This window comes from Lygodium microphyllum, chromosome 7, assembly GCF_053477565.2.
Source record: "Lygodium microphyllum isolate KBCC chromosome 7, Lygodium_microphyllum_v1.1.10, whole genome shotgun sequence".
In the NCBI taxonomy this organism is placed as follows: Eukaryota; Viridiplantae; Streptophyta; class Polypodiopsida; order Schizaeales; family Lygodiaceae; genus Lygodium; species Lygodium microphyllum.
Genome location: NC_141141.1, coordinates 6926065 through 7170000, shown reverse-complemented (window position 1 = coordinate 7170000; position 243936 = coordinate 6926065). Strand labels below are relative to the sequence as shown.

General features: G+C 42.0%; 1 protein-coding gene across 8 annotated transcripts; it reads left to right on the top strand.

The window, feature by feature from the left end:
* The first annotated feature begins 355 nt into the window (after positions 1-355).
* LOC148033149 (RNA pseudouridine synthase 7-like) lies at positions 356-141784 on the top strand. 8 transcript variants are annotated; one of them, XM_087680986.1, is made up of 14 exons: positions 368-503; positions 23884-23956; positions 68324-68367; positions 90606-90683; positions 91487-91587; positions 92562-92649; positions 102569-102691; positions 102832-102914; positions 105178-105244; positions 121785-121850; positions 122199-122255; positions 139954-140112; positions 140236-140636; positions 140738-141782. In XM_087680986.1, the coding sequence occupies exons 4-14, from the start codon at positions 90624-90626 to the stop codon at positions 140871-140873; spliced, it is 1341 nt and encodes a 446-aa protein (XP_087537112.1). In that variant the 5' UTR covers positions 368-503; positions 23884-23956; positions 68324-68367; positions 90606-90623; the 3' UTR covers positions 140874-141782. The 8 variants fall into 8 exon arrangements, with proteins under 8 accessions (XP_087537108.1, XP_087537111.1, XP_087537115.1 ...); XM_087680983.1 differs by lacking the exon at positions 23884-23956 and adding an exon at positions 67554-68038 and having other exon boundaries at positions 381-503; positions 140738-141783; XM_087680982.1 differs by lacking the exon at positions 23884-23956 and having other exon boundaries at positions 356-503; positions 140738-141784.
* Positions 141785-243936: the final 102152 nt, after the last annotated feature.

The following is a 243936-nucleotide window of genomic DNA, read 5'->3' as shown; positions in this document are numbered from 1 at the left end:
GAAGTCCACAAAGCAGCAGTATACCCACCTCCCGTGTGCCCTGCCCTCCTCTATAATGGCTGTAAGTGTGAAGAGAGAGAGAGAGAGGCGATGTTATCTTATGGGATAGCATAGTAACTTCACTTCCTTGACATTCACTTCGCGGTAGCATAATAGTATTCCTAAATCCACTAATTTGATATATTGAGGCTTTCTTTTTGACTTTTTCAGCTCAAAAAAGTATTCATAATACCCAAAATAAGCTCTTAAAAATAACATTTGGGCCAAAATTTACATCTAATTTTCAGACATAAGATTGCACATTGTTATGAAATATGATTATAATTCAATACGTGCGTTTGTACAAAAGAAAAATGTTAAGGCCTCGGCCAAATACATCGGTGAGAAAGGACCCTACAGGAGGAAGGCTATGGCTGTTGTCAACGAGGAGCTACCAGAGAGGAACATTGTCTGGGAAAATCCGGACACTCCTATCGCTTCGGACGACTTCATCTTCCACAACGGTATTCTCTGAGAGAGAGAGAGAGAGAGAGAGCGCTAAATTGTTCATACTCACTGGCTCAATAAGTATAGAGCATTAGACACTTAGTTTTTGGTTGTAGCATGGTGGTTAGGAGGACCTGGGTTCAGAAACCATAAAGCATGGATTCAGAGTTCCACTGCACATTAAGAGGGACACCCAGGGTCCTACGGTGTCGCTGGTAGCTGTATTTCGAGCAGGATTCCATCGTCTCAGCTAGGTTGCATTTGCATGGGCCATCCTATATTTCGAGAAGGGTTCTGTCGACTCACTCCATTTTTTGGCTAGGTTACATTTGGTTGGGCCATCCTATAAGTTGTAGAAAGAGAAAAAATCGCATCCTGAACTATCTAAGTAGCTTTGGTTGACTAGAAGGGTCGTGTTGATGCCATGCATAGCATATGTTGTTATCACCTCTCCCTTTTTTTTTTGAGAAAAAAAAAAGATATTAATAACACCCGAGGAACTCTATAGAGACACTGATCGGTGAACTATAATGCCAAACCATTTGAGGGGTAGTATGGAAAAAGGTCAACGAGTCCTAGGTCCATAGAAAGGCCTCTCTTCCTCCTCCTCATCCTCTCAAAGTTTCCTTTTTATCCTCCCCGTCCCTGCGGAGAGTATGGATGATCTCTATCCAAATCCTCGATAAAGTCTTTGCTGTGGGTGCATCCTGAAGGCCTATAGCATGACTACTTCCCATAGTCATGACTACATCTCATAGTCAAGATGTGCCAAGCTATAATACTAGCAAACAACTAGCATATGTGATAGTGTCCCTAGGTCCATTGTGCTGCAAGTGATTCGGAGTGGGGATCGTGTCCAAATACTATCCTCATCGCCACATGTTGGGCCTTTGTCTATGACCCAAGCTATAGCCCCTTAGGTTATGACCATAGTTTTTGTTGTGCCATGGAATGTTATTCTTGGGGGTCTCATCCATACCTTGTAAGCTTTGGGATAGTCCCATAAGTAATGCATCTTTGTCTCCTCTTGCTTAGCATATCTTACGCATATCATTGGGTCCCTCCCATATCTAGGACAACTATCAAATTCTAAGCTCTTATGACCTAATAACCATAGGAAGAGGGATATCTTCCTAAACATAAGACTGCCATCTAGTCATCTCCAAAAATTTGATAAGAAATAGTCTAGGATGCCCCTGTGTGTGCCAATGGAAGGTGGCTGCTGGCTGTGCACCAATCCTGCTCAATTGAATTCTCCTCTCTAGCCTAGTAGTGTAACATCATTGTTAATGTCGAAGTTGTTGTTAAGGTTGAAATTGTCTAGGGTTACATGTTTTATAGTGCCAAATTAACATAGTACCTCTCTCCCCCCTTGCCCCTCTACCATATCCATTGAGTAAAAAAAACATAGATAATTGCTGTAGTTTGCTTGATTGTAGATGTCTCAACAAGCTCAAAGATGAGTAAGGACTCATTTTCTATCAATACTATTAGTGCTTCAAGGAGGGGCAGAGCATCAAGATTCCAATGATGATGAGAACAAGTATAGTGGATAATGTTAGTTGGTGACTAGTTTGGAGCATAAAACATAGCATATGCTGCATAAATGAGACTAGTAGGTTGGTGATTGCTTCAAGATGATGGTGATATATTGGGTGGTTGTAGAAAGATATCTTGCAACTAATGGCGATAGGTTGGGCAGTTGGGTGATAATAGCTTTGGTTGGGGTATAGGCAGTAGTGTGAGAAGAGGTAACTACACGTTGAAGGTAATTATGAGTGGTCAAGACATGATAAAAGAATGCCCACAATTAACTCTTTTGATAGAGATTTTGAAGCATTGTTCCTAAAGTCAAATAAGAAAAAGTATTTATTTTTGGTAATCAATACTAGTTGCTTGGGTTTGTTTTCATAGGGATTAATGCATTATAATTTGTGATAAGTGCTAACTCTAATTTTAAAGTGTAACACCCCTTGGCAAGCCCAAAAAGATCTCAAGATGGGGAGCAAGTCATTTTTCCGCCCTCTTGTTTACTTGAAAGGTCTGTTAGCAGAGTACATCAGCTTATGTGTGAGTCTAAGCATGTATTGTGGGCTAGGCACATTATATAGATGTTTTAGGCATTTTTATAGTGCAACATTTTATACTTTATGGCATTTATTGCTGATGACTGACCATCATTAAATGCTGGCTGACCTGACATATTTTATGGCATTATTCATGCCTATATATTTTGGGCTTCTCCTCCTTAGTTAGGTAATTCACCACCTAGAGGTCTTGTGGGGAGAGGAGCTAGTGCCAGTGCCCACGCAGCCAGTGACTCACTGTTGTATGCAACAATCTCGTGTCTAATATATGGATTCCATTTCCGAAGCATACATATGAGTTCTCATCTATATTGTGCTCTCTCTTTCTTTTCTTTTCTCTTTTGTCTTGTGTTCAACGGTTTATTTAAGCACATGTTTATGCTTCCATTGCTGCACCACTTCTGACACGGTGTCAGATTTCAGGATCGGTGCTCCCGTTGTGTTTTCTTGCTGATTTCCGGACTGTTTTCACCCTTATTGATCAGGTGACTGCTGCTCCAAACAGGCAACCTGTTTTACATGTGTTTTTTTGTTGACGTTAGCATCTGTACAGCTTGCGTGTCCGTTTCAGCCTGCGCTTTGGTGTCTTTGCATCTCCTCTTGGCTGGGCACTTGCATTATCAGGCCGTTTTTATTGTTTTTGGTAGTTTTTGATTGAGTTTTTGACTTTTTGCAGTAGCCTTTGTATTCTTTTGGTTATATTTTGGGTTATACTGTATGTGAACTCTTGTTTTTTGTAGTCTGTGCTTGTGTTTTGGGTGTGTTCCCTCTCCCAATACCTTCTTTTCTCTACTTCTCTTCTAAATCCTCTACAAATGGCGGCTCCATGCACATCCACTGATGACAAGCTCCATGGACTTGATTATCACACGTGGAGTGCGGTGATGAAGGCCTGGTTCATCCAGAAGCAGTTAATCCAGAAGCAGTTATGGTATGTGGTTTGTGGAGCTATTGCACGTCCTCAATAACCTTCTCTTGTTCTAGTTGATTTTGATGAATACAACCATGAGGAAATAGCGCTTACATGGGATTCGGATGATGCCCGTGCTTACTCGGCCTTCCTTCGGTGTATTTCCAAAGAAGTTCTATCGAGGGTCACCTCTTGCAGGGCTGCTTTAGACGTATGGTAAAAGTTGCAGCTAATGTACGAGGCTCCTTCCACCATGAGGGCCGTTACTCTCTATGGCCAACTCCAGCAGTTGAAGTTTGAAACCCAAGATACGATTCAATCATTCCTACTTCGAGTTACCCAGATCTAGGACGAGCTTCAATCTATGCAGTCTGCCCTATTAGAGGCACATCTTGTTGGTATAGTACTCTACAAGCTTCTCAAGAGTTTGATGGAGTGACAAATGCTTTATGGGCGCAGACATCTAAGACTCATGTTAGTTTTTTTCATATGTCCTCAATGTTGCTTGAGCATGAGGCGACTTTGCGACTACAGGGGCGATTTCTGTCACATTATGGAGGTTCAAGTGAGGCTCTTGCAGCTTCAGAGAGGGGTTTGAAGTGGAAGAAGTTGAAGGCTCAGTGTTACCATTGTTGCAAGAAGGGCCATTTGCGTAAGGATTGCAAAGAGTTAGCGGCTTCCAGGAAGAAAAAGAAGTAGAAGACGAAGTGGGATGCGAACTCCTCTGACAAGTCATCGTTTGCCTCAGATTTTGACTTAGATCCTCTTGCCACGGTGAAGTCCAAGGAGTGAAAGGGATCCTCTTCTTCGGATCGTGGGAAGGGCTTGGTGGCCCCTTTCTCAGCTGCTTTCTAGTGCTGGTGATGAGGGCATTCCTCACGACTCTCCAGTGCCAGAGAGGGAGTGTGAGAGGGTGGTGAGGTGGGGCAGCCACACCTCATCTGTATTATAATACAGATGCACAGGATCTAGAGAGGGACATCCCTGACTCATCAACCAAAGTTTGGCAGGTTCAAATCTTGGAGCTGGGATTGACATCCAGGTTCATGATGGGTTGGTTATTTGATAGAGAGTGGGTGGCTTTCATCTGGAGCTCACATGAGGGGACACTTTGGCAGTCTGGCCAAAGAAGGGGTATCCATGTTAATTTATGCGTTGTGGCATTGGTGATAGGATAGTCATGCATGCTACATCAGAGGCATTGTTGATAGACATTGAGAGCTACTATGATCTTCTCCATCTTTAGGAGTTGGTACGATTGACATCGACATTAGGTTCTCTCCGAGGGGGCACCTTGGTGGTGGCTTGATCACCCACTGCCTAGGTATCCATGGTTCCACTTGGTGGTTCTCTGTTGTATGGACTATGATGAGTCATTTATCATTGTATCATTGTATTGTATTAAATCACCCATGATCTAAGAGAGGGTGTTAGTAGAGTATGTTAGATCATGTGTGAGTCTGAGCATGTATTGTGGGCCAGGCACATTATGTAGATATTTTAGGCATTTTTATTGTGTAGCATTTTATGCTTTATGGCATTTATTACTGGCTGATCTGACATATTTTATGGCATTATTCATATCTATATATTCTGGGCTCCTCCTCCTTAGTCAGGTAGTTCACCACTTGGAGGTCCCATGGAGAGAGGAGCCGGAGCCAGTGCCCACGCAGCTAGTGACTCACTGTTGTATGCAACAATCTTGTGTCTGATATATGGATTCCGTTTCTGGAGTATACATATGAGTTCTCATTTGTATTGTGTTCTCTCTTTATTTTCTTTTCTCCTTTGTCTTGTGTTCTTAACAGTTTATTTCAGCACATTTTTATGCTTCCATTGCTGCACCACTTTTGACAAGGTCCCACCCCAAAGAACTAGGGCATTGAACCTAGGGTGCCTTGATAGGCTAGCCAAGGGCCTAATGAGAGTATACAAGTAAAGTGAACACAAAGTGAATAGAAAAGGAGGCAAAAGAAACATAGTAGAATGAAGGAACAAAACTGACCGAGTGATACAAGGCTGCAACAGTTAGCCCCAATATGTAGCTTGGAGTGTTAGTGTAGCCACCGGACGAAGATAGAAGGATGAGGCAAAAAGATGAGGAGGATTGACTAAATGATGTGAGAGATTTGATAAAATGAGGGGGCATGCAATTTCTAGCCAATAAATGTCAAAATCGACCGACTTGCATTAATACAAATTGGACCAATAAAATGGTGCCGAGGCCAAAATGTGGCCACTCATGTCAATCCACCTACACTTTGTGTGTCCATCTTGTCATGTGGCAAAGTGTGCTTGCCCATGACAAGATAAACAGATCTCTAGAGGTGAAATGCAGGTGTGGATTGTCAAAAGATGACATACCAGCGAGACAGTAGGGTTGGCGGGGAGGAACATGGAGTGAACTCGGCAAACATGGAGAAGAGAAGAGAAGAGAAGAGAGAAGAAACTCAGATGAATGGAATGATGAAGTTCCGAATCATGGAGTGAATGTGATACAAGGGACCAAGGGTGCCATAGCACAAGGAAGATGATAAAGACAGCCACGAACCAATGTCCTCTTGAAGGGGTGTGAGGGTAGTGGAGAGGGTGGAGAGGAGGTGACGGAGTGAATGAATCAGCCGTAAGGAATGAATGAGAGAGTGGTCTATAAATAGGCACAATCAGTCTAGGATGGTGCCCCTTTTTGGGGCTGCAAACCCTAAACGCAAAACGCAGAAACGCAAAAACGCAAACTGCGGGTGAAGGGTTTCTCAACACCCCCTCTCAAGCCCAAAAAGGGGAACAAGAGAAGAGTGAGGTGGAGATGTAATGCTACATGCTGAAGAATGCTCATGCTGCAGGCGCCACTTGGACAGTGTCCCTCGTGGGGAAATTGTTCACTTGTCCAAGTGCTCGAGTATAAAGATGATGAAAACATGCAATGCATAGGAGGAATGTCAAACTTTGTGTAGTGCTGAGAACCATAAGGATATTCCCGTACTCGATCTCGGGAGATGGCTCCATGTTGACAAGGTGACCAAGGTAAGAAGAGAAGAGGAGGAAGAAGATGTAGAGGATCCCTAAGATCCAAGATTTCCACCGGAAAGGGAACTTGCAGTAAATAACAGTAGACAGAGTGAACTGGAGAAACTGAAACTCAATCTCGCGAGAGAAGCCACTAGCTCCGTGTATCCATATTGGAAGGAATACGAAGGTCTCATTACCAAGTCGCGGCTGAACCTCCGAGGTCCCAATCTAGGTGGTACCTAAAGATCTTGGGTCACAGTAGAAGAGATGACTGGTCGAAGATAGCCACCCCAAGAAAGTAGAGGATGGGTGAAAAACTTCATGTGGAGTAGGTTCCCCCTCTGAGGTGGGAGGTGGAGGGGCCCCCGTTGAAGTCGAAGGAGTAGATGCCCCCTCTGAGGGCAAAGAAATAACATCCCCCTCTGAATCCCGTTCTGAAGTAGATAGGGAATCAAAAAACTCATGGATCACGGACTCTGAAATGTTTGATGACGAAGAAAGTACCGCCGGTTGTGCCGAAGAAGGTATCTGGGGTGTCAAAGAGCTCCCAGAGGTAGCCTCTCGAACTTGAGTAGTTGAGGGTGGGGAAGGGTGGGGCTCAGAATGAGCAAGAGGTGGGCAACAATCACTGTCTCTTAGTGGAGCAGACTGGGTAGCCGAAGAAGAGGAAGGAGTCGAGCAACCACTCTCTCGAAGGAGCGGGCTGACGAGGAGATGGTACCAAACAATCATTGTCTCTCGGTGGAGCGGACAGTGGACTGCAGAGCTGTAGGTCGTGGAAGTCACTGTACCTGAAAATAGCCAATGCAGAACGATCTCTGTGGCCTAGAAAGGAGAGGTGGCACAAGGAGTGCCTGGTGGAAGACACATATACAGGGTGGGGAGCAAAGGTCGAAGTTGGCAAGCATCGGTGGTGTGTCTAGTGATGCCGCAGTAGGAGCACCCAGTAGTTTGGACATCTGTTGGTAAAGAAGCCATGGATACCGGTGTGCCTTGCTGAAGAAGGAAGAGGTCAGCCACCATGAACCACGAACCGCAATGTCCGCCTCAAGGGGTGTGAGGGTAGTGTGAAGCACGAACCGCAATGTCCGCCTCAAGGGGTGGGAGGGCAGTGGAAGGGTTGGAAGTGAGCTGCGAGTGGGAGGAGGATGCGACCAGCAGTAAGAGGTTGCAACCAGTAGAAAAATGCAGGTAAGGAGAGAGAAAGACTAAAAATGCAGGCAACAAAGCCTGTAGGAGAGAGAAAGACTAAAAATGTAGGTAGCAGGTGAGAGAAAGATTAAAAACGCAGGAAAAAATAGCAGTAGTAGTCAATATGCTGAAATCAGCTCTGGACAGTGCGTGATAGGCTGGAAATAGGTGCCAGACTGCTGTAGACAGCAATGGCCAGCTTGGACCGCGATGTCCTCTGTGTTTGGGGTGTGGGCAGCAAGCTGAAATACCTGAAATCTGCAAAAACGAGATTGTTTTCTGAATGGAGAGTGATCAACAACAGTCACTTTGCTGTAAACAATTGCAAACTGCGGGTGGAAGGCTGGAAACAGGTGCTAGACTATAGATGACAACAAGGGATAGCTAAGACTGCGATGTCCTCTGCGAAAGGGATGTGGGCAGCAAGTTGAAAACACCTGAAATCTGCAAAAACGAGATTTTGATGCAGCTGAAAAAGAAGAGAAGTGGAAGCCGAACCCGCCACAGGTCTGCCTTCATTGGAGTGGAGGATCTTTGCCGCTGTTTGAGTAGATCCAGCTCTGATACCATGTCAAAAGATGATGTACCAACGAGACAGTAGGGTTGGCGGGAAGGAACATGGAGTGAACTCGGCAAACATGGAGAAGAGAAGAGAAGAGAGAAGAAACTCAGATGAATGGAATGATGAAGTTCCGAATCATGGAGTGAATGTGATACAAGGGATCAAGGGTGCCATATGTTAGAAATGCGGGATCTAGAGCATGGCATAACCGGAAGCTATGGAGGATGGAAAGAGAAGTGTAGACTCATGATGGAATGGACACTGTTTGTTACACAAGTGAATTAGGTTCCAAGATTGAGACTTGGACTCATAAACACAATCTTGTGTATGTGGACAATGACATTGACACTTTACTGAAATGAAAAGAGTACTATCATTGCATTAAGAAAGGAAGCAAGTACAATGCTTTATAGGAAAGTAGGAAACTGCAGTAGGCACCATTGTGCATATGGGATAAGTTACCCTGCATATCCTTGACCCTGAGATTCCATACAAAGAGGCTGTTTGAGTGTGATTGCTGATTCTCAACACCCCTCCTCAATCACAACTAGAAAAAGCACAAAGTGTGTAGAGGCTGTAATGAGAACCACCTGCAAAGTGTGGGCATACCACAGACATGGCAAAACACCAGAGGCTGTTGCAGAAAAAGCTAAGTGTGGGTACCATAAACATGGTGGACATCCAGAGGCTGTAACAGGGGCCTCACAAAGTGTACAGGGACTATAATGCCAAGTTACATAAGGAGTTTACAAAGCTTATGGCAGGAAACATTAGGGCAAGGAAAATACAAGGCTATTAAAACAGTCTATCAGAATTATGAGAGTACAAGGACTGATGAGTCTTGTCCTTCCGATCCTGGTGGTCTTCATCTTCTTCTTCCTTTGCTTCATTTTCTTCTTCTTCTTTGACTGCGACTAGATAGGCCTTTTGGGGATCTCTTTCTTGCGTGGCAGAACTTCTCGGTGTGTCTGGTCCTTTTGCAGAAGTCACAAAAGAGCTGATCTTTCTTGCCTTTGTACCTGTTGCCAACATATAATGCATGCTCATCTCTAGAGGTACTTGGTTCTTCTTTAGTTTTTAGCTTCTTTTCTTCTTCTAACAGTGATGCCTGGATATCAACAAGTTCAGGATTTGGCATATTGATTAAAGTTGTTGATACATTATTATATTCAGGAGGCAAGCTCTTAAGTAGAACACCGATGCAAACATCTTCATCCATTTTAATGTTTATTCCTGCAAGTTGGGTTAGGAGTCCTTCCATGTAGTTAAGATGTGTGGCAAGTGATGTGCTTGACTTCATTTCAAGCCTGAAGAACTCAATCAGGAGACCATACTTTGATGATTTAGATTGTGCACCGAACAGGGTGTCAAGTCTTTTCCATGTATCCTGTGAGGTCTCACAGTTATCCACATGATGGATATAACTGTCGTCTAGCTCCAGTTTGATAATGGCCTGAGCTCTGTCATCATTCTTTTGCCAAGTAGTTGCAAGGTCCGCGTCCCAAGGTTTCTTCTCTTTGCCATTTGTGATGGCCCAGAGACCCTTCTTCATCAGAATGAGCTTGATGCGGGTTTGCCAAGTGTGGAACCCGACTCCTTTGAATCGAGCATTTGGAGAGTCTTTTCCCATGTTAGATTTACGGGAACAGTAGCAAATCAACTTCAGACTTATTGGATTTGAGCAACAGAAGAATTGATTGAGAGACACAAGTGTTAAAAAAACACTAACTGAGTGTCAATTAATACCAAATCTGCAAAAGTCTTTTACTCTTTTAAAATCCAAGTGATCTTCCCCTTCTTGATTTGATGCTGATGCCTTCAGATCTGAGTGACAGTACTTTAACGAACTTCAGAGAGTATTGCTCAGTGATTAAAATCACTGTTGATAACTTCAGTGAGAGAAACAGTGAAAAATGTCAAGATTTTGAAGCTTTTGGCTATGGTGGAATTAGGGTTTCTGAGACAGGGGCCTGGTTTTTTTGCTGATTGCAGGAGCTACAGTGGATCATTTTCAAAACTTTTTATATGCCTAGGAAGCTGATTTCATGGGCTACAAAAGCCCTATCATAATCGTCAAAATCGTGGACAATATGCAGCACGCAGGAGCCGCGAACAGAATCGGCGCAGTCTGGGGCAGCGAGGTCGAATTTGTGCAATGCCAGAGCTATAGCTTGCCGATGTGGTTGTTTGTTGTGCCAGGATGAAGCGCCTTGAGCAGAGGAACAACTCTCCAGAAGAAATCGTGGGCTGAAATGGCCTGGTTGAAGAGTTATGGAAGCTCCAAGCAAGGTAGGTCCTGTCTGGCTATGGCAGACACAGAGCAGAGATTGGGGATTTTCACAATGCTGAGCTCCAGATGGTCCAATATCCTGGATTGATGTGATACAGGGAAGCTTTATGAGTTGGGGAATACTTTTCCAGAAGGAAGCTCCAAGAGATTTGACCTGTGGAGTGAGATATAAGCAGTTCAATCTGACAGGGTGCTGCTGGCTATGGCTGCCATGGAAGCTTCAGTGAGAGTAGAGTTGGGAGATGAAGTCATGAGCTGACATTGAGCTAGACTGAGGTTGAAAGGAATCAAGAGAGGCTAGACAAGCAATGCCATGCCCAACTGGGCTCTGATACCATGTTAGAAATGCGGGATCTAGAGCATGGCATAACCGGAAGCTATGGAGGATGGAAAGAGAAGTGTAGACTCATGATGGAATGGACACTGTTTGTTACACAAGTGAATTAGGTTCCAAGATTGAGACTTGGACTCATAAACACAATCTTGTGTATGTGGACAATGACATTGACACTTTACTGAAATGAAAAGAGTACTATCATTGCATTAAGAAAGGAAGCAAGTACAATGCTTTATAGGAAAGTAGGAAACTGCAGTAGGCACCATTGTGCATATGGGATAAGTTACCTTGCATATCCTTGACCCTGAGATTCCATACAAAGAGGCTATTTGAGTGTGATTGCTGATTCTCAACACCATAGCACAAGGAAGATGATGAAGACAACCACGAACCACAAACCGCAATGTCCCCCTAAAGGGGTATGAGGGTAGTGGAGAGGCTGGAGAGAAGAGGTGACGGAATGAATGAATCAGCCGTAAGGAATGAATGAGAGAGTGGCCTATAAATAGGCACAATCAAGGGTTTCTCAACATGGATCGCCACCTAAAATATTTGGGATAAAAGTAAGGAGGGACAAATATTTTGCGAGAGCTCCAAATGTTGTCATCTAACTTAGTCTTAGGCTCACATGTAGAAGATGATCATACATGACACATGATTACTAAGAACCCCTCTTAGATCCTAGATGTGGCAGGTGTTAAGAGCTGGACATTCCTTGGACAGGTAGGATCAGTAGCAACAAGAGGCTTTTAGCATTGAATCCGATCTCTCTGTCTTGATTCTTGTTATTGACGAGATATTTGGTTTTGGTTGGGTGGAATGGCATATTGTTTATGCATTTAAGTGGAACAAGCAGAAAAGCGTTTTAGCCTTTTGAACCAAAGCCAATAGTAGTTAAGCAATTTTTTTTTTTTTTGGGGTTCCTTCTGGAAACTCGCCAAGCAAATAAGTGAACAGATGAATCGGCACGTTCTTTGAATTTATTAGCCAAAAGACGAAACAATAGCTTGTATCATGGTGCAAGCCAGATCTTTTTGTACTTCTTCACCTAATTGCTTTTACTTGTTTCGACTAGAAAGTTTATTTTGGCAAATTGACTTAGGGCTTTCCTCCCGGCAAGGCATGTTTGTTAAATTTAGCTTGGAAAGATGGACAAAGTCTGGAAAACAATACCATAGATAATATATTTATTGAAACCAGAACCCATGCGTGGGCATTGAGAAGAAACAATGCTTTCAGCAGGTACAATAGGCGATAGGTATAGCAGGCAGGTGACACGTGGTAGAACTGATGTGGTAGGCGACACGTGGCAAACATGGCAGATTAGATAGCTGGTCGGCCAATTTTGCTGACTAGTCGGTTGCATTTAATGCAATCAACTTGTTATTTTTACTATTTTTTGGGCCTATTTATTGGCCTCATTTTTGGCGGACTCGGTCAGTTGTGCTCCCAATTTTCAGACTGCAAACCGTGGAGATTGCCCTTGGGGTTCACGGAGATTGAGATCTTCGAGGTGGAGATATACGCAAACATTCTCTCTACACGTTGTATATTTATGCATCCTTATACAATATTCTCCTCTGCAGATTTTTTGCGTTTCATTGTCTCTTTCTCTCTCTCTCTCTCTTTGCTCTCTTTGTTCACTCTTTGTCTTGGTCATTCGCTTCTGCAGTGCTTCACTCTGACATGGTTTCAGAGCATTGAAGGACTGACCTACGTGAAGAGGAGATTTCAGCGTGACACAAGGCTGCGTTTTCAGCATTCAAGGGCAAACAGGAGGGTTGCACATTAGAACAAGGCTGAGGCGAGCATGGACATGCGAGAAAGGAGAAGATTTGCAGAAGCTGCTGATGGTTTTTGCTATTAGAGAAGGAAGAAGGCTGCGTTTTGGACCTTCAAGTGCAGATTTTACCTTTTCATCGCCTTTGGCAGCTGAAGGAGTGGGACAAGCGGTAAAGATCCCTAGTAGGTTGCATTCTCATAGTCAAAGGGGGACTGGTTTCTGTGTTTTGTGCCAACAAGTCATCTTCTATGCAGGAGCATATTAACAAGTTGCAGCAGCTTCAGATGCAGGTAGAAAATGCAGGGAAGGTGATCACTTTTGAAGACATGGCGATAACTCTTCTTTCACAGTTACCACCCCGTTTCAGAGGTTTTTATTTGGGTTGATTGCTTTAGGGCGGTCTAAGACTCTTCGGTGGGAAGAGTTGGTCCCTACAGTTTTGGACCAAGAGGAGCAATTGAAAGGGACCAATGCTTCTAAATACGAGGCTTTGATTGGTCAGGCCTGTCACAAGAAGGGGAAGGATCAAAAGAAGAAGGACAAATCCAAGGACAAAGAAAATGAGGCTACTTGCCATATCTGTGGCAAGATAGGTCATTGGAAGAAGGATTGCCCTGACAAGGAGAAAAAGGACAAAGAGAAGAAGGAGAAATCTTCAAAGGATTTCGGAGCAGTGCTTGCTCCCTCATTAGTTTCTTTTCTCCACTTGGAGGTGGTTGAGGATTCAACCCTGATGGATTCTGATGCTGCGTTGACAGCCCCATACACTCGGGATTGGATTGTTGTCAAGGGTGCCTCACGACACATGACTCCTTTAGCAGGTGTTGCTCATTTGCGGCCTTCGCATGGTCAGATTCTCATTGGTGATAGTTGGTCTTCCTATACAGGGACGGGGAGACATGCATCTTATTCCAAATGGGCGAGGTGGTGCCCATATTGTGAGAGTGCGCAACGGAAGAAGAAAACACGAACACAGAGGAGAGACAGAGAGAAAGCAGAGAATGAAGGAAGAAGATCTGCACTGACTGAAATGGATGCTGAATACTCTGAAATGGACTGATTTGCACGCAGCCCGAAGCGTCAGTGAGGGCACCAGATCAGGCTGGAAACAAGGGCAGAACCGATGCCGGAGTGGGAGAGGAGAGAGACTGCACTGATCCTGAAAAACAATGTGTATGGCTGATGAGGGGGGGACTGCTATATATAGCCCCCCAGCCATAAATTTGGCCGACTGGGCCAGAAAACTGGCTGACTTGGCCAAACTGGCCGACTGCACCAACAAGCAGCCTCTAAAGGCTGACTGCCACAAAAAACAGCTATACCTAATCTGACAGAGCTCCTCTGTCTCCTGCCAGACTCTGACAGGAGCTCACAACCAAGAGATGACAGACTGACACTGAACTAGAGCAGGCTAACACCCCCTCTCAGATCCTGGGAGGGTCTGAAGACCTAACAACCGCATGTGATGAAGCAAAGAAGCCTGAGGTAAAGGCTTAATGAAGAGATCAGCCGCATTGTCCGCGGTGGAACAATAGGCCACCGCCAGCTTCGAATCCACGATCCGCTCTCGAACATAGTGGTACTGAACCTCAATGTGCTTCGTGCGAGCATGAAACACCGGGTTCTTCGCCAGAGCAAGGGCACTCTGGTTGTCCACGCGCAGCTCCGTAGGACCTGTCGGCGAAAAGCCAATCTCTGCCATCAAGCGACGGAGCCAAACGGCCTCCATAGCGGTCGAACATAAGGCCCGATACTCGGCCTCTGTAGAAGAAAGTGCAACAGTAGGTTGCTTCTTGCTGCTCCAAGAGATAGCACCAGAGCCAAGGGTGAAAGCATAACCTGTAGTGGATCGTCGCGAATCCACATCACCTGCCTAGTCAGAATCACTCCATCCAGAAAGAGTGATCCCATCTCCATACATTATCCCGTAGGATCGAGTCCCCTGTAAATACCGAAGAACACGCAAGGCAGCCCTCCAGTGGTCCTGAGTAGGAGTCTTCATAAAAGAAGACAACAAAGCCACCACAAAAGAGATATCGGGCCGAGTGTGAAAAAGCCATATAAGTGAACCAACAAGGCACCCGTAATGGGTGGCATCAGAAAAGGGAACTCCATCTGCCAAAAGTTTGGACTCAAGGTCCATGGGGCATGAAATAGGCCGACTCTCGGCCATACCAAACTCCGAAAGAAGCTCCGAGATGCAATGGTGCTGCGAGATAAAGATGCCCTGTGCCATCTGATAGATCTCCAGGCCTAGAAAGAAGTGAAGGATCCCTAGATCCGTCATGTCAAACTTTTGTCGCAAAATAGACCGAGTATGCTCCACCGCCGGAGTGTCGCTCCTTGTAATAATAAGATCATCGACATACAAGATAAGCAAAACACAAAGAGAACCCGCAACCGTAAAGTAAAGGTTGGGGTCATGATCGGAGCGCTGAAAACCACTCTGAAGAAAGAAGCGGTCAATCCGTTGGTACCAAGCACGAGGAGCCTGCTTTAGGCCATAAAGGGCCTTCCGCAGCCTGTAGACATGATCCTCCTTCCCCTGCATAAGAAAACTGGGAGGCTGTGAAACATAGATCTCCTCTTCAAGGACGCCATTCAGAAAGGCTGACTTGACATCCATCTGATAAACAGGCCAACGGTGGTGAGCGGCTAGAGCCAAAATAACTCGAATGGTAGACATCCGAGCGGTAGGAGCAAAAGACTCAAAGTAATCCAAACCTGCTCGCTGTGCAAAACCCTTGGCAACAAGCCTAGCTTTATGCTTGTCCAAGGAGCCATCTGCAAGATACTTGGTCTTAAAGACCCATTTCACACCTATCACCTTCGGTTTCTTGGGACGAGGAACAAGCTCCCAAGTATGGTTCCGCTCGATGGAATCAAGCTTTGCCTACATAGCCTGCCGCCAAATATCCTGTGCAAGAGCCTCCTCCACTATGGAAGGCTCAAAATCTTGAAGAATCTGTGACATAAGAGCATAGTTCACACAAAGTGAACTATCCTGCTGGGCCTGTAAGCGGGCTGATCTGCGTGGACCTGTAGAAGAAGCAGGAAAGTGAGTAACACTTGAATCCTGTATAAGCGGGCGATACCACAAAGGTATCCGAAGAGACTCCGCCTGCTGCGAGGGAGACCGAGTAGCCTCCGGAACCTGTAAAGCACCTGTCTCAGAAAGGGACTCCCCCATACCAGGGTAAGGTAGATCCTCCTCATCTGAAGAAGGCTCCCCATCGGATGGCTGTGGATCCCTAGAAGACTCCGAAAGGGAGGCTGAAGGGGTGGAAGTACTCGAAGAAGAAGGAGTCACTTCCGCCAAAGGGGGAGGAGAAGCCGAAGTAGAAGGAGGAATTGGGGGGGGGGGGGAGGAGCTGAAGGAGGGGTGCAAAGAGGTATCCTGGAAGGGAGAGAAGGGGGGAGAGGGTCTATCGATGTCGAAGAAGCACTTGGAAGAGATCCATCAATCGGATCCTCGGAGGTCGAAGCCTCATCGAAGATCACATCCCTGCTCACCTCAATCTTCCGTGTAGTCGGGTCGTAGAGCCGATATCCCTTCGTGGTCATGCTATAGCCCACGAAGATAAGCTGTTGCGACTGAGAGGCGAGCTTCGACTTCCTCTTCTTCTTGTCCATATGGACAAAAGCAGCACAGCCAAAGATGCGAAAGTGGGACACGGAAGGCTTCCTCCCAAAGAAAGCCTCATAGGGAGTCATGTCCTGCAATGTTGAAGTCGGAGAGCGGTTGCGAATATGCACCGCGGTAGCCACCGCCTCACCCCAAAGGAAATGAGGAAGACTTCGATGCTCCAGCATGGATCGGGCCATCTCCACCATAGTCCGATTCGCACGTTCGACAACACCATTCTCTGATGGTGTATTCGGATGGGAATACTACGGGAGTACGCCTCACTCTTGTACTCCAAAAAATAAGGCCACACATAACAACTGAAATCATCCACAATCAGCATCAAATACTTGGCCTTCCCAAGGGAGGCCGTGCCCATAGGTCCACAAAGGTTAGTGTGAACCAACTCAAGCGGAGAAGAAGCCCTCCTGGAAGCAACCTGTGGGTGAGGTTGCCGATGTTGCTTGCCCCTCAAGCAGCTGGGGCATAAGGTGTGGAGAGGAGGGAAATCAGGAAGTCCCTCCACCATCTTCCTCTATGAAGCCCGTCGAATAGAATCAAGATTCAGATGCCCATAACGAGCATGCCAAAGCAGCCCAAGCTCGTGGGAGGCCCTCGCAGCCAAGGCTGTGAGCTGGTAGAGCCCACCCTTCTGTGTACCTGTCCAAAGAGCATCATCTGTAGAAGCATCCTCCACTGTGATTGCATCCTGCGTAAAAATGACTCGGGTACCTAGCTGAGTAAGACCATGCACAGACAATAGGTTAAAACCCAAATCAGGTACATAAAGAACTTTGACGGAAGAAGACCGCCTGTCAGAAAACATAGGTAAAGTCCCCACGCCGCGAACAGGAACTGTAGAGTTGTCACCAATGGTGACACTGCCCCCTCTCGAACGAAGATCCTGAAGCCAATCTTGTTTGAAGGTCATATGAGAAGATGCTCCGCTGTCCACGAGCCAAGGCTTCTCCTGAGTGGTAGAAGCTAGGGCTGTGTCCTTCTCAACAAAGACATGCACAAAAGCAGACTCTGTCGTGGCTGGGGCCGCCTTGGAGTCCTTCTCCTTGGGCTTCAGATGGGGGTACTTTTGCCAACACTTCTCCTCGGGATGAGTGCCCTTCCCACAGTGTGGGCACTTGGGCTTCTTCTCCTTCGCATCCTTCTTGTCCTCCTCCTTCTTGTCCTTTGCCTTCTTGTCCTTGGCCTTCGCCTTTTGTTGCTTCTTCTTCTTGCTGCCACTGGTACCGGCAGTAAAAGCCTTGGTGGAGCCACTGGCACCCACCTCTCTGAGACGCTCGTCATGCTCCAAGACAAGCGGGGAAAGTTCCTCCCATAGAAGTTTCTCGCGGGTCCTCGAGGTGATGAGGCTGGTGTAGAAAACATCATATCGGGGAGACGACAGTTGAGTCAAGAGAATCATTGCCATATTCTCTGATGAAATCACCCGACCACGAGAGGCTAGCTCGCCTCGCATGTCCTCCATCTTTGTGATGTGCTCCTTCATGGAAGAAGAATCATCAAGACTGAGCATCCGCAACTTCTTCTCCAAAGAAATCTTGTGGGCGAACGTCTTATGCTGGTACAAAGACGCAAGCTTCTTCCACACTGCCGCCGCCGTCTGTAACCTGTGAACATGAACAAGAACCGAGTCGTAAAGACTCATAAAGAGAAAGGAATGGGCTCTAGAGTTGAGCCGATCCCACAAGGCTACACGGTCCATAGAACTTCCATCGGACGAATCCACGGGGGGCCAGTCGATGGGTGAAGAAACAAGCTCCCATAGGTCGAATGTATCGAGGATGCACTCCACCTTGCACGACCAGAGAGAATAGTTGGAACCGCCCAACTTGTCTTCCTTCGGAAAGGAAGGAAGTATGGGCACTTGTATTGAGGGAATCAAGGAAGGCATCCGGACATCTGAAGAAGTCTTCACCGATGGAACCTTTTGAGATGCATGGACTGAAGAAGGACGGGTGCGAGGAGACTCCTCCCGTCGTCGATCACGAAACTCCTGATAATCCTGTCTCCACTCAGAGGAATGATGTGAAAGAAGTTCATCCTCGGAGTCGTCAAAGCCTGAAAACTGATGAGACATCTTCCAAATCTGCAAACACCAAATACACCACAGAAATCTTTGCCGATGCCGAAGGATGACCAGTAGAAGGGTCACCAACCACCAAAACGCAAACTGTGGAGGCCGACAAACACCTGGAGCTGCAAAACGCAATGATGTCTGATGAAGATCACCTAGACAGAAACCGCCAAACACAAGTCGAAGATTGGGAGATTTCCGCCAGCAAGAAAAGGGCCCACAAAAGGTGGAACAGCCTCCAGAACAGCAAAACGCAGCCTGGAGTAGTGTTGCCTAGCTGTAGAGATGGCCACCGGGCAGAAAACGCACCCAGGAGAGGAGTGTTGATGATGTGGCAGCCTCAGAAACAGCCGCCTGCAGCAAACGCAAGAGTTGGAGCCGCTAGTAGGAGCTGCCTTGGCTGTGGGGAAGGAATTGACAGCAGCAGAAGAAGGGGATGGTGTCTCTCTGTCGGGGAAGATCCTCCATGCTGATACCATGTGGGAGTGCGCAACGGAAGAAGAAAACACGAACACAGAGGAGAGACAGAGAGAAAGCAGAGAATGAAGGAAGAAGATCTGCACTGACTGAAATGGATGCTGAATACTCTGAAATGGACTGATCAGTCCTTGCACGCAGCCCGAAGCGTCAGTGAGGGCACTAGATCAGGCTGGAAACAAGGGCAGAACCGATGCTGGAGTGGGAGAGGAGAGAGACTGTGCTGATCCTGGAAAACAATGTGTATGGCTGATGAGGGGGGGCTGCTATATATAGCCCCCCAGCCATAAATCTGGCCGATTGGCCAAAAAACTGGCCGACTTGGCCAGAAAACTGGCCGACTTGGCCAAACTGGCCGACTGCACCAACAAGCAGCCTCTAAAGGCTGACTGCCACAAAAAACAGCTATACCTAATCTGACAGAGCTCCTCTGTCTCCTGCCAGACTCTGACAGGAGCTCACAACCAAGAGATGACAGACTGACACTAAACTAGAGCAGGCTAACACATACATTTGAGGTGCTTTATGTGCCGGCCTTGGGCTACCATCTACTTTCGGTGCACAAGATTTCTGCCCTCGGCCTCTTGGTCGAATTTGATGTGGATTCTTTTCGAGTTCTTGATCATGGATCGAGACATGTCCTTTCTTCAAGTTATGAGGAGAATGGAGTCTATGAGTTGCGGTCTTCTTCTGCCTTGACTCCTCTTCTTCTTATCTCATAAACTTAGTTTGAGCTTTGATATGCTTGGTTTGGCCACCTCAACTATGATTACCTTCAGAAGGCGTCCAAGGGACAGCTTGTTCGAGGTTTGCCAGATATTGTGGTGAGCTAGTAGCCTTGTGTATCCTACATTCGTGGGAAGTAGACTCGTGATGATGTTCCTAGCAAGGCTTCAAGGAGGTCTTTAGCACCCTTGGAGCTTGTTTCTACCGATCTTTGTGGACTGATGAGGATGGAGTCCCTTAGAGGGAGCTTGTATTTCATGCTCATTGTGGATGATTACAACAGGATGACATGGGCTTATTTCTTGAAGATGAAGTCGGAGGCTTTCTCCAACTTTAAGGATTGGTTGCTGTTTGAGGAGAACCAATCGGGCCGGAAACTGAAGACCTTACAATTGGATAAGGGCGGAGAATTTGTTTCTAATGAGCTTGCTCATTTTTGTAGAAATCATGGTATTCACTAGGAGTTTGCCAATACAAACACTTCTTAGGAGAATGGCATATTGGAGTGGAAGAATCGCAGTGTGATTGAGATGGCTTGTATCTTAATGGAGCATTGCCAAACACCTTAGTGTCTACGGGCTGAGACTGTGGCTATTGCAATTCACATTCTTAATCGATTCCCTACTTCTGCTGTTGTTGGTATGACCCTTTTGAGGCATAATTTGGGTTTGAGCCAGATGTTTCTTATTTCAAGGTTTTTGGGTGTGATGCCTATGTTCACATCTCGAAGATACAACGTGACAAATTTGAAGTGGCTTCCAAAAGATAGGTATTTGTGGGCTATAGCTCACAGTCTCAAGGCTATTGATTATATGATCCCATTAAGCGAGATGTCTACACGAGCAGTGATGTTCGGTTCGTGGAAGTTCCAGCCTCAAAGGGGGGTAAGGAACACCCTATTCTTGGAGATCTTGGTGATAGTTGGGCACCAACGACTATTTCTTTGGAGCATGTGCCTCTTGAGGACTCTTCCGCTGAGGAGCTTAGTTATTAGCCATCAGATTCATTGATTGCTCCCTCGCCGTCGGTGGACCTTTCAGAAGCTTTAGTAGATGGAGAGTGACGAGGCAAGATCCGGCCTCCTCCTCGTTGGGCTTGTGACACTCTTCATGATGCAGGGATTGAGAGGGTCCTTGATGAGTGGTAGTGGCAGGATGGCTCGTGGTGTTCTCGGAGGAGCCAAGTGCACCACACCGAGTTTGTTTACACTAATTCTTGTTTGATGACTCGTGTCATGTAGGATTGGGAGCCTAACTACATGAAGGAGGCTTTACATCATGATCGTTCACGAAAAGTGATGGAGTAGGAGCTGGTGTTAATTGAGAGGAATGTCACTTGTATCTTGTGCCGAAGCCTCCCCATCAGAAGATCATTGGAGTCAAATGGGTCGTCAAGATCAAGTATCAGAGTCATTGCATGTTGGACAAACACAAGGCTCGCCTTGTTGCTAAAGGTTTTGCATAGAGCCAGGCATTGATTTTCATGATACTTTTGCCCCTATAGCTTGGATGGCTATTATTCACGCCATTCTTGCCTTGCTAGCCACAGGAGATGGTCGGTCTATCAGTTGGATTTGAAGTTTGGCTTCTTAAATGGGGAGTTGAAGGAGGAGATTTATGTTGATCAGTCTCGAGGCTTCGATTCTTCTGATGGTAAGGTGTATAGGTTGAGGAAGGCCCTTGATGGCCTTAAGCAGGCTCCCCGTGCTTGGAATGAGAAGATTGACTTGTTCCTCTAGGAGAACTTGGGGTATCAGCATTTTAAAGCCGACCCCTAGCTTTATGTTCACACCTTAGGTGGAGGTCGTGTGTTGTTTGTCCTTTATGTGGATGACTTGATTGTGATAGGTGACCATACTCAGATGGTTGAGTAGATGAAGGCAGCACTTCATGAGAAGTTTGAGATGATGGATACGAGACTTCTTCACTTCTTTCTAGGTCATGAGATCTATCAGACTTTGAGGGGGATCTTTATTTCCTAGTAGCGGTATGTGCAGGAGCTCTTGACTATGTGTGAGATCGAGGGATGCAAGTCTCTTACGACTTCTATGGACCCAAATCGGAAGGCTACCCCTCATGCCGACTCTCCTTTGGCAGATGCTACCCGTTATAGGTAGTTGGTTGGCTCCTTGATCTGGCTTCTTAATACTCGTATTTGACTTATGTTATGCTATAGGTGTGCTGGCCAGGTTCATGAGTGAATCCAAGATGGTGCATTGGTAGGTTGCTCAGAGGATTTTGCGATTCCTATAGAGGACTCCTGATCTTGGGATCTATTATCCAGCAGGTTCCGGTGCTATAGCCTTGGTCCTTACAGGATGGAGTGATTCAGATTGGGCTAGTGATGTGGATCATTAGAGGTCCATGATAGGCTATTGCTTTACCTTGGGTGCTGGTGTTGTTTCATGGAGCAGCAAGAAGCGACCCATGGTTGCCCTATCTTCGATTGAGATGGAGTATCGGCTAGCGTCTTTTACTACATGTGAGACTGTGGCTTCGCAGGCTCTTGGAGGAGCTTGGTTTCCCGTAGAGAGGTCTTATTGTTCTATAGTGCGACAATGAGACTTGCATTGCCTTGGCCAGGAACCTTGTGTTTCATGCTTGGATGAAGCATATTGAGATCCAATACCATTTCATTCGGGAGAAGATTTTGGATGAGACTGTTTCCCTAGTCTCTTGCAAGACAGAGGACAATCTTGCAGACTTGTTTACCAAGGTGCTTCCTTAGGCTTTACTTTGATAGCACTCTAGATTCCTTAGCCTTTTGCCTTGTCCAGGATCTGAGAAGGGATATTAAAGCTGGACATTCCTTGGACAGGCAGGAGCATCATGAGCAGCAGGTACAGCAGGCGACATGTACATCAGGCAGGTGATATGTGGCAGCTGATGTGGCAGGCGACACGTGGGAGCTGATGTGGCAGGTCAGACAGCTGGTCGGCCAGTTTTGCTGACCAGTCGGCTGCATTTAATGCAGCAGACTTGTTATTTTTGCTTTTTGCTGGCCTATTTATTAGCCTCGTTTTTCACAGTCTTGGCTAGTTGTGCTCCCAATTTTCAGGCTGCAGACCATGGAGGCTGCCCTTGTTGTTCATGAAGATTGAGATCTTCGAGGTGGAGATATACGCAGATATTGCATCCTTATACAACATTCTTCATTGCAGATTTTCTGCGTTTCACTGTCTCTTTCTCTCTCTCTCTCCTCTCTTTGTTCACTCTTTGTCTTGCTGCTTCTGCACTGCTTCACTTCGACAGCGGGAAGCCAAGGAAGATGGAATCCATCCGAGTTTGGTAGGAAGAGTGCAATTGCTGATGAAGCCTATTGATAATAAATGCCAGCCAAGGACTAACACTCTCTTGAGATGAAAGCCTTGTCCAATGGGAGGCTACCATAGGCCAATGGAGTAGAGAGGCCTTGAATAGATCACCCAAATGAAATCATGGGGAGCTATTGAAAACGTTGAAACCTATCAGTAAAGAGCAACATGGACTAGGGGCCAAGGGATCAACATGCAAGTTTTAGGGGATGGTGGCTCGATGACGAAGGAAAGAGGCTGTCACATGAAAGAAAGGCTGGTCGACTTGTATTTATTAGACCCATTATTGCTTGCTGACCTGATTGTATTTTTGGCTTATTTATGAGCCAGACGCTCCCTCCTCTTGTCAAAAGTGGACGGAGTGATGGAAGCGTGGAAAATTGTTATAATAGATTGCTGAACACGAGAGGCAAAGGAAAGAGAAAGAGAAACACTACAAAAGAAAAGAACATTGCATAAGGAACTCAGAATTAAAGAGATACTCGGGAAATGGAATTCATATACCAAGATATGAGATAATACAGAACCAATGTGAGTCATTGGTTGTGAAGGCACTGACAATTACTTCTCTTTCTCCACTAGAATCTGTCAGATGATGAATGACAAATGATGCATGATAATGACTATGCAAGAGGAGCTTGAATAAATCAGCAAAAATAATGCCATAAATGATGTCAGGTCGGCCAACAATAAATACCATCAAAATGAAAAATAAAAATGGTCTAAAAGTAGTGGCCACTTCTCTAGATTCCATTGTCCATCTGTACAAGGATACCTCGGGTCAATCTTTTGATGCTCACACCTATTATTCTCTTGTAGGGAAATTACTTTGGTTGATTCATACTAGGTGAGATGTTGCATTCTCAGTTAGTTTGCTTAGTCTGTATTTTAATGCATCTAGAATGTCTCATTAGATTGCTTGTCTTTGTGTATTAAGATATTTAAGGTATATCTATAATTATAGACTAACTTATGGTCATGATTTATGCTTGCAGGGGTACTAGAATTCTGACTCAGTAGGAGATCTTGACACTCGGTGTTCCCATGGAGGTTGCCTCTACACCTTGGGTACGACACTCATCTCTTGGGCTAGTTGTAAGCAGGAGACGGTTGTGGCTTCCATGGCTGAGGTAGAGTATCATGCTCTCTTTGATGGTACTACAGAGGCCATCTATTTGAGGAATTTGTTGGCCGCACTACAATTCTCTTGCGAGTCGCCTACAGTTGTCTACTGCGACAATTGGAGTGCCATTGCCCTTGCGGAAAATCCTATCATCACCCCTCAGACACGTCACATGGCGGTTTATTACCACTTCACTAGAGAGTAGGTTGAGCTAGATACCATATGCCTAGAGTTTGTGCCATCTAGTGACAATTTTGTAGATATTTTGACCAAGGCAATCAATAGGCCGGTTCTACAATATCTTCTACTGCGGATTGGCTTGGACATACATACCTTTTACTTCTTCCGATTGACGGAAAGAGGATACTTCTCTCTTGCTTCTTTTAGTTTGAGAGGGGGTGGTTTTCTCTTCTTGATAGTGACAGTGATGATGTTTATAATTTTTCACTTTGAGACATTTATTTATTATGTATATAATACTATGGTCATTTGTAAGTTTATTTGCATTGTTAGGATGACATGATTGTAAAAGAGCACTTGAGCAAGTGAATAATTCCCTTGCGAAGATACTATCCAAGTGGCATTGTTGCATCGCATTCTGCATGAGTATAAAAATTTACATCTTCCTTTGCATCTCCCGATGCATCAACATTTTGTTCATGTAAACGTGCATCTGTGCGCATTTATCCCTTTTTGGTCACCCTTGCAGTGGTCGACTCCGAATCCATCATATCGTGGCATTGCACATGGTAGTCTTCGAAGGCAAATTTTTTTTTCTGCTTGCATGCTAGCTTTGTTGGTCTTGCTTGTTTTCTCATCTTGCCTTTCTCTCCACACATTCTCCATATGATTGGCACAGATACACGCACATACCACACATACATACAAACATAGATATCCCTAGGTACTTATCCTAGTAGTATGTGAGATTATTTTGCTTATTTTATGAAGATAGTGGGACTATCCATCCTTATTTTTTTGTACTTCGGGGCATAGTGACTCAATGGAATGAAAACTGATTTGAAGCCATCACTTAATGCTAAATCTTTTGAACTAATTACACCAAAAGTCATTCAAAAAAAATACAAGAGAAAAATATAAAGTCCACTGTTGATTCCATCTGCCTTTGCAGGACTTGGTAGGCCCTTGGGCAGCTGATATGTATCCTTGGTTTGATGCCTTGGTCTCTCTAGGGTGATTACTTAGGCTTTCTTGGTAAGATAACCATCCTCTGTAGTCTTGGTAGGTCATTGGGCAGTTGACATGTGCCCTTTGCCCGATGCCTTGGTTGCTTTGGGGTAGGATGCCTTTAAGTAAAAGAAACATCCATATCAAGGTCTTATTTCTCTTGGCTCAGTTTTGAACCTAAAAGAGAGTGTCCAGCTAAAAATACATTAGCCTGACTTAAATATGCATAAAAGATGCTTAATTAATCAAGAAACCATCTTATTTTAAAAAGAAATGCAATCCTAGAGAGTTACTATGTCCCATATGTAAAACTCTTATTTAGGTGCCCTAAACTTTCTATAAATAGGTAAGTAGCCTACCACTCTTTCTCAATCTCGTTTTTGCATGTTTCAAGAGTCATATCTCTGTTGCCTAGACCTCATTCGCGGAGGACATCGTGGTTAGAGCTTCCCCCAGCTATTTGCTACTATTTGATACTTGATTCGAGTCTTTGCCATGTGTTTGCAGCTGACTCCTGGTACCCTGGAGCTATTGCCTACTGCTTGGGTGTTGCGTTTGATGCTAATGTTAGCATTTGGTGTTGTCGCTAGCAGTCCGGAGCTGTCACCTTAATATTCTCTCTCCTCCACAGGATTTGCTTACAGTTTTTTGTTGCCATCATGATTTTCTCTCTCCACAGGCTGCGTTTGCATCTAATATAGTCGCCCAGTTTTTCTCTCTCCTTAAGTACCTGCATTTTTAGTTTTTTTCTCTTCTGCAATGTTGTCTGTATTAGATCCAGTCTTCTTTGGTTGCGTTTGCTAGCGTTCGACACTGAAAGGTTGCCTTTGCTGTGATTTGGGATCCGTTTGGAGTACGATATACTCTACAACTCATAACCTTTGTCTTGATCCCAAAGATAACGAGAGTTCAAGGTTCAGAATTCACTACATAGTGTGTTTACTGCATGAGCACTGTATGTTCATGCACTGTATATTCATTATTCATTGTGTTCATTGTCTTTGAGTTACCCTAACCCTAACCCTAACTCTAACTGAGTTCTGTGTTTATTAATCTGTGCTTTGTCGTACAATTGGTTTTATGCTTTTTGCATTTAGAGCATTTCTTCATAGGTTTAAGTGGTTGGGTGATTCCTGTTGACTCCTTGAGTCCTTTAAAGGAAGAGGGAACTCAATAGTATAAGAACGGGGTTCATGTGTTTGAGCAACCGGGGAGGATAGTATAGTTTGTAGGAAGGGGATGTCCCACATAGTAGGACTAGAGAAAATAGAGTGACAGCCTTTCGGATGTAGGGGAAGGTGCATAGTGCACAAGTGGCATTCCTGACAAAAAAGCACTAGGATGCAAAGTGGTACACCTTTGAGTGTCTAGTAATGGACTGAAACCAAAATGTACATTAAAGACGTGAGCTAAGATAGAATAACCTATTGTAGGCCTAAGGTAAGGGTCTAGATTAAATGTAGATGATTCTAAATGTAGAGTGAAAGTGGTAGTGGGAGGAAAGAATAGAAAATATGAAGGTGAATATGAAGCACCAAACTCAAATTCAAATGAATAGAAGATAAACGATTACCTTGTGAAACATCTTTGATCCTAGAACTTTCTTCTAATCCATACTGATATCGAATTGGGTCTCCTAGGTGACTCATAGTGAGTCTCTATATAGCTAAAGGAGCAATGTAGATGTGATTAGACTACACATAAAGAGGGATTGTACTAACTTGCGACTGGGCTTGATTGTGAATAATTTAAACTTTTGGATGTTTCTCGAGTGGATAGTCTTTCTTCAACTGAGAGAGAATCAATCTCATCAACGGAGTACTCCAATTGAGATGTACCTTGTGAAGGAATATGACACGAAGAAAAGGGGCTTTTGTGAATGATCCCTAGAAGAAAGGTTGGTAGGTGGAGCATTGTCCTCCAAATCAAGACCATAATCCCTCAATAGAGCCTTCATTGAAGGAATAGTCTAAGAAAACATTAGGTGATCTAAAGATGGAGTGGTCTGAGCCATCATGAATTAGCATTTAATATATTGTGTAATCAAGAACAAACCAAGCAAGCCATGATAGCCTTAGTTAACTCTTTAAAAGAGCACCCGCTTTGATACTATGTGGAGATATGCTAGGGTTTGCAAAAGAAAACACTAAGTATACGATCATGACCGAAACACAGAGAACTCAAACACAAACACAAAAACACAAGACTCAAAACATAAAATGCAAAAACATAAACAGAGAAGAAAGAGAATTCTAAAGTGAATGAATGAATGCTAGAAATGAAGAAAAGAGTGTACAAGATGCATAAAGGCAGAGCTGTCCAACAACTTGCGGCCCTCGTGGAAGCGAGTTGAGGGAGTAGTTGGAGTGTGAGATGTGAAGAAATGCTCTAAATGCAGAAAACACAAAACCAATCGTACGATAAAACACAGATTGATAAACACAGAACAATGTTAGGGCTAGGGTAACTCAAAGACATTGAACACAATGAATAACGAAGTGAATAACTACTCAATATACAATGCTCATGCAACAAACACACTGTGCAATGAATATTGAACCTCGAACTCTTGTATCTTTGGAATCAAGGTAGAAGTTATGAGCTAGAGAGTGTGTTGTACTTTGAAACGGATCCCGAAATGTAGCAAGGCAGCCAGAATGTGGATTTAATGCAGACTTGCAGTGAGAAGAGAGAAATATTAAAAACACAGGTGCTTGGGGAGAGAAAAATTGGGCGACAGCTTGAAGTATTAGACGATTGTGCAAGAAGTGAAGGCGACAGTTGGAGGAGAGAGGAACTCAGCAAATGCAGATTGTGGATGATGGCGACAATGTCTAACTAATGGCGACAGGTCCAACTGATGATGTCAACATAGCAAACGCAAGCATCAGATAGTAGGCAACAACTCTAGGGTACTAGGTGACAATGTTGGACTCTTGGTGACATCTCTGGGGGGGTTGCAAGTGATAGCTTTGGGCTGCAAGCGACAGCTCATAGGTGGGATGGAAGACTAGAATCAAACACCAAATAGTAGCCGATAGCAATGAGAAGCTCTGATTGCGTTGTCCTCTGCAAACGGGGTGTGGATACGACTCTTGAAATCCACAAAAATGAGATTGAGGGAGAGTGGTGGGCTGCATGTCTATTTATAAAAAGTTTGGGGCACCAAAATTAGGGCTTTGCATGTGAGACACACTCTAGGATCACGTTTCTTTTTAAAATAAGAATGTTTCTTTATTAATTAAGCATGTTTTGGGGCTATTTAAGTCAGTCTAATGCATTTTAGCTCAACACCCCCTCTTAGGCACAAAACAAAGCCATGAGAATTAAGTCCTTGTATTAATTTTTCTTTTTTCTTTTTCCTTTTACCGCAAAGCATCCCACCCCAAAAAGCAGCTAGGGCATCGGGGAAAGAGTGTATACTGGTTACCTACTAGTGATCTATCAAGACTACAGAGGTGATTGCTATCTTACCAAGGGAGCCTAAGTGATCACCCTAGAGAGGCTAGGGTATCGGACCAAGGGTGCTTGTTGGATGCCCAGGGGCCTACAAAGTCCTGCAAAGGCGATGGAATCAACAATGGATTATTATTATTATTATTATTATTATTATTTGGGTTGGTTTTTAAGGACTTTGGTTTAGTTTATCACAAGATTTAACATTAAGTGAGGGTTTGAAATTAGTGTTGGTCCCATTGAGTCACCGTGCCCTAAAGTACGGGGAAATAAGAATAGATAGTTTTACTACATTCATAAAATAAGCAAAACAATCCCATACACTACTAGGATAAGTGCTTAGGGATTCCTAAGAAGGTGTGTGTGTGTGTGTGCGAATCATATTGAGAATGTGTGGAGAGATAAGCATGATGACGTGGAAGCAAGCAAGACTAGTATGTAAGCATGGGAAAAAACTGCGGTTAGGAGACTGCCATGTGCAATGCCACAAGTATAGTGGGTCTGGAGCCAACCACTCCAAGGGTGACTGAAAAGAGAGAAATATGTACAAATGTATATTTACATGAATAGAATGCCAATGTATGGGGTAATGCAAAGAGAGATGTAAGTTTTCATGCTCATGCAAAATGTGATGCAATGGTGCTACCTAGACAGTGCCCTTGTAGGAGAATTGTTCACTTGTCTAAGTGCCCTTTAACAATTATGCCATCTTAACAGTGTAGATGAACTTACAGATGTCCATAATGTACAACACAAAATAAATAAATGTTTGAGAGTGAAAAACTGTAAGTATCATCACTGTCACTATCAAAAGAAGAAAATTTCCCCCTCTCAAACTAAAACGAGAAGTAAGAGGGAAGCACCCTCTCCCCATCAATTTGAAGAAGTGGAGGAGGGTGTATCCAAGATAATTCGTGGTAGAAGATATTGTAGAACCAACTTGTTGACTGCCTTGGTTAAAATATTTGTAAGATTGTTACTGAATGGCACAAACTCTAGGTGAATGGTGCCTAGCTCAATCTGCTCTCTAGTGAAATAGAAATGAACCGCCATGTGCTATATCCGAGAGGTGATAATAGGATTTCTTGCTAGGGCAATGAGGGTTGTCGCAGTAGACAACTATAGATGACTTGCAAGGAAATTGACGTGTGGCCAGCAAGTTCCTCAAATAGATGGCCTTTGTAGTACCATCGAAGAGAGCCCAATACTCTATCATAGCTGTGGAAGCCATTACCATCTCCTACTTATGGCTAGCTTGGGAGATGGGTGCCGTACCCAAGGTGTGGAGGTAGGCGCCATGGGGCATTGGGTATTAGGATCTCCTGCTCAGTCAGAATCAGTGTAGCCTTATAAGCATAAACCATGACCATAAGTTTGTCCATAATGATAGGTATACTGTAAATATCTTAACACACGAAGACAAGTAACCCAATGAGACATTCTAGGTGAATTAAAATATTGACTAAGCAAACTGAGTATGCAAGATCTGGCTTAGTATGAATCAACCAAAGTAATTTTTGTATAACAGAACGATAGATATGAGCATCAAAAGGTTGACCCAAGGCATCCTTATACAAATGGATAGTGGGATCAAGAGGCGTGGCCATTGGCCGTGTTTGATCAATGCAATACTGTTCCATCAGTTGCTGTAGGGCGTACTTTTGTTGTGCAGAAAGGCACTCCTCTCAAATCTAACAATTTCCATCCCCGAGAAATAACACAGTAGACCTAAGTACGTCATGTTGAATGTAGAGCAAAATTTTGCTTTGATATCTGCTATAGCTATAGAATTTGAGTGAGTGAGTAACATATCATCAACATACAACAAGATATTGTTGATCCTGTGCTGGTGGTGCACACATATAAATTTGGATCATAGGGGATAGAATGGTATCCATGAGTCCGTAAGAACTCATCCATCTTGTGGTACCAAGACCTCGGCACTTACTTCAGCCTATAAAGAGCTTTCCATAAGAGAAATGCCTTGTCATTTTGGTAAGCAGAAGAAAAGCTGGGAGGTTGCTTCACAAAGACTTCCTCCTCTAAATAACCGATCAGAAAGGCACATTTGATGCCATTTGATAGATCAACCAACCATGGTGAGTGGCGAGCGCAACCAACAAGTGAAATGATGCAGCGGTAGGTGCGAAGGTTTTTTATAGTCAATGTCGTGCTTTTGTTTGAAACCTTGCACTGCAAGGCGAGCCTTGTATTTATCTGAAGTACCATTAGCCTTTAGCTTGGTCCTAAAAATCCACTTCGTCCCGATGACTAGCTTGTGACAAGGAGGATCCACCAAGGTTCAAGTCCCATTTCGGTCGATACTATCCAGTTTCTTCTCTTGTTGCCAACAACTGTCTGGCTCAGAATATGCAATGTAAAGTGTTGTAAATAGTGATGCATATGGAGTTTAAGGGGTGAGCTGGGTAGACCTTCTAGGGCCCTCTGGAGTGGAATCCGGTGGAAGGATTCTTGAATCGTGCATGGTTTGCTGATACCAACAGTAACGGGTCTCGCAGAGATTTGGGAGTAGAAGTATTTGTAGGAAGGTTAAGAGCGGACAATAGAATTGGCTCAATAGGCACAATCTTAAATGATGTGAATGGAGGGGAGGACGAAGAGTCCAGCGTTGAAGATTGCACGATATCCCTCTTATCAAAGACGACATCTCTCCTAACAATCACCTTGTTCGTTCGAGGATCGAACAAACAGTAGGCTTTCGCTTCGGAATAGTAGCGTGAGGGGTGAGCTTTCCTATCTTGTTGTCAGGAGTGTGCATATAAGCATGAGTACTGAAAACTCTGAAGTGAAAAACAACAGGCCGAGAGCCAAAAAATGCCTCGTACGAAGTCTTTTTAGGTACTGCCGTAGTCAGACATCAACTCAGGATGTACATTGAAGTGTTAGCAGCCTCAACCCAAAGGCACTCAGGGAGCTTTGCTGCAAACAGCATAGAGCGTCCCATATTCATGATTGTCAGGTTTCTACGCTCTAGGATTTGATTTGGTGTAGGAAATTTGGTAGTTGGTGCGCAATACCTTGCTCTCGTTAAAACTCAGAAAACTCTTGGGAGGTAAACTCACCACCAAAATCACTTCTCATAGTACCCACATGATGACCAGTCTGGAAATAAACCAACATTACCCAAGCACTAAAATAAGTGAAGGCATTTGACTTGTGCTTTAGAAAGTACACCCACATGTATCTAGAGAAATCATCCATGATAAAAAAGAAATACAATGCACCATTTAAGGCGGCAGTGATATGGGACCACAAATATCTATATGAATGAGTCTAAGGGGTTTCTCAGCACGGGTGGTAGATTGTTTAGGGAAGGGTGTATGATGCTACTTACCTAGTTGATAGACTTTACAAAACTCTCGAGAAAGTTTTAGGCGTGGGAAACCCTCAACCATCCCTTGGCAAAGAGTCGTAGCCAAGATGTCCTAAGCGAAAATACCAAAGACGCTCAAAGTCCATGGGCCCCCGTGTGGTGGCTAAGGCCTGGAACCAATGGAATTCGGAATCATTGGCAGTCGGCTCAGGAAGAAAATGGGTCATGTAGTAAAGGCCATTAGGCTGTGCTTTGTCTCCAACAATCACTAAACTAGTTAGAGAGTTTAAGACCTTGATTGTGGTTGTGGTGAAGAAAACTGCTTGCTCCAACTAGCAAAGCTGCTGAACGGGGAGATGATAGACATCATCTAGAGAAGCTAAATCCGGACCCTAGTCAATGGGAAAACTGACATGACCATGGGAGTGAGTCTTGACAGAGGAGTTGTTTCCTATGCGGACACTCCTAGTTGCAAGGGCTCAAGAAATAAAAATGTCCCCTATAGAAGTTATGTGATGGGTAGCTCCACTGTCCACAAGCCAAATAGATGCGCCTTTGCAGGCACCTCATTAGGAGGCAACTCGCAGATGTGAATGAGACTTGCATCCGATGTCTCTAAGGAGACAATGTGGGCCTTTGCAGACCAGTCAGATAAACCCTTTGGAGTTGAGTTGTTCGCTGACTGTGATGGCTGACCGGTGGCAATGTGGTTTGGCCTCGCCATTGCCCCTGTTGGGGATTGCTACCACCCTACTTTTCTTGTTGGGGGCTACCCGATTGGGATGCGGGGGTCTGATTCTTAGATTTTGGCCATGTGCCTAGTGCCTTAGATCGGCACTCCTCATCATAATGGCCAACCTTTTGACAATGTTGATGATACCTATTTTTCTTATGTACATTTTGCTATGCAGGTTTTAAGAGGCCATTGAGTGGTTCCTTGGGATTCACTAGCTTGGGTTTGATTTTGATTTTGATGCGAGTTTTGTTTACCCTTGCACGGTTGCCTCTTGCGAGAAGATGCAACCAGAGCCTCCTTCATCAAGGATGTGTTATGAAATTAATTGAACAATTGTGCGTAATGCAACAACTAATACTCATACTCATAAAATGTGGGCATCTGAGACTATGAAATCACCTACTGCACAAAATGGAAATATTTTCTTGGTGGCTTGTTAAGGAAAAGGATAACCTAGTTGTAAGAGGACTTGCCCGGTTGTTGAGAACTCAGTAAGAAGATGCTGATACTTAGCCAATGTGACTTTAAGTCATCCTTGTCAGTGATTGTAAAATTTTGGAGCTCATGATCCAAATTGATATGACAGGTCCTATCTTGAGCCTCATAGCGGCCAGTCAAGTGTGCCCAACGCTCGGATGTTAAGTTGAAATGCTGAAGCTAATAGTGAAACTCAGGCAATAAGCCTTGCATAAGCTCAACAATAGTGGAGGCGTTACGAGCCTTCCATGGGCAAACGACCTTGTATGGAACCAGTGTGGGATCAGGTTGGGGTTCCAATGCCTGCACTAAATCCCATAGGTTCTGAGAGTCTAAAACATGCCTCATAAAAATTTGACCAAGTGATATAGTTGGACGTGTCATAAGAGTATGCTTGGCGAATGAGGAGCTAGAACCATGAGGTGTTTGGGAAGATGGATAGGTGGGATAGTGTGGGGGATAAGATGGTGGTGGTAGATAAGGAAGAGGGGGTGACAGATGACTCTGAAGAAGACCATAAAGCCAGAGGAAAAAACAGTCCAGGATGAATGAGCATGAGTGATTCCTTTCACCTCCCAGCCTTGCCTAGTATATTGCTGGCCAGACCATCGTGATCTGATTGCCAGCCGTCAAACCTTGGTGAGTCCTACTATTCTTGGACTCTCTTTGGCTCTAGGCTCCCCTAAACCCCGTTCGGGCGCCCAAGAGCCCGGACGGTCATCCTCGTGCATGTTCCCCTTGATTTACCTTAATGTCACATTAAATGTCACTTTAATGTCACATTCAATGTTTGTGACCTTAATGTCACATTTTTAAAGTGACATTTAATGTGACATTAAGGTCACAAACATTGAATGTGACATTAAAGTGACATTCAATGTTTGTGACCTTAATGTCACATTAAATGTCACTTTAATGTCACATTAATGTCACAGGGGGTAATGGTGGATAGGTAGAAATAGGCTATTGATGTCCAATGAGTGCCGATTGCTGCGGAGATATTGAAATGGACATAGGCCCATATGATAGTGTAGGTGTAGGTGGAGGCACTAGGACACAATAGCCTTGTTCAGATGTCGGCTAGGGCACAACATAATGACCGGATGGTCCACCAGGTAATGCTACATAGGCAAATTGTGGTACCAAATGATCCACACTCGAGTATATTTGGGATGCACTCCCAGAGGGATAACTCGAAAGTGTGTGTGTGTGGGAGATCGAGTCTCCATCATAGACACACTGCTCGGAAACGGGTATGTAGAGGTCCTAAAGGCTGTGCCTAAATGTGCAGAACCCCGCAGTGTGGCGTGTGGTGATACATGTGGTACACTTAATGGAAGTGAAAAGGAAGATGCATTGGAAGATGAGGGAGGGATGGATGGGAGCCCAAATGGATTAGGAATTGATGTTGTTGCAAGAAACATGATTGGTTCCTTTTGTCCATTAAGTGCATCTGATGAAGATATACCTACTCCAAATCAACTATGAGAAATAAAATCATTGGAAGAAAAAAGAAGGGAAGGAATACTTACAAGGTCTTTTAGCTTCTTACTTAGTTTCGAGTTCATAAAGAAATACTTGTCTTCCTCATTACTCAAAAATCAAAGGTTGTTTTGAAGAGTCCCTTCTTGACGAGCATCCCTTGATCCAATAGAAAATACAAGATTAGTTGGCATAGAATCTGACCTAATAGGATTCATATCTGGAATTGGAGAAAAGATGTACTATGGAAGTGATGTGTAATCTAAGCTAGGGTCCACTTGTAGATGGCCAGTCCGTAGTGGAGATTCCGAAGGACTTGCAAGATCGTTAGTTCTGTGCATTGAATCTAAAGGAGAATACTGAGGCTTACCTTCAATCTCCTATTGAGGCCTATGTATAAGGAGTGGCAAAAATATGATATGGTTTGTGGACTCCATGGTAGTCCAATGGTTCTCTTCCCATGTCGGATCGGTAGGCAGTAGCAAGGTGGGAGGTCCACTCCTGATTGTTTCTGTCCATGTTTGGCTATGGAGATTGGAGCAATGGTTTGAATTTGTTCGAAGTCATGTGACGCTTCTATTGTTTATGCTTTCGTGGATAAGCTTTCCGATCAAAGGCCAAGGTTTCTCAGAGAGTACCTAGCTCTGATACCATGTGAAGAAATGCTCTAAATGTAGAAAATACAAAACCAATCGCATGATAAAACATAGATTGATAAACACAGAACACTGTTAGGATTAGGATAACTTAGAGATAGTGAACACAATGAATAATGAAGTGAATGACTATTGAATACACAATGCTCATGCAGCAAACACACTATGTAGTGAATACTGAATCTAGAACTCTCATATCTCTAGGATCAAGGTAGAGGTTTTAAGCTGGAGAGTGTGTTGTACTCTGAAATGGATCCCAAAACGTAGCAAGGTAGCCTCCATGTGGAGAACAATAGCAAACGTAGCTAGAGAGGCTGGATCTGATGCATATGGGCATTGAGGAGAGAGAAAGAAAAAAAACGTAGGTACTTGAGGAGAGAAAAATTGGGTGACAGCTAGAAGTAATAGATGACTACGCAAGAAGTGAAAGCGATAGCTAGAGGAGAGAAAAACTCAGCAAACGCAGACTATGGATGATGCCAACAGTGTCTAACTAATGCAGACAAGTCCAGTTGATGATGTCAGCAATAAACACAAGCATTAGATAGTAGGCGATAGCTCTAAGGTACTAAGCGATAGTGTTGGAGTGTAGGCGACAGCTCACAGGTGGGGTTGGAGACTGGAATAAGGTGCTAGATAGTAGCAGACAATAGTGGGAAGCTCTGACCGTGATGTCCTTGATGAACAAGGTGTGGGTAGTAGAGATATGGCTCTTGAAACCTACAAAAATGAGATTGAGGGAGAGTGGTGGGCTGAAACACAATAGTCTTTAGGGATGGAACTAGTAAACACAACAAGTTGACTGCTTGATGATGATGATAGTTGATCATTGGAGGCTATATGAAGTTGGGCGACAACAGAGGAAGGTGAGGATGATATTGATTGGGCCTGCATTGCAGTAAATGCAAGTTGCAACATGCATTGGAAGTGGCTAGATAGGAGGGTGGCTTGCTCTCAAACCATAAACATATCTGTTAGGAGAGGTAGAAACTGGTCATTAGTAGCTGGAGTCAGTAGGCAGCGATAGTGGATAGGGCTCTAGGGGCTATCGATGACATGGCAGTAGTCTTGATGAGCTAGACAGCAAACCACTGGAGGGAGAGCTGATGGCTAAAACTTGCAAGACAAGGGATGAAGTTGAGTGGTGGGCAGCCTATTTGTTTGTAGAATGAGTGATTTCTCCCAAATTAGGGTTTGCCTTATGGGACATAGACACACTCTAGGATTTTTGATGAAACTTTGGGTAATTTACATGTTTTGGGGATGTGTTAAAGAGCTAATTAGTTTATAATGCTTTTTTTAGCTCAATAGTCCCATCCAACTTTTTGAAAGGGGGAAGAGAGGATTGTTAGCAGATATGTCAGCTCATGTGTGAGTTTGTGCATGTAGAGGTTGGGGACATTATTTAGGATATTTTAGGCATTTTTTATGGTCTTCATTTTGGTCATATTTAGCATTTATTGCTGGCCGACCTGATCATATTGAGGACATATTTTTGTCCTATATATTCAGGCTCCTCCTCCTCACTGAGTCACTCATCTACTATCACGTGTGGAGACTCCGTGGAGAGACAAGCCAGTGCTTGTGCCCATTCTACCAGTGACTTACTATTGTATGCGGTTGTCTCATGTTGGATATATGGATTCCGTTTCTCGAGCATATATCTGAGTTCTCATCTATATTGTGTTTCTCAGTGTTCTTTCTTTCCCTTTATCTTTTGTCTTGTGTTTCAACGGTTTATTACAACATATATTTACACTTCCATTGCTGCTCCACTTCTGACATGGTATCAGAGCACAGGTTCTATGCTCTTGCTGTCTTTTCTTTGCTGATTTCAGGACTGTTTTGACCATTGTTGATCAGGTGAATGAATGGTGTTTCAACCAGGCGACTTGCTTTTTCTGCGTTTTTGCTGACATCACCATCTGTATAGCCTGCGTCAGCCCCTCTCCTGCCTGTGTGACAGTAGGAGCCTCCGTTTTGGTGTTTTTGTATTTCCTCCTAATTGGGCGACTGCATTATTAGACCGTTTTTTCTGTTTCAAGTAGTTTGTGGCTGATTTTTTTACTTTTCGCAGCAGATTTCTTCTTGTTTTGGTCAGATTTTGGTGAATACTGCATGTGAACATTCATTTTCTGCAATCTGTGCTTGTGGTTTGGCTGTGTTCCCTCTCCAAATACTTTATTTTCTCTACTTCTATTCTAAATCCTCCACAGATGGCTCCTCCGTGCACGTCCACTGATGATAAGCTACACAGACCTGATTATCTTACATGGAGTGCTGTGATGAAGGCTTGGTTTATACAGAAGCGGTTATGGTACGTGGTTTGTGGAGCTATTGAACGTCCTCAACGGCCTTCTCCAGTTCTAGTTGATTTTGATGAAGACAACCATGAGGAAATGGTGCTTACATGGGATTCGGATGATGCAAGTGCTTACTTGGCCTTGCTTTGGTGTATTTCCAAAGAAGTCCTATCGGCGGTTACCTCCTGCATGATATCTTCTGAAGGTTGGACGAAGTTGCAGCTGATGTACATGGCACCTTCCACCATGAGGGCAGTTACTCTTTATGGACATACTATCCAGTCTTTTCTACTTCGTGTGACCCAAATCCACGACCAACTTCAAGGCTCATCTTATTGGACTCGTACTCTCCAAACTCCCTTCAGTGTTCGATGGAGTGGCGAATGCTTTGAGGGCGCAGACATTATCGACTCTTGTCAGTTTTACACATATGACCTCCCTACTACTTGAGCACGAGGCATCATTGTGGTTACAGGGGAGGCTTTCATTAGGTTCTAGTAAGGCTCTTGCAACTTTAGAGAGGGTTTGGAAGCAGAAGAAGTCGAAGACCCAATGTTACCATTGTGGGAAGAAAAGTCATTTACAGAAGGACCGCAAAGAGTTAGTGGCTTCCAGGAAGAAGAAGGAGAAGAAGACAATACGAGATGTGGACACCTCCGATGAGTTATCATCTGCCTCAAATTCAGACTTCGATCCTTCAGCCAAGGAGAAGTCTAAGGCGTGGAAAGGATCATCTTCTTTGGATCACGAGAAGGGATTGATAGCCCCTTCCTTAGTTGCTTTCTAGTGGTGGTGATTAGGGTATCCCTCACTACTCTCAAGTGCTAGAGAGGGAGTGTGAGAGGGTGGTGAGATGGGGCAACTGTGCCTCATCTATATATCTATATAGATGCACAGGATCCAGAGAGGGACTTCCCTGACTCATTGATTGAAGTCTGTAGGTTCAAATCCTGGAGCTAGGCTCTTAGTCTTGAGCTCACATGAGGGGACACATTTGGTGGTCTGGCCAAAGGTGGGGAATCCATGGTCATGTTAGCGATCAGATCCTGTCGGCAGCCAGTCGGATTGCCCAGTCGGACTGCCATGTGGCAGTCCGACATGTACCACAGCGACTTGCCTATTTCTGGCGCCTATTTTCTGGCTATTTATAGCCGATCTTCTGCAGTCTTCCAGCCATCTCTGATCGCAAGTTTCAGGCTGGAGGCTTGTGCAGATTACATCTCTGTTTGCAGATTTCAGGTTCGAGATCGTGCAGACTGCAGCGGACTTCAAGGTGAACAGCAGGTTGCATCGTCGAGGTGGAGACACACAGTCCCGTGCACTGCGCCAGTGTACATATCTGCATATCTTTGTATACAACACACTTTATACAGCAGATCTTCATCTTCCACAGTCTCTTTCTCTCTCTCTTCTCTCTGCGTTCTCTCTCTCTCTCAGTCTTGGTCCCACGCTTCCGCATCGCTGCACTCTGACATGGTATCAGAGCAGTATAGAAGGGATGGCTGAGTGAAGAACCAACCTGAATAGGAGTTTCCATCGCGACACAAGGCTGCGTTTCCAGCGTTTGAGGGCGAGCGGGTGGGCTGCGCCTCGGAACAAGGCTGAAGCAAGCGTGGGTGCGTGGGAAAGGAGTCCAGTTGGTGGATTTGCTGCTGTTTGCTGCTGTTTAAAGAGGAGGAAGGCTGAGTTTTCAGCTTTCAAGTGTAGGTTTTGCTTTTTCATTGCCTCCGGCAGGTGAAGAAGGTACGAGACGCGGAAGAAAGAGCCCGAGCAGGCTGCGTTTTCACAGTCAGAGGGGGCTGCTTTTGCGTTTGTGAAGGCATTACAGGTGAAGATGTCTACAGAGATTGACTTGGAGTTCCAGACGATCATGGACCGGAAGGTGCCTGTCTTACCGGCTCTTCCCGCAGATCAAAAGCTCGATGGCGACAATTACCGCATCTGGCGCGTGATGATGTTAGCCATCCTTGAGTCCTACGATTTGGCGGAGCTTGTACAGGAGGAGATCGACCGGCCCTCTGTGAGAGATGAGTCCAAACTCTCTTCTGATGCTCGTGCGGAGTTGGCCAAGGCACAGTCTCACTGGGACAAACTGAATGCCCGGATTCGTTCTTTTCTTTTTTTGTCTTGTACTACAGCCGTGATAGCCCACATCGAGCACTTGACGGTGGCTCGGGAGATATGGCTGGAGCTTGACTACATGTATAACCGGATGACCCTTATGAAGCGGGTTTCTTTGGAGGTGCAGATGCGGACCTTGTCCGTGAACAAGTCTTCTTCGTTGCGGGAGCACATCAACAAGCTTAGACAGCTTCAGATGTAGGTTCAGAATGCAGGGAAGTCGATTTCCTCCGAAGACATGGCAATCACACTTTTGTCCTAGTTGCCGCCACGATTCGGTGCTTTCTACTCCGCCCTTATTGCTTTGGGATGTGAGTCTACTCTTCGGTGGGAAGAGCTGGTTTCTATGGTCTTGGACCAAGAGGAACAATTGAAGAGACAATATGCTTCCAAGTCGGAAGCCTTGACAGGTCAAGCCTCTCAGAAGAAGGGGAAGGACCAAAAGAAGAAGAAGGAGGACAACAAGTCAAAGAAGGACAAAGACAAAGAATCCACATGCCATATTTGTGGAAAGACTGGCCATTGGAAGAAGGATTGCCCTGACAAAGACAATAAGGACACCAACAAGAAGGACACGAAGGATTCTGGAGCGGTAGCTGCACCCTCATCAGCTGCGTTTCTTCATCTAGCTGTCATTGAGGACTCTACACCGAATGCTTCTGATGCTGCGATGACAGCTTCCCAAGCTCGAGAGTGGATCGTTGACAGTGGTGCCTCCCGGTACATGACTCCTTCATCAGTTGGTGTTGCCCAATTGCGACCTTCGCGTGGGCAGATTCTCATTGGAGATAGCTCTTCGGTGTCTATTGCAGGACGGGGTGAGATACAGCTTATTCCAGATGGACGTGGTGGTACCTATACCTCAGAGATCTTGCATGTGCCAGGTTTAGGGTATCATCTACTTTCGGTTCATAAGATTTGTTCACTTGGACTTTTGGTGGAGTTTGACAGTGATTTGGTGCGAGTCCTTGATCGTGGGTCAAGGAAGGTTCTCTCATTAGGATATAAGGAGAACGGCATCTACAAATTGACGTCTTCTACCGCCCTTCCTACTCTTCTTCTCACCTCTCAGACACAGTCAGAGCTTTAGCATGCTCGGTTTGGTCACCTCAACTATGATTATCTTCGGAGGGCGTCACGTGGACAGCTTGTTCGAGGGTTGCCGGATATAGTGGTGAGCCAGCAGCCATGCGTCTCCTGCATTCGTGGGAAGTAGCATAGGGATGCAATTCCCAACAAAGCTTCGCGGCGGTCTACTTCACCAATGGAGCTTGTATCTACGGATCTTCGTGGCCCTATGAGGAACGAGTCCTTGAGAGGAAGCTCGTACTTCATGTTGATCGTAGATGACCTTGAGGCTTACTTTGAGACTAAGCCCGATGTTTCTTATTTTTTTTTGGGTGTGATGCCTATGTTCACATTCCCAAGGCTCATCGTGATAAATTTGAAGCAACTTCCCGAAGACAGGTGTTTGTTGGCTACAGCTCTTAGTCCCAAGGCTATCGTTTGTATGATCCCGTCAAGCGGGATGTGTACACCAGTCGAGATGTGCGGTTTGTGGAGGTTCCGGCCATAGCAGCGGGTGAGGAGCATCCCGTTCTTGGAGATCCAGGGGAGAGTTGGGCTCCCGAGACGGTTTCTTTGGAGCTCGCGCCTTTTGATTCCGATTCTGTTTCCGATACAGAGTCTACTGTTCCACCGGTCACCCCCGAAGAGTTACCACCGGTGGATATCCCAGAGTCTTCAGCTGATGGAGAGAGACGAGGAGAGGTCCGGCTTCCTCCAAGTTGGGCTCGTGACACACTCTGTGATTTAGGGATCGAGGGGGTCCCTGAGGAGTGGGGACCGCAGGATGGTCCGCGGCGGTTACGGAGGCACCGGGCACATTCTACGGAGCTTGTTTGCTCTAACTATTGTTTGATGATCCGTGTTATGCAAGATCGAGAGCCCACCTCCGTGAAGGAGGCTTTACAATCCGCACCATGGAAGAAAGCTATGGAAGCCAAGTTGGAGGATATTGAGAGGAATGACACTTGGTATCTCGTGCTTCGCCCCTCGAATAAGAAGGTGATTGGCGTCAAATGGGTCTTCAAGACCAAGTACCTTAGTGATGGTTCTTTGGACAAGCACAAGGCTCGCCTTGTTGCTAAAGGTTTTGCACAACACCCAAGGATTGATTGTCATGACACTTTTGCCCCCACTGCTCGTATGGCGACTATTCGAGCTGTTCTTGCCTTGGTTGGCCATAGGAGATGGCCTGTCTACCAGTTGGATGTGAAGTCGGCCTTCCTCAATGGTGATTTGAAGGAGAAGATCTATGTCGAGCAGCCTCCTGGCTTTGGATCTTCAGATGGGAAAGTCTACAGGTTGAGGAAGGCCTTGTATGGCCTCAAGCAGGCTCCGCGTGCATGGAACGAGAAGATTGATTCGTTCCTTCAGTCACAGTTGGGATATTGGCGTTTCAAGGCCGATCCGCAGCTTTATGTACACACTTCCGAGGCTGGCTGTGTGCTTTTTGTGTTGTATGTTGATGATTTGATTGTCACAGGTGATCATGCAGAGAAGGTCAAAGAGACGAAGGCAGCTTTACATCAGACGTTCGAGATGACGGATTTGGGTCTACTCCATTTCTTCTTGGGCCATGAGATTTATCAGTCTCAGAGGGGGATTTTCATCTCTCAGCAGAGATATGTACAGGAGCTCTTGGTTTCTTTTGTGATGGAGGATTGTCGGACCATTTCTACTCCTATGGATCCGAACTGGAAGGCCACTTCACATTCAGCTTCTCCCATGGCGGATGCTTCCCACTATCATCAGTTGATTGGATCATTGATTTGGCTCCTCAACACTCGTGTTGATCTTTGTTTTGCTGTTGGTCTCTTGGCGGGGTTCATGAGTGAACCTCAGACGATGCATTGGCAGGTTGCCCAGAGGATACTTCGGTATTTGACGGGGACATCTGATTTAGGGCTTCATTATCCAGCAGGCACAGGTGGTTCAGATCTTGTACTTGCAGGTTGGAGCGACTCGGATTGGGCTGGTGATGTGGACCACAGGCGGTCTACTACAGGTTACTGTTTTACCTTGGGTGCAGGTGTTATCTCATGGACTAGCAAGAAGCAGCCCACGGTCGCCCTTTCGTCTACTGAGGCGGAGTATCGGGTCACGTCTTCCACCACATGTGAGGCTGTGTGGCTTCGGAGATTGTTGGAGGAGCTTGGCTGCCCCCAGACTCGTCCTACTTTGCTGCAATGCGACAATGAGAGTTGCATTGCCTTGGCACGGAATCCTGTTTTCCATGCCCGGACGAAGCACATAGAAATCCAGTACCACTTCATCAGAGAGAAGCTTCTGGATGAGACCATCGCTGTGGAGTACTGCAAGACGGAGGACAATCTTGCAGTTTTTTTTACGAAGGCGCTTCCCCAGGCTCTACTTCGGAGACATGCCAGATCCCTCAGGCTTCTGCCCCGCCCAGACTCTGAGAGGGGGTGTTAGCGATCAGATCCTGTCGGCAGCCAGTCGGCTGCATTAAATGCAGCCGACCTGCCTATTTCTGGCGCCTATTTTCTGGCTATTTATAGCCGATCTTCTGCAGTCTTTCAGCTATCTCTGATCGCAGGTTTCAGGCTGGAGGCTCGTGCAAATTACATCTCTGTTTGCAGATTTCAGGTTGGAGATCATGCAGACTGCAGCGGACTTCGAGGTGAACAGCAGGTTGCATCGTTGAGGTGGAGACACGCAGTCCCATGCACTGCGCCCGTGTATATATCTACATATCTTTGTATACAGCACACTTTATACAGCAGATCTTCATCTTCCTCTCTCTCTCTTCTCTCTGTGTTCTCTCTCTCTCTCAGTCTTGGTCCCATGCTTCCGCATCGCTGCACTCTGACAGGTCACTTATGTTCTAGAGGCATTTTTGATAGGATGGTCACGTATGCTACTGAGAGACATTGGGATAGACATAGAGATACGCTATGATCTTCTCTATTTTTAGGAGCTGGTATGATCAACCTCGATATCAGGTTCTCTCCAAGCCACCTTGGTGGCGGCTTGATCACCCATTGCTTGGGTATCCATGGTTCTACTTGGTGGTTCTATGTTGTATGGTTTATGATTCATTATCATTGTACCATTGTATTGTATCGGATCACCCATGATCTGAGAGAGAGTTGAGTAGATATGTCATCTCATGTGTGAGTCTGTGCATGCAGAGTTGGGGATATTATTTAGGATATTTTTGGCATTTTTAATGGTCTTCATTTTAATCATATTTAGCATTTATTGCTGGCTGACCAGCATTAAATGCTGACCGACCTGATCATATTGAGGACATATTTTTGTCCTATATATTCAGGCTCCTCACTGAGTCACTCATCTACCATCACACGCGTGGACACTCCGTGGAGAGAGGAGCTAGTGCTAGTGCCCAGGCAGCCAGTGACTCAGTGTTGTATGTGATTGTCTCGTGTTGGATATATGGATTCCATTTCCCGAGCATACATCTGAGTTCTCATTTGTATTGTGTTCTTCAGTGTTCTTTCTTTCCCTTTCTCTTTTGCCTTGTGTTTCAGCAGTTTATTACAGCATATATTTACGCTTCCATTGCTGCTCCACTTTTGACAAGGGTAGGATAGTAACCTATACAGGTGGTGCCATAATTGCCATTCATGAACTCACGGCCATGGAAGGGAGAAGAGAATGCTATGATGGTGCTCAAGAAGGAACCGGTCATGGTCAATTTGTTGATCAACATCACGATCTCTTTCTTGATCTTGGCAGTCTTTGTGATAATCCTCATGGTCATGATGGTTAGAATGTCAGACTTCTCAGTATCACTAGTCACTTTGACGGTCCTTGTAGCCGCAATCCACATGATTCTGCCAATTGTACTGGTCTGCCATTGTATCCTTTAAAAAAATCTGCAAAAAAAAAAACGAGAAATTAGGTTGCTTATGTGGAAGATGACTTGTAGGATGATGATGTCAGCCGGTTGACGATCTGGTTGGCTGCTGTATGGTAGTATTTGATGTGCAGTAGATCAGTCGAGGAATATGGGCTTTTTTCAATATGCAAATTAAGCTTTCTGTTTTCCGAGGCCGGAAGGTCAAGAAATGCAGCTGCTCAAGGGTGAATTCTGCAAAATACGGGGTGGCACAGGGCTGGGATGGGAAATGCAGTCTGTTTACAACCCGAGTCTGCTTTGAACAGCTCAGAACAAGCTGCATTGATGCAAATACAGATGTGATGCACTCCTTGGTTGACAAAATGTTGCAGAAAATGGTCATTTGGCAGCAGATGATGCTAGCAGGCAGATGGTGCTACCCAGTAAAACTGCAACTGGTACATGACTGTTCAGATGGCAAAGGAATTGGAGCAGACTGAAAATATTAGCAGTATATTCAGCTTGTGAGTGAGTTTGGGATGTAATTCAGCGGGCCAGACATTTTAGACGTTTTTTGGCATTTTTAGTCGTCATTATTACAAAACTTATGACATTTATTGGTGGCCAACCAGCGTTAAATGCTGGCTGACATGATGCATTTATTGCATTATTTTTGGCTTATTAAATCCTTCCTCGACAGTCCGGTCATTCATCACTTGGAGATTCCATTGCATGCCTTGTTGGAGAGAGGGAGCTGGTGCCAATGCCCATGTAGCTAGTGACTCACTATTGTACACGACTATCTCGTGTTTGGTATATGGATTCCATTTCCCAAGCATATGTTTGAGTTCTCCTTTGCAATGTTCTCATGTTTTATCTTTTCTCTTTCTTTTGTCTTGTGTTCAATAGTTTATTTTAGCATTCTTCTATGCTTCCATTGTTGCACTCACTTCTGACATGGTATCAGATTTCAGGATCTACGTTCTTGTTGCTGTCCACTATTGATTACTGATCATTTGTGTCTGCTGTCTACTTTTATTGGCCTAGGCGATATCAATCTGCTGTCAATTGGCTTGTCTACTACCCCCAATCCTACGTTTTCATAAGCAAACCTATGTTTACTGCATGCTGTCATTTTTGTGATCAACTTCTTTCTTCACTATATGTGAACTTCATTAGGTGCAGTCTGTGTTGTGCTTTAGCTATCCTCTCTCTCTTCTATTCCTTATCTTCTCTTTCTATCCTCTCTAGATGGCTCCTCCTTGTTGTTCTACTGATGACAAACTTCATAGCTTTAAACTTAACACAGAGTGCTATTGTGAAAGCTTGGTTTGTGTAGAAGCGCTTGTGGTACGTTGTTTTTGGAGCTATTGAGCACCCTTAGTGTCCTACTCCTCTTCTAGCTGATTTTGATGAGGACAACCACAAGGAAGTTGTGCTTACATGGGATTTTGATGATGCCTGTGTATATTTTGCTCTTGTTTGCTATATCTCTAAAGAGGTGTAGGAGGTCCCTCGACCATGTGTGTAGTTATCCTCTATGGACAGCTCCAGTAGATGAAGTTCGAGTCAAAGGTGTTGGGAATAAAGGCCCCCGTGCCTTTAAATGTGCTCGGGTGTGAACACACCCTTAGCACTTGTACTTACACATATATATCTATCTAAAAACCTAAAGGTACACACTCGTCATTGTACCTAAAAAAGGTGCACACACTCTGATCTGCTCTCTCTCACTCTCTCTGTCTCTCCGTGACTAAGAAACACGTGCTGTCTTGATCTTCGTGCCTAACGTGTCACTACAAACTGGTATCAAAGCTGGCAAGAGACAGCTCGCAGGTATCGTGGGTAGTCGCAGGCAGTGAGAATAGTAGACAATTGCAGACATCGTGGGTAGTCGTAGGCAGTGAGGACAATCGACAGCTGCAGGCATTGTGAACAGACGCCACGTGAGACTCCAACGAGGAGACAGGTCATGGCGGGCAGGCCATGACAGGCAGCGAATGGCGTGTACACTAGTTAATGGGGGCAGCAGTTGGCGCGTGACGGTCCAGAGAGTGACCATCAGGCAGCAGTCGCACAATGGGTTCGTGGTGGGTAGGCGCAGGCGACGTCCAGTCGGCGACCTGCATGGGGTCAACGGACCCCATCACACCTTTTTTCAAAATCGTTTTTAAAAAAAAGAAAAACAAAAGAAATAATTCAACTTCTACCCCCCTTTCTTGACGGGGTTTCACGCGCCAGGCACAAACGGCCAGATTTGTGCAACTGTGGTCCAGAAAATTTGGGCCTTTTTCGAGATTTGGGAAATGCGATGCAGGACAAGCAAATTTGTCTCAGAAATTGCAGGAATTTGTGACATTTTGTCCCCGACATTTGGGGCTTTTCATGTACATGCACAAATTGGACTGAAATTTACCGAATTTTTCGACATTGATGCGCATTGGACCCATGCAATTTGGGGCTTTTGCAGTTTGGGCAAAAATTGTGCAGCATTTGGTCATTTTATGTACATGCAGGTTGAATTCCACACAATTTGGACATCAACACTAGGTAAAATTTGGGGATTTTGCTGAAATTGCTCTATTTTGGAAAAATTGACCTGTTCTATGCATGACAGAGAAAATACAGATGTGTGATTGATGCTTTGAGCACAAAAATTTTGGGGCTTTTGATCGTTCGTGTCAAATTTTATGCTCGTGGGTACATGTACAACAGAAATTGCAGCTAAAATTTGGGATTTCTCATGTAATGTGATGCATATGCCCTTGGAACAGCTCTAATCAGTTGGCTAATGCTATAGCACATGGTTTGGTGCTTCTGAAAATTTAATTACAGATTTGAAATCTGTGCTTCTACGTGGTTATTTATTGCTGGTTGGTACTTGTTTGTACCTTGGCCACTTGGGCGACATTTTTGGGCCTGCATTTGCTATTTTTTGGTCACATTTGGGCTGAAAATCATGGCTGGCAGCAATGACAGAAGTAATTTGATGCACATAAAGAAGCTTGAAGGAGCACATAACTTTGCAATTTGGCAAAAACAGTGCTACAATATCCTGTTGCAAAAGAAGCAGGCAAAGCCGATTAAAACTTAAGGGCCAAAGCCCGCGGACATTGAATAGGAAGATTGGGATGAATTAAATGAGCTTGCACGCTCAACCATCGAGCTATCGATTTCTGATGCCTTGCTGTTTAACATAGAAGGTTTGGATTCTGCATATGCTATATGGACTCGACTGGAAGAACTGTATGCACAGAAGAGTGCTGCAAGCAAAGTGTATTGGCTGAAAAAGCTTACGGATTTGTGTATGAAAGAGGGTCTACTTACTTCAGTGAGTTTAACTCCATTTTCAACCAGCTGGTTGCGTTGAAGTTCATGATTGATGAGGAATTTAAGGCTACTTTCTTGCTTTGCACTCTACCAAAGAGTTGGGATACGTTCAGCGCTACTATGAGCAATTCTAATGTGATCCTTTTGTATGCTGATGTAGAGAGTGCTCTACTTATGGAAGAAATGAATTGACAGAACAATGCATCCAGTAAGTCTTCCAGTGCTTTGCATACTAGGGACAGATCACAGCAAAAAGGCAAATATGATAGCAAGGGATATAGTAAATCACGTGGCACAGATGTTAAATGCCATCATTGTGGCAAGAAGGGTCACTTTAAACGTGACTGCTACAAATGGAAGAAAGAGAAAGGAAAGGGCAAGAAGACAAATGATAGCAAGGAAGAGAAGAAAGACAGTCAGCCTAAGAAGAGCAGTGTCAAAATTGAAGAGGTGAATGTAGTTACTCATGACAGTGATAGTGGGAGTGACATACTCTTTGTCTCTTCACACTTTGGTGCACATGCTTTACTTGCAGATACAGATGATGACATGCATACTTGGATTCTTGATTCAGGTGCTTTCTTTCATGTCACCCCTCATCGTGAGTGATTCTTTGACTATGTAGGAGGTCGACATGGTGTTGTCCATCTTGGGGACAACTATGCATGTGATATTGTAGGTATTGGGAGTGTGCAGTTACAGTTTTAGCATGGCTCTGTCTTTACGCTTCAGCATGTACGGCATGTACCTCAGCTCAAGAAGAGCTTGATTAGCATAGGGTAGCTAGATGATAATGGTTTTCATACCACCTTTGGTGATGGAAAATGGAAGATCTGTAAAGGATCTAGGGTTATTGCCAGAGGTTGCAAGAGTGATACTTTGTATCCACTTCATGTATCTAGTGTGCATGACCATGCTGTTGCCGTGACCGAGTAGCCAAGCGTTTCTTTGTGGCATGGCCGGTTGGGACACATGAGTCAAAGAGGAATGAAAGTGCTTTCTCATTTGGGTTACTTGCCTTGTTTTCGTCATGTTGATTTTGAGCATTGTGATCATTGTATTTATGGCAAACATGCACAGACGTCTCATAAAAAGTCTCTTTCGTTGAAATATTCTCCTCTAGAGTTAGTACACTTAGATGTATGTCAGATGCCAGGATTATCTTTAGGGGGAAAGAAATATTTTGTCACCTTTGTCGATGATGCTACACGAAAGGAATGGGTTTATCCTATTCGTAGCAAGGATGAAGTGCTTGACAAGTTTAAAAAATTCTTGGCATTGGTTGAAAATTAAACTAATAAGACACTTAGTGTCTTCGCTCCTACAATGGTGGGAAATATGTGTCCAATGCCTTTCAAGCATTTTGTGACAGCAAAGGGATAAAGAGGGAGCTCACTGCTCCTCATAATCCACCCCAAAATGGAGTTGCAGAGCGTATCAGACCATACAGGATAAGGTCCGTACGATGCTGTCTCATGCCGCATTACCCCATGGTTTAATGGAAGAGGCTGTTATGACAGCCGTACACTTGATTAATTAGTCACCAAACATGTCTTTTGGGGGGGGGGATGGGAGTTCCCCAAGAAGCGTGGTCGGGCAAGCCACCTTCATATGCTCATCTGAAAGTGTTTGGCTGTGAGGTTTTTGTGCACATTCGTAAAGAAAAACGCAGCAAACTTGAGCCAAAGTCCCCTGTAAATGCATTTTCCTAGGATATGGTGACGAGGGTGAAAGGGGTAATAGATTGTGGGATCCCGAGAAAAGGAAAGTAGTACGCAACAATGATGTTATATTCCGGGAAGATTGCATGGATAAACAGCCCGAAAAGACTGAGGAGGTCCGTAGGGTTGTATTCCAGGAAGAAATACCTTTTGGACAGCAAAATGTGCCTGCTGTACAGCAGCAAATACGTGCTGTAAATGAACCTGTAAATGTAGAAAATGATGCTAGAAATGATCAGCTAGCTATCGCCCATGATAACGAGCCACTACATGTGCAGGAACAACCAGGACAACAAGCTATTAATGCTGATTTGAAAGCAATACCAGGACAACATGCTGAAAATGGAAATTTGCAGGACCAGCCAGCAAACAATGACCATTGGGTTAGGAGATTGTCTAGAGCTACTAGACAACCTGACAGATTTGTTCCTGGTGCAAACAATGTGGCATTATGTCATGTTGACAGACTGTGATGAACCGTGTTGCTTTAAGGAAGCAATGGACAGACAGGACAACAAGAAATGGTATAAAGCCATGTTGTTAGAAATGGAATCTCTTGAGAAAAATGGCAGAAAACAGTTCCATGCAAATGGATTTACAAGATGAAGGTCACTTCTGGTTTCTCACCAAAGTACAAAGCAAGATTGGTTGCAAGGGGTACAAGCAGGAGCATGGAATTGACTTTGGTGAGATTTTCTCTCCTGTAGTCAAGATGACTACATTGAGAACCATTTTGGGCTTGGTTGCAGCTGAAGATGTCACAATCTTGTGACATGCAATGGAACCATGAAACCGGCCTGTTCACTGGAAAGGGCGGTAGTGTACAACCAAAATATATAAATGCTTTCACCCAATTCATAGTCACCCACTTTACCTGAACTTAAAGACAGAACCTAGAAGAATCTCATTCAAAACAAAAGATCGGAATGGAATTGTAACACACAATCTCTTTTCATAAAACATAAATCCATCATTATATGACAATGAATCAATAGGAATCAAGTTATTTTGAACTAATTTATTCCAATCAGCATAAAAAGTAATATCCTGATGATAAGTATCTTTCATAGCAATCAAAGAATCAAAAGATATAACAGAAATATTATGAATGGCAGGTCTTCTACTTAATGCATCAGCCACTACATTTTTTTTTCCGGGTTGATATTGAATGATAGGATGAAAACTCTGGATAAAAGATGCCCATTTGATATGTCGGTCAGAGATTTGGGGTTGGCTAAGTAAATGTCTAATACTTTGCTGATCGGTCTTAATCATAAATTCTGAACCCATTAAGTAGTGTTTCCACTGTCTTAATGCTTGTACAACTGCTAATAGTTCTTTGTCATATGTGGAATATTTCAGTTCAGAGGGTTTCAACTTACAACTAAAATAGGCTATAGGATGATTATCCTGCATAAGTACAGCTCCTATTCCTGATCCACTAGCATCGGTCACTACTAGGAAGAATGGTCTATTAAAATCAGGCAACTGTAGGACAGGGGCATGTGTTAATGCATGTTTCAATAAGTTAAAGGATTTTTGTTGATTTTCGGACCAATGATAGACAATTCCTTTCTTCAGAAGTTTGGTTAATGGTAAAGCAAGTAAGGAAAAATTACGTACAAACTTCCTATAGAAACTAGCAAGACCAAGGAATGAGCGTAACTCATGCAAGTTTTTAGGTACAGGCCAATTCAATATTGCATCTATTTTCTTAGGATCAACTTTAATTCCATCAGATGATACAATATGACCTAAATACTCAATTTCTGTTTTAAAGAATTCACTCTTTTCAGGATTTGTATACAGTTGATTATCTTTTAATAACTGGAAAACCAATGACAAATGCTCATAATGTTTTTCTCATTTTGACTAAAGACCAAAATATCATCAAAGAAGACAATTACACAATACTGATATTTCAGAAATATACGGTTCATCATTCTACTAAACGTAGCAGGTGCATTAGTCAATCCAAATGGCATCACTAAAAATTCGTAATGACCAAACTGTGTCCTAAATGCAGTCTTGAATATGTCTGACGTATCTAGTCTCACCTGATGATAACCAGACTTAAGGTCTATTTTACTAAATATAGCAGATTCTTGCAGTTTGTCCATAAGGTCATCAACTCTAGGAATGGGATACCTATTCTTTACAGTGATCTTATTTAAAGCTCGATAGTCAATGCACATACGATAGGTATTATTCTTTTTCTTGACTAATAGAACAGGTGCACCGAATGGAGAACTACTAGGTCTAATTAATCCTCTATTTAGTAATTCCTCAACTTGACTTTGAATTTCTTTTTGCTCTATCTGGTTATGCCTATATGGTGCTTTTCAAGGTGGTTGTGTGCCAGGGATCAAATCTATCTTATGGTCTTCTGGTTGTGAAGGAGGTAAACCAGGTGGTAGGTCTTCGGCAAAACAGTCCTTAAAATGTGCAAGAAATTCTTTATGCCTAGGGTGCATATGATTATCTTTTACTTTACCCAAATGAGATAAGATTTACTACTCTTGCGTAATGCATGTTTAGCTTGAGTATGCGAAAGCAGTGGAAAAACATTAGATGCATGCATACCATATAATGTGATAGGTTTTTCTTGAAAATTAATATTCATTGAATGTGTGGAATAGTCTATATCTGGGTTATGCTGGTGACGCCAAGGCATACCTAAAATAATGTCACTCGACTGTAATGGAACAACTAAGGAATTTCTTCTTTCTGTGTATTGACCAATTTGAATCTCTAAGTCATGCACTTCCTGTGTACCATTATACCTAGTGCCTAAGAATGCTGCTTTGATGCGATAATGCGTAGGTACGGTCTGTAACTTCAATTCTTTTACTAATTTTGCTGAAATAAAATCATGAGTGCTACCGTCATCATGTAAAATAATCTTTTCCTTTCCATGCACCAAACATTTCATAGTCAATAAAGAATGTGGAGTTGGCATACCTGGTAAAGTATCCGAAGGAGTAGTAGTATCATCCTCATCTTCTGTGAAATCAGGCATATCTTCATGTTCGTTTTCGTCCATTGCTCCAAGGTAGTTGTTATGGGCAAGTGGCTTCTTTGAATGACAATTTGCTGCTAGATGTCCAGGCTGGTGGCATTTATAGCATACTACTTTTTGCACAAATTACAATGTAAAAAGCATGAACGACAAGAGCAAGAGACCAATTGGGTGCAATCTCTCCCCATGCCTTGTGTGAGCGCTCCACAAAGCATGTATTTTATGTATTATTCATATTCAAGCTCAAATAATAGCCCAAATTACAAAATAGCAAGCTTTTAGCTTTTGAGTTTGCTTTAACACAAAATAGGAATAAAGCTGATGGACGGTGCCCAAAGAGTCTGGCACGCCCAATACAATGTCCAAATAGAAATAACATAATCGTGCGCCCATGCGCATACAAAATAATAATAAATATCCAACACCTCAATAAATAGGCGTGACAAAATATAGGCGTGGCGCCTATCAAAATATAATCCATAAATCGAATACTCGCTATCCTCCAATGCTTTCGTCCGCCACTGCTACTATCTCTACACATCAACTGAAGCATTCACAATCGTTAGTAAAATAATACAATTAAATCGACAAAAGTGAATACCTAGCAGTCTTCAGCTACATAAATAAATCAACTGGTTAGAAATAAATCCTAACCTTAATTTATTACGAGTGCGCACTCTAAACTCATAAACGTTTATTAATTTAATATGCATTTTGCGAAATCACCCGCTATGGAATCACCCATGTACACACTAAATTAATGAAACGCCCGAAAAGGACAGGCGTCCCCATCAACTTCTCGCACAAAGAATCCACTTTGTGTATGAGCCCCGGTCATCAAAGTTTACGGAATCCACCGTAAAACCTCATGGAATCCACCGTGGCACGGAATCCACCGTGAAATATGCCTCCTGGCATCATACAAGAAGCTAGAATGCTCTTGTTGCGATACAGACACCCTGTTGGCCCCTAAGTTAGGCGCCTCTTGCGGTTTTTCTTTATTCATTAACAAAGGGATAATCCCACAATAACCTGCCTACAAGCTGTCCCTGTACAAAGTGGAGAAGGAAACACAATTCCAACCCGATTTTGACACCATAACAGCAATACAACTTGACTTGGTCATTAGGCAATGGAACCATGAAACCTGCCTGTTCACTGGAAAGGGCGGCAGTGTACAACCAAAATGTATAAATTCTTTCACCCAATTCACAGTCGCCCACTTTACCTGAACTTAAAGACACAAAACCAAGAAGAAATACAGGAAGCTAGAATGCTCCTGTCGCGACATAGACACCTTGTTGGCCCTTAAGTCAGGCGCCCCTTGCGGTATTTCTTTATTCATTAACAAAGGGATAATCCCACAATAACCTGCCTACAAGCTGTCCCTGTAGAAAGTGGAGAAGGAAACACAGTTCCAACCCGATTTCGACACCATAACGGCAGTACAACTTGACCTGGTCATTATCCCTACTCGATAGGTGCCTCCATACACCTAAACACACTCAATGAAGTGCTTGGTAAGAAATTCAGCACGCTGAATTTTATGGTTTTTGTCTTTAAACTGCTCCAAAATACATGTACAATGTCCCTGGAGCTTCCTTGAAGCTTCTGGAGCAAATAGACACCAAAAATGTCCAAAAACCTAAACCTGCAAAAATATACAGCAGGCTGTAATGTCATGTTTTGGGCCCTGTTTTACCTGTCAATCACTTGTGTGCGTAGCCAGTGGGCTCCCGCACCTTATGGGGCACTTGCCCTTTGAATCCTGCGAGATTCACGCGAGAAATCTCAGGAAAACAACGTTTTCCACACAAGTATCTGCTTGGGAATACAATTAGCAAACCCTGTACTTGTTCAAGAGGCTCTTGCCTCGGCAATTATGCATAAACCCACAACACTGTACATGATCCATTTGATTATCCCACAATATTGTACATAATCCATTTGCTCAGATAAGGAGAGAGTGACCTAGGAGGAGCAAGCTCAACCTCTGTACATGAGTTAGAGATGAAGAAGTACCCTCCATAGCTGATGTATTTGCAGCAATTTGCCCTCAGCCCCATGAGTTCCATGCTCCAATCTGCCCCTCATGCATTGAAACTCGTTTTTGTGCTGCTCTCTCTCTCTCTCTCTCGCTCTCTCTCTCTCTCTCGAGAATTTATGCCCAAATTGTGACACATGGCATACACGCAACAATTTTCCTGTTTAAACCTTTTGGTCTAAATTTCTCTATGATCGTTGCAAAATTTGACCTCGGCACAGACCAGAGAATTAATCCTCATGCCAAAACGAAGATAATGACGCGAACAGATTCTGGGGTCCAAAAATAGTAACTCTCTAAATTTTAGGAGCTGCTTCCATTGCATCCCCACTAGTCTTCTGACCATCTTTGCAGACTATGGCTACATCCAAATTTGCAATGTAGCTCGACTGAAAGTGAATTTCCATTGATGACCCCACATGGACTAATCTCTTGCAGATTTGTCCATCTTCACTTTGAACTAGTCTCTTCCAGGCTAGTTCTTCAACACACTTGTCCATATACACTTTCACAAGTCTCTTCCAGGCTTGTCAATCTACAGTGCCATCAGTCTCTTCCAGACTTGTATTGGACCTTAACTGTCCAGTCTTGACTCATTGGACATTCCTATTGGTTTCACATACTGGCCATGCAACTCAGGCGTTTAGATTTCAAGAGAGATCCTTCCAAAAAGAAAAACAAAATGAAGTAGTAATAAAGAAATCAGCAAAAAGGTAATAGTTGTCAGAGTCTTGTGTCAGAAGATATGGAGCTCATATAGATGGATGTAAAGATTGCATTCTTACATGGTGATTTGCATGAGGACATATATATGTAGCAGTCTGAAGGGTTTGTCGAACAAGGGAAAGAAAAGATGGTATGTAAACTCAAAAGGAGTTTGTATGGGCTGAAACAAGCACCAAGAGAATTGTATTATGAGTTTGATACATTCATGAGTCTCAATGCTTTCATAGAAGTCAAGTGGATCACAGCTTGTACACCAAGAAGGCAGCAGATGGCAGCTTGATTATCTTGGTTTTGTATGTTGATGACATGCTGATTGCTGGCAGGGATACTCATGCCTTGGACTCACCGAAGCAAAGTCTTCATGGCAACTTTGACATGAAGGATCTTGGTGATGCAAATCACATTCTTGGCATGTGGATACTCAGAGATACATCAAAAGGCTTACTCTATCTATCTCAGCAGGAGTATATCTCCAAGGTTTTGCAGCGTTTTAATATGGAGGGGGGGACATATGTGAAACTCAATGCAGAGGACAGCCCTACATTTGATGATGAGAAGGCTGAAATGGCCAAAATACCATATGCTTCAGCTGTTGGCATGCTACACGTCCTGACATTGCCTTTGCAGTGGGAGTGGTTAGCAAATACATGGCAACCCGTGGCAAGAAGCATTGGGATGCAGTGAAAGGTATTATAGATACCTCAAATGCACAAAAAGGAGCTGTGCATCTGCTTTGGAAAGCAGAAGGCATCTGTTGCTGGCTTTACGGATGCAGATTATGTTGGTCATGCGGACTGCAGGAAGTCCACTTTTGGTAGAGTGCTATCATGCTAGCACGGAATCCTGTCTTTCATGCAAAGACAAAGCATTTACAGGTGAAGTACCGCTTCATTAGAGATGTAGTTGAGAGCAATAGCATTGAGCTTGTCTAAGTACATACAGGTGATAATCTTGCAGATCTTCTCACGAAGGATCTTCCAGCAGAGCGGTTTGCTCATTGCTGATGGATGATGGGAGTTGGATAGATATATGTATTTCAGCTTAGTACACACCTAGACTTAGCTGATTCTTTTCTCCTCTTAAGGCACATCGCCTTTAGGTGGGAGGTTGTTGGGAATAAAGGCCCTCGTGCCTTTAAATGTGCTCGGGTGTGAACACACCCTTAGCACTTGTACTTACACATATATATCTATCTAAAAACCTAAAGGTACACACTCCTCATTGTACCTAAAAAACGTGCACACTCTCTGACTTGCTCTCTCTCACTCTCTCTGTCTCTCCGTGACTAAGGAACACCTGTTGTCTCCATCTTCGTACGTAACCTGTCACTACAGAAGGATACCATCCAGTTCTTCTTGCTTCATGTTACATAGGTACAAATTAGCTTCGGCACATGCAGTCCGTGCTTCTAGAAGCTCATCTTGTAGGGATTGTGCTCTACAATCTCCCGTTGGAGTTTGATGGAGTACCCAATGCTTTTCAAGCCTAGACATCATTGATGCTAGTGAGCTTTATACCATAGAAACAGGGAACGGCCGTTCCGGCCTAACGCGTTCCAAACCCTCCAAGGAGATGAAACAGCCAGGGAACGTTCCCTGCCGTTCCCCCTGCCGTTCCCTACCGGACCTTGTCGTTGCCTGCCGTTCCCCCTGCCGTTCCCTGTTTGGAACGGCCATTCTAGGCCTGTTGACTGAAAATTGACGTTCTTTCTTGTTTTTTTTTTTTGCTTGGGTCACAGTCCTTCTACCACATTTTCACCCATCTCCATTGCCTAATGTGCACACACTAATCTCTCTCTCTCTCTCTCTCTCTCTCTCTCTCTCTCTCTTGGGTTAAAGATTCAAAGTGTCAAGACAACCCACAAGCTAATTAGAAGTCCATGCAAAGTTCAAATTTGATGCATTATCAACTCTTGCAAATCAGAATCAAATTTCAGCCGATACTCAATTCCAAGGTATTCATCCATTTATATTGTCTAATTTCAAGGATAAATTGGGATAATTGGGGCAATTCAAGGCAATTTGGAGCTATGGGGGTAATCGAGTCAATTTTGGGACATTTGGGTCAATTTCATGCATTGACGGGTATTGGGGCAATTAGAGGGACATTCTTTGGGGCAATTTGGGTCATGCAGGGCATATTTGGGGTACTTAAGACATGTGCCGTTCCCCCCGTTCCCGTTTCCCGACCTTGGACATTCCCCTCGTTCCAGGGGGTCCCGTTCTTGTTCTCGTTCCCGTTCTAAGTAACTATGCTTTACACAGATGCTCTCGATATTGCTTGAGTATGAGGTGCCCTTGCGATTATAGGGGAGGCTTCCATCCTAGTATGTTGGCTCCAATGAGGCATTTACAGGATCCGAAGTCGAAGGCCCAGTGTTATCACTGGTGGTAAGAAGAGACATTTGTGCAATAATTGTAAATAGTTAGCGGCTTTGAGGAAGAAGAAGGAGAAGAAGAAGAAGCAGAAGACGGACTCCTTTGCCGAGTTAGCCTCCTAATCCGAATCCGACTCGGATTCTCTAGCCAAGGCCAAGGCAAGGCGTAGAAAGGATCATCTTCCTCAAATCGAGGGAAGGGCTTGGCAGCCCCTCTTGCTACTCTCTAGTACAGGCGATGTGGTCATCCCTCAAGACTCTCCAATGCCAGAGAGGGAGTGTGATGAGGTGGGGCAGGGAAGCCTCATCTATAGAAGTATATATGTGCACAAGTTCCAGAAAGAGACCTCCCTGACGCATTGACTAAAGTTTGGTAGGTTTTCAAATCTTGGAGTTGGGATTGACTTCTAGGTTGTTGATGGGTTGTTACTTGACAGAGAGTTGGATTGGCTGCTAGTTTGAGCTCACTTGAGGGGACGCTTTTGGCGGCCCTGGCCAAAGGTGGGAATCCATGTTTACGTATGCTCAGAGGCATTTTTGACAGGATGATCATGTGTGATATTGTGAGACATTGTTGACAGACATAGAGAGTTGCTCTGGTTGTTCTCTATTTTTAGGAGTTGATACGATTAACATTGACACTAGGTTCTCTTCAAGGCACCTTGGTGGTGACTTAATCACCCATTGCTTGGGTATCCATGGTCCTATTCTGGTGGTCTATATTGTATGGTCTATGATGAATCATTATTATTGTATCATTGTATTGTATTAGATCACTTATGATCTGAGAGAGGGTGTTAGTAGTATAGTTAGCTCATGAGTGAGTCTGAGATGTGATTCAATGGGCCAGAAATTTTAGATATTTATTGGAAATTTTTGGTGGTCATTATTATGAGATTTGTGGCATTTATTGTTGGTTGACCAACATTAAATGCTGGCTAACCTGATGCATTTATTGCATTATTTTTGGCCTATTTATTTGGCTCCCTTCTCCACAGTTTAGTCATTTATCACTTGTCGATTCCAATGCATGCCCTATTGGAGAGAGGGAGCCAATGCTAGTATCCATGTTTTGAAGATATGCTAGGGTTTGCAGTGAGGAAACACAGCATATACAACCAAGATTGAAACACAAAGACTCAAACACAGACAAGCAAAACTCAAATCCTAAACACAAAACGCAAAATGCAAAAACTCAAAACTCAAATACAGAGACAAACACAGAGAGAAGAAACTTTGAAGTAAATGAATGTTGTAAATGAATTTAAGAGTGTACAAAATGTCTAAGGACAGAGCAATGCAGTGTTGGAGAGTGATGTCCATCGGAGACGGATCCCAAGTACAGTAACCACTAGTAGGAGATGAGAGAGTGCCGAGGCAGCAAGTGAAAATAGTAGAGGTGTTTGCTGATGTAGATGGCTTGCTGGACAACAAAAACGTAGCTATTGCAACAATCACCTAGTGGGAGTGATAGTAGTAGCCTGTTGCTTGGTACCGGATGTTGAAAATGCAGGTTGATCAGGTGCTATGATAATGTAGTAGATGGAGATCTCCAATCAGCAAGGCGATGGCTGAAGTCAAGCCGCCTAGGGCTACATAATGATGGGTTGTAGTCGGTGATGGCTGGACAGCAGATGGTAGGTGGCTGAATTCTTTACGGTAGAGTGAGAAACTTGTATAAAAGGATAAGATTGAATGGTGGGTAGCCCGTCTATTTATAGATGTTGAAGGGTGTTCCAAAAAAGTAAAGTTTTGGGGGATGTCATGATGACATGTATTTTTGAAACCTCACTTAACATGTGGATTAATTTTTAATCACACGATTAAGTAAATGTTGCACATGTGAGGTGCAATTGGGGCTAGAGTAAATTTACGAGCCTAGAATCTGAGAAAATCACGAGATATCAAAGGCAAAAGTTCTGATAAGTTATGTTGCATAGGTACTAGGTGGTATCTTGTGTCAATTGTTGGCCTAGGTCATTCATTTGGCCATAAGCGCCAGTTAGTGACACTAGAGATGTGGCGTTTAATGGTACCTAACACTGATCTAATGGTCAAAGATGGCACAGAGAGACTCCAGAGTGGAAGATGCCTAGCCAATTTAATTATTGGCCAGCCAGATTATTTTTTTGGGCATCGAAATAATTATTTGATTAATTTCATTAATTAAAGGTTGAAAATTAGTATTTAATGATGGATAATGTTGAAAAAACCATGTGGGAAGATTGCCACTTGGCAAACTTGCCCATATAGGATGGTAAAAGATTGAAGAAGAGGAAAAACGAGATCATTTTTACTGTAGCAAATGTGGGAGAGGTGTGAGCAGCCATGGCCAGCCTATTTTCAGCCATTGCAACCAGCCATGAGTGAGTTTTGAGGAGATGATTGCAGATTTGGACCCTCCACAGCTGGGCGATTGCATCCAAGTACAAGGTGACAGCTGATTTGGATGTCTCAACTGTAGGCGATGGCATTTAATGCTGTTGTGGTAGGACAACAGCTGCATATGACTGATTTTCAGTCATTTTTCGCGACAAAACTTTGAATTTTCTCTCTCTACAACTTTTTCTCTTATCTCCTAGCCAATTAACAGCTTTGCTCCGAAGATCTGTGTTTGGACACTTGGAGGCTGAGAAATGGAAAATTTCTCTTCTGTAAACCCCAAATTATAGCAGAAATTAGGGTTTAGCAGCAGCATTGAGAAGCGTGCCAGAAATTGGAAGCTTCAAGACTTGGATTTTTTAGGGCTGAAGGTGAATTTCAGCTAAATTCAGGTGGAGAACTAGCCAACCATTGAATTTAGGGCATTTCCATCGTGTATGAAGTGGGTGAAGGCCAATTAAGTGCCCGAATCGAGGTGCAAATCAAATTGAAGACTTGTTAGTCACTGTGGACAGCAAGGGGAGTTGGATTGCGAAAGGGATTGGGATAATCTCATTGTAAATCAACTTCTTCTTCAATAAAGCTAAAGAAATATCGAAAGGGGCGCCAATTTTGGGGCCAATCGGGTGTGCATTGTCCAAGATTAGTAGGTAAATTTGTATTTTCAGATTTGTATTTATTGTTTGCTATTGTAATTAAGTTGTAATTAGGGATTTATCACTTATCCACAGAAGGAAGGCTGGTTTTTGAGGATCACTGAAACTCTCTCAAATTGTCTATCAAATTTGCGTTTTTCATTAATTAAGCGCGTCTTTGGGGCTGTTTAAAGATGTTAGTCAGCTGTATAGTGTGTTTTAGCTCAACATCCCCTCTCAAACCCAAAACTAAGCCTAAAAGAGAAGGCCTGCAATGGTTATCCCAAGGTGTCCTACCCTAAAAAAAGCAACCAAGGTATTGGACAAAGGGTGAATGTGGGCTGCCAAGACTAGAGAAGATGATTATTGTCATGAGGACATGTATTTTTGAAACCTCACTTAACATGTGGATTAATTTTTAATCACATGGTTAAGTAAATATTGCACATGTGAGGTGTAACTGGGGTTAGAGTAAATTTACGAGCCTAGGACCTAAGGAAATCAAGGGATGTCAAAGGCAAAAGTTGCTATAAGTTATGCCGCACAGGTACTTGGTGGTATTTGGTGCTAGTTGGGGCCTAGGTCATTCATTTGGCCATAAATGTCAGTTGATGACGCTAGGGAAGTGGTGTTTAATAGTATCTTACGCCAATCTAATGGTCAAAGATGGTGCAAAGATACTCGAGAATGAAAGTTGCGTAGCCAATTTAATTATTGGTCAGTCATATTATTTTTCAGGGCATCGAAATAATTATTAGATTAATTTTCAGTATGTAAAGACTAAAAATTAATATTTAATTATGGATAATATTGAAAAAACCATTTGGAAAGATTGTCACTTGTCAAAAATGCCTATGTAAGACTGAAAAACGTCTTTAGAGATTGGAGAGACGCATTTTTAGTATATTTAGCTTGCAAGAGAGAGGGAGGAGATGCTGCTGGTTTGATTTGCAGCCATTGGAGGACCTTCTAAGGCAGCTAGGAGCAAAAGAAGACCAATAATAGCGGGTGACAACATCTACAGGCTGTTGAGACAGGGCAGGAGCAGTAAATGAGTGATTTTCTTCGGTTCTTTGCATCTACAAGCTATTGAGACATGACAGCAGTAGTAAATGACAGATTTTCTTCAGTTCTTTGCAAAGAAAGTCTGAATTTTCTCTCTTCTCAGCATTCTCTCTTATCTCCCAGTCTTTCTATAGCCTTGCTGCAAAGATTATAGCATTGAGATCACTAGAGATTGAGAAATTTCAAATTTCTCTACTGTAAACCCTAATCTACAGCAGAAATTAGGGTTTAGCAGCAGCCTCAGGAAGCGTGCCAGAAATTAGAAGCTCCAAGTCTTGGATTCAACAGGGCTGAAGCTGTTTTTAGCCTATTCAAGTGGAGAAACCATCAAATAATTGAATTTGGGGCATTTTCCATCTCCATCAAAGTGGGTGAAGGCCAATTGATTGCCTGAATCAAGAGGCAAATCAGATTGAAGATTTGCTGGTCATTTTGGACAGCAAGGGGAGTTGGAATATTGAAAGGGATTGGGAGAATCCATTGTACATCAACTTCTTCTTTAATTAAATTAAATAAATTCCGAAAGGGTCGCCAGTTTTGGAGCCAACAAGTGGTCCAATGTCCATGATTATATGGTAAAGTGTGCATTTTAGTTTTGTGAATTTGTTAATTGCTGTAAATAGTGCTTAATTAGGTTATTGACCACCCTGTTCGAGGGGAAAAACTGGTTATAATTATCTTATCAAGGGAGTGCAAGTAGTCACCCCAAAGAGTATAGGACATTGGACAAAGGGTGCTCGTCGGCTAGCCAGTGGCCTACCAAGCCCTACAAAGGCAGATACAATCACATTGAACGTTTTTTTTGTTTTTTTTTTCGGTGGATAGTTAATTTTAGGGAATGACGGCTGATTAAGTAACAGTTATCTAGAAGACAGGAGTAAGGATGGTACACCCAACACATCACATAACAGTACAAACTTACCCAACCACTCGAGGATATTGATGATGAGGGAAAGGTGATAAGGTAGCATGGGAAGAAGATGGTGGTGTAATTTGCTAGTGGAAATAGCTTAAAATCCATTCAGTGGTTCTCTACACAATGGAATGCATAGTATACTACATGTTGAAGAATGCTCATGCAGCAGGTGCCACTTGGATAGTGTCCCTCGTCGGGAATTTGTTTACTTGTCTAAGCGCCCTAGTACAAAGATGATGAAATCATGCAATGGATAGGGGAAGGTACAACAGGGGGAAGGCCAATGTTGAAGACAAGTGTCAAAACTTTTAGAATACCAAGAAGGGTAGGAACACCCTCTCAACCTAGATGTTGATGCCGAAGAAGGAAGAGGAGGCTGAGGATGTCGGTCTTCGTGTGGTGCCGAGAACCATGTAGATGAAAATGATGACGCATCCCTATTAGAAGAGCACGGATAGAAGTCACCACAATGATAGTATTAGGAGAGATGCTACACGATTCGCCGGGGGAGGGGAAGTATCCATGTTGGTAGAAGAGTAAAAATCGAAGTAGATGGAACCATGAAAGGAACGGTACACATCTCTTGTCTTTTGCTCAGAAAGGACTGTTACAAGCCTGTATGTTAGCTCTACACTAAAATATAAAACCTTGCAAAAGAGATCAAAATCTGCAAGCACATAGGTGAGTAGTGAGATGCTACAAAAACAGAACTGAAAATAAAAGAAAGCAAAGCTAAGTGGAATGCAATGAGTAGGTACGTATGTAGTGGAAGTCTAAAAAGGGAAAAGAGTGTGTGGCCATCATCATGTACGGCGAGGTAGGGAAGGGTTTCTAAAAGGTGCAGTGGATGCCCAAGGAATGGATATGTAAAGTGCAATAGGTGAGTCACTAGCAGACCAATTAACCAATCCTTTAGGAGTAATGAAGGAGATATGCTATTGAGGTTGTTTGCGTACCACATATCCAACAGCTGCTAGGGTAGATGGAGCAAATGGTGCAACAACAGAAGGCATAGCTCCATTGGACTAGCCAACCGGAGTGGAGGTAGTCACAACATTTTGCGGTGGTTTTCTAGAAGGAAGACCTTGAGCATTGGTACAACATTCCTAGTCCACATGGCTGGACCTTTGATAGTATGTGCAAAATCTTTTTTTCTTAGATTTGCTGCCAAAGTGGTCGTGTTTTTTGGTTCCATTGGAGGAAGTCGTGTTACTCTTGTTTTGGCTTGCCTTTGTATCTTGCGAGTTCTTGCCACTGTTGGTTTTCCCTTTTGAAGAAGAGGCAACCAACCCTTGCGCTTGGATGTGTGTGGAGGACTTCTTGTGGGCTTGATCATGTAGCCTTGCGTAATGTAAGAACTGACACTCAAACTCATAGAAGGTCAGGAATCTAGGTAATGAAATAATATGCTAGATAAAATGGAAGTATTTGTCAGGTAACTTGCTTAAGAAGAACGTGACTTGATCGTCGTATGACTTTGGGGAGCAAGTAGTGGCAAACTCAGTGAGTAATCATTGATATTTAACTAACTTGACTTTCAGATCATCCCCTTCCTTAATGGAAAGCGCTTGAAGCTCAAAATCGAGATTGATACGTCAAGTGCAATCTTATGCCGCATAGCGGTTAGAGAGATGACTGCAATGCTCAAATGCGAGGAAAAAATGTTGTAATTGAGAGTGGAGTTAAGAAAATAACTCCTACATTAACTCAACATCGACTGTGGCATTGCAGGCTCTCCATTGACGGATGTGATTAGGATAAGCTAATCGAGGGCATTGGTACCGATGAGGAGGTCCCAAAGTCCTTGAGATTCAAGAACTTCTTGCATGAAGTTCGACCAAGTGGTGAAATTCAATCCATTAAAATGAGTCTTATCTGTGAAGGTATTCATGGCAGTTGCAATAGGAGTGGTAGTGCTAGGAGATGAAGGTGTATTATGGGGGTAGGGTGAATAGGGGGGATAGGGTGGGGGAGTGGAGTACACTTGGGAAGGAATCTAAGAGTGCCTACCATGCATATGAGAAGTGTGTATAGTAGATCTAAATGTGGGCAAGGGTGGACTGGGTATGGGCATGGTAACCGCCTGTGGAGCCCAAGGTGGAGGGATAGGGACACGGGGAGTAGAGGATGAAAATCCTTGTGTAGGATTGACCCAAGGGAGTGTGATGATAGTCCATAAGCAGAGGATGGATATCCCTGCGTCTGAAAGGTCGTGTGGGGGGGTTTGTAAGTATCTCGGGATAGTGAGAGGGATGCCCATCATGACTGTCTCAGAGTGGAAGGATGTGGTAAAGTGGGAGTATGTGAAAGGTACAGTATTAAAGGGTGACATTTCTCCTAATGATGCACCAAGAGGTAGAGTGAATGGAGGGTAGGTAGATGGTGGGATGAAGAAAGAGAAAGTCTTAGGAGTGGAGATGAAAGATCCAACCCCTAATGTGCTTTGAGTAGAAGCGGAGGGTAATCCCATGTCACAACTCTATAGAAACAGAATTTGTATCCTTTTTCATTAATTTGTCTATATAATGATTTATTAAATTTGTTTCCTTTGCACTAATTAGATATAAAGAAAAGTGCATTGGAGCTGGCCATTGATGAGTGGTCACAGGTTATGGTGGACCCACGCGGTGGGTTAGAGAAAAGATAGTTCACCCGATTGGGCGCCTGTGACCAGAACTCACGCATATCAGGGTTAGACTCGCACACAGAAATGATTGATGCCTTGAAGTGTGGGCTAGATCCGCCAGAACAGACAATTACAATCAACAAGATGGCATGATCATGAAATGCTTGTACAATGTGCATGTGTGGGCTGAAAGCTTGAAATGCACATTTCTTTGCATAGGAAAGTCACATGAAGATTCTGATACTGTTTTTGCAATATACACGGAAAAAGCTTTCATATGACACCTATATTGGAGGGGTCCCTAAATATTAGAAGCCTCGAATTAGCCTAAAAATGCTAGTCCTAAAAAATAGGGATGTCATTCTAAAAATGGTATGTTCTGTACTCTGACTGTGCTTACTGAATTTGGTTGTTTCTATTCTTGATAGTGTTCAGCCCAAAAAGGAAGGCCATAGAGAAGAGACAAGTTTCATGACACTTGTCACACAAGTTTCCAAGTGTCCCACCACTTGTCACATCTCATGACATGTGGCTGGACACTTGTCTTGTGCTACTCCACTTTCCCCTTTTGTACTAGCTCTTCCCTCTCCTATAAATAAGAGCTCGTTTTTCTTCATTCAGCATCATTTTTCTTTGCTGTAAACTCATGTACAGCACCCACAGATAGCCAGAAATTGGCCCCATTCATCCCCATCATCATTCCCCACTTCTCAATTATCAAATTCCTCCATATTCTCTCTTCTATCACTGTTGTTTTACAGGACAGCAAGCCTGTAAATTCATTACAGCACCTCCTTCTCGAGCTCTTTCTTCCATTTTAGCAACAAGAAGCAATCCCTATCCATGTACTGCTGATCAACGATGAAGAAAGATTGATTTCCCCTCTTTCTTCTCTCATACTGTAAAGAAATCAGTTCTTATCATTGCATAATAGATAATGTATGTGTGTTTGTATATCTTTGCATGATCTTGTGAGAGTGAGAATTACTTCTCCTCACTCTCAGGTTGATTGTAACTGAGCTCTTCCCTAAGGGACTTGGGTTGAGCATAAATACATTCTTTTGGGGGGGGGGGTTTGGGTTGCCCATCTTCAACCCTCAATCTTGTCTCCATTACTTTTACATTTTCATGGCTGTAATTTTGTGAGTAATTTTCATTTTTAGCTTTAAGTGTTCATTCTCTTTTATATTAAATCTCAGAAACAAGCGAATATCATAATTGTTAAGCATACTACGTTGTTCGGGGCGTTTACGTCCCAGGTTTTGGAATGAAGATGTAAGTAGATCAGAATGTGGAGAAGATAGTAACCACTAGTCGGAGATGAGAGAGTGCCAAAACAGAGAATTGTTAGGTGACAATAGGAGAGGTGTTTGCTGGTGTAGACAGCTTGCTAGATAGCAAAAACATAGGTATTGCAGTAGTCGCCCAGTGGAATAGATGGCAGCAGCGTGTTACCTGACACCAGATGCTGAAAATGCAGGCTGATCAGGTGCTATGATGATGCAGCAGATGGAGACCTCCAAACAGCAAGGCGATGGCTGAGATTAGGCCATCTAGGGCTGGATAATTATGGGCTGCAGTCGATGATGGTTGGACAGTAGATGGTAGGTGGCTGATGGCTGAAATCTGCATGGTAGAGTGACAAACCTGTACAAAAGGATAAGGTTGACTACTGGGCAGCCTGTCTATTTATAGATGTTGAAGGGTGCAAAAAATTAGAGTTTTGGGGGACCATTGAAACTCTCTCAAACCATGCACCAAAATTGTGTTTTTCACTAATGAAGGGTGTTTTTGGGGCTGTTTAAAGATGCTAATCAGCTGTAAAGCGAGTTTTAGCGCAACACACGTAGCCATTGACTCATTGTTGTATGTTGACTGTCTCGTTGTTTGGTATGGGTTTCATCTCCCGAGCATATGTTTGAGTTCTTTGCAGTGTTCTTGTGTTTTCTCTTTTATCTCTCTTTTGTCTTGTGTATAGCAGTTTATTTCAGCATTCTTCTATGCTTCCATTGCTGCATTCACTTTTGACAGAAAATTGGCCGCCTTGGCTGAAAATGCAGATCTACAGTTCTTGGAAGATATTGCCCATTTTTGCCACAAATAGATGCTCTCTTTAATGGTGTTTGGCTCCCAACAAGAGTGTGTGGCTTAAAGGAAAAGTAAACATGGAGTGAATAGAGAAGAAGGAGACAAAAGAAAGGCAATGGAATGAACAAAACTGTCAATAGACTGAACGCTACAAGTCTGCAACAGCCTGCTGCAACACACAGCTCAAAACATTGGTGTGGTGCTAGATAGAGGCAGAAAGATGAGGAGGGCTGGCTGAATGGTTTGAGAGAATATAGCAAACAACTATCAAAACTGGCCGGCCTGTTGGACCAGTTAGAAATAGTCTTGGGGCTAAAATATGGTGGCCCAGGTTAGCCTGCCCACACTTTGTGTTGACCCTATCACCTAGCTAAATGTTACTGCCCAAGACAAGAGAAAGGGGCTGCCAAAGGTGAAATGCGGGTGTGGACTGAAATCGACCTTCCTTCTTGGATAGGTTGGTAAATTACCAAGCAATAGATTCATAAGACCTGAAATTGACAGTTTACCACTTAATAGTAGAGAGCTGACACCTGATTTGTAAACCTGTATACCTAGCAAGGAAACTATTGTTCCATTATTATAAACATAGTTGACTTTGTATGTGAGGCCTAGTTTGTAAAGAGAAAATTGATACATAGTTGGGAAATGACACATGTAATTTAGACAAGTTCCTAAGAAAAGTCACATCAGTATTATCACTTACTAACCATATTTTTTTGGTTGTCATTTGGAATTGTAGGCAAGCGGTTTGTAAGGCCATACTTCTTTGAGTTTATAGCTCATGTAAGTATGTTGGACAGATTTCCTTGGTCTTTCCCTTGAACTAGTTTATGATCCTTATACTTAATTTATACTCATGTCCAGGTTATAAATTTAATTTCACTATATAATGAAGGATGTAACACTACCGTTTTTCAAGACTTGACATGCCTCTAAAAGTGGGATTTGTCAGATGGGAGAGGATCGAGGTGCAGCTGAAGTGCAGTAGACAGTGTGAGAGTGAGAGACAGAGTTGAGCACGACACCCAATGCAATAGTACTGAATAGAGTGTTAGCTGAAAGTACAAATGATAACCCTTATACCTTAGAGTTATAAGGGGCTGTTCACACCCGAACACAGTAAGTGCCCGTAAGTGTGCACCACAAGCACATACAAAATAGTACACATAATCTGGGGGAAAAAACCTCTCCTACCGAGAGTAAAAAGTGCCCCAGTGTCCTAGTGATCACCCGCACACTCCCATATGAGCGTAGGCGTAAGTAAGGCGTGTGAGATACCCAACAAACCCCCCTGGAGTGAAGAGTGATCAAGTGTACAAGGATCATCCGCCACCAAAGGGCGTCAAATTCAAAGCATCGCGAAATGCTTCAAATTTGTCTCGTGGAAGAGCTTTGGTGAAGATGTCTGCCACATTGCTGGTGGTAGGACAGTAGACAAGGCTGATATCACCTGCATGTAGCCTCTCTCTGACAAAGTGGTAGTGAATCTCTATGTGTTTCGTGCGAGCATGAAACACAGGGTTCCGTGCCACTGCAATGGCACTCTGACTGTCAGTATATAAAGGAGTAGGCTCCGTAACAGATACATCCAAATCAGCAAGTAAGCGTCTAAGCCATACGCACTCAACTGCAGTAGTGAAGGCTGCCTTGTACTCAGCTTCACATGACGACGTGGCAACAGTGGATTGTTTCTTGCTAAGCCAAGAAATGCATGACGAGCCAAGAAAGAAACAATTGCCACTAGTGGAGTGACGAGTATCAAAATCACCAGCCCAATCAGAGTCACTGTAAGCATGTAACTGCAGTGGTCCCCCCTTGGCATAAAGCAATCCAAGAGCTTTAGTACCCTGCAAGTAACGAAACACACGCTTCACAGCTTGCCAATGCGACATACGAGGCTGATGCATGTACCTGCTCAAAACTGAAACGGCAAACTGTATGTCTGGCCGAGTGTGGCATAGATAGATGAGACATCCCACTGCTGGAGCATAAGTATGGATATCAAACAAATCACTGTCATCATGTAATGACAGTTTGAGCCCAGGTTCCATGGGTGTACAAACTGGCTTGCAATCCTGTAAGCCAAACTTCTCAAGAAGTTGCCCAATGTACCTTGACTGACATAATCCAATGCCTCTAGCATCATGTACAAACTGGATGCCCAAGTAATAGTGCAAAATACCCAAGTCAGACATGTCAAAAGTTTGCTGTAAATTATTTTTGAATGCTGAAATCTGATCAGCACGTGTTCCAGTGAGCAAAAGGTCGTCTACATATAGACACAAAATCAGCATGGATCCCCCTTCTTTATGTACATAAAGGGTAGACTCAGATGGGCTGTTTACAAACCCCTGACTAAGCAAGAAAGCATCTATCTTTGCGTACCAAGCTCGTGGAGCTTGTTTCAAACCATATAGAGCTTTTTTCAGCTTGCAAACTAAATTTTCTGAGCCTTCAACTGCAAAACCAATGGGCTGCTGTACATACACTTCTTCCTGAAGTTCCCCATGTAAGAATGCAGTCTTTATATCCAGCTGATGCACTTTCCAACCAAAATGTGCAGCCAAGGCAATCATAGACCGAATGGTCGTCATACGGGAGGTAGGAGCAAAGGTCTCCTCATAGTCAATGCCCTTTTTCTGTGCGTAGCCTTTAGCTACCAGCCGTGCCTTGTACTTATCTATGGATCCATCTGCATTCCTTTTCAATTTGTAGACCCATTTCGTACCAATGGCACGCTTGCCAATTGGCAAAGACACCAAATCCCAAGTATGATTCTTATGAATAGAATCCAATTCAGCTTGCATGGCTGCCATCCAATGCACACTATGTCGTGCATCCTCAAAACATTCAGGCTCCTCATTATCATGAGTACATGCTGCCATAACAAACTCCATGGAATGTGCTGAATCATGCAGTCGAGTTTGCCTTCGAGTACGACCAGCCAAGGGTGTTTCCAAATGACTATCTCTCATAGTCTGCGTGTACCATCTAGGCACCTGTCTTGCTTCCTGACTGTGTACAAGTTCCTGCTGAATTTCAGTTTCAGCAATGTGCTGATTTACTGCATGTTCCATAGGAGCAGCTGGCTGAACATTAGGTTCATTTGCTGAAGTACCAGCTGAATCACCAAATGTGATGGGCAGCAGCCCTTCAAAGACATCACGGGCAGCCTGATATGTATCAAAACCAGCCAAGGATAATTCTGATTTTTCATCAAATACAACATCCCTGCTGACAAAAACCTTCTTGGTCACGGGATCATAGAGTCTGTAGCCTTTGCTTTCGCTGCTATATCCCATAAAGATGCATTTTACAGCCTTGTTGTCCAACTTCTTTCGAAGTACTTGTGGAATATGGGCATATGCAAGACACCCAAAAGTACGGAAGTGGCCAACAGAAGGTTTGCGGCTGTGCCAAGCCTCAAAAGGTGTGACGGTTTTCAAGGCCTTGGTAGGGCATCTATTCAAAATGTGGCAAGCGCACATGACGGCTTCCATCCAAAAACTATGAGGCAAACTCTTTGCCTTCAGCATACATCTGGCCATCTCCATGAGTGACCGATTTTTCCTCTCTGCTACCCCATTCTGCTGTGGAGTATATGCAGTAGTGTACTGATGGATAATGCCCTTCTGCTGCAAATAAGAATTCAGCATAGAGGACATGTATTCCCCCCCTCGGTCCGAACGGAGAGTCTTAATCTTGCAACCAGACTGAGTTTCCACAAGTGCACTGAAAGCCAAAAATGCATCATACACTTCTGACTTCTTTTTCAAGCAGTAGACCCAGCACAAACGTGTAAAGTCATCAATAAATGTTACAAAATAGTAACAACCACCCAATGACTGTGTCTGCATGGGCCCACAAACATCCGAATGCACAAGCTGCAATCTGGCTGTTGCTCTAAAAGCAACATCACGGGGAAAAGAGAAACGATGCATTTTGCCCAAAATGCAACCCTCGCATAAATGCTCAGGAGGTCTCTCCAAGAGAGGTAATCCATCCAACATCTGAGTACGCTGTAATAGCATCAAGCTGCCATAGTTTACATGCCCCAAACGAGCATGCCATAACTCTGCCTCTAACATAGCAGGAGTAAGAGTGGATGTCAAATATGCAGACTGATCTACCGAAAGAGCATCCAACTCATATAACCCATGACACAAAGAACCTGTCAAGACCAATGTCGTGTGTTCCTTGTCACGGACCATGCAACGGTCATCATCAAAGGTGACCTGCAAACCACAACGTGCCATAGAAGAAATGGAAAGCAGATTCTTCTTAATGCCAGGCACATACAAAGCATCCTGTAGGCGGAGAATAGAGCCATCAATGGCTGTAAGCTGAATCTCCCCAATACCACGAACAGGGTATGATGCATTATTAGCACACTGAACAGACTTCCCAACGGGAGGTGCACCAAGAGAAGCAAACAAATCTCTACGAGATGTGATATGCCGTGAAGCACCACTGTCAAAGAACCAAGTGTCAGCATCTTCTGTAGAGCTAAATGCTCTATCAGCCCAAGAGACATCATAACTGCAAGTGTAAAAACAATAGTCCCTGTCTGCAACAAAGGACGCGGACTCACATCCCTGACTCCTTCTTCTTCTCTTTGGCGATGCGCTTCCTGCACTCAGTGATGTAGTGGCCAGGCTTCTTGCAGTAATGACATTTTCCTTTCTTGGCTTGCGTGCCCCCCTGTTTCTGACTTGTCTGTGAAGTGTTACTACTACCAGAACTCTGCGAAGCATTTTTCCCTTGGCTGTTTTTACCCTTCTGCCTTGACATAAAAGCCTGCTCAGAGGCTATACCATCCACACCACTGTTCCGTCTAGTTTGTTTCTCCTCTAGAAGCAAACTGACAAGCTGAATGAAAGTGATGGGCTCTTTCGAAATCCTCATAGTGAGGTTCAAGGCAGTATGAAAAGCCAAGTAAGAGGGAGGCAGTGAATTCAATGTCGTAGAAATCAGCTGCGCATCTGAGTAGTATTCATCCACATTCATGAGTTGCTCCCGCAAGTCCTGAATTTTGTTGAGATGATCCTGCATAGAATCACCCTCATTCATCTTTAGAGTCTCTAGCTCTTTCTTCAAGAAAGAGATGCGAGTCTCATTCTTTCCTGCAAACATCTGCTCCAATATCAACCAAGCTTCTTGTGAAGAAGCTGCTGAACGAATATGAGGAATGATAGAACGCTGAACTGCCAATGCAATCAGCGACATAGCCTGTGCATCCCGTGTATCCCAAGTTTTCTGAGCTGCAGTTCTTGGGGGAAGTGGCTGAGCGGGCTGAGGTGGAGGGGGCTGAGGTTGCCCTCTTGCACGTCCTCCTGGAGGAGGAGTAGCGGGAGCCACAACTCCCGGTCGTGCTTCCTCTCCACTGACATAATCCCACAAATTTTTTGCCACTAATACATTCTTCATCATGAAAGACCAAAGGGAATAATTGTTCCCATCCAATCGGTCTTCCTTGGACACATAGGTGAATACATCTCCTCCCTGATTTGCCATTATTTCCCAAAAGGCAATAGAGCAATGTCAATGCAGTACGGGCTGGAAATCTGCAAATTTCCAGAAATTGCAGCAAACACAAGTCTGCAATTAATGTGCAAAGGGTACTCTTTCAAAAAACTGTCACTGATGCACGCTTCCCAAGGTGCAATTAGTGCTCAGCAGCACTAAAACATCAAAAGCCCCAAAATTTTCTGCCCAAAATTTCTGTCACAAATGTCTGTTACAAAAGCCCCAAAATGTGCATTCAATGTGTCACAGACAGACACAGCACGTTTCCCAATGTGCAAACAGTGCAGTGCAACACTGTTATGAATAAATCCCCAAAATTTTGCCAAAATCTCTGTCAAAAACAGTCGGTCTGTGACTGTATCAGCAGTTTAAATGCATCTGTCCTCCAAATACACAAAAGCCCCAAAATTTTCTGACCATTCAGTCAGAAATTTGCATGAAATTTACTTTTCCAGTAAATTTGTGCCAACCGCGTGTGAACCGCCGCTTCCAGAATTTTATTCTGGGCTGAAATAATAAAATTTTTGAAAATTTTACCTGGTCGTGCAGCACGTCGCGAGCTGCTGACGTGACAAAGGCAGGCGGGCAGGCGGGAGCAGGTCGTCAGACGGGCTGACCAGTCGCGATGGGCAGGCGGGCTGCACGTGGTCAAAAACGGTGGGAGGCTGATTGGCGGGCTGCGCGAATCTGAAGCGGGCAGGCAGGACGCGAGCAGGCGTTGACTCCGCCTGCACGAAACAGGGCCCTGGCGAAGTGGAGCTGCTCGCGAGCTGACGAGCGACTGCTGACGGGCAGCTGCTGACGTGGACGACTGTAGTGAGAAGACGGGCAGCTGCTGACGTGGAGATTGTGAGCTGCGCGCAGGGCAGTACTGGGCAGGTCTAGAGCTGGCGACTCGGGGGCAAGACTGACGGGGACTCCTGGCTGCTGACTGAGGACAGCTCTGATACCAAATGTCAGATGGGAGAGGATCGAGGTGCAGCTGAAGTGCAGTAGACAGTGTGAGAGTGAGAGACAGAGTTGAGCACGACACCCAATGCAATAGTACTGAATAGAGTGTTAGCTGAAAGTACAAATGATAACCCTTATACCTTAGAGTTATAAGGGGCTGTTCACACCCGAACACAGTAAGTGCCCGTAAGTGTGCACCACAAGCACATACAAAATAGTACACATAATCTGGGGGAAAAAACCTCTCCTACCGAGAGTAAAAAGTGCCCCAGTGTCCTAGTGATCACCCGCACACTCCCATATGAGCGTAGGCGTAAGTAAGGCGTGTGAGATACCCAACAGGATTTTGGATCCCTCAAATTTACTTTGTCTCGATTTGTTTTTCAAAGAGTTTACTGTTTAATGGGTTGTGAATGTAGTATCTATTGGGTTATCAACACCTTGATTGAAAATTTAAGCTATGGCGAAAAGCTGCAATCAAATTCAATGAACATATGAATTGTGTTGAAAATTGTATTTTATGTTCCTTTTCACGCACACTTCTTGGAGCAGCAGCTGTAAACACAGACTTAGTTCATAGATAGTATGGAGGTTGAAGTCTCATTTTAATCTAATTCATTTTAAAGGGTTAGTAACAGATATTGGCAGCCATGCCCTTATTTTAAGACCTCCTTAAATTGAGAAACAAGTACAACAAATGGAATCTTGCTATATAATCATCCAAGTAGACAGGTTGGCTAGGTTTTGGCCTCTTGTAAGGTGCCCAATCCACGAAACTGTCCAGAGTCAGTCCCATAATTTTCCTATTCAACTGTTCTCACAAATGTATTTACCTGTCTTTTCCTTTGTCCATCTCTTGATTGTGAGGTTTTGCCAGAGTATGGTGAGGACAATTGGAGCTCTATCACTGTCTGTGTCTGTCAAACCTTTGCATATGACAGCCGTGTGCACCCGGGGCACATTTGGCACATTGGATGGAGATAATGGGTTGCTCAGATCTGCCCATCTCTTTCTCCGATCTGTTGATGGTCTTTCCAGAGCTTCCCTCTGTCTTTTCTTTAGCCCATGTGCCTCCCTACAGCAGGCATAATCTATTCCTGCATTGCATGGCCATTTATAATCAGAGCAATGCATTTCAGACCTGGGTGGACAGTTTCCTGGGTAGGATGGACAGTATGGTCAGGGTGGCCACTTTAATGTTGCTTGGCTGTTCTTAAAAGAAAAAAGAGAAGAAAATTCTAATAATAATACCCTGGAGAAAATCCTTCTAAGGTAAAATACAAAGTAAACCTCTATCCCACCCTTTGTTCAATGCTCTGGCTGCTTTGAGGTGGGACGCCTTGGAGTAAAAGATAAAGAAAAAAAAAGAGGACTTGGTTCGTCTACTTCTCGTGGCACCGTTTTGGGCATGAGAGAGGGTGTTGAGCTAAAAATGCTTTAGCTTCACTTAAATAGCCCTAAAACATGCTTAATTGAGCTAAAAATGCATTAGCTTTACTTAATTAGTCCCAAAACGTACTTAATTAATGAATCAAACTTGTTCTTTAAACAGAAATGCGTTCCTAGAGAGTGTTTGTCCCATAAGGACAACCCCACTTGGGAGAACCCAAACTTTCTAAAAATAGATATGTTGCCCTCCATTCAGTCCATCTCGTTTTTGCAAATTGTAACCATCAGTCAACTCACACATGGGAGCCCCTCTAGCCTTGCAGTGCCTAGGCGCCTTCTTCCAACTATCGCCCACTATTTGGCATCTCCTTCCAAGCTTCATTTGGCCTCTAGCTGCCATCGCTAGCCTCTCCACCATCATGTGGTGCTTGTGTTTGATCTTCATCAGCCAGGTGTCAGTTTCCACACCCTCTAGCTACCTCCGTTCGGGCCTCCATTAGCCTGGCAATAGTGTAGTTGCTCCTCCATCTGGCGACATCTTCTTGTTTGTGTTTGCACTCATCAGGAGCCGCTTGACATCACCACACCCTTCTGCGCTATCGCTTCTGTCTCCAGTAGCCTCTGGTGTTAGCGTTTTGTAGATTCCTCTCTCTTCATAGTTCCACTGGTGATCACTGACTTTGGATCCGTCTTTGGTGGACGTTACTCTCTGACACATTGCTCTGCCCTAAGTATCTGTACACTCTTACATTCGTTTGCAGTATTCATTCACTTCATAGTTGTGTTCTTTTCTCCCTTCTTCTGTTTGTGTTTGAGTTTCTGTGTTAGAGTTTTGAGTTTTGCGTTCAGGATTTGAGTTTTGCTTTCTGTGTCTGTATTTATCTCTTTGTGTTGGTTGTACACTCTTGTGTTTCCTTGGTGCAAACCCTGGCAATTTTCTTCACACTTGGGAGGGCCCAAACTTTCTATAAATAGATATGCTACCCTTCATTCAGCCCTAATATCATTTTTGCAGGTTTAAAGTATTTTCAGCTTGCTGCCCACATGCCATTCGCGGAGGACATCGTAGTCCAAGCTGTCCATTGCAGTCTTCACTCATCTGATGCCTGTTTTGCAGCCCTCCATCATCAGTTTGCTACTATTTCTAGCCAAGCAACTATTGCTGTCCATCATCCAGCCGTCGTACAGTTTGCCACATCAGCATATTGTTGCGTTTATAGGCCCTAGCTGCCGCCTTGCAGATTTTCTCTCCTCTAGCTGTCACCATCATTTCCTCAGCCTGTCACTGTTGTTTTCTCTCTCTTGTAGCACCCGGTTCGCGGAGGACATTGCAGTATAAGCTATCCATTACAGTTTTCTCATCTAGCGTATGTTTCTAGCCCTCCATCATCAATTTGCTGCTATTTCTAGCTAGGCAACTGCTGTTGTCCGTCTGTCGTACAACCTACCACGTTAGCATACTGCTGTGTTTGTAGGCCGCAACTACCGCCCTGTAGATTTTCTCTCCTCCAGTTGTCGCCATCATCTTCATAGCCTGTCGCTGCTGTTTGCTCTCTCCTGCAATGTGTGTTTGTTGCTTTTACTCTCCTTCCAGTTGCATTCATTGTTTTCTCTCTCCTACAGCCTGTGTTTGTTGTTTTCTCTCCTTCCAGTTACATTCATTGTTTTCTCTCTCCTCACGTGCGTTTTTAGTCTTTCTCTCTCCACACATGCGTTTTTAGTATTTCTCTCTCTTGCACTACCATGTGCATCATATCTAGCCTTCCTTGGCTATGCTTGCTGGTGTTCGACATCCAAAGACTGCCTTGTTGCGATTCGGGATCCGTTCGGAGTACGACACACTCTTCAACTCATGGCCCCTGCCCTGGTCCTTGAGATACAGAAGTTTGAGGTACGATATTCATTCACTGCATAGTGTGTTTGCTGCATGAGCATTGTATATTCAATAGTCATAGTATTTCATTCATTCTTTATGTTCATTGTCTGTGAGTTATTCTAATCCTAACTGTGTTTTTCTATGAGTTTATGCTTTGTCATATGGTATTATTTGTGTTTCTATGTTAGGGTATTTCTCCATAGAAGGAACAACTAGAGGAGAGGGTGGGGGATGGAAAAGAACTTGTGGAATAGATGGTGCATAAGCGAGTACGGGGTAGCAATAGATAATTGCCTCGGAGGATCTTACATAAGAGAAGATAAATGAAGTCTATAGAGCGTGCTCTCTTGCCAACTTGTTGCTAAAACAACTCTAGAAGAAGAGTCGTCAATTAACACGGCTTGCTTTGTGAAGGCACCTCGAGTACCAAGTGTAATTAGGCTATAAACGGAGAGGAGTGGAAAGCTCAAGTTTGGAATATGTAGGACTTCCGAAATGGAGCTAGAGGAATGGTCTAGCAATAACGGCAAAGTGCCAACATTACAAATAGGTACTAAACTAATGTCACCAACAATGACTAAACCCTCACATGGATGAAGATCTTGTAGCACATCTCCTTGTGGTGTCATATGACTCGAAGCACCACTGTCAATGAGCCAAAGGCTCTCTAAAGATGAGTCAACCATTGAAAAAGGCTCCTCTAACACATGGATAGAAAGGAACATGGACTCATGGTAACAGTGGGTGTAGAGGTAGAGGAAGGCCTGGATGATGTAGCTCCATCCTTCGCTCCCGGATGAAGGTGATGGTACTTCTTTCAATACTTCTCTTCAAAATGTGTCCCTTGGCCCTTTCCACAATGTGGGCATTGAGGCTTCTTTGAATTTGTTTCAAAGCCTGAAGAATGCTCTCGTGTCTCCTTCTTGGGGTTGGCCTTTGCTCTCTCCTTCTTCTTCTTTTCCCCTCCTGTACTTGCACTAAAAACTTTCATGGAGTTGGATCCATTGGCTACCTCTTTTAGATGCTCACTATGCTCCAAGGCAAGTGGGGCAAGCTCCTCCCATAGAAGAGTCTCTAAGGTCCTCGAGGTAAGAAGTTTAGTGTAGAAGACATTGTATTTTGGAGAGGGCAGTTGAGTCAAAAGAATCATAGCCATATCCTCCAAAGAGATGATCTTGTCGAGGGAAGAAAGCTCATCCCTCATATCCTTCAATCTCTTGATGTGATCCTTCATGGAGGGAGAGTTATCATATTTCTTCTCAAGAGTAATATGGTGGGCATATGTTGCTTGATGGTACAAAGAAGGAAGCTTTCTTCACACTTTTGTTGCCTAGTGCAACTTGCATACATGCACTAGGATAGAATTCTATAAGCTCATAAAGAGACAAGATCTGGCTCGAGAATTGAGCCGATCCCATAGGGCCACACAATCCCTTCATACACCTGTTTGAAGGTTGACCACTTTTTTTAGAAGCTTATTTTATCATTTAAACAATCTATCATCATTACTTTTGCATATTTCGTGTGTTCTTCTTTTTGTGTTTTACTTTGGCTTTATGCTTGTTGGTGGTGTTGGTGTTTGAAGATTGCCGTTGATGGTGCTCGTTCAAGTTCATTGAAATGCTTAGGAATCATGCTTTGTTGGTATCCTTGGTCTATTGTCTATTGTGGTCCATAGTTTTATATTGCAGCCTATAGTGGCCATGGTGTTCTTAGTGTTTCTTTTAGGTGGAGTTGCAAACAAATTGATCAATAGCAAGGGAAGATGTTAATCCAAAATGGTGATAGCTGCAAGTCAAAGGAAAAAAAGTAAGTCAAAGCTTATCAAAAGCGGTCAAAGCAAAGTCAAATAGAGTCAATAGTGGCGAGCAACTAAATAATGAAGTAGTGGATTCCACTTAGGGATCCTCCACGGGACGGGGACTAGGGTGGCTAACAAACTCCCAAAGATCGAAGGTGTCAAGAACACATTTTACCTTATAGGACCAAAGTGAATAATTTGATTTGTCCAAATGGTGTTCTTTGGGAAGAGAAGGAAGAATAGGTACTTGCACTGACGGTGCCATTATAGGCACCTAGGGCCACAAGACACGCCTTTTGGGAGACATAAAGAGAGGGGGGAGGAGAAGGCTGCTCCGATTTATGTGATCGTGTAAGAGAGGGTTTCCGTTTAGAATAGGGCTGGGAACTTGGATCTTTGCGATGATTATGCCACCTTTTAGAGCAATGAGTTAGAGTCATCAAAGCCATTGAGCAGATGATAAGATATCTTCAACACCTGCAAACATCCACAAAAATTTGCATTTTACTGTAAATGGTCGTGAACGGTAGAAATCAGCTACACCTTTGTGATAGGAATGTAGATAGTTCATTGTGTCGTATGGAGTAGTAGAATGCAAAAAAATTGTGTTTGCAACAAGGGGCAGATGGTTGAGAATCTGCGTTTTCAGCCCAGGGGGTCTCCTCTCAAAGGGGTAACTTCGTCTACTCAATTTGTACCACGAACATGGAGAGAAAGACAGTAAGAGAAGGAAGAAAGAAATTTGCGCTGATTGAAAAGAATGTTGAATACAAAGGAGTAGACTGATCAGTGCTTGCATGCAGCTTGAGGCATTAGTGAGGGCACTAGATCAGACTGAAATGACGACAGCAACACCGATGGTGACGGAGACGGAGAATATTTGTCATGGAGATGTGAAGTTTTGAGATGCTCTAATCTTTGCTGATAACATTTGATTAAGATATTAATCAAATGTGCAAGGTTGTTTAGCACATGTGATGCATATGGTAGTTACTTGATGATAATAGGCTAAAGACCTTGAGGATATAGTGGGTGTCAAAGACAAAAGTTTAATAAGTTATGCTGGACAGGTGCTAGGTGCTACTCGGTGTTAGATTTGGGCCTAGACCAATTTATTGGTCATTAATATCAGTGTGGTGACTTTAGAGACTAGGCGTTAATTATTAATTAATGCGGGTCTAAGGGTTAATAATTGCTCAGGGATACTTGGAAGACAAATTGGCCTAGCGAATTTAATTATTAGTTAGTGAAATTGACTTTTTGAGTACTAGAATAATTATTAAATTAATTTTCAAAATTAATATTTTAAAAAATAATTTAATAAGCTGGATAATGTTAGAAAATAGGATTAGAAGGCTGTCACTTGGCAAAACTTCACCATGCAAGTTGAAAAAACGTTTTTAGGGGTTGGTGGAGTCTATTCTAGCCATTGTGAGAGAGAAGGAGGCTATTAGAGAGCAAGGAGAGGCTGTTGATGTGATTTGCAGCTATCAAGGATCAATCCTACAACAAGTGACAGCAATTTGGAGCCCTCCAAGAGTAGGTGATAGTAGCCCAGTGTCCTTTCGGTGCAGGTGAGAGCATATGTGATATAGGAGGGGGCAATAGTCTTTCTGGTGGTCTTAAGCTGTAGGTGATAGATTCCATGGCTGTTTGAACAAGGTAGCAGTAGTTTTTCAGTGTTTCTCATGATGAAACTCTGAAATTTCTCTCTCTATAGTATTCTTTCTCATCCCCAACCTTTTCTGAAGTTATCTCAACATTTTCTAGCAGTTTGAGCCAACAGAGGAACATATTTCAGTCAATCTCTGTTGTAAAACCTAATTTATAGTAGAGATTAGGGTTTGATAGCCACCTTAGGATGCATGCTCAGAATTGAGGGACTAGGACTTGAATTTCAACAGCTGAAATTGAGGAATTTCAGGGAGATTCAAGAGGCCAACCGGCCAATATTAGATTTGGGGTCGAATTTGTCTTTCAAGGAGCAGGGTGAAGGCCAACAATCCTTGAGCAAACCAAGGGGCACGTTGGTTTGAAGGCTTGGTGGCTGATTTTGACAACAAGAGGCACTTGGATTAGCAGAGGAGATCAGAGGATCTCAATTGTACTCCTCCTATTTGCAATATAAGATAAAGAAATACCGCAAGGGACACTAATTTTGGGGCCAACAAGGTGTCCAATGTCTAAGATTAAAGTGGCAATATTTGCATTTTCAGTTTATGTGAATTTTATGCTTGCTGCAATTAGTGTTAAATCAAGTTATTTACCACCCTATCCGAGAAGGAAGGCTAGTTTCAATATCTAGCTTATTGTCCAAGCCGGAGACGGAGGAGACTGTAGCAACCAACGGAGTGTTGAGATACCACTTCTTTAGTTTTCACACCTCAATTAGGGTTTTACACTAACAGTCCCAAAAAGGATTGGTGCCCACATTTTGGTGATTTCATTAGTAGTGGTGTGCCATCCCAGATAGCTTATGCCTATATAAATAGATCACTACTTTATCTATTCTTCATTACTTCAATCATTCTTCACTTCTCTTCTTCCGTCACTCCGATATTCTTTTCTTCTCTCTCCAGCCCTTTCACTATCCTCACACCCCTTTCAGCAAACATTGCGGTTTGTGGTTCATGGCTGCTTACTTCATCTTGACTCTCCTGCTATTAGGTGCTAGCCTTCACCATCCCTTAGGTTGTGTTTTGTTAGCAGTCACCCTTCTCTTCAGCTGGCCCATCTTCCCTACAGTTAGTGACAACACTCCTACCTTAGCGTCAATTCTCCATAGCAGGTGACCTCATCCACTCCCTTCAGGCTTTGTTAGATTTGCATTTGGTTGTGTGGAGGCTTCCTCCATATTTGACATCTTCTTCCTCAACTAGGTGTCAACATCTTCTTGCCTGGCATCACCCCACATTTGGCATAAGCTTCTGTAGCCCCAAGTACTTGCGTTTTAGGGTTGACAGGCCTTCATAGGCTGTGTTTACCCTCCTGGTGGTTGCCTCTTCACTTGGCAACCTCTATGTCATCAGGCGTCAGCTCACATAGGCCTCAAGGATCTATGTTTGTAGCACAGGCCATTTTCTTGGCATTTGAGGATTACGCTTCACTCCCTTGACAGCTGATGATCATCTTCCTCGTCTCCGATGGCATTTAAGGATTGTGGTTCACTCCCTCGATAGCTATCCTTTACCTTCGAGTGATTACTTTGATAGCCCATTGCTTGGAGGACTACGTTTCGCTCCCTTCATTGTGCGAATTCCCACAAGGGCTGTCGCCTGATTTAGATAGGATAGTGTAGTCATCTGAGTTTTGGCTCCCTTCTCTCTTAGTGTTTGCCGTACATGCTCTATGTTTCTCCGTGCAAACCCTATTCTCTCTTTGTATCGTCGCATATCTTGACATGGTATCAGAGCCTTCTTTTGTTAGTCATTCTTGACATGGAACACTTGTCGAAAAAGAGAAGAAGGTAATCCACCCACCCACCCCTCAGCTATAAACAGTTGAACATCAGCTAAACTGACCGACCAGCCAATTTGGGGCCAAAAATGGCAGACAGCATCAGCAAGACTGCAATAAATGCATTCGGCAGCACAAAAAATGCTGATGTGGCAAGCGCAATGCTGATGTGGCCATCTGGGACACTCGCACAGCGCACACTGGTAGGGGCTGGAAACTGACTGGAAATGCAAGAAATGCATACAAAACTCGAGTAGAAGAAGAGACACATGCTCTAGAACAAGCTGTCTCCTTAGTCAAAGCACATGAGAGACATGTCAGAGCTGCTTATGTCCCTATCTGATTCAGATTGAGGCTCATAGGCAAGAGATGATAGTGCATGACAAACATGATTGCTAATAGATGGGCCACAAAGCGGCAAGCTTGGCAATGTATATATGTAGCCCACTATGTTTGGGACTCATGGTATTAATGCTGGTCATGAGGAAAAATGCAACTAGTAATGCCTACACGAGAAAAAATGCAGCTAGTAATGTATGCAATGTATGGGAAACTATATCTTGGTATGGCTGCTAGTATGCAAATTCCGATGCACAGTCACATTGCAATGGTCCAAAGTATGCAAACAAGAGTGTTTCCTAGTGTATTTGGCACTCCTAGCATGTCAGGTACACATGAGGGGCTTGTTAAATTGAATACAATGTTGCAATTAGTTAAGTTGGAATTTTAGCAATGTGAGAGTATAGAGCATCGCAATGCTCAAGAGGGAAAAAAACCTAGACTTTGGTGGTCCTAAGTTGGAAGTGACACCTTCCATGGTTGTTTGAGTGGGGTAGCAACAGTTTTTCAACCTTTCTCGCAATGAAACTTTGAAATGCTTGCTCTACAACATTCTCTCTACAACCATTTCTCAAGTTATTGCAGCAAAATCTAGCCATTTGAGTCATCAAAGGTGGAGTTTTTGGTCAATCTCTGCTGTAAACCCTAATTTACAGCAGAAATTAGGGTTTGAAGGCCACCTTGGGATGCTTACTCAGAATTGAGGGCCTAGGATTTGATTCTAGCAGCTGAAATTTAAAGATTTTTAGGGAGATTCAAGAGGCCAGCCAACCAATGTTAGATTTGGGGCTGAATTTGTCTTCCAAGGAGCAAGGCGAAGGCCAATCCCCAAGCAAACCAAGGGGCAAATTGGTTTGGAGGCTAATTGGTCAGTTTTGACAGCAAGAGGCACTTGGATTAGTGGAGGACATGAGGGGATCTCAAGTTTACTCCATCCGTTTGCAATCAAAGTTAAAGAAATACTGTGAGGGGGACCAGTTTTGGAGCCAACAGGCTGTCCATTGTCCAAGATTAAAGTGGCAAAGTGTGCATTTTGATTATGTGAATTAAATACTTGTTGTAATTATTGTTAAATCACATTATTACCACCCTATTCAAGGAGGAAGGCCGGTTTCATCTACTGCATTGTTCTTTGTGGGACAATAAACCACTACTAGCTCGGAATCCATGATCCGCTGTCAAATATAATGAGCCTCTATGTGTTTTGTATGGCATGAAACATGGGTTTCTTTGCTAGAGCCAGGGCACTTTGCTTATCCACATATAGCTTTGTTGGTCCTGTTTGTGGAAAGTCAATATCCACCAACATTTGAAATGACTAACAAAGCCAAATTGCATGTTGTGTAGTAGACGAGAGGGGGGACACGATACTCAGCCTTCATAGAAGATAACGCCACAATAGGTTGCTTCTTGAATCTTGCTACTTTTGGAGATGGTTCCCAATCCAAGGGAGAAGGAGAAACTTGTATGGAGCGTTGAGAGTCGACATCACCAGACCACTCTAAGTCACTCCATCTAGCTAGAATGGCTCCATTTCTATACATGATCTTGTAGGATTTGGTCCCTTGTAGATAGTGCAACACATGCAAAGTAGCTCTCTACTGAGTCTGCAAAGGAGTCTTCATAGAAGAATACAATAGTGCCACAATATAGGAAAGTTTGGCCTTGTATGAATGAACTAGATCAATAAGCCAACATGGCACCTGTATCTAGTGGCATCTGCAAGGGGATCTCGTGTGGTGGATTAGGCTATTGAGCAGCTGGAGGAGAGGGGGGACACGATACTCAGCCTCCATAGAAGATAACGCCACAATAGGTTGCTTCTTGAATCTTGCTACTTTTGGAGATGGTTCCCAATCCAAGGGAGAAGGAGAAACTTGTAGTGGAGCGTTGCGAGTCGACATCACCAGACCACTCTAAGTCACTCCATCTAGCTAGAATGGCTCCTTTTCTATACATGATCTTGTAGGATTCGGTCCCTTGTAGATAGTGCAACACATGCAAAGTAGCTCTCTACTAAGTCTGCAAAGGAGTCTTCATAGAAGAATACAATAGTGCCACAATATAGGAAAGTTTGGCCTTGTATGAATGAACTAGATCAATGAGCCAACATGGCACCTGTATCTAGTGGCATCTGCAAGGGGATCTCGTGTGGTGGATTAGGCTATTTAGCAGCTGTGTGCCAAGAACTAGTAATGCATCCGAAGGAGGGGAATTAGGATGTGGGCAAAGAAAGAAGATACATGCTATCCAATGTGTACAAGCTTGTATGAATTTGGATTTGTCTTACTTGAATAAGCATTCAAGTCTTTTTCTTGTGTTTAAATCGATTAATAACTTGAGGCTTGCCCTGAAATTAAGTATCCAAAACCCTTTCCTCTAGGTGAACCTTGAGATGGACCCACTTGTATTCTTTCCAATGACCACAACACAAAGGGGGTGCTTATGAAATGCAAAATCACAACCACTAAGGGACCGCCTAGGCCACCTTGTGCAAACTTATTGCTAAAGCTGGCCAAGCAAACCCGATCCAAATTGTAGCTTGCACATAGACTTAGACTATTTTGGATTCTTGGCAAAGGGAAATGTCTTCTATCCATGATAGTGCTAGGGTCTGTGGTGACCAAGACACATCATTGATCCTACACTAATAGTGAAAACTGGGGTCATGGTTTGATTGTTGGAAGACTCTTTGAGGGAAGAATCCATCAGTGTGCTAGTACCAAGCCCCAGGAGCTTGTGTTAGGCCATAGAGTGCCCTTTGCAAATGATAGACATGGACCTCTTTTCTAGGCACATGGAAACTTGGAGGCCGATCGACATATATCTTCTCCTATAAGACACCATTCAAGAAGATAGACTTCATGTCCATTTGGTAAACATGCCAATGGTGATGGGCTTAAAGGGCCAAGATATCCTGAATAGTAGATGTATAGGCCAGTGATGCATATACATCACATCCAAAGATGCGAAAGTGTGAGATGGAAGACTTCTTGTCAAAGAAAGTGTGGTATGGAGTCATGTCGTTTAAGGCCGTTGTCATAGACCTTTTGTGGGTATGAACCATAGTAGAGACCACATCATCCCAAAGGGTATGAGAATGTCTGTGATGCTCCAACATTGAATGTGCCATCTCCATCATGGTCCAATTCACATGCTCCACCACACCACTCTCAGATGGTGTGTTTGAATGGGAGTACTCCATTCAAATCCTAAGAAATTTCCCTGTTGTGGTTGCTTGTACTCCTCAAACTTTGAAAGAAGTTTGCTTTTCATCAAACACCTTCTAGTCTCACAGAAGTTTGAACGTGCCTCCAATTTGTACTACAAGAAGTACAACCACACGCACTTGGAAAAGTAATTAACCACAAGTATTAGATAATTGGCCTCCACGAGGGAGGCCATGCACATAGGACCGGACATGTCGGTGTGAACCAACTCAAGTAGTATGGTTGACTCCCTGGAGGTTATTGATGCTATTTTCTCGGAATACAACTAGAGCATAAGGTAGAGATGGTTGAAAATTTGGAAGTCGCTCCACCATCTTCTTTCACAATGCCTATTGAATAAAATCAAAATTTAGGTGCCTATAATAGGCATGCTAAAGGAGCCCAAGCTCCAATGAAAATTGTGTAGCAAGGGCCATGAGCTTATAGAGTCCACCCTCTTGAGGACTTGCCTAAAGCATAGCACGAGTGGATGCATTGTCTATGCATCCCATGTGAAAACCATGCAGGTCTCTAGCTATGCCAAAACATGAAGAAACAAAAGATTAAATCACTAGTTAGGAAAATAAGTACTTTGATAGAAGATTTTGGACGATCCAATAAAAGGGGAATGGTCTCCACTCCTCGAATTGGTGTTGAAGAGTTGTCACCAATGGCAATGGTACCCCCTCTAGATGGAGGTTTGAAGCCAATCTTGATGGTAGGTCATATGGAATGAAGCACCATTGTCCATGAGCCATGGCTTCTCTGATAAGGAAGAATCAAGCGCCGTGTTCTTGACCTCAAACAAATGGACAAAGACATATTTGGTAGTCATGGCCGATGTAGCCTTTGAATTCATGCTACCATCGTTGGCACAAGGCTTCAAGTGGGGGTACTTTTGTCAACACTTCTCAATAGGATGGGTGCCTTCCCCACAGTGTGGGCATTTAGGCTTTCCTTTCTTGTCGTCCTTTGTATCATACTGCTCCTTTTTTGGCCCTCTTGTGCTTCTTGTTGTCCCCTCTTGAACCTGTGGCAAAAGCTTTGGAGGAGTTGGATGCATCCGTTCCAATCTCCTTGTGTCGTGCATCTTGTTCCAGAATAAGTGAAGCAAGCTTCTTTTATGGAATAGTTTCTCGAACTCTGGAGGTGAGGAGATTGGTGTAGAAGACATCATATTTTGGAGATGGAAGGTAAGTGATGAGAATCATTGCTATAACCTTAGATGATATCATTTGGCCAAGGTATGCGAGTTGATCTTGTAACTCCTCCATTTTGGTGATGTAATCCTTAATAGGAGAGTCAACAAAGAGCATCCGTAATAGAAGGAGGGTCATCAACAGAGAGCACGTAAAGCTTCCTCTCAATGAAGATGCGGTGGGTAAAGGTCTTCAAGTGCTAAAGAGAAGATAACTTTGTCCAAATCTTTGCAACAGTTTAGATCTTGCAAACTTGAACAAGCATTGAATCTTGAAGAGAAATGAGTGGGCTCTAGAGCTGAGCTGATCCCAAAGAGCTGCCTAGTCTATAGTAGAACCAATACGAGGATCCTCCATTGGACAAGGTATTGGGGTAGTCACAAAGGCCCACAGATCAAAGGTATCCAATATACACTCCACTTTGTAGGACCAAAGGCAGTAGTTGGTGCTATCAAGTCGATCCTTCTCCAATAGCATAGGAAGAATAGGCACTTGCATTGGGGATGCTGGAATGGCCAATCAGGGTCCTTCAGTAGGAGCCTTGTTAGGAACATATAAAGAAGTGGTGAACAAGGGTGCTCCGTTCTTGTGGATTTGTCAAAGTGATGATCTCTAGATGATCGGTGCTTTGATGTGCGGTCTACTTCACATCAATCTTCACAATCTTCATGATTGGGACGGACTTTGTGTTTTGATTGACAGTAACATTGGTCTTCAGAAGATTGGATGGTTTTCGTGTTGGAGTCATTGGACCTATTGAGTTGGAAATCCATCTTCCTTCAAAGAATTTGCAACATACAAAACAAACTTCTGTGTTTTGAGTCTGAGCTGCCTGAACCGAGGAGAAATCAGCTACACTATTGTAACACAAGGTGTAGATGATCTGTACATGTTGAAGAAGGCCGGAACAGTGCAAAAAATCTGCATTCTTCATGACAAATCTGCACAAAACAGCAAGTAGGGTGTGGTCTCCTCTTCATACAACCTCTAGGTCCTCTCTTTTGGCGATGATACCATGTGAGAGTGTGCAATGGAAGAACACAATTATGAGGAAAGAAGGGAAAAGAGACTAAAATAAACACAAAGAATGGTGTTGAGAAACCACTTCTTTAGTTTACACACTTCATTTAGGGTTTCGCACTGATAGCCCCAAAAAGGGATGGTGTCCACATTGTTGTCACTTTTTTAGTGGGCACCTACATAGTGATGCGCCACCCTAGTCAGGTTATACCAATAAATAGGCCGTCACTCCATTCATTCTTACCCTCCTTTAGTTATTCTTTACCCCTCTTCTTCCGTCACTTCGACACTCTTCCTTCTTCACTCCACTGCTGCCCATACCCCTACTGGAGGACATCGTAGCTCGTGGTCACCCTTCCCTTTCTCCTTGGGGCGCCCTATTTCATCACTTGGGTCTTGCGTTTGGAGCCCTCCTAACTTGGCATCATCTTCTCCAGCATCGGCGCCAACTTTTTCCACTAAGGTCCAAGGTTCACTCTAGATTAGCACTTTGCTTTCTGGAGGCCTTTTTCCTGACTGGCGCCTCTTGCAGCTTGCGTCAACTATCTTGACCTTGGAGATAGCACCCACACCCTAGTGATAGCTCTTCTTTCTCTCCTGACATCATCACTTTTCTGCATTTGATTGTCTATGAGGCTGCTTTCACTTGGCGACCATCCGTGGCATCAATGGTTAGCATTCGGGCTGTTCTTGCTTTGCGTTTGCAGCTCATCTCCCCAGGCATTTGCGTTTTGCAGCCTGGTGACTTATCCATCATCTGGCCTCATCCTATTCCTCTTGGCGTCAGCTTTTGGGCTGTCATCATCTGCGTTTGGCAGCTCACTTGCATTTGGGATTTGTGTTTTGTTGTCCAGGCCACTCCTTGGCATATGAAGACTGCGGTCGCTCCCTCAATAGCTGGTGATCATCTTCCTTATCTCCGATGGCATTGGAGGACTCCGATTCACTCCCTCGACAATTGCCCTTCACCTTCTAGTTATTAGTTTGATGGCCCACTGCTTGGAGGATTGCATTTCACTCCCTTCATTGTGTAGATTTCCCACAGGTGCTACCGCCTAATTTAGATAGGATAGTGCAATCATCTTCTGAGCTTCGGCTCCCATGTATCAGCTTTTCTTCCAATAGCATGATTCAGTGTATCATCACTGTGTTCTTCTTGTGTTTTTGAGTTTCTCTTCTCTCTTAGTGTTTGTTATACACGCACAGTTTTTCTTGCAAAACTTAATGTCTCTTTGCACCATCACATATTTTGACAAATGGAAGAAGAAACCTGCATTAAATTCAATGGAATGCTGAATACAAAATGGATTGATTAGTCCTTGCATGCAGTCTGAAGCGTTAGTGAGGGTACCGGATCAGGTTGATGACGGAGAATGCACCAGATGATGGAGGAATAGGCCCTAGACCATCCTGGTGTGTGGATGGAGCTGCCTATGTCTAGAGTCCAAGAGTAGATCTTGTGAGAGATGTCAAAAAACATAGCTACAAGCTCTTTTATATGGTTGCATCTATGTCTGCCCTTGGGAGGGAGACGAATCAGCCCTGCTGAAAGGCTGTCTTAACGGAGAAGGTAAAGTTACTTTAGATGGTGGCTTTCAAGCAATTTGGAGCACATGGAGGATGCCAATTTGAAAAGCCCATTGGTTCAATGACGAAGGAAAGTAGATTCTTCCAGCCTGCACCAGCATGATCTTGAAGGGATCTGCTTCTGTTGAAAGAGCTGCATCTAGAAGTGTATGGTTATCCCCATCAGCTCCTTTGGGCAAGTGTGCACTATTGCGTATTGTTGCCTATGGAAAATCTTACCTCTGGAGGCCCAATGTGCTTGAAAGAACTCTTTGCACAATGTCCCCTTTCCAGGTCCAAAATATTGTTGAGGCCCAAAAAGACAACTCCAATCGCCTATCGTCAAGACAAAGCTAGAGCGGTCTTGACATGACCTCTAGTGTCCAAAGAGGGGTCAGCCTGGGAGATATCTTGTCCTTATGTTTATGTTTGTTTCTTGTACTTGGGGATTTTATGCTGTTAAAGGTGACACATTGTCCATGCTTTGGACAGCAGGCCATGTAGCAGGGGATTATGCTTCAAGAACTTTTCCCCACTGTTTTGTTTTTCATTTCTTGTTGTCACTTTTAGAACTGTGTACTAATGCGTAAAGGCTTCCTGTTGTTTTAATGCTTCAACAGTCTTAGCTTGCAAGCAGAGCCCAGTTTGTCATCTAAGCTTATTACTACGTGTGTTTACACTATATGCAGGTGAAACAGAGATGGGATATGAAGACCATTGTTGATCTTTTTGCAAACGAGTTTAGGCAGAGACCCCGTCAGTACTATGTATCCTCCGTCCTTTACTCCTCTTGGTAGTTAGATTGGGTTAAACTGCACATCACGAAGGTTAAATTGTGGAGTAATGTTCTTCGTAGTTTTTATGTGTCAAACTGTGTAGTTCAAAGGTGAAACTTGGAGTATTGTTTGCCCATATTGTAATATATAGAACTCAATATGAAACAATCAATAGACGATGGAAGAGATAATTAGGGAGGTTGTTCATCTGTATGTATAGAACGATTGATTAATGGTGTAAGTATTTTTGTGCAGTGATGAAAGAGATCCTTAGGGAAGTTGATTTATTTGTATGCATAGAGGAGTTGATTACGGAAGCAGGTATTTTTATGCGACATGTGTGAAAGGGAGGGGGGGTATGTGCTTCCTTTGAGGGAATGAACACTCAGCTGTTTTTCAATCTTTAATGGCCTACTTGGTGTTGTGACTAGTTGGTGAGTTCTTGTTACATTAGGAAAACTACTTCATAGCCAAAACCACCTATTCATAGTTCGTTAATTAGAATACTCAATATTTGTCATTTGGATGAAGATGTTTGTTCCGGCATACATAGACTTGTTTCTGTGGGGTTTCTGTAGGAACATTGCAGGATGCTTTTAGCTAGGCTCTGTTGCAGGTAGATCTCAAAATATTCAATTAATTTCCTATGCTTGTTCTTGGCGAAAGTCTGATATTTGTTAATTTCCTATGCTTGTTCTTGGCGAAAGTCTGATATTTGTTGCTGCTCCTAGAAAATAAACCCATTTTATGTAGTCTGGTTTTGTAAATTTCTTGTATATGATAATTGAATTCAGATTGAGGCAGTTGATTCAGGTCGAATACTTGTGAATGGGAAAGTGGTGGAAAATACGTACACAGTACGGAAATCAGAAACACTAAGTCACTTTGTCCATAGGTAAAAAGGATGAATTGCTCAATTCAGTCTCTTTTTGTGCTAACACGTGTGGTTGTTAAACTGTTGTTCTAATTTTGAAGAGAAACTGCTTACTTGACTATTGATGAAGTAACATAAGATGGATTTGCATAGATTATGCATGTTACTTACGGACATAGAATTTGGTAACAACCAGAATGTATTTTATGCTTGCTCAATATGTATAAACAGTACCTGTTTTACTGCAGCAAGCATCTTGAGATGCGTTTTTGGAAAACATAGATGTAAGGATGGACCCCATTTTCTCATAATCTTCTTCATTTTTGAAAACATAGATGTAAGGATGGTCACTGGAATCAGGTAACCAGGCTGCCCAATGTGGCTCCATGTGCAAAGCATGTGTGCATCCGCTCCACTATTTACCCACCATTTGAGTGTAGCCTGGAGGCCTAATCCATAGGGCCTGAAGTGCAGCGCTAAATTAATGCTGCAGTTACTTTTTGTAGCAATTGAAAGAGAATCTTCTTTTTTGTTGGCTGTGTGTTGTAGGTGCTTTCATTCTTTGTATCTGTCCTCTATCCTTGGTAGGGATGCTTTTTTCTGTGCCAATATGTTAATGTCCCAATTTTCTTTTGAACTTCTGCTGTATGAAACTAGGCTTGGGCAACTCGCTAGTAATTCTTCCAAGTTCATTGCACTTCAGTTGATACTTGTAACAGATCATAACCCCAGTGTGGGAATCACAAACTTAAGAGCCTCCTTCATCAACACAGTATCATCAACTTTTCTCTCATTAATTGAACTGGAAAATGAATAAGTCCATGAGGTAATGATAACTTATAAGCATCATAATAGAGGAGTTTACCAGGTAGGCAAGCACAGATTATGAAGAAAATGTGGTATTTCTTCATTGTTATGGACATGTGAATGCTGCTTGTACAGAAATCAACTGTTTCTTAGCATGCCATATCCTCAATCTGCTTTATTGATTCCAGGCATGAGCCACCTGTGACTGCTGGCTCAGTGGACATTCTAGAGTTGGGATCAGATGTGGTGACTGTCTGCAAACCGCCTTCTGTCCCTGTGAGTACCAATACATCAGCTATGCTTGGAAACATAAGCTAAGCACTGCAATTCTGGTCTTCTGACATTCTCTGATTTGTTTGCAAAGTTATTTCTGAAGGTTTGTCATCTTGTCAGCATTTTTCATACTCTTTTTATCTTGTGCCCTCCTCAGAGCTATTTATGTAGAAAGTGCAGCTGTTTGGTGAAGGACTCATATGGGTTGCTTTTGCAATTGATTAATGTTTCATAAAGATAGCTGTTCGGAACTGGAGGAGCATCTTTTTTTTTGTTTTTAAAGAGGAATAAGAAGGTTGTATTATAGACCAATTCAAGAAAGAAAGCAAACTTCATATGAGTCAACTAATTACAACTGGCATCATATCTGGTTTGTAACAATGGTAAAAGAAGTGAAACAAATTCTTTTACCAAAACTGCCTTGTCTCTAGCAGGTGGAACCCAGGGCTTTGCAGACATATGAACCAAAAGGAAGTAGCGTCTGGTAGGTGGCCTGGATCTGCAACTGTTGTGCTGAGGGACTATGCTGGAAGGTTGTCTGAACCTCTGCAGCTGCTGATCCTAATGATTTGTGATCCCAGGATGTATGTCTGGTATCACCTGTGGTGTGCTGAGAAATTCTCTGGTTTGGCCTTGATTCTCTGATGGGTCATGGCAACTAGTGGGCTCTGTGGATCTGGCCCCATTATCTGGTATGATGACATCCTCTTGTTCCTCACAGAACAGTTTGCATCAGAAGTGAACAATGAGTAGATTAGTGTTCTGCAATAGAACTTTCAGAGTCACAGCGGGACAGTTTTACAAAATTGGGACTGACGAAATATTTTGGAGATGTGTTAAAGGATGTCGCACTCTTGGACACACACCAGGCATAGTGATCCCAGACCCTGAAAACCAAATTTGCTCCTGTTAGCCTCCCTGTTTTCCTTCTAGCCTGTTTCTCTCTTTCCAACAACTATGACACCAAGGCATTTTTGGTGCCCCACTTTGTGAAGGGTGCGAGAGGAAGCACTCGGGTAGAGTGCGGGTCAAATGATGTGTATTCAGCAGTGCAGTGCAGAGAGAGAGCGGAGAGTCGAGAGATGGCTGTGTACCGGTGTGGTACACACAAAGAATAAAAGAATGTATTTATACTTAGGGTATGGTATACTTACACCCACAAGGGTGTGTTCACATGTGTAAATGAATATATACATGAGAGTAGTGTAAGGGCCTTTACACCCAACAACCTCCCACTTAAAGGTCCTAAGCGAGCCTTTAACCAACTCCCACTAGCTGAATGCAGTGCTCATGTTGAGCCTTTGCAAGACTTTTAGTGAGAACATCTGCAGGGTTATTCAGTGTTTTGATCGTAGTTAGTGTGACTAGACCATCATCTAGACCCTGTCTGATAAAGTGATACTGCACATCAATATGTTTCTTTCAAAGCTTCAGTGGCTGAAATATATTTAGCCTCAGTGGTAGAAAGTGCTACTATCTTTTGCAATCTACAGCACCAAGAAACTGCCCCACCGGTCAAGGTAAATATGTACCCGCTAGTAGACTTGTGAGTATCCAAGTCACTTGCCATGTTTGCATCACAATATCCCTGCATATCTAACATACCCTTTCCACAGCAAATACATCTTCTTTGTGTGCCCTTGAGGTACCGGAAGATGCATTTCACTTCTTTCCAATGTGCTTTGCCAGGATTTGACGTAAACCTGCTCACAACTCCCACTGTATGAGCAATGTCAGGTCTAGTGGCAACCATAGCATATATGAGTGACCCACTAGTTATCATCTTTTGGGCAATTTGCTTTGCTAAGCTTAAGTTTCTTATGAGAGAAATAAGAGCTGCTACTCTCTATCTCTTGTCACACGCATGCCCAAAATGTGTTCAGTTGCACCCAAGTCCTTCATGGAAAAGGCTGAATTCAACTGTCTTTTCAGTGCATTAACTTGGCTTTTATGCTTACCAACAATAAGCATATCATCCACATAAAGCACAAGTATTATAAGGCTTCCATCATAGCCTTTTTTATATATAAGCAGTGATTTGCATTGCTTCTTTTAAATCCATGTGAGAGCATGAAGGTATCAAACTTTTTATACTACTGTTTAGAAGCGTGTTTTAAACCATACAAGCTTCTCTTAAGCCTACACACCAAGTGCTCCTTTCCTGGCATAATAAAGCCTTCTAGCTGTTTCATGTATAGCTCTTCTTCTAAAAGCATTTAAATGCTTTGAGGCGGTCTTAGACTCATTAAGCTTTAAGTTGACTAACTTTTGCATGAGATGTACCTGAGATTGATAGTCGTATTCTCATACATAGCCTTGAGTTTCTCCCAAACTGCATAAGCAGTGGTAAGTTCCTTGATATGAACCAAGATATCATCTGTGATGGCCATTTTAATGTAAGTAATGGATTTTTAATTCATTTTAGCCGAATCCTCATTTGGCAAAGCAATAGGTTTATGTTTTGCCAAAGCATCATCACAATCTTTGAAAAAAGTATACCCTACATATGATCTTTCCAAAGATCAAAGCCATTGCCATCAAATTTAGGAATCTTAGAAAGATTCTTTGTGCTAGATGTAAATGCACTGCCAGCCATCTTCAGCAATAAAAGACTGCATTTAAATGCTGAATACTTTCAGCCAATGGCAAGGTTGCTGAATATAACAGCAAGTACACACACTTATACTTCGAAAAGTATCCAAAAAGTAGATATTTTGCTGCAATTTCAGTCCCAAGAGCTGATTACAGCATGTACATGAATCAAATCTGATACATACGCATAAATGACAGCTCCCACTTCAATAATACATCACCATAATGCTCAAATGCAATAACCCAAGTGCTGTATGTACCACTCTTTCACTGCATAATGAGCATTCAGCAATACATGTACCAAGGGAAGCTGCCCTTTTACAACATTTGATACATCCCAAGTCCAAATTTCTCCCACTTAGCACTGAATCTACTATGATTTCACTGTCAAAGTAAAAATTGGGTCAAAATGCATCACCGATGGGAAATGCCCCCAAAAATTTTGCAATAAATCTGCCCAAATTGCATTAATTCATCATCCTAAGTATCAAATCCGGGCAAATATTTCAGAAATTTCACAAATTCTGCAAAACCCCCAAATTTCGTGGTCCAAATGTGCACAAATCATAGTGAAATTGGCTCAACTGAGCAAAATTTCACTTGTATAAAAAAAAGCCCCAAAATTTTGAAGCGAATGCACACAATGTTTTCTATTTTTGGATCAGAACTGTTCTGCATTAGCAACATCAAATTTGGGAAAAGCCCCAAATTTTGAGGTATAAATTTGCACAGATTTGAGCCCTTGCTTGCGCGCGTGAACCCCCGTTAATGAACAGGTTGCTGAAAGTATTACAAAATGTCAAAAAGATTAAAAAGAAATGTCGAACGGCCCAGCCGTTGACCTGTGATGTGTTGCTTGCCGCTCGTCGCCTATTGGGACTGCGTCGTTGGTTGTGTCCATTGACGTGCCGCTCGTTGCTGTTTGTGCTTGTCGACTGCTCTCGATAGCTGTTGCCTGCCTCACTTGCGTATCATGATTGCGCCTAGTCTTCAATGTTGTTGCCTAGTCAAAAGACACGTCTTGTGACTCACACTAGCTATGTTAGCTGCGGTCTAGTCAGACCCATCAGTGATTGAGCTCGATTGCCTGTTGGCTCACACTCACACGCAGAGATTGACCTATCCAGTCCTCAAGGAGTGCGCACACTCTTGCCGGAGCTTTGATACCTATTTGAAGGGTGTGAGAGAAAGCACTCAAGTAGTGTGTACGCCAATCGAGGTGTATTCAGCAGTGCAATGTAGAGAGAGAGTCGAGAGTCAAGAGATGGGTGTGTACTAGTGTGGTACACATAAAGAAGAAAAGAATGTATCTATACATAGGGTACGGTACACTTACACCCGCAAGGGTGTGATTACATGTGTAAATGAATATATACATAGGAGTAGTGTAAGGGCCTTTAGACCCAACACTTTGGAGGAGAAATCAGAGGTAGAAAAATGTTACAAGCAGGATTATGGTGGCCAAATTTGCAACAGGATGTAATAGTTTACAGAAAACATGTGATGTATGTGAGAGGCTAGGATAACTGTATTGTACAAAATATCCCTTTAGGGCACCATGCCCCTGGAGTCCATGAATTGGGGCTTCAAATTGGCTTTAATGCACGTTGGTACATGGATTACTTCCCCAAATGTGTGGAGGTCGTTCCCTTGTACTCCTCTTTATAGGTAACCAAGTGACCATGGTTGCAGCTATCTAGTTGAGGAAGTAAGCAAATCAGGGTTGCAGAGCTCCTTGGAGAAGTCATGCAAGATTTGACCAGTACTTCTATACATCCTACATTGTAGGAAATGGGCCCAAACCATTTTAGTTGGCTTTTGGTATAGAGCAGTCATGGCCATGGAATTTGCTATTCCTACCTTGTAGATTGGTGTGGAGAACAAGTCCAAAAGGTGCAACTTGGTGTGGATACATAGGTGCACCTGTTGGAAAATCAGAGAAGATTGTGCAAAAATCAAGGTTTTAGCAACAACATGGTTTAGGGTTCACAATTGAGACAAGAGAGATAAAAGGTGCAAGTTTAAGGACTTGTGAAAAGCCTCAAACTTCTCACGAGGTAATGCCTTAGTGAACATTTCAGCCTCAAGCTTTGCAACAAGATGTTTAATATGTATAAACACATCAGATTTTGCTTTCAGCCCATACACCCATGTATACCGAGAGTGGTCATCAATAAATGTAACAAAGTAAAGATCACCTCCAAGTGTACGTGTGTCCTCATGGGCCCACAAACATCAGTGTGAATAAGCTGCAATTTATGGAACACACATTGCATCATCCTTTTTGAAGGCAAATTTGTGCATCTTGCCCAGAATACATCCCTTGCATGCATGAGGAGGTGGAGTTGTCATTGGAGGCAATGCATCTACAATATGACACCTCTGAAGGGTCATCAAACTCCCAAAACTCATATGTCCATAGTAGGCATGCCATAGCTTCACATTTTACATAGTGGGCAATGGAGTAGTGATTGCTAGAGCATCATGAGACCGTGCATAATAGGTATCCAATAAAAACAAACCCTTATACAGGGTCCTAAACAGCTTGAGTGCATAATCTGTCTCCCTCTCCCTGTCTTTGACAATGCATTTGTCATCCTCAAAGATGACTTGAAAGCCATGCTTGTTAAAAGCAGGGATAGACAATAAGCTCTTTGTAATGCTAGGCACAAATAAGACATCTAGAAGTATGAAGTCAGAACCATTTGTAGTAGTAATAGTGACTGTTCCAATGCCACAAACATTGTAACTACTGTTGTTCGCACATGTAACATGCTTCCAAGCATGGTTTGAATGCAAAGAGGAAAATAGACACTTCCTAGAAGTGATGTGCTTTAAAGCTCCATTGTCAAAATACAATGTTTGCTGCGTTTTAGCGGCATTAAATGCTGAATCAACCATTGAAAAAGCATAAATGCAAGTTAGAAATGCATAGTCTTCCTCTACAAAGTTGGTTGAAGTATCATCATCAATAGATTTGCTGGCCGGTGTCTCTTTTAGACAACCAAATCAGAGTTCTTTTTTCTCCTCTTTGGCGAATTTCTTACGACATTTATCAATATAGTGACTTGGCTTCTTGCAATAATGACATTTCCCCTTCTTTTTAGACTTTTCTATGTCTTGGATAGCCTTATTTGATGGCTATCTAGCATCACCCTTTTGCTGATTTTTTACATTTTGCTTGACTTGTCCTTTGCCTTTGAACTTGGAAAGCATAGCCATATCTTCTAAACTCAATGCCATTCTTCCAAGTCTATTCCTCTTGCAACAAGAGGAATTCCAACTCCACAAATGTAAGGGGTTGCTGCTCTTCCCTCACAGACAACATCAAAGAGGTGTGGAAACCAAGATACGACTCTGGAAGAGAGTTGAGTGTGATGTTTACCAATTCAGTATCGTGAATGATTTCATCCACATTGAGCAACTGCTTGCGCAAATCTTGTATGTGAGAAAGGTGATTTGTCATGCTATTATCCTCATCCATGTTCACATTGGCCAACTCTTTACGGAGATAAGATATTCTGGCCTCGTTATGTGCTGCAAATATACACTCAAGTATATCCCATGCTGATTTTGAGGTTTACAAGACCGGATATGTGGAATGATCGATCTTTTCACTAACAAGGCAATCAAAGAAAGTGCTTGTGCATCTTTTGAGTCCCATCTCCTCTGATTCTTGGTAGGAGGGGAAGGAGGGGTAGCATCACTAGTAGCCTGTCCTCTAGCGTTACGCTGAGACGTTTGAGATAGAAGACCTCTTGATCACTGCAAATCACCTGCAACATAGTCCCACAAGTCCTTCGCTCTACAAGAAGGTTGCGGACCATAAAACTCTACAATGGGTAGTTTGATCCATCAAGTTTGTCCTTCTGAGTGAGGATACCAAGGATGTTACTCTAATCATTAGTCCCCTAACATGCCATGTTGTTAGTAATGGACAAAAATCTGTAGCCAAAAACTTTTTTGTTGAAGTATAGATTGTAATCCTCAAAGTACCAAAAATCCCCTCCAGATTATGCAACAAGTATCAAACTGCACACAAATGCTAAAGTGTGTCCAATTTGACCCAAATTGGCACTTAGCCAAGAAATAACAGCAATGCACTATTGTACCATACCTACCTCATACGGTGCGTCCTCAAAAGTACAAATTATAGCAACTTAATGTTGATTCTTACCAAAATTTACCAAAATTTCTCAAATTTTTTTGCTCAATCTAATTGTAACAGCAATTAAATGTTGCCATACACCTTGTTTGCTACCTTGAAATGTGTGTCGGACAAAAGCTCCAAATTTCTTCCTAAAAATTTAAAGAAACCGAAGAAATTTGTACCTTATAGCTTGAATTTTTGTAGTAATGTCACCTCGAGGTGCGTTCCAACAGCAAACAATAGTTGGAATTTGCCTCTTGATGCATGCCAAAGCCTCTAGGACAAAGAGCTTCAAATTTCTTGCATAATGTCGATGAAATTGTGCAATGTTGGCATTTCCAATGAACATTCGCATGTGGGATTGGAAATTTAGCAAAAGCCCCAAAATTTTTGGTGGGAATGTTGAAGAAATTGTGAAATTTCTTCGAATTGGTTGTCAATTTGAACTTTGGGAGTGAAATTTGATGAAAGCTACAAATTTTGGGCGGCACAAGCTGAGATTTGGAAAGAGATAGCCAAAATGAATGGGAAATTGCAGAAATTTTGATAAAACCCCAAATCTGAAAATTAGGGTTTTTGCACTTTTTAGGCTTTGCAGAAAATCGCAGGTAGCAGGACTGAGAATATGACGGGCAAAGGTGACAAAGTAAGGGGTAGAGTTGAAAACAGCAGCAGCTCCTCCAAAACAATAGCTCCTCAGTCTGCGTGTGGGCTACCTATGGGACTGTGTGTAGGGCTGCGTGCAGGTTGAAAACAGCAGCAACTCGTCCTTCTCTTCCTTTGGCAGAGAGCTAGATGACAGCAACAGGACCTTAGGTGGGGTGGCTCTGGTTGACGGTGGCTGAACTGAATTTGCGCATAGAACCTTTCTTTGATACCAAATGTTGGAAAATGACAACTAGCTATGGAGGAGAGAAGAGAGAGGCAATGAGAGTGTGCTATAGCAAAAGAGTAGAATGTACTTGCTGAACGGAAAAAATAAGGATGAAAGGTACAAGATAGGTATAAGATAGACCTAGCCCTAACTCAACTAGAGTTAATTGACTCTAACTCTTAACTCTAAGAGTGGTGACACAACTTACAACTTTAGTTGTGTTCACACTAAGAACTAAAAAGAACTAAAGAATAAAACATTCGGCACTGCCCATAGAATTGGCAAATTCTAACACAATGCAGCCTGTGAACAGTAGGCCACCAGGCTGAATTCAGCCTTCCTGGGTGAGAGCTAACGGCTGTCAGCAGCAAGTAGGGTAAAAAACCCGTGCGGGAGGCTGGAAACAGACACCTAATGGATGTGGACAGCAATGTGCAGCTTCAATTGAGATGTCTTCCGGAAACACGGTGTGGGTAGTGAAGCTAGAGGGCTTGGAATGTGCAAAAACGAGATTGGGCTGAATGGAGGGCAGCAGCTTATAGGAGTTTGGTAGTTGGTACATGGCTCGCGGTCATGGTATGGCCCCACTCGCGAGATATGGTGAATTAGAGGAGACTTAGAGGCAATATCTATTGGATTGTCCCAAAGCTTGGGTGTGGAGGAGAGCCCTTGGATGGCCTTTCATGGCTCAATAGAGACTATTGGTGTGACCTAGGAGGCAATAGCTTGGGCCATGGATAGAGGGCCAATATGCAGATATGAGGATTTTTAGAGGGACCCTCATTATTGGCCAACATTCGAGTAGGATGATTACTTGAAGGCATAGTGGACCTAGGGACATTGTCACAAAGAGGAGCTGATTGGTAGTATCGTTGTTTGGTACATTTAGAGTGTGAGCTGTAACCATGCTATTAACATCCAAGATTTTTCCATTGTATAGGCTCTTTCTAGCATTGGATAGAGATCATCTATATTCTTTGTAGGAGACGGGAGAAGCTACAGGGTGGTCCTAAGAGAATAAGGAGGAGAGATGCTTTCATGTGAACATGGGATTTTCACACGTTGTTTCACCTAGTCCCTCATACCATATGGCATTATGGCCCACCAAATCGGTTCACACAAGCATCGTATTTGTGGGGTGCTTAGTTGCTCTTTATAAGGCCTTTCATGGCTCAACAAAGACTATTGTTGTGATTTGGGGGGAAATAGCTTGGGTTATAGAAAGAGGCCCAACATGTGGATGCTTGGATTTTCAAAGGAGCCACTCTTTTCTCATCATTGTCTAGCATTTGAGTAGGATGATTACTCGCAGGCAAAGTGGACTTGGTGACAATGTCAAAATGAGGAGCTAATTGCTAGTATTATTGCTTTGTATATCTGGAGTGCATGGTTTAACCATGCTATTGATCTCCAAGATTTTTCCATCATAGAGACCCTTTGCAGCATTTGGACAGAGATCATCTACACTGTTTGTAGATAGGAGAAGCTGCAAGATGGTTTTGAGAGGATGAGGAGGTGGAGAGATGATTTCATGTGCACATGGGATTTTGGCATGTTGTTTCACCTACTCCCTTGTATGATTTGGCACTCGTAACCTGCCAAATTGGTTGTTCACGCAAGCAGTGTATTTATGATGTGCTTAGTTGCTCTTCATAAGGCCTTCTTTGTAAGCCCTCTGCCCCACCCGCAAATACATAGTACCAAGAAAAGCATTGTAAACAGTGGCTAAGTACATCATAGATATGATGGTTGAGTGAATAATTGATCAGATCGGCTATAGTTCTCACCATATGAGGATTTAGGTGAAAAAAGGTGCCAGAATCCCATGTTCTTGGTTTGTTAACATTGTTTGATGTGTGTTTATTCATGTAGGTTTCTCATGTGCAAAAGAAGTTGCTTGTGGCTCATTTTAATAAGCTAACTGCATTGCCTTTTCATCAATCAAATAATAATATTGATTTTGGTATGCATGAAAGGCTAACAATTAATGCTAATGTCAGGTACTTCTCCTTTAAACCTATATTACCCTTGGTTTGTCAATGTTCTTAAAGTTCATCTTTGTGTTATTCATGTAAATCTCTTGTGTACAAAAGGTCCACGTGGCTCAGTCAAATGAGCTCATTGCATTTACTCAAATAATAGTCCTGACTTTGGATTGCATAAAGGAACTGGTAGTCACTACCAATGCCTGTTATGGGTCATAGATTGGTCTCCAATGTTCAATAGGGTTGAAGTTCTGAGTATTGTGTTTGCATTAGCTTCTCAAATATCTGATGATCTAAAGCCCACAAATACCTGCCTTGCAGGTTCATGCTTGTGGACAATATCGGAAGAACACCGTCCTTGGAATTTTACAGGCGGAGCATCAGCTTGGACTTCTTTATCGTATCCTGCATTTCTGCTCATGGGGAATCTGTGTAGCTATCCATGTATCCTTTCCAGGAAAGATCTAAAAATCTTGTTAATGTTTAGTTAGTCTTTAGAAGCTGTCATACCAGTGCTCACATGATTAAGTTTTTGCTGGAATGCCATGAATATATTTTGTAGTATCCTTTAACAGTGATGTTAGCAATCCATCGCCTTGATCGCCTGGTGTCTGGTCTGCTTATTCTTGCAAGGAATGCTCACACAGCCGATCGCTTTCGCCAAGAGGTCAGATATATTAATGTGCAGACAATCTGTAGGTATTGTTGCTTAATGTAGGGCAAATACAAGGATTTGTTAGCTGCCAACCATCATTCATTATTTTTGGAAGTATTTTCTCTTACTCTTGAAAAAATTCCTCCAACCAAGGCAATCTCATGGATTGTATAGAATGTTCATTATTATTTCTGCCAGCTTGATGTGCTAAATCAAGTTCAATAGAACTGTTTATAATTTTTGGTTCCACTTCATACATAAGAAGTTGTGAAAATGAACAATGGAAGCGGAAGAATCACAATCATTGAGCACTGAGAAGAATGAGCAGTGAAAGAGATAGCACACTAAAACAGTGAATGAATGGTAGTGGAATCCATAACACAATACATGAGATTGTATAGAATGTTCATTATTATTTCTGCCAGCTTGATGTGCTAAATCAAGTTCAATAGAACTGTTTATAATTTTTGGTTCCACTTCATACATAAGAAGTTGTGAAAATGAACAATGGAAGCGGAAGAATCACAATCATTGAGCACTGAGAAGAATGAGCAGTGAAAGAGATAGCACACTAAAACAGTGAATGAATGGTAGTGGAATCCATAACACAATACATGAGATGTACTGCACAAACCACACTAGTGAACAGCATGTGTAATGACTAGAAGAGCTCCTATCTCCCTCTCTCCAACTAGATGTGATTTGATACAACAAGAATGGAGGAGTGGAGTATAGATATGATTGAGGATTAGAACCGAGACCAATGAGCAGCTTTAAATGGGCCTCCCAAGTACCGATAAAGCATACAACAATGACAAGTGATGCTTGAAGTACCTGAATGTACAAGCATCATAAAAAATACTCCAAGTCTCTAGTTCTGGGTCATGACTCCCAATCTAGGAGATATCTAAAGAGGCACCAAGTTGAAATTGATCATACTCGAACCTTGATTATAGAAAATGGACATAGCCTGATCTCTATGTTTGTCGTGAACAGCCATACTGAAAGCACACCGACCATGGACTCTGCTTCAGCTAGACTGCCAAGGTGTCATGACACCCATGTAGGAATTGACTAGAAGCAAATACTGCTTGCTATCTAAACCTCCCACCATGGACTGAAAGTCAAACCAGCTCCGGGATTTGATTTATCATATGATGTTGATGCATGTAGAGAGCTTAGAGCCTCCCTCAAGGTCCATTATATCATATATGTGTGTTTGGCAGACATCAACATGACCTATCTCTACCCTCTGACAATCATCCCTCTTTGGACCAGAAAAACAAGAGAAGTGCCACTCCACTACTATAGGATAGGGACATCCTTGCTCCATGCAAAGACATGCATTGGACGAGAATAGGTGTTGCAAATTGCAATAGAGAAGATTAGAGAAGTGCCTATATGGTATTTCGGGTATGCTATATGTTTATTGTGATGTCTAGCATTGATGTATGAGCCGGGATATGGTTATGATATGCTTTGGCACTTGGATTTGAGTTACATTTGATGTACTTGGGCTTTGGTCAGTTGCTTTGAGGTTCCATGCTTTCTCATTTATGGGTATTGAAGCTTCATTGGACAATGCTGTTGAATGTAATTGTAATGCGCTTGGGCTTCCTAGATGCTTTGATATATATGTCTTGAGCTTTATTTGCTCACTTTGCATTCCGGATTCGCTTCTAGTGGGAGATGCTTGTACTTGGTAGAGCTTGGTTCTTTGAGACAATGGGACTCTTGGTTCATGTTCATGCTCTTTTGTATGCTATTGGATACAGTTGCCCTTGCTTGTGGGCTAATTTGATTCCGTATGCTTTGGACACCGCCACTTATCTCTATCAATAGTTTATCAGTGATGTATATGCTTATGGAATGTATGGTTTATTGACACTTTGAGTTTGTGATAGTCTTTGATACTGGTGGCCTATGCTTAATCATTCCTAGTTGCATTTTTTATATCACGACTGCTACTCGGATATCCTTGGCAGTGGAAGCTTTCTTTCTTGGCTATTTGCCAACAATTATATTGACATATACTGTTGTCTTTATTTTAGCATTGTTGTAATTATAGTTTTCAGTATTGTCTTGAAGAGCAGACTTTATACTTTGGTAGTTTGTTGCTTGCACTTGGTGGGTAACTCTATACTTTGGTATTTCCTCCTGTTTTACCCTTGTTTTGGTTGAGTTTTGGGGGTTGAATTGCAGTCATTTATAGCAGCCCATTCTCTTGGATTTTGCATTGATATATTGTCATTATGGTTGGTTCTTCGAATGATAGTGTTGTTTTCAATATTGAAAAGCTTGATGGCACAAATTTCACCTATTGGAAGATGCGGATATGGCAGGTATAATTTGTAGTCATTTATAGCAGCCCATTCCCTTGGATTTTGCATTGGTATACATCATTATGGCTAGTTTTTTGGATGATAATGCTGTTTTGAATATTCGAAAAGCTTGATGTCACAAATTTCACCTACTGGAAGACGCAGATATGGCAAATATTAGCTCAAAAGAAGTAGGTTAGGTTGTTGAAAACCAAGAGTGTAAAGCCCGAAGGCATGGATGGGGATGATTGCGATGTGTTGAATGAGCTACCACTCTTATACTATTGTTGTCTAAACATGTTTACTTCAATGTTGTTGCACCTAAGGATAATGCTTAGTAATTATGGAAAAAGATATGCAATCTTTATGACATGCAAATTTCTGTATTACATATGTATTGGTTGAAACAACTTATGGATCTTCGCATGAAGGGACTAGTGTGTTTAGACATTTGAATGAATTTCATTTGATTTTTAGCTAGTTGTCTTTGCAAGGCATTGAGGTTCAGGATAATCTACCTCCCTTGTTCTTGCTTGTGACACTTTTCGAGTTATGGAAAACTTTCTGCATAACCATGCGTGCTAATATACCTGAGGATGGCTTGAAACTCTAGGATGTTGAGGGTGCTTTACTCATAGAGGAGATAAACAAAAAGAATGTGGACGCAGCTTGTACTTCTCATGCATCAACTATTAGGGGAAAACACAATGGTAAGAGCGATAATGACCATTGTGGTAGAGAGGCCTCAATCTCGCGGGTAGTCTTATAGTAAGTCCTATGGTCGTAAGTCCTCTTTGACATATCATTATATTTGGCCAGAGTGTCATAAAATGCGCAATGATAAGGGTAAGAGAAAAGCAATGGCAAAGTGCAGGAAAAGTTTGATTATCGTAGAATTGTTCCTACTAAGTCTAGTGTAAAGATTGAAGAGCTAAATATATTGTAGCTAGAGTCAAATGATGAGTATATCTTAGTATCTTTCTCTCTTGACGCTTCTCAGTTAATTGATACTTCATTTATATATTCTTAGTGTTGGCTGCTTAATTTTGGGGCTTCTTTTCATGTTGCTTGCGTAGGGATTGGTTTGAATCCTATCGCAACATGTCATATTTAGAGAGACTGGGAAATGACTTGGCATTGGATATTATTTGCATTGGAAATGTATGGCTGCACTTTTCTTCAGGTAGCTCTTTTACTTTGCATAAGTATGTTATGTATTGACTTTGACCAAAAGCCTTCTATCTATTGGACAATTGGATGATGTAGGCTATGTTGGAAAATGGTAGCCAGCTATGGAGAGAGAGAAGAGAGACAATGACAGCAAGAGAGTGAGCTGAAGCAAAAAAAGAAGAGTGTACTTACTAAAATGAAAGATAGAGTGAAAGTACAACTTATGGTTAGGTCAAGGATTGACCTAGCGAGCCTTCCACCAACTAACTAGAGTTAGGTTTATTTTACTCTAGAGCAAATTGTATGTCCAGCCTTGTGTTGCCTAGGTAGATAAGACATTCAACTGTTGGAGCATATGTATGGATACCAAACAAGTCATTGTCATCATGCAATGACAACTTCAGTCTAGGTTTCATTGGTGTACAAACTAGCTTGCGATCCAAACCCCTCAAGTTACCATTGTAACTTGACTGTGAAAATCCAATGCCTCTAGCATCGTAAATGAACTAAATGCCTAAGTAATAGTGCAAAGACCCTAAATCTAACATCTCAAATGTTTGCTGCTGCAAATTTTGTTTGAATGTTGAAATCTGATTAGCATGTATCCTTGTAAGCAAAGATCATCAACATATAGACATATAACCAACAAGGATCCCCCTCTTTACATATGTAAGGGGTAGACTCTGATTAGCTGTTTATGAACCCTTGGCTGAGTAAAAAGGCATCAATCTTTGCATACCAAGCTCGAGGAGCTTATTTCAAACAATATAAAGCCTTTTTCAGCTTACAGACCAAGTGTTCGGATCTCTCAACTGCCAAACCAATGAGCTACTGTACATACACTTCTTCTTGAAGTTCCCCATGTAAAAATGTAGTCTTTATATCAAGTTGATGCACAATCCATCCAAAATGGGCAGCCAAAGCAACCATAAACCTAATGGTAGTCATGTGGAAGGTAGGTGCAAATGTCTCCTCATAGTCAATGCCTTTCTTTTTTGCGTAGCCCTTGGCCACAAGCCTAGTCTTATATTTGTCAATGGATCCATCTGCATTCCTTTTCAGCTTATAGCCCCACTTTGTACCAATGGCTTTCTTCCCAACTGGCAAAGACACTAAATCCCATGTTTGATTCTTTATGATGGAATCAAACTCAGCTTGCATTGCTGCCACCCAATGCACACTATGTTGTGCATCGTCAAAACATTCGGTTCCTCATCATCAAATGTATCTGCTGCCATAACAAACTCCATGGTATGTGCACCATAATGCATACGAGCTTGGCTTCTAGTACGACCAGCAATAGGAGCATCTAAATGACAATCTTTCATAGTCTGAAAATACTATCTAGGCATTTGCCTAGCCTATTGATTGTGTACAAGCTCGTGTTGAATTTCAAATTTAGCACCTTGGTGAATATTCTGATCAGTGATGGGCTGATATTCTACATTACCCATGGAGCAGCTGGCTGAATATTAAGTTCACTTGCTGGAGCTTAAGCTGTATCACCAAAAGAAATGGGCAGTAGCCCTTCAAATACATCACTAGCAACCTGATTTGTGTCAAAACTAGCAAGGGATAATTCTAATTTTTCATCGGGAACCACATCCCTATTGACAAATTCCTTTTTAGAGATAGGATCATATAATCTATATCCTTTGCTCTCACTGCTGTACCCCACAAAAATGCATTTGACAGCCTTGTTATCCAACTTTTTTCTAAGTACCTTGGGAATGTGTGCATATGCAAGACACCCAAAAGTATGAAAGTGTCCAATAGAAGGTTTCTGGCTGTTCCAAGCCTCAAAAGGCGTGATATTCTTTAATGCTTTGGTGGGGCATCTATTCAAAACATGGCAAGCACACATAACTGCTTCCATCCAAAAACTGTGGCAAGCTCTTTGCTTTCAGCATACATCTTGCCATCTCCATGAGTGACCGATTCTTCCTCTTTGCAACCCCATTCTGTTGTGCAGTATAAGCAATAGTGTACTGATGAATAATGCCATTTTGCTTCAAAAAAGAGTTCAGCATAGAGGACATGTATTCCCTCTCTCGGTCCGAATGGAGAGTCTTCATCCTGCAGCCACATTAGTTTTCAACAAGTGCTAGAAAAGCCAAAAATGCATGAGTTTACATGCCCCATACAAGCATAACATAACTCCGCATGTGAGATAGTAGGAGTAAGAGTGGACGCTAGATAGACCGACTGATCAACTGAAAAAGCATCCAACTCATATAACCCATGACATAGAGTGCCAGTCAAAACCAAAGTCATGTGTTTCTCATCTCTCACCATGAATTTGTCATCATCAAAAGGTGACCTACAAACCATACCTTGCTAAAGAAGAAATATATAATAAATTCTTCTTTATACATGGTACAAACAAGGCATCTTGCAAGCGGAGAATAGAGCCATCAATGGCTGTCAACACAATCTCCCCAATACCTCTAAGAGGGTATGATGCATTGTTGGCACACTATACAGACTTGCCAAGCAGGGCTATAATAACAAAAGCAAACAAATTTCTGCGAGATGTGATGTGTTTGGAAGCACCAGTGTCAAAAAACCATGCGCCCGCATCCTCAGTAGAGCCAAATGCTATATCAGCCCAAGAAGAGTCATAATTGCATGTGTAAAAATAATAGTCCTTGTTTGCAACAAAGGACGCGGACTCAGTAGCAGTAGAAGGTGCATCAGAAACAGACATCCCTGACTTCTTCTCCTCCTTGGCTATGTGCTTTCTACACTTAGTGATGTAGTGTCCTGGCTTCTTGCAATTGTGGCACTTACTGTTCTTGGCTTGCGTGCCCCTTGTTTTTGATTGCCCTGTGAAGTGTCTGAAGTCCTAGATCTCTACGGAGCATTGTTTGCTTGGCTACCCTCGTCCTTTTGCCTTGCCACAAAAGCTTGCTCAGAGACTATAACATCCACACCATTGTTCTTTCGTGTGTGCTCTTTCTCTAAGAGTAAACTGATCAGCTGAAGAAAAGTGAGTGGCTGTGGGAAAATCCTCATGGTGAGGCCATATGAAAGGCCAAGTATGAGGTGGCAATGAATTCAAGGTAGTAGATATCAACTGCGCATTTGAGTACATTCATAAGTTGCTCAGGCAAGTCCTGAATTTTGTTTAGATGATCCTACATAGAATCACCCTCATCCAGCTTCAATGTCTCAAGCTCTTTCTTTAAGAAAGAGATGCGTGTCTTATTCTTGCCAACAAACATATACTCTAAGCTCAGCCAGGCTTCTCGTGAAGAAGCTGTAGACTGAATGCGAGGGATGATAGACCGTTGAACTGCCAATGCAATCAGCGACAAAGCCTGTGCATCCCGTGTATCCCATGCCTTTTGTATTGCTGATCTTTGGAAAAGTGGGTGAGTTGGAGCAAGTTGAATATGTTGAGTTGCCCATTGTCCATGTCCTCCTGGAGGAGGAATAGCAAGAGCCACAACTTTGGGCCTAACTTCTTCACCACTGACACAATCCCAAAGATTCTTCACAATCAACACATTCTTCATTATGAAGGACGAGAGGGTATAGTTGTTGCCATCCAACCTATCCTCCTTGGATATGTAAGTAAATACATCACCTCCTTGATTTGCCATGATAAGTAATTCTAATCAGAGAGAAAAAGAGCAATGTCTGAAGCTGGACGAACCTGGAAATCTCAAAATTTCAGGAAATTACAACAAGTGCTTTGCTGTAATTAGCAAATTGAAGCACACTTTGTCAAAATTGTCTGAAATGCACGCTGTCCAAGGTGCAATAAATGCTCAGAAACACTGGAAATGCAAAAGCCTCAAAATTTCTTGTCCCAAAATGCTTAAAATCAGTCTATTTCAGATTGTCACTGATGTACATGTGTCAATCACTGAGTTGACTACAAAAGCCCCAAATGTTTGACCCAAAATGCATAAGATCTTTGTTGTAATTGTGTCCTAGACACGTACTGGAATTGAGAACGCCTGCCCGGGCAACAAGCCCCTTCTCGAGAAGCGAATCTGAATTAAAAAATAAAAGAAAACTTTTACCTCCGATTCTGAGCTGTGGTGGTGGACCTGCGTTGCAGGTAGCAGCTCGAGGTTGAGATTTGGACTTGTGGGTGCAGCTGGAGGTCGAGCTGTAGGCGGAATGGCTGCACAAGGGATGGTCAGAGCAGCTCAACTGGCAGGCAGGCTAGGAGAGGCGGCGACTCTGTGTGGTGGGGTGGGCGGAGCAATTGGAGGCAGGTGCAGGGATCTGGCTCTTGTGGTGGCGACGTACAGGACAAAAGTGCTACCTAGACTGGCGGTGCATGCAAGGCACTGGGGCAGGTATCATGTAGGGTTTGGAGGGCGGACAAACTGGTTGGTTGGCAGACTGCTCTGGTGTGAGTGAAGAGAGAGTGTAGAGTGTGGGAGCACGACACCCAATGCAATAATCTGAAGTGTAAGATTTAAGTATAAAGTACAATCCTTAAATCTTAGGGTTGTAAGAGCGTGTTCACAAGTGTAGAGTGTGAAACACGATAAGTGCCTAAAACTGTGTAACATAGGCACATAAAATAAAAGGAATAAATTTGGGGGAAAAAACCTCTCATACGGAGAGTAAAAAGTGCCCCAGTGTCCTACCGAAGATCACTGATACTCCTCTATGACCGCAAGTGTGAGTCAAACGCAACACAATACAGTGGCTATTGCAACTACTTGGATAGTCCAATGGTTCTCCACCCACATGAAGTCATTCCTTGCATCTCAATCACAAGAGAGGTCTCTCTTAGGGACTTACATTGATAAGAGACCCCTTTGACCTCATGAAGGTCGAGACTTACCTGTTGACCCCGTCTAGTAGTTGATCACATTTTGTGAAACACCATAGTGTATACAAAAGGAAGGATGAAGGGAGGGAGGACCTTTCTTGGAATGGCACTTGCTTTACACTTGGACGCTATTTTAATGAACTCAATAATGACCATCATTGTAGTTTGGTGATCCTCATGGGTTTGCACTATTTGTATGCCAAGGAGATGTCTCTTGGCCACATCTATGCGATCACAACAAACTTAGGTGGAGTTGGACCCTCATCCAAGAGTGTGTAGGGGGGTATGGTGATGGGGCGAGCGCGTTGATGTAGGCAATTGGCTTCAATATAATGACCATAATGGGGTTGAAGGTTATGTTGGTGGGGTAGCATTGAGGGTATGTCACAGTAGTTGTCGTAGTGGTCAATCCCTTGAGTGGACTCACTGAAGTGCTTGTTTTGCCTTTGAATGTATGTATCCCTACTCTCTCTCCTCAATTGTAACTCTATAGGTTCATACCACAATCATTGGATGAGATAGTGTTAGGACAACTATGGCTAACTACTCTCGCCTTCGATTGTTCAAGATAGTTTACTCCTTGACCCTTGAAACAACCACTTGATTGTCTTGCGCACAAGGCATGGCACATCCACCTTGCAACAAAGCCTAGATGAACCTTACTTTCTCAGCCTCAAGATGATATTGCCCCATAGATTCAATAAAGCAGTTGTGTTAGCTCAATGCAATCCCTCAAGACAAAGATTGCCGCGATCAACTCCAAACAAATCCCCTTTATCAAGTTGAGACATAATTTTCCTCTCTTTTTGAGACAAGTTGTCTCCTTCACTCAAAACAAGTTGTCTCCCTCTTAGGACAATCATCATGGGTTCCTTCTCAATGCTTCATGCTACCTCCTTCTAATGAGTGCTTTCCAACACTATGGTTGCATTGAGTGCTTTAATTGGTGCTTTTTGTGTTGCTTTTGCAAAGGGTATCATTTTTGTATCGAGTGTCAGGCTCTTGCTTTTTCACGTGCCGCAAAAGCCTACATTTGAGAAAATAGAGTCACACCACACAAAACCAATACCTCGACACAATCATGGGATGTTAGATTGCTTCGATCCGCATCATTCAAGTGTCTCTATGTGAGACGTTGGGGGCACTCAAGACATAGGGGTCATGGTGGTACTACTGAAGGCATAAGGCCTAAAGTGCGATGGCCTCTCAAGATGACACCCCATCTTCACTTGCTAATTCTGCTCACTCAAGGCACAACGGTCACCTATCGTGACTCTTGTTCACCAACTTGAAGCTAAGCCCCATGGGCATTAACTTAGCTGAACCCCATTATCACCAACTCAAGACATTATTCTAGAGACATTTGGCACAAGGTTGCAATACTGTCTTATGCTTTGCCCCACTTGAGGCATCGTGAAACCAACCTGCCTTCTTAGAAAAGACGGTAATTGCCTAATTAAGCACTTAACTACAACAATCAACAAATGAATATAACTTGAAATGCACAAATTACCTTAATAACCTCGGACATTGGACACCCTGTTGGGCCCAAAAGTGGCACCCCTTTCGGTATTTCTTTAGCTTGATTGATAAAGGAATGAGTACAAGTTGAGATTCACAATCCCGTTGCTGTTCCAAAAAGCCTTTTTGCTGTAGCAACAATCAGAAATCAATTCGGGCCAGTTACCCCTTGATTTTTCACCAAGGACTTGGACAAATGGAGCCACCAGTTGGCCAAATGCTGCCCTAAATTACAATGAATGGGCTGGTATCTGAATTCCCTGACAATTACACAAATTTCAGGTGCTGAATTCAGTATACGCTGCCTTCACCAATTGGCCTGGGTCTCGAGGTGGTTGTCAAACCCTAGTTTCTGCAGAAATTTAAGGCTTACAACATAGATCTCTCTATTGTCCACCAAATTTGGCTGAGATTTGCTCAAAATGGTTGAGATTTCCTAAGAATGGATTGGAAAAGGTGAGAGAAAGCCAAGATGAGAGAGAAATCTGATTTTCTTCGAGAGAAAACCCTAAAATCTGCTGCCTATTGCCTGCTCTAGCCTGTATTTAAAGGAATCACCTCTACTGCCAAGTTTTCTTAGTTTGCATGGGCATTTTTGCCAAGTGGCAGCCTTCTAAACCCATTTTTCAGCATTATCCAACCATTTAATTAATTTTCAAAATAAATAATCTTGAAAATTAATTTCAGCCCTTCTGACTCTACCCAAAATTAAATGTGTCCATCTATAATTAAATTGCCTAGGCCATTTGCAACCCGGAGTTGTCCCCAACCTTTGTTGACCCTTAAATTGGCATTAATTAATTAATTAATGCTAGTTCCTAGTGTCACCACTGACATTGATTGGCCAAATAACTGTCCCAGGGTCAAAACTGACACCAATGGACCCCCAAAGCCTAGCTGGCATAACTTATTACAACTTTTGCCTTTGACACCCACCACTGCATCCTCGGGGCCCTTGGCCTGCTACCATTAAATAATTGCCATGTGCATCACATGTGCTAAATAACCTTGCACATTTGATTAATAACTTAATCAAATGTTATCAACAAGATTAAAGCATCTCAAAATTGCATGTCCTCGTGACAGACCTCCCCCTTGAAACCCCTGCAATTGTCCTGAATTGCATTGCATTGTGCCAAAGGAAAAGCATACTGCACAGGAATTTCCATAAGGCATCAGAGTCACAACATTGCTCATTGTTGTCCAACTATGCCACATGCCTTAAACCTGGCTGAAAATTTCCAGCCAACATAAACAATCTAGAATTGTTGCTAGAAACCCGTTGGATACCTCCATAGCTCCTGTTTCTCAACTATTCTGTCTTTCAACCATAGAACAACATTAATTCAGCATAAAGCATGGCCGAAACTATCAATGGCATTTACTAAGATGCTGTTGACGATGGAACTAGTTGTGAATCATTGAAAATTGAGCATAATCTGATCATAAACTGATCACTTGCTGATATGAGAATGGATCATAAATTGCTGCAAATGTGACCCCAAACGGATCACAGACTCGTTGCAAAAATTGCCCAGTAATCAATGCAAAAAACGATGCAAAACTGATCCCAAAAGTGATGATAAACGGTTCTCAAGTTGATCAGAAACTGAGCTGAAATTGATCATATTTTTTGTCTCAAAATTGAGGCAAAATTTATGCCATTTTTCTTTCAAGAAAAGAGAATTCTATTAATAATACCTTGGAGAAATCCCCCTAAGGTAAATACAAAGTACAAAGAGACTCTGTGAAGAGTAATTAAGTACATCAAAGATATAATGGTTGTGTAAACAACCAGTCTAGTGGGCTAAAGTGCCAGGCCATCTGAGGGGTAGTATGAAAGGTGTCAAAATCCCAAATCTGCAGGAAAGCCTCTCTTTTCTTTCTCATCCTCTCACTGATGCAAAAGTATAGTTCTAGTGCTTGGGTGGTGAAACTCATATCCATCCATATACATCTCATAGTGACTAGTATACTAAGTAGTGACCTCATGGCAGATGTACTATTAGTATTGTACCTTGGATGCATACTGAATACATCCAAGATCCACTGCATACTAGAGCTGTCCACAACTGTCGGAGTGGACGTGCTACCTCCCCCTTGAGCATCAGACAATACTCTAGACCTCTACTCTATTGAACTTGATTGAGCTTGGCTCTAATTGAAAGACATCTAGGTAAAGATGCAATAACCGAGGATGGTCTGCTAAGTTATCCTATTCCATCCATTTGGCACCCATTGGTGAATAATTTTGAAATTTCACGAAGTATCCCTTGGAAACTTTATCTTTGACGTTTCTTTCCTTGTGTGCCAAAATTTGCTCGGGTATCAAAAACTCATCTAGCTCCTCAACCTTAGGTTGACTTTTAGCAAATATATTCTCTAGCACATCATCATGAAAGAGCCTCAACAAATTGATATGAAAGGCATTGTGTATCCGCCAATGTGGAGGTAATTTCAGTTGATATACCACATCATTGATTCTCTCCAACACTTGGAAGGGTGCATAGTATACAATCTTTCTATTTCTTTCATCTTTTTCAACCTTGCCTTTTTAAATCACAACAATACATACTCACCTTCTCTACAAGTTGCAAAGCACGTCTATGACGATTAGTTGCTCTCTTTTGCTTTTCCTATAATCTCTGAAGTGCATATTTTATCTTTGCATAGATTGTATTCAAATTTTCCACATAATGGTTAGCCTCAAAGATCTTATATTTAGTTTGTAAGATAGGTGGTATCTTCTTCCCACCCTTAAGCCCTCAAATGGAGCTTTGCCAATGGAACTATGCATCGTGTTGTTGTAAGCAAACTCAACCAAGGGCAAATACTACTCCTTATGGTCTAAAACATGGCACCTCAAAAGATCTAACACTATGGAATTTGCTTCTTCAGGCTGACCATGTGTTTGCAGATCGAAGGATGATGAGAATTTGAGTGTGGTATCCATATTCTCAAACAATCCGTTCCAAAATAAATTGGTCATCCGAGGGTCTCGATCACTAAGGATCGGCTCTAGCATACCATGATACTTAAAGACGTCTTGCAAAAACAATCATGCCATATGATCAGCCTTTATTTTCTTCCTCACCGGAATGAAATGGGCTTGTTTGTTCTCATGCTTCTGGCCATTGCAAAGTTGATCATAAACATTAGCAAAGTCTGAATTGGCAACATATTGCTCTTTCATTGCATCCAAGTCAGTGTGATAAACCATGCTTACTGCTGAAATTTGTGGCTTACTTGATAGTGTATCAACCTCAACATTTTTTTTTACTATCAATATGTACAATCTGAAAATGAAACATAGAGAGAAAATTTGCCCATCTCATATGCTTCTCTAACAACTTTGTCTATGTCAAAAAGTACCTCAAAGTTTGATGGTCTATCTACACTGTAAAATCAGTCCCCAACAAATAGTGTTTTCATGTAGACAGTGCATGAATTACAACATCAAAGGTGGCCATGATCTTATTGCCTTAACCTTTACATGGTCCATGTGAATACCATTAGTAGATACAATATGTCCCAAAAAGTGGATTTTATGCAAAAAGAATTCACTTTTCTTGTCATTGATAACCAGCCTATACTCACGTAGTTCATTGAGCACAATGTCCAAGTATCTTCTATGGTTTGTCTCATTCTTTAAATAGAGATTCATGTCATCAAAGAAGGTGTCTACAAATTCTCTATGTGGCCTAAAAATGCGATCCATCATCCGATTGAAAGTGGCAAGAGCATTTGTAAGTCCAAAAGGCATGACAAGGAGCTCATGTAGCCCCAAAGATGAATTGAAAGTTGTCTTAGACACATCTTACGGTGCATATGTGATGATACCACTTTTCAAATCTTTACAGCTGAATATGGCTGCTGTTAAGATTTCAAGCTCGATCTACTATCTTTGGTATGACCATACCCGACACTTAAGTTGTCCAGCTGTACCACACTATGCGGACATTAAATAAGTCGGTGCTTAGGACTTAACTGCTTTGGTGTGAATGGTCCTTTGTGACCTTAGGTTGTACATCCACTAAGTAGTGTGTGGAATGATAATGAAAGTGAGAGAGCACTCTGCTCTGACTGTTGCTTCTTCACTCTTGTCTCTGTCTCTGATTGTTAACATGGTATCAGAGCATCCATGACTGGGCTCTATGGAGTGCATATGGGAAGAAGACCTGAAGATTGAATTGACAAGGTTGAAGAGAACAAATGACTGACTATCATTTTCCTATGCTACAAGGTAGGCATTATCATTGTGACTTGTCATTGCTTGAAGGAGGACCTGTGACTTGTTTGGAGCCTTGTAAAGGCTTGGTTGATCATCATTGAGTGGATATACATCGAAGTGATCATCAACGTGAAGAAGGAGAAGCCCAGATCTGTCCACGCAAACTGCACCAGGTTGCTGATCTGCATATGCTGGCTGGATAAGCATATTGGAAGGGAATGGAGCACTTAAATGCTTGCTAAATCATCATTGGAAGATGGGTTATTGTCCTGGAATGCTAACCCTTGATGTAGAGCTCATCTATGAGCTATGACAGTTGGCCACAGATCTGAAAACAGTGAAGACCTGCTGTAATCAGGGTGTATACAGCATACACTTGATTCTACTCAAGAGCTTTGAGCTTCTTGGCATGCTCAGGAGAACTTGTTGAAGCATATACATGCTCTGGGAACCATATGTATTGACTGACATGGTTGTGGGCTGAAGTTATTGATTGAAATGCTCAGTTTTGGGAAGTCATTGACAGGCTGAAATCTGTCATGAGCAGTGTGGGCTGCATGTATCACTACACTCTGAAGTGTATCAGTCACTCTAGTTAGCTCTAGGTACACGGTGACCTGCATATGTCTCTCAAATGCTGTGAGCATTGAAAAGGGAGTTGAAGCAAATGTATGGAGCTGAAGCAAGATGCTTTGACATGGTTCTTGAATGCCATGAACAGTAAATAACCAGTAAATGCCTTCATTGCTACTGACTCTTGGAGACAGATCATTCTTGGATGAGGTCAAGATCATGTATTGAGTTCTATGCATGGTAGCATAAGGTTATGGCATTTTGCAAAGTCTTTGGGACTGAAATACCTTGATAGTAACTATTTTTTTTAGTGGTTGAAATATACAGTAGGTATATCTTGTTTTGTACTTGCAACAAATGCCATACTCTATGTTAGAGTGATTTGACTGGGAACTCATATGCAGAGATAGATCTCTGAACTGCTGCAAGCGTTATGGGACATGTATGACATGTATACTCAATGTTTTTGGCCTTAAAATTACAGCTGGTTACTCATAGTTTACAGTTTTCAGACTGTATGTGTTTACCCTGGCAGTGAGGTTGCAGGAGTTTAAGCTGAAGCAACTACATAGCATATGTATTGACTGTTATACCTACGGGTTAGACCACTTGTTTGTGGACTGTTTTGAGTTGTCATTGGGCTGAAATACCCTGGTTTTTTACTGCAATTAATTGTAGAAAATTGTTATAAACAGTTGAGGATTGAACTTGGTCAGTCATACTTGTTGGCTTGCAAGAAGTCAGGCAGTGACTAAATATTGTCTGGTACAATATGGCTAATGCAGAGAGGACTGGCAACATAATCCAGATAGTGGGGGAAAAGCTTGACAGTAACAATTATGCTATATGGAAGTTCCGCATGGAGAACTTCTTAATAGGGAAAGGCTATTGGGAGTTGGTGACTGGAGCGGAAGCTGAACCTGACCTTCCAGATCGACCTACGGCTGATCAGAGACGATTACACCGAGCTTGGACAGAAAGAGCTCGTAGAGTCTTGCACTGGCTCTCTTTATGTATCTCAGATGCCATGGTAATGTAGATAATGAACTGCAGCTCTCCTAAGAATGCATGGGACATTTTGGTCAAGTACTATGGCACAACCACAAGTGCCAGGAAGATACAGTTGAAGCAGAAGTTCAACAACACGGAGAGAAAGAGTAGATCTATACAGGATTATGTTACGGAGGTTAAGACCATTGCGGATCAGCTGATATCTGTTGGTTCACAGGTTGAAGATGAAGATATGGTTGCTGTGAGAAACAATTAGCATACATTTTCAGAAATGAGATGTGATCTTTCTCTAATTTAGACATGTTCCCAACATTCCCACTATTGTCTTTATCCTTAATAAAAAAATAAATACGCTAAAAGATGATTTTTCGTTACTTTAGAAATGACAATTGTAGATACAACAAGGACAAATTCACCTTTCAAGTTTACATCAAGTGTGAGTACCTTTTCCTTATGTTGAAGTGATCTTTTTTGCATGAAAATTGTTGGGAATAAAGGCCTTGTGCCTATGTGCTCGGGTGTGAACACACCCTTAGCACTTGTACTTACACATATATATCTATTTAAAAACCTAAAGGTACTCACTCGTCATTGTACCTAAAATCGTGCTCACTCTCTGCTATTACTCTCTCTTACTCTCTCTGTCTCTCGCTGTGCGTAATGACTGATTGTTTCGATCCTTGTGCCTAACCGATCACTACAAATTGGTATTAGAGCTGGAAAGAGATAGCTCAAGTGTTGCAAGAGTCCCAGGTAGACTCCACGAGCAGGAGTTGTCACAGTCGAGCAGTCGGTTGTGGCAGGTAGGCTCGTGAGCAAAGGAGACATTCGACTGGTGCAGAAGTGCGAAGGGCAGCAACAGTCACGACGTGCCAAGCGACTGGTCAGGTACAGATGTAATGGACGTTTGACGCACGGACGTTTGTTGAATGGCAAGTGGGGCGACTACCGGCAGACGGGTCACGGGTAAAAGGCTGCAGATTGGTCATGACTGACAGCGTGCAAAAGGCGACGTTTCAGACGAGTTGATGACGACAGGGCACGCCAGCACCAAACACGCCACGCTAGCGACCAGGCGTCAACGCGTGGCATCACGGGACGGCGGTTGGGCAGGCATATGCCCTTGGAACAGCTATAATCAGTTGGCTAATGCTGTAGCACATGGTTTGGTGCTTCTGAAAATTTAATTACAGATTTGAAATCTGTGCTTCTACGTGGAGAGTTAGGCAAGGAGGATTCAGTGGAAGGTCTGAAACAAAAATTGCAAATTGCCAGAGAATCTCTTCAAACACCTTAGGACCACTACCCTAGCCACCGGAATATGAGCCCAAAAGAGATGAAGTGGCACTACAGTCTACAGCTGAAGGTAGAGGGGCTCACTGATAAGCAGCTGACAAGATTGGGCTTCATAGTCCCAAGTACAGGCTGCCCAGCATCAAATTGACTTATCCCAGCTGTTGCCCAGCTCCAAACTACTGCATGTGACCAGTTGCCATCATTTTCAGGCAGTACCCTACTGTGTTTACCATCTCTGGCCTGAGAGAGAGAGCTCGGTTTTGGTTTCCAGCCTGCTGCCTTGTCATTTTCGTATCGTCTCAGCTCTGACTCGTAGTTACAGCACTTGAGATTGGTCTCTGGTGGACGTCACACTCCTACAACTCCTAGTCCACTCCCACAAGAGTCATTGGCTATTGGACAGGTCTACCTTTGAGCATTCTATACACATTTTCATTCATTTACAACATTGATTGATATATTTCAGAGCTATCTTTCTTCCCTATTTGCAATTTTGTGTTTTGGCTTGCATTGTTGTGTTTTAGTCATGTTTGTACATTTTTTGTTTTCTCATGCAGACCCTAGCATATCTTCACATGTCATACATCTACACATTGCAATGGACCTCGAAGGAGGCCTTTTACATGCATCAGCATAGTATGGCAATTCAAATCTTGGAGTTGGTTTGATGTTTAGGTCTATGATGAGATTATTGGACAAGGAGCGATGTTTGCTTCTAGTTAGTTTCCACATGGGAGGACACTTAGGTAGTTTGACTGGATGTAGGGGAATTCATGGTCACGGTGCACCTTCCATGGGGCTGTTCTTGATAGACGAGATGCAGCTATGTCCACTTTTTTGTGATCTATGTTTTAGTATGATGGACACCGACTTGGGCTTTAGATGTTTTCTGACTAGGAGTCATGACCGAGAGTTGGAGTCTTTGGAATATTTTTGATGGTGCATTCGGGTACCTGAAGCATCTTCTTCGAGCATCACTTGTCACTGTCGTACGTCCTAGGATGTTAGAGGTTTCTACCAGATGGGCTGTGGTATGCAACATGCTGGTGGTTTCCAAAGCTTGTATGCCTACCATAATTGTATATTTTGTTGTATTGATCAACCATGATCTTATGGGAGGGTGTTAGCATTGTACATTTCATGGGTGTTAGGCTCTTTGTTAGCCTTTTTATTTGTTGCCTTAATGGACAGCTGTGGGTAGTTCATTTAGGGCTAGCTTGTTTGTCTCGGATTTCATTCTATGGCCTATATGTATTGCACTCCTCCATTCTTGTTGTATGCACTTGGAGAGGGAGACTAGAGGTACTGCTGGTCATCACATGTGCCATGGCCCGTGGGTTTGCACGGTGCATCTGATGTCTTGCTATATGGATTTCATTGTCTATATTCATTCTTTGAGTTCTTGTGTTCTCTCTTTCATGAGTTCATTCTTCTGCTGTTCAGTAGTTGAGTTCTTCCGCTTACATTCTCACAAGGAGCCACCACCCTTGGAGAGGAGGGTAACCCTTCAAAGGTCACATCTCTATTAGCAACAATAGTGCATGTCTCTAGATCCCAAAGCTGCTAGGCCTTTGAAGTTGTGTTGTATCCCCACAAAGATATCCTTTTGGAACTTGGGGTCTAACTTCCCCCTCTTCCATGCTATCACTAACACATGTACCACATCGAAAAAATCCAAAAATGTGCAATGGAAATACGGACTACCTAAATTAGCATCCTCCAGTGTAATATCATTTACTGCTGTGCACCAGTGTTTGCAAAGACAATCTTTGCCAAAATTTTGGAGAGAGTCTTTGCAATGGACGTGTCCAATAAAGTAACTCATGTAAACTTCCTTGCATTTGCTTCAAGAAATTTTTGTTTTGGGGTTTGAAATTATGTTGAATGTTTCAACAATTTCAAAATGTGAGAGACTTTTGCCATGCAGTTCACAGAAAATTTTCTGTGACACCATTTTGCAGATAGAATCTGGGACAGTGAAGAAAGTCTATGTTGCAAAGGTGCAGGGTGTCTTTACAGATAAAGAGGTAAATTTGGTTTTTTCACATTGATGATATTCCTTAAGAGTGTTCTGAACCAGTAGAATCCATGCAAGTAAAGATGAGACAGCTGAATTTTAGTACATGCACCAGTTATTGCGAGCATGAAGCTTCAAAAACCTGACTTTTCTAACTTTATGTGCATTGCTTGCTACACTACTATCTGATAAACTTGAGGTTGGTGACATGCTGCTATGACCATTTTCACTGAAGCTATTCTAGTTCTAGTTTGGCAGTTCAGTCACCACTTTCCTAGTTCCAAGTTTAAGTAGATTGAAAAGATGCAATCAAATACTGCTGGAAAACTCTTGACAAATGTATCATTTTGAGTTGTAGGTAGAAGTGACTGTGCCTGTGATCTATGATGCTAAAGAGGGAAGAAGCACAATTGAGGTAATGCATGCCAAGGTCCTTCTATTCTGCCATTTTCCTATCCATTATTAAAAGGGAAGTGTAAATGATTATTGGGAGGCATTAAACCCTGTTTTGGAGTCGATTCTGATCGGTAAGAAAGAATGTATTTGCATGCAATGTTTCTTTTCCTTTTCTTTTGGTTTGGTTTTCTTCTTTTTTCGGGGGGGGGGGGGGGGGGGGGCACGCGGTTGTTGGGAGGGGGTGGGTATGCATTTGAAGATGGTAGATTGAGTAAGAGAACTGATAGTCCCTTTTGGTGCAGTTGCACATAACCTGTATCTGATACAATACGTTCCTTTTTCTTCTAGGCAAACAAGTTATATTAAAAAGCCTCTCTAGCAATAATCATCAAGAAGGGACAAGGGAAGGCGGAATGGAAAGTAGGTGCCCGAAAGGGGTGGGAGGATGTGGGGCGTGGGGGGTGGGAGGGGGAGGGGGATATGAAGGAAGCATTTGAAAATGTTTACACTCCCTTGTGTGCAGTGGGAAGTAACCTATGTTAGATATGATCAATGCCCCACCCTCATTAGGTACTACCAATGATCCATGGTGCTCAAAGTTGTAAGGCCCCCATTATGAGGAGAAGCCAAGTGTGAGCCCGGACATTGGTGGAGTCCTGACTTGTATATCAGATGAGGTCTATGTGACCGGATGGCAAAAAGGTGACCATTGTGGGTCTAATCTTTGGGTTAGACAGAGTGGTTAAGCTGGTAGCAACTCGAGGCACATTGCATTGAGTTGCGTGGTAAGGGAGTTAAAAGGGGCCCCTATTGTGGGGTCCGGGGGCCGCGGAAGCGGCCCCTGGCTGGGGGGTCCCAGGGGGGCCAGCGGCCCCCCTGGCGGGGGTCCGGGGGCAGCGCCCCCGGCCCGATGGTAAAGGGAATATTCCCTGGAATATTCCCTGGCCGACTAGTGGAGGCTCATATGGTAGGTCGGTCAGCAGGCCGACCTAACGACCTTCGCGGGCTATAAAAGCTAAACCCCTTCGCAGCCATCTTACACTCATCTTTCACCCAGTCAGAGTTGTTGTTCCAGCTAGCCTTAAGCTCTTCACCTATCTTCTGTCTAGATCGCCATCTAAGCTTCACACAGTGGAAGCGCACGGGTGGACAGAGCCATCTTTGTATCAGTTGTTTGGAGTTAAAGAATTTTACTGATTCTCCTCTTATCTGTTGTGTACTCTCTATCTCTTTCTCAGATTCTGTTCGCTGCGCCGTGTAATATTTTACATGGTATCAGAGCCCAGGGGGCTCTAGAGATCGGAGAGCGTGCAAGAGGCAAAGGCTTCAACAGCAAAGAGAAACGATGTCGACTCCGGGAAGCAGTTCTGGCGCATCAGGAAGCGGTGCAGGAGGTGGTGCTGCTGTACCGGCTATTCAAACACTGAGGATTCGTCCACCAACCTTCAGCGAAGGCAAGTTAGATGGTACAAACTACACCTTGTGGAAGTTCAAAATTACTACTATCCTTGATTCTTATGAGCTTCTGGAGACTGTGCTGGGGACTGACGCAGAACCACAGCCTACCCCTGACCCATCAAATCCTAGTGTGATGATTCCTCCGAATGCAGATCTTCTACGAGCTTGGAAACGAAGGAATGCAGATGCATTGTGTGCCTTAGTTACAAGCTGTTCTGACAGTGTTTTGACTCTGATTCAGCATACAACCAAAGCGTCAGAGGCTTGGAATGTACTAAGGAGTCAGTATGAAACACGAAACCAAACAAGGATTCAAAACTTGGAGAATCAACTAGCAGCGGAGAAGTTTGCTGAAGGAGAGACGGTTGAAGCATTCATCACTCGGATTAAGAATCTGCGCGACCAGATGGCTGGCGCTGGGATACAAAAGACTAGCGAAGAGCTAGCTCGGAGGTGTCTTCGGATTTGTCCACAAAAGTTTGATGGACTAGTAACTGCCCTTAATACTCAGGTGAGACCTCAAGCTTTGACTTTTGAGGAGTTTTGTGCATTATTAATGGAGGAGGAGTTGAGGCTGAAAGCCCGAGAAGGAAGCAACAATGGAGATGCTGCATTCTCTGCCAATGCAAAAGGCAAAGGTGTTTCCTCCACCAAAAATGATGGTGACAAAAAGAAGAAGGGCGGCAAGAAGAAGTTTCAAGGAGAGTGCTTCTACTGTAAGAAGAAAGGACATGCAATTGCAGATTGTCGTGTCAAGAAGGCAGATGAAAAGAATGGTACCCTTAAAAGTAAAGGGAAAGAGACAGCCAATACGGCTGAAGCAGAGTTGGAATTATTCATGGCGACCATTGAGGAAGTGTGCTCCTCGGCGCAAGAAGAATCTACCACTGACTCTTGGGTGTTGGATAGTGGGGCCTCCCGTCACATGACCAACAAGAAAGGTCTATACAGTTCTATGCAGCCTCTACAAGAATCCATCACTGTGACGGTTGGAAATGATGCTAAATGCCCTGCTGCGGGCACAGGTACTATTTCTTTTGTTGCTGCAAATGGTGAAGTCAAAAAGCTTTCAAATGTGTTGTATGTTCCCGAAATCAGGAGAAATCTCTTATCAGTTGCTGCCATAACTGATCTTGGTCATGAAGTGAGGTTCAAGAAGACAGGTGCAGAAATTATTGATAGTGCTGGCACAATTGTTGGCAAAGGAGAAAGAAGGAACAACCTGTATGAGCTAAGTGCTCTTACAGCCACCGCTGGAGTGGGCACAAGTAAGCTTTGGCATGAAAGGTTTGGACACATCGGATTTGCAGTATTGAAGGAGATGCAAAAGCAAGGTATGGTTGCTCACCTACCTACAATAACTGAATTGAAGGAACCATGTGAAGCTTGTATGATGGGCAAGCAACAGAGAAAGGCATTTCCACAAGAAAGCAAGAATAGAGCACATGCTCCTCTAGAGTTGGTGCATGCTAACTTGTGTGGTAAGATGCCTACACAGGCCTTGGGGGGATCTTCTTATTTTATGTTGATTGTCGACGACTACAGTAGGAAGATGTGGGTGTACTTCCTTCGTGATAAGGCTCAAGCTTTTGGTAAGTTTAAAGAATGGCTAATACTTGTTGAGAATGAAACAGGGAAAAGTGTGAAGAAATTTAGAACAGATGGTGGTGGTGAGTTCAACTCAAAGGAGTTTGAAGGCTTTTGCAAGAGCAAAGGGATCAAGCGTCAATTGACGACGCCTCACACACCTCAGCAGAATGGTGTTGTGGAACGCAGGAATCGTACCATTGTGGAGATGGCAAGATGCATGCTAAAGGGCAAGGGATTGCCTAACCATTTTTGGGCTGAAGCTGTTAATACTGCAGTCTACATTCTAAATCGGAGCTACACAAAGGCTCTCAAGGGAAAAACACCTCATGAGGCTTACACTGGTAAGAAACCATCTGTTTCACATTTCAGAATTTTTGGATGTGAATGTTATGCACATGTTCCAGATGAGAAGAGAAACAAGTTACAACCAAAAAGCAGAAAATGTATCTTCTTGGGTTATAGTGATGAGCAGAAGGCTTACAAGTTATATGACCAAGAGGCAAAGAAGATCATCGCGAGCCGTGATGTGGTGTTCAAGGAGGAGCCGCATACAGTGGAGGAGGAGAAGGCAAGGTCTTCCACTTTATCATCAAGCGAAGAAGTAGTCCACTATGAACCTGTCCCGAGAGCTATCCCTATCCTTAAGGAGGAGGAAGCATCATCTTCAGATGATGAGGAAAAAGTTCACCAACCTGACATCACCCCACCGGAAAAGCCATTGCCGCGCTGGGTGAAGCAGCTCTATGACCACAATAATCCTATGCCTGCATCTGTTGAGGAGAAGGCAGACGGACCAAGGAGGTCTCAGAGAATAGAGGAGCAAAGGAGGGCTTCTGCTCACATAGTCAACATGGCCTTGATGGTTGAGATTATGAGAGAAGTAAAGGAGCCAACTGACTTAGAAGAAGCACTTGCAGATCCATCATGGAAGGCTGCTATGCAGGCGGAGTATGACAGCATAATGAAGAATGACACTTGGGTGCTAGTGGATCGGCCAGCAAAGCGGAAGATTATTGGCACCAAGTGGATCTGGAAGGTAAAGTACAAGGCTGATGGTACCTTAGAAAAGTACAAAGCTAGACTGGTTGCCCAAGGATTTTCACAAGTTGAAGGGTTTGATTTTCAAGAGTCATTTGCCCCAACTGCCAGAATGACCACTATTCGCACGGTACTTGCAGTGGCTGCCCACAAGAAGTGGCCAGTGTACCAAATGGATGTTAAGTCAGCGTTCTTAAATGGTGACCTCAAGGAGGAGGTGTACGTGGCTCAGCCACCAGGGTTTGAGGCCCCCCATTCTGAGAACAAAGTGTGTAAACTGAAGAAGGCATTGTATGGGCTGAAACAAGCCCCCAGAGCATGGTACCAGCGGATAGATAGGTTCTTTTTAAACCTAAACTTCAAAAGATGTGCCTCAGATGCTAACTTGTATGTTTACAGGGATGGTAAAAAGTCTGTAGTGATTGTCCTATATGTGGACGACCTTCTTATTACAGGTGACTATGAAGATATGATCAACCAAACTCGAAAGGCTTTGAGTTTTGAGTTTGAAATGACAGACTTGGGCTTGCTGCACTATTGTTTGGGGATTGAAGTCTGGCAAGAGCCAGGAAAGATCTTCATCTCTCAGAAGAAGTATGCATGGGAGATCTTGAAGGCATTTGGCATGACCGAGTGCAAGGAGATAGCTACACCTATGGAGGTGAATGTAAAGTTATCAGTTGAGGATACATCAGCACTAGCAGACATTGGGAGGTATAGGAGGTTGGTCGGCAGTCTAATCTACTTGTGTAACACCAGACCAGATATCAGTTTTGCTGTTGGTGTTTTGAGCAGGTTCTCAAACAAACCTCATGAGAGTCATTGGAAGGCTGGGATGCGGGTGCTCAGATACTTGAAGAAAACTCTTGACTATGGTATCACATACAGTTTCGGAACTTCTCTTGTGGGGAACTGTGACTCAGATTGGGCAGGAGACATTGATTCCAGGAAGTCAGTTTCTGGTTATTGTTTCTCTTTGGGTTCAGGAATTTTCTCTTGGATTAGTAAGAAGCAACCAACAGTGGCATTGTCTTCTACCGAAGCAGAGTACAAGGCAGCTTGTTTTGCTGCATGTGAGGCCGTATGGTTGAGAAGGATTCTATGGCATATGGGAGTGCAGGATGAAGAACCAACTGTGCTGAGATGTGACAATCAGAGTTGCATCGCCATTGCCAAAAATCCAGTGTTTCATGCACGCACCAAACATATAGAGATCCAGTATCACTATGTGCGTGATTTGATGGAGGATGGGATAGTGGAATTGGTCTACTGTCCAACAGAGGAGAATGGAGCAGATATCTTCACCAAAGCACTTACGAAGGATCTGCTTCAAGTTCATCTTCAGAGACTCGGCATTGGGCCGAGGAGATAGTTCACCTATGGGTGGACATTGAGGGGGGGTGTTAGATATGATCAATGCCCCACCCTCATTAGGTACTACCAATGATCCATGGTGCTCAAAGTTGTAAGGCCCCCATTATGAGGAGAAGCCAAGTGTGAGCCCGGACATTGGTGGAGTCCTGACTTGTATATCAGATGAGGTCTATGTGACCGGATGGCAAAAAGGTGACCATTGTGGGTCTAATCTTTGGGTTAGACAGAGTGGTTAAGCTGGTAGCAACTCGAGGCACATTGCATTGAGTTGCGTGGTAAGGGAGTTAAAAGGGGCCCCTATTGTGGGGTCCGGGGGCCGCGGAAGCGGCCCCTGGCTGGGGGGTCCCAGGGGGGCCAGCGGCCCCCCTGGCGGGGGTCCGGGGGCAGCGCCCCCGGCCCGATGGTAAAGGGAATATTCCCTGGAATATTCCCTGGCCGACTAGTGGAGGCTCATATGGTAGGTCGGTCAGCAGGCCGACCTAACGACCTTCGCGGGCTATAAAAGCTAAACCCCTTCGCAGCCATCTTACACTCATCTTTCACCCAGTCAGAGTTGTTGTTCCAGCTAGCCTTAAGCTCTTCACCTATCTTCTGTCTAGATCGCCATCTAAGCTTCACACAGTGGAAGCGCACGGGTGGACAGAGCCATCTTTGTATCAGTTGTTTGGAGTTAAAGAATTTTACTGATTCTCCTCTTATCTGTTGTGTACTCTCTATCTCTTTCTCAGATTCTGTTCGCTGCGCCGTGTAATATTTTACAACCTATATCTGATATGTCATGTTCTTCTCTCCTCTAGGAAAAAAGAGTTCATATTAAAATGCCATTTTAGAAATAACCATCACTAAGTACAATCCAGATGTATGAAAGAACATAAGCATAGGGAATAGACATCACCTAGGTTGGCTGCTCTCTAGGAGAATGTCTACTATAGGAGGGCCTTACAAAAGACCAGGCTGGTAGTCCACAGTACCAAAACTAAAACCATCAGAGATGTCATAGGTCCCAATACCTGGCAGCTGGTCAAGGCCTCTAAACGAACTGCAGCACAAGAGCCTCCCTCAACAATGAAGATTATATTATGCATCTCAGCCCCATATAGTGGATGATGCTGGCTAATTGAGTGCTAATAGAAGGCCCCCCAAGGGTATACACCCCAGGCTAGGTGCAACTTGACAGAGTAGATGGCAGACTTCTCTCCACACCGGTTGGGTTGCCTCGCATGACCAAAGACAATGCTTTGGAGCCTTCAAGCATTGTTGTGGACAAGGTTTATGGACTCCATCTTGCTCCATCTGGGTATGGGAAATGCAATAGAATGGGGAGGCCCCATTCTCGGAACGGGGGTTAAACAGGACATTTAAAAATAGGTAAATTTAGGATTTTACATAATTCTCAAAGTAAACAACTTCAGGAGTATCCAAGCACATTCTATACATCACATTGCCTTTTCACAAAGTAAAGACTCATGAACCAGCCAAAGTACATATGCTATAAGATGAAAGAATGAAAGAACCGAGGCCTAAGTGACAAGGCCAATAGTAGATACATTATAGAAAGATCAAGGCAAACTGCTAAAACAATGCTCAAAGATGGCAAGCTGAAACCACAAGTTGCATCTATGACCAATCCCTAGCTGCAGCCATTTATGACTTAACAGCCTCTGAGATAGAACCATGTACAATGATAATTGTCACTAGACACTGAAGTGTGATGTGCTAAAAGATAATCAACGATACTATGGAAAAGAAACTAAAGTACAAGGTCCATGTGGGTATACAATAAGGGGATGATGGGTGGCTGAATATGATACAGTAACATCTAGCTCCACCTGGTTAAGATTTGTTGGGCAGAGTATGTCATACATCCCTAATGAAATAGTATGGGGATAGCATCTGGACTGATCCCTCAGCTCTATTAGGTACTATTTGTGTCGCTAATAGATCTCCCTCATCTCTCTCCTGTGTAGCCTGTGTCTGGTACCCCTATACCCATGGTGGGTGTGCTACACTAATCTCTCAAGTTCTCTGGACTGTCACCCCTCTCTGTATAGGTCTTGTGTGTGGTCACTATTGGAAGAAGTCAATGAGCTGTAACTGTCGCTGGAGAGTGTCTGTCTAGAGTAATGATGTGTGGACTTTGAATCTCAACTATGAACTGGCCCAAGTAGTGTTTGTCTAGGGACTCCAGGACTAGTCTGAGGGAGATGTCCCATCTAAGTAGTGTAGGGTATCTAGCATGGATTGTATTGTAGACCCTACATCTACAAATATGTACTCCTAGCTCTCCACCTCCTCTTGGCATTGTTTGCACATCCACTTGGCTTTGGGAATGGGGACTACTCTCCCTATCTCAATCTCGAGCTGATGAGAGGAGACCTAAGTTGGCCAATGGCTACCCACATCTCCTGTGGCTGGTATGTGTTGAGGTATCCAAGCCTCTCAAAGAAACCATTTGCTATAGTCCTCATAAAGTGGTCTCTATAGTGTGATATCTTCAGGGGAAGGGACAGCTGGGTAAAAGTCCATGTATGCTGTATGTATAGCTGATAAAGAACTTGTCCTGGTATAGGCAGCTAGGGACTAACTTACAGGAGGATATGTAGCGCTAGCCATGCTAGAGAGGCAGTGCCATGAGGTACACTTCCATGAGCTCCGTACACAAAGGTGGCTATTTGATAGGGTAGTGACACCAGCCTTGATACATGGCACACCTATTTGGATCCTAGAACTGGCTACATACCTATGGAGACAGAATGAGAGACCATAGATCATCATGCTCTCATGGATGATCTGGAACAAACCATCAATACCACATTAGAGTAGAGTTTCTTGCACTACCCATAATTTGTGAAGAAGTGGATTAATGTGTCCAAATCCACAATTCTATAGATGCGGTTCCAAACCTTGATAGTGCGGGCAAAGCCAACCTCCCAACCAACCCACTAGATATGAGAGTGCTTCCCTAGCTGCGACCTATCATGATCTCGAATTTGTGGGTCTGATACAATAGGTTATTTATCAACCTCCTCTTGGCATGCTAGGGCCCATTGCTGTAGGGCCTTACATAGACTTTGCTAGACCCATAGCAAGTTGTGAAGAAAGGAAGGGCTGGATAGCATAATCAGTGCTGTAGTGAAGATCCATCTCAGAGATAGTTTCCACTCCTTGCCTAGTTGAGGTTTGCACTCTTGAAAGCCCTCCTATGTCTGTCTACCTAGAGTGAGCCCTCAGACTATTAGCTTGTTTAGCAAGGTGTGACTTTTGTGGAGTAGAAGCGGAAGTAGAGAGAGAGCACACTTTAATCAAGGTGCTGAATAGTGCTAAAAAGTGAGAGTGAGTCGACGGATAGGTGTGTACCACTGTGGTACACACAAAGAATAAAGAATGTATTTATACTTAGGGTATGGTACCCTTACACTTGCTAGGGTGAGTTCACTTGTGTGAAGGAATATATACTTGGGAGAGTGTAAAGGGCCATCGTCTAGAACCTGTCTAATAAAATGATAATGAATATCAATATGTTTGGTACGTGTCTGAAACATGGCATTCGTAGCCAGACATACAACACTTTGGCTATCACATCCAAGTATAGGTGTTTTGGTGGGTAGCCCAAAATCCTTGACCAAACGACCAAGCCAAATTGCTTCTTTTGAAGCTTTAGTGGTTGAATATAGGCTGAAATATATTGAGTCTTCGTAGTAGAGAGTGCTACTTTTTTTTGCAATCTAGAGCACCAAGATACCACCCCACCAGTCAAGGCAAAGATTTACTTGCTAGTAGACTTGCGAGTATCCAAGTCACCTGCCATGTTTGCATCACAATACCCCTGTAGATTTAACGTACCCTTGCCATAGCAAATACATTTTCTTTGTGTGCCCTTAAGGTATCGTAAGATACATTTCACTACTTCCCAATGTGCTTTGCCAGGATTTGACATAAACCTGCTTACAACTCCTACTACATAAGCAATGTCAGGTCTAGTGGCAACCATAGCATACATGGGTAAACCACAAGCTGAAGCATAAGCAACACCCTTCATAGAGCTGGCTGCCTTATCATCTTTTAGGCAATCTGCCTTGTTAAGTTTAAGATAAGGTGGAAAAGGTACACCAAGAGGCTTAGCATCAGCCATAGAAAAATGATCAAGTACTTTACTGATGTACTTTTCTTGTGAGAGAAATAAGAGCTGCTGCTTTCTATCTTTGTCACACGCATGTCCAAAATATGTTCAGCTGCATCCAAATCCTTTATGGAAAAGGCTGAATTCACCTGTCTTTTCAATGCATTAATCTAGCTTTTACGCTTACCAACAATAAGCATATTATCCACATAATGCACAAATATAATAAGGCTTCCATCATCAACCTTCTTAATATATAAGCAGTGAGCTGCACTACTCCTTTTAAATCCTTGTGATAGCATGAAGGCATCAAACTTTTTATTCCATTGTTTAGGAGCCTGTTTCAAACCATACAAGCTTCTCTTAAGCTTACATTCCTAATGCTCCTTTCCTTGTATAACAAAACCTTCGGGTTGTTTCATATACAACCCTTTTTCCAGATCACCATGCAGGAATGCAGTTCTAGCATTCATCTAGTCAAGTTCAAGATCCATAGATGCTACAATGGCAAATAACACTCTAAGAGTGGCCATTTTTACAACAGGAGAAAACACTTTTTGAAAATCAATGCCCCCTTTTTGTGTATAGCCCTTAGCTAGAAGTTTGGCTTTGTATTTGGGTTTACCATCCACACATTTGATTTTATAGACCCATTTGTTAGGAATGGCTTTCCTATCCATGGGCAATGTAACCAAATCACAAGTATCATTTTGATACAATGACTTCATTTCTTCCTGCATAGCTAGCTCCCACTTTTTCTTTAATTCACATGATAAGGCCTCTTTATACGTAAGATGCTCACCTTATCTATGTGAGCAAAATGTAGTCCAAAGAAGGATCAAATCTTTGTATAGGATGTCTGACATGTGTAGACCTTCTTACCCAATGATCTGTGTTATCAGGTAATGGATCCACATCTAAGGAAATGTCAATGACCTCATTGTTTGGCTGTTGAACTGCATGTTAAAGTTGCTGTAATACAATTTCAGGCTGCTGTAATTCATTTTCAGCATGCTGATTTTGGTTCTCAAAGCTGATGTTCAGCATCCCCTTGTTGCCCATTTTTATCTGGCTCAATAATAATATGTTGATTGTCATAATCAACATCAAAAGGAGCTGAATTTTCAGTGGTGGTTGATGGCTGCTCAAGGTATTGATCATGCTGAAATTTAACTTTCTTTTTGTTTGAATCTTTGGATGTGGCATTTTTCAGCAGCTTTGACTCATTAAATATCACATCCCGATTATGTAACACCTTTTTCATGCTTGGAACCAAAACTCTATAGCCCATTTCATCTTCATCTCCATAACTCATGAAGATGCCTACATGAGATTTCATGTCAAGTTTGGTTCTGCTATCAATAGGTATATGTACATAGCATTTGCAGCCAAAGACCCTTAAGTGGTCATATGAAGAAGGTTTGTCAGACCAAACCTCTCCAGGGATACCACTTTCAACTGCATGATGTGGAGATTGGTTGTAAATATGCACCGTGGTTTTAAGTGCCTCTCCCCAAAACGATTGCGAGAGATTAGTTGTAGACAGCATGCACCGAATCTTCTCACATAACGTGCGATTCATTCGCTCAGCCACACCATTAGATGATGGATTGTAAGGAGCTATAAGCTCTCGTTTAATCCCATTGACATCACAAAACTTATTGAATTCTTTAGATACATACTCTCCCCCGTTATCTGTTCTTATGCATTTTAAATTTAAGCCCTTTTGAGTACTAACCAATGCATAAAGCCTTTTAAAAGCATCCAATGCATCACTTTTCTGCTTAAGCAAGTAAACCCATAGCTTCCTAGAATGGTTATCAATAAAAGACACAAAATAACGGAAACCACTATAAGGTTTTAGTGGCATGGTGTATACATCAGAATGGACTAAATCCAAGATACATGCCTTCCTCGAGGCTCCATGAGAGTATGGACTCTTTACATGTTTACCAAAAACACAATCATCACAAAAGTCAAGCTTTGAGTTTTTCACGTGAAAAAAATGCTTGCAAACCCTTTTGGCTCATGTGTCTAAGACGCTTGTGTCATAACTCCTTGTGTGACTGTACTTCAGTAAAACTGCAACAAACTTTGTAAGAAGTGCCTTGTAGTAGAGATAATACAGAGTCCCCTTTTTACCACCTCTAGTGACTAGCATAGACACTTTTTATATTTTCCACATTGCACCACCAAAGGTAGTGAAGTAACCTTTGCTGTCTAGTTGCCCAACAAGAAGCAAGCTCTTCTTGATGCCAGATACATACCTAACATCATGAAGAATCAATTCTTGACCATTTTCTAGAGCCAGGTGTATGGTGCTTATTCCTTCAATATCACATGTATGATTGTTGCCAAGGTAGACTTTTCCAAGATTACCTTTTGCATAAGAAGAAAAACACTCAAAGGATGGAGTTACATGAAATGAAGCACCGTTGTCAACAATCCACAATTGTGACAAACTATCATGAGCTAACAACAAAGTATCTATCACGTCCGTTTTAGTGATATACATGTCCTCCACTATCATAGCAAGCGGGTCTCAAAATGCAACCAAGAAATTAGCATCTTTATCCTCTTCTATTTCCTTAATAACAACATTGGATACCACATTTGCTTTTTCTGTCTCTTTAGGCGTAGAGCTGCCATCCTTGTCATTCTTTTTGCCTTTTGCATTAGTCTGCTTCTTGCGTTCTTGTTCCCTTTTAAAGTACCTGCAATTGGGCTTTTTATGCCCTTTGCGACCACATTGATAACAAATTACATCTTGCTATTTTTCCTTGCTTTTGTTGCGATTTTTGTTTTTATTTACAACATTTGTCCTCTTTTCAATTCGTCCTCTTACATTGTAGGCTGATCCATTGTTTTTTCCACTTGCCTTGCATCTAATCTCTTCGTTGAGAATAGAACCACACACACCATCAAATGTCAAGTTGGGGCTATTGCTTAATGACAACCAATGCTTCCCATGAATCGGACAATGTCATGAGCAAGAAGATAGCCCTCAATTTAGGATCAAAAGCTGGCAAACTTGCATCTTGTAAATGACTCAAAATACTAGTGAAAGCATTCAAATGCTCTAAGGCAGGGTTAGACTCATCAAGCATCAAGTTGACCGACTTCTGCATGAGATGTACCTGATTGACAAGGGTTGTATTCTCGTAAGTAGACTTGAGTTTCTCCCAAACTATATAGGCAGTATCAAGCCCCTTTATATCAACCAAGATATCATTTGTGACGACCATCTTAATGTAAGCAATGGCTTTTTTATTCATTTTAGCCCAATCCTCATCTGACAAAGCAACAAACTTATATTCTGCTAAAGCATCATCACAATCCTTTAGTATACCCTGCATATGATCTTTCCAAAGATCAAAACCATTGCGATCGAATTTGCGAATCTCAAAGAGATTCTTTGTGTCAGATGTAGATGCACTGCCAGCCATCTTCAGCAATACACAACTGCAATAAAGGGCTGAGTGCTTTCAGCCAATAGCAAGGTTGCTGATTGTAACAAGTACATACTCTTGTATTTCCAAGGTGTCCAAGAAGCAGATGTTTAGCTGCAATTTCAGTCTCAAGTACTGATTACAGCATATACATGAATCAAAACTGATACATTTGCATTAAAGTTAGCTCCCACTTTAGTAATACATCACCAAAATGCCCAAATGCAATGAGCCAAATGCTGTATTTACCACTGTTTCACTGCATAGGGAGTATTCAACAATTCATATACCAAGAGAAGCTGCCCTTTTTCAACATTTGAAGTATCCAAAGCTCAAAAGACTCCTACTCAACGTGAATCTGCCGCAAATTTCACTGTCTAGTCTCAAATCAACTCAAAACATATCACCAATGTGAAAAGCCACAAAAATTTTGCAGTGAATCTGCTCCAATTGCATCAATACATCTTCCCGAGCATCAACTACGGGCAAATATTGCAGAAATTTCATGAATTCTACAAAAGCCCCAAATTTCGGGGTCCAAGAGTGCACAAATTTCCAAGGAATTGGCTCAATCAAGCAAAAAATTTCACTTGCATTTGAAAATCCCATAAAAATTTTGAGACCTGTACACTCAATGTCTGCAATTTATGGATTAAAAATCACTGAAATATGTGTCTGGCACACCAAATCTAGGAAAAGCCCCAAATTTCGGGAAGCAAATTTGCACAGATTTGTATTCTGTGCTTGTATGCATGAACACCCGGTAGAGAAGGGAAAGGAAACTAAAAAATTTCAGATTTTAAAGGGGAAAAAAAATGAGCGTTGATTGTTCATTCCGATTGCCGCCTAGCCCTGTCGGGTCGTTACGCGTTTCCCAACTGATGTCATGCAGATCCCGTCGCGTGTTGGTCTTGTCGTGATGTCCGTTTGACCTGCGCCCGCAGCCCGCACTGGTTATTACGCCTGCAGCAGTATTGTCGCCTTTGCAACCTAGCCTGACGACTGTTTCTGATCATAGCTAGTGCCTGTGTGCCAAATGTGACGGTCAAATATAGCTCACGACTATTGTCTATCACTGTCGGTGTTGCGATTTCTTGCGTGAACCATACTCTAATACTAGTTTGTCGAGTAGAAGCGGAAGCAAAGAGAGAGCACACATTAATCGAGATGCTAAACAGTGTTAAACAATGAGAGAGAGTGAGAGTGAGTCAACGGATAGGTGTGTACCAGTGTGGTACAAACAAAGAATAAAAGAATGTATTTATACTTAGGGTACGGTACACTTACACCCACTAGGGTGAGTTCACGTATATGAAGTAATATATACACGGGAGAGCGTAAAGGGCCTTTGCACCCAACAACTTTGATACCCCGGATAAATAATATATAGGGCCTCCTTGGAGCGATGATGGATGATGGTCTCCCAAATCATGTTAGCATGCAAATCCCTAGACCCATCCAAGCCATACCATAGGAAGCTCCACATTAGGTGGCATAGCTGGGCCACACGCAATGAAGAGAAACACCAATATTCTATCAAGATTTCACCAAAAGAACTTGCAAGGTTGACCACTATAGCCTTACTCTCCATGGAGAGGTGAACCATACTCCAATAGGTCATCTTTTGCTAGATGGAGTCAAGCACTAGGTTGGACTATTAGACTATTGTGATATAAAGTCCCACTTGGAACCCTAGGTACGTGATTGTTGACCCATTTGAGACCCAGATAGATACCCCACTTGGTGCTAGATTTTGGGTTTGTAAAAGAATGAACTGACTTTGGATAGTTGAGTTTTGCATGTGCTACTGTATAGAACACCTCTAGTGTCATTCTCACTCCCTCATTCATCGCCTCATCATCCTTAATACGCAGGGGCTGTGTCGCATTGAAAGTGGCCTTTAGAAATAATCTAAAGGGCAATGATTATAAACTAACTTGCACACATGAATAAATCAACAAATAAACCAAGAACTTACTAAACAAGAGAGCTAGAATACTCTCGCACAATAGGGGACATAGGATAGGCCCCAAAGGTTGGTGCTCCTTTTAGTACTTATTTGTCATTATTGAGAACTTGCATGAATCACAAGTGACTCATTGTCACAAACCAGTGTGCTCTTAATGCTCATGATTTCCATGTCCATTGCTCTTGAATTAGCCGAGACTGATCTTTAGCATAGTGTCCTTGGTTGCTCTCACCAACCTTGACCGAAGTGCAAAAAATTTGTCCATTCACACTCTAACAAGTATAAGGCATAATAATACATGATCGCTCAGTCCAATTGACTCTTAAACATCAAAGGTGCAAATCTGGTCACTTCATGAAAGGTACCATGGCATGATTGGGCTTCGCCCATGAGTGGATCAAAGGGGTTTTTGCTCTATACAGGCTAGCCACCAGCAGGGTACTTCCACAACATTGTTCCTCTCACAAATGAAGGGATTTCTCATGATCCATTCACTAATACAACCTTTGGACATGGACAAGCATGGTGAGCATCTATCTCGTGTCCATCCCAAAGCCATAGTCTATTTAAGCATGCATTTTGCCAACAATGCAAATAGAAGCAATATCCTCAAGTTTATTCCAAAAATCGTAGTGATCGTCTATGAACAAAGATACCTCATATGACACAAAGTATCACATCCACAGTGACTCACATATGTTTGTTCTTCAGGAAACAAAGAGAAAACCATGAATGAATCCACATGGTACACTATACATACTTTCATGAATACTATGCTCCACTAGATGCCATAGTCACTCATAATGGCTGCTTCACAAGACTTATGCTCGCACCTATGGCTACTCCACAAGACTTATGCCCATAGCCATCCCTAGAGATCCACGTTTCTTCACAAGACCCATGCTCTTGGACGTACCAAGAGATCCTCACTTGTGATACATCTTTAACATAAAAGCATGCCATTCAAGGTAAACAAGCATGCATTTAGTGCCCTGCAATCTACATACCAAACCAAATACAATGACATGTATCACAAATGATCTGAAGCAACATGTACACTGCTGCTGCCATAAACATCTCCTTTTGTGTATCCACAGTTGTCCGAAAAGTGCAGTACTTGGTGCTCAAGTAAGCATTCATACCAAAATGTCTGAAAATATAGTGACTATTACATTGATCATAGTAGGTCCCAAAGAGACCACTAGATATTCGAGCCTGTCTGTACTGAAGGAGTAGAATTTACCCCTCTTGAGCATTAGGAATGCTCCATATCTATGCTCTGTTAAACTTATTCAATTGCAATTGCATTTATCTGCTGCTGTTCCACATCAGCATGATCTTCCATAAGCTCTACAATATGCAATGTGTGCCTGTGCTAAGGATAATGATTCCTCATCACTTCCACCTATTCCCTTAGTGACATCTTCCTGAAAGTTTTGAACTTTCTCTGCTGTTATTGCTGTCACCCCACCCACCACAAAACAACCTTGAGAAGCCTTGTATATGTGTGATTTGAGTTGCATTCAACTTCAGTTGGATTATTGGGGAATTGTCCTTTGTTGATTTTCTTTTGAGTAACATAGTCAGCCACGTTTTTCACAAAAAAAAAGATTTGAAAAAGACCAAGTAGCATTTAATCAAGTATTATCTTGCGCGGTGCTCGTTTCAGGGTTGCTTGGTGCTTGGAAATCCTTGGCCATGTTGCTACTTCTTTCTTGATTGTCAAGATATTTCCACTACAGTGACTCTTTCTTGGATTTGGATAGAGATCATCCATACTCCATGGGAGATTGGAGAGGCTGCAGGGTGGTTCTGAGGAGGAGATGCTTTTATGTGGACATGGAATTCCAGCACCATTGTTCACCTAGCTCCTCATATGGTCTGGCACTATAGCCCCCTATTGGTTATTCACCCGACCATTGTATCTATGATGTACTTAGTTTTTCTCTATAGGGCTTTCTTTGAATGGTGTATATTTTACCTCAGAGGGCTTTTCCCTTTGAGGGGTTATTGGAGTTTTTTATTCTCTAGAAAAAAATGGAGCATATGTCGCAGTGGTTGGGCATGGAAGGGTTAGAGCTGCTTTAAAAGCAATGGACTGCTTGGGTAATGAACTTCAAATGGAAGGTTGAAGTAGGATAATTGTGTCTCAGCATTCTTCGTGCTACAACTAGTGGTGTCTTCCAATGGACATGGTGGAGTGGCTTGCTATTGCAAGCCACCCATTTGTACATGTCATCAAAGGCATGCTTGACAGCTTGATCGATGGAGCCGCTCTCTGCAGTGCAGGGGAACAGCTATGCACCAACCGAGGTGAGCACAAGCTAGTTTCTGGTTCACTGTGGTTGCAGGCTTACCTACTGTTGATTTTGTAGACAGTGGGAGGTGATTTCGACAGTCGAGAGACTTTGAAGGACCAACAGGCAGAGGCAGAGAGTGTCATGGTGCCCCAAATGGGGACATAGCCTGTTTTTAACTCTGCAGGATGGCAACCTCCTCTGGTGTTGCACTCCACCTTGGCTGACTTTCAGCTCCAGCTCTGCTGTTGAGCCCTTGTACTTCTGTAATCGACACACTTTTTCCCCAAGTTATTTATTTTTTAAAAAAGACGATTTGAGCTGTTACAAGTTCAAATGGCAAGTGATAGCCCTCAGGCATTGAATGTTAAAATAGTATAAATTTAACGAGTAAATTGCTTAAAGGGTTTCTGTACATGCAGGAGCGAGAAATTCAGTTAGAGAAAAATGGGACAGATGGACAATCTAAATTCAGTATTTCCAAGAAAGGCAAGCATGCTTTCACCAGGTTCAGACGCTTATACACAGATGGAGTTTATAGCATCGTTGAATCTGTGCCTATTACAGGCCGGACTCACCAGGTAGAGAATTGAAATTTGTATCTTTCAGGTGAAGTTGTGTCAAGGAAACTGTTTGGAAAACAAAATGTCATTGTCACACTTGTATGGCAAGTAGCTTACCTCAAGTCCTTGGCAAGTGTGCAGATTCGAGTTCATCTGCAGTACCTGGGCCACCCCATTGCCAATGATGCCCTCTATGTGATGAATGATCCACCCAAGCGAACAGAAATGGGGACAAATGCTGAACGGGCGGCCAGGAGCAGAGATAGAAATAACAAAGATTCTTTGATCGCTGGCATTTCTACAACAGATTCTACTACATTCAGTCCTAACACAAAAAAGAGAAAAGCTGCAGATGATAGCAGTACAAGTCAGATCTGTGATAAATCTGAAGGACTGACAAGGGAGGGGCGTGAAGAAAGCCAGCCATGTGATAAGAGCCTAAAAAGGGAAACTTCATTAGATCTTCGTCTGACTGCTGGCAAGGATGTAGAGTTTGTTGTAGATCCAATGTGCACACACTGTCCATATTTATCTGCTGAAGGGTAAGTGGTTCTTTATAGTGCGGTGTACTTCATTAGTGAAGTTCGCTGTCATTGCAGGTCTGTGCATGTTAGTTGTTTTGTGATTTTTAAAATGGATACAGGTATGAAGATGAAGAGCATGGCTTATGGCTACATTGTAAGAGCTACTCAGGTCAAGGATGGAAGTATGAATGCCCACTTCCAGCATGGGCAAGGCTACCATCAGAATGCTTGCAAGGTGGAAAGTTGGCAATATGAATGCAAGCTTACTAACAGCAAGGTCTCTGCTTGTCTACAAGGCCGATACTCCCAAGTGGAGATCCCTCATCTCACCTCGTGTTTGCATCCAGACTAACCACAGGGTCCACTAACTCAATTTTGTCTGAAGCCTCTTGGCATTGTCTATGTGACATCAATGTCATTGTTGTACTTTTTAATGTCTCACTCATGACGGGGAAAGCCAGGGTTACTGCTGAAGCAATCCATCTCATAATAGGCACCATTAAAAGCTCAGCATATTGGGCTGTGATCTATTGGCTAGTTGTGTGGGTCCACTAACCAGTTTTGTCTGTGAAGCCTCTTGGGCTTTGTCTATCGTGACATATAGATGTCATTGTTGTAATGGTTTAACATCTCATTTGCAACCAGGGAGCCATGGTCACTGCTGAAGCAATCCATCTTTTAATGACCACGTATAGACCTTTGCCTATTAGACAGTGGACTATGGGCTAGTTGTGTGACTCATTCAGTATTCCAAGAAAGTCACACGTTGTTGTTGCAATACAAGAGGTTAAGGTGTAAGTTTATTGGGGGGGGATCTCTGTCACAAATTGCATGGTAGGGGGACTTGAGTTGCTGCACCAAACACACCATATACACAAGAGAGAGCTCACTCAAGAACACTAGAAGAGAGATGGAGGCCGAAATATTGTCTTGCTGGTTTCTTCTTCTTTCTCACATAATATGATGTACACAAAGTATAGATAAGATATGATATAAAGGAAAGTAGCCTAGTAAGTCAAACAATGCGTAACTGACTATACTAATCGACTGGTGCTATAACTATGCCAGTTGTAGGTAGGTGCAACAAACTAAATATAATAAGTGGTAAGTTAGTAGTCATGTGAGGATCATAATAATCACCGACGTGCTAAGTGTAGATGTGTGGGCCTATCTAACTAGGCAGTCCATCATCAATGTTCGCATGTGTTAAGCTTGCGATCTCAACACTCTCCCTTAAGCTCAACTGTATCTCTACAACTCCAAGTAAGCTTTGAAATTTTCGAAGCTTCTTTATACCCAATGCCTTTGTAAAAATATCAGCTATTTGATATTGTGTGTTGATATATATCAAGTCAATCTCTCTTGCAAGTATCTTCTCTCTCACAAAGTGATAATACATCTCAGTGTGTTTTGTTTTAGCATGGAACATTGGGTTCCTAGCTAATTATATGTTGCTCATATTGTTATAGTAAAGGACAATTGGACTATCTCCTTATATATCCAAATCGCCCAATAACTTTTGTAGCTATATTATCTCACATATTGTCATAGCAGTATCTTTATACTTAGCTTTTGTACTCAATAAAGCAACTGTAGGTTGCTTTTTGCCGCTCCATGTATTTACTGCACTACTAAGAGAAAATATGAATTTGTTGTTAAATCTTCTATCAAACATGTTATTGGTCCAATCTATATTTGTGTATCCAAACATTTGTATATTCTTGTCTCATAAAAAATTCTATAATACAAAGTGGGCTTCATATATCTTAATATACGTCTAACGATATGTAAATTAGGCTTTCTAGGCATCTGCATAAATTGACTAATAAGGCTAACAATATTATTCAAGCATGGCATTGTGATAGTCATGTAAATCAAACTCTCTACTATCCTCTTGAATATAGTAGGGTCTTCTGTCTCATTCCCAATATCAATACTTAATCTCACATTTTGCTCCAATGGTATTGAAAGAGATTTATATATTGTCATACTATACTTAGACAATATATCTAAGTTGTATTGTCTTTGGAACAGTCATATAGCATCATCACACCTGATTGTCTTAATACCAAGAAAGTACCTTAGTTCACTCAAATCTTTTTATCTCGATTTTTTTTTTCAAAAGGTCTTTAACTTCAACAATCTCACTCACTTTCGCCTGTAATAATTACGTCATTCATATAGATGACTGCGATAATCAAGTGTGCATTTTTCTTTCTCACATAAAGTGAGTGATCAGTATGAGAATCATAAAAGCCAATTTTAATAAGATACTCTTCGATCTTGTCAAACTATACTCTAGGTGATTTTTTCAATACATAGAGTACATTTTTAAATCCATACACATATGTGGAATACTTTAAATCCTCATAACTTGGTTGTTGCTCTATATACAACTCTTCTTGTAACTCACCATGTAAGAATGTATTCTTGATATCCATTTGTTGCAAATTTCAACCTTTGGTTGCTGCCAAAGCAATCACACATCTAACAATTATTATTCTAACAATTGGATTGAATGTCTCTTTATAATCTATATTATATATTTGCGCATAGCCTTTTGCAACTAGTTTAGTCTTATACTTACTAATAAAATCATTCACATTATGCTTAATTTTGTAAATTCACTTATCATTAATTTTTTTACCCTTAGGCAATGCTACTAAATTTGAAGTCTTATTGGCTTTTAATGCAACCATCTTCTCATCCATTTATGTATTCCAATGAGCATGACCAACATTCTTAAAGTAAGTGGACTTAACATCCTTAACTACCTTTATCATATAAGTATAATGGTGGGTTATATAACTTTCAAAACTAAATCTTTTAATAGAATATTTGACCCTGCTAGACTTGCGTATCATTGGATTACTTAGTGGAGTCTTTATATTACTATATACTCTTTATATACTTAGTGTCTTGATTGAAAAAATACTTAGCTTATCATCCAAATTCTTTGAACCACTGAAATATCCATTGAATCCCAAATGATTAGTAGATACATTATTATCATTCAAGATTTTTTATATTGTCTTTATTTATACTCTTCAAAATATAGAGCTACTTTTTAGTCTTCGAGATCAAGTACTAATTGTAGATGTAGTATCACATGTTTTTTATTTACTAAGGTTTCGTGATTTTTTTTTCTACATAACTATCATGACAATGATCATCATCCAATGCATTACCACTACATGTATATCAATTGCTCATCTCATAAAAAATAACATCTATACTTATTATGGATTCATGTATGACAAGATTATAACAACGATACATTTTTTACTCTCAAGAGTATCCAATAAAAATGTATTGTTTAGTCTTTGGATCAGTCTTATTTTATAGATTTTTTGATATATGAACGTATGTAATATATATGAATATTTTTAAATGTGATATATCATGATTTTTACTTGTAAAGTATTCTTTGAAAGTCATCATATGTAGTGGAGGTGTGAAAGTTTTGTTTATAATATAGATAATAATATTAGCAATTTCAAATAAAAAATATTTTGATAGATTTTTTCAGCCATTAATTCTAGTGTAATTTTTATAATGTCTTTTCTTTTGTAACTCGATTTTGTTCTGGGATATACTTGTAAGTAAATAGTTTTTTTATTTTATGAAACCTCAAGAAATTATTGAATTAATTAAATTCTTTGTGATTAATGACATATATAACACACATGACACTCTTTGTCTAGCTATCACACAAGAAAAATGAAACCTTTTTAATGTGTAAAATTGGATTCTATGGAGTATCATCCATTTGTATATAACTTAGATTTGGTAAATTTTACATCTTTAAATCATTTAACATGACTAGTTATATGATTAGATACACTTGAATTCACAAATTATACATAATCATGTGTTTTTTTTCTATGATAACATTTATCATATGTTGTATTATAAATAGATACTCATTTGTCTTAATTTTATCATGAATATAATGTATAGTTTTTTTATTGTGATTTATGATTGTATATATCATTTTTTAAAGTATAATAATGAGAAAAAATATGATATGTTTTATCATAATAATGATAAATAATATCAAAATTATTAAAATCTTTGTTGTATTATTCATCTCTTTCTTTAGAGTTTTCTTTATCTCTAAAGTTTTTAGTCTATTGAAACTTATATTTTATTAAATTGTTAATTTAATTTTTTTGTTAGTTATTACTAGCACTTCTTATACTATGGTCTTTATAGGATTTATTATGTTTTTTTTTAAAACTTGAGTAAAATGCTTGGATATGTTTATCATTTTTTTAAGATGAGTCATTCTACATATTGATCTCTTTGGTAATCATGAGAGATTAACTTATCAAAATTTAAAAATGATATTCGTACATATATAGAAGTGATAAATGATTTTTAAGTCTTTTTATTATTAAGGCCACCCAAAGTAGATGAAACTACATCATGAGGCATCGTATCAATCATTGCGAAAGTATTTACAATGCTCATCACCTTTAAAGCATACTCATTGATAGTTTTTTTTTTCAAAGAATTCAACTTTTACTTGAGTTGAATTTTTCATGTCTTTGTATTTATTAAAAATATATTTTTAAAAATTATCTAAGCTATATGAAAAGTTTTTGCATTTCTAATATGTCTCAGTATAATATATTTAATGATTACAAATAGTTAGTATATCATCTTTTTGTTCTTTATATTTCATTCTTTTCATGCATTTGATTAATATGTAGTTGTAGAGTTACTCAGCTTTGACTCGTTCTCTTCATCTGAAAACGAACTTGTAACTGTATTTTTGAATAAGAAAGTTTATCGTATGAAACTTTCATGGTAGATAGTTATTCTTTTTCAGCTTCTCAATAATACAAAGCATAAAGTATTTTGTAACCTTTCACAACAAGACAAAGTAGCATTTTTTATTGATTACTTAACAATACATGAATTTTGTAACTTGTTTATAGATTAAATTTATATTTACTTCTTTGAAAATATCTAAGAACTTACAGATTTGAAATTTGTAACTTGTGCATTCACTTTCGATTGATACAATTGAAATTGCAGTATATTATGAAATTGTTATTTCTAACCTTACATATTGAAAATGGAGCTCGAAATGGTTTCATATATCTAAAAAGGCAGTGGCCAAGCTTTAAAGGATTTACTTGCGAAATGTACAATACTCTACTCGTACATCAAATATCATAATAATTTGAGATTTTTTCTCTATCTTGCTTATGGTGCTTTCATATACACTATTCAAGAGAGTGAAATAATAAAAGAGCTTTTTACTTATTGCTTGCTTGCTTGAATCTTTGTTTTTATTTTCACTTCAACCTTCAAAACCAATCTCTTAGTGACGAGACTTTGAGACCATGTCACAAATCATGTGGTGAGGAGACTTAGTTGAGTAGTTATGTTAAACATACACTATACATGTAAGAGAGCTCACTGAAGAATACAATAAGAGAGATGAATGTCAAAACTTTTTTTGTTGGTTTTTTTTCTTTTTTATTACACAATATAATGTACACAAAGTATAGATAAGTTACAACATAAAGAAAAGTGATCTAATAAGTCAAACAATGCATAATTGATTATACTAATGAGCTAGTGCTATAACTATATCAGTTGTAGGTAGATACAACAAACTAAATATAATAAGTGATAAGTCAATGGCTATATGAGGATCATAATGACCGTCAATGTGCTAAGTGTAGACGCACAAATCCATCTAACTAGATAGTCTATCATCAATGTTTGTATATATTGAGCTTAATATCTCAACAATCTCTAAATTGGTCACTTTAGGAAAGTTATAATGATGTATGAAAATTTATAGGATTATCATCAAAGGCTAGAGAAAAAGATTCCTTTTGAATAGACGAGTACATTCCAAAGGAGAGTTGACTAGCTGCTTAGAGTGCCTTATGTTGCAAGGCTCCTAAATAAAAAGCTATTATTAGTGTCAAATTTTCGACTTTAGATCTGGGGTCTAGCTAACAAACCAAATGGTTAGGGTGAGTGGGAAGAAGGCATTGCTATGCAAGTGGGCATACAAGTTGAAAAGTATTATTGGATACCTCAAGCCCGCTTATAAGACTAGAATGGTAGGTAAGGATTTTAAGAAAAAACATGGTATTGACTTCGATGAAGTTTTTTCTCCTATGGTCAAAATGATGATCCTACGCTTAATACTAACATTAGTTGCTTAGCTAGATCTATATATTTATCACGTGGATGTAAAGATGGCTTTTCTACATGGGGACTTGTAGGATGAGATTTATATGCAGGAGCCTAAGGACTTTGAGGAAAATTTTTTGAATATCCAATGAAAATAACTTTCAAACTAGGAGAATCAAGTTTTTTGCGAGTCCCTTTAGATACTAGAAGTGGCAATGTGCAACAAAGATAGATTCTCAAGGTATCTTATTCTTGGTGGTACTAACTAGCAAGGGGTCGTATTCATGTGTCCAAGGGCTTAGTAGATCTTCCTTGGTTGGGGGTTCTAAAGGATATATAAATCAATATAGGCTAGCAAGCAAGCTAGTTGGATCATATGGGTGGTAAAGTCTAGTGAAACCATCCATGAGCATTTATGATTGGTGGACCTCCAATATGGTAAACATGCACCACCACACTATACTTGGATAGATGCTCAAGGCACCTTGTTCTTGGTGGTAGGAGCTAGCAAGGGGCCTTATTTAAGTGTCCAAGGGATTGGTAAACTTTACTTGGGCCTTGGCTAGGGATTTTGAAGGATATATAAATCAATATAGGTTACGGTGGTCGGTGAGACAATTGGATCACATGGGTGGTAAGTCTATTCAAACCGTCTATGAGTATTTATAATTGATAGACCTCCAATATAGTAAACATGTACTGTCACTCTCTAGTGTGTCAAAAGTCAGTGACCACTATGCCTTCTACACTCAATCTTCCCACATCTATCTAGATCAACATGAGATGTTGTAGAAATGACACTTGCCCAAATGAGCACTTGGAGGCGTTTGTAGTAGTGGAGCTAGTCCTTGCTCTTCGTTGTTGTTACTCTCTAATGCTCTTTTATTTAACCTTTCGCTACTTGTTTAGGATGAATCTAACCTTTTCTTGCATTCAATCTTGGGTCTTGGAAAGAAAAATTGAGCACACAATCCCTATAATTTGTGAGTAGTATGGAATGCAAGTAGCTCAAAACTTCATTTCCACAATCATCTTGGAAGATACTAACCCTTTTATTCAACTTAAATTATAATACAAGTGGTGGAATTCTAGGGTTGTCTTGATAGCTTGATGGGTGAGGAGTTACCTTGATGGCTTGATGGTGATGTGAGGGTGGATCTAATGGCATAATGATTGTGAAGGGCTACTCCCATGACCAAAACAACTTGTTAGGACTCTATTTTTACCTCTCTCTCCATATCTAAAATGCCCATGATCACTATCACCCTCCTAGGATAGCCCCACTAATGGCAATAGTGGAGCAGATGTAGCCAAAGTGGGCAACACGAGAATGGATGTGGCGATATTGGTTTGTCTGAAAAGGATTTATAAGGACCTAGTTGCGAACAGAAGATTTGAGCATACTCACCCAATCTCATAGAAGCCAAAAGATTGTCAAGGTTTGATTGATGAAGATACTCGACCAAACACCTACATATAGAGGGGAATAGAAATGCACATGTGCGTGGTTATTGCATGGATGGATAAATGTATGCATGTACTTTTTTACAGTACTTTGCATTATTTAATGACCTATCCCAATTTGGTTTCCTCAATTGTCAATGAAAGACCTACAATACAATGCTTGGTTACTTCAATGGTCAATGAAAGACATACAATATTAAAGGCATTAACCTAGATGACCGTGCTATTACTTGAGATTGCATAATCACGATGCCCTTAAGGTAAAGAGAAGTTGATAACAAATATTCCCAACCTTTCTTTTTTTCAAAGAAAAGAAAAATTTGTCAATTTGGTGGGCTATAATGCTAGACTTCATAAGAAGCTAGGTGAAAGAAGGTGCTATATTCCAATAACCCCTTATGCTAACCATCTTCAATTTATCAGTATGTAGAGTCTACTTTGTAAAAGGGCAAGGTAATGAGCGTATTTTCCTAAATTTTGACTCATGATGCTAGAGTATTAAGCTCCAATTATCTACCTACTTTCTCTTTTGTGTACCACACTATAAAAGAACTACTAAGCAACATGAAATATGTTTGACATTTCTCCAAATCCATCTTAAGTTGATTATGCTACATCATGATTAGCTTCTATACCAAGTTGATTATGATACATTATGAGGGAAACAAAATGATTTAAGATAGTAAACATGTACAATGACCACGTGCTCCTTACACCATTTTATATTTTTTTTTCTTAGAGATCTTCCTTTGATCTATGGAAGTATTAAGAAATTATACAAAAAGGATAATGCAAAAAGAACCAGCGTGATAGTGCATGTAAAATCAAGGATTTGAGATACTCATCTTCCATAATATTCAAACTTTAACATCTTTGGGGAATAAGATATATATATTTTTTAAATATGTACCCTCCCTAGATGATTTAAACCAACAATAGAGTTGAGTAATAAGATAGGAGTTGTTTTGATGGATCATAACATAAATCCCAAGCATTACACAAGCAAAGAAACCATGGCTTTATACATCTATTTAATTAGCAATCCAAGCGATTAAACCTCTCTTACATTATTGCATAGATTGAGGTATTATCGAAGAAATTCCCTATATAATAGTATTAGTGATGAGGGTTACTCCATAGATTTAGCAAAGCTTATAGAGAGTATTAAGCTAGAGAGAGGAGGAAAATTCAAGCATATTCAACTTTGTTATTTATAAAGGTTGGTTGTAGATATAGAATGTTAAGTACTTGTTTTTGTTTCATGGTATATATAACTCTATTTTACTTTTGCCAAATCAAATCAACATGGTCATCTAGCTGACATAAATGAATGTTCCGTGTCGTCTACCTAAAAAGTTCTATCTACTCATTGTGGTTGATTAAATAGAGGGTAGACAATTCTTACATCCATATTTGAATAATCTTATACTATCAATTGCTCTTGAATTTTGATAACTCTTACACCATCTTGCAAACAACTTGTCAATTTATTTATTTTTCGAAGTTTGAACAAGGGATTGATGTGAATTTTTTGGAATGTTGATCTTTTTCTTGCTTTGATGGGAAGATGTGAATTAGTTCCTCATGCATTTTCTTATTAGGCAAGACCATTCTTTAATTTAACAACATACAAAGGGGATAGCTTCTTTAAATCAAGGCTTATATTAAAAAAATGTTTAAAAATTTGGAATATATGTCTATGCAATAATATTCATATGATCACCATAACAAATATCACATCCTAAAAGACTACGCTTTAGAAAATGCATAATTCCTTTCTATATTGCCCAAGCACCAATTTGCAATTAAAGAGCTTGAAAAACTTGGATAATCTATTTAAAAATCTATCAAACTACCATTTTTCTTCTAGTATATTCAAAAGAAGTCTAATGCGTATGCAACTCTTTTAGGCCATGAGCATCGTAAATAAGAAAGTGAGGAATTCATCCCTTATGCCAATATGGCACCATGCACATCCAAATTTGCTACTCAAGGGTATCCACCATATCTTGTTATGTATAAGCATATTTGGAGTTCTCTAAGTTAGGATACATGTGCTCTTAATAGGAAACTATAGACCTTATATTATTTGTTGTCAAACACCTTTCTTTGAAATGTCCTAGCATAGTTATAAGATAGAGATAGAGAGAGTGGAAAAATTGAGGGTCATAAAGGACATTATAGCATGCATCTAGTATGATGATAATCTCCATGAGATAGGTGGAGCACATAATTTGGTCAAATAGCCTCTTGAGATAATCAAGGTTCAATGCTTTTACATGGTATCCTTTGAAACATGGGGCCAATAGAGTTAACTACACACTTGCCTACCTCTCTCTCATCCGCATATGGTGGGATTCAATATCTTTTCTAATCCATTTTCCATGGCACAACCATTCACTCTAAATAGATCATAATACCAATAAAGTCATTTTAGCAGTGAGATCGCCCTTTTCTACACACTTCACAAGTTTCTTAAGCTAATATGGACCCACATATTCCCACTAAAGAGCTTATAGTCACCTTGTAGTCTCACTCCAAGCTTTGTTGCATTTGCGCTCCCATGCTTTCCTACCACTAATAAACTAGGCACACCCATATCATAAAGCTCTTAATAGCCCAAGCCTAAAGAACAACATAAAAAGCCTTGCAAAAATCTATAGAATAAAAGTGAATTCTAGCACCATGTGTTCTACCCTTCTCTATAATAGGCTCACTTGTAAGAATGTGGTCAAGATTCTAGTGACCTAGACAAACCTACATGCCGTGAAGCTCTTAGAACTGTTCCTCAACCAACCTATAGGTGTTCATTAGTGTACTTCATGTAGATGCTGACAAGTCACTTGAAATTTGTGACCTAAAGGACATTACAAATAAGCAAGTCCCAAACCCAAATACATGACATGGTGAAATATGATCATAATAACAAAGAATTGTAATAATGTAGAAGTAAAAATAGATTTGTAATATTTCACATTGATTATTCCTTTGAGAGTTTGATACACTATCAATTCAACCATCTCTCACCTAGTTGGTTCATACTCTAAACTCCAAACTATTTAGTTTAGTGTCACACTCATCATGCAGATAAGAAACCAAAAGACTTGAGATGTATAGTAAACTCACCTACTTATCTTCGCTACATTATAGTTCAAATGTGAGGGTTCATCTCAATAGCCTCATGTTCCACATGTTGTGCTCTAAGTCACCTCTTGTACTCAATTTTCATCCACTCAACATAGATCTAATTTTGAGAAAAGTAGATAGAAAACGAAGGAGAAGGAAAGAATGGACAAGAGGTTCTCCCAATGGGACCTCACTCTCTAACTCTCCCCCACAAACTACCTCTCACTCAGCACCTTACACTTTGAGTTATGGAAGTAAGAGGGGAGGAAGAGATGAAAAGGAGGTGAAGATGAGCTTTACTCTCAGTAGTCTCTCACCACTCAAGTTCACACTCTCACTCACACAAACACGGACCAACAATGGTGCACAAGAAGATAGAGAAGGTAGAATGGTAGAGACTCAAAGTTGGAATACATATGGATGAGCTCTCTATTCAATTTTACACATTTACACACTTTAAGATTAGGGCTAGGTTTCTTTACATAAGTTGGAAAACCTCTAGCCATTAGGGCTAAGGTTCTTTACATAAATTCAACACCCTCTAGCCTTTTTTATTAGGTTGGTCCTTTTTTCTTTTCCATATGCTTAAAATTTCATATAAATATTTTAGATAAAAACGAATAGAGTTTGCCCACAATCTTCTCTTCAATTTTGCAGATTTTCCAAATGTAACTCTAGGAATAATTTGCAATTTTCATAAGAGGGATCCTAACTATCGCAAAATTTCATACTCATTGTTAATGACTAATGACACCTTTACATTCTTTGTTTCTACTAAAAGGAATAATGGCATCGTGATTATTAGTGGATAAACTATATCCTTGCCTGGTTGGATCTATAACAAAGTCACGCAAGCATTTCCCCTTGATAATATTGCAATACATGAGAGATACTCCCAATATGTATATGCCATTAGAGAGTATCCTCCTTTATCCCATCAGACTATATCCCTTAGAGATACTCCCAAAATGTATATGCCATTAGAGAGCTCCCTCCTTTATCCCATTAGAATATATCCCTAGAGATAAGAAAACCTTCTACATTTGTCTGAATGCCATTACATGAATTTCATAATTTAGAACTCTATTATATTTGTATATAAATCCATTTTTGACATTGTAAAACTCTACTTACTTTTATTTTCAAAAGTGAGAAAGAGAGGAAGACTTAAATTCCTAAGGATGAGAATCTCTAAAGTATGGAATACTACAAATCAATCAATGAGATGGTACACCTTTGTCTCATTGGCAAGGCTAGAAGCAATGGTACCAAGATAAAAAATTAAATATAGAGAAAAGAGAAACCAAATTTCAAGTGCTATCATTAGGATGTTATAACTATATATTGTATATGGATTGGCTCAAGCAAAATAGAGTCCAAATCCTATATGTGCCAAAGAGAAAGTTATCTTCTAGGAATTGGGGAAAAGCACTGTGAGGACACAAGGAAAAGATGGAAGGGAAATGGTTCAAATAGCCAAAGCCAACCAACTTTGAAAGGGTCTAAAGAAGGGACAATCAATTTACTTGATTAGGTGGCTGAGAAATGTCAAAAGTCCGAAGAAGGTACATTATCCTCATGGATCAATTACTGGGTTGATGGGGGAAACTACCCTATTGATTCCCTAACTAATAAACCTCTAGTTCTCTCAAAAATCACAAACTTGAAAAATATGTGTAAGGCTAAAAATGGATTGTTTGGTTACACTAGGCAACTCAATAAAATATGTGTATGAGGCTAAAAATGAATTGTTTGGTTACACTAGGCAACTCAATAAAATATGTGTAGGAGGCTAAAAATGGATTGTTTGGTTACACTAGGCAACTCAATAAACAAGCTTTAAAAGTATTCACAACCTACCAAGAAACTATAAGATTGTCTTCATGATATCATTGTTGCATATGAACTTCAAATACGATAGCTAATAGGACAAGTGAAAAAACTTAATGAAATTATAACTCAAAAAGGGAATCAGATAAAGGCAAACACATTGAAAGGTTCTTTAAACAAGTTAAAGTCCAAGGCTATGAAGTGATTGGGTCTACACTAAAAGATGTCTCAAACAAGTTCTTAGTTGTGGGTACACAATCTATTTGTGACAAGCCTAACATTAGCATAGGGACTTACTCAAAAATATTCAAGGGTGTGAAGCTCATGTGTGTTGAAGAGAAACAAAATCATACCTCTTCCTAGACCTTCAAAGTTAAGAGACTTGGATATTATCATATATTTGTTGAAGAAGGTATCGATAAATTGCAATTCATCATCAAATTGGAGGAAATTGAAGTTTACAAGGGAGTAAAGCTCGAAAAATTTAGTGTCACTTTGATAATAGAGCCTTACAATTCGACAAAAACAACACAATGAAATTTTGTGTTCAATTAGAGTGCCATGTTTGGTGGCTTGCTACTCATGTAAAGTTCCTAAGAAAACATTTGAGGTGCTACAACTCTTCTTCACGTACACAAGAATTCCAAACATCATCGATCGCCAAGAACATGGCTATTCCAAACATCATCTATCTCTAAGAACATGGCTAGATGCTCTTTGTCAAAGGGTATGGAGAATACTTGGTTCAATGGAACATTACGTGAGACTTGAAAACTTTGAAATACATGTGTGGAATATCCAATGGTGCAAATACAAAATATTCATGCCTCTATTACTTGACAGAGAGGGTAGAAAAAAAAGTCAATCAGATGAACTCTCAAAGAGTGACAACTGTTGCACTGACATATAATAAAGAAGATCCCACATGGAAGCCCATTTTCAACATTCCATTAGATTGTATTCACATTTATTTGTTGTATGCTTTTGTTAGAATTATGGAGAAATTTGTGTATGAATATATTTTCTTTGCTTATAAAATGCAACCAAAAAAAGAATCCATTACAACAAATAAGAATGTGGATTGAGTGCTATCAAAGATTAGGCTATACAAGCACCAACTAAGGATTGAAAAGGATAAGAAAAGATCAAGAAAATCAGGTAACTTGACAAAGAAGCCTTGCTTTGGAGGAGCCAAGGCTAGGAAGTTTCTTTCGGTACATATCAATGAGGAAGGTAAAGTTACAATTCATAGGTTGCAATACTACAATGGGTGAAAAAAAAGCATGTATGGTTCCTGATTAAAGCAATGGAGGAAAAACAAGGTTGATAAAAGCCAAGGTTTGGATTACTCTCAAAAAATTGGCTTCTTTACTTTTAAAGATAGTATTTGACAATGGAGACAAGTAAAATTTTATTGATGGAGTGTGTGCGAGAAGCAAGATTTTGGAGTGAGCTTTTGAGCGAGCTTTTTTTGGCAACCTCAAGTTTTATTCCACATAGTCCACTTGGTCCTCTTTTTCTTTTGCCACTGCCACCACCACCACCACCATCACCACCACCACCAGATTTTACTCTGCCCCTCCTCATTAGAGCCACAACCAATTCTCCTCTCTCTCTGCTCATATGTTGGGGACCAACCACCGACATCTCACTCCCCTTCAATAACATTACCACCACTAGCACTGCCACTACACCACAACATCTTACTCTCCTCCTTCTCATCAGAACCACAATTCATTCTCCTCCCTCCCTCTCTCTCTCATATCTTGGAGACCCAAAACATGCATCTCCCTCTCCTCCTCCCCCTCAATAACACCCTCTCTCTCTCTATCTCTCTCTCTTTCTCTTTTTTACCTCTAACTCTCTCTCTCTCTCTCTCTCTCTCTCTAACAACACATTAGTAGTTCTCTCTCCTTCATTGATTTACATCACTACATTAATCTTGTGTGATTATTTTTTATAATATTATCACAATGTTAGTGATTAAATTACACATACACAAGTGATATTACACTGTATACATTCACATCTCCCCTCTCCCAATTATTTGTATATATGTTATAATTACATCATGATGTATTAGTACTTTTATTGTGCACACATAAGCAAAACCAAATACACTTACACATTTCACACACACTCTCTCTCTCTCTCTCTCTCTCTCTCTCCTATGTTGGGGATCCACGGCATCCATTTCCCTCTCCTTCTTTCTGAATAACAATCTCTTTTTCTCTCTCTCTTTGTCTTTTTCACCCCCAACTCTATCATTCATCATCATCTCTCTCTCTCTCTCAATCAATCAATCAATGAATTAGTATTTCTCTCTCAACTTATTTGCATTACTAGATTAATCTTATGTGCTTATCTTTGATAATATTATCACAATGTTAATAGTTTAATTACGCATGCATATGAGATATCACACTATATATACATTCACATCCCCCCTCTCTTCTTTGCACATATTTTATGATTACATCTTGATGTGTTAGTACTTTAGTTATGCACACACAAGCAAACTATAGACACATCCACTTATACTTGCACGCTGCCCTCTCTATTCCTCATTTGATTAGGCTTACATATAGATTGAAGTTATGTATTCGTTTACAATAGACCCTTGCAAACAATTGCTTCACAATCTTTGTAAAATATAGCTTTGTATTTCTTTATTACTTGTAGCTATTATTTCTTTCAAGAATTCTTCAATTTAAACTCCAAACTTCAACAATCAAATATTTTAATTATACTGATATATTTCACAAAAAAAATTCTAAATCCACAAATACATTTGCAAGCTAGTGAACTATTATATGCAAAGCAAACGAACATATTTATTGTAAACATTAAATATCAATCCAGCTCCATTGCAGAAGGGTGAAATGGGTGTTTTCTAACAAACTCCTAGACTTTCCCATGAAAACTTACTAGCTCACTTAAACATGGAAGCATGTATTTTAAGAGGATGGTACTCAAGGGATTTTCCTGAGTCAAATAGGGAAGCATCTATTTGAAGTGGATGGTATCCATGGGATTTCTCGAGATGTTAATGGATATGTAAAGGAGTTAGGTGGGTTACATTGCATCTTCTTTAGGCTATCATCCACAAATAGTATCATTGTAGGACTAAAGTGTGGCCAATCAATATCATCAAAACATTTTAGAAATTGTGGCTTCACCCAGACTCATTACCAAAGAATGAGTTAGAAGAACAAATTCACTGTAGCTATCACTTTCATACGATCAGTCATATTCTCTTTTGAAGAAGACATAAAAGTGTGACATATTCTAAAGAATACATGTGGAATTACTTACCAGGAATCTGGATACTTATGTCTCTTGCACCTTTTTTTCTTCGAGTATTTTTTGTATAATGCATTCTCGTTGGAGGAAAATTCACCTTTACGTAGTCGAGGAAGATATGACATCTCCTGTACATCTCCTTGTTCTACTGCTGCTCAATCTAATGATCCTTATATATAAGCTACACCTTCTTCAAGTGCACCTAATCCCTGTATTTCCTTGGTAAAGTTTGCAATATCCCCTTATCCAATTGCCTATACATAAACCTACCATTCACAGTTGTATTACATATAGAGAACACATCAACAAGATACCATTGTAAATATACTTCTATAGAAGGATACTGGGTTATGCTTGTAGAGAAGTCTCCATGCTACTAACTTGCATGAATTTTGAGACTCAATATCATCATTTGGTTTGAAATTCTCTTTATCTTCTATGTGAACTAGAAGAACAAATCATTGTCCACTTGAATGTTGTAGTAGTTTCCTCATTGAGAGAGAGAGAGAGAGAGAGAGAGAGAGAGAGAGAGATTATTATTATCTCTCTAAGGGAATGTGATTTTTTTTTTGTCGAACAGGGGTTGCTAGCAACCCTTTCTGAGAGAGAGAGAGAGAGAGAGAGCTTTGAATCACAACTCCCCTACATCATCTCTCTAAGGGGACATGAAATTTTTTGTTGCCAGATAGGGGCTACCGGCAACCCCTTCTCGGTGAAAAAAATTCAAAAGTTGCCTTCATCTCTCTAAGGGGACTTATGAATTTTTTTTTGGCTAGGAAGGTTATTGATAGCTTCATGTTTAGTGATTTTTTTTATAGAGAGGACTTGTGAAAAATAAATTCATCGAGAAAGGGCTGCCAGTAATCCCCTGTTCGGAAGAAAAAATTTCCTTAAGTCCCATCAAAGAAATGATGGAGAGTTGAAAAAAAAATTCATCTCAAAAAGGAGTTGTAAACAATCCTCTTCTCGACAAGTTGCTGGCAACCCCTTTATTAACCCAAAAAAAAGTCAAAGCAAGTCACATAATCTCTCTCTCTCTCTCTCTCTCTCTATATATATATATATATATATATATATATATATATATATATATATATATATATATATATATATATATATATATCTATCTATCTATTTAGTAAGCTGATCTAACGCCATATTGAGTCTTAGAGCATGGATTTTTTTAGAGAGCTATAGAGAAGGCTAGGGTAAAGTGCCATTTCCTTAAGTTTCAACCCCATCAGTAAATTGCCAACCACCAATTCTATAGATTAGGACACGATGGGTTATTGCAAAGATGTGTGTGTGAGCATGAATTATTGCATGATGTGCTTGCCGAAGCACATGGTGGAATTGCTAGAGAACACTTCAATGGAGACACTATAGCATGCAAGGTACTACAATCTTAGATGTGATGATCCACCCTATTCTATGATGCTGCTAAGTTCGTGAAGCATTGTGATGAATGTCAAAGGAGTAAAGTACCCATTGTAAGGACAAGATGGAGTTGACTCCAATAATAGCACAAAAGCCCAAGCTTGGGCCATTAGGAAGAATGATGCTAGGACCACAACTAAGTTCCTTTGGAAGATCTCACAATTCGGGGCTATTCCAGATCCTAAAGTGAGGTTGCAAGCAAAGATTATCCATGCATTGTTCTCTAGTCAAAGATACAATGCCTTAACGAGCAGAATTGGAGTGCCCTTGCTAGAGAGCCTTGTAGCCAAGTCCCTGGATGAAGTGAATTGGAATGGCTATGTGTGAAAAACCATTGAAGCTTTGGCAAAGGCAGTAGCCATAGGGACAAAACCGTCAAGCGGGGAGTCTCCGACTTCCACACATCAGGGATGGCAAGGAAGAAATCATCATCAAAATTATCAATTATAGGGTTTGGCAAGTAGCTAACCACTGTAATCCAAGAGACTGTGGCAGAAGGTGAAGAAGAAGTAGGGGAGACAACTGAAAGATTACCACCCCAGGAGCAAGAGCAATCAAGTGAAAGGATAGTGAATGAGGGGCCAGAGAACTGGAGATACCATTTGGCTAAGGAGGCCAAAGAAGACTACTCCTCAAAAGCAGTGGCAAGAGACCAGGGAGAGAATGAACAAGGAAGAAAAGGTTGAATTGCAAAGAGTGCAGGCAAAGTCAAGGAGGTCTCAAGAAGAGAGAAGGAGAAAAGCAAAAGTGGAGTTAGAAGAGCTACATAAAAAGAAAGAGGAAGATTTGTCTCAAGCCATCCGTATGTCAATGGAGTAGCCTTCCGAGAAAAAGGAGTTAGCTGTTATGAGTCCACTAAGGGAAGAAGGCCCTAGCACTAGCACAAAAGTACTAGAAATCAAACCACCACCGATGGTAGAAGGCAAAGGAAAAGACTCTTGTATCCAATCCTCTCTACTCTTGTGCCCCAACCTATAACTACCACAACCACCCAAGGCATCACTAGCATGGTGGATGCAAACAACCTCATGGCCTGGGTACAATACCTAGTGAATAAGGTGCAAGAAATAACCCTAGATTCTAGTGGAGGAGCTCCGACGGTTAGAACGAAGAGATCAACAACACAGCTACAGATGCTGAATCTATGTAAGACCCCAAGAAGCAAAGAATAGAGGCATCAACAATGACCATACCTATAGCACTACCACCGTCCATGGGCTACGACGAGTACACCAAAGAGCTTCTCGCATAACTAGATAGAGCAAAGGCAGAGAAGAAGATAGTTGTAGCTGAATTGGCTTATGCAATAAATTATGGAGTGCATGTGTGTATCTCTCTCTCTCTCTCTCTCTCTCTCTCTCTCTCTCTCTCTCTAGAGTCATTAGGACTCAATAGAGTCAAGAAAGAAGAGAATATATATATATATATATATATATATATATATATGAGAGAGAGAAGAGGAGAAGAAAGTTTTAAAATAACATTTGATGAGAGAGAAGAGATAAAAAAATAATTACTAGCTAGGAAGATCAAATTATGTGTATATTTATGATATGTTTTAATGTGAGGCATAGTAAATTGAGACTTTTTGAATGAACTATATTGAAAAGTTTGGACCTTATGAACAAAAAACAGTCCTCTCTTTTGGAAAATATTTTTCTCCTAACATAGAAAACTAATAATTAACATAACATACAATGGCTATTGTCTTTTGCACTGTGTATTTGGAAAAATAAAGACCTTATCAAAGATTTAAAAAAGTTTTATACTATTGAAATTATAATCAAAATGTGACTTTTTAGTCTAATTTTACTTGGGCTAAAAACTTTTAAATAGAGGAATTTGATCTAAGTTAGAGAGAGAGAGAGAGAGAGAGAGAGAGAGAGAGAGAGAGAGAGAGAGAGAGAGAATGTGTATGCATATTTTGATAAAGGTCCAAAGTTATTAATGTAAGAGAAGCCCAAACGTAGTATTATATTATTAAAGGAGAGAGCATGCTATAATTATTTTAAGCCACGCACAGAGAGAGAGAGAGAGAGAGTGTGTGTGTGTGTGTGTGAGAGTTGAAGATCCAAAGTTATTAATGTACAAGAAAGGCCCAAATGTAGTATTGTAAGAGAAAGTTAAAAGAATTTTTTGGAGCCACACATACACACACACACACACACACACACACACAGAGTGAGTGAGTGAGTGAGTGAGAGTGAGAGTGAGAGTGAGTGAGTGAGAGTGAGTGAGTGAGTTGAAGATCCAAAGTTATTAATGTATAGGAAAGGCCCAAATGTAGTATTGTAAGAGAAAGTTAAAAGAATTTTTTGGAGCCACACACACAGAGTGTGTGTGTGTGTGTGTGTTGATAAAGATCCAAAGCTATTAATATAGGAGAAGTTCAAAGGTAGTATTGTGATGCTATATGAGAGAGTTGCTAGAATTTTTTTAAGCCACATGGGTGAGAGAGAGAGAGAGAGAGAGAGAGAGAGAGAGAGAGAGAGTGTGTGTGTGTGTGTGTAGGTGTGTAAAGATCCAAGGCTATTAATGTAGGAGAGGGTCTAAGATAGTATTTGAAGCCAAAGAAGGGGGCGCTTCTTTGGCTTCAAATTTTCTAGCACTCTCTCCTGCAATACTACAATACTACTTTTGGGCCCCTCCTACATTAATTTGAAAAAGGTACCCCTCTTTCCAAACTACTTTTCACATTTCTTTCTCTTCTCTCTTATCAATGATTTTTAAAAAGACACATCTTTCTTGTCTCTCATCAATAATTATTTTTATCTCCTCTCTCTCTCTCTCTCATCCAAAAGTTATTTTTATCTCTCTCTCCTCCCTCTCTTCTTCATTCAGTCCTAAAACCCTTCCATTGAAATTCCTTACATTCAAAGTATCTAGAATATATTTTTTATTTTAAAGACTAGGAAAACCATTGATGAATTACTTAGTTAAGGTGGATTAGAGTTTATATGAGCAATAATATTTAAAGCTATGTCTTTAGTTCTCTAATATACACTAGATAAACCTATCTCTCTATGTGTATGTGTGTGTGCATGCATGCACGCATGTATATGTGTGTGTCTCATTAAGAACTTGTTTCTATCTCCCTCATTAATATATATACATATGTATGTGTGCATGTATTTATGTGTGTATATTAGAAATCATAACACGTGCACATACACATATACATACATATGATTAGTTCAAAGAAGTATAACTATATTTTATAAACTATGAACATTAATATTTCAACAACATGATGTCAACTTAGCAAAGACATGCACAATGAGAGACCAAGATGATGCTCTCTCTCTCTCTCTCTCTCTCTCTCTCTCTCTCTCTCTCTCTCTCTCTCTCTCTCTCTCTCTCTCTCTCTCTCTCATTAGGCATATAAACTGAGCATCGAATTTATACTTATTTTCACCAATCAATATCCCTTCTTGCCACCATAATAAATAATCCAAAAATTTGCAAGCTTTAATAATGAGTTTTATTTTTTAACTAACGTTTAATAAGGTTGCTAGAGACATGTATAAAGAAAAATGTTTAGTGAGTATTTAGAATGGATGCAAATGAAGATATGTTTATACATCAATCCATGCTTACTGAAGAGAACTTACATCTTATATTTGGAAAGAGATGAACTTTTCCAATGTCATCCATAGTGTGACCAACAAAGCAAAGACTTTGCTAATTATTAGAGTAAGTGTATTTTATTTTGTTGAGAAAATACAAACATATCTCGCTTTGGTTAGCTATGATTAAATTTATGATAATCTTTTACTGCCATTATCTATCAATTTATGAAAGAATAGAACAATTACTAGAGGTCAACATAATATGAATCTAGATCCAGATTGCTTGCAGAAATTGTTTTGTATTGTAAATATGAGAGAGAGAGAGAGAGAGAGAACTATTTACAAGTAAAAAATAAACTATTTGCTACAACACGTCTTAATCCAGTGTAAAACAAGTTCTATCAAACCTAGAGTACTCGCATAAATACTTTTGTATTGCAAACGAGAGAGAGAGAGAGAGAGAGAGAGAGAGAGAGAGAGCGAGCTATATATCGGTAAAGAGAGAATTGTTTGTTCGAACACATGTCACAATCCAATAATGTAATACAAGTTCTATCGATTTGGAGTGCTTGCACAAATGTTCCTATATTGCAAACATGAGAGAGAGAGAGAGAGAGAGAGAGAGAGAGAGAGAGAGAGAGAGAGAGAGAGAGAGAGAGAGAGAGAGAGAACTATTTGTTGACACACCTTTCATAATATAATATAATATAGATTCTATCAATCCATAGTACTAGCACAAATTATTTTTGGGTTGCAAATGAGAGAGAAAGGGAGGGAGGGAGGTACTGGTGATGGTGAGATTGGTGACATAATTTGAGAGAGAGAGAGAGAGAGAGAGAGAGAGAGAGAGAGAGAGAGAGAGAGAGAGAGACTAAGAATGTGCATTGCATGATAGGAGAGAAAGAGAGAGAGAGAGACAAAGAGAATAAACTACTTACATGTAGAGAGAGCGAGAGAGAGAGAGAGAGTGTGTGTGTATGAGTGAGTGAGTGAAGGTGGTGGCAAAGGTAGTGATGGTGGTAGAGCTAGCGACGGTAGTAGTGGTGGTGATGGTGGTAGTAGCAGCGACGGCGGCGATGGTGATGGTGATGGTGATGGTGGTGGTGGAAATGAAAGTGGAGGTGGATACATCTAAGGCTTGAATAAGTAAACTATGTGGAATAAGAATAGAGGGGTTGCCAAAAAAAGCTCGCTCAAAAAACTCGCTTCTTACCCTTCCCCTATTGATGATGTATAGAGCTTCTACTTTGCTAAAACATGGTATAAGCATGGCATAAAAGGTCTATCACACACTATATAAAAAGTACAAGTTATTCTAGAATTTTCTATTCATTGTGATGTATGCCTTTATAGCATATCTTTGAGCTGCATGGGTGGTACTTTGCAGAAAAGGAAACCATCGAAATTTGTTCCACACAAGGGATGGAATATTCATATTGGCTATTGTGGTGCATACCAAAGAAAAATTGATCAATATGGAGGGGTAAATGCTAGCAATCCAATGATCTAATTGCTATTTTGGTGGTACAAGATCATAGTAGCTAATAAAGCTTAAATATCATATAAGAGGGCAAATGAGAACACTTATGAATTGGGTATAGACATGATCAAATCATGTTATGTCACTAAAACAGTGTGTTTTTCTATATTAAGTGCCAAAGAAAACCATATCAAGTGGTTAAAAACAAGGCTTTAAGAAGGTAACATATGAGTTTGAAAAGAGCTAAGATAGTAAAATTAAAAATGTGTTTCATATGAATGCAATTTAGTATTTAAGAGAGAAGCAAAAAGTGTGTGTTTATCATTAGGGCCAAAATTGTTTCCAAAAAGGCACTTGTAAGAAAATGAATAAGTTGTTAATTAAAAGATATCTTAGAGTAATAAACCCTCAAAATTTGGTTGTTCAGATATGATTAATAAGATATATGGTTCATTAAAGAGGTTGGCCATTAAATACCTCTATTCTTTAATTCATGTCAGGGGTCACCTTTTCAATTGTTTTTCTCTTGAAACTTGTGAAATTTCGCATAGCTCAAAATTTAGGACCAAAACACATTCATCCATTCTTTCAAGTTCATTTCATGTGCCATTCTCTGTTTTGCACTTTTCTTCTCTATGATATTATCACTTGGTTGATTGTATTTTGCTAAAATATCTAACAATATCTCAAGTAACACAAGTACAAGTGCATGTAAATATAAACTTACTATCCAAATCTATCCAATCTATTCATCTTAGAGAAGTATACATCATCAAGCATTGTTGGACAAAGGTGAGGCCTACTATAATATGACTAGAAGAAAAGAAGTATATAGATTTGTGGGTGGATGGAAATATTTGAAGACTCTTCAACAAGTAAGCCTCCTCATTTTTTCAATGGCTTTGTAAGATATGTTGGAGATGGTTCTAATGGAATGCTTGGGTATTGCATGTGGTTACGTTTTGCATCTTTTGTATATATGAGATGGATGCTTAAAATGAGAGAAATATTAACAACTACACAAAAAAACTTTTTTTGAGCTAATGAACACAATTGATGTTTTGGAAAATACTAACAAGTCCTTGGAAGAAAAAATATAACACTTAAAGAAAACTCCAATAGGATTTAAAGAGAGAAAAAGTCTACTAACAAATATAATTGACTTGTGTAAGCTGGTTCAAAAAAGGAGACTAAATCTTGCAAAGAGATTTGTCTCTAGTATATTAGGCATTGATATCGAAGAGAACGAGGAGAGAATCAAGATTTTAAATAAACTATGAATATATTTTTTAAAAAAGGATTTGAGAGATCACACTTGTGACACTATATGTATTAGCAGTAGATGTTATCATGCTCCATCTAAATTGTGGTTTGAAAATCTTAGATATCATAGAATAAGTGCATTTGGTCTACCTCGACCTCTTACAATTTTAGTTGTTAAGACATCCATGAATAGTAGGATTTCAAATCTTTTTGGAGAGTATATTCGTATTGAAATGTATATCCCCTATTGAAAATAGAAAAAAAGCCATCTTTGGATACAACACATTTAATGATATTTGGGTTAAACTTAAAAGAGTGTAAATTGCAAAGGTCCATATGTATAAACTTGTTGTATAAGAATTTGCTAGTATTTTAAAGTTTGTGCTAAATCTGAATAAAGTGTAAATTCAAAAAGAACAAAAGATCAAAAGAATCAGCATTTGTATCATGAATAAGGCATTATAATACAATAACAGCAGGGGACATGCACAATATCCTAAGATTTAGTTTGAGATGAAGATCTTGTGGATTGATGCAATTGAGGTACTAGTTGAAAGTCATTAAACCTTGAAACGGTCATTCTCTCATACAAGTATTCTTGATGTTATTAAGTCTCAAGGTGAAGGAGAAACATTAATGGGTAATGGGGTTGGTAGTTTTAATGTAGAATGGCATATCAATACAAACTTAAAGACGATCAAATGTATACTTGGGATGTGCAATGGGGTTGATACAAAATACCTTTGTATGTATTGTATGGAAAGCATGGGGTCTAAATATTGGAGTAATTTATGACCAATGAGAAGAGTCCCAACTAGAGAATCTATAGATTTAAGAAAAGTAAAAAATGAGGAGGTATATGGGGTCCTATTCTTCCAATCTCGTTTAGGAATGTTCATAATTTTACTTTGCATGTAGAGACTAGAATAATTGATAAGCTTCTCAAATTGCATTTTGATTATGCATATTCAATTAAGCCAATATCCTTGTCGGATGAGTATATTTATAAATGTGAGATATTATTCTCAAGAACGGGGTTTCATGGGAGACAAGTTTACTTAAGAAAATACCCAATAGCTTTAAGAAAAACAAGAGATGTATTAGCAAATATCTCTATGGGGGGTGCAAAAACTAGAAGATTTCTCAAAAATCACAATGGAAAACAAGTAAACATGGTATGGAAGTGTTGAAGAGAGTTGTGTGAGAACATAACAAATGTGACTAGCATATCTTGAGTTGCATTTTTGTGAATGGAGAATTGGAGACATCTTGATATCATTTTGAAAGTGCTTAGGCAACAACAAACATCATTCGAGTATCCAAAAGAGTACAAATCTTCAATTATAAATCTTATTTAGGCAATAAAGGAAGTATGGGGAGAAAATGATATTACTTTGTATTTGGTCAAATAGAGAAATAATTTAATCCTTACATTTTTTAATAAAAGATCAAATGATATAAACTAACTCTTGCTTCTTATATGATACAACACATTCTTCTAATTCATGGGCATTATTTTGTGGAATAGCATGGGCATTTATCAACTTATAGTAGCCAAGGAAGGAAAAAATCCCACTATCAAGTACGTAGATATTGGCCTAGTTGGAGAGAGAGAAAATCAGTCTTTCTCTCTCCTCCCTCTCTCTCCTCTAAGGGCTGGTGCATGCGGGAAGAAGAAAGAAGAAGAAGGAATGGCGGATGCTCGTCCGGGCAAAGATCGGATTGCTCCGTGGATGAAGAGGGGCTGGAGACGGCAATGCGGGGTCATGCTGAGCATTAAATGCATGCTGGAAATCAGTCCCATACTCAAGACCAAGAAACCGAGATCTAAAAATAAGCGGTAATGCTATTTTTATAAAGAAAAATGATATTTTTATGCTATTTGTTTTATGAAACCTTGTTCATATGGGATGAAAGTTCATTATAATATTGTTTGCCATGAGTTTCAAATGTTTGCAACCTGAAAATCAGAAAATATAAGGCTACATGGCCGGAATTAGTGTTAAAATACATGAAAAACACGCGTTTTAAGGGTAAATTTGGATTTTTTGCTATATAAATGAGACATATGATATGTCACACCAACTAAATCTGATTTTTTTTCTGTCAATGAACCTAAGGGTCACAGCCCACAATCAATTTTCATTTTCAGTCATTATTTATTAAAGAAAAATAGAGAAAATATCCAAAAAATGAGAAAAATGGGTTTAAAATTAGGAAAAAATGAAAAATGGGCTGAGGAAAATTAGGGAAAATTATATCTATGTTTGTGCAATGTATAACGGTGGCAAAGCACGAGGTTGGCCTCGGTTTGTCCCGGTTTCTATGTTTTGTGCGTATTTATCGTTTTTTTTTAAAGGAGGGAAATGCATAGAAACCCTATCTAACCGATCAATGATGCAAAATACTAAGAGTTGGATGAAAAGGGGCTGAAACATTGAAAGATAATAAAAGATTTGATTTATGCATTACACTTGGCAAATAGGAAACAGTTTAAATAAAAAGGATGGTAGCATGAGCATATGGCTCGGTGCCTCCTTTCAATGCAGCATGCACTAGTAAAATTCATGGAAAGAATGCTTTATGCATTATGCACGATGCTGATTTTTCTTTTGTCTGAGCACATAGCCATACACAATTTTCATTAAGCATAATAATTAAAAGGTATCAGAAAAAACCTCCTGGATGCATGGCACTTGTCTTTCTTAGGTTGTGACCAACGATGAGCATGAGAGGATATCCTAAGCTGTAGGTTAGTCGTTGTGTCCTAAGGGGAAAGTGTAGTGAGGAATGGTACATCCTGGAACGTAAAATATTGGTACCTTGAGAGGAGTTTGTGCTCGTTTGTGTTATATGTTTAGCAGCGCATCAAAGGGCCAATCCCTGCGATGTAGGAGAGCTGCAGTGGGGCTCAGACTATTAGTCGATGGAGTGCCTCCATATGTGTGTGATCGTGGCATTGCCAATGTGTAAGGGTTCTCCCTTTGAGGAGTTTTAGGAAAACGTTGGACTATAAACTATAAACGTAAGAATTAAGTTTTAGGGCAGTTTGTCCTTTAGCATTAGATTGACGCTCCTAGTCCGCGAGGCCATGAGGTTTGTGTGTCATGAGCATGAGGTCCGGCTAGTGCTATAGCCAGTGCCGGCCCATTTCAGGTCCCATCAGTGGTGCGTTTGCCGAGAGCCACTTATAAGTGGTGGTTTTCGGATCTCGGGTTTCTAGGGACCAAAAGAAAGTTGGTTTATGTCCTCTGACAAGGACCGTCAAGCCAAAATCCAGAAAGCAGAACGTGCTGAGAGGGCTAGACGGCGGTTAGAGATCGCAAGCCGTTATTCTCCTCAAAGGAGTAGCCCAGTATGTATAAGAAGCAGTGGTCTTAGTCACCCAACTACTCCACATAGTTTGTTAGGTGCAGGAGAAAGCGTAAGTTCTTCCTCTCCTCCACCAAGTCTACACACTTCAAGTGGGGGGGTGAATTCACCCATTCAAGCTCCTATTGCTAATCTGATTGTCGCCATGGCACAGCCTATTGCGATTCCTGCAGGGACGCCGGACTTACTAGCCTTAGGAGTTTCCTTGCCCATTTTTAATGGGTTAGCGGAAGAGGATACAGAATTTCACATTTGTGAATTTCAAAGATTGATGTTCAATTATCGCATCCAAGAGGAGGGACATCTCATGATGTTCTTCAATATGACGTTAAAAGGAAGAGTTGCGGTATGGTATCACAGCATAGAGTCTGGGACCATAACCACCATTGATCAATTCTATGCAGCTTTTCGAGCGGAATATGCGCCTGAAAGAGGTGGCCAATATTGGTTGCGGGTCTTGAATGTAACACGTCAAGATCCTCATGAGAATGTGAAAGCATATGCCAAGAAGTTGAAGAAAGTATTTCGTAAGTTGCAAACTTACATTCCCATTCCGCCGGCTGCCCAATTGCAATACTTTTTGCATGGGTTGGATTTTAATATCCAAGTACAATTGAGTAGTGTGGCCTTGGCAGACATAGACACCGCTATTACGCGGGCAGAGGGAGTAGAAGCACGATTACAAACAGCCTACTCCTCTCGAATGAATGTTAATGGGGGTTTAGTACCTAGCGGCAATCCAGCATTGACGAATGGAAGTCAAGGGATGCCTATGACTAACCCTAATGGGAGAGGGAGCGTGGTTCAGAATGTACCTTTGCTGCCAGCTCCTGCCAGTGTGACTATGCCTATGACAAGTCAGTTGGCTCCACCAAATGTTGGAGACCAAGTTTCGAATTCTAACGTTGTTCCTGTGGGTCAACAGCCAATGCCAAATCAGATTGTTAGGCCAATGGAACGATGGGTCGACGATTGAGGCTATGAGTCGAGTGCATCCAATGTCCTTGGCGAAGTCAAGGATATGATGAAGCATTATACTGATATGATTTCTGAACATTATCGACAAATAGCTGTCGACGTTAATTTCTTGAAGAAGCAACAAAATTTGATAGGGAGTCGATGCCCTGAAGAGGATGGACCCTCTAGATTCAGTTGTAAGTGGTGTGGTGGACAACACTTCCCCAGAAACTGTCCAAATGTGAAATGTGACATTTGTGGGAAGTCAGGCCATTTAGCTGCTACCTGTTGGAGTAAGATTAGTTCTCTCCAACAAGGGAGTAAACAGCCGGGCCCAGTGAATCATAGAGCGCAAGGGAATAACTTGCAGCAGAATGATACACCGAGACAAATATTGCAGAGGGGAAAAACAACTATAGAAGAGTTGCCACAAGGCAATGGAGTCAGCCTTATTGAGGCTATACGAGTCAATAATATTGAAACCTCTAACTTAAGAGCCGTGACAACAGGCCAAAAGGCTAAAGAGGTTGACAAAGATAAGGAAAAACCGGTTGACCCAAACCCTAAACAAGGGGATAAGGGGACGCAAGTCCAAAATCCTAAACAAGGGGATAAGGGGACGCAAGTCCAAAATCCTAGCATAGAAGGGGGACCGCTAAGGCCGGTTGACAGAAAAGGCGACCCTAAGAAGGATGAGGAAGTGCTAAGAAAGAAGGCAAGAGCCAAGAAAGAAGCACCAAAACCGGTCCCAAGACCAAAAGAGAGGATGGTTTGGCGAGAAAAGAGAGCTTTGGCTACTTATCATGACTTTGATTTAGCAAGTTCTCTTTGTGAAGTTAAACCAAATGTGAACCTCTTGCAATTGATCAAATTATCTCCAGGAGTACGCAAGGAATTTAAGAAGATCCTGCGTATTGGGTATATTGTAGAACCCTTGGGCATAGCACGAGTAGGGGAAGATTGGTTTGACCATGTTGAAAAGAACTGCCCTAGGGTCCCAGCTTATGTGGATGGAATATTAGTGGAACATGCCATTGTAGACACTGGATCCTCTGTCAATATCATGAGTTCAGAGTTGATGGAGAGGTTGGGTCTAGGCATCCAGAAAGACAGCTCCACCCTTCTGAGAATGGCTGATGATAGTCTAAGACAACCAGAAGGTTGCGTTACTAAGGTCCATGTTACAGTTGCAAGTGTAGAATGTTTCTTGGACTTTAGGGTGATAAGATTTGCAGGACGTCCTAGCTATCGGGTTTTGCTAGGTAGGCCTTAGATCTTACGAACAGATTGTCAAGTCGATATACCCGTCGGTCGAGTGGTTCTAGGTCGAGGTGCTAATCGAGTAATAGTTTATGCTTATCTTGAGTCTCCTCAAAGTGAGAGAGCTCCTTTATCTTCTAGTGAATTATAAACAGCAGATGATCCATCTGGTAGTGAGACATCATCCAGTGATGAATCTAAAGAGGGATTCACTACAGAGGATATCTATCAGATAACTCTAAATGAGCTGATAGAACCGCAAGATAGGATAAGAGATGCGGATGTGATTGAGTTAGACCTTGGCACGCCGAATGATTCGCGGCCAATTAAATTAGGTTCCATGCTCAGTTCAGCAGAAAGGGAGAAGTATGTGTCCTTGATTCAAGAATTCTGCGATATCTTTGCTTGGAGTTATGATGACTTGAGAGGCATTCCTCCCAGCCTAGCTGTTCATACTATTCCTGTAAAAGATGGCAGTCGTCCTGTGCGTCAGAAGGTAAGGCGTATGCCTTTTGAACTGAGGGACGGGCTGTTTGAGGAGTTACAGAAGCTAAGGAAAGCTGGTTTAATCTTTCCTGTACAACACACAGAATGGTGTTCACCAGTTGTTATCAGGAAGAAGAAAATTAACTAGATCCGATTATGTGTGGATTTTAGAGAGCTGAATAAGCAGACATTTAAGGATTACTACCCGTTGCCATTTATTGACCAGATCTTGGATCAATTAGTAGGTAGGGAAATATATTCATTCATGGATTGCTTTGCAAGATATAACCAGATGGCAATTGCAGAAGAGGACAAGTTGAAAACGACTTTCATTACTGTCTTTGGCACTTTTGCGTACCATGTGATGGCCTTTGGTTTGTGCAATGCGCCTGGATCGTGGCAATAAACAGCAGACAAGACCTTTGGTGACATCTTCCCAGATGAGTTGAAAGTATTTATTGATGACCTGGGGATAGCCACTATAAGGGAAAGGATGTTGATTATTTTGAGAAAGTGCTTTGAGCACTGCAGACAATTTTGTATCGCTCTTAACCCACGGAAGTGTGTCTTTGGAGTACCTTATGGGCTATTGCTAGGCCATGTGGTCAGTTCAATAGGGATAGCAAAACTGACCCTGAAAAGATCAAGGTTATAGTTGTTATGAGTCCAACACACACTCCAAAAGAGGTTCATAGCTTTCTATCATCGATAGGGTACTATCGGAGATTTATAAATGCCTTGGCAGAAAGAACGTTGCCATTAACGAATTTATTATCCTTTAGTTATTCATTTGAATGGAGCGACCCTTGTAAGGTAGCTTTTGAGGATGTGAAACAGGAGCTAGTAAAAGCACCTGTTTTGAAAGCACCTAAAAGGGGCGAGGTGTTCTATATATTTTCAGCAGCCACCATGCATAGTATCAGCACTGCTATTTAGCCCAAATCTGGGAGGAAAAGTGGTATCATCCGATAGCTTTTGCTAGTCAGAAATTGGGCATTTCAGAGATCAATTATACCTACATGGAGAAGTTGTGTCTTGTGATGGTCTTTGGGACTAAGAAATTCAAGCACTACATCCTCTATGAAAAGGTAGTGTTCTATACAAAGGCGAAGGGGCTTAGATTGCTTATGAACAAGCTGCAGCCGCCTGATCGTTTGGCAAAGTGGTTAATCACTTTGCAGGAGTTCGATTATGAGATTAAGAGTAAGCCACCAAGGTTGCAGGGTATTGTGGAATGCCTTGTGGATTTCGGGGAGCCGAAAGAGACTTTGGCTGAAGGTAGTGATATTGAGGAAATGTTTAAAATTGATACATTTTCTATCCCATCTTGGTATGCTGCTATTACGCATTATCTATCAACGGGAGAGACGGGAGCTGGTTTATCAAAGTCTGAAAAGAGAAAAATCAAACAGCAAGCTTTGAAGTTTTCCTTGATCGCAGGGACGCTATATCGGTAGGGTGTTGATGATATCTATCGCCGATGTGTGATGCCTGAAGAGGTTTCTTTTATTTTAGAAGAGTGCCATGACTCTGCATGTGGAGGGCACTTCGCAGGACGGTTGACGGCGCAGAAAGCTTTAAGAGCTGGATATTGGTGGCTGTCCATCTTCCAAGATTCTTTTGAGTATGTTAAGAGATGTGATACCTGTCAAAGACATGACAGTAGAGAGAATAGGAAATGTCACTTACGCCCATCATGGTTGTCCTTCCATTTGAGAAGTGGGGCATTGATTTTGTGGGTCCTATTACCCTGTCGTCTACTACCCAAAAGAGGTATATTCTAGTGGCCACACTGATTATTTCACAAAATGGTCAGAAGCGCGGGCGACGAGGCAGGACAATGCAAAAGAGACTGCAAGTTTCCTTTTAGAGCAGATTATCTGCCGTTTCGGTCTACCGAAAGAATTAGTGTCAGATCGTGGAACCCATTTTTTGAACAAAGTGATCAAAAGCTTGGCTGAGGCTTGGCAAATCAAGCATAATAAAACGACTCCTTATAATCCGCAAGCAAATGGGTAAGTTGAAAGTACTAATAAGCAGCTTGTGGGGATCTTGTCTAAAATAGTCTTTGAGAAGAAACGAGACTGGGACAGGAAGTTGTATGTGGCAGTATGGGCGTACAATACAACGTTCAAGTGAGCTACCGGCCCTACTCCATTTAAATTGGTTTATGGGGAAGAGTGTGTGTTACCCCTCGAGATCGAGTTGCCAACCATACGGTCTGCAATTAACCATTCTTTGGGAGATAAGGATTCCCTTTTTGAACATTTTACAACCTTAGCCCACCTGGATGAGCTGAAGTTGCAGAGCTTATTACACCAGGAGGTGGCTAAACGTCGGATGAAGTAGTTGCATGACCTTAGGGCGAAGAAATATACCTTTAAAAAAGGGCAATCAGTCCTCTACTATGATGCGCGTAGGGAGTTGTTTCCAGGGAAGCTGGAACCTAAATGGGATGGACCCTACAAGATTGTTAGGTTAGGGAAAAATAGGTCTACAGCCCTATTAGCCGATCTACAGGGAGTAGAGTTTAAAAATAATGTTAATCTTTGTAAGATTAAACCTTATTATTTCTAAGTATGCTAATACACAGAAAAAATATTCAACATCAAAGGTGGCGGCTCGACCTAGGACAATTTTAAGCGTCAAGTGCTTTAAAGACGCCCGTGCGACACTTTCGGATTTTTAGTAATTTTTCCATGTGCCTGTGCGAGTCAGGGAAGCTGCCGGCCAGTCTAGGATGCCGGATGCTGGTGCATGCGGGAAGAAGAAAGAAGAAGAAGGAATGCCGGATGCTCGTCTGGGCAAAGATCGGATTGCTCCATGGATGAAGAGGGGCTGGAGACGGCAATGCGGGGTCATGCTGAGCATTAAATGCATGTTGGAAATCAGTCCCATACTCAAGACCAAGAAACCGAGATCTGAAAATAAGCGGTAATGCTATTTTTATAAAGAAAAATGATCTTTTTATGCTATTTGTTTTATGAAACCTTGTTCATATGGGATGAAAGCTCATTATAATATTTTTTGCCATGAGTTTCAACTGTTTGCAACCTGAAAATCAGAAAATATAAGGCTACATGGCCAGAATTAGTGTTAAAATACATGAAAAACACGCGTTTTAAGGGTAAATTTGGATTTTTTGCTATATAAATGAGAAATATGATATGTCACACCAACTAAATCTGAGTTTTTTCTATCACAATGAACCTAAGGGCCACAGCCCACAATCAATTTTCATTTTCAGTCATTATTTATTAAAGAAAAATAAAAAAATACCCAAAAAAAGGAAAAAATGGGTTTAAAATTAGGAAAAAATGGAAAATGGACTGAGGAAAATTATATCTATGTTTGTGCAATGTATAATGGTGGAAAAGCATGAGGTTGGCCTCAGTTTGTCCCCGTTTCTATGTTTTGTGCGTATTTATCGTTTTTTTTTAAAGGAGGGAAATGCATAGAAACCCTATCTAACCGATCAATGATGCAAAATACTAAGAGTTGGATGAAAAGGGGCTGAAACATTGAAAGAAGAAGAAAATATTTGATTTATGCATTACACTTGGCAAATAGGAAACGGTTTAAATAAAGAGGATGGTAGCATGAGCATATGGCTCGGTGCCTCCTTTCAACGCAGCACGCACTAGTAAAATTCATGGAAAGAATGCTTTATGCATTATGCACGATGCTGATTTTTCTTTTGTCTGAGCACATAGCCATACATAATTTGCATTAAGCATAATAATTAAAAGGTATCAGAAAAAACCTCCTGGATGCATGGCACTTGTCTTTCTTAGGTTGTGACCAACGATGAGCATGAGAGGATATCCTAAGCTGTAGGTTAGTCGTTGGGTCCTAAGGGGAAAGTGTAGTGAGGAATGGTACATCGTGGAACGTAAAATATTGGTACCTTGAGAGGAGTTTGTGCTCGTTTGTGTTATATGTTTAGCAGTGCATCAAAGGGCCAATCCCTGCGATGTAGGAGAGCTGCAGTGGGGCTCTGACTATTAGTCGGTGGAGTGCCGCCATATGTGTGTGATCGTGGCATTGCCAATGTGTAATGGTTCTCCCTTTGAGGAATTTTAGGGAAACATTAGACTATAAACTATAAACGTAGGAATTAAGCTTTAGGGCAGTTTGTCCTTTAGCATTAGATTGACGCTCCTGGTCCGCGAGGCCGTAAGGGTGTTTGTGTGTCATGAGCATGAGGTCCGGCTAGTGCTATAGCCAGTGCCGGCCCATTTCAAGTTCCATAAAAAATGTAAAATATCTATAGATACTTATGAAAAAAAAATAAAGTATTATCGTTTTATTTTCATCATTCCTTAGGTTACTTAGATTCCATAAGTTAATTGATGATATTTTCTTAATGTCTTTGAAATCCTTTATATACTCTAACTCTTCTCTCTCAAATTTGGAAATTCCAAGTCTTTCTTGAAGCTTGTCAAACTCCTTATCAGTAGCCCGCAATACCTTCTCAATGTCTTTTTCTTTGGTCAAACACATAGATAAGGCCTTGGGTGCATTGAAAAACTTGTCATTAGACATTTGTGTATTCAGTAAAAGAAATTCATATTTAAACTTGTGTTCAACATCCATAATTCCATCAACATTTTTAGAAGCTTCTGCAATAACTGCCAAACAATAGTTCTCTCTCAAATTGAAGAGCCTTTGGATATGAGACAATAGCAAGTATTCCTTATTTATTGGAAAGGCCAATAGAAAGGGTACAATAAAGTTGGAAGATGACTAAGATACTTTAGGGACCTCAGCAGTGCTTTCTTTAATGATAGTCTCAGCCTTAAAATGAGCAACATCTAGATTCTTTGCAGTAGATGCCTTCATTTGAGGGTCAACTTGGTCCTCCACATCCTTGTCATCCTCCATGATCTCCTTGAGTGGACAATAGCTAGAGGATTTCACTGTCTCCAATTGCTACTCATCAAATCTGATTGGATACTTCACAAGAGTATACATAATGAATGCAGCAAACTACAACATAAGCCTACATTTCCTTGGGTGGAGAGAGCACACAACATCTAACCCATAAATTTTTTCCAAGGAATGTCTTCCACACTTCTTTATGAATAGTGTCTTCTTTATCAATGACTTGCCAACGGGTATGTGAATAAAATCCTTTGACTCCACTTGCATAATTGGACCTACTAAATTTTCAAACTCTACATAGTCCTCCTTGCAAAGATCTTTGGAATAATTTACTACTTGATCCAAATTCCATTCAGGATTGACAATGTCCTTAGCAATTGGAAAAAATGACAATTCAATTTTACTCCGAATAAGAAAATCCAAAAGCCTCTCAAAGGGTGTAATATCTGTAATTTGAGTGAGGCATGGGGTCCTCAAAGGGGATTTTTCTTTGCTAGGCGGTGTCCTCCTTGAAATCCATGCACTTCCCGTGGAAGTTGGAGCAGTGGCTGAAAGAATATCTAGGACAAGGCCTTTCTTTCTTTTTGCAGACTCCTTGCATGCTGTGGAGTGATAGCTCTTTTCCTTTTAAGACTCACTACCTTGCTAGAAGAAATGGGAAGGGATCTTGACTCCTCAGACATGATTCAAGTTGCAAACTTGACAAGGTATGGAAAACCTTGTGTTGGGATGGAGAACTACAAGTCAAGGGCTATGTCCCAATGCAGTGCAAGACCCAATTAGTGTCTTGGCCATGCTATATGGGAAGTACGGGAGCACATGCCTTGATACAACACGAGAGGAGCGGAGCTGGCCGTGAAAGTAGAAGGCTATGTAGTCACATTGTATTAGAAGGGAAGAGCCACAAAGATGTTAAATGAAAACTAATAAGCTTGAGCACAGAGAGAAAAAAAAAAGCCTCAAGCAAGTCTCTGTATAGGCACTCTCGACACGTGGCAAAAGTCTAGGCATTGGATTGAAATGTTGGACATGTGGTAGAAATATGAGCATTGGACATTACCAGTGGAACTAGCCACTAGAGACCCGAGCTCGTCCAACCAATAGTGGCTTTACACATGATGGCACATTGGGTAGAGATCAAATAATGCATTTTTTTTATTGCAAGGCATCTCATTCACACTTTAGCATTTCCATACGAAGGGATTGAGCACCTTGGCTTTCCTCGAATGCACCTCCATCACCTCGAACCAGATTTTCTCTCAGCGGCGAGTTTCCATATGGTGCAACCAACACTCTTGTACCTCTTTGGAAGCACCCTATCGCACCGGATTTGTCTTCCTCTTCATGAGTTCCTTAAGGGATATGATGGCTCCTCAAAATCACCTTATTGCATCCTATCGGCCTCCATCTCTATGAATTCCCCTATGGCACGACCAACACTCATGCGGCTCCATGAACTCTTGTGGCTTCATAGACTGACACTCTCATGCCTTGTTCCTGGTGACTTCCCTTCCCTTACGGTGCAAAAATTCCTCTTATAACTCCTTGAAATCATGCTATCATGTTGTATGGGCCTCCTTCTTTGCCAGCTCGCTTTCCTACTCATCTTACTTGTGACAATACAATTCTTTAGTGGCAAGGACTGAGAAAATTGCAAATACAATAGCCACAACCACATGTTTCTGATGTTTCTACATGGGAAAATGTTGGCCAAAGCTATCCCATAGTGTTCGATAGTGCCTCAAGAGATTCCTATTCAAACTCCAACACTAAGGCCACATCATCAAATGACACTTAAGCTCCAATTTCTCCTAATCATCAACCTTCGACTCCTCCTATTGTTTAGAGGGAGCATTCACCCCTTCTAGATTCTCCTGAGCATGGTGAACCTTTTGATGCTCCAATCAAGGAGCCTTCCAAATCCACTCTAGTGAAGAGAAAGAGGAAGTCAATGTGGTTTTACATGTAAAGGTGCTTCAAAGAAATTAGGAAAGCCCAAAAGGCAACCAACTATCTTATCCCAAAGTAAAAAATGAAGCCCAACTAATGTGTAATGAAAGAAACTTAGAGAGGAAAGGTCGATGAACTCAAAAAAAATATCAACAAGGCTAATGAAAATACAATGGGTGCTAAGAAGAATATTCAACTGCATCTTGAAAGTTAGAAAATTGATAGTCTTAACTGTATTTCATTTTTAATACATCTTTTGTTAGCTTTTATTAGCTTTATGATATTTGGAATACCAAAATTTATCAAATTCCAAATATTTTGGTTAAAAAAGAGGAGAAATCTAGGAAATGGACTCTACTATCTCCAAAGTAGAGGAGACAAGAATATCATATTCTTGCATGTAGCAAACTCTTATTAGTCCATTTCTTAATCCAATGATTAAAAATAGTACCATTTTTAATGCATTTTGGCTCTAATGGGAATGATTCTTAAAGTTTAAGAACTATAATTATTAGGGTTTCACTATCTCTTGTTGGGTAGAAAAGATGGTTGTGTCTAAGATAGCCATAAAGAAGCTTCCTTTTAGAGCCACATATCTTATTAAGCTCAATGGAGCATTTATGGATCATATGCTCTCTTTGACAATTGTAACTTTGTAGCCTACCAACAATGGACTACCTAAGCCACCTTCCTCAAGCTACCCTAAGAGGGGTCCTCCTTAGCAGTCCTAGAAGAGACAAAAGTGGAGGCTAGGTATAGTGGCCCTAAGAGAAATCGAAAAGTATGAATGTTCTTTTGATCTCATCATTCCAAAAGCTAGCCTCTCAATACTTGTTTGCAATATTTTATAAGACCTCTATGGAATAGAAAAGTAGGAGGTGATTTTTGGCATAGGGTTAGGATAGACCCGATTACTTCACAAAACAATGTCTTCATATTCTTTAGGGGATCGAAGAGGCTTTTTTGGTAGACTTAATGATTGATGCTCAACCTTGTGCAATACATGCAAAGCGCATTACTGTAATCCCCAAGGACTTTAAAATTATAATAAATCTTTAATCAATAAAGGATGCATTCATTGCAATGGAATGAATGTTGTTTGCAATGCTATCTTTTTTGCAATAGTCTTCTCTAGGTGAATAGACACATGACTATGTCACATTACAAAATTGTTGTACTAGCTTAAAAGTATGAATACATTTTTTTCTTTCAGCCTTCACTCTCAAATTTAATGTGCATCTTTGCTATTTTATTTATCTAAACTATATTATTCTTGCTATCTTTACCAATTTAAACAAGAAAAACATGTAAAAAGTTATCATTTCTTGCTACACTTTACTCTTTATGCCTTCGTACAATCTATGTGGTGTAGGATTTCTAAGGATTAGTAGTTGCAATGCTAATTCCTAGATTATTAATCCATCCATATTTTTACGCAGGATAATTTTAAAAGTATCAAACTTCACTGGAATGGGTCGAAAGTTCATTCTTATTCTCATTTTCATAGCTTGATTCCTTTTTTTGCTCTACTCTCACTTCCCCAACTTCTATCTCTTCTACATCTCACCCTCCTTGAGCTTGCATGGCATGCACCAAGCAAGTTGCTCACTATTTATGCAAATGATTACTATGTGTATAGCCCTGCCAAGAGCACAAGGTGGATCATCATTTGGCTAACACAAGTGCTCTTGCCAGTGCATGAACACCGGCACAAAATAAGGGGAGATAGAGACCCAACATTATTGTCTTGCACGAGATATGTGGCATTCATTGTGGCTATGATCTATTTATCCCAAAGGAATCCTTTCAGAAGGAAGTTTGGGAAATTTTCTAGGACATGCAATTGATCGAGTTGGGAAGGTACTAGTGGCAAGTGGCTAATGGCCCATTGCCATATGCAAGTAAACTAGATTAGCCATGGAGACCTTACAAATGGCTACAAAGGGTTTTCTCATCAACCTATTTGATGATACATAGTTGGTGGCTTCCATGCAAAGCACATCACTATCATTTACAAAGATACAAGCTTCCTCAATCGACTTCAACATGGCAAGGGGAATTTCCCATAAGATGATGCCACTTGTGATGCAAAAAAATTTGTATACTATGTGACAATGGAATATTTATATATATGTATTTTGTCTCATGTGGTGTGTACTTAATTCCAATAAATTTGAGTAAATTTGTTTGTTTTGTTTCTTGAAATGCATGGCCATTAACTTATGTTTAATATACTCAAGCATTGCAAGTAGTAGCAGGTGCACATATTGCATATGATGTATGTATTGTAAGGATACGAGTCATGTTTTTGCATATATATGATCACATCTATATACTACGTGTTTACATAATTAAATTTGACTACACCAATGTATACAAATGGATCATATATTATCGTATGCAAATACATATCACGTCACTAAACATTCACATACCACACATTATCATGTCATTTACATGAATTACATATTTACTTAATGAATTTGCATTTATTGGAAAAAAGTAAAATAGTGATAGTAATGACTAATATAAATGACAAATATAAATGATTTGGAGAGAGAGAGAGAGAGAGAGAGAGAGAGAGAGAGAGAGAGAGAGGGAGAGAGAGAGAGAGAGAGAGAGAGAGCTTGCCTTTGATATTAAGGTTTGAGGCCACACAGTTGGGACGAGTGCTAAATGGAGAGTAACAAGGAAGTATCATCTCTTCACATCAAAGGGTTAGGTGAATGATTTTTTACTTATCCGATAGGTGACTGAGGATGCTCTCCAAGCACAAAATGATGGAATCAAAATTGTCACATTTCCATATAAGTAGATGGGTTGCTTGTTAGAAGCAAGAGGATTGGTCAAGTTGAGGGCCTACTTTCTCACAAAGAGAAGAGTGTAGAAAAAAAATACCATTCATTGAACTCATGGCCTCTACTCCCCCTTGCCCTAGCAACACTATTCCAAGCAATGGGTACCCTCTCCTCATCACTTATTCCCCTCCTCACAAGAGTTCCCACAAGATCAACAAAGCACCAAAAAATCAACATCACAAGATCCCACATAGTAGCCAAAAGGAGAAAACTTGATCCATGAGATAGTAGCCAATCCATCCTCCACCTTTAGGGACTCCATTGTAACCCCATAGCTTCCATGATTGACAGTATCCCACAAATTAGGTTCAGTCCTAATGTAGAATATTAGAGATAGAGTGGCAGCTTTGGAGGCGTCATCTGTGGAATGCTAATTTGTAGGTCATCAACCACCAATGCTTGCACAGTAAAAGAAATGATATAGAAAACTCTCATAGGCACTCCAGCAAGAGTTACAAAGATTTAGGGTTAGATTTAGCACACTAGAGAAATCTATAGCAATGCTTCATTAGACATCTGAATTGCAGTTGCCTTCTTCGATAGATGGGTTGAGGGAAAGGGTTATTTCACACTTAGAGATGGCATGACTATCATGGTACACCTCCTTGGCCTCAATGAGTACTTTTTGCCTCATATAGCTCAAAGTGGCAAAGATTTTGGGTGTATCCTTTAATGAAACAGGACCTTGATAGATGGAGTGGAAGAGGGATGACCTCAGTACCCATCAATCAAAATCATAAAGGGATACAAGTTGAAGAGGTCCGGCCTTACATTGATGAATTACACCATGGCCTATGCAAAAGATAGCATGCTTGTCTGACCATTTAGTGTGCAATCAAAAAAAGAAAATTTGGTAACTAGTAGTAGCTAAAGTGCCCAAGGAGACCCATAATGTTCTCTTTTGGATCTTCCAACATACTCCATATCTTGATATAATTTCAAAACAAACAAGTAGTAAGAATCTCTATGTGGAAGGAGTCTGATAATTCAACATTAATTGGCACTTGGGCAGTGATCTCAAGACTCTAAAGTGTATTTTTAATTGTGACACTAAGGTATCAACATCATTGCCTTGTCTATTTTGGATGAAAATAAGCAATTCTTCTGAGGCTATAGATAAAGTTGCATGGAAGGGAGGAGCATTGGCCTACAAATAGAAAGAAACCACCAAATAGGTCACATCTTGACGAGAATTGGAAAGCCACATTTCCAATTAACATTGGCAATGTCCATTTTTACACTTTGCATTGCCTCATGCGCATATTTGACAAGTTGTTGAAGTTGCATATCAATTATGTATACAGAATGCATATGAATTACACGGCATAACAAACAAAATCTAAGCAAGGAGTAGAGAACACATAGAAATATGAAAAGAATAGAGAGTGCTTTAATTTCAAATGAACTGATACAAAGATGGTTCTGTCCACCTGTACACTTCCATTGTGAAGCTTAGATGGTGATCTAGACATATGATAGGTGAAGAGCTTGGGATAATTGGAAGAGCTTTGATTGGGTGAAAGATAGATTAACGATGACTTTAGAGGGGTCTTCCTTTTATAGCTTGGGGAAATGTACTCTAGTTGACAAGTATGACCATATTATGAGCTGTTCCTAGTCAGTCAAGGAATATTCCCTTTGGGTGGAGTGCACTAACCCCAAACCCCCATCAAAGGGTCCATTGGTCCCCCCTAAGACCCCCCCAGCCTAGGAGCCGCTTTTACAGCCCCTCAGACCCCACAATAGGGCCCTCTAATAACTCCCACACCCCGCAACTTGATGCGTTGTTCACCTTGAGTTGCTCCTAGCATAAGTACTCTATTTAACCCAAAGGCTAGATAGATAAAGGTCACCTTTTTGCCATCTCATCACATAGACCTCATCTGACATACAAGTCAGGATCCACCCAATATTCGTGCTCACATATAGCTTATCCTCATACTGGGGGTCTTACAACTTAGAGTACCATGGGTCATTGGTGGCACCTTACGAGGATGGGGCATTGAGCATATCTAACACCTCCCCTCAATGTCCACCCATAGGTGAACTACATTCTCAGCCCAATGTCAAGTCTTTAAAGATGAATTTGAAGAAGATCCTTCGTAAGAGCTTTGGTGAAGATATATGTTCTATTCTCCTCTGTTGGACAGTAGACGAGTTCTAATATCCCATCCTCAATCAAGTCATGCACATAGTGATACTGGATCTCAAAGTGTTTGGTGCATGCATGAAAAACTGGATTTTTGGCAATGGTGATGCAACTCTAATTGTCACATCCTAGCACTATTGGATCTTCATCCTATACTCCCATATGCCATAGGATCCTCCTTAACCATATTGCTTCACATGCAGCAGCTACCTTGTACTCTACTTCGATAGAAGACAATGACATATACTCCCATATGCCATAGGATCCTCCTTAACCATATTGCTTCACATGCAGCAAGCTACCTTGTACTCTACTTCGGTAGAAGACAATGACATACTTGGTTGCTTCTTATTAATCCAAACGAATTTTCCTAAACCTAAAGACAAACCATATCCATAAATTGTTTTCTTGGAATCATTGTCATCTGCCCAATTTGAGTCAGAGTTTTCCATGAGAGCACTTCCAAAAGTGTATGTGATACCATAGTCAAGAGTTCCCTTCAAGTATCTGAGCACCCACATCCTAGCTTTCCAATGACTTTCTCGGAGTTTGTTTGAGAGCTTACTCAAAACACAAATGGTAAAACTGATATCTAGCCTAGTGTTACACATGTAGATGAGGCTTCCAACCACATTGACCTCCATAGGTGTAGCTATCTCCTTACACTCGATTGTGCCAAATGCTTTTAAGTTCTCTCGTGCATACTTCTTTTGAGAGATGAAGATCTTGTTAGGCACTTGTTGCCAGACTTCAATTACCAAACAATAGTGCAACAAGCCCAAGTCTATCATTCCAAACTCAGAGCTCAAAGCCTTTTGAGTCTAATGGATCATATCTTCATAATCAGCTATAATAAGGAGGACGTCCACATATAGGGCAATCACTACAGACTTTTCACTATCCTTGTAAACATACAAGTTAGCATATGAGGCACGTCTTTTAAAATTCAAACCTAGAAGGAATTTATCTATTTATTGGTACCATGCTCTAGGGGCTTGTTTTAGCCCATACAATGCCTTCTTTAGCTTAAAAACTTTGTTCTCATAATGGGGAGCCTCAAACCTTGGTGGTTGAGCCACATACACCTCCTCCTTGGGGTCACCATTCAAGAATGCAAAATTTCCATCCATTTGGAAATTTGGCCACTTCTTATGAGCAACCATAGCAAGTAATGTGCGAATAGTGGTCATTTTAGTAGTTGGAGCAAATGATTCTTGAAAGTCAAATCCTTCAACCAGTGAAAATCCTTGTGCAACTAATCTAGCTTTGTACTTTTCTAAGCTACCATCAGCCTTGTACTTTACCTCCAAACCCACTTAGTGCCAATAATCTTCCTCTTTTTTGACCGATCCACTAGCTCCTAACAAGTGTCATTCTTCATGATGCTATCATACTCAGTTTGGATAGCTGCTCTCCATGCTGGATTGGTAAGTGCTTCTTCCAAGTCTACTGGCTCCTTTATTTCTCTCATAATCTCAGCCACATTAAGGCCATATTGACTATATGAGTACAAGGCTTTCTTTACTCCTTTATTCACAGTGACCTCCTTGATCTGTCTGCCTTTGATCTGTCTACCTTTTCCTCAATTTTAGTAGGTATAGGATTGTTGGGATCATAGAGCTACTTCACCCATCGTGGAAATGGACTTTCCAATGAGATGATTGCAGGTTGGTGAACTTTTTTCTCATCGTCTGAAGATGATGCTTCCTTCTCCTTTTAAGAATAGGGATAACTCTTGAGATAGGTTCATAGTGGGCTACTTCTTTGCTTGATGATAAAGTGGAGGAACTTCTATTCTCCTCCTCCATTGTATGTGGACGCTCCTTGAACACCACATCACGACTTGCTATGATCTTGTTTGCCTCTTGGTCATACAATTTGTAAGCCTTTTGCTCATCACTATAACCCAACGAGATACCTTTTGTGCTTTTTGGTTTTAAATTATTTCTCTTATCCTTTGGAACATGTGCATAACATTCAAATCCAAAAGTTCTAAAATGTGAGACAGATGGTTTCTTACCAGAATAGGCCTCATGAGGAGTTTTGCCCTAAACAGCCTTTGTGTAACTCTAATTGAGAATGTGGACTACAGTATTAATAGCTTCCACCTAAAACTCGTTAGGCAATCCCTTGCCCTTACGCATGCACCTTGCCATTTCCATAATGGTGAGATTTCAGTGCTCAACAATGCCATGTTGTTGAGGTGTATGAGGCATTGTCAATTGACGCTTAATCCCTTTGCTCTTGCAAAAGCCTTCAAACTCCTTTCTATTAAACTCACCACCGTCATTTGTTCTAAACTTCTTGACACTTTGTCCTTTTTTATTCTAAATAAGTTTTAGCCATTCTTTAAGCTTACCAAAAGCCCGCCGAGCCTTTTCACAAATGAAGTATACCCACATCTTTCTATTGTAGTCATCGATGATGATCAACATAAAATAAGAGATCCTCCTAAGGATTTTATAGGCATTTTACTACACAAGTTAGCATATACTAACTTTTGAGGAGCCTTTGCTCTATTCTTGCTTTCTTGTGGAAATGCCTCTCTTTGTTTCTTGCCTATCATACAAGCTTCACATGGTTCCCTCATTTCAGTTTACTATAGGTAGGTGAGTAATCATACCTTTCTTATGCATCTTCTTTATTAACACTACAAAACCAATGTGATTGAATCTTCATACCAAAGTTTACTTGTGCCCACACAAATGGTGGTTATAAGACACTTAGCTCATATAGGTTGTTCCTCCTTTCTCCTTTGTTGTCAACTTTGCTAGCACTATTGATAATTTCTACACCCCTATCTTAGTGAACCTCATCTCATGGCCAATATCAGTTACTATAGAAGCAACTGACAGTAGACTTCTCTTAATCTTTGGAACATACAACACGTTTGAAATATTCTTGAGTTCAACATTTGTAGTAAGAAAGGAAATAATACAAGAGAGAGAGAGAGAGAGAGAAGGGAGAGATTGAAGAGAGGAGAGAGAAAGAGGAAGAAGTTGAGAGAAAAATACTGGCAGAGGAGAGAGAAAGATAGGAAAAGAGAGAGAAAGAGAAAGGAAGCCATGAAAGGTGAAAAGAAGGGTAAAAGAGACTTGATTATTGATAACTGATGCCCTAAAGGGTCTCTCAACACCTTATATACCCCATCAATATAATTGGGTATTCCCATGCTAGCTTGAGTCCTACCCGTCTATCCCCACTCTTTTACACAAAGACTTGACATTAGGAAAAACATCATCAACACCTACCAAAATTTCACTGGAATGTAGCCTAAAAAGAAAATGTGCAAGCAACATGCTCGATTCTTGGTTGGTGAACAACATGAAACTCAAACTCTAGAAGAAATAGGATCCATCTATTTCTTTACCAAATAAATCAATATTGAATGATCCACATGAAATATAAAAGGATAACCCAAAAAATAATGCCAAAACTTCTTGATAGAATAGATCATCCCTAAGCATTCCCATTCTATGATATAATAATTCTTTTAAGTCTTGGAAAACTATTGGCTAGCATAATCAATAAGCCCAAACCAACCTTTCGAATTGTGCTACATGAAGGCACTATTGATAGCACAATCTGATACATCCACAAAGACATGAAACTCCTTATTCCAATTTGGGGAAATTAGAATCAAAGCCTTTGATAGCATGAGCCAAAGCCTTCAAAAATCCAAATCTGTGGTCTCATTCCACTAGAGTGCAAGCTTTGAAACATGGGCCAACTTATTCGAGGGAATGGCAACACGGGCCAAAAGCCTCATAATTTTCCCGTGCAAGCATACTTGCCCAATAAACTATAAAATAGTTGATGGAGATTTTGGGACCTCTACCTGCATTACCATAGTTGCCTTCTATATGTCAACATCAATTTTGTCCCCTAAAATGACATGTGCCAAAAGCATGTCTCCCCGCATAGTAGACACACTCTTCATTGGGTTAAAGCTAAGACTGATCTCTTGACATCAAGTAAGATAGAGCCATAGATGATGAAGGTGTAGCCATAGTCTCAATGAACACATTGAAGTCATTAGGAATACCCTCATAAAACCTTTAGGTATGGCCCAAATATTTTTTGCATGTACCACAGAAAGATGTCCCATTGTTCTTGAGTTTGAACCACATGAATCTACAAACAAACACTCCCCAAGCCACAATGAAATTTGTCTTGGATTAATATTCTAGGGCAAGTTGTACCTGGTTATATCCACTAAAACCGTCTAAGAAGGAATACATTTCATGTTAGCCACTTTATCCAAAATGCTATCCTAATAGGGCAAGGGAAAAGGGTCTAGAATGGTTGTTTCATTTAGCTTTGGATAGTCCACCCATGTTCAAAGCTATAGTGGGAGCTCAAGCTCAACTGCCAAGACCCACGGACCGCTTATTGTTTCAAGTGTTTCAAGCGAGCTCTCATGGCTATCTCTCACCTAGCCAATGTGCCATCGATCCTCTGGAGATGCAGCGAGCTTAACTTGATGCTGAAATGAGTTGCCTCCTCTCTCGCACACGTCAGTAGCTCCACGATCCTAGATGCTAGCTCAAGCATCCTCAAGCCTCCTCCATCTCCAACCTCCATCCACCCTAGTCGCACACACGAGGAAAGAGAAGAGATAAGAGGAGATGGTGAAGAGATTCACCCTCTTCATTCGTCACTTCCACACACTCACTCACTCCCTCACACTCTCACACTCCCTCTCTCAAGAGCACACACACAAGCAAGGTGAAGAGAAGAAGAGAGGACTCTTGTTAGCCACACACCAAAGAATGAGCTTCCATTTACTTTTTGAACTTTATATACAAGCCCTAAAATCCCATGGACACCCATCCCTTTTTACATGACCGGCCATTGTGGCAAGGTCCCTTTTTCTAATTCCCTCTTCTTACTTCATGCCCTAAGTCTATACCCATCTATTCGTTTACAAATGGCACAAGAGCAAGCCCGGCGCTCTTTTACAAGAGTGTTTAGAGTTTTTTGACGCGCCTTTCATTTAAAATTGCACTTTTTGCCTCAGCTTAGCTTTAGGGGCCGCCTCTATGCCTTTGCTCTTTTTCCATTCTTTTTCCACTTTTTCCTCCATTTTTTCACCATCTCGAATTGAGGTTAGCATTACCCTCCTTCCGAGATGGGTGCCAGTCCCATGGCACTTCTTGCTGTTTGTTGGAAAAGGGTAGGCGGTTGGCAAGTTGCTAGTCAGGTGATGGTAGGGCCACATGTGGACTCATATGCTTTGGAATCTTTGGCAATGATGGTTGATGGAGAAGCCAATCAGATGTCAAGTGGATGATGGGACCTTCGAAGTTGGTGGTTTGCCGCATTTTGTAGTACCTGAAAGGAGAAGGTGCGGTGCTCTACCTAAGGGGAGTGTCTACCTTACTGTGTGGTGCATTGTGCTTATGCTGGTGGAATGGGGAGCTGGGTCTAACCACATGCAGGGCCTAGGTGATGTCCCACACTTGAGGACCCCATTCGTGCGGTAGGGAGGTGCCGTGTGTGTAGCATAGGGTGACCTGTCTAACCATAGGCGAGTGTTACCTCCCTAGGTATGTCCTGCCCTTGATGTGCCTTAAGCATGAAGTCAGGGGTCAAAAAGGGGCTAGGCGGTTAGGAGTGGAGCCAGCCGACCGAAGCCACCAGACATGCCTAGCTTGAGGACCCCTAGGTGCAGTGATTATGTCATGTGTGGTCCTGGTTATGTCTTCATGTGATTCTTTCTTTCCATGTCTTTTTCTTTTTGTGATGTATTTTCTTGGCTTCCTTTCTTTCTTTTATTTTTTTCTCTTTTTTTAAAATTTTTATTAAGCCAAGATGACAGCCAGTTTCCAACTTTCATTGTTAGAGTGAGGTGGAGAAGGGGGCGAATAGATTTTCTCAAAAACTGCCAGCTCTGCATGTATCCCTTGAGATTCATGCGAACATGGAGTGAAGTGGTGGAGAGGAAGGGGTGGCTACATCAAGTGAACTAGCTATCATTCATATCTTTAAGAAGAGCTAGGAAAAAAGAAGGTAGATAAGAGGCCACATTCTTGTGGGGTAGGGTCTTGCTTAAGTAAGAGTTTAAGAAGCCTAAGGTAGTTACAGGTGGTTATGAAGGCTGGATCAGAGCAAGAGGAAAATTCAGCGAGGAAGCGGGTCATGGAAACGTCTAGGCTTTCAAAGGTGAAGGTGAGAGCTTGTTCAAAAGAGGCACAATTAGGATTATAGATAATGGGGAAGTCATAGCGTCCATGGAGGGTAGCGTCAAAATCCACTCCTACCCTATGAGGGTATGCCATAAATGTAGGGTTGTTCCTCTCGTAGGGTAAGGTGTTGCAAAAGGCCATCCAGGCGAGCATGCTAATGTTGCATACCCGTCTCCTCCACATGGGCTGGCAGTTATAGCCTTGTACATGATGTGGCACTTCAAAGACCTTATTCTACCAAAAGTCTGCCTCGTTGGTCCCCCAGAGAGTGGGATTCTTTTCTCTCTCTTCTAGCCATTGCTAACCTAGTCGGCTTCCCAAAGAATCCCCCAGAGAGTGGGATTCTTTTCTCTCTCTTCCGGCCTAGTCGGCTTCCAAAAGAATCCCCTAGAGAGTGGGATTCTTTTCTCTCTCTTCCAGCCATTGCCGGCCTAATCGGCTTCCAATTGCAATCACTTCCTCCACTACTTTAAGTGGCATGACTCTCCTCAGGAAGTTGGGCAGAAGGAAGCTAAAGGAGAAGGGTTTTTTATCCCTTTCATGTCGCTCCCAAACTATTAATTCATCATGGAAACCTGCTGGGAGGTCATCTGGGCATGGTGGTAGGGGTGCGGATGGTTGCATGACTGGCTTGGCTCTCATTTGTTTCCTGGTTTCTTTCACCTGTTTCTTTCTCCTTTCCTTGAGAGTGGCTTGTCTTTCCGCAGATGTGTCAATTGATGGCTACTCTTGGGAATTGGCGAGGGGGGTTGTGGGATCACCTCTTCTTTAAATCTGCCCATATCAAATTGGAGTTTAGCTTCATCTCTCTGTCGGTCTACTTGCTGTGTTTCCTCTTCAAAGCCTAGTGCATCGACCTCCTGTGGGTTTAGGTTGACCATCAATAAGTACTTTCGTTGATCATCAAGGCTTAGCCCCACGACATCAGGTTGGGGTGGCATGTGTAGTCCTGCTTGTAGGGCCCTGCGGGCTATGCTTAGTTTCTTCTTTACCACCTCGAGGGACTCCCCTTCCTCTGAGTCGGTGGTATCCATTAGTGTATTCTAGATTTGAGGCTCTCTACGAGGATTTTCTCTTTTTCCACAAGAGCCAGGTGATGCGCCAAGGTCTTCATCCTCCGTTCATTCTGTCCCGCCCATTCTTTGGCTCTCTTCTTCATTTCATCCATGCCTTCCCCTTGCCTTTGCACCAGAGTTATGAGGCTTTGCTCCTGGTCTTTCAATTCTTTGCTCATTCTCTCCTGCTCTTTTCTTTCTAAGTTTAGCTTCTCAATCATGGTCTCCATCTCCTTGTGATGTTGTTCTTCCTCTTGCTTCCTTTCCTCTTCTTTGGCAGCAAACTCCTCCATGCCTCGTTTGATCTGATCAGTCTTTGCGGTTAGCTCTTCATGTTGCATGATCAAGAGTTTATACTCCCTCTGCATTTTTACCAACTCCTGATTCTCATCTTCCAGCCGCTGCCTCCAGCTTTCCTCCTTGTTGTCCTTAGCCTTTAGCTCCTGTTTGAAATCAAAGATCTCCTTTTGTTGCATGGCTATCTGTCGGGTCTTTTCAAGTTGAAAAGCAACTACTGACTCTTTTTTCGCAGCTAAATTGGCCATAGCTATCTTCCTCTCCTCTTTAGCTTTCTCTAGTTGAGAGAGCAATTCAGCAACGTATTCATCATAGTTAGCTAGTGGCATCATCGTTGTGTGGATCGGAGTAGTTGAGGCCTCCACTTTTTGGAGTTTTGGATATTGTCTAGATTCGGCATTTGTGGCCGGCCTCTTCTGCCCCGTGGCCGTGGTTTCCATGCTCTTCCCTTGGGCTAATTCTTTATTGATGAAATATTGTATCCAGGCCACAAAGTTTGAGAGGTTGGCACTAGTGGGGATGCTTGGGGTGAGGGCGGCTACTTCGGTGGTAGGCATCAGGAGGGTTGGGATAGGATGGATGAGGGCTTTACCCTTGCCTTCAGTGACAATTGGCAGTATGATCTCCGGCACTTGAGTGCTTGAGCCTGGCCCCTCCTCCTTGGGCAGGCTCAGAGCTCCTAGGTCATCTGCCTTGCTTTGTTGCTCTATAGACTGATGTGTGGCTTTGGCCATGTCTGCCTCCTTCTTCCTTCTTAGCTCCTCCTCTTCCTCAGTAGCCCTTCTCTCCCTCTCTTCATCTACTTTCCTAGATTCTTCCTCCAATTTACCTGCTTTTTATTTTTCTTTCTTCTTCCTCTCTTCGGCCTCTTGTTTTGACACCTTCTTGGCTTTCTTGGCTTCTTCCTTCAACTTTTATACTTCATGTTTCTTCTTCTTTATCCTCTCTGCCCCTTTGAGGGATTCCCTTTTTACTCTCTCTAAGTCCTCCTTCTCCTTTTTGCGGCCTTCGTCGTGCTTCTTCTTTTGTGTCATCCTCTTCTTAGGTTTCTTTGCTTGCTTTTTGCTTAACTGTTCCTTCTGTTCTCCCCCTTCTTCGTCACTTTCGGTCCTGTCGCTAGACAACTCTTGGTCCTGGTAGGGGGCAATCTGTTAGGTGTTTCTGCTTCTCCTTCCTCTGCATCTTGTGCCTCTTTTACTGCCTCCTGGATGAGGGCAGTCAAAACACTTCCATAGCTGATGAAAGAGGCTTTGGATGAGGCTTTCTTCCTCTCAGTGCTTTTGGAGGCTGCTGCTAGCTTGCTCCCCAAGGTTAGTCCTTTTGTTGCCTGGTCTATGGTCTTGCGCACATAGCCATTCTAATCCACCTCATCCAGGGTGCGAGATGCCACGTTCTCCAGTACAGGCACGCTGATCCGATGCATGAGGGAATTGTAGCGCTGGCTAGAGAATAGTGAGTGCACCAATTTTGCATGCATGCGGGCTTCAACATCGGATATCTTGGATGCTGATGTTGTCATTGGTCAGCATCTCTTTCCTCTTCATCTTAAGCATGGCATAGACGTCTCTTTTTTGCTTCTTCTCCACCTTAGACTCTAATCCCAGTGCCTTCTCCACCAAGGTTGGGTTCAAGGGTACCTGTACTTGTTTGGCCTTCTCCCCCCTTCCCACTATTACAGTTCCACATTTCCTGATCTGGGTTGTAAGTTCTGAGGAATTCCACACACTTTGTGTGGTCAGGCTCTTGTGCGAACTTCTCGAGGTACTTAGTGAGGCTGCACTGCTCTATGGCCCTCTTGGCTGCTTCCTCCTTGGCCACTACTTCCTCGATGTTATGGATGGTTTGAAATTTTAGTTGGTTGTAGGCATGGCTTTCCAAGGAGATGCCGTACTGGGTCCTCTCCTCTTCTGTGAAGGGGAGTCGGTGGGTACGGTCTTGTTGAAACATCTTTCATTCTTGTCATGAACCATAACTCCCATTAGTACTTTTAAAAATAATAATTTGCTAAAAAGAAAGACTTTATGTTTATTGAATGAAAGCATTAAGATCCAACATAGATTCTTCCCTTCAGACTTTTTGTCTTTTATTTCAAAGCTTTTGTGACATTCCTCCTACATCACCAGTTTCTTATGTGTTTATGCATTTGCTTGATCTTGATTGGTTTTAAGTTTATTCACCTTACCCCCCCTCCCTTTTTAGATTGAGAAGAATCCTTCCTAGGATTGAAGGTTAGGAGATCAAGGGCATTCAACATTCAGATATAAGGGCTACTTGCACATGAGCCAAGTATAGAATTATGGGTTATATTCCCCAGCTGAGCCTCGCAGTCCAGATCGAAGGGTTGGATACTTACGTGTGTGATGTAAGTGAGGACATCCATTAGGAAATCACTGGAATCGACACGGCTAGCGATGTGTAGCTCTTATTTGGTCAGGAGAAGATCAAGATATGGGTGTCCTTTGACGTGCTCTTCCCTGGGTCAGCCACAAAGAGTGGTTAACACTCTATATGAGGTGGGTGTAACATAGGTTGGGACATACTCCGATGTCTTGATTGTGCGGCGTTGCTCAGCGTTGGTCATAATTTGACATCCTTCGAGTTCCCACTGCAATCGCAAAGTGTGCCAATTTCGTAAAAATGGGGAGTCGGTGTCAGCTAAGCGCTTTCAACTCCTTGACATCTTTGTTAGTGATGGAAGAAGTCACGCGCTTATTGTAGGACGTAATGAGGCACTATTTGATGGCTTGTTCTCTTGATATCTCAGTGCGTAGCAACTCGGTATAGCTGAGTGGGGTGTTTTGACAAATGCGAATTCAAATGTTTCCCAGGAACAAGGTATCGTGTGAACTTCAGTTGCTAAAGGCTCTTGCAACAGGCCTAAGTCCAAGCGGTCATAACTTAGAGCCAGTGACATGAATGTGGCATCTAAGCATCTAGGACAAGCAATAACGTCATCCCCTATGTCTTTGGCTAGTTCTGTGGCCAGAGTTGAGAAGGATTTTCACTCATAGGAGGGTTTAAGGCCTACAGGTCACTAGGGTTTGATGGCGCTAGAAGGCTTGGTGGCAGATGATGGCAGTTGCCCATGAAGTGGTGGTTGAGCCTCGTGGATGAGCGTCATAGTAGTAGCTGCTACGGATGGGCTGCTACACTTAGATTGGGTTTGGCAAGTCTTATCGGCACTAGTAGGGGTTGAAGTGTGTAAAGGCATTTGTGGTTTGGGTCGATAGGCTTGCTCAACTCTTCTGGGCTTATGTGTGGGTAAGCTTGTAGGAGGCAAGTCCTGGAGACGCTACACCTTCTGGTTCTGAGGCTCTATGGGGCTCGGGGTGATCAAGCTTGAGGGCGGCATGTGAGTAGTGCCTTGGGCCATTCAGGCCTTAGGGATCCATATCCAGGCATTTCCCTCATAGTAGCCTTGCACGTGCAAGAGGGTTTTAGGAACCCATCTTGGCTTGATCATGCTTCGATTTCTGTAACTGTGTCTCCGCCTCCTAGGTTTAGAGTTTCTTGTGTTACGAGGATGTGAGCGTCTACTCCTAGAGGCAGTGGTTGCGGTTGTTTAAGCCTCCATTGAAACTTAGGCTATTGGGCCTTAGCTTTTGCTGATGTGAGCGGCGGCTTGTGAGATTCGGTGGATGGTGATCGAGCACTACCCCCTTCCGTAGACTTGGCTGCAAGTATTTCTACCGATGGCCTAGCAGACTTTGATGAGGTCACGTAGCCCTTGCTGAAGGCTCTAACAATGCGGATGTTGCCTATGGCAAGGTGGATGCACTGCGACTCATAATCGACATTGCAGTGAGTTTGCTTCTTGAAGGTTCGCCCTAGTGGCGACTCCGTGTCTGCATCTTTAGTGTTTGGCAACACGTAAAAGATCATTGGTATAGTCTCAGATTCGATAGCAACAGCAGCCCTGCACTTGCGGAAGTGTGTCTGAGTGGCTCCCATATGGGCTTAATTTGGCATAAGTGGGCTATAGTGGTGTTTTACCAAGTTGGGTCCAATGATCGTGAGTTAAGACATTGATGTCTGCTTCCTCGTCGATCAAGGTATTGAAAGTGCATGTTTGCTTGGTAATGACCATGATGTGGAGGTATGCGGGTTCTACGGCTTCCTCATCCTCATCATCAATTTTTGTGATTATGGCGACTTGTACTTTGACAGGGGGTTCTAACATTGGTGGCTCATGCAGCGGATGTGTGGGAGGGTAGTACTTCTTAATGTGACTGCCATTGAAGAAGCCTATGCCCTCGCCATCTAGAGTCTCAAGCTCAATGTTGATAGTTTGACTGATTGCACAAACTTTGAAAGGCCCAAGACCTCTAAACTTCATTTTCTGCTTGTGTCCTTTAACTGAGTACATGAGCACTAAGTTGCCCTATTCAAAGTCGTGCTGCTTGACATGCTTGTCAAACTAGCTCTTGCATCCTGCCTTTTTGCATATGAGTGCATGAGTGGCTAGGAGGTGAGTTTCCCAGAGGCATTCAAGTTTAACCAGGCATTGCGTCCATGCCTCCTTCCCTTCCCATCGTTCTTGAAGCACTATTCTTAGGCTAGGAACAAAGAACTCTACTGGTAGAATTTCCTCAGTCCCATAGGTCAACCTAAAGGGAGTGTGACCGATAGTCATTTTATAACCTGTATGGTAAGCCCACAAGACTGCCATCAGCTTGTTATCCCAGTCGCTGCGCGAAGCAAAGACTACTTTGGTTAGGACGTTTGGAAGGATCTTATTTGTGGATTCTTCCTGCCCATTTTCCTGAGGGTAGTATGGAGAGGATTTTTGATGGATAATTAGAAAGGTGGATAGAAGATGCATTATCACTTCATTGATGAAGTGCGTGCCCTAGTCACTGACTAGTTCGATGGGACAGCTGAATCGTAAGATCACCTGTTCCCATAAGAACTTGGCGATCGTTCTAGCGTCATTCTTTTATGTCGCTCTTGCTTCTGCCCATTTCGTTAGGTAGTCTGTGGCCACAATGATATATTTGGCTTGTGAATACTATGCCGCAGGACTAATGGATCCTATGAAGTCGATCCCCAATTTTTCGAAGGGTTGTTGTGCAATGATTGGGGTCAACTCCATTTGATCCTTGCGAATCAGGACCTTTGTCCGCTGACACTTGTCACAATGTTTGATGAATCGTGTTGCATCATGAAAAAGCATGGGCCACCACAGTTGAGACTGCAGCACCTTGCAGGTTGTAGTGTCTCTGCTAAAGTGCCCTCCAGCAATTTCGTTTTGCACTTTTGCGAGCACATCATGTATCTCATGCTCACATACGCATCTACGCAATAACCCATCTTGCCCTAGCCTATATAGTTGGCTTGCTATCAACTGATATGGTTGGATTTTGAGGATAAGTCACCTAAGTCTGGCTTTTTCTATCGATCGCTCAGGCAGTTAGTGCTCCAGCACTTGGATGATGTCATCTGTCCAATATGTCATTAGATCAACCTTGAATAAATCTCTCCCAGCGGAAAGGTTAAACAGATGGGCGTCTGGCAATTCATCGGCAATGCCTTGTCTAATAGCCTCTCTCGTGGAGATGCATGACATGTGGTCAGCCATGTAGTGCTATTTTCCCTTTCGTACAACCACGAAGAAGTCGAATTCTAAAAGCAGAAGGAGCCATCAAACTATATGTCCTGTAGCACAGGGTTTCTTTACTAGATATAGCAAGGCTTGATGGTCCACAAAGAAAGTAAAAGGCATAGCCAACAAATAATGCTAAAACTTCTTTACAACAAAAACCATGGCTAAACCCTCTCTCTCAGTCATCGAGTAATTCATTTCAGTCTTAGTGAGTTGTCTGCTAGCAAAGCTCATTGGATAGCCGAGGTTGTGTTCGCCAGGTTGGCACAACACTGTCCCCACGGTGAATTTCGAAGCATCAATATGCACGTGGAAGGTAATGGTCCAATCTGGGGCTCGTAGAATCAGTGCAATAGTCAGAGACTTTTTCAATTCCTCATACGCTCGTTGGCATGCTTCAGTCCACTCAAAGACGATCAACAGCTTGAACAAAGGTCTGGCAATCAATGCATAGTTCAGCACAAACCGTCGATAGTATCCCATATGGCCTAAGAAGCATTGAACTCCCTTATAGTTGATTGGGGGTGGAAGATCAACTATAACCCTAACTTTCGAGAAGTCAGTGGCAATGCCATTCTTCAACACCACGTGCCCTAGGATGCATCCATGTTTCACCCAGAACTGACACTTTAAGGGGTTCAAGGAGAGACGATATAGGCGACACTGCTCAAAGAAACTGCTCGGAGTTTGTCTAAGTGTTCTCTCCAAGTTGAATGAACACACAAGTCATCCACGAAAACTTCCAATTTCTTGCAAAGCATGTCTTTAAATATGGTGCACATGAGGCATTGAAAGGTGTCTGGGGCATTAGTCAACCCGAAGTGCAAGGGTGCATAAGACTTCTTGACTTGAGCATTACCTTTAAGCATCGCGGATATGGCATCCAAGTCGACTGGTGAGGTCTTCCAAGTGTCCACCTCTACCCTCATAGCTTCCATTCTATTGCCAAGGAAGATTAAGTCGTTACCCTAATCTTCGATGACTCTGGCATTGCACATCTAGGTTTAGCCTAATAGGCTATCATAGTCCACTACCTTCATGACTATAAAGTCAACCGAGAACTAGATGCCTGCAATTTTCACCAGCCAGTTTTTAAGTACCATGAATGGTTTCACTCTCATACCATTTGCTAGTGTGACATTGAACTTGATGGTCTCGACAAGCAGGTTTCCCCAAGTCTGAAGCACTGCATGGCTCAGTACACTAACCTCCATTCCTGTGTCTACAATCCCCTTTCTCATTGTGTCACCTAGGGCTAAGACAGGTAAGACCGCATGCATCTCGGTGCCTTCCTAGAAAGAATTAATGTGCAAGGACTTAGGCACAGAGTGTATCATCAGACTCAGTATTTGTGTCTCTTCATCATGGTCGTGTAGGTTTGCATGAGCTTGCTCTCGTGATCATTCAACCCACTACTTCAGGTCTTGCCATAGGGTGGAATGCTGCCTAAGCCGGTCTCCCAAGCTCAGCGTCACAGGGGTGGTCACTAGCATGGTAAGGAGGTCATTGGCTGCTCATCTTTCTCCTATTCTGGATTGTTCTTGCCAATGGCCATGACTAATTTGCTGGCCTGTAGCATCAAGGCTTTGCGTAAGCGGTACCACTTGCGGCGCAGTCGCATCTCTTGATTTTGGTTGAGAGGGTGAGATTGGCATGCTTATGCTAGAGAGATCTTTGATCTCATCCTCTAGAATGGGCTCAATATCTTTTAGGTGCTCTTGGGACTCTTTTACCCATTCCTTCACTTTCTTGATAGCCTCTAGTTGGTGCTTTGGATGCGGGTATTCCCCTACCTTAGCACTTCTCTTTTCGACCGTCTTAGGAGCTGAGGTTTCTGCCTCTATATTAGTGACCTTCTTTCCAGCAGGCAGAGTCGTGGCACTCTCAGTTTTCAGTGTGATCTTAGCTTCGGGTATCTTCTTTCTCTATCTACGAATCTTCTTCTCGATCGAGGCTACATCGAGGTTGCTAGGACCTGGCAACGATATGCCAACCTGCTACGGGTCATGACACGCAATTAGATAGGTGTGGCCTCCCCATCATCAAGGTTCTCGATGCCGAACAACCCCAATGGGACATATGGCACGTTGGCTAAACTTGAGGATGGTTTTTGCTTGGGATAGTCAATGAAGAGATGAGTGATTCCACACTCATGGAACCTTAGGTTTGCCTTGTCTCTATTTGGTTGCTCCCTTTTAGGACAATGTGATGAGACATGCCCTGGATGACCTCAAGTCCAACATATGATTGGAGCATGCATCTGCCCTCCTAGGCCTCTACCTCGGCCTCTTCCTAATGCCATCACCGGTACTGGTCGATAGTCCATAAGGACTGCATTGCCCTCTTCGTCATGCAAGACGTATGTGTATACGTAAGTCTCTTTCTCATTTGGCTCCTCCACATAGTGGACTAGAGTGTCCCTCGATCGATGGGTCATGTAGGGACCTGGTGATCTAGGTATGCCTATAGGGTTTATGTCCATTCTAGGAACAACCAGTTTAACATCGTTAGGTGGAGGAAGGGCCAATGGGGCTCCCCTTCCAAATAATTGTTGGGGTCTGCTCGCTAGATATGGCTAGCTGTATGGTTGTGAGTATGGAAGTCTTCTCGGTAATCTGCAATGTGCGATATCATGACCAAATCTATCGCAATTAGTGCAAGGTCGTAACCTAGGGTCTTGACACTCAACCAACAAGTGGTTTTTGCCACTCAACATATCCTGCAGTTTGGCTATCTTCATTTTTACCTCAGCCAAGTCTTGGTTTGTCTCAATGGCTTTTCCTTTGTCCTGGGCTATTGGACCTAATCGTTCACTAGAGGTTGATGCTCTCTCTGAACTCCACGAGGTGGTGTCTTTTGAATTTGAGCTCCTGGAGCTTCGCTCTTTTAGCTAGTCATCTACTCGAATGACCTCTTCAAACACCCTAGCTAGAAAGTCTTGCTGCAAGCTCGAGTTGTCTGCCAAGGCCTTATATAGCTCCTCACTCCGTATTCCATTGATAAACATGGTGGACACCTCTCTTTTGGTAGGTGTTCGCCCACGAAGAGGCTCCTCACATGGGTGACATAGTTGCGAATGTCCTCTTTCTCCTTCTGCTTGACATTCATCAATCTTACTAGTAGATTGTCAGAGTATCCGGGCTCGGAGAATCTCTTGATGAAGAGGTTTTTGAGGCCGTTAAAATCCACTCGTTCTTCGGCATCTAGACTCATGTACCAAGTCCTACCCTTGTTGCCTAAGCAAAGCCCGAATGCTTGAGAGCGTTGAGTCAAGTCGGTGAGGCCATTGGCCTCACAGACTTACTCGAATTGATCTACAAAGCTATATGGATCGTTGTTGGGTTGGTACTTGTCGAGTTGCTTTGCAACAATTGGGATTTTAGACTAGCCCTTAAAGCCTTGGTTTGCTCCTAATCCTGCTAGTAATGATGTTGCTAGTGCTGCAGCATTCTACTTTGCTGCTATGTTTTCGAGTAGTCACTTCATGAGAAGCTCACTCAATGTCAAGTATCCTTCCAGGGCTCTCTCATGATCAATACGATTCCCACCTACTAGGTTCAGCACCTGCTATATCTTGCGCAATTCTACATTCTGCCTTAAGCTCCTAGCAGATTGTTCTTGGTTGTATTTCACTATGCCTTGCAGCGCCTTGTGGGTTAGCTTACATTCCTCTTCCAAGTCTGTTATGATGGCCTCTGTCATTCTGTCGTGGTCCTCATACTGAGCGTGTGCATTGTAGCTGCTCACTAGCTTCTGAATTGCCTTTGGAAAAACTCCTAAGTTGAATTCCTCATTTTTTGGCCTATGGTCTGAGCTTTCCTCTGTCATGATCACGTTCTCATACTCCACCAAGCTGTCGATCAGGTTGAGAAAGTTGGTCAGATCCACTTCTTTAGCGCCGCCTTTCTTGGTCCTACTCTGTGCTTTGGTCTTCCGTCTATGTCTTGAGATCTTCTCCTATTAGTGGGTTTCTTGAGGTGTTTATCTGAGTGAGCTCCTTGACTTATTGCATCCAATCCTCAATTTATCTCTACTCAGTGTGTGTGTGTGTTCTTTCCCGTGCACTTGTACTCAATCAGGCTTTCAGCTGTCCTTAAGTGTACTTCAAGTGCGAAAATTCAAGTTGAGTGCGGAAAACAAGTATCTGAGCAGCTTACGCACTCTCGCTTCATTTTAGGCCTGATAGGCTTGTTGATACACTTCTGGCCATCTTGTCAAGTTTTAGGATTTCTCATTGTGTTGTCTTACCTATTTTAGGTTTGTTTAGGGTCTTTGGCTTAGCTGGCTGTTGCTAGGACTCTAGGTCTCACAATAGCCTACTCGAGCTGCTAAGTGGCTGCGTCCTACGAATTTGCCTATTCCCTGTGTCAGAATCGAGTTTTGCGCATCGGGAGGACTCACAAAGGTTTATGCGAGTCTAGTCTAATTTCCTAAAAATTTAAAAAAATCTTGACTCGGCCCAACTCGTTCGAATTGCAGGAGTCGAGTGATGGATTGGGACGGGTCGAGGGCTGCGGGTCGAGGGCCGAATGGAAATTGTGGGCCGAGTGTGTCGCTTGGACGGGTCGAGTTGTCGTGCTGAGGGCCAAATGGGAAGCTCGGATAGGGTGACTCGGATGGGGTGATTCAGACGAGGTCAAGGAGATTCACTCTGACGGGCCGAGGGAGTCTATTCGGACGACCGAGGCACATGGGCCGAGGGTCGAGTTTGATATGGCTGAGTGAACTTGTGGCCGAGTTGGTTCATTTGGATGGGCCGAGTGCCAAATGGGGTAGATTGGCCAAGGGCCGAGTTGTGAGTGGGCCAAGTGATATGCTCGGATGGGCAGAATTGACTAGTGGACCGAGTCGGGCCGAGAGTAAGTGGGCCAAGGGCCGATTCTGGGACTCAGCCTAGGAACCGGCCACTGGAACAGGCCGAACAGTGCACGACGATGGCAACGAAGGCACTAATTTTCTCAAATCTTGTGACACATGCAATCATATCACACAAGAGCTTCTAGATCAATACACCGAGGCATAAGGGGAAGGGCTTGATATATATGGAACACACGATAGACTCCCTGGCGGCAAGATCGAATCGAATCTCCAAGAGCTCTCTCTCTCTCTCTCTCTCTCTCAATGTTAGGGTATGAAATGAGCTCTTCCTTGACCTCTTGGCTCTTAAAACCCTTCTCGGCTAAGGTTATGATGTCCCCAATCACTCACTTGCCGACATTAAACATCCCAAGCACTCTTTTTTAACCATTTTTGCATGATTTGTGCCCTGTTTTTCCCTGTTTTACAACAATAAACCCTATGCTTTTTCGATCCGATTTCCTAATCCTAACCTACGCTAAATGCAACAAAGATCAAATGCAAAAAATTAAAATAATTTATCCATCTTTTCCAATCATCAAACCAACAAAATAACCCAAAATACTTACTTGTTTCGAAGATAAAAAAACCGAAACACCTATCTCAAGCTCTGTTTTTCGGGGATGAATCCCTTGCTCCGATGCTCCGTTTTTCCAATCATCAAACCAACAAAATAACCCAAAATACTTACTTGTTTCAAAGATAAAAAAACCGAAACACCTATCTCAATCTCCGTTTTTCGGGGATGAATCCCTTACTCCGATGCTCGATATGAGGCGTGCAAGTGCTCAAGCTTAAATCTGTTGGTCCCGGTAACAAAATCAAAATGTAGTGGGAGCTCATGCTCAACCACCAAGACTCACAGACCGCTTATTTTTTCAAGCGTTTCAAGCGAGCTCTCATGGCTATCTCTCACCTAGCCGACGCGCTGTCGATCCTCTCGAGGTGTAGTGAGCTTACCTTGATGCCAAAATGAGTTGCCTCCTCTCTTGCACACGCCGATAACTCCATGATCCTAGATGCTAGCTCAATCATCCTCAAGCCTCCTCCATCTCCAAGCTCCATCCACCATAGCTGCATGCGCGAGGAAAGAGAAGAGAAGAGAAGAGAGAAGAGGAGATGGTGAAGAGATTCACCCTCTTGATCCCTCACTCCCACACACTCACTCACTCCCTCACACTCTCACACTCTCACACTCCCTCTCTCAAGAGCACACACATAAGCAAGGTGAAGAGAAGAAGAGAAGAAGAGAAGAAGAGAGGACTCTTGTTAGCCACACACCAAAGAATGAGCTTCCATTTACTTTTTGAACTTTATATACAAGCCCTAAAATCCCATGGACACCCATCCCTTTTTACATGACCGGCCATTGTGGCAAGGTCCCTTTTTCTAATTCCCTCTTTTTGCTTCATGCCCTAAGCTTATACCAGTCTATTCTTTTACAAATGGCACAGGAGGGAGCCTGGCGCTCTTTTACAAGAGTGTTTAGAGTTTTTTGAGGCGCCTTTAATTTACAATTGCGCTTTTTGCCTCAGCTTAGCTTTAGGGGTTGCCTGTATGCCTTTGCTCTTTTTCCATCATTTTTTCACTTTTTCCTTCATTTTTCCGCCATCTCGAATTGAGGTTAACAAGAGCTTCTTATTATTTTTGGAAATAATAACTATAGGAGAAACCCATTCTGCTGGGTCCATTAGAGCAATAAACCCTACTCCAAGAAATCTATCTAATTCTTCTCTCACTAGCTTTGCAATATGTGGATTCACCATGTACCTTTACATACAAACCGAAATTGCATTTGATTTAAGTGGAATTTGATGTTGGTAAAAACAAGGATCTAAGCCTTTCATATCAAAATAACCCTAGGCAAAGACATCTTTAAGTTCCTTTAACAAGGAGATCAACTGCTCATGGAACTTTGGAGCCAAGTGGGCACTAATTTTAATGGGCTTAATATCATTTGGACCTAGATAGACTATAGCGAGTTCATCCTTAGTGACTCTTGTCACCTTCTATAGATTGGGCTTGCCACATCAAAATTTGCAATTGCTGCAAGTTCACCATTGTCTTCATTGAAAATGAGATAGCTGATTCCAATGCTTCTTGCCTTAATGCCACCTCTTTCACCTTTGAAACATCCTTCAAAAGGAGAGTAGACAACAATAGCGGAAAACTACAATACTACTGATTGATTTGTAGAACATCCACCAAATATAAAGATTCTAGATTGGTGTTAGTCAAGAAAGTGGCTTTCTCATCATCATCTAGTCCCTCCACCATACTGATTGTCTTAGCTACCACTGGTGTGAATGTTGTTGGTGGGGGAGAAATCATATTTAATGAGAAAACATACCTTGTGATGATCACATTGGGGTTAGATGATCCCTATCCCAATTATGGCTAGCCCTAGCTTATCATAACCAAGACCTTCCTAACAAGAGGTGGTAATATTCTCCTACTTGCTCCATGTTGGGAACCACTAAAGAAACCAAGAAGGGATCTCGTCCACTTCCATTATCGGAGAGGGGAGGATCCCTAGTGTTGAACGTGTTGTTGATTAGCCATACAAACTAGAAACAAAAGCTTTACATGTCATCATCATGATTATATTGACCCTTGATCCACTATCTACAAGGGCACAAATAATCACTCTACCTCTACATAAAAAAGATTGACTAGAGTGGTCAAATCTGATAAGGGACCTTAGAAAACACTCCTGTTGTACCTTTCAAGTTTCTTTTGAGAGAATTTTCACTATCATAATCATGACCTCCTACATGAGCTATATAGGACGGTTTATTTGAACCATTCTTAAGAGATGATCCTTAAATACTAGAATTACATTGGATACATTGACTGGAGTGGTCAGATGATAAGGGATGTGGGAAAACATTCATGTTGTACCTACTACATGAGCAATATAGGACGGTTTGTTTGAATCATTCTTAAGAGATGATCCTTAAGTACTGGAACTAGATTTAGCAAATGACCCAAAGGAATAGTTATTGATAATGGTGGATACCCTATGTCTTCCATGAATTTCACCAAATTGGATTCGAATGGTGAGATTGTCAAATTTTGGACTGTTGAATCTCCCAAAATTATGAGCTGGTGTGCAGAAAGTAAAGTAGCAATGGACTATGGATCTTGCATCCATGTTAACTCTTCTACAAAACATCCCACCATGTGATGATGAACCACCTCCTATTTTGCCTAAGATGGACCTATAAGTTTGTTAGATGCTGCTTTAAAATTTTTACTAGAATGGGTCACCGTGTGCATTGTTGGATCCAAAATCTCTTTGATTTTCATAGTGGTCATAGAAGGCATGGAGCCTTTGTTAGGGAGTTTTGAGGTCTTAGAAAAGCCATGTTAGAGATTCTAGAGAGAGAAGATATACTCTCATAGTTGGATCCCCCCTTCAAGTCCCTGAAGACTTTGTGAATACCATTTCCACTTGCATATACTCCATCAAGGGATCCAACATGGCTTGAGTACCTTTGGAATAACTCATGGTACTTCAAGATGGGAAGAACCACAAAAAATGGTGAATAGGTGTTTGGCTCACATGGATCCTTTGCAGAGATCATGCACTAACCTCATGGGGAGTGCACCAGGTATAGCACCTTCATAGCTCATGGAACATAACTATGTATTGGTGATCTACCTCCTTGCATTGGATACTCCCATAGAGGAGGATAGAAATATTGATATAACTCCAAGGGTTGTTGCTATCACATAAAAGGGAGCTCATGGAGCATAACTATATATTGGAGATCTACCTCCTTGCACTAGATACTCCCATAGAGGAGGAGAGAAATAAAGATATAACTCCAAAGGTTGTTGCTATCATATATAAGGGAGAAGAGCCACTTGAAGAGCCAATAAATATTCAAGAGGAACATCAAATGGTGGTGGAACAAGGGTTTGCTCTCATGCCATCCTCTTCAAAAGAGTCACATCTGGACAAACCTAACCTTTCCTCCTTGACATCCATATAAATAGATGGCTCACAATATTTGCTTCTATCCAATATACCACGATATTTGGATATGAAGGAAGAAGAGTTATTCTTGATCCTTGTTAGGAACTCAATGGAAAAAATGATTTATTATGCTTATGTAGATGTTTATTCGACAATGGCAGAGGGGGAAAGATATGAAAACACAATCTTAGATACATTGAGTGCTATCAAAGCAACAGACACACGTACTGCCGTGGGACTGAGCTAGATTACCTTATACACAAGGGTGAGTTTGAAATGTTACAGCATGATCTATTTTGACCAAGGCCTATGGTTACTACCAAGGAATTTGTGGATCCCTCTACCCAGAAGGATGCCTTGTTGACATGTGAGGAGACAAAGATATAGCATGAGTGCCAAGAAAGTGGCACTATACACCAAACCTTAGACACAAGCCTATTGTAGGCATCATCTTGACCCAAGAGTTCACTTCTCAATTCATGTGGACCCGATGTACCATGTGCTCAAGTTTTGTCCCATTTTGATAACTCTAGGTAATTTCATTATCATGTTGTTGATTTGACCATGTGGTTCAAGATATACTATATATATATGAGTTTTCATCTAAGTAAGAAGGATCTTGGCATGTGGCCCAATAGAAGAAATTAGTCCTAAAGGAGTACATCGTCAACCTTGTTGTCAATGTGGTGATCTTCCATAAGAAATGCTCACTAGGAGGGGAAGAAACAATTGAGCATTGACCAAGTTTGAACTTTTTGAATAATATCTATAACATCTGGCTTGGAGAAGGTGATGCTAGTCCAGTAGTCAAAACTAATTTATTTATTTGATCAAGAACATGGTCGAGTAATAATGCATGTGCTTGCTACATTAGGTGAGCTTGCTTGTTGAAAATCAAACTCATTAGTGGTATTGACACTAACTCTATTTAGAATAGTTGTATAGCCAACTCTTACCAATCATGTGTGGCATAATAATGAGTCAATTAGACATAACTGAGGTTAGAGATATTTGGTCAGTTAGTGACCTACTTACATACACTACATGTGTGACTTAGACTTAGAATCTTTTGTGTGTTACACAATAAATGAATAATGGAAGAAGAGAAAGAATATTGCTATCTGCTCATGACTCCCATTCTTGTTCGTCTCTTTGCCTCTCTTTGAACATGGTATCAAAGCTTGGCTTCATGGGAGTTGGAATTAGCTAGACTTGACTTTAGTTTGTGAACCTTCAATTTGTGAGAAACCCTATAATAGCTTGCTTTTTGCAGAAGCCATATATGGTTGCAAAAATGGATTTTGAAGAAATGGCTCGTGATCCACAACTTTTTCGATACAGACTACAATTTTGCAGAAGGAAAATTTCCCAAGGTCTATAAGAATTTCCAGATATTCAACAAAGACTATTTAGACTAGTTATTATTGCAATGGGCAACACTCTCATTTTGGCTTGATATGTTAATAAAATATTTGGTAAATGCTCAAGAATGCTTATGAATGGTAAATATTAATATATTGGAGCTCTTGGGTGATATTTTGATGGTGTATCTCTCTAGCTAAGGGCTAAAGACATTGATTTATGCTTGATAGTGATGACTACAGATTTATTCTTTATATGATTTGGATGCTTCCATATTGAAATGTATAATTCCTTGAGCATTGGCCTTATGCTAGTTACTACTCTTGGCAAAGGATCTCCTTCATGGTTGTATGAGTTCTGCATTTACTCTGCATTTATTGGTGCTCATATGGACATGTTTTGATGTTGACATGTTGTGGTGATGTCCTGAGATATTTTTTAGATAATTTGGGTACGTATTAAGCTTAGTTAAATTGTTATTTTTCTACTATAATACAGTGTATAGCTAACACTCATCGTTATATTTTTCATTAGTCATCGAGACTAAGTGCTAAGGTCACAACAACGAGTGGGAGAGTAAAGGACTCATTTTATCGAAAACATGCTAATTATAGTTGGCATGAGATTAGTAGAAACGTGTACCATAATGTTATATTAGGAGAAGTCAATATCATCTAAGCATTGCACATTGTAGATATGAGCCATGGCACATTGCAACTTAACCAAATCAACAAAAATATTATTGAAGTTATTATAGTCATAAGAAATCTTTCCAACTATAGTTCCCTCCACTTCCATTTTGTCAATGAGATACAAAAATATTCTCCTATTGAATTACCAATGGATATATTTTGTGCTCCTCTTGCAGCTCTCAACTAAAATGCACGAGGCAAAATCATGTGCTTTATTTTGCTACAAGCCAATACAATTGCTATCATAGCGTATGGCCTCATAGCCTTGTTCAACTAACCTTGGTTGTATCATATGCTATTTTAACTTCTTCCATGGATTAAAAAATTCAAATAAGATACTTGAGTTTTAAGAATGTGTTAACCTCAGAACAAGAAAAAGCAAAAAAAGTGGAAAATCGCAAGTCGGGAAGTTGAAAGAGGCGACCCAGAAGGAAATCAGACACAACGAAAGAAGTAAGAAGGGAAACGACTGAAAGCGCAAGGCAACCTCAAAAGCTAAGGAAAATGAAAATTTGCATTTTTAAATGCAAGACGCCCCTAAAACTTTTTATAAAAGAGCAACAGGCTCCCTCCTCTACATATTGTAAAGGTAGATGGGCGGTAGGAAGGAAACTAGGAAGATAGGAGGATAATGGGAAAGAGGACCTAGACCATGGATGGCCATGTAAAAAAGGGGATGACCATCCAAAAGGCATTTAAGGTTTTGTATATAAACTCAAAAAGTGGATGAGGAGATCATTCTTTGGTGTGTGGCAAAGTGGACTCATCTTCTTCTCTTCTATTCTTGCTTGTTGTGTATGCTTGAGAGAGGGAGCGTGAGAGTGTGAGGGAGTGAGTGTGTGAGAGTGAGGGATCTTGGAGGTGAAGCTCTCCATCATCTCCTCTCTTCTTCTCTTCTCTTCTCTTCTCTTGTCTCATGCATGGCTATGGAGGATGAAGCTTGAAGGTGGAGGCTTGAGGTTGCTTGAGCTCACATCTCAAATCATGGAGCTACCGGTGTGCTTGAGGGAGGAGGCAACTCGTTTGGGCATTGAGGTAAGCTCACTACACCAACCCTGGTAGGATTGAAGGTATGTCGGCTAGGTGAGAGATAGCCATAGGTGTTCGCTTAAATGCTTGAACAATAAGCGGTCCATAGGTCTTGGGGGTTGAGTATGAGCTCACCTCTACATTTTGGTTTCGTTTGATGGGACCAACGGATTCAAGCTTGAGCACTTGCACACCTCAATCGAGTGACGAAGTAAGGGTTTCGTCCCCGAACCGGAGCTTGAGATAGATAGGAGGTTTTGGGTTTTTAATCTTTGCAACAAGTATTTTGGTTTTTTAATGATTAGGCAAGTAGAAGGAATCATTTCAGTATTTTGCTTTCAATTTTTGTTGCATATAGAGTAGAATAGGACCAAGAAATCAAAGGAAAAAGCTTTAGGATTTTTGCTATGAACCAGGCCCGAATAGGGCACAAACAAGGAAAAAATGGGAAAAAAGAGTGCTCAGAGTTGTTAGAATCACACGAGGAGTGGTGGAGAAGATTAAGGTTGAGTCTAGCAAGGGCTTAAGAACTTGGGAAGCAAAGGGAGACCTCATTTTCAGTTTTTGTGAGAGAGAGAGAGAGAGAGAGAGAGAGAGAGAGAGAGAGAGAGAGAGAGAGAGAGAGAGAGAGAGAGAGAGAGAGAGAGAGAGAGAGAGAGAGAGAGAGAGAGAGAGAGAGAGAGAGAGAGCTTGCTTGTGAGAGACTTGGAGCTTCTTTGGAGAACCTTACTTGTGGGCATGGCCAAAATCATTTCCACGAAGCAAATTTTTTTGCGATTGTTTGTGAAAGGGATGTAGGAGATGCGGGAGAGAAGAGCACACACAATGTAGGTGTTGTCAACAATGTTATGACAGCCTTATTGCACTTTCATATATATATATGAATAAAGAATATGGGCGGTCACTGTACACGGGTAGGCCCAAGGGCCTTTTACCCCAACAACCTCCCACTAAAAGGCCAATGGGCCAAGGAGTGAAAAAACAAAACAAAAGAAAAGAGACAGGGTGAGGAATCATGACATCTCACCCAACGCCCACCCAACGCCCAATCGAAAAGCAAGCTGTGCAATGAGTGGCGGGAACCTCCTCACAAGAAGATTCAAGCATCCATGAGTCCATGACATCCAGGAGATAAGCGATCCCATAGCTCTAGACAATAGAGAAATCCATGACTGCTTCCCATGAAGCAAGCAACACAACTCATAAGTGCACTACTGTAAAGCATCGGAGTGGGGCATCGCATTAGCGCAGCACATAAAAGACAGCGGAGAGCATACAGACTCTCCAAGGTCGATCACTGAAAGAGGGCCAGCATCTCGGACATAAGTCAAACAGGGTCTCAAGACAATATGCGGCCTCAGCAAAGCGAAAGATTGACATATGGCTGTAGAATCAGCCATAAAGCACACTGAACACGCATCAAGAGGCCTCCTCAGAGGTGTCTGCATCTCATAAAAGACAGCATGACGGCTACATAGAACCTGCTGGGCATCTAAATCCCAAAACCTGTAAGCCGTAAAGTCACCATCTCCATAACTAAGGAGTATGCATCTACGTGACATAGGCTCATGTGGCATACTGAGATAGATGCCTAGTAGCCAAACATCCTCAAGTGATCATAGGAGGGTCTCATGCCACTCCATGCCTCATGCGGAGTAATAACATTCAAAGAGAAAACGACGTCCGATTAACCAAGTAGACTACCATCATAAGGGCCTCAGCCCAAAATCCATAAGACAACCTAGCTGTGGTAAGCATAGAAGCAACCTTTGCCTGTAAAGTCAAGCACATGCCATGAGCAATCCCATAATACTGTGGGCATAAGAAATCAATGCCATATTGCTGACAAGAGATTCGTAAGTTGGGAGAGATAGCATAATTCTCATAATCCATTTGCAAGCAGCTAGGCTTGCTACCAGCAAAATCCATAAACTTGTCAAGCATAGTAACAACATCCTCAATCCGTACCAAAGGATAAGCCCAAACACGGTGGGTAGCATGATCCATGAAGGTCACAAAATACGATGCTCCACCAAGTGATTAGGAAGGCATAGGTCCATATAGTGCAACATGGATTAGATTTAGAGGAGCATGCCTCACACGATCGCCATAAGCCAAAGTGGCTCTGCACGGACCATGAATACAATGAGGGCAAGTAGCATGGGGAAGAGTAGGCAATAAGCCCATATCACATAAAGCATCCATCTCAATGTGTTGTACATGGCCTAGGTTACAATGCCATAACAATGCATGTGGTATCTGTGTAACTGCAACCATAGAATCTCCCACATGAGAGACATGCACTACATAATCACTGCCATATCTAGCACCTCTGGCCAATACCAAGCAACCACAATGGATTTTCCATGAAGTATCCCCAAGAGAGACATAATATCTTGCACCATGCAACTGACTGACAAAGATCAGGCTCTTACTGAGTGTAGGTATATGCAAGACATCACGGAGCATAAGAGAAGACCCATTTGGCAAAGCCAAGTGTATATCCCTTGTACCAATAACATGACAATCCTGCTCAAGGCCCAAAGAAACACATCCGTCAACCTCCCTATAAGAAGAGAACCAAGCTCTATGAAAAGTAACATGACAAGATCCCATACTGTCTAAAATCCAATCAAAGGTATAGGCCATATCACTGAGCAAGTAATCTACAGGATAACACGATGCCAAGAGTATAGGCTCAGCTGCATCATCATGGGTAACTACATGCACCATAACACTTTCAGCAGTGGTCTCACCCACTATATCATAGACTCTGCTCTCATGTCTAGTGCGGCATAATCTTTTCTACTCTCTAATCCACTTGAAGCATTTACGCTTCACATGCCATGTCTTTCCACAATGAAAGCAAACAGAACCTGTAAAACTTGTAGAAGAGGACAATTGCTTTGTAATAGCATGAGTAGGGTTTTGTCTAATACATCCAAGGAGCTCGAAGAATCAGAGGAACTCTCATTAGAGAGATCAGGCTCATCAAGAGGACTGTCTGCATGACTAGAAGAGATGGAAGTCGTCATAGCATACTGCAAAGGGGACTCATCCAAACCAGAAGGGGAGAACACAAAGGCATCGACTATGGATGCAAAAGCTCCCACACATACAAGCCTAGCAAACAAAAGCATGACATATCCAACCACTGTAGCTCACATCCATAAAAGCATAAGCATGCCTTGAAGCCATAAATGCATAAGCATCCCCGAAACATAGGAGTATACATAACTTTGCACTGTCTCATACCATGTACTGACATACATGTCCAGCCAAGAACGGTAGGTGGCAAATAAACCTGCAAGAATCAAGCTCCAATAAAATCCCAAATATCTATGTAAAAGCATCCAGGTAAGAGGCTCTATAAAATACATAGCAGCAGACCATGTGCATACATGGGTGGCCATAAAGATCAACTGCTCCCTGACATACACGGGCAATAGCAACCCAAATAGCATAGATGCCATACAACAGAGAAGCATGACGGCCATAACTGTAAATCCCAAGCACTATCCAAGTCCACTGATCAGTAAGTATCCCGCATATCAAATGAAAATGAGCAATCATAGCTCAATAGGCAATTGCCAAAACACGGGAGCAGTTCACTGCTCAATACTTGTAAGTGCATCCAAGTAATAGCCAAGATCCATAATCAGAGCACCAAATCCCATATAGCATCTAAGGTCGTAATGGAAAAAGCCAAGTCATAATGGAAAAAGTCAAGTCGTAACGGAAAAATCCAAGTCAATGTCCAACTGCTCAAGGGAGTACTCAAATGAATGTCGAGATGAGCTCAAACAACTGCCATCCATAGCCAAAGTGTAAAGCATTCACCAAGACATCATAACCCCTACTGGGTAGCCTAGGCATAAACCATGTCATAGATGAAATGCCAGCTGCAAAGAAGTGACAGTCAAACCCAAATTGAGCTCTAATCTCAGCTCAAAAGCATTGTGAAGCATAAATAAGACATGTGACATAGTCCAAATACATCATGACATCATACCGAGTAGTCGGAGCACCCTTTGACCAATAATCATAACCCAATTGTAGCATAAATAGCTTCAGCCCTGAAGTTTTCAGCAACAAATAACAATCCTAAAATGAGCAAAATAATGCTTAAACCAAGCTCAAATCAAGTGCCAACTCATAGGCATACATTCCCTGACATGTAGGCACCAACCGGGCATAATCGGGCATCAAATGACCATGTAGCATGAGCATAAAATGTAATGACAGGGGGCTGCCCTATTTTGGGCTGCATCTGGACTATGTAAAATAGTCAATGACTGAGAAAGATCAGCTGCAAAACCATCTCATATGATAGGCATGCATTCCCATATCAATCAGGGAGCATTCGGGACCAATCAAGTGACAAATGTCAATGCCAATGTGGCCCAAACATAAAATGCTAATGTAGCATTGTTGTAAACTGTCTGTAAACAGTCCTGGATTAAAGTAAATCAGCCCACAAATCAATGCCATGTCAAATTCCAAGTGCCAATATCAAATGCCAAGTGTCGGGGGCTCTCATGAAGCCATTTTGAAGTGCCAAAGAGTACCAACAAGGAGGGGAGCTGAAGGAAGAGGAGCAGAGTTGCTTTCAAGTGCCAAAAATTGGCACAAATTATAGAGAGGGGAACTGATCACGTTTTTTATGAAGGGGGGGCTCAAGGGAGCCACAAGGGGGCTCAAGGAATCCAATAGAAGCCTCTAAACCAAGCCTCAACAAGCCAAGTTCAAGGGGGGAAGCTTCAAGCTTCAAGGGGAAAGCTCATCAATGGCTGCCCCAACCTGTAAACCCTGCTATACCTATGTGGACTGAAAAATGAGAGAGAACAAGATCTCATGCCTCGTGTAGATGCCAAGAAGAGCTCGCAAAGGAGTGACTCTAACACCAGTTGAAAGGGATGCAGGAGACGCGGGAGAGAAGAGCACGCACAATGTAGGTGCTGTCAACAATGTTATGACAACCTTATTGCGCTTCCATATATATATGAATAAAGAATATGGGCGGAAAATGTACACAGGTAGGCCCAAGGGTCTTTTACCCCAACAGTTTGCATACTAGTGGAATCAAACAATGTCTGCAGGGGTTCGATTCCCAAAATTGGAAGCTCGGACACCCTACATCCATCCGATTCCAAGAATGGGATGACCAAGGACCAATTCGACCTATCCAATCAGACTCAGTAAAATCGGACTTGGACACTCGGACTTGCTAGTGTCGGACACCCCAAGAATTGGCCCTCGGCCATTCGGTCCACTCGAACCTCTGACCTCATCCGATTTTGGAAATCAGACTCTCAAACCACCTTGTCTGGTTTTGGCAATTGGGCACACTCAAATTGGACCAACCCATCCTGTTCAATCAAACATACCTTGTCTAATTTCAAGAATCAAACACATGTCAAATGAAACATCCGATTCATAGAATCAAACACTGTAGAATCGGACTCTGTAGAATTAGACTAGATTTTGACACATCAAAACTGACAAATCTAGCATGTCCGGGACAACGACGAAGAGTACAACTAGCAATAGGAGAATTCACCGAAAGCCTTACAAGCAAATCTAACCCTAGAAAAAGTAGCCAAACAAACAAGAACAATGCTAATACTCATATTAGTATATTTGACACAATTAGAGTAATAGGCTAACCAGAAAACCCCATTTGACCATGATCAAGCTGAACGACGTATCACAGGTCCTAGAGACCAGAGGATGTGGCCAGTAGCTGAGTGCAAAGCCCTATTCAGCCGAGAACTTAGAAGAGAGTGTAAGAGCTGTAATTGTCACTTTGTGTTCACACCCATATTGTTTTTTAGCACTTGAAGTGCACCCATATTGTTTTCTAGCGCTTTGTGTTCGCACCCATATTGTTTTCTAGCACTTGAAGTGCACTTAAGAAAAGCTGAAAGCTTGATTTTTCATGGTGAATGGAAGAGAGCACGTGCACACACACCGAGTGAGTGTAAGTTGAGGACTATTTGTAAATAAGAAGGAACTCAGTCAGACCTAACAATTAGAACAAACCCATCATTATAGATGAAGACCTTGAAACGTAGTCAGGTAATCAAGAACCCCAAGTATAGGACCAAGCAAGGACACGGCATAGCATAGGAGTCACACACAACAAGGACTGACACCATTGGAGAAGTGGATATGCTTGACTTGATCAATCTCATTGACAACCTAGTGGAGCAAAGACTGCAAATATGGCAAAGCTGAGCACTAACCACAAATGTGACGAAGAGCTTGACTTAGGCGGTTTCTCGATGGAAATCTAATAGCTAGTCACTAATTATGATCTACACACTCGTATAGACCACCACAGTAGGACATTCGAGGATATCACAGCAAACCTCGAAGAGGAGAGGAGACTAGTACAGGATGCTTTGTAGGACATAGTGGCCTACAATTAGGAACATCAAGCTAGAAGCTTGCCACAGAATATAGAAATGCGCAAGATTCAACGACGAGCCTAGCAAGTAGAAATAGGATAGGACTTGATGTAGAGAGGGAAAGAGCACTAGAAGGTGATCTCACATTGAGTGAGCTTCTTATGAAGTGACTTCTAGACAACTCATCAACACAACAGAGCGTTGCTACAATTGCAACCTTGTTGCTTGTAGGATTAGGAGTTAATGAGGGCTCTAAGAGCCAATTGAGAATCCTTGTTGTGGGCTAAGAAGTTAGACAAGTACCAACCAAACAATGACCCACATACAACTTCGTAGAGCACTTCGAGCAAGTCTGTGAGGCCAACGGCCTCACTGATCTTACTCAATGCCGCTCACAAGATTTTGGTCTATGCTTAGGAGATATGGATAGGACCTGGTACACAATTTTGGACGCTACTGAGCAAACTGAATTCAACAACCTCAAGAGTCTCTTCATTAAGAGATTCTTTGAGCTTGGGTACTCCAATAACTTTCTAGTGCGGCTGATGAGAATGTCAGGTAGAAAGACAAGGAGGACATAAGAGACTATGTTCACCCACATGTGGAGTCTCTTCAAGAGGATCCCAACTGGTGAGCTACCCACTGAAAGAGCAGTCTCCATAGTCTTCATCAATGGGACACAAAGTGAGGAACTCTACAAGGCATTGCTAAGCAATTCAAGCTTGTAGCGAGATGTGCTAGCTAGGTCTTTGGCGGGATGATTAGAGTGGACAAATAATTCAAAGAGAGAAGCTCTAAGAGCTCAACCCAAGAGGAGACTAACGCTAGAAAATTTGAGAGAGTTTCAATGTCAAGTGAAAGATCAGGCCCAAGTACTCAGGATAAAGAAAAGGGCATGGTTAGGAGCTAGAGAAGATGAAGACGGAGCTAGCCAAATTACAAGAAATGATGAGATAACCAACATGCCCTCACATCCAATGCGTGTATTGTGATGGAAACCACCTGTTAATCGAGTGTCAAGACCCGAGGTCCCCACCTTACACCAATTGCGGTAGGTTCAGTCACGATGTCATGCATTGCAGACTACCAAGGAGACTCCTATATTTGCAACCATACAAATAGACTTACCTAGGGAATAGGCTGCCAAAATTTTTCAGGAGGGGAGCCCCATTGGCTCTCCTAGCACGTAATGATGCCAAATTGACCATTCCTAGATGGAGATAAACCCCCAAGCATACCTAGACCACATGGACCCTATGTAACCCATCCACCGAGAGTGACGCTCCAGTCTACTATGTGGAGGAGCCGAATGATGAAGAGCCTTACATACACCCCTATATATTGTATGAAGAAGAGGGTAATGCAATCCTTATGGATTACCAACTTGTACCAGTGATGGTGTTAGGTACGGATAGAGGCAGAGGCTTAGGGGGGCAGACCCAATAACCAATTTCTTGCTGGAACTGCCGTCACCTAGGACACATCTCCTCACATTGCCACAAACGAGAGCAAGCTAATCGAGAAAAGGGCGATCTTAGATGCTTAGAGAGTGGAATCACTCACCTCTTTGCCAAATTCCCTAGACGAAAGCCACCCTCTAGTGCAACAAATGAGCCATTTGTACCATTGGGGCTATTTGGAGTTGAGACATTTAACAGAGAGGACACACCCATCCCATTGCATATCATAACCCGCGCACAGACAAAGAAAGTTGGCATATCATTGCATGGACCCAGCATCTTAGATGCAGCCTCAATTAGAAAGAAAATCCATAGGTGAAGGAGAAAAAAAATGACGCAAAGGTCACACTAAAAACCAACAGTGCCAGGACGCTGCCTACTGGAAAAAAGGTGACAAACAGAGAGGCAGAAACGTTAGCTCCAAAGACAGTCGAGAAAGGGAGTGAAAGGGTCGGAGAGTACCCCAACCCGAAGTGCCAACTCAAGGCCATCAAAAAGCTCAAGGAGTGGGTGAAAGAAGTCCAAGAGCAGCTAAAGGATGCTGAGCCCATATTGGAAGATGAGATTGATGATCTCTCAAGTGTAAGCACACTAGTCTTGCCTCCATGACCAAAGTTGGGGGATGCGGCTATACCACAAGTAGTGCCACTTAAATAGAGCCTACATGCTACAGGCTATCAAACCAATCAAGGCCATTGGCTAAGAAACACAGAGTTAGGAGAGAGGCAAGCAGCTAACGACCTCGTCACCATGCTAGTGACTCTAAGCTTAGGAGATCTGCTTAGGTAGCATCTGACGCTATGGAAAGAATTGAAGAAGTGGGTTGAAGGACCAATGGAGCAAGGGGCAACTAATCTACATGAGTATGACATGGTAACTCAAATACCCAGTCTGACACTGCACTCAGTGCCCAAGTCCTTGCACATCAATGCTTTTTGGGAAGGCACCAAAATGCATGTAGTCTTACTGATCCTAGCTCTAGGAGACACCATGAGAAAGGGAATTGTAGACATAGGACCAAGAGTTAGTGTGCTAAGCCATGCAATACTCTAGGACGACTGGGGTAACCCACCTATTGAGAATGCTAGGTTCAATCTCACCCTAGCCAATGGAATGAGAGTGCCGCCATTTGGAGTGTTAAAGAACTAGCCATTGAAGATAGCAAAAATCCAATTATTTGTTGACTTTATAGTCATGAAGGGAGTGGACTACGATATCATGTTAGGCCAGGGCCCTGGATGCACAATTGCACAGGTCATAGGAGACAGGGATAACAGTCTAATCTTCTTAGGTAATCGAACGAGCAGTGAAAGTAGAGATGGATACATGGAGGACTACACCAGTTGACTTAGATGCCATCTCAGCCATGCTGAAAGGTGATGTGCAAGTTAGAAAATCATACAGGTCACTCACCAAGTACATCCCTTGTCCTAAGGATGAGTGAGATTGGATGCATGTGCTAGCCACAATCGATCTGCCATTCTCGGATAGTGAGAAGTACGAGCAAGGTGCTAAGGCAATTGGTAAGCCTAGTGGCATGCCCCTAGTACCAATTTGCATAATGGCAAGGAACTCTCATAAACAACCCAACCTTGTCAAGGTACGAGTGGCCACCATCACAGAAATTGAAGATGAAGATGAGGAAGTGGTGGCACGTGCCTACCTATACTTATCTGACTGCCCAAAAGACACACATCTTTGACACACTCATTGACAATGGATTTTTCTATAACATCCTTATGCACATGATCATTGGACCCTCATTGGTCAACCCCAGCTGCAGCCTACCGACACTAAACTCAATCCATTTGGAGAGCAGTCCTACTCAATATTAGGAAAGTGTAAAATAATGGTCTCTATTGAGATTGAAAGCTGACCTACGATCTTCTATGTGATGCCTAACAGTAAGACCACTGGTAAGGAATCACTGGTGGCTAGGATGCACATTCAAGAAACAAGCACACTGCAATGTCGACTATTGCTCGCAACACATTCACCTTGCCATTTGCAATGTTTGGATAGTTACGGCTTTCAGCAAGGGCAACGTAGCTCCATTAGAACTGGCAATGCCACAGATGGAGAAACCCACCATAATGCCTATGAAGGTGGGTCGTGACTTGTCACAACCCGCCAAACCTCAATGCCAACAAACCACAAAAACTAGACCTAAGGTCCATGCACCATAGCTCAAATGGATGCCTAAACATCAAGACCCACTACCTAGAAGCAGGCATACATGATCTCACAATGCTAGAAACTCACACCCAAGGGCTAACAGGCTGCAGAACAAGCGATACAGGCAAAGAAGAATGGTAAGCCACGATGGGTCCCCAATACCTTATTGTAAGCGCAACACTACTACGAGGGTAACACCTAGATTTGGGTACCTAAAGCCAAGATGGTCAATGACACTACTCCAATGCTACCCTCAAACTTAACCACACCAAGCCATGTGACAAAAAGGCACCAATGCCACAAATGACTCAAACTGTGAAACCCATAGAGCCTCAAATGCATAAGCTGGCAGAGACTAAAAAATTCTATCGACCAAAGCCACACCCTACTACTCACACACTGCCTCAACCCAGTCCTACTAGTACCCCTAAGACCTCACTAGCATCTAGTAGCATGGCACCCATGACTCTAAACAAGCCCATCACAGAAGAAGCCCAACCACACTCTCATGAGAAACTAAAGGTGCAACCATCAGCTGTGCCAAATTATCTAGTTCAGTCAAACCCTACCCACCAGTAAGTCTTAAGCCATCCTACGAATGACAATCAATCCTCACATTGACTAAATACCTAATTAATAACACAAGAGACGACTTGATCGCTTGTATCAAGCACTTGGATGCCACGTTCACCCTAATTGCTATGCTTGCAGCTTGATCCATCCTTAGCGTCAGATGTTTGCTCCATGACATGCACCTGGGAGGAATAAAAATTTGTGATGGTAAAAACCCCCATGGTCGCGAACGAATTGATCACCAATGCTGAGATATCTCGAGACCAAGCCCTTAAACAACGGTTGATCACCTCTTATAGCAAGAGCAAAGCTACTGTCATCACAAGCTGAAAGTTGGACGAACTCCACAAGCGAGCCAATAATGACTCATATCTCTTGAGGAAGTGGTATGCTCTTTGAGTCCAATGGGAATAAGAAGGCTACCAAATCATAACCAATGCTTAGCAATGATGTGCCATTAGACCTCCAAGTATGATCCCACTTATGTAGCTCCAATCTCCTATAGGGTGTTGACCACCATTCATAATTGACCCCTAGAAGAGCACATCATGACCCACCCATATTTAGATTGAATTTTGATTGAGGAAGAGTTATACATTGCTAGCAGGATCGAATTTGGTGACTTTGTCATGGATGTCCTCACCTACGTCACTCAAGTAGGCATCCATCCTTTCAACATGGACTACTATGCCAATCTAGAATATAATCCAAAATTCTATGCTTGGCTCATGTGAAAGTAAAATACCGCAAGCAAGTGTTGAATGCCCTTGACCTCTCAAACCTTAATCCAAGGAAGGATTCTTCTCAATTCCAAAGGGGAGGGAGAAAGGTGAAATCAAACATGTAAATAGGTAAGGTGAATGAAACACAAGGATAAAACATCTATCAATATCCAAGAGCGAAAGAGAATGGATAAAAATCAACTCGTGATTGAGGAAGAAAGTCATACAATTTTTGGAATGAATGGACTGCTTGAAGAAAAAATGTTCTTTTTGTATTTAAGCATGTTATTCTTTCCAAGAAAGCATAATCAATTCCTACTTACCTTTCAGTAAGAAATTACCTTAAGGACACCAATGGTGAACTATGGTATTATGACAGGTACCCACAATGACAAGTCAAGATAAAAGCATCAAACTTCCATTCTCTAAGGAGGAGCAAACAAAGTATGGCCTCTCGTTGGAAATGAGGGCTTACAATCAATTCAAATTCAGGCATATCCTGAATTTAGAAGACATAGTCATGGAGGAGCCAGCCATCAAGCAATTAGTGAAGCAATGCAAGCTGTAGAAGTATGTGGAGAGGGTGGGCCAAGCCATCAACTATGGGAAGTGTGTCGAATTCCTTCAAACCTTCAACAAGAATTGTGGCACTATCACAGTGTACCTAGAGAATGAAGCCCGCCAAGTAGAAATTGAGCTAAGCCTTGAGCTGGTACAAAAAGCATTGGGGCCTACCAAACAAAGTGGAGAGACATCCAAAAAGGAATGTGTACGGCATTTTGGGAATGGAAAAAGTGATAGTCCACATCAACAATGACATTAGCCTCTGACATCCCCAACCCCAAGGTCCAAATTCAGGCCAAAATGGTGCATGCCCCATTCTCCAGTTAAAGGTATAATGCATTGATGAATAGAATCAACATGCCAATGGTGAAGAGCATCACTGGCCAGTCCTTCGATGAGGTAAACCTGAATGGTTTTGTGAGGAAGATGATAAAAACGTCGGAAAAAGCATTGGCCATCGGTAGAAGACCCATGGGGGGAGAGTCCCGCGGGGAGAGAGTGTGGATTATGTCTGTCCAAATCCTCGATAAAGACTCCCCAATGGGTATATCCTAAAGATCAATGACCTAGCTACATCTTGCAATCCATATGTACCAAGCTATAATGCTGGAAACCAGCTCCCATCTATGACAATGTCCTTGAGTCCATTGTGTTTGTGAGTAGTCTGGGGTAGGGATCTTGCTCAAATGCTATCCAATGACGAGAAAAGAAATGCTCCCCTGAGTGTCCTCATAGCCGCATGCTAGACCTCTCTCTATGGCACCATGAACTCCACTATACCATGGAATACTATCCTAAGAGCTCTTCTCCAAATCTCCTGGGTTCTCAGATAGTCCCATAGGCAATGTCTTTGCATCTCCTTTGGCTCACCACATTGCGCGCATGCCATTGGGTCCCTGCCATATCCAAGCCAAGTACCAATTGCTAAACTCCTATGGGGTAGAAGCCATAGAAAGAGAGATATCTTCTTGGGCCTAAAGTAGTCATGTAGCCACCTTGGAAAGTCATATAGGAACTCATCTGAGACTCCCTCTCTATGCCAATGAGGGGTGGCTGTAGGCTGTGCTCTAATCTTTCTCAATCTATATCCTCCATCCCAATCTAGTAGTGTAGCCAAAGAAGGGGATGTCAGATGGACTATCAAGGAAGGGATCGCTCCACACCCACTCTCCTGGATCCCATTGAAGTCTCTCTAGAGGCCTCCTCCAGTATGCCCAATATCTCCATCCATCTATAAGACAAGTGTGCCACTACTCTGATTCTCTGCCTTGAGCAGCCCCACTAAGTGTTGTAAGGTCAAGGTCCTCTCACTGGAGGCAGCCATCCTCTTCAATTGTGAAAGTGAATGTCCTATCTCTACTAGATGCAATGATTTCTAGAAGCATATCGCCTCTAGAGAAAAGACCAATCCAAGTCTGAGAGGAAGCTATTTCAGTTTGCCAATCTGGTGGAATCCCTTTCATCGCGGCCTCAATCATAGCCCTGGCTCCCCTATGACCATGTAATCTCTACCTTTGGGTCTTGTATGGTAACTCCTAAAAGGAAAACCACTCCCCATTGATGTAGTGACCTATAAAAAGAGAATCTGCCCCATGATAAGTGTGTCCGCTACATATATGGTGTGGCCTAACTCTAATCTCAAACCACTCTGGAGAAAAGACCAATCCAAGTCTGATAGGAAGTTGTTTCAGTTTTCCAATTTGGTGGAACCCCTTCCATCACGACCTCAATCATAGCTCTGGCTCCCCTTGTAATCTCTGCCTTTGAGTCTCTGTGGTAACTCTTGAAATGCAAACCACTCACTGATGTAGCAACCTGTAAAGAGAATCTCCCCCATGATAAGTGTGTCCGCTACATAGATGGTGTGGCCTAACTCTGATCTCAAATAATGATTAAAGAGAAGAGGTTGTCTCCTCTTCTCTTCAATAGTAGTCGGGGGGAACTGGTGGAGCCCTAGAGATATAGATCTCCAAACTCTAATAATGGCCACTACAAATCTGACCTCAAAGCTCCTCCTTAAATCTTTGATGTTGATCTCTTGAAATATTCAGTGAATGTTGGCCTGCCATGGTCCTCCATGTGTAGGTGTCAAGTCCTATAGCCTCCCCATCAAAAGTTTCTTCAAGGGCTCCTCACTTGGAAGCAAACCCCTAACAATGAGCTTGACCAATAAGGCTTTGCTCTAATTATCTCCTCTGGATCTAGGCTGTATGATGACATCCCAAGCCACCTTTGCTTTGACTAGACTCCCATCTCCTCCTGACCAAATGAAGCTCCTGATGAGGCATTTCACCTAGCCACTGCATGACCTAGAGAATGCCCAACAATAAGTGATGTACCACATGGTCGCTAGAAGAACTTGGTTGGCAACCACTACTCTTCCTACCAATGTGAGTCTCACTGAGCTCCAATACAAAAGCTTCTATTTGATGCTTAAAACGAGGGGCATTAGCTACTGCTGCACTGAGGTAATGTCAATCCCCACATGGCATCCAAGATATCTCACAATAGTCCCATGGGGAACCCATGTGAAATCCTCATGTGGTCGCCACTTTGGCTATCTAGTGTTGCATACCCAAAATCCATAGGATTTGTGCCAATTAATTAATGCACCTGATGCTTTGCAAAATGTCTCCATGGCTGTTACAAAGGCTCTAAAGTTGCCCTCATTCCCATCCAAGTAAACTGATGTATCATCAGCAAACTCCACATCAAGAAGCTCCTCAAATTCAAGGATGGGTAGCCTGATGCCTCTGATACTTGTAGATCGAACTCATGGCCTCTGCTACAAATAGAAACAAGAATGAAGCAAGTGGACATCCTTGCCTAATTGATCTATGGATGGTGAATCTATCTCTTTTTTCCCCTCTCGTCATGACTTGGCTATGTGCTGAAGAATAAAGAATCACTACATCCTTGACCCATAGCTCTAAAAAACCCATCCTCAGCATTGTGCCCTCCAGGAACTCCCAATCCATGTGATCATATGCCTTCTCAAAGTCAAGAAGGAGCACAATAAGGTCTTGCCTCTTAGATCTAGCCAAGGCTGTGGTCTTCCAGAAGGTGAAGATGTTGTCCAAGATGTTGGGCTCTCGAACAAAGCTTGTCTAAGTGGAGCCCCTAATGCCTATCGTGCTTAATGCGCATCCCAAGTATATGTGAGGCCTGTCCCAAATCCTTCATCTCAAAGCTCTTCTTTAGTTGAGATTTAAGAGCATCTAGCTCATCATGAGCTTTCCCTGCTATCAGCATATCATCAACATAGAGTACCAAGATAAGCAAACTGCCATCACGGGCTTTCTTCTTGTAAAGACACGGATCCATAGCACTCCTGCTGTCGCCCTGTGACTGCATAAAGGCATCAAACTTATGATACCATTCCCTAGGTGCCTGCTTCAAGCCATACAAGCTCTTCTTCAACTCGCACACTAGGTGCTCCCTGCCAGGTTCTGCAAAGCCCTTAGGCTGATCCATATAGATCTCATCATGCAAGTCCCCATGTAGAAAAGCCGTCTTGATATCCATCTGATATAGATCTAAGTCAAGCTGTGCAACCAAAGCCAAGACTAAGCGCAGGGTGGTCATCTTAACCACAGGAGAGAAGACTTTATCAAAGTCCACACCATGTTCCTGCTTAAAATCCTTTGCTACCAATCTAGCCTTGTATGCCGGCTTGGGGTGTCCAGGGGTACTTTTCAGCTTGTACACCCACTTGCATGGCAAAGCCTTCTTGCCCTTAGGCAAGGCAACCAAATCCCAAGTCTCATTCTTATGCAGGGAGTCTATCTCAGACTGCATAGCCCTCTCCCAGGAGTGACTGTCACCCCTGCGCATAGCCTCATCATAAGTGAAAGGCTCTCCTGCATCTGTAACCAAAACATAATGCATAGAGGGCCGAAATCTGTCAGGTGGACGTCTGTCTCTAGCAGACCGTCTCACCGCAGGCTCTGCTGCCTGTCTAACTGCCTGTCCAACACCCTGGCCTTATGGAGGAACTGCTGCAGGCTGTACTTGTTGAGATATCAAGCTCCACTCGTGATACGCCAGGGTGACCGTTGTGTATTTATGTCACCGACTTGTCAGTTGCAGACGCGGTTGGTACACCGCCCATGAATAATAGCTATATGATAGCTATCCTTATCTACTCTAGTTCGTGGCTCAGTTAGTATGCCACCTTAGTTAGTTGAGTTTGGTTTGAGACCCATATCTAGGGTTCTTCTATTTCTTTGTATTTGAGTTCTTTTTGGCTTACACAACTAAGAAGAGAAAAACTGTTTTCAGCCTCCACCCTTGTGTGTCTTCCCCCATTGTGCAAGCAAGAAAGCTTCAAGCGAGACTCCTTCCTTCTCTCCCACAATCTTGACATGGTATCAGAGCCTTGTTCGTGGTAAGGAGCTCAAGAAAGCAAGCCAAGCTCGCGGTGGTCTGGTAAGAGGAGCAGTGTTGCTTTCATTTTCTGTTTTGGGGGCAGATCTCTGCAGGTAGCACAGCCGGAAATTGCAGGAGTGCATTGTCTCAGGTTGAGACGCCCTTCGCGGTGAAGCAAGAGGGCAGTATATGCTGCGGGTAAGGGCTTTGGCCCTTGGCGACCTTGTTTTTTTGATTTGAGGCCATTTCGGGGCCTGTTTTGCAGACAGAAGTTTTCTGCACGCACTCAGGAAAAGGCTCAGTTTTATGCTGTGCAGCCACTGTTCTACAGGTCGGTGAAAAGTTACTGTAGAAATTGCATCGTATGCTTGTGCGCAGAGACATTGGGAGTTTCAGAATCATCCGTGGTTCCTGTTTATGCAAAATTGTCACTAGGAAGTGACTGTGTGGTCAAATACCACTTTCGCCAGTTTTGCAGATTTGCCCTTGTGAGGGTGAAGCTGTGTTTTTTGCAGTGACAGAATTTCTTGCAGTATTCCGTAATGGCGTCTGATTCTCTTTCACAGATTGTCACTGAAAAGCTTGACAAGAACAACTTCCAGGCATGGAAGTTTAGAATGACGAATTTCCTTATGGGAAAAGGATATTGGGAATTTGTTGCAGGAAATGAAGAAGAACCAGTTCTTCCTTATGTTCCCAATCAACAACAAATGCAGGCATTTAAAACATGGCATGAGAGAGCCAGGAAAGTTATGTACTGGATGTCTATCAGCATTTCAGACTCTATGATTGTGCATATTCAGGATGCAAGTACGCCAAAGGAGGCATGGGATACTTTGTCAAAAATGTATAGCACAAATACGCAAGCCAGGAAAATGCAGCTCAAGCAGGAGTTGCACAATGTGCAAAGAGAAAATATGAGCATCAACGACTACCACATGAAGGTGAAGAAGATTGCAGATGCACTTGCTTCCATTGGGTCGCCAGTGGAAGATGATGATTTAGTTTCTGTGACCTTGAATGGTCTAGGAAATGATTATGCACAGTTTCGGACATCCATTTCAGTTCGTGAAAGATTTCCTGATTTTGAGGAGTTGATTGCTCTTCTAATTTCTGAGGAACAGAGAAATGGTGGTGCATCTTCTTCAGGAGGAACTTCAAAAGAAGCTGTCTTCTACTCAAATGCTGGAAGAGGTAGAGGCAGAGGTAGAGGAGGCCGATTTGGAGGCCGTGGCAGAAATCAGAATATGCAGCAGACTCAAGAAAACCAGTCCTATGGAGGAGGACGTGGTAACTCTAGAGGCAGGGGGAGCCAAAGAGGTCGTGGTGGATGGCAAAGAGGCCAAAATGCAAACAGTAATGTTGAATGCTACTACTGTGGTAAAATGGGTCATATGGCTAAAGACTGCTATAAAAAGCAGAATGACATCATGAATGGAAAACTGCAACAAGGGAATTATGCATCTTCTAGTAGACAGGGTGATGACAGAAATGAGCACTTGTTTATGGTGCAGCACATAAACAATTCTATGACAAGTGCAGAAGAAAGCAATGATGTATGGTATGTTGACTCAGGTGCATCAAACCACATGACAGGTCATGCAGAATGGATGGAGGATGCAAGGAAAATGGAAAAACCAGGATTTGTGGAGACTGGTGATGATACTGCACATCCTATTGTGCAGATTGGAAAAATTCCCTTGTCTATGCAGGATGGGAAAAAGAAATACCTGTCCGATGTATTTCATGTCCCGAATATCACCAAGAATCTGGTTTCTGTTGGTCAAATGGTTGAACAGGGCTTGCAGGTCAGATTTAATCCTCATGGATGCTTTGTTGAGGATATGAAAAATAAAGGTCGCTTGATAGCAAAAGGAAAGAAGAAGGGCAGAATGTTTACATTGGATGCAGACATGTCTGAATTGAGTGCAGCAATGTTTGCACATGGGACCAGTGTAGTTGCAGATATTGATATCTGGCATAAACGCATTGGTCATGTTAATGTACAGCGACTTAAATCAATGCAGGCCCAAAATATTGTTGCAGGTTTGCCGAAATTCAAGGTTGCAGAAATGCATAAGGTATGTGAAGCCTGTCAGTTTGGAAAACAGGCAAGGAAACCATTTCCTAGACATGTTCAAGAGAGTGAGAAGCCATTGGAATTAATCCACTCTGATGTGTGGACTACTAAAGCTGCATCTCTTGGAGGCTGTCATTATTTTGTCACTTTTATTGATGACTATAGCAGAAAAGTTTGGGTGTATTTTATGAAAAAGAAAAGTGAAGTTTTTGGGCATTTCAAAACTCTTAAAGCTATGGCTGAAAGAGAAACAGGTCTGCAAATAAAATGCCTAAGGTCAGATGGAGGGGGAGAGTACCTCTCAAATGAGTTTGCAAAGTTCTTGCAGGAGCATGGCATAAAGCAGCAATATTCATGCAGTTATACCCCACAACAAAATGGAATTGCAGAAAGGAAAAACAGGCATATTGGAGAGGTATCTCGTGCCATGCTCAATGAAAAAGACTTGCCAGATTTTTATTGGGCTGAAGCAGTTGCTACAGCAGTCTACATAATGAACAGGACTCCCACTGCAGCAATACATGGAATGACTCCAGAGGAGAGGTATACTGGTAGGAAACCAGATATTTCTCATTTGAAAATTTTTGGTTGCATTGCCTATGTACATGTGCCAGATGAGTTGAGATCCAAGTTGGATCCAAAAGCTGAAAAGTGCATCTTTATTGGTTACTCTCTGCAGCAAAAAGGGTATAGATGCTATAACCCTTCTACTCGTAAGTTTACAGTGAGCAGAGATGTTGTTTTTGATGAGATGAGTAGCTGGTATAAACCAGTAAATGTGATTGATGATGTAGATGCACAAAATGGTAATGCTGCACAGAATTCAAAGCAGCAGTCACAAAATATTAGTGGACCTGGAGCGTCCTCTAGCAGTGGTTCACATTCTTCGCCATGGACAGGCAGATTGAGATCAGGAGAATCTTCTGAAGGCAGCGCAAATAGTGGTATGCAGGTATCACGAAAAGGAAAAGAGAAGGTAGATCAGCCCATGTTTGATGTGAATGCAGGTCACTCTTATGTGGATGGTGAATCCAGTGGCTCAGAACAGAGCATTGATGATGAGTTGGGTATTCCTTCTATTGTTACACCTGGAGTAAGGAAGACCAGGGATGTTTTGAGAGCACCTGGGAGTGAACCCACTTTGCGCAGGTCTACCAGAGTTAGGTATCCTGTGGATAGGCTGAAATATGATGGATTTACAGCCATTCACTATGCATATATGGTCAAAGTGATACAGGAACCAGAACCCACTTCTTTTGAGCAAGCCATGGGAAAAGAAAAATGGGAGAAAGCCATGGATGAAGAAATGGATGCCTTGGAAGCAAATGCTACATGGGAATTGGTACCTTTGCCTAAAGGTAAAAATGCAATTGGCTGTAAGTGGGTTTATAAGGTGAAGCACAATGCAGATGGTTCTGTGAACAGATACAAGGCAAGATTAGTAGTCAAGGGGTATGCACAAACATATGGCATTGACTATGAAGAAACATTCAGTCCGGTTGCAAGGATGGCAACCGTAAGAGCAGTCATTGCTATGGCTGCATCAAAGGGATGGTCTTTACATCAGATGGATGTAAAGAATGCCTTCTTGCATGGTGATTTGCAAGAAGAGGTCTATATGGAGCAGCCACCAGGTTATGTGCATGCTGTTCATCCTGAGTTTGTTTGCAGGTTGAAGAAAGCCTTGTATGGCTTGAAGCAAGCACCTAGAGCATGGTCTGACAAGATAGGACAGTATCTTGTCACTATTGGCTTTCAGATTTCCAAGGCAGATTTCTCACTTTATGTGAGAAAAACAGAGAAAGGTATTATGCTACTTGTCATTTATGTTGATGATTTGATTATGACAGGTGACAGTGATGAAGATATCCTTCATGTGAAAATGCTATTGAAGCAGAAGTTTGAGATGAAGGATTTGGGAGAGCTGCGCTATTTCTTGGGCATTGAGGTGATTAGATCACCAAGTGGGATACAGCTCTTGCAGAGGCAGTATGGATTGGACATGCTGTCCAAATATGGGATGACAGGCTGTAAGCCTATTTCAGTTCCTTTGGAGCAGAATGTGAAGCTGAGCACAGATGCAGGTGAGCTTCTGGAAGACCCTACTATGTACAGACGCATAGTAGGAAGCTTGATTTATATGACTATTACCAGGCCAGATTTGAGCTATGTTGTTGGATTGGTAAGTCAGTTTATGCAGGCTCCAAGGAAACCACATTTGGATGCGGCTAGACGCATACTCAGGTATGTGAAGTCCACATTGCAGTATGGACTATTTTATGAGACTGGGGTTCAGATACAGTTGCATGGATACACTGATGCTGATTGGGCTGGTAGTATTTCTGATAGACGATCTACCAGTGGATATGTATTCTCTTTTGGGAGTGCTGCAGTCACTTGGAGCAGCAAGAAACAGCCTACAGTTGCCTTGTCGAGCACAGAGGCTGAGTACAGGGGTGCAGCAATGGCTGCATGTGAGGTAGCTTGGTTGCATAAGCTACTTTATGATATGCATCAGTCTACAGATGGGCCAGTTGTCATTTATTGTGACAACATGAGTAGTATACACTTGGCAAATAACCCAGTCTATCATGCTAGAACAAAGCACATTGAGGTGCATTATCACTATGTGCGAGAGAGGGTTTTACTAGGTCTTATTGATCTAGTTTATGTCAGCACAGAGGATCAGGTAGCTGACATATTCACGAAGGCATTGGGCGCAGAGAAGCTGCGCAAGTTCAGAGACCTGCTTGGTGTGCAGGAATTGGGATTGAGCTCGAGGGGGAGTGTTGAGATATCAAGCTCCACTCGTGATACGCCAGGGTGACCGTTGTGTATTTATGTCACCGACTTGTCAGTTGCAGACGCGGTTGGTACACCGCCCATGAATAATAGCTACATGATAGCTATCCTTATCTACTCTAGTTCGTGGCTCAGTTAGTATGCCACCTTAGTTAGTTGAGTTTGGTTTGAGACCCATATCTAGGGTTCTTCTATTTCTTTGTATTTGAGTTCTTTTTGGCTTACACAACTAAGAAGAGAAAAACTGTTTTCAGCCTCCACCCTTGTGTGTCTTCCCCCATTGTGCAAGCAAGAAAGCTTCAAGCGAGACTCCTTCCTTCTCTCCCACAATCTTGACAGTACTACTGGCTGTGCTGGAGCTCTAGGCTCCTCCTGAAAGATCACTCTGCCGATCTCAACCACCTTCTCAGGCTGCCTGTGCATCTTGTCTTCATGGAAGACGACATCATGGCTGCGTACTATTTTCCGCGCCTGCGGATCCCATAGGCAATAGCCCATCTCTCCTGACTCACCATAGCCAAGGAATATGCATTTAATGCTCTTTGGATCCAATTTACTCCTCTTGTCCTTGGGCACATAGCATAATGCCTCACATCCAAAGACACGGAGATGCGCATAAGAGGGTGGCTTACCAGCCCAAACTTCCTCTGCAACCTGGAAATCCAATCCACTAGAAGGCGATCGGTTTATGACATGCACTGCCGTACTAACTGCCTCAGCCCAAAAACTCTGGGGTAGGCCTGCATGGCTAAGCATAGAGCGCACACGCTCCTGAATAGTCCTGTTCATGTGCTCAGCCAAACCATTCTGGGGTGGGTTGTAAGGGGCGGTCAACTGACGCTTAATACCCTTGTCATCACAAAACTGCTCAAAAGCATGCGAGACATATTCTCCCCCATTATCTGTCCTAAGGCATTTCAGCCTATACCCAGTCTGGTTCTCAACACGAGCAAGCCATCTCTGAAAAACTGCCAAGACATCGGACTTCTGCTTTATGGGATAAGCCCACACTTTCCTAGAAAAATCATCAATGAAGGTAACGAAGTACTTCGCGCCACCCATAGGCATCCAAGGCATAGGCCCACAAACATCAGAATGCACCAATGCCAAGGGCTCACTCATGCGTGGCCTACCCGATTTCTTATGCGTAGACCTATTCTGCTTACCATAAAGACAATGATCACACGAGTCAAAACGTGCATAGTCCAAAGGCGGAAGATACTGCAAACCAGATAACATTTTCATTCCTTTCAAAGACATATGCCCCAAACGGGCATGCCAAAGTGATACATGTGGGATAGAGCCCACTGCCAAAACATGGTCTACAGAAGACCCAGATACAACAAGAGGATAGAGGCTGCCAGCCTTGGCACCTCTAGCAAGCACAAGTCTGCCTTTGGTAATCTTCCAGGCAGAATCCCCAAAACAGACATGAAACCCTGCATCATCCAACTGTCCTGCAGACATAAGACTGCGCGTAAGCGTAGGTACATGACGTACATCCCTGAGCAAAAAGGAACTGCCAGTGGAAAACTGCAACTGAATATCTCCACAGCCCACAATATCAAGAGACCTGTCATCTCCAAGTCTGACTGATCCAGATACAGTACGGTAAGAGTGAAACCACTCACGGTAAGGCGTCACATGGAAGGACGCACCTGAATCCAATAACCAGCACTGTGCATACATACTAGGTGTCTCAATCAAGTGTGAAGCATCAGAAGAACTAGCTGCAAGTATGAGCTCATGACTACCATCGGAATCCTCGGTCTGCATGACATTATTTTCTTCAATCTTGATGCTGGACTTCGCAGGTACTATGCTATGATCAGAGGACTTCTCCTACACTTTCTCTTTGCCCTTATCCTTGTGCTTCTCATTGCGCAACTCATGACACTGTAGCCTGATATGGCCCTTTTTCCCACAATGATGACAAGTGACATTAGCGTTGTGCCCACGCGACTTACTACTCGACTTTCCACGAGATTTAGACCAACCCTTCTGCGAGTCACGGCCACGGTTATTACCACGATCATTCCTGTCATTCCTGCCTCTAACTGTCAAAGCATGTGAAACACGAGAGGCATCCAAGTTTTTGCGATTAACCTCTTCCTACAGAAGAGCACTCTCAACATCATTCAGTTTCAGAGTAGCACTAGAGGCACATAGGGCAGTGCGGAATACATCCCATGACTCATTCAGAGTCCCAAGCAAGAAAAGAGGAGTTACTTCCTCTCCAAAGGTGATATCCTGCGAAGTCAGGTTCTTCAGTATAGCATGGAACTGGCTCAAGTGAGCAGACATAGTCGCATTATCCTTCATGCGCAGATCCATAAGCTGCTTCAACCAGTACATCTGACTCGCCGGACTTTTCTTATCATAAAGATTCTTGATCTTATTCCATAGATCCCATGCACTCTGTGCTTCCTCAAATACATTATAATGTACCTGTTCAGTGAGAGACAATACAATCGTGGACTTGCATAGCTCATCAAGTTCAAGCCAGTCGTCATTGTCCATAGTTTCAGGCTGCTCCCCACTCAACCGAAGTGGCTTAATCTGAGATTTCTACACCAAGACCTGCCAAATTTGACTCTTCCAATAAGAGTAGTTAGTACCATCCAACTTTGTGATGTTAAATATGGCATTATCAGTCGAAGAGGACGCCATAATGCAGGCTGGAAATGCACAGACAGTCCAAAACTGCTTGCTGTTTTACTGCAGAAACTACCCAAAAATGACCAAAACGGGGTCCAAAGGGCGAGCAAAGTGTGCCAAAAGTTGCTGCCCACTTAGTACTAGGTGCGGTACACCAAATCAGGATATTTCAGCATGAAAAGTACACCTCAGTCCACCAATAACTGCTTGCTGTAATAAATTGCAGGTATGCAGTCTAGAGAGCAAACTGTCCCAAAATAGGATCCAATGTCAAGCAAACAATGCTAGGTCCAAAGCCGGCATGAAACGGACATAAGCAAGGCCAATGACAGTGAAAATAACATGAGCTCAACACCGAAGCATGTCAAAATAACATCTGCCAGTGAAAGGCACACCCCCAAACACTCTAGGCAAAGTGTTCCTGTAACTGCCAAAACCTGATACAAATAGGTGTCTGCTCAAAGAGAAAGATCCAAATATGAGACTCAGCTCATAAGCATCCTGTGAACCAAGAGTACATCAATGCATATCCATAAAGATCGGAGTATGATCCCAAAGTCTCAATGCGTATGTAGCTGCTCAAGACATAAACTGCTCCAAATACATGTAAGTGCTCCAATAGCATGCAACTGTCAAAGGTCAAGCAAGCATGTAAAATGCTCCCACTGGCACAAAAGGCGTACAAAGCGAGCTCAGAAGCTCAAACAACCCAAGAGAAAGCACCAGTGATAAGTGACCCTGTCAATGCATCAAGCGCATCCAAGAGAGCATGACATACATGAAGCACCGCTCGTATTAACCATGAAGCAATACATAAGCCCAAATAAGCTCTCGATCAACTCAATGACATCCAAATAGCAACCAAGATCAGTGATCAAGTAAGCCGGGAATGCTCAAATACATCCAAATCCAAGCTCCAAATGTCGATATGGCATACACGAACCAAATAGCATATGTCACGAACCAAAGCATGTAAAGTACCTTCAGCCCATTGTTATTCCAGCATGTATTTACTGTTCTAAACAATAGATTTCAGCCCCAAATTCAAGCCAAAATCATGGTCAAACCAAATGCATACATCCCCAATACATCCGGGTAGGAAGTAGATCGCATATGGGCATCAAATAGCTCCAATGGAATGAGGCATAAGCAACAAATGTCAGTGTCAGGGGTGCTGCCTTGTTTCCAGCACTGTTATGCAGTGAATGACAGTTTCAAAACTGAGAATGATCAGCTCCCAACCTCAATGTCAAGCCAAAGCATCAAAATGACATCCAAAAAATGGCTCAAATGCCCTCCAAATAGGCCAATGATGAGTGCTCCATGAGCAACAAAGCATTCAGCTGTAAAACGTGGAGGTCAAAGTCTGAAAATGGGTGCCATATTCAGCCTGTTGAGGCCTGGAGTGCTACTGCCAATCACATGGAGTTATGATGGTTGGGGGGCTCCAAAATAAGCCCCAATAGGCCACACACAAGGGCTTGATGAAGATCAAGTGGCTGCAGCTTCAACACGTGAGGAGGGGAGGGCTGAATAGGTGCGCTGAAATTAGCATGAGTTGCTGGAAAATGGCTGCTGATCAATGTGGCTGAATGTTGAGTGTGGGGGGGCTCAATAATGGCCCAAGGTAGGCACATACCAAGCCATGAAGGCCCAATGCAAAGGGGAGGGAAGATATGAGCTATGGAGCTCAAGAAGAGTGGCTACCCTTTATTCCTGCCCTGTTTCAAACTGAGAATACACTCAAATGCCTGCAAATGCTAAAGCAATACCTCAAGGGCAAGGCCCTATGAAGCTCAAGAAGGCCGGGATGGAGCTCGGGAAGCCGGGGAGAGTGGAGAGCTCGAGAGATCAGCTATGGCTGCCGGGATGGAGACCCAATGCGTGAAGCAAGTCGATGCGAAGGTCGGGAAGCACCGAGTTGAGCTCGAGCAAGAGAATGCCAAGCTCTGATACCAGTTGAAAGGTGAGAAGGATCGAAGCTTGCACGCGAGCTATGGCGGGAGAGCAAGAGCAAGAAAGAGAGAGACAAGAAATGGGAACTCCAACGGTCACAATGTGTGACCGGGCCTTCCTTTATTCAAACTGTCACTAAAAGAATAAAGAATAAAGTGACGTGACGGGCGCCCGCCACCTGCAGTGTGCAGTGGCGGGTACTGTCAGTGTAGTAATACACGGGGCGGCACGGCGGAGGCGCCTTTACCCCCAACAGTTATAGATGTAGGAGAGCCTCTTACTTATTATGTAGGGGTGATTGTCACTCTTGGGAGAGGGCTATGCAGTCTGAGCTTGACTCATTGCATCAGAATAAGACTTGGGATTTGGTTTCCTTACCTCAAGGTAAGAAAGATTTGCCATGCAAGTGGATGTACAAGCTAAAAAGTACCCTTGGACACCCCAAACTGGCATACAAGGCTCGATTGGTTGCTAAGGGTTTTAAGCAGGAGCATGGTGTTAACTTTGATGAAGTCTTTTCTCCTATGGTCAAGATGACCACCCTATACTTAGTCTTGGCATTGGTTACACTGTTTGACCTGGACTTGTACCAGATGGATGTCAAGATGGCTTCTTTACATGGGGACTTGCATGATGAGATTTACATGGAGCAACCTAAGGGCTTTGCAGACCCTGGTAGGGAACACCTAGTGTGCAAGCTAAGGAAGAGTCTATATGGCTTAAAGTAGGAACCTTGGGAATGGTACCATAAGTTTGATGCATTCATGTAGTCACAGGGCTACAACTGTAGTGCTATGGATCCGTGCTTGTATATGAAGAAAGCCTGTGATGGTTCTTTATTGATTTTGGTACTCTATGTGGATGACATGCTTTTAGTAGGGACAGCTCATGAGGAGCTCGATGCTCTTAAGGCTTAGCTCAAGAAGAGCTTTGAGATGAAAGATCTGGGACAGGTCTCTCATATACTTGGTATGCGCATCATGCGCGATAGATCTCAGGGACTCCTCTATTTGTCACAAAGGGAGTACGCACATAAAGTCTTTGAGCACTTCTGCATGCAGGATGTTAAGCCTATTGGCTGTCCATTACCTTCTCATATGAAGGTTTCATAGGCCAATTGTTCGCAGATAGATGAGTAGTGGGCCAAGATGACCAAGATTCCCTATGCATCAGCCGTGGAAAATCTTATCTATGCCATGATAGCCACCCGTCCAGATATTGCTTTTGCAATTGGGGTTGTGGCACGTTATATGGCTACACCTGGCAAGAAACATTGGGATGTCGTGAAGGGTATCATGAGGTACCTGAAAGGCATAGCAGATATGTGTCTTTGTTATGGCAGCCAGGATACAGGAGTCGTGGGGTACACTGACTTTGATTATGCAGGACGTGAAGATAGTAGGAAGTCCACTTCTGGCTATGTGTTCACTTATGCTAGAGGGGCTATCTCTTGGATGTCCAGGGCGTAGAAGTGTACGGCCCTTTCTACTATAGAGGCCGAGGATATTGCAGCCACAAAGGCTTGCAAAGAGGCTATCTGGTTAGGCCGTTTGATTGCAGACCTTGGTATGATAGATGCTATGCCTACACTGCATTCGGATTCTATGAGTGCCATTCAGTTGGCCAAGAATCCGGTCTTCCATACGAAGACGAAACATATTGAGGTGAGGTATCACTTCATTCGCAAGTTCGTTGAGGACATGTCTGTTGACCTTGTCAAGATTCCAATTGAGAAAAATCCTGCAAACTTACTCACGAAGAGCCTCACTACTAAGCGCTTTGCCTTCCTCAGGAGATTGATGGGCATTGGATGAGATGACGTCTTTTTCCTCATCCTACTGTACATGTGTACATGTTGTACTGTCTTTTCTTTTTTCTCTCTCTCACTGGGGCAGATTCGCCTTTAAGTGGGAGGTTGTTGGGGGTAAAGGCGCCTCTGCCTAGCCGTCCGTGTATTACTACACTAAAAGTATCCACCATTGCACACTGCAGGTGGTGGCCGCCCATCACAATCACTTATTCTTTATTCTTTTAGTGACAGTTTGAATAAAGGAAGGCCCGACCACACATTGTGGTTGTTGGAGTTCCCATTTCTTGTCTCTCTCTTTCTTGCTCTTGCTCTTCCACCATAGCTCTCACGTGCAAGCTTTGATCATTCTCACCTTTCACTTCCCTTGGACACTTGCATGAGTGTAATGCCTGAAGTGCCTCCTCCAACTCCTCCTGTATAAAATGGACCATCAAATGTCTGCTCATCCTGTCTTTAACCACCCTCTACATGCTCTACTTAACTACTTCTCTATCTCTCTCATATGTAGGGGGTCTAGTGGTGAATCCTAGTAGGGATGTATAATATTGTGTGGCCACCTATCTTGCCTCTAAAGGGCCCAATGCAATGGATCCATCAGCTCTCTTGAGTCTCCAAAGACCCTATCTAGAGTGTTTAGGCTTGTGGTGTGGAAAAAATCCCCATTAACCTTGTCCCTAGACTAAGTCCAAAAAGAGGCTGTTGCGTGAAATATGTACTCCGATCTAGCTTCCTTCATGGAGTCAAACAATCTCTGCCCTTGCGGTATGCATCCTCTCAAATATCCATCTGTATCCTAGCCGTCTCTCCTCCTCCCTCTATAAGGCAACTAATGATGCCCTAGCAACTCTTTCCTTCTCTAGAAGGCTCTGTCGTCTCCTCCCTGTGGCCTCCTCTCTTAAGAGGGAACTAATCTCCTATAGGCTCTCATCCAAGTCATTAGCTGCCCATCCAGCTGAGAATGGTCTAGATCTCCAACATTGTGTGATTGTGTCTCTAAGATCATCCTCATTAAACAAGTGCTCTGAAATCCTAACACTGGAATGGGGTTCCCCTAGTCTCTCCAAAAAAAGTATCTAAATTGGTGAGTGGTCCGAGAGGGTCGTGCCATGTATGAATCTTGTAAGGACGCCTTTGTTGTAGGCCCAGTCATCCACATAAAATCTATCAATCTTGGAGAAAGTCTTGGCTCCTATCACCTTGTCTCTCTTGAAGAACTGAAGTGAGCCTATGGTCCTGCCAAACTCTTCTCTGAACCATGGGTCCTAGCCTCTAATCTGGAATAAGAACTCCTCCCAAGCAGACTGCTCTCCTCCCTTAATGATTTTTGTGCATTTTCCTCTCCTATCCTCAAGAGCCTCCACCATGTTAAAGTCACCCCCTACCATCCAGTGATCAACCTATGGTAGAGACTGATTGAGAGTGGTCCAAAGCTATCTCCTGTCTCGTTGTCCATTCGAGAGGTAAACAACAAACCAATGAGTGCCTCCTCCACTCTCACTGAGACCCACATGGCTCTCCCTGGAATCAAAATACCCCAACCCTATACTGATTGATTCTACTGCTTCCCAACACATATGCATACTCCAGCCTGTATCTCAGTAGCACCTATAGTTCCTGTCTAGTAAGTGTGACTCTAACATGGTAGCAACTTCTTGCAACATTGGGATATCCTATCTGCCAAAAGATGGTGCTCCTATAACATAAGAAAATCAATCGATCATCCTACTAGATCTCTGTGAAAATGCTGTCACATGAGACTCTAGCCCTGCCTAAAGTGACGACCTCCGAAGCCTTGTACATTCCATGAGAGTATCCTCATGGAGTGTGTCTCAACCTCTTGGACCACCATGGTTGTATGGCCCATGCTTGCCTCTGTTGCCTCCTAGTATATACCCAATCATGTGTCCTCTCTGCTATCTCTGTTGCGGGATGTAATGGGGGGAAGTCCTCAGAGTAGTCATCTGAGTCCTCTACCTCCTACTCACTATACTGGGCCATCACGGCCTCCCCTGCCTACTGTGTGTCGGGTACCTGAGATGGGTTAAGCTCGAGAAGCTCATCCTGATGAGGCGATGGTCTAGGGGACTGTGGTGTATTTGTAGCCTATTGTAGCTCTTGAGAAGCTACTGGTGTCCCTACCTCCATGGGCTAAATCACATCCATCTGCATTGCTACCCCTATCAATGGTTATGGGACCTCTGGCTCTAGGCATCTACTTGAGCGTCTATGGGAGTAGTGGGGGGCTGCAATGGCTCTACATGGGCTGCCGACTTGAGGTCCTTGATCACTCTCCACTGTCTTGGCTCTAGGCCCTCATGCCCCTACCTCTTAGCAGCACACTCTCTCTTTACTGGCATTGTCTCCTCCTTTGTCTAGCCTTGTGCCGTGGTGCTCTACATCACTCCTCTCCACCTCCCTCATCCCTGAAGGAGGTATGTTGTTGGTGTGCCTTGGGGCATTCAGCTATGAGATGTCCAATCATCCCGCAAGAAAATCACTAACCAACGAGGCACATATAAGAGACTGGTTGGATAAGAAATCCCCCATGAATGGAGGGAATCCTAATAGTCTGGGGAAGGCAGTACAAAGACTTTGTAGGTATTATCACTCGGACCGAAAGGGTATATGTGTGGACCTTCTGAGACTACGTTAGTAAAAGTCCTATCCCTCTGTATGGCACGGCCGAATGCACTGTCAATCTCAAAAAGGTATGGCGTAAAATACTCATCAAGGCCAGGAAAAGAGATGGTGATGGCAATGCCATCTCTAAGTAAGGAATAGTCCCTAGCCCTTGATCCATCTGTCAAAGTATGCTACTAAGGTCCTGACATCAAGTGGGCTGGTAGCGAGTGCTGCCTCCATCGACTTGGGTGAGGTGAATTGGAGTTTGAAGCATCCCTTTCCAACGGGCACCACTTGCGTAATCTTGGCGCTGGGGTGCCAATAAGAGTAGACTAGATGGAGTCCTTAAGACTATGGATAGGCGCACGATCTCCAAACATTTTGCAGGCCAAGGATGATGCTTCTAGGGCTAACACTCTCTCCCTGAGTGCCAACTCTGTGTTCAGAGAGAAAAGCGGATTGGTGGGAAGGCATCGGCCGAGTGTATGCGAGGGGCTGCATTGGAACCCCCTGGAGATGGTGGAGGATCGGCTACAACCTCGAGCGATATGCTAGCTCCATGTGTTAGTGGTGCAGGTGCTTCGTGGTCTGTGGCGCAAGGTATAGCCGCTCGTCTGCCTGTTGAGGTTGTGCGGGGGAAGGGGAGATGGAGGTTACTTATGCAAGGAATCTTACGAAGGCTGCAAGGGTGGATGAGGAAGTGTCTATGGCTATGAAGTGAGGAGAGAGTTGGTGGTAGTGGCAGTCGGCCAGCAGGTGTTGTGGTTGATGGCAGGGTTGACAAGGCAATCCTAAAGGGCCGACAGGCGACAGAAGGAGTCACGTCACGTCAGCTTTCCCCAAGGTCAACACACAGTTGGCGGCCATCGGTAGTCTCACCACGTCCTTGACTATTAGAATCTATTCTAGTAATGAAATAAATAAAGCACTTGTATATGTGAAGTGATTTTTTTGAGCCAATTAGAACTAATTAAGGTTAGTCCCATCTTGTAAGGGAAAATTGAGACATGATAGTTTTGCTCGTGTTAAAATTTTCCATGGATTGGAGTTTTAAGCAACTTGCAAACTAGTCCAAAAACTACTCATTGGAACGACTCCCAACCAACTTATTGCATAAAGGGGGAGTTGCGATAGGAGAGTTGAGCCTTCAAAAACCCCTCCTAGGATAGCAAAGCTTTACAAACATGTTATTGAGGAAACAATAATACTAACATGTTAAGAGCTAAACTGGATTATGAAGTTATGGTGGCAAATTGTCATCAAGCAAAATTAAGCACATATTTAGTGATAATGATAGGCAAGATTAATATTGAGAAATGAGAAAAGTTGAGATCAAGAAATGAAGAAAAAATGACACACTTGTTTATTCATATAGACCTATTTGTCAAGGTAAGATTTACAGCTCCAAAAGAGCATCCCAAAATAACTCCACTTCTCCATTGAGTGGCCTAAATCTAGATGTTTTCCACCTCTTTGACCACTCTATGGCGCAACATAGCCACTACTTGGATCCTAATATGCTAACATATTTGATGACTTGAGAATGAGAAAATTGGAAGCTTCTATGCAATGCACTATGTGAGTTTATTAGGATTATAGAAGAAAAACATAGGGTGTGATGGAGTCATGGTCTTACTAATATAGAATAACATCCCCAATGGATAATGTGGGAGATACAATAAAAATGGGGCAATAATTGGGGGGAAGATAGAGCTTAAGAACTTTAGATAGGGAAAGAAAAAAGGTACCATTCGAAGCATTGTCGTTAACAACTATGACAACTTGAAAGTTTCCATATATCCCACCTTGATATACAAGCATATTTTAGATGCCATAGCTTGATTTTCTTAGTACAAAGCAACTTAGATTAAAGAAGAATTCATGTGCAAATTATAACTAGGCCTAAAATTGAGAGGTTGCTAGATGTCATTCTAACACCATAGTGACAACTAATCTACCATGAAAACAGCTAGTAGTTAGATATCCCCTTATTGAGGTGAGGGCATGCTAAAGTACTTTTGAACCTAGTTAGTTAAGTGATTGCCATTCATAGTAAACCCAATCAGAAGCTTGTTAGGTGAATATAATCATCACTTTCAAGATACATTAACGGCCAAAACATGTCAAGAATTACACTTTTATTAATCACTAGATTAAGGAAAGTGCCAATAAAGGTTTGCCACATGTGCAAGAATATGGTATTCTTGTCTCCTCTACTCTGGAGATAGTTGTAAAGAGGCTAATTCCCACAAGAATCCATTAGATTGAAAATACAAGAAATAGACTATCTAACCAAGAAACCACAGCCAATGTGGCTAGGCATGAATTGATATTATCATTGTTGGCTGAGAATGATATTACCATTGTTGGCAAAGGAGATGTAACTGCATCCAAATTAAAAAAATTCTCAAAAAATTCAATATAATTTTTAATTTGATTTGAATATTTTATGTGCATATATTTTCTAATTAAAGCACATAGTAAATAGTGGATTATTGATGTTAGATATCTTTCCATTGATAAGTTTTAAAAGGCATCCCATGGAAAGCCTCGATGACACATTGTATACAATTCATAAAGAATTCATAGACATTATCTATGCTAATCAAAGTACAAATTCTTTTAGTGAAGGTAGGTTTTTTGTTGAAAATCCATACTACATAGAAACTTGCTTATTCTATCACACCAAGCTCTAGGTAATTGCTTCAATCCATACAATGCCTTCTTTATCTTACATACATAATGCAAATACTTTGGGTGCACACGCTCTTCTAGCTATTCCATATACACCTCCTCTTCTAGTGTATCATTCGAGAATGCATTCTTTCTATCAACCAAATACCCTACTCTTTCTATCAACCCATTATAAGTCAATCTATCAACCAAATACCTTACTCTTCCTAATATTCTCAACTGAGGTGCACTAGATTGTGTCTCAATCACTCTTGCATGTGGTGATACATACTTTCCTGTAGTTCTGATGCTTGGAGTTTTAACATGAGGTATCCTAAACTCATCATCCAATGAGTCATCTTTTGAACTTTCACCAACCGACCTTTTTTACTTTGCAATTTCAACCCTCTTTTGTATAGACTTCAATTTGCCACTCCATGGGCTAATACTTTTAGTACTTTCCACATTGTCTTGTGGTCTAGATACATCCTTAATATGATGATTTAATTAGTATGTTTTGCTTTAATTTTCTTCCCATAAACATCATCATCAATACTCTCAAAAGCATCCATGTCAACTATAGCCTTAGGTTTATACCATGACTATACTCACTAAATCTCACATCCCTGCTTATGTAAACCTCTCTAGAAATAGGATGATAGCACTTATATCCTTTCTTTTCATTAGGATAACCAAGAAAGTAACATTTAACTACCTTTGGCTCCATCTTCCTTCTCAAATCATTAGGGATATGCACATAATATACACAACCAAACACCTTGAGGTAAGATATTGTAGGCTTCCTCCCATATATTTTCTCATAAGGTGACATATGATGTGTAAGTCTTGCAGGTGTCCTATTCATAATTTGAACTACAGTATGTATAATAATATGATTTTTTCTATTTGCTACACCATTTTGCTGTTATGATTACCGATATGTAACCTACCTATTTATCCCATGATATATCAAGTAATTTAAAAAATCATTAGACATATATTAATTCCCATGATCTAATCTTAGCGACTTAATGTATGATCTAAACTACTTTTTTGCCATTGCTTTGAAATCCAAAAAACTTCTCAAATGTTTCACTTTTGTGCTATAAGAAATAAACCCAATTCACTCCACTTAAATAATCATGGAAGTAATATAAAATCTACATTTTCCACTCAATGACATATTTTGACATGGACCCCATGTGTTTGAATGCTCCATTTTCAAAGTATATGCATTGATTCTCCCCCTCCTCTTTGGAAATGGGATTCTAGACCTTTTTCCAAATTGACATGCCTCACATATATGTTCAAAATTTACATGGCCAAAGTGCAGGAGACCATGTACTTATATCTGTCTAGACTACGTCTGGTTCAACCTTTGCAAATTTACATGTCCAATCTATCTATGTCATAGTTTTGCATCTTCATCATATGCATGTCCTACCTCTTACATATATAGAGCTTTGCACAATGGGAGTGCAAATATCCAATGCAAAAAATATTCCTTTCTTTTGTCCTCTTGCAATCAATCTACTAAGTTTTCCATTTCTAAACTCATTAGTGAAACAACCAAACTTATTAAACTAGACTTGCAAGCTTGATTAACTATTTGTCCAACACAAGTAATATTTGTTGTTATAGTAGGCACATACAATACATCTCCAAGTTTATTTTGAATCCCATATTTAGTGACCAATGGAACACTTTCAATATGCATAAGTAATGCAATGCATCATCCCTAATGGCTACATACTCTTTACTATGCATTTCCTACTTCCTATCAAACCATTATTCATGATGCGTCATGTGGTTCATAGCCCTTGAATCCAAAAACCAATCTTCATCACTACACGGATAAGTCGTGCTACCAAGTACATGCTCCATGGAAAAATAATGTTCACTAGTTAATCCAACTCTAGAGACATAAATATCAATGACCACTTGTATAGTGTCCATACTAAGTCCTTCCATAACCTCTAGATAGAGCATTCTGCTTTTGATAGCATCCCTTCTCATAATGATCAAAATGTCCACAATAATGGCATGTACCATGTCTATGCAAACTAGATTGTCCTTTGCCTCTAGAGAAATCTCTCCCTTTGTCTCTAGGCATGAAATCTCCACATTCTTTCCTTTATCTTCCCCCTTTTTCCTTTGAGGGCAATTCCAGGCAGCATGGTTAGGAGATAGGCAGTTGAAACATAGCCTTTCTTTTTTTGCCTTATCAAAGTCATCTTGACTTAACTTCGCCCTTACATATTGTTCCTTTTCAAAGGGTTGTTTCTTACCCTTAAGGAATGGCATTTTCCTTTTAGATTTGCCTAAAAATTTTGAGGCTTCAAATTCCTTAGCCTTGGGCTCCATATCAGTGAGACTAGTGAGTGCACCTGGATGCGTATTATCTTCATTGATTAATGCAAATTTAATTGCCTCTTCAAGCGTCTTAGGTGAACTCCTTTTCACTTCCTTTTTATAGGCCTTATCTAGTCCCCTTATGAATCCTCTTGTCTTTTGAAATTCATCTATTCCTTCCAATTTGAGGATTATCTCACGATACTCCTTGAGATATGTCATCAAAGGTCTTCCCTTTTGTCTGACAAAATCCCAATCTTCCCAATTTCTTTCCATTTCATTTTCAAGAAGGAATTTTTTCAAAAAGACCGATTCAAATTGAGCCCAAGTTTCATGTATTTTATTTGCCTCCTTTAAAGTTCTCCACCATTTATATGCTTTCGGCCCCAAGGTTAGACTAGCCCATGAACAAAAGGATCTCCTCAACCATAAGAAGTTTCTCTACCTCTGGAAGGACTACCACATTCTCTCTAATGATAAGATGCTATCATGAATAGTGTTCTCCTAGTGTGTGTTGGATGTATTAAGCCATCTTTCACAAAATTAGAAGTGTCAAAGGACTTATATATAGGGCCTATTCCATTTTCGTGACTAAAACCAAGTCATCATAATCCACTAGTGCATTAATCGAAGCAAGATCCAATGGAATATGCTTAATCTATGTAACACAATCACTAATGTTTTGATTTCATTGCCATGCACCTTGTAGCCTTTGCTTCAACCATATCTTCCTTGCCTCCATACAAGTGCCATACATTTTTTCAATTATCTCCCATGCATGCTCACATATACTTGCATTTTTTATGTGTGGAATCAATGTCTTTAAAATGCATATGGAAATCCAATGTAATACCTCCCTATTTTTTCTTATCTAATCCTTATAGGCCTTATTCTCCTCCTCCATTGTGTCATTATGGAGCTCAAGATATGTGTCATCACTTTCTTTAAGGTTCCAAATACCTCTTTCCATAATAAAATTTTCCATGCAATAGGACCAAATACTATAGTTGTCCTTTGTCACCAACAATCTATGTAATTTGTATAATTTCTGACACTATGACTACTATAATTTCAAAAACAAAAAAGTACAATTTGATAGATCACTATTCAAGAAGTATACTGAACTAGCATCATCCACCTAAATTCCAAGAACAAAAGCATAAAAAATGGATCAAAAATTTACTTGTAAATTGAAGTCTAATGATTGGAGAGTAATACATGTGTCTAATTTTTATAAAAAACATCAAAACAACATGTGCACATGATAAATGTGTACTATCTAGCAAGAAACATTGAATAAATAGCTCATTTAATGGTGCTTATATGATCCAAAAAGCATCATACGAGCCACAAATGATTATTTTCTATACAATTTTTGTGTAGTTTTTAATGTTGAAATTGATGTACAAACAATACTCAATAGGTGGTAATTTTTTAAGATTTAGTTTGTAAGTTTTTGCCCTCCAAAATGGCACCTGA

Excerpts from the sequence above, each read along its gene's own strand:
- LOC148033149 (XM_087680982.1), top strand. The coding sequence starts at position 410 with ATGGCTGTTGTCAACGAGGAGCTACCAGAGAGGAACATTGTCTGGGAA. Across the intron at positions 102,692-102,831 it reads GAATCTGTGTAGCTATCCAT|CAATCCATCGCCTTGATCGC; the intron begins GTATCCTTTCCA and ends CAGTGATGTTAG. Across the intron at positions 105,245-121,784 it reads GGAAGATGCGGATATGGCAG|ATAGAATCTGGGACAGTGAA; the intron begins GTATAATTTGTA and ends ACCATTTTGCAG.